Source organism: Leptidea sinapis, chromosome 4 (genome assembly GCF_905404315.1).
Source record: "Leptidea sinapis chromosome 4, ilLepSina1.1, whole genome shotgun sequence".
NCBI lineage: Eukaryota > Metazoa > Arthropoda > Insecta > Lepidoptera > Pieridae > Leptidea > Leptidea sinapis.
Window position 1 is genome coordinate 7,476,949 of NC_066268.1, and position 210,897 is coordinate 7,687,845.

Consider the following 210,897-nt stretch of genomic DNA (forward strand, 5'->3'; position numbering starts at 1 on the left):
CAGCACATACTGCGATACTTTGTCCAGTTTGCACTGTGAGGAGCAGACAACCTTGAGGGTTTGATGGTGACGAGAAAAATAGAGGGTAAAACGACCTAGAGAAGCCGTAGTCCTAAACGATGTTCGGTTCAAATCTCCGACAATCTGACCCCCATAACCGCCACACTCCACCAAGCAAAGGAGCGATACCGATGGAGACAGCTCGTTGACTTACTGAATGTAAGTCACGATCCTCAGTAGCGAGTGAACGAGTAAGACGAAGTTTATTTCGAGATATAAATATTTTATTTCGAAAGTTAATTCAAATTGTTTCAGGTTTCTTTCAGTCAATGTAAATAGGCAGCTCTTACTTTGGTGATTTTCTCTTTCATTATTTATACATTCCTCTGCTTACCATAAGCGAAATGAATTGGAGATTCTTAGTAATTCCATGCAGGTAAATTTTATTTATATTTTCGTATATTCTCATCGAAATTGTGTTCTTTAATATGTATGTGTGAACTAAGTTCTCGTGAAATGAACTTGTAAAGAGTGCTAACTAATTTGATTCGTTTAACTTAACCAAGGCTTCATAACTTCGTAGATAAAATTATATTTTTGAAATGAAAACTTCTTTAGCATCAATATTATTTTTATGTAGATGAAAAGAAAATGCGACAGTAAATAAAGACTGATTTTCAACGTGGGAGAAAATGAGATATGAAGCATTAAACAGTGTTATGGTACCAGGCGAACATAGTTGGAGAAGAGAATGTCTTATGTATGATGCGAGAATACCTTAATATAGTCTGACGTTATGCGCACGACGTATTACTTACATTACATAGACACTAGGTGAACATGAATATGGTAGTGGTGATAGTAATGCCTTTCATAGCGGTTGAAATCGTGTGTCTTACTAGCAACATGTACCAGGACTTCATATGCTGTTTAGAGGGCCATGCACAATGCACATATTAAAATTATTATTCTAGTGCTCACTTGTTTTGGTTTTTTGGTGTTCGTGGTTCTCTTTTATGCTCTTCTTCGATTTTCCAAGGCATAGTGGGAGTTTGCTTGGGCCTCAACGTTGTACGTGTGCTAATACGTGTTTATGCGTGCATGCGTAGTACAAAGCTTGAGAAAAGGCATCATCACAACCATGGTGTTTTTACTATAAAATATTGTAATTTCACCGTTTGTTTTTATAGATTAAATAATCACGTAAATCATACATCTTAATGTGTGAAAGCGACTTCCAAAGATTCTGTTAATACATAAATATAGGCGCATCTATATAGAGCAGGGGTGCTCAAGCTTGATCTGCTGGCGATCTACCTCAAAATTTGTAGACTACGATCGATCGGCTCTGAGAGGCTTCAAGTATGTGTGATGAAGAATTGTCGTCTAGGTAGAGTGTCACGATGACATAGATATTAGTTTTGTGCAAAATATGCATTTTTTATTCAAGGTAAGTGTAGGTCTGCTCTTAAATGTCAATGAAAAAACTCATAATTATTATACATTTAAATATAATATTCTAAGCTTAACTAAAGAGTGACTTTGGATGTTGAAGCGTGACACTGCATGTCCTGAGCATACTTTTCATAAGATGGTACGTAATTACGAATTTTAGTTTATCATACCGGATTTTTTTCTCGAGATCGACTCAAAAAGCACTCGCGATGGAACTGTCGATCCCGATCGACCGTTTGAGCACCCCTGATATAGAGCATTACGAAATTCTAAGTACATCATGTTGACGTGTGGCATTCTACAACCCTGCATTTTTAGAGAGGTTTCTTGCCTCGCTTTCTAAACTTAAAAGGATGGAGTGTCGCATTTCAGGTAAGTGCCCCTTTAAATTAAAAGAAATATTATTATAACTAACTTGAATTTATTAATAATTTTGCTAAATAACTACATTTGTTGAACAGAATGGTATATGGCTATTTCACATATATTTGCGCATGTGGTATTCACCTTAAAAGTTCATGCAGTTGGTTATTAGACCTTTGTAACTTATCATTATTATAAGTATAATATTGTAACTACCTCTGGTAAATCTACATAAATAAATATATTCATCGCCGATGAAATATGCCACCATAATCAATGAGTGTATACAAATAGACTATGAACATTACTGCCACGAAATAAGGTGTTAATTTGAATGAATGTTATTTATATTAGTTATAGCATTGCAATACAAAGCTGAATTAAAATTATTGTAACAGACACATTTTAAAATATGTGTTCTAATTAGTAATCCGATACAATGTTGTACCAATTCATCATTAAGAGAATACAATTATCGTGTTACATTCATTTGTTGAATTGTGATATAGGTTTATTATCCCGAGGGAGTAAATTAATTTATTGCTTTGTTGATGCTATTGATAATAAATTTTATGAGTTGAGGTAGGTTAAGAGGAGATTAACACGTTTTGCTTCGTCAATGATATTTCGCTACCAGGTTTTTTTTATTTGCAAAGAAGGACAAACGAGCACACGTCAACTGGTCTTATATGATCACCGCTGCTCACATTCACTTGCAACACCAGAGGAATCACAGGAGCGTTACCGCGCTTTAAGGAAGGTGTACGCACTTTTTTTTGAAGGTACCCATGTCGTATTGTCCCGGAAACACCGCATCACTACATAGTTCATTCCACAGCTTTGTTTGTACGTGGGAGAAAGTTACTTGAAAAGTGCACTGTGTAGGAACGCCCAGATGGTGGGGATGATATCCTAATTTGTGGCGTGTCTGACCAAGGTGGAGTTCGGCGGCAGGAATCAGGTGAAACAGCTCTTCGGAACAATGCGATAGAATACACAATGAATCTACGTTTCTACGCAACGTTAAGTGATCCAGCCTAGGGCTTCCAATACCGCGGCCTGAATTCAATCTCGGTACGAATTTTCAATCCCGTGGGATCTCGGTCTTTGCGGGATCCCGCATATTTAAAAAATGCACATTGAAGGCAAATAAAGCAATGAATTAATCAACTCCATATTTATTTACGTACATATTATTACAATTAAAATAAGATCAATCAAATTATTTCGTTTTTTTCACAAAAAACAATAACAAATTTTGAATATAAGCAAAACAAATCGTTTTCAAAAAAATACACAAATACAATTAAAAAAATAACCCAAAAAAACACATTTTAAACTGATAAATTATCATTTAATTATTAATTTTGTAAGCTTTTAATTTTAAGTGAAAAGGTTTCCGAAGGAAACATAACATGTCCAAACTGTCGCTTGCTAAATTTTAGACGCAATATAGCCTGCAGCAGAAAATGCCCTTTCTGCTTCCGCACTTGTGGGCGCTTTTTTTCAGTCCCGCAATTCCCGCGCATTTTCCAATCCCGCGTGATGCGGGATTAGAGGCGCGGGATCCCGCAATACCGAGAACTCGGAAGCCCTTATCCAGCCGTTCAGGTTTACTTTGGACGGCTGTGTTTGCGTTTTTTCTTGGGGTTCCAGTCTAGGGATTACCCCCTTATAATTATACTTGAAATTGCTTTAGAGTGAAAGGATATTATCATTATCATCAGCCCGAAGACGCTGACCACTTTCCACTGCTGTACATAAGAGTGCTGTCCAAAGATTACCAATCGACCAATGTTGTTGCGGTCTCCATCCAATGTTCCATCACATTACATTCCATTCCATCATGTTCATACTATACATTGGTACATCCAGCTTCATTTGCAGCGTTTGATATACCGATTGATCGCTTCTTCATTTTTGAATTCATTAATCATCATATCAGCCGGATGGCGTCCTCTGCTGGACAAATGCCTCCTCTAAGGATCTCCACGATGATCGGTCTTGCGATACCCTCATCCAACTTATTCCGGCGATTTTGACCAGATCATTAGTCTATCTTGTCTACCGGTATGTGACTTTACTGCCCTTTTTTACTTTTCTGCATTCGCCAGGTAAAATTAGAATCTTTTGTGTCAATATATATCCCAATAACAATGATATGGTTCTATTAGTTAAATTATTTTGTAACATCTAATATATAAATATATTCAGTATAGTTATACACAATCAGCGTAGATATCCAACAAGGCAACGCTGCCAGTATTCTTGGTACACTTCCCCGGAATGATACTTTTAATTTAATGTTATCATAGAATTGTAAATATAATTATAAGATTTGTTTTCTTTGAAGAAATGTTACACGCATGATGTGTTTTTCCTTTTCTATTCATATACCTTATGAATATATTTAAATTTATTATTTATTTATCTAATTAAAACTGAAATGAAACAAATGTAAATCTTTATATTGACTCATCACGATATCTTTGGAACCATTTGGCCTAGTGATTAGAAATATTCCTTTCGCCGAGTGGAATTCCAATCGCATTTTTTTTATTATGAAACGACGTCTATCGGGTCAGCTAGTTAGGAATAAAGCAAAATGTTTTACTTTATTAAAATTATAAGAAATAGCACCAATTAACTTAAACCATTCCAACATTTCGTTGTGTTATGTTTTAATATTATGTGTTAATATGTGTGTTTGCTATTTTCAATGTGCTAATTATGTGTACAGTATTTTCTTTGGAACTTATGTAAAACGTGAAAGCCTTTAAGTGGCCTTCAGAATTTAGTTACTTACATAATTTGTAGTATTTTTTAGCTATAACTTTTTCAAAAAAAATAAGAAAAGTTAGTAGTAATAAAAAATGGACATGGTGGATTTCCACGTCGGGCATAGAGCAATATTGTCCTCAAGTAAGACTCGAATAAACTATAGCCTATGTCATTCACTGAAAAAAATATTAAACTCAATCCAGTAGTATTGATTTATTCATTACTGCCCGTGGCCCGAACGCGTTAAATTAAGAGTAAAACAATTCTTCTTTTCCTAAAACATGAATATTCCCTGCTATTTATGAATATCTAAATTCATACATTACATTTTTACTTATATAATCTTTACATTTTTACCTATTTATTTTATTTTTACAACAATTAATATATTACAGCGCTATTTTATAGGCACGCTCCCACCGGCCGGAACCGCCGCACACGCTACGTCCCGCAATTTTTAAATCTGTAATATCTTCGAAAATATTCAATTAAATCATATGTTTTAAAGGCCATATAGATCTATATTAAATCAATAATGTATTTAAGGTATTTAATTAGATAAGGATTAATGCTGTATTGGTTAAAATCGCATCGAAAATTAGCCATTATTTGTCGTAAAAAGTAAATGACAAAAAAGAATTATTGTGGGATATCATAAGAGATAGATATATACCATAGCGGAGTTTTCTGTAGACCTTTTCAATGGGTACAATACTTAGTATTATTCCACTATTTAATGAATGTTATTATACATATAAACCTTCCTCTTCAATAACAGTACCTATTAAAAAAACTGCATCAAAATCCGTTGCGTAGTTTTAAACATTTAAGCATACATAGGGATTATACGGACATAGGAAGCAACTTTGTTTTATTTATATATTATGTTATGTGTGATATGCGTTTTTTTTATTAGATATAATATAAAAAAGCTAGATATAGCGGAGCAAAATTTTGGTCAGTATTTCATTTGTATGGTATTTTTTTTATGAAAATAAGGGACAAGACGAGCAAGGCGTTAAGCTGATAGTATTTGATACGGCCTGTCCATTACAATGCAGTGCCGCTCAGGATTCTTGAAAAACCCCAAAAATTCTGAGCGGTACTACAACTGCGCTCGTCACCTTGAGACAAGATGTTAAGTCTCATTTGCCCAGTAATTTCACTAGCTACGGCGCCCTTCAGACCAAAACACAGTAATGCTTACACATTACTGCTTCACGGCAGAAATAGGCGCCGTTGTGGTACCCATAATCTAGCCGGCATCCTGTGCAAAGGAGCCTCCCGTAAACTGGTAAAAATCTATTGATATGGTGAAAATTATTCGAATAGATTTCGTCACATGAGAGACTAAAACAGCTAATTTATAAAACGCATGAAAAAACCATGATGTACCAATTTTTCAAACATGGATAAGTAATCATGTTTTGTTAGATACATAGAAAAAATATCTGGCAATAAATCAATTCAGAAAATACGCCTATCGTAAATCCATGAAGGACTCAACATTGAGACCTCTCATTTTATCGATACCCTTTTGCTTGTTTACCTTTTTTGTGGGGAAAATGTCGACGCTGGGGAAATTTAGGGAAATTATATTTGGAATACAATATCCTTGAAAGTGATTTATGTAAGTATACAATGTTCAGGGAAAGTATCGCTTTTTGAGTTATTTATAACATGGATGTAACAAATTCAACATTTTTTCCAGGAAATATATTTAATATCCGTTTGTTACTTAATTTAGCCCTGGACTCAGAAAGAAAAGTGAAGAACAACCTGGATATTGAGGCCTATACCCACCAGGGTCCTTAACTATGTAAAAATTATATAAAAGAGGATATAGCAATCAGTTATAAGCAGCTCTAACATGAACTAATAATAACAGCGTTATCACATGTACAAATTCCTCGCCACTTAGGTGTAGCTGAAGGTTACATAGTGCATATTGTCGGATTCAGTGATGCAAGTTTAAGGCATATGGGTGTACTCTAAGTCCAAGATAGCATCACCTAAAGTCGCTTCGCTGGCGCGTTTGGAACTTTGTCAAAGTCCTTCCCTACGTCTATGATAGTTTTAAGGAACGTTTTCCTATTAACAATGTAATTGCCTTTTTGGATTCCACAATCGCATTTTTGTGGATCCATTCACTACCTCATCGCTGGCAAATATTTGCAAAATTTTGCAAATTGTGTTAAAAATTATTTATCCTGGGGGGGGGGGGGGGGGGACGGAGTAGCTTTTAGCTGTGTCCTCTTCTAACTCAATAGTTTACAATTCATTATTATTAACTTTGATATTATTTAGTGTTTCTTTTTTTATATAAGTAATTACTTATGTCATTGTATAGTAATGCATATTCTTTGATTCACACGCCTCAATTTAGTTTTGGAATCCTCAGGACTTTCAAGCCGTTAACTTGTGACGTTAACATAATGACAGTTTTCTATTTCACCGCTAATATAATAACCAAAATTGTCACTGAGCAATATAGTTCTCACGCAAATCGCCACATACGCGTGAATTCCGCTTAATATAATTACGCAAGTTATTCAGAAGGCATCAGCAGTGATCAAATATATAATCAAGAAGTTTTCGGTGTAACGCATCCCAAAAAATCCTTTTTCTACGCACCGCATCTAAGGAAGTCGAACGCCCATTACCACCAGGAGTTCCTAAAAGACTAGCGGTGGTCCCAGCTGCATATAATCGCGTTCAGGAATACCAGGTACGTCGGTATATCATTTTAGCCATAACTGATTTCACAATAATATTCATGTCTTTACAACGCACGCGCGCATAAATGTATATTTTTTATGTTATGTTAGTCAAGGAAATAAGGAAAGGGCTTTATTATAATAATATTATTATTTAATTAAGAAGAAAATGTTCTAATCAGACATCTGTTAGATATTAGACTCGCGTTGCAGTTTAGTCTTTTTTATGTAAAAGAAAAAATACCTAATACTGTATTCCTTTTGAACTCTTTTTAAAATTATGAAGTGGGTACGTCTTTAAATGCGCTTTCTTTATAACCTGTGTCTAACGTAACTGTGTGTCCTGAAACGGAATCTTTCATCACCTGAAAAAGGTCCAATTTACTTGAAAAGAATGGCTATACTTATATTTACAAACCAAAATTTGAAAACAAAATTTAATAAACGATGCGGGACTCGAACCCACAAACACTCGCGTTCCGTGCTCTTCCCACTGAGCTATCCGTTCGAGTGTCATATCGTCACAAAATCTTGTATGCTTTGTTCAACTCTCAGGTTGTGGCTTCGTTTACAGGATCTACTTTACAGTTGATAACCTGCTCAACCCCAATATTTGCATATTAGGAAATTGACTTGAGATATCGCTCTTGCAAATCTAAACAATTTTGTTTACAAATTTTATTTGTGTATTAATCCCATAAGGTACGGTTATCACTTAGAAAAAACATAACAAATTGTCTATCTTTATATATGTTGCGTTAAGATATGATTGTCTTAACTACGACGCTCTAGAAATCTGGTGCTGGAGATGGATGTATCGTGGACCGAATTTCGCACAAACGTTTTGATGCACCAGGAAATACGTATAAAACAGCGTCTATCTCCTATCAAGACAAGGCAGCCAGTCCATTAAACGCCTTGTCGTCCAGGGTAGAATAATAATATAATTATCCTTAAATAATTGCCTCTCCGTTCTTGAATCTTGAGAATAATGTTAATTGCTGTACCATAAGTTGCTTAAATTCAATAAAAATTGCACCTTCGATCATAACAAACCTTAAAACTTTATGGAGCGATTAATTTTACTGCTATTTGAATATTCAGATGGCTATAAAGATTGTTTTAGCTATCTTAATTGTACAGCTGTAGTCTTAATAGACTATAAACGGGGATTGTTGTGGTAGTTTAAGGGATTTTAAGTCTTCTCGTTATTTTTTGGGACAGCAATCACAGTAACTAAGAGTACTTTTTGGAAGGGTTTTACAGTTTTAAAGATATCTTTAATGTTGAATAAGATATCTTTAATGTTCAATAATCTATCTATGTATATAAAAATGAATTGCTGTTCGTTAGTCTCGCTAAAACTCGAGAACGGCTGGACCGATTTGGCTATATTTGGTCTTCAATTATCTGTGGAAGTCCAGAGAAGGTTTAAAAGGAGAAAATAAATCTGAAAATTTTCGGTATTAATAAAAACAAAATTTTGTTTTTCCTTTGCTGTGTCCCCCGTCGTTCACAAAACAAATTGAAAGAATAGATAATGAATAAGTTATAATAATCTATGCATCTTTCGAACTTTCTCAGGAGGTAAAAAACAAACTTAATTTTAGCTGCATATAGTTGGTAGTTAACTACAGTTGTTAACTATGATGGCAATACAACGTTTGCTGGGTCAGCTAGTATTAATACATATATATATTCTTATTTAATATAAACGATACAAATCTTATAATACTATGATTACATTAAATTAAAATTATCAGGGGAAGTGTACCGACAATACTAGCACCATTTCCGCGTTGGATAGCTAGGCTGATCCGTTGACCGAAATAGATTCCAGCGGGTTGATGATGCCTTGGGTTTACAGTAGCCCTATTGAGGTGCGAAGATAGTTAATAGATATGCCAAGTGTCACGACACCAAATGGCACAAAGATGTAGGACTCATTGAGACCGACATATTTGCCACGCTTGATGTCTTCGGCAGTTGAAGCAGCAGCCCCAGCACCAACTGACGTAACTTGATAACATTAATGGTATATTTAAGAAGCTATAAGGATTGCTTTTAGCTATCTTAATTTTATAGCTTTTGTCTTAACTAAATGGCTTATAAATGGAGACTCTTGAGGCAATTAACGGGATTTTAATTTAAATTAGATGAGCCAATTGTTCAGTCAGCAATTAGAGCTTGGTAAGAGTAATATATATAAAGGCATTTCACAGAAAGTTTTCCTTAACCTAGCATCTCCTATGCCCCTAATTTTCGTGAAAAAACCCTGATTTAAGTTTTGTTTGCCCATTAAGTCAACTTTATATAAAATTTTTGAAAATCTTTGAAACTGTGTGTGTAAGATTTCTCCAATATTTCTCTTCATAGTAATAGCGTCGAATAAACATCATATGAATTCGGAAAACCGAAAACGTATTGTTATGTGGCTCAGGAATCGAACCGATGGTTCTCTGATGATGAAACCGTGTAAATGAACCGGCGCTTCTTTCGCGATCCATTTGTCCACATTGAAATTTAGATTTCTGTACAGGCAGTGCCTTTAGCGATTATTTACTGTCGGGAGGCCCGCAAAGTTTGGTCTCCTTTGTAATAAAAATAAACCAACAATATTTAAGTAAAAAGGCTCCATCTTTATTTCTTTAATGGCAATAAGGGACGAGACGAGCAGGACGTTCAGCTGATGGTTGATTGATACGCTCTGTCCAATGGTAATACAATGCAGTGCCGCTCAGGATTCTAGAGAAAAAGTCTGAGTGTGGTGTCGCTTTTGTTTGTTGTCTTCTGAGGTGAATTGTGCTCTGAGGAGCCTGACTCAAGGTGACCCTTGAGACATAAAATATTAAGTCTCATTTGCCCAGAAATTTCAATAGATACGACATCCTTCCGACCGAAACACACTAATGTTTTTCTATTACTGCTTCACGGCAAAAAAAAAAAACGCCGTTGTGTTGCCCATAATGCAGTCGGCATCCTGTTCAATGGAGCCTCCCACTGAGCTTAAAAATACATCGATATACAATTAGTATGCCACGAGGGTTTGTGAAATAACCCTTTACGATATGACAGCATCATAAATCAGGAATCTTTGTCATTTGGCAGACGTTCATTTATTATTCAAAAAACGCTTCATCTCTGGCACAAGAAGCGCTTTCGTTGTCAGTTATCTATATAATATCAATATTATGAGATATGAAAACTCATATAATCTCTTTGGTTTTATACTAACACTTTTTTAGGCGCGAATTGAGGGTATCTCAGATGTTTGAAGTGAAGACTTTTTTAACCGCATTGGGCACTTCATGCTCATGAGTGGCGCACGCGATAAAAAAATAATAAAAAAATATCAATATTTAAAAAATAGACACTTTTTGCATGGTTAAAATCTCGAGAGTTCGCGTCACCGAAATGCTTATAACAGTGTATCTGTAGCTATACAGCTGACGTATTGTGCAACATTAGTACTGTGTCTATCTTATAAGTGAAAATGAAAGGATTTAGTGAAAAGTTCAATATGAATTTTATATACTGTCCATTGTTGAAATAGTGTTTTTGTTCGGTTGATATATAATTGAAACTAAGTTTTAAAAATTATTTGAATTTCTTTTTTTTTTAATATTATGAAATTTCAAATTATATATAGTATTAATACTAAAAGTTACAAATTTTTACTTCTATAAGCAGTCCCTCTACAACTGCCAATTTTTATGTGTTTGTTGAAAATCTCCAAGTGTATTTATTCACTTATTTAGTAATAAATAAATTATTTATAAAGTTTCAGACATTTCTGACGCTTGCGACATTCTTTAATTAATAAGTTTTATTCACATGTATAAATAATCTAACCTTCAATTTCTTATTCTCAATTACGTTATTTAATGAGTGAAAACTATTGAAAATGAAAATGAGTGAAACTATTGAAAAGCGTTACCAACGTCATGAACTACCATAAAATATCCCAATCAATAATTACATTAATTATTTAACTACTGTTAATATTTAAATACAATTTAATATAATCAATTTCATTAGAAATAACTATAATAGCATATAAGATTTAGATCTTTAGTTAACTCGATTCGAGTAATTAGTAAAGTTACAGTTGGTAGCATCATCACGGTAGACGGTCGTGCCCTATATAGCCAGAGCGCTAAGTTCAAGTGGGCATTGATAGCAAATAGCCAGGTTATCCCAGTTTCCTGGATTTTCAACCACAAACCATTAGTTTTTTAAGCATAATAAAGTTTTATCCCTCAACACGTAGATAGGGTTGTAGAAATAAGTTTTCTGATACCTACATATATAAGGCTTAATTCTAAATTGCTTTAATAAGTAGATTATAAGTAATTTTGTATATAGATCTTAATATCAAATATAGAAATTTGGATTTTTTTTTTTTTTTTTTTTTTGAGTGGGCATTACTTATTGTGAATTGGAAGGAGACACAATGCCCTAAATGTCTTTTAATTTTTAATAATAAGTGTATAATGTAAACTTTGTGTGTAAACATTAAAATGTAACAGTTTTATTATGTGCGTTTAAATAACCAACCCCTTCTACATATAAATGATTTTATATAGATTAATAAATGAAATGATAATCAGTTATAGTTGAAATGGCGGAGTTCCAGAAACAGAGGAACATTTTTCTCTTTCTTCAATAAATAAGCATAAAAGAGAAAATCAAGAACATGATAATAACTTGACCTGTAAAAAGCAAAAGTGTTTGTTTTATAGTTAATAATATCAATATGGCATTATACCCTAAGATATAGGGTTGGTCACCACTACGCTCCAACTAGATACCGCAGGCCTAGTCGCAAAATGGGCGTACTCGAGCCAGTGTCTAACAATGTGTGACGTTGACTTGCCACATGATCTGTTGAGCTTTGCAAATAATTGAAACATAAATGCCGGGTTGCGTAATAAAACCTTGTAAAAATAATACTACAATAAATAAGAAAGACACTGGGATCACATATCATCAGTAAGTATATTGTATAGTCTTTAGATATTATGTCAATAAAATATTTTTGACTTTGACTTTGAGTGTCAAGATGGCACGCACACAAGCATCTTTACAAATAGCCAATACACACTACAACAGCGTACGTTACATACATTTATGTGTGACAGCTGTAAAATCATAATCGAGATCTCCGTAAAAATAAATTTGTTCAATAAAAATAGCAATAAGTAGAAGTTACCTTATTAATAATTCTGTTGTGCAGTGTTCAAAATTTATCAGTAATTGTTTTCCACAAGTAGTTTCCAGTGACACTCAATTTAAACACAAAACAAAATCTGAAGTGGAACTCCCGTGTTAACAATACAGTAAGCAGAACAGTGACAGTAGGTATATAACTTTAAATTAACAAAAAAAAACTATATCTAAATTGTTATTTATACCAATTATTAAATTGATTATCGCACGGTTGAGGATCGTGCACTGTGATACATTATAAAAAAGTGAAAATAATAAGTGTAACAGGTAATGTGGAAAAAATAAAGACGGTACTTGTAAATTTATTATTAACTGTGAATATAACTGTACTGTTCTCTTCGTTCATTCCGCGTCTACCACATAAGTTACGATACTGTGTTTACCGCTAATTAGCTATGAACTGCTTGGGATGTAAGAAAGCTGTCAGCCAGTCTGACTTACTTAAATGTGTTGCATGTAAAGCGTGCTATCACTACCAATGCATTGATTACTCGTCATCATATTTTAAGTCAAATATTAGAGAACTGAATCGATCGTGGCGCTGCGAGTCATGTGCAAATATTACTCGTAGAACTAGAAATGATGATACTCCCGTAGGATCGCGACATAGGCTGAACAATGTTCCAGTGGCTTCGGCCCAATCACTGCCTGCTTCCCAACCCTCTCATGGCAAAATTTCAAGAAATGACTCACTTGATAACTCTTTTTCTAAATCGATTAATTCGAATAATGGGTGTGAACCACTCAATATTGATTCAAGAGCTACAATCAACATGAGACAATTTAGTGAGCTTATTGACTTAAAGTTAGATAGTATCAGATCTACACTCTCCGTTGAAATTCAGGAAAAAGTGAAATCTGAAGTGAAAGCTGTTGTGGAAACAATTAAACAAGAGTTTACTGAAACTACAGACTTTATATCTAAAGAACAAAAAGACACAAGAACAAATCTTGATCAGGTTATTAAGAGAATTACTGAACTCGAAGCACAGAAAGCCAAGGTACAATCTGATATGGCTAAGTTGGAGTATCGTCTTTGTCAATCCGAAAAAGCTTCAAGGAGCTGTAACTTAGAGGTTCAATGTATTCCAGAGCGCCGGAATGAGAACTTAGCCATGTTGTTTAAGAAGCTTTGTGAACAAATAAAAATGCACATATCGGACAGTGATATACGCTCGTGTCGTCGAATTGCCAAACTTAACCCCTCATCTGACAGGCCTCGAAATGTACTTGTAACACTTCCATCTGAACGTCACCGTGATGCAATTATATCAGGCGTCAAGAGATACAACAGAGGTAATCCGATGGATCACCTAAATTCCGTTCACATTGGAGTTAGTGGAGATAAAATACCTATTTTCGTGGGTGAACACCTTTCAAAGCAATGTAAGGACTTGCATGCAGCCGCGCGACATCTGGCTAAGGATAAAGGATGTAAGTACGTATGGGTTAAATTCGGCCGAGTATATATAAGAAAAGACGACACCTCACCCGCTATTTACATTAAAGATATCATGAGTCTTGAGAAGCTAATTTTGTGATATATATTACTTATTGTTTTGTATAAATATTTAGTTTTAAGGTTATACGTTTATTACGTTATTTGGATTTTTAAATATCAGTTTTTTTTATGAAAATATTTTATCAGAATGTTAACCGAATAAGAAGTAAATTAACGGAATTGTACAAAATATCCTAATTGAGAATTATGATATTATCTGTTTATGCGAAACAAGCCTAGATAGCTCTTACTCTAATAGTGAATTTGTGGATGACAGGTATACCGTATTTCGTAGAGACCGCGAATCTACTTGTTTGTCAAAGCAATCCGGTGGGGGTGTTCTGTTAGCACTTAAGAAAAATCTATTTGCAATTAGACATCCCGAACTTGAAAGCTCATTAGAGGATATATGGATAACTTACCTCCCGATCTGAATGTCACTCAATGTCGCACTTTTTATTATAATTGTTGTAATACGCTTTTAAATCTAAACAATTCTAAAACTATTATTCTCGGTGATTTTAATGTGCCTGGTATTACATGGTCATGCGATAACATTTCCATTCCTCGTCTGCGCCCTAGTAAAGCCTACGATACCAAATCTTCGCTACTTATTGATCTACTGGAGGTGGGTGGCCTGTCGCAGTATAATTATGTTCGCAATTCAAATAATCGTACTCTTGACCTTTTTATGACAGATCTGACAGACGTATCTTTATCTGAGAGTTCCCCATTATGTGTGCCCGACCGACACCACCCAGCCATTGAGATCGATGTGTCTATTGAATCTAATATTAAAAATATACAAAACAAATCTATTATGGTGCCTAACTTTCATAAATGTGACACAAAAAGTTGTATGCTACAACTTAATAATAACACATGGGACAGTATTTTAAGCCATAGTGATGTCAACTTGAGTGTTAAATATTTTTATGAAATACTTAACGACACAATAAAAAGAAATACAAAATATAAGCGAATAGGTTGATTGAACTATCCTATTTGGTTTTCAGAATCTTTGAAAGCCTGTATAGAAGAGAAAAATCGTATCCATAAAAAATATAAAAAAACCAATAATCCGAGGGACTTCGACGAGTTTCGGTTATTACGCTCTAGGTCCAAGGCTCTGATTAAGGCTTGTTATAACTCATTCCTTTTAAGTGTGGAAGAGTCGCTTAATAATTCAACCAAACTATTCTTTTCTTATATTAAAAGTAAAAGACTTGGACCGTCAATCCCCGAGAGCATTAAGTTTGGTGACAAAATTGCAACTGGTGGTGAAGCCGCAGCCGAACTCTTCTCCGAGTATTTTTCATCAGTTTTTGAACCAGATAGGCACATGAACGATTCTTTATCAAGTCAGCCTACTATTAATTATCCTCTATTTTCAGTGCACATATCTAAAGAGGATATTTTAAAGAAACTCAATGCATTGGATCCTAACAAAGGAGCTGGGCCAGATGGCATTCCTCCCTACTTTATTAAGCATTGCTCAGAGGCTCTGATAGACCCTCTTTACTTGATTTTTAACAAATGTATACAAACTGGTGTTTTTCTTCATGCTTGGAAAGAAGCACACATCATACCAATACACAAATCGGGTGACCCTAGCGACTGTACTAATTATAGGCCTATAAGCATCTTATCCAGTTTTGCCAAAATATTAGAGTCCTTAGTTTACGACCACATATACCACCACTTTATCCCGCATATCACTCAGAAGCAACACGGTTTCTTAAAAGGAAGGTCAACCGCCAGTAACTTGATGGAGTATACAGACTTTATTTGTAGAGCTTTCAACGATCATGGTCAAGTTGACTCTATCTATACTGACTTCCAAAAGGCTTTTGATAGAGTAAACCATAGAATATTGGCCTGTAAATTGGAAACTATGGGTCTGCATGGTTGCCTCTTACGTTGGATAAAATCTTATATATCCAATCGTAGTCAATTAGTAGCTCTGAAGGGATTCTACTCACGACGAGTCTCTATAATATCCGGCGTTCCTCAGGGATCCCATCTCGGCCCATTGATGTTTATTATATATATTAATGATCTGATCCCTAGGCTAAGAAATGTTTCCCTGCTTTATGCGGATGACCTTAAAATTTTTAGTCGAATTAAAACTGTTAGTGATTGTATTAATCTACAATTGGATCTTGATACTCTACTCGATTGGTGTAGTGCTAACAGTATGAGTTTGAGTATAAAAAATGCTCCATTATATCTTTCACTCGTATTAAAAACCCAATTTTGTTTGACTATAAAATTGATAATATACCACTTGAGCGGAAGTTTGTTTTACGGAATCTAGGTATTGCTTTTGACTCGAAACTTACTTTTAAATATCACTATGAAGAAATAGCCAAGAAATGTAATAAGCTATCTGGCTTCATATGTAGAGCTACTAAAGAATTCAAGTCACCAAATAGTTTACTGTTACTCTATAAGTCGCTAATCCTGAGCCAAATCGAGTACGCCTCCATTGTCTGGTCACCTCAATATAATACATATACTGATATGCTTGAGTCTATTCAAAGACGTCTTCTTCGCGTATTGACGATTAGGTTTGGTCTAAAAAGGGAGCTGACTACATATGAGGAAAGGCTATCTCACTTCAAGTTACTGAGCCTCGAGAGTCGTCGCAAATTGCATGGCCTAACGACTTCATACAAAATACTGGATGGCACAATTTCTAATTACCTCTTGTCGAATATCCATCTAAGAGTTCCCAATCGGTCTTCAAGACATGAACAGCCTTTTATCATTCCGTTCTGCAATAATAACGTGTCCTTCCAAAACCCCATCTATAGAATTTGTCGTCAATACAATGCACTACTACGCGAAATCAGTGAAGTACCTGACATCCACAGTTCATCTGTTTGTAAATGGAAATCTAGTTTATATAAATTCCTTAATTAGTTTACATTTTTAAAAAAGCATATTAATTTAACTACCATAATTATTCACTTCTATTTGTCCAAATATATATTCTCTCTATCTTTTTCTTTTATAATACTACATTACCTAAACTTAGTTTTAAAATCGCTATTTCTGTTGTATTTGCATAGTTATCAACTTATGCTAAACATGCTGAGTACACACCCTCGTGGAGTTGCAGCCTATCTTGTATTTAGCTGATAGTTTATTTTTTTTTATTATGTATTTGTTGTAATTCTGTTATGTGTACCTATTAAATAAATAAATAAATATAAAGCTGCCGTAATAAAAAAGCTATTGATCTTATGCAGTGCGCTTTCTATTTGGAGAGCAGCTGAGACCAATCCTTAATCTGAGATTCTACCATTATTTGTAAAATATATAAAATACCGCATTTATCACGGGGAGTGTTCCGAAGAGCTGTTTAACCTGATTCCTGCCGCCGAATGCCACCTTCGCACGACACGCCACAATTTAGGATATCATCCCGACCATCTGGATGTGTTCTCCACAGTGCGGTTTTCAAGGAGCTTTCTTTCACGTACTACAAAGCTGTGGAATGAGCTTCCTTGTGCGTTGTTTCACGACATGGGTACACCTTCCTTAAAGGCCGGCAACGCTCTTGTGATTCCTCTGATGTTGCAAGAGAATGTGGGCGGCGGTGATCACTTAACACCAGGTGACCCGTACGCTCTTTTGTCCTCCTATTCCATAAAAAAAGAGATTTACAAATCTTTACGTGCTTCATATTTATGTATTTTGAAATGTGTATCATTTTAAGCTTATTCTATGTTACAATATTTAGGATATTATTTTACATTTCTTATGAGTGTGGTCGCTCAGAGGGCAATGGAGAGCTATGCATGGAGTTTCCCTGCGAGATCGAATCAGAAATGAGGAGATCCGTAGGAGAACTAAAGTCATTGACATAGCCCAAATGCAGTGGGCAGGGCACATAGTTCGACGGACAGATGACCGTCAGGGCAGTAAAGTCCTCGAATGGCGACCACATACCAGAAGATTGGTAGGCCGCCCATAAGATGGACCGACGATCTGGTCAACATCACCGGGAAACCTTGGATGAGGGCAGCGCAAGACCGATCGTCGTGGAAATCTTGGGGGAGGCCTTTGTCCAGCAGTGGACGTCTTCCGGCTGGTGATGATGATGATGATGTGTGTTTTATTTTTTTTATTTTACTAGTGAACACATTTACATGTATTTAGTCGTGATATAAACATACAAGAACCCATTGTTTTATATAATTCTAGATTAATTTTAGTTATAAATGACGCCATCATAAGTATTTCCATTTAATTGACGAACATGTTAATTATGATTTTCTAAAAGTAGCGTTATTTTGTAAAGATTAATAATAAATAAATTTCGTTTGGCTAATATATCGTTTGATTAAGGAGTACAATGAGATTGTGTTATTATTTTAACTCGCCTTTCATCGATTTCATTAACACTTTCTTATACCACCCCGCAAAGGAAAAAACCGCAAAAAGTTATACGAGTCTTTATTTTTGTGTCTCTTTTTAGTAATATAGTTCTCAAACGAATGGATTATCTTTAATCCGTTTTTTTCTTTTCTCTTCAGTTATATGTAGCAATAGTATCTGTTTAGCAAAATCTATACAAAATAAGTAAAAATATTTTCTTAAATCGTAATAGCCTTTCCAAGTGTTACAATTGAAACAAACTCTTATATTACAATAGGTACTAGATTTAAGGGTTTCAGCCTCACAGCCCAAGCGCCATAATGAGGAAAAGGTTTACAATAGGCTCGTAGTAAGGGTGCAAAAACAACGGGCGTCAAGGAACAAAGACTTTTATTACGCACATTATGCGGGTAGGCGCAATTTATACGAATCCAGGTCGCAAATAGAAAATCAAATGAATGATTTTATTTCAATTTACTTGTTTTTGAAGTGAAACTTCAAATGCGACTTCCAACAAGGTTGCGTTAAATATATAACGCAACTGTGGAGAGGGGTATGAAAGCACTCTTGCGTTTAACATTCGATGCTCATTGGACTATTATTATTATTATTCCTAATTCAAATTCAAATATTTTTATTCAAAATAGGATGTGACATCACTTATTGAAAGTCAAAAAAACTACCACCCATTCCAAAATGAATGCCTCAGACCTGAGAAGAATGGGCGCAGAAACTCAGCGGGCTTTTTTTACATCAAATAAATATGTTTACAAAGTAATATTGTACAATTAAACTTATTATTTAATAGCCTGAGGGCGGTCACTCCATTCCCAATCTGTGGTATAATTAAGAAAGTCATTTATGTTATAGTAACCTTTACCACACAAACGTTTCTTCACAATTCTTTTGAATAACGTAATACTTTTGTTTTGAACATTTTCTGATATCTTGTTGTAAAAGCATATACATCGCCCCACAAAAGAATTACTAACTCGACTTAGCCGAGTAGTAGGCATCATCAGTTTATGTCTGTTCCTGGTGTTAACATTATGGTTATGACAGTTTCTGGCAAATTCACTTATGTGCCTATGAACATACAATAATAATATCAAGTAATAAATAAAAACATTATCAAGAATATATTGAGAAGCAACAGTCACTATGTAATTTCGTTGAATTTTGCTCTCAATGATTCTTTTGGACCTAGGTTTATAATAAATAGCGCGATTAGTCCTCTTCTGCAGCACAATTATTGTATTAATATCAGCACCGTTGCCCCATAGCAATATACCATACGACATAATACTATGGAAATAACTGAAGTACACTAGTAGCGCGGTATTTATGTCAGTTATTTGGAGTCTAGCTTAATTTACGAAAATAAATAGTATGTATCCTAATAATGCGGAAACAAATACTTAAAGCGCGTTTTAGTGTACATACATGCTGGTGCTAGCACCTTCTATCCGCAAACGATGTAGACATACATAGTGCCGATATTGACTCTGCGCAATCTATCTCGAACAACGATGATTGCAAGTGGTACTTATTAATTCACCATTATTTTATTTATTGAAGTGAATACTTCTTTAGCATCGTTGTGATTTGAAAGTCGATGAAACGAAAAAGCGATATTAAAAAGAGCAGACACATATTTATAAGATATGACATGGGCGATAATTAGATAGGAAGTATTATACAGTGTCTTGGTACCAGGCGATCATAGTTGAAGAAGAGATTGTCTTATGTATGACGCGAGTATACCTTAATATATTCTGTCACCATCTACCAGGAGAGTTTCATATTTGATTGTAAATGACTGTGTACAAATAAAGAAATTTTGAATTTTGAATTTTTTTGAACCATGCGCACGACGTATTACTACATAGACAGCATGAGAATATGTATATTAGTGGTGATAGTAGTGTCTTTCATAGCGGTTGAAGTCATATCTCATCCTAGCAACATGTACCAGGACTTCATATGCAGTTTAGAGGATGATGTACATTGCAGGTTTCACTTCTGACATGTGTAATTTGTACGCATGCAATTTTTTTTAATTATTCTATTCTTTATTCTTCTATTATTATAACTACTCCCCTGTAACATTATCACTGGACCTAACGTCGATGACGTACCATAGTTGCTTTGTTACGGTGTACAAAACAATAACTAGGATATTATTATTAATAAATCAACAACGATTTCTTTTTTCTGTTTTATAGCTTGATGTAAAGGTAAATAAATGAAAGATCAATGAAATAATCTGGGTATATAACAAAAAATTATTTTTTTTCTGACAGAGCTATTATGTCGACATAGAAGAACAGAATGTACAGAACTATTAACAACAACATTCAAAACGCACAAATGAAAACTTCAAAAACAAAGCATTGATAGCACGAAAATATCACGACATTTACCTAACGGGAATAAAACTGCAAACCGTACTGACACAACAGGACGAGCGCGAGGGGGTGAAAGGGAAACGGGAGGGGGCTTCGCGTTCCAGCGAGGTACAGTGATAATGTGGCGTGGAAGAAGTGACCTATCTCAGCTGCAAACGGATAATAATTTTAAGAAAATAAAGGTGAAAAATGTGAAATTGTGAAACTATTGGAAGTTCTTGTCTATGAACTTTGATATTTTCTCAATAATACGTAAATATGTTATACGTTAATTTGAAGAATCATAAAATAATTACCTCTGGAAGAAAGTATTTTCGTGCGTATAAATACTCTATTGTGTTAGTGTACTCCGCAAAATAAGTAGGTCAATTATTTTCAGGCTTGTGAATTATTCTAGACTGTAGGAGGTAACTATTTTTCAAAATGAAGCAAATTCATTTAATGAGGACAAAGAGCTTAAAAAGAGATAAGATATATGAAATAGATCTAAAAACACGGCTTCCCAGTATATACTTAAGGACCCTTGTGACGGAAATCGCTCGTCCTTCCAGTTTACATTTAAAATGATTTACTACCGCTAATTAACATGTAATTTGTCTAGTACAAATAGAAGAAAAACAAAAGAAGAATACCTTATCTTACGTGTGTAAGTTTGGGTGTGAGTTGCGTGTTTGGCTGTGTGAGAGGGTATGTTTATTTGAGCTGTCGTCGTTAGAAAGGTCATTCGTCAAAAAATTCACCAATGTTTAGCCTCGTGCAAAACCCATGGTACTGGGACATCTATATTAATTATACTCCTTTAGGACTGATGATGCATTAATAAAATATAAATAATAAGGATTCCTTATGCTTGTGATTTAAGGTACAAAATTAAAAGGGCACATCCGCATTCTTGTAGATTAACTTCCAAAACTCCATGATATCTTCATCGAGTTTTCTACCAATAGAGATATGTTCATTAATATCCACATACATTTTCTCTTCTACATCATATTCTGGCCATTTGCATCCCATTTCAGAGTCAGGAGTTGGATTCATGGAAACAATTACTCACTTAATTAATTAAAGATAGTGCGTTGATTTGAGAAGAATAATCTGCACTAAAAAAAACAAAGTGTTTACGGTTCATTACACTAAACACTGGATGTACGAACCAACATACTTATAAATGACCAGAGTTTCGAACGTGTGGACACTACGGTCTTCTAGGGTATCCACGTTAGATAAAAAGCTTCAGTGGGGTCCACATATTGCTAGCAGATAGACTCATCTCTACGGCATACGCCGTTAGAAAGATGAGAGAGTATATATATATACTATATAGTGTGCAAAAGAGAGCTGTTCGTGCTATATATCAGCTTGGTTATTAAGAGTCACACAAAGATAAATTTAAAGAAATAAATACGTTCACAAAAATTGTCGCCTTTTTGCTCTTCATAGGGATTTTCATTATTATATATACACTAGAAATAAGGGATTGCTTGTAACTAATTCTAATAGGTTTCATAAGATACGATATCATAGCTTTAAGGGTAAATGTATACACTTTTATAATAAAGTCCCAGCCACTGTTCAGGCATTATCTTTCAAAAAGATAATGGAGGACAAACGAGAGTGTTTACGTGTTACCTGATGGTTTGTGATCACCGTGGCTCATACTCTCTTGTAGCACCGGAGGATTCACAAGAGCGTAGTCAAACTCATAAAGTGTTGCACGCACATATTATTATGAATTTGTAATCTAAAACACATGGGAACATGACGTGTGAGTATCGAATCGTGTGATCGACACGGAATTGGTAAAGAAGGCTAGAAGGGTAATGTGGGTGGAACCACCGTGCCATCACTTTGATTACACAATCATACTTAAATCATTTCATGCGTTCTGCGCTTCTAGTTCATGTTTAGAGTGTGCCGGTGACGGAGCTACTATAAATAGTGTTATAATGCCGTCTTGTGCTATTATTACATAAAAGAGTTTCGACTTAGAACTATTTGGTTTCAAAATGTAGCAGCGACTACTAAAAATCAAAACAAACGATACAATTGCAATAAGCTAAAATAAAGAATGTAGGTAGATTGGAGAACCCGTTAATAGAGATGCTCAGTATTTGATCTTACTACCGCATCATAGACTGTTAGTAGGACAGCACGACATCCCCTAGACATTCTGGTATACATTGCTCGCTATGCATCCGCATAACCAAAGCAAAGCACGATCGTTATTCGCAATGGATAGCGTGCTCTGCAAAAACCCACACTTCTTTAATTGCGGTGATTCGATTGTACTTCAAGCACAGTGTTTGCGTCAGTGTGGCAATAATTAGCAAACTCGCTATTGAAGTTCGTGTGCATAATGTGCGCACGTATTGGTCCATGGCACGTGATGAGCGACAAGCGGCGACAACAAACAAACTATATAACACAATATGCAGACAAATTGATCTAAATTAAAACTATTAAGAGAATTGGAGCAACAGCGTTATGAATGGTCAGTCAGTAATTAATATGTAACATTGAACTAGAAATGTACAGAACAATTCTAGCCAGAGTAACACGCGACAGTCATGAAGTATATTTAAGTGATACAACATCTCTATATGAAATTCTAAAAAATTAACGGCATGAATCTTACGGCACACACCAAGGTACAAGAGTAGGGCCTCAATATCTAATAAGTTATATTTTAGAAAACAATAAAAAAGAGATAAATTCAACTGCAGAGTTAAAATTCGTACAGTGAAAAGATAAAAACATCAAAATTATGTTTTCATATAATATTATGATATACTCTGTTTTTCTTATTCAGTTAAAAATATTAATGTGTAAGGACCTAAGTGAGAATGAACGCGTAATGAGAGCAGCATTTATTCAGAAGTTACTGAATAAGCAAAAATATGCAGAGGGTAGAATCAAACTTATGGGTGGTCAAACATCTTTGGAAGGTAAGAATTTTTAAAAAAAAACTGAATAGTTTTCGTAGTATTTATAATGGAAACAAATTCTTCCGAATGGCTTGTACTACAAAACATTTTATTTTATACATTAGTATTAGCATTCTACAATATAACACTCACCAGAAATGACGAGAACACAAACAGGACATCCACAACATATTTATAGCTCATACAAATATAAATAGCTCAAAATTGTACTTGTAACAATTACTTTTTCACATTCCAGTTTCTTTTCGATTCTTTGCGTTATCTGAGAACATTTTCCATAGTAATTTATATTCTTTTCACACCACCAAAAAGTATAGATTTCAACGAAAAAAAGGCCTACCGAGTTTTTTGAGAAGGCTGATATTTTCACGAGAGAATTTTTGCTTCTAAATTAGGACTATTATTCCATATTTAAGTCAAACAATAAATATTTCAGTTCAAAAAATTACAGTATTTGGGATATAAAAATGTAACTTTGCACCCAATTGCGCAAATTTTTTTTAAAAGATTAAATAAAAAACCTTGAATTTTGGTTATTTGATTGGCAGAAAGGCAAATCACAAACAGTAATTATTATTAATGTACTATTTGTTTATTAATTTAAGGCAATGTATATATTAATCACGCTGGAAGGTGGGGTGCTATATGTGATGATTCATGGGACCATGCTGCCGCGCAAGTAGTATGCCGTATGTTCAACAAAACTGGTGTGGCAACGCATGGAGGGCAATATGGAGAAGCTATTGGTAATAATATATATTTAAATAAATCCCTTTTCCCCTTGGTCAACAGCTACTTCGAATTCGCTAATTCTTTTTTTGTTGTGTTTGTTATGTCAGGAGAATTTTTTATAGTACGAGATCCGGCTGCAGGATTAGTGCGTTCATCTGTTTTTTGCTGAAAACCAATTTTTTATGTATATCTATAATAATAGGAGAATATATATTTACCATTTGAAGAGTTTTGCTAAACACAAACCGTAAGTAAAAATTAATAATTGAACTTAAGAATAATATAGGTTATACTTAGCCGGCAATCGCTATCCTCGTCTGACAAATGATGTTATTTGGGGGTGGATTTAATTAGGCAACCATATATGATATTACATAGAAAAAAAATAGCTTTAATTTTATATATGATTAATAAATAAACGTTATGAACGTATAAATGTATCGAAATCATACCTGTTGTGTGTGTGCGTGTTGTGTGCGGCCAAGTGCGCAACGGCAACCGTGATTTCTTTGAATCTTCATGTAAATTGCCTTGATGTAGACGTTATATTATTTAAAAAACAACTGAACGGAATTTTTTCCACAAATCAATTAAAAATACTGGCAGCCAAATTTTGATAGGCAAATATATATACTCCTAATTATAAATATACATAAAAATTTGGTTTTCAGCAAAAAACCGATAAACGTACAAATCCTGCAGCCGGATCTTAGACTTTCAATGAAAGAAAAAATTAAGAAAATTAGGGGGAAAATTTAAGAGTACTTCACCATCAACCTTATATGTAACCTTATATTAAACGTTATAAGGCATAGAATTGACAGAATGCGTGCTAAAAACATCGTTAAAGAGGGTATAAAAAAACTGAAACAGAAGTTTCAAACAAAAGCTTCGGTTGGTGTTATATTATTGATAAATACACATTAATATTTAATTTATTATTTCCTACACAAGGAAGAAGAATGAGAAAAAAGAAAGAAGCAAGAAAGCTGAATTTCTTAGTTAAGAGCCAACTCGCCTAATATAAAAAGTTAAATAAAATTAGCCATGTATATTTTTTGGGAAAAAGTCAATGTTTAGTTTGTTTTCGATACCAAAGAACTTAGAATAATATCGCTCAGAACGAAGTTTCATTCATAGTTCCTGTGATATGGAAGCAACGTTAGAATTAATGTGTGCGTGAGCGTCACGTACTTACATTCGCCAACACGCACACAGACAGCCAAATAATGTTGCAAGTGAATAGAAATTTCCCTAAATCAGTAAATTGTAAGAAATACTAGAATATATGTAATCAGAAAGAAGAAATAAAATATAAATTAAGAATTTTATAAAAACAACACGTATAATTTTTTTGCTACACTTTTTGAAGTGAAACTTCTTTAGAATCGTTGTGATAGAGGCGCCGTTGCCAGCTATTATTTATAAAACTATTATTTTTAATTATTTCAATAATATGGATATCATATCTAAGGTTCTCAAGGGTGCAGAGAACGAATTTGGGATCATTTTCAAAATCGAAGATGGCCGCAGCGCAATGCTATGATTTCAACAATATGGATATCGTATCCGACGTCCTCGAGGGTGCAGAGAACGAATTTGCGATCATTTTTTCAAGCCAAGATGGCCGTCGCTCAAAATTATCATTTCAACAATATGGATATCGTATCCGAGGTTCTCGAGGGTGCAGAGAACGATTTTGGGATCATATTTGAAATCCAAGATGGCCGCCCTGCAAAATTATTTTTAGAGCTAGCCGTATGCGTGGTGGTTATAATGATAACCCTAATGCCAAACAACTAAAAGGTATCTTTCGGAAATTGTTGAAATCAGGAAACCTTGTGCTTATTAACACGAACATAGAACACTAGAAAACGTCAGTATTTTGCTGTGTTATTATTTACTTCATAATATTAATACAACTGCTCCATCCTTACAGAATGATAATGCAAATGAGAATGAAAGTGACGATTATATTATTTGTTTATTTATTTAGAAGAAAATGGAGGCATAATTTCTGGATGACTAGATCATAACTAATAATTTATAATATTTATACTTGCCTCATATATTGGATGCAGCACTTTACAAAATAATTTGTTATGTGTATTACTGTCAGTGTAAAATACTCTATTTGATTGAAAAGAGTGCTCGTTGAGTTTCTTGTATGTTCTTCTCACAAGCTTAACTTGTTCCGAACACATTATGGTAGATTCAGTGATGTAAAAGATATACTTATAGTGACTATTTAAAGCGTTTGGTTTAAGCATAATTGAATAAAGTTTATTTGACTTTGAATACTTACAACATCGTGTGGCGTCGTACCTTATAGCCTCCTATCAATATCTACCAATAAACACAAAAAAATATCCCAACGAAGACACCCGGGGCTAATAGTACTTTTATAGCTGGCTACATATTTTTTTAACAGCGTCTGATTTGTTTAATAAACATTTTGCTATTTTGACGAATGTATTCGCTTAAATTATAAGTTGTGAAATATTACTTAGGTGTGAAATGAGATTTTCTTATAAATTTTATTATGAGATGCGTTGTGACACCCTTTCAATACACAGTAAGTCATTTTTAAATTTAATATCACGCGCTGATTTAAAAATTTATATGTGACGTAAGCATACAAACATAAGAATAGTTTGTATAAAAAATGCCTTAAAACATAGAGGCATAAGAGAAAAACATAGCACCATTATTATATTAATCCAAAATCCATCTTGCACTCGCGTAAACAAAGTGCGAAGAGAGCGCCACCATTGGAGCGAAATGCAACAAATTCACAATCGACCGATTGATGAGCTGAGACTACTGACAAATACGTTGTTATCGTCGATCCACCCAACTTTTGTACAAGGCACATCGCGATCTGATCCAACAATCCGCCAACGACATATAGATAGTGTTATTTAGCAGGTAAGGGCCATTTAAATTATAGGATGGATCTAGTAGCAAATATCATAGTTATCTACCGGTTACTGCCTGGCAGAATAACAAGCATTTGACAAATTAATGTCAATTTATATAATGGTATGGGAGCCTAAGAGATAAATAGAGATTTACTCAAGCGTCGTGGGTTATTTATTAAAAAAAGTTATTATAATGTGTACCCTGTCACCGGCGGGTAGTACAAAAATGTAAAAAAAAACATTCACAAAGAAATACTTAAGCGCTTATGTTCTGATAACAGAAAAATATTAATCTGCCGGTTTGTATGGTGGGGGTGGTCATACGAAGGGGTAGAAAATAGGAAAAAAATTCTTATAAAGCGCGTCATTGAGATGAGATTATGCACCCTATTGTAGCTCCTATTCAAAAGACTGATGATTTGGACGTGACCAAAAGTTATGAACGATTTTTGAAAATGCAAAAAAAATATGACCACATTAAAGAGCTTTTTCAAAAATAGAATAACGTGAATTTTATATAAAACATTGAATATATATATATATACAGTTTATTCTCGACTATTTTTAGAACTAGTAACTAGATATAAAACAACGACAAATAACAACTTCAGAAATATTTTTAATACAACTTAAGCTTTAGTTTTATCTCTTATTTTCAACAACATTTCAAGTTAAGAAACAAAAAAAACATACTTTTGAAGTTTATCATTATAATTACAGACATCAATCAAAATATTTGCATTACTATTATTTAATCAATCAATGAATAATCAATCAATCTAAACTAATATTATAAAGAACAACCACTTTGTGTTTTTGTATGTATGTTGGTAATGTTTTCATACAAAACTGCTGGACGGATTTCAAAAATTCTTTTGCAATTAGAAAGCTGCATCTTCAAAGAATGATATAGATTATATTACATTTTCAAAAAAATAGAGAATTTTATTAAAAATGTAAAAATATAACCCAAGGCTATTGGTAATTGTTTCACATTAATCATAAAATATTGCGGAAAATGTTCTACTCTATTAAAGAACGTATCAATATCTACATAAAAGTCCTTATGTTCAACTATTGTAGTTATGCCACTATTACTACTTTTTTACATTTTAATCGTTGATAAGAGTGCCGACAATAATTAAACCATATTACTCTTACCTCTGTAATTCAGGATTTATAATCCTTATCCCATAAAATGTATCCTATATTTTATTAGACCGTTGCAATATCTGTAAAATATTTTTTAAATTATTAAAATCGGACATTCCGTTCAAACAATATAACAAATTTAAAAATGCCAATCTAAAGAAAATAATGCTATAATAAAATAAAATCTAAGTTAAATAAAACTTTTATGTTAACAAAAATAAATCTATATTCTGACTTAATAGATTTTCCACAACCACGAGATCGGTATCTTCGCGAGTGGGACCGCGGGGCATTGATAGTTAATATTATATTTTAAGTAGTATTGTTTAAAATATAAATATTTTGAAGCCGTTAACGTTGTTGTAAAAAGTTTTAATGATAATTGTTTGTTTACGCTGCTGTTGTTTTTACAAAATTGGTCAAACTATTAATGTCACCTAAATCACGCTTAATCGCGCTGTTGTCCAATTTATCCCCGTCAAGATTAGCGGAAAAATGTATTTTATATTGTGTTTCGAACTTTTGAAAGCGATTGTCGATGGCTATGATAAAATATAGGCTAACAAAAAATATCAGATAAAAAGAACAAAGGTAAAATAAACCAAAACAACACTGTAAAAGTAATAAATGATATTTGCAATAGAATTTTTTTTCTTTGTTTCAGTATTTATGGCAAGACTTACGCCGTACCGTTCGTCGTAGCTTACACCGCCTCACTTTTGAGCGCTTTGACTGTTTCTGGTTTAATCTTTATTCTGAGCCTACGTTCCAAAAACTACGTCTCTTTAAGAATTAGAATAAGGCATTTTTTGCTTTGCTTTGTTTTTTAGTGAAAACTTGTAACTTTTATATTTCAAGGCTGTTAAAATATTTGTCTTATATAGCCGTATCTGTTGATTGTATCCATTAAAAATCATTTTTTTTTAATTTTAGGGACTTAAGAGTGTTTTTATATTTTCCAATTTGACTTCTCTATGCTTTACTGAAAAAAAGTGGACAAAAGCAAAAGTTCCCTATCTGGAGTGGCCAAGGGTTAACACTAGGACCCTTCTTATTAAAATGCGACCGAGCAATTTTCGTTTTGGCTGAATGTTTTTAAACATGATTTGTAATAAAAGTAAAATATAGTTCTGTGAATGCCAAATTTACGTTCTAGCCGCTATCCACACATTTCATCTCGTCATTTCATTTCATGTTTTACCTTTTTTTTTTGTTTAATGACTTTGTTCATCTTGGCATATACTTTTTTAATAACCGATTAACTATTATTGCAGAAAAATTTTGGATGGATGACGTCGTTTGTGAAGGTTATGAAACATCGTTATCTAAATGTATATTCTCTGGCTGGGGCTCATCAGACTGTAACCCTAGCGAAGCAGCTGGAGTCAAGTGTGGTCTCGATATTCCACCAATGGAAATAAAATCAAGACCAAGAAGACCTTTACACGAAGTAATGGATGTTTTAACAGCAAGTCTTAGACTTGTTGGTGGCAGAAGTAGTTACGAAGGTAGAGTTGAGGTAGGTACCCAAAGTTGGTTATTTTATTGGCAACTATAAAAACAATTTCAATATTTTCAATAATATTCAAGATATTATATATGAAATAATATGGATAAATAAAGAATTTCCACAAAATTTTCAATTTGTTACAAACAATTGTCATATTGTGGATGCTCTAGGCGACAAGAAAGGTAATTGTAAGACTTGATTTCGTATATATTTCGTATAACATAGTAAAATGGCAAAGCTAAACGACAATTGCTCACACAGAATCAAACTTCGCAAACAGCTATTTTCCAGGGGGTTTCCATATCGATATAACATTGAAAATTAATAAATCTTTTTTAAAAACCAGGCTATGTGTGATCTTGTGCTGCCATTTATAATGTTGCGGTCATTAGTAGTGACCTGCATACTTGTTAGTTTATTTATTCCATATGAAGAAAACAATTAACCCAAGCTTTCTCTTCCTCGCTTTAAGAAAATAAGTAACTCATACTTGTACTCTTAGCCACAGCCCTTGACCAATCAGATCAAAGTTAATTAGAAACCACGTTCACATTGACCAGTTGAAAAAAATACTTTAGGAAGCTCGGACGCTTTTGTTAATTATCTAGATGTGTATATTATACTTTATCTATTCGTAAAAACAAAGTGGACCAATAAGTCATAATGGAGAAGAATAAGTGATTTTTAATGATATTTATAATCTTATAAAAAAATGTTTAAAAGTATATTATATTAATAGTATTTTAATTTTAATATGATCTGAATACGCCTTTGCTTTGCAGCTGCAAAGATGTGTCATTATTTTCTTAACACGAATATCTTTTGGACCATTTTTTGTGTTCCAAATTGAAAGATATGGGTGCTCCGAAGGATGGCACATTATACGTAACTTTTATGTATTATTCGCTAGGGTATTTTCGGGGATGGGCACTTTTCGATACGATCGGTGCGTATCGTTACACGCCGTGTGTGTTTTTGTGATACACTATGCCTTAGATATTATTATGACTTTTGTTGATATATGATGCGACCTGACGTTAAAAAGCGTTTACACGTACTACGAGGGCAGCACTGAAAATTTCGGGAATCAAGGAAGTGACACAACATTACTATTTAAAAATGTATTTATTGCTTTTCGAAGTATTCTCCGCGAAATTTAACACATTTTTCCATACGATGGAACCAATCATTGAAGCAACCATTCCATTCGGAAGTTGGGGTCTCCAAAATGGCCGTTTTGTAGGCGTCCACAGGTTCTTAAGGTGATGCAAATCTCTGACCACGCAATTTATTCTTTATTTTAGGGAAAGTATAGAAATCATTAGGGCTTAGGTCGGGGCTGTACGGTGGATGTTCTAATACTCGCATTGTCGTGATGGAGGATGATGCGGCGGTTGCAGTTCTCTTTACGGAGTTCAGAAACGACCAGATTCAGATTCTGCATTAACCGTTCTTTGTCCCTCAAGAGGAATAGTTGCAAAATGGCTGGTTGCAAAATGGCCGGTTTTGGAGACAAATGTGGCCACCATTTTTTTTGCAACACTCCGTGAACGAACAATTTTTGTTGGTTTTAACTCATTTTCGAACACCCAAACTCGTGACTGGTTTTTTGTTTCGGGTTCGTACGCGTATATCCAGGATTCGTCACCTGATACGATGTTGCATACAGCATTTGAGGATCCTGCGTGGAATCTTTCGAGAGTTCTGACGCACCAAGTAACGCGAGCCGCTTTTTGCTCTTCACAGTGTCTAAAGTTGCTTGAATTTTGCGGTATGTCACATGTCGATCTTCCTCAATCAGTTTACGCACAGCATCAACGTTTTCTTTGGTGACTGCAGTTTTTGGACGACCTTGACGGGAATCATCACTGAGCTTGACACGTCCACGTTGAAATTCAGCAAACCAGCGCTAAATTGTGGCTTTGGATGGTGCTTCATCACCAAATGCAGAAATCATCCGGTCAACACACTGTTATTGTGTTAAACCACTTCGAAAGTCATAATAAATCATAGCTCTAGAATTTTCTCGAGTCAATTCCATTTTCTCAACGTGAATTCTGGTGTTGCACGAAATCGTGAGTGGTTGTAAACTCGTACCATAGGTGCTAAGCCGGAATCTTTTATCCGGTTATCTGGTTTTATTCCGTTTCGCTTTCTTATTAGAAATTGTAAAACTAAAGCATTTATTTCTAGATTTATTACGGTGGCAAGTGGGGAAGTATTTGCCCTGATGGGTGGACATTATACGAGGCGTCTGCAGTATGTCGGCATTTGGCGCTGGGCTTTGCAGAACAAGCTTTACAAACTGATTTCTTTGGTAGCTCCAAGATCGTCCTCAGCGGCGTGGATTGTGAGGGGAACGAGACGAATTTATTTTCATGCAGACACAGAGAGTTTGGAAATGTTTTGTGTCCTGGCGAACAAGGTAATTCTGCGGATTTTGTCTTGAATATTTTATGCTTGTACAATATTGATGGGCGTGTGCTGGAACACTAGAATAGCACCACCTTATCCATATCCTCCAGTGGATGTCGAAAGACTAAGGCATACAATGAACGGAGGATGGGCAGCAGTATCTTTTCTGAGAGAGCATAACGTCCAACTGCGATCACCCCCCCCCCCCCCCCCATAAAATGTGACCGATCATCGTGGAGGCCTTTGTCCAGTAGACGTGGTTCGGCTGAAGTAAGATCAATTTAACCGTTATTAATTATTAAGTTAACATATGTTATGTTATGTTTTTCATGTTTATTTATTCATGAATTTTTTGAGAATCCTCGAGATTTCAATGTTATTCTAACGTTGCTCACATTTGACTGATCCTGGCATTGTTAATAGTGTTTAAAACCATGTAATAACAATATTACTGAATGGCTTTATCGCTTATAATATCACTTTCTATAAGGTAAATGAGTTTCTAAAATCTGTAAGTGAATCCTCAAAACAATGCGTTAGATTATATTTCCCATCATGTGAGTGAAAATATTTAAAATGCAAAACAAGATTAGAATAAATTAATACTAGAATATAACACCAAAATAGATCTATGCAGGATTTTTTTTTACCATTTTCCTGTAAATTACATAATATTCAAAAGTAAAAATAACTTTGGTTGCTGATTCTGTTATATAATGAAATCTTACAGTAAATATATCCACTTATTATATTCCTTATGGGGAAGCTCATGGTCGCTCAGAGGGTAATGGGGAGGGCTATGCTCGGAGTTTCCCTGCGACATTGAGTCAGAAATTAGGAGATCCGTAGGAGAGCCAAAGTCACCGACATAATATCCTAAATGATTGCGAAACTGAAGTGGCAGTGGGCAGGGCTCATAGCTCGACGGCCGTTGGGGCAGTAAAGTGTTCGAATGGCGACCACGCACCGGAAGACCCAAATGATCAGTTTCCCTTTGTGTACGGAATCCTATAAATTAATAAATTTTTCAATGAAAAACAGAATGATTTTACAAAATACGAGAAGTATTTGTTACGCTGTTTCTTCTCTATCAAAGCGGTATTTCTTTCTGAGGATTTGACTGATTATTATTTACTATTTTTTTTTACCTTTGCAAGAGCACGTTATATACTTTTACGCAAATACCTTATGTAAAATACAGTATCAATTACGCACTTTAATCTTTTAAAAAGAATTTCATTTAAACTAGCGTTTCGCTTAAATATATTACACTATTAGCATTAAGTTCTTCAGATTGTCAATTAAAGTTTTCAGACAGACATATTTAAATTCTGTGTAATTATAATTCCTTGCAGCACCAAAGAAGTAAGAGCAGTGAATCTGAAGTTTAACCTAAATTAAAAACAAGTTGAAAAATAGCCGCATCGAAAACCCTCATCTGTGTATTAACTATAAGACATTTTTTTATACAGAACTTCAAAGCCTTGGTGGCACTATACATTAACAGCGTAACTCAGCGGTTTGCTTGAAATTTATACCTACGTGTAGGCGCTAGGGTTGGTACATACAAAAAGAATGACACAGACGGCGCAGCTAAGTCTAAACTAACCAGTCTCGGCGACGTACAGCGTGGCACTAGTTTTGTCTTCCCAAGATTGCTTAGCAGCCGCATAAGTTGTGTGTATGTCCGCATGCGTTAATTGGGGCGCTCTAGTATGAAATTCAGGAACTTATCTATTACTGTATTATGGTGGTGGCGTTCTCTCAATCTTATGTAATAGCTATTTATGCAACTGTAATATAATAAAGAGTATTAAAACATGAATGTGGTGAAAATAGTATGACATGAGTGTTTTAATACCTAATTATCAACATTTTCATATAAGGCTTTAACTACACCCATAATATGAATCCTCTATAAAATATTCTGAAACAGTAAGCTTACTGCTAACATTAAAGTAGCCAGTCCAGTAACTATTACATCATCTAAACGAGTGTTGTAATGTTGTACTGAATTTCATTGCAACACTCGTTTCGATGATGTTATGGTTATTAGGACATTAGGTGTTTTAATGTTAGCAATAAGCTGTTTTAGAACCTTTAATAGAGAATTTAAAGCATGGGTGTAGATAAATACCAAAATCAATAACAATAACAAAATTTAATGTGGGATCATTTTTGAATTCCAAGATGACCGCTGCGCAAAGTTACGATTTCTACCATTTGTTTGGGAATTTGTTCCAGTTCTGGCACACACTTTTTTTCTTGTTGCAGGTCATGTTGCAGCCGTTGTATGCACACAGCATTTATCTGATCTTCTCCTAGATACAAATGCCATTGAGCGTTCAGCTCATCTTCAAGATGCTCCAATGTTTCAGCTTCAATGCGCTATGGAAGAGAACTGCTTGAGCAAATCTGCCTACGAGGTAATTAGTCAAGTGATATGAACGCACGAAGTGTATCTGTGAATATGTGTGTATGTAGTTACTACTACTACTCCTACTCCTCAACTGTTACACACTGTAGTTATATTTAGAATATTTGAAGATGAATTGGTTTGACATTGATTAATTTGTTAGGAAAGAAGGGAGGAGGAGGGAGGCTCCTTTGCATAAGATGCCGGCTAGATTATGAATACCAGAACGGGTCATTTTTCTTCCGTGAAGCAGAAATATGTAAGAATTGAGGTGTTTCGGTCTGAAATTACTGGGCAAATGAGACTTAAAACCTTATGTATCAAGGTGACGAGCGCAATTGTAGTACCGCTCAGAATTTTTGGGTTTTTCAAGAATCCTGAGCGGCACTGCATTGTTATGGGCATGGCGTATCAATTACCATAATCTAAACGTCACAAATCACTATTATAGATTCTCTCTGATTGATGTAATAAGTGGTCCTAGTACTATTACGATAGTACTAGGACCATATTTTGCATAAAATAAAAAATTAATTAAAATCAAACATAAAGTATTCTAATAATTTTTGAGACAATAAATATCTTTTATTAACTTTATAGGTAGACCTATATAATTATATGCTCTCAAACGATTATTTTTATTTGTGAATGATTCAAAAAAATGTGTTTTAAACTTAAACTTGTCTGGCTAAATACAGGTAGTATTTATAACATAAAATATCTCTGTAAAATTAAACTAACTCAATGAAATATATCAGTTGTCTGAAATACAAGTTTATCTGTGTCCTTCTTCTTCTTGTGGTATCATACGCCGCTAAGGAATGTTGGTGATCATTGATCTATTCAATTCTCTATCTTCAGCCTTTCTTTTTAGCTTATCAGAATTTAGGATTTAATGTTATCGTTCCATATAATTTTCCTGCGGCCTTTACCCCTGCTTCCCTCTATTTTTAATAATCCCTTAGTGATTCTCCTGATTATATCGTATTTAACTTAGATCATTTATACGTCGGCAAAGAGAATTTAAACACTATGTTCACGTCTAGGTAGACTATTAGGGTTCATACGCACTATGCGGTTACCCGCAATGCGGCTGACCGCAAGCACAAATATGTACGTAATATTCATTTCTATGCGCACTGCGATGCGGCTACCCGCAGACCGCTCCGGTCGCTCGGAGGGCTGCGGCCCGAGTGACGGCTACCCGGACGGTTGCTATACGCACTGTGCGGCTCAGTCTGCGGCTGCCCGCCATTGAGTGAGTGTGTGCACGTGGTTACGTCTGGTAAAATGGAATTCGATACCGAAAAATTTATCATCGAAATCCAGAGTCGGCCAGCAATTTGGAACACCAAATTACCAGAGTATTCTGATAGAATATTAAAACAAAGAGCATGGGAAGAGTTAGTGCATATTTATCACGGTACGGAATTGACAAAGGAGGAAAAACAAAAACTAGGTAATTATCAAAATTTTATTTAAATGTAATTATCCTGCCATTCTACCCTCCCTTCATGCATAAAATATTCTGCAAATAATTCTCGATATCCGAAAGCAGTTCTATTGTTTCTTCGCACGTTATCTCGAGTAATAGTTTCAGTTAGTGGATTACTTATCTCGAGTAATAGTTTCAGTTAGAGTCTCTAAAAGAATATCCGTCTCCGTCTCTTACAAAGTTGTGTAAAATGCAAGCAGATTTAATAATATCACTAACTAAATCGATGTGAACATTAATTGGTCTGTGAAAAATGCGCCACTTATTCGCAAGTATGCCAAAAGTACATTCAATGTAACGTCTAGCCACACACAGTCTATAATTGAATGTTCTTTTTGTAATATTTAAATTATTTCTCGGATAAGGGCGCATCATACTCGTACTTAAAGCAAATGCCTCGTCTCCTACAAAAACGAAGGGAAAACAAGTTGCATTGTTTCCTGAAATAGGTGCTGGTTCAGGAATGTTCAAGCGGTTCTCTTGAATTTTTTTATAAAAGTTTGAGTTTTGAAATATTGCTGAGTCACCGAATCTTCCATATGCTCCAACATCAATCATCACAAATTTGTAGCTGCTGTCACAAATTGCTAGCAATACCAAAGAAAAATATCCTTTATAATTGAAGCACATTGATCCACTATTGTTAGGTGCTATAATTCTAATATGTTTTCCGTCACAAGCACCTATACAGTTCGGAAAATGTGCTCTAGTAGAGAAACCATTTGCAATTTGAAGCCACATATCTTTGGTTGGTTGTGGTAGGCATATATTTTTAAGCAAAACCATATAGCTGCACATACTTCTCGAACTATTTCGGCGATAGTACTAATTCCAATCTTAAACATATAATGCAATTCTGCGAATGAACAGCCTGACGCCAAATATCTGAAACAATGTTTTTTTTTAGGTTTGAGTATTCAAAAAAAATGGAGAAATATTCGCGACTGTTTCGTGAAGGCCCATAAAGCGAAAGAGACTAAGAGCGGATCAGCGGCAAAAAAAAAGACTTCATATGTTTTCTACGATAGTTTGTTATTTTTAAAAGATACTGTAACTGTCAATAGCACAACGGGCAATGTAACTACAGAAAATGAAGATGGTAACACAGCTATGCAAAATGAAGAAACACTTCCATCAAATACTTCATGGGCACCAAAGAGAAGCAAGAAAAATAATAGTGATGATCTTATCTGTAGAGAGTTAGTCGGGGCCTTGAATAGAAATTTAGAAAGAAAGAGTGTTGAAGATGACGAGGATCGCCTGTTTTTCTTGTCTCTAGTAAAAGAATTTAAAAAAATTCCAGAACACATGCAAATGCAAAGTAAATTAGATATTTTAAAGGTAATTAAAGATGCGCAAATTTTCAATTATTCGAACATTGATTATCCAAGACCTAATTCTTACCGGGGATATCAAACGTCACATTATTCTGGTAATAGTCCCTATTCTCACCGTACAAACTTCTCGGAGGTTGGACGAGGGAATACCCATCATGGATATCAAACGGCACAGTATTCAGGAAGTAATGTCTACATGCAGCCTGTGCAGTCTTCGGAGTTTGGACGAGACACGTCTCAAGAAATTGTGAGGAGTCCGACGAATGCAAAATCGCCAATTTCAACTCAAAGCGAAAAATCTCAGGATAGTGATTATCTGGAACTTTTTAATTCCATCACTGACGATGATGCTTGAAATGTGTACTTACCTTCGTTATTTGAATAAAAATTGAATTATAAATATGTATTTTACTTACCGTAGCACTATTATTAACTTTGCTTCCGGTTTAATACTATTGCGAAATTGTGTGTCTTGCTTCGTTATAAATGTTTTTAGAATGTTCAATAATTCTTCAAACGTTTTTATGCTCATTCTAGTAAATCCGAAAAACTTATCTTCATATTTTTTTAGTTCTTCGAAAAATATTGCAAAATGCTTGCTCTCATCCCGTGTTTGCAAATAAGGATGCACTCAGTACTTTTTTCTTTGTTTTTTCTTCTTTACGTAACGTGTGTAAATGTAGTAAATAGCTGCAACTTCGTCCGCGTCCATTTTTGAAATGTATCGACATGACCGCAAATCGCAACGGTTCTTCAACCGCACGTTGCGGTTGCGAATGCGGCTGCCCGCGATCCGGCTGGCCGCATTCGCAACCGCATCCTGCGGTCAGCCGGACGGCTAGCCGCATTGCGGGTAACCGCATAGTGCGTATGATCCCTTACAGCTATCAAAACGTCACAAAAAATATAATAAGAGCAAAAGAGAACTAAAAGTTTTAAAATTTAGAACTAAAAGTGTCATACAAATGGCGAGTGAAAGACGGAGCTTGTCAAACTAATATTTCCTGGCCTGTTTTTATCGGCAATCTAACTGCAAGAGACACTATCTAGACTTATGATTTATCTAAGATATATATGTACTCTTGGTTTAATATTTTAAGAACATTTTCAATTACACTTGATTTACTTGAAAGTAGAAAGATGAACCTAAGAACAGTTCTTACTAGAATGATAATTTAATTTAAAATAAGACATTTTACATTTCTAGATACAAAGAACAAATCCAAATTGGCAATTCGAAACTCGCAGGCTTCTACGCTTTACTGCCGCGTCGTTGAATATTGGAAATGCTGATTTTAGACCTTATTTACCTAAGCATTTGTGGCAGTGGCACCTGTGTCATATGTAAGTATAACTTATATTTTTGAAAGAAAGAAAGATTAATCATTTATTCACTAAGGTTTAGTTAGTCTAGCAAGATTTTCATTAGGTAATTCAATGTCAAATTTAAATAATCTTTATTCAATTAATGCTTAAGCTAAGCGCTGTTGAATAGCCACATTTTTTTTAAATTACTGAATCTACCATATGTTCGGAATAAATAGAGCTCGTGAGAAGAACATACAAGAAACTCAACGGCCACTTTTTTCAATCCAATACAGTATATTACAATGGCTGTAATATATAAAACAAAATATTACTTTCAAAGGTGCTGCATCAAATGTATTACAAATCGTGTTTAAATTATGTTAAATATCTTTAAAAGTAATAGAGAATAAACTGTCTAAATGCAAATGATCAACCTTTAGAGATTGAATTCATTGTTTGCGTAAGGATGCTTCGTGAACATACGAGTTACGAGTATGATAAGTGTCACAAATTTGTTATCGCATCTAACAAATACAATAATTTATCAACTATAACTTCGTCTAAAGCTGTTAAATAAGATGGCATGGAAATAGTTTCCATACAAACTACTTTAAACTTTTTTTTTATGTGAGAGGGGGCAAACGGGCAAGAGGCTCACGGGATTGGGAGAGGTGAAGCAACCGCCCATGGACATCCGCAACAACAGGTGTGTAAAGTAATGCGTTGCCGGCCTTTAAGGTGGGAGTATGCTTTTTTCTTGAAGGTCCCTAAGTCGTATCTGTTCGGGAAGACCACTGTCGGTAGTTGATTCCACAAAGTGGCTGTGCTAGGCAAGAAGAACTGACATACTAATTATAATATTATTATTATTATAATACTAGAAATAAGGGATTGCTTGTGGCTTATTCTAGAAGGCTTCATAATTTCCATAATAGGTTTAAGGGTAAATGTCTACACTTTTATAATAGAGTCCCAGCCACTGTTCAGGCATTAACTATATATATAAAAGAAAGTCGTGTTACTTACACTATTTATAACTCAAGAACGGCTTTACCAATATGGCTGAAAATTGGTGAGGAGGTAGCTTAGAGCCAGGAGACGGACATAGGATATAATAAGTCATAAAATATCAAAAAAATTACGTAAAATTATTATTATAAAAAAAAAAAAATCTGATACATTTAGTATGGATTGATATTTTGATGACATCCCGAGAATAGAAAGAATTCAATAAAGTTTTTTTGTCAGTTTCACGCTACATGACTTATAAAATACAACTGACAGTGCACGTCATGTTATTCAAGTTGACCGGTTAGTGTGTTTGTTTCGTGTTTCTATCAGCTTATTTTGCCGATATTATCATTAACAATTTCACGACCAAGACGATCAAATTATTCCCGACAAAGACGTTATGCAACTAGGATTCGAAATATTGCGAATGAAAGGACTGAAGAAGAACAAGAAATTTCAGGTGAAAAGAACCGCGTTAGCATGGATCGTCTTCGTGCTATGAATTACAAGAGCAAAGCGTAGCAGCCCGTAAAACGGATCGGCTGGCAATACGAAATCGTCCAGTAAAACCTCAGAGATCAACAACTTATAGATAGTTTTCTACGCACAAGAAGAAGTTTATGAAGTACTGATTTGAATCGAGCAGCGTTTCGATACGATTGCAATACTTATACTGTACTGTATTACTGCTTGCATACTAGCTTTCGCATTGGGCCGATGGACGTTGTTTGCGAGTATTCTGCGGAGAAACGCAAGAATTGTGCTGCCATGTTCTAGAAAACACTCAAAAACACAATGTTTGTTTCCAAATGACCTCATTTGGGGCAAACATCTAAGAACGAGGATTTAATCCGACATTCAAGGTATTTATTTATTAACATACTTACACACAACACAGTAGAAGAATAACATACGTACTATACTTATTCCTATGTATCGTGTATGCTAATTCTAAAAAAAGTGTTTATAAATCAGAAATACGGGTTTTGCTTTTGATATTATTGATATAAGGAGAGATTCACCATCGTATTGGATCACTGCAACCTCTCGAAGGTGCACAGCTTAAATTTTTACAATTATACTTCATGGGCAACATGGACAAATAACTTGATCGATGTCAAGAGATCAATGCAGCAATGATAATAGCAATTCTACAGATCTGCAGCAACTACTTAATGAACATTTTGCATGACGAGTTAGCCCACAAATCTTTAATTTCCGATCCGTCTCGCATTGGCCCTGACCATTCAAATCTTAAGGCCAATCCTTGAAAGTTTGTGGTATGAATCAAGACAATCCATTTCCGAAGTTCAATCTATATATAAGAGATTTCCACGTATTTCCACTCATCACGATATCTCTGGAACCACTAGAGCTAAAGACTTGAAATTTGGTAGGAATATTCTTTTCACCGAGTAGAGGTCAGCTAAGAACGGATTTTCCAAAATTCCATCCGCAAGAGTTTTTTTTTTATTATGAACAGAACAACGTCTGTCGGGTCAGCTAGTCTATAAATAAATTTAAATGTTTTATAAAAAAATGGCTCGTCGTAAAGTCGTAAATTCTATTACTCCACAGCCGAATACCTAAGTGATCGGACAGCCTGGGACTAGATTATGATTATTTTATAGCAATAGCAATGTAAGTACAATATTGTATATTTTTTTAAAAGAGCGCAAAAAATGAATGCTGGGAGAGTTTCTTGCGCCACTTCTTCTCTCTCAGAGCGCCATTTGTAAGCGGTAGTAGTATCTAGTATATTAGAAATGACATCAAAAAGAATTCTAAATGAATCAATTTTGAGAAAATTAATGCCTTTTATGCCTAAAAAGAACAAGGCGGAAGAATAGCAGTAGGTAGTTGTCACACACACTAAGAAAAAATATAATCTATGTGTACGTTAAAACAACATTTGATAAACAAAAAATAAATCGACACTTTATTCTCTATAAGCAGCAAAACGAGGACTCGCAAAAGTATTTTAATTTTCGACTCGATGCCGAAGAAACTTTAGTCCGCAATCGCTCGCTTTTCAATTTTATTGGAAGAACACATTTTGCATAATCTGTAATAAATTAACATTCGCTCAGAATAATGGCTTCACTTTAGAGTTCAGTTCTAGACTCTAAAAGTCATATTAAACTTTTACGAGATCTATATTGGTGTTACAATGATTCTTGCATTATGGCGACTTGTCGTCACGGACCAAAAGGAGGGGAATACGCTGGATGAGAAAGGGAAGGCTACGGAACTTCCGGGAATCGACTAGAAATACCTCCACTGAACACCTGTTGTCGCTGGAGCTAGGAACAATGAAGCTTTCCTAACGACGCCCAACTTTCGTTTTTTTTTTATATGACACACTCTTACACACAATCTTACACAAATTATCTTGTCCCAAACTAGGCATAGCCTGTACTATGGGTAGAAAATAAGGGTCGAGACGAGCATGACGTTCAGCTGATAGTAATTGCTACGCTCTACCCATTACAATGCAGTGCCGCTCAGGATTCTAAAAGAACCTAAAATTTCTGAGCGGCTCTACAATTGCGCTCGTTCTTGAGACGAATATTTTAAGTCTCATAAGCCCAGCAATTTCACTAACCACGGCGCCCTTCAGACTGAAACACATTAATGTTTACACATTACTGCTTCACGGCAGAAATAGGCGTCTATAATTTAAAAGTGTCTGAAAAGGCGCTAGAACAAAATGTCTTTCGACAATATTTAAAATAGACCATAAAGATAAACATAATAAAATTTATTTTAACCCGCTTATTCACTGTGAGAATTAAAACATTTCTAGAATATTTCCTCAGATACTCAATAGATATGCTGACGTGTACCTCGTTGAAAGAAAATTAATAAAATAAGGTTATATTTTGTGGAAATTCATCGCTATAAACGATGAAACTTACCGGATTAATTACTAAAGATCATTATTTTAACATTTTAAGTGTACCTGACATTAATTGAGTTATTAATGTTAAAATGAAAAGATATTTGAATTTTTTATTTTCAGGCATTACCATAGTATGGAAGTTTTCGCTACTTTCGATGTGTTGGACAGAAATGGCCGTAGAGTTGCAGAAGGACATAAGGCTTCTTTTTGCTTAGAAGATAACACTTGTATGCCTGGCGTTGATAAGAAGTTCTCATGTCTTAACTATGGTGACCAAGGTATAAGAATAAAAGTATATAGAATAATTTTCTTCGAACGAGCGACAACAATCACCCATGTAAATTTCATAGGTGATAAGATTTTGGTGGATAAATAGTGGAGTAATTTCCTAAAATAAATGTAGTCTCAGGTTTTATAGAGGCTTGCTCGGAATTCGAAACAAACAGTCAGACAACAGAAATTTTAAAAATGATATTTTGTATGAATAGATTCTTAATATGTGTTAAGGAATATGTTTTTACTTTTAAAAATGATAAAATAAGCTGTTTTAAAAGTGATAACTATACTTAGAGGCAGTTAATTCAATAAGTATAAAATGGATAAAGGCTTAGATTAAGGATTGGTCTCCGCTGCGCTACAACTAGATACCGCACTACCTAAGAACAATAGCATTTTTATTGCGGCGTAAATTAGATGGCTATGTGCGTGGCATCTTGACACTCAATTTCTTCTTCTTTCTCTTCTTCACACGGGCGCTTTCCGCAACTCGACGTCATATGCGCCTATTTTGCGTGCGAGGGTGGTAGAGGCGACTCCAACCAGCCAAGCTCCTCCAAGAAGTCACCCAACTTCTTAACGTCTCGGAAGACTTCCCGAAGAGCGACTGGTGACCCCAGATGCTTCGCCCTATAGTTTGCCATCTCATTGCATTCCAGCAAAACGTGAGCGGCTGTTTTCTCTGCCCCCAGGCAACCTCTGCATAGAGGGCTGTCCGTGACACCTATATTAAAAAGATGCCTGTTACAATTGCTGTGACCTGTGGCCGCACATAATATTAATCTTAGTCGACACCGATTAAGTTGTAAGATTTCCCTGGTAAAACGCAAGTCGGCGCAAGGTAAAGCTGTCTTTGGATCAATAGCATCTTTCAAATTATGTAAACAACGCACGAATTACGAAATTAATAAAATAAAAAATACTTACTGATGATATTATGTGATCCCAGTGTCTTTCTTATTTCTTGTAGTAGTATTTATACAAAGTTTTACTACGCAGCAGGGCATTTTAGTTTCAATTATTATCAAATTTTAACAGACAATGTGGCACGTCCACGTGACACATTGTTCGAGACTTGCTCGAGTTTTAGTTAACTGGCGTAGTATTAGTTGCCGCACTTTGTGACTACGCCTGCGGTATCTAGTTGGAGCGCAGCGGAGAACCAATCCTTAGTCTAAGGATAAAGGATGAAAATAAGGTTTTTCATTGACAGCATAGAAAAATCAACCCTGAAATTGTTTGTTACTGAATAAGTTGCAATCTTAATTTGGTTTTGTTATCAGGCATCATACTCTTAATTTAACATTGTTCTGAGATTCTAAACAATGAATGAATTATATTATATTGTTTGAATTTGCATGTTACAATGTTATTTATTTCTTTTGTTTTCTTCTTTTTCTCTGCACTTAAATTGCGTCTATTTAAAGATGTTTTTGTAAAATGTTGTGATGGATAGTGAGCGAGGTATTTATAATAAAAGCCACTACTTAGGTAATAGTAATATGCTGGCATTACAATAATTCGTTTTTAACATTGCGAATATTCGTCTGTTACGTGCTGGTAGTTGCTCACTGCGCACCTCACGGTCAGTCATAACCATCGACATTTTTTATTTTTATGAAAATAAGGGACGAGACGATCAGGACGTTCAGCTGATGGATATTGATACGCTCTGCCCATTACAATGCAGTGCCGATCAGGATTCTTAGAAGATCCAAAAATTCTGTGCGGAACTACAACTGCGCCCAGTAATTTCACTAGCTAAGGAGCCCTTCAGATCGAAACACAGCAATGCTTACACATTACTACTTAACGGCAGAAATAGGCGCCGTTGTGGTACCCATAATTTAGCTGGCATCCTGTGCAAAGGTGCCTCCCACTGGTAAGACATTGAATATTTTTTAAGATATTAAAATATCATTCAAATAAGTTTGTGTGAACATTAAACTTATAATATTTTAAAGGGATGTATAATTATAGGGTAGTGGTGATTCGAATGTCAAAGTAACACAATCTTTTTTTTTATATTACAGGTGTATCAGTGAACTGTTCAGATATTTATCAGTATAACCTTGATTGTCAGTGGGTTGATGTCACTGATGTGGTGCCTGGCGACTATACATTTAGGGTAAGAAAATGTAGAAGTTTATTTTTATTAGTTAAGAAAATATCCTGTCAGAATATCTATTCGTGTAATTTTGTCAATGTATTTTTTTTTGTAATACAGGACGAGACGAGCAGGACGTTTATCTGATGGTAATTGATACGCGCTGCCCATTACAATGCAGTGCCGCTCAGGATTCTTGAAAAGCCCAAAAATTCTGAGTGGCACTACAATAGCGCTCGTCACCTTGAGACATAACATGTTAAGTCTCATTTGCCCAGTAATTTCACTAGCTACGGCGCCCTTCAGACTGAAACGCAGTAATGTTTACACATAACTGCTTCACGGCAGAAATAGGCGCCGATATGGTACCCATAATCTAGCCGGCCGAGCGTACACTTTGTCATTTTACACGTATTAATGCTCGTTAACTGTGAGTTTCATCAGTGATAAGGATATTTATATAATTTTCATCCGCATATCGCATAAGAATAAGAATATTGATCAGGCTACACTCTTGCACTATGATGATTGATTAAAGAATATCTTATATTGACGATAAATACCCAGCATCAAATATTCTTTTTGATAGTAAGCGAACAGTCCAAGCAGGAATCTTCATTATACCTAATATTTTTTCGTTTCCTCATAGAGTTTTGGAGATTTCTGGGTTAAGTACAATTAATAGCATTTTTCTACTCCTATACGTTTATCTATCATTTATACAGCCATGATAACTAATATAAGTACATACTTTATTTAGTCTTTGAAAAAGTCTATACTCTATGGCCTAAATCAATGTTAGGTCTTTTGTAATTTTCACATTTCCTGTGTTTTTCGATCCTTTTTATACAAGTGTTGCATAAAATACTATCTTAGTTCTAACCGAACGCGGCTGTCCTGAACTTTTATGGTCTTCGAAAGATGATATTTTCATCAACTATAGTACGATATACGAATAAACGACTGATACCGTGCATTTGAAGTGTCTTGAAAATTACCTATTCAATAATTATTGTGATTTAATTTAAATCTCGAAAAAAATATGGCGGGAAATTATTGAAGAGTCTTGGACTCTTATTAATTATGTTGGCATAATCAACGCGTTTACAAAAATAATAAAGTTTTTATGTTCTTATAATATTTATAGCCAGCGTAGCCTATATTTGACCTTACCTCATAGTTAATTTTTTTAATATATTATATTATCGTAATTATTTGTTAGGTTGCAGTGAACCCTCACACCAGAATTGCTGAGCAAACCTACCACAACAACGCTGCGTCTTGTTCCTTGCGCCTTACAGATACATATGCTGCTGTTTATTCATGTCAGTTGCAACGACCATGACTCACGTAATCTTACTGCAAACAATTGTAAATACATTTTATCTCACCTTGATTGAATAACATTTTATACTGATAGTTTGCGTTTCAATTTCTTTTATTTTAAAGTATTGAATTGTACTACTGCTCACATAGTGTCTGTAAGTGATGTTTAAGTATGAAATTCCTGATTTTTTAAGAGGCAAATCGCTTGTGCGAAATAGAAACACGTCGTTAAAATCGGCGAGCAGCTTTCCAGTTACCCGACCGGAACATGCAAGTTCTGGTCGTTGTCGAAAGATGCTCTCGGTAACTTCAACCAACCTCTGACTCTCTACCGCATTTATCACGGGGAGTGTTCCAAAGAGCTGTTTCACCTGATTTCTGCTGCTGAATCCCACCTTCGTCCACCACGACACGCACAGTTAGGATATTATCCCCACCATCTGGAAGTGTGGCGGTCCTCCACAGTGCGGTTTTAGGAGCTTTCTACCACGTACTACAAAGCTGTGGAATGATCTTCTCAGTGCGGTGTTTCCGAGACGACACGACATGGTTACCTTAAAAAAAAACCGCGTGCTATTGTCATTATTTTCCCATTTCTTCACATTAACGGCCTCAAACAGGCTGCACAAAAAATATTATCCGCAAAGTACAAATATTTTTGTTCAAAACCCGAGTCGTAATAGAAAAAGACAAGGTAAAATCGAGATTACAGCTCAACTCTAAATTGCTTTTCTTGCTAATGATAAATGAGAATACCTTAGATACTTTTTCCACTTTTACAATTATTTGGCACGAAAAAGTTTTATATTGTCAAAATAAAAGTCATTAATTGTCTTCCAAGTTGATTCAGAATTAACTATTCTGAGCAGTTTTTGTTTGTTTTTTATTGTGTAAATTGTTTGAATGAATAGCTTCTCATTATTTGTAGAGTACTTTAAGAATTTTATAAGAAACTAGTGGACCCAACAGACGTTGTCCTGTACACACGTCTTAAATTTGCAAAATCTGTCCAGCCGTTAGGAGGAGTTCACTAACATACACATGAGCAGGAGAGTTATATTATATGGACGGAATCGAGAATCAAAACCAATCTCAAATTCACTGAAACAAACAAAAAAATCATCAAAATCGGTCCAGCCGTTTAGGAGGTAGTTTAATTGTGAATCTAAACCATTCTCGAATCCACCTGAATACACACAGAAAGTTTCATTAGAATCGGTCCAGCCGTCTAGGAGGAGTTCAGTGACATACACACGCACACAAGAATTATATATATAAAGATATTTCAAGTTGGTTGCCAAGTCTCATTATGAGGTCTCTAGTTGAGTCATGCGTTACCTAAAATCATAGATTTAGAAACTGTACATTTTGTTAAAATTCATTCATTCGTGGATCGTGGAACTATTGCGTGATATTCTCTTTCATAACATTAGCTATGTCTTTTTTATCTTCAATTTCATCTTCCTCTTTCTATTCAATGTTTGTTCGTTGTTGTTGAATGCTTTGTAGTACTCAAATCTACCCGTGGCGGGAAGACAGCTATCACAGCGCACGCTTCGCTTTCTACCGTTATCGGGCATGCGTTTAGGGCATGCTCGATGCATACCCTTGATGAACAAAAAAGGCACAGTGTGGGTACAGCTTTTGCTTATTACGACGTTGTGGGGCGGGTCATTGTCTTCCTTAAATATGGCGAGGGAAGCAAAGCCTGGTTAGTCTTTGCGTCACACTCGTGACCAGAAGCTGTGAAAGCTAGGTTTTTTTTATGATACTAAGGGACGAGACGAGAAAGACGTTCAGCTGATAGTAATTAATACGCCCTGCCATTACAATGTAGTGCCGCTCGGGATTTTTGAAAAACCTAATAATTCTGAGCGGCACTACAATTGTGCTCATCACCTTGAGACATAAGATGTTAAGTCGCACTTGCCCAGTAATTTCGCTAGCTACGGCGCCCTTCAGACCGAAACACAGTAATGCTTACACATTACTGCTTCACGGCAGAAATAGACGCCAGGCTGAGTTACTAGCCTTACATCAAAATCTGGATTATGTCTCAAAACAATATGAGATTTCAGAGAAAGACATAGCCGAACACATCACGGCTATGGATGGATTAATTGAATTAAGTAACTATAATGCAGAGCGTTTTGACTCAATTTCTAAAATGTATAGTAATTGTAATTGTCACTTTTCCACAGGCCCTTCAGGCAAAGAAAGTAACAGTAAAGCAATTGCTCAATCTGTCAGGGCTCCCACTACTCCTGGTATTAAAAATCAACTCTCACAAACAATTTCTTCACATAAGAAACATATTAAGATTTATAGCGATGACTTGGGAAGAAATATGGGGTTGATTTTGCATAAAATTAGTAACGGGCAGTTAGTATCAAATATTTGCATGCCAGGGGCAAGTTACTATCAAATTATAAAAAGAATTCTTAGTGATACTCACTGCTCTAATACTTCTATTATTGTTATGATTGGGAGAAGAGGGAATTTAAATAAAAATGTTCTACAAAAATTATACAATGAGTTAAATAGTTTAAAAATAGAAAATCTTATAATATTCACACTGCCATTCATTCAGGAAAACAAAGCAAGAGACAATTTGAATAATATGTAAACCCTATTGTCTCATTCAAATTATGTGACATATAATGGTAATTTATTATCTAGTAACATACACATAATTGACATTAATAATATAATTAATCATAAATATAGAGGCAATGTTTCAGAAAAACTCTCAAACTTGTATTTGAATTATAACAGTACTCCAAATGAGATGTATGGTAAGTTATTTAAAATAATTAAAACAGAGTTTGCTTCTATATTTACTTCAAAGACAGTCAACTCGGGTGGTCTCTTGTCATTTAACAACTGGGCAACAGCTGGTATTCATAGGAGCAGACAACGGTTATATGAACTATATAGTGAGAGATCATCATGTAATCATGATGTATCTTTCCTTGTATATGTGAAAAAATATTCAAAATTATTTAAGAAAGTTTGTACTATTGCTAAGTCAATGCATATTAGAGAAATAATTAAAAATGCTTCAAATAAAATAAAAATGACTTGGAAAGTTATTAACTGGGAATCTGGAAGAGCGAAAGACTGCAAGTTTGAATATAATCTAATAATAAACAATACAAAAATCCACTCTGAGCAGGAAGTAGCTTCTGCTTTTGAGAATTTTTTTTCTGACATTCCAGTTTCCATCTCAAGCACCCTTGTCTCCTCCACCAGTGTTGCCGAGTCACTTCTTTTGGAAAATGTTAAGGAATGTAAACAAAATTTCAAATTCAATGTTGTTAGCCCAGCAGAAATAATTAAAACTTTCAGATCCTTAGAAATGAAAAAAGCTGCTGATATATGGGGCATATCTGTAAAAATAATAAGTTCTGTTATTGACGTCATAGCACCATATCTAGCACTAGTTTTTAATAGCTGTATTGAACATGGCGTGTTTCCTGACCTTCTGAAGTATAGTAAAATTACACCAATATTTAAATCAGGACTCACTTCTGACCCGAATAACTATCGCCCTGTTTCGGTGTTGCCGACCCTTAGTAAAATTTTTGAAAAAAATATTTTAAGCCAAATGCTTACTCACTTTAACACTTATAAGTTACTTCATATAAAGCAATTTGGCTTTACTAGGGGACGCTCGACTACGGATGCAGGTGTTGAACTCATCAGGAATATTTTTGAGGCCTGGGAGGAATCACAGAATGCACTTGGTATCTTCTGTGGTTTATCTAAGGCTTTTGATTGTGTTCAGCATTCAACGCTGGTCAGGAAGCTATGCCACTATGGTATAAGAGGATCTGCACTCGATCTTCTGATCTCATATTTAAATAATAGGATTCAGAGGGTCGAGGTGAATGGCAGGAGATCTCCTGGGACTCCTCTCGGTATGGGGGTACCACAAGGGTCTATTCTTGGACCCTTCCTCTTCCTAATTTATATAAATGATCTACCTAACCTTGTAGATAAAAAACACAAGGTAGTATTGTTTGCGGATGACACTTCACTTATATTCAAAGTGAAACGAAGCCAAGTTTTATATGACGAAGTAAACAATGCTCTATCTGACATCGTGTACTGGTTTAGCGCCAATAACTTATTGTTAAATAATCATAAAACCAAATATATTAAATTCACCGCGCCAAATGTCAAAAATGTAGATGCGAATATTTTATTAAATGGAGAGGTGGTAAAACCAGTGGAATCTGCTATATTTCTTGGCATTACTCTTGATTCCAAATTGCAGTGGGGACCCCATATTGAAGGATTGGCGAATAGGCTTAGTTCTGCAGCATATGCGGTTAAGAAAATCAGACGGTTAACTGACATAGATACGACGAGATTAGTATATTTTAGTTATTTTCATAGTATTCGGCCTATGGTATATTGTTATGGGGCAGTGCGGCCGATATTAATACTATCTTTGTGCTGCAGAAGAGGGCTATTTGCGCGATTTATAACCTAGGTCCTAAAGAATCATTAAGAGAAAAATTTAAAGAAATAAACATTTTGACTGTTGCTTCTCAATACATTTTTGATAATGTTTTGTATGTTCATAAGCACATTGAGGAATTTTCTAGAAACTGTGACATTCATAATGTTAACACGAGGAACAAACATAAACTTGTTATGCCTACTACTCGGTTGGGTCGAGTTAGTAAGTCTTTTGTTGCGCGATGTATATGCTTCTACAATATGATCCCAGAAAATGTACAAAACAAATGTGTTACGAAATTTAAAAGAATTGTTAAAAAACGTTTGTGTGGGAAAGGTTATTATAGCATAAACGATTTTCTTAATGGCAGCACGGACTGGGAATAAAGCCAACACCCTCAGGCTCTTTAATTATAAATGTTTATTGTACGATATTACATTGCAATCCATACTTTATATAAAAAAAAACCCGCTGAGTTTCTTGCGCCCATTTTTCTCAGGTCTGAGGCAGTCTCTTTTGAATGGGTGGTAGATTTTGACGTTCAATAAGTGATTTTAAATCCTATTTTGAATAAAAATGGATTTGAATTTGTTGAAAAATATATAAGATTAGATCATAAATACGTTTAAATAGACTGCGACAAATATGAAAACGTCGAAAAAATTGAGGTTGACTCTTAACCTTTATTTTGAGCAATGCTACTCTTATACAAAGTCACATACTCATCGCGAGTATAAATCATAGCTTGACACGCACACTAAAGTTATAAACCTGGCCTGTTTTCATCAATTTTCTAGCAGCACGATCTCTATCTAGACGATTAAATTATCTTTATTTTTTATGGAAAAGTAGGTTAAACGAGCGTACGTGTCAGCTGGTGTTAAGTGATCACCGCTGCCCACATTCTCTTGAACACCAGAGGAATCACAGGAGCGTTGCCGGCCTTTAAGTAATGTGTACGCGCTTTTTTGAAAAGATGCCCATGTCGTATCGTTTCGGAAACACCGACAAGGAAGTTCATTCCACAGCTTTGTAGTACGTGGAAGAAAGCTCCTTGATATCTTAACTTGTGGCGTGTCGTGCGAAGTTGGAATTCGGCGCTAGGAATCAGGTGAAACAGCTCTTCGGAACACACCCCGTGATAAATGGGGAACAAAACACACAATGAAGCGATGTCTCTACGCAACGCCAAGTAATCCAGCCGTTCACAGAGTACTGGGTCCCCGACAATTCGAGCTGCTCTGTGTTGCACATGGTCAAATGGATCGAGCTGATACTCCATGTGTATCCTTATGTAAGTATGTATGGCAAAGCAAGTTAAGCCTTATGCAAATGTTGAATAAAGACCATTATTACAAACCGAATTACGGTGGCAACTAAATATTACAAAAAATGTTAGGTTACTCTCAAGAGACAGAAAATCGATGGTTGAATAAAACTATTCATAAGTTGGTTTTCTTACCTTGAAACTTTCTAGAACTTTTCTAGGGGAAAGATTGATCTGACAAACATGTTTAGAGAGTTTAGTTTGGGTTATATAAATAAAACAAATCTTGTAATAAAGTAATATTCATAATATTATATTTTATTCATATCACAAAGATAACATATTGATAGTATTGGTAAAATGTAACATCATAGAATATTTGTTAGACAAACAGTACGTATTGGTGTATGAGGCAAGGAAAGGGCTCAACTGATGGGTGGTGTTCGGAGGATTTACAACACATATTATAGTATACACTGAAATATGCGATCATAATTTGAACAATATATAGATAAACCTGACCACGCTTTTTTTTATGAAAATAAGGAACGAGATGAGCAGGACCTTCAACAAATGGTAATTGATACGCCCTGCCCATTACAATGCAGTGCCGCTTAGGATTCTTGAAAAACCCCAAAACTTCTGAGCGGCACTACAATTGTGCTCATCACCTTGAGACATAAGATGTTAAGTCGCACTTGCCCAGTAATTTCGCTAGCTACGGCGCCCTTCAGACCGAAACCCAGTAATGCTTACACATTACTGCTTCACGGTAGAAATAGGCGTCGTTGTGGTACCCATAATCTAGCCGGCATCCTGTGCAAAGGAGCCTCCCACTGGTACAATGCACGCTTAAATGTGGCTAAAATATGGTCCGCAGATAAAATTGTTAAAAGCTTTTAGAAGCCCCGAATTCAAATGAAACAAAACGAGGTTTATGACAATAACGAAGAAATTTAAATAAAACACTTTTTAAAGGATTAACGGCCGTTCCCAATATACTATCTACAGATAGAGATAAATTACTACCTTCTACTGTCAGTAATTAGCTGTCAATAATCTGAAGCTGTCCCAATATACTCGATAAGTCATTCTTATCGCCTTATATTGGGACGCGTGTATTGCAATTTCCGTACAAACTTCTATGGCTGGTAAGCTGTACGTCCTCCCATTGACAGTCAGCGTGTACGGATAAGGTGAGTTACCGTCGATAAGTTTATTGGGACAGAAAAGCCACCGATAGTTACGATTTTTATCTCAAGTAAGAGATAGACTGAATATTGGGAGCGGCCGTAAAACGCATGTAATTGTAACTTTGTTTTTAAATTTGCCTTTTGCGTAAAAGTGACATTTTTGTTATTATTTTAGTTAACCCGACGTTTCTAGACCTTTTCAGATATCGTTTTCAGGATAACTGAATCTGGAAAAGTTTATATAGAATCCCTTAAAAAAGTGTTTTATTTAAATATGTAACAAATCATACCAAAGAAAATACTACTATTAAATTTGTCAATATTTATTTATTTTTACAAATATTTTCACAATTGTACATTATTAGCAAGACAAAAGAAACGTCATATAATATTCTTAATCTACGAATATGGTCTTATTTAATATTATATACATGATTGTCTATCATTTAACTGACTTCTAATGAGAAATTGTATAGCAACAATTGACTTACTACTTACATTGTAGTATTGATAATTATTAAACTTAATTTAATCTTTTTGCTGTCGCAGTAAAACATGTCATCATCGACGTAAGTCAACGGCGTGCCTAATTCAATATAGCTGAATGGAATCTTAAATAAAAAATCTTTAATCAAATCTTTTTTAAATTTAATGAAATTGTGTTAAACAATTAACTCGGTGGTAGGCGCACCCCATAATGCAACACTGTCGTTACCGGGTAAAAAAGGAACAATGGATTTATTTTAAAAATGGGTATTTATATTTAAATAGATTTTTCACAAAACAATGTGTGAATCAATTATACATCTGTTAATGTAACGTAATATTTTCTATTTCATGAAATCACAGCATAAATTGTGCTTTTTGCACATGGCTTACAATGAAACAAAATTTAGACTATAAATATATTTGATTTTTTTTTATCAATATAATTTGTAATCATAACATAATATCCTTTCTTATAATAATAATTGTAACAAGTATTGAGTTGGCATTTTTTTCTAAAAAACGCCGCGTGCATACTTGCCGCTTATTCAAAATGGCGGACGATCCTACGTTCGTCGAAAGATACCTAAAATGGCGCGGCAAAAAAGTAAAGCAGGATTAAAATATTAACGCAATTAAGAACTATGTATTGAATAATTCCCGGTAGCGACTTCTGTATACTTTACTATTAACTGAAATATTCTTATAATAATGAGTGCCGTCAGTGTACACACTTCTCTATTCCAAGTCCCACTGAGTCCACCAGTTATTATGAAAATTTGGTAATCTGTCGCATTCTATGCAACTAAAGGGTGATCCAAGTAGAGATACTTTTTTTGTTTAGTATTGTTTGGCATTTCATAATGGAAAGACTAACGCGTGAACAAAGTTACAAATTGTTACAAATCGTTCAACTTTATTACGAAAATTCAAGTTCTGTGAAAAATGTGTTTCGTGCACTTCGCTCAATTTATATAACAACATAATCGGCCTACTGAGCGTACTATTTGTACTATTTACACCATCACCCATTTTGAGACCCAGCATTCATCATTGGATAATATTCGACCGAAGAGACCACGTCCAGCACGCAGTGAAGTAAATATAGCGGCCGTAGCTGAGAGTGTACACGAAGACCGTGAAGAGTCAAGTCGGCGCCGTTCGCAGCAACTCGGACTGACGTATGGAACGACTTGGCGACTTCTTAATTTGAAAGCGTACAAAATACAGCTTGTGCAACTGAAGCCGCTCGACCTTTCCAAGCGACATCGCTTCGCTCTATGGGCTCGTGAAAAGTTCCAAGAACATCCAAGAGGTTTTCAAGGCAAATTTTGTTCACGTTTTGCGTCGTTCGATTGGCCACCAAGATCATGTGATATCACACCGTCAGACCATTTCCTTTGGGGATATGTCAAGTTTATGCGGACAATCCCGCTTCGATTCAGGCCTTGGAGCAAAACATCACGCGTGTTAGCCAGTTACCAGTCGAAATGCTCGAACGAGTCATCGAGAATTGAACTCAACGGATGGACCATCTGAGGCAAGCTGCGGCCAACATTTGATAGACATAATCTTCAAAAAACTAATGCCAGAGAATGTGCTTTCAGATGATAATAAACATTCCCAAATAAATTTGAATTTTCTGTGTTTTTTCTTTAAAAAAGTAGGGAACCTCGAAATGGATCACTCCTTACAATAAGCAATTTACTACTACTGAACTTTTTAATAATAGTAAACGTTGCTTTATAAGGAATGTAAATAAAAGTCTAAAGGAAGGTATAAGTTAAATATAATTCACAAACACACACGCACACACACACACAAACACACACACACACACACTTACACATACATACTCACACACACACACAACCACACATATGCCACGTGTTATTAATATATTGTAAATCCGTTATTAGAAGTAAGTTCTACAATAGTATTATTATAACCTAAGTACTATGGATTTTGTGATGTAATAAATAATAAATAAATCCTTTACAAAACGAAATAGTTTGTCAGAGCTAAATATGCATGGACCCACAAATCAGAAAGCGACGAACATTTACATTGTTCCGGTCTCAATACCAAGCGGTAGCTGGTAACGAAATATTACCTACATTAAATTTCTAAACTATCATCAATCATTGTTAAACTAACTATTTTCAAAATGAGGACTCTTTCACAGAAATCAAACTCGACCTCTAAAGACATTATTTATTCATATTGACGACCCATTTAATAACGAGACTATTTTTATTTGCTAGAGCGGGACTTCTGCGGAAATACATAATAAAAAAGGATTTTAGTTTTACATTTTTTTCGTTTATAAGATAGAATTTTTATTATATTTGGCTTACTAATCCCCAGTAGTGGCTTCAATTCACATAGACAGTAAATAAATAAGGTATTATGCGAATATTTTAAACATTAAAAATAATTAAAGAAAACAATCATTAAATTTAAAAATGAAAGCAGGGTCTCCTACTAGACGTTGTGCCCGTTCACGAGCATAACGCTTGGACCAGCCATCAAAACCCTCCACTATATTTTTAGGAAAGGAATGGCCCACCTCGTGCACAATTATCTAATCGACTTCAAAATCGACTTCCTTAATGTTCTTAAGAATCGTACAGTGGATGAACACCATTCATCTAGGTTCTAGATGGTATTTCAATATAAATTGGTAACCAAAATTCCTAACATAGTTTTAGTTACTTAGTTCAGTATATAATGTTACTAATAATAAAACAATAGATCAATAAACTTAAAGCATGCTTATCTCGAAAGATTGGTAGCAAGAATTGGACAAACTTCCACTCAAACCTTCCTACACATCGTGACACGTAGGTATCTATCGAGTTAACTGAGAGTACACACATTTACACACACGCAAACACACACACATTTTTGCTTATAAATAATGTATTTTAATTTTTAATGTCTTTTATCTGTTGTAGTACATTAATTGTATAATGCTATCCAGGGGTGAGGTCCTGTATATCTGCAATACAGGGTCAAGCTACTTCAGACACCAGATCCTCACAACTACTAGCTTTTAAAAATGTAACACTAATGTATTCCTAGTGTAAGATCTTGGTGAAGACAAATAAATAGATACTATTTTAATTAATAATATATCTTTCCACAATCACATTAAAACATTTTTGGAAAATTAGCAAATCTATATATAGGCATTGTTGCTCAAGAGAATATGCAATTTTAACACTCACTACATTCATTGCAGTATAACAAATAGGTAATGTCAAGAAATTATAAAAAATAGTTTTTTCAGATCTTTAAAGTTTTCGAGTTTTTCTATTCCCATTCTTTGAAGAAAATTCGAAGAGGGCAGTATTATAATTATAAGTACGTTATGTGTTCCATTTTAATTTAAATGTAGTCTTTATTATCTGTAGATTGTCCCCGAGCGGAGACCCCATCTTCTTTATACCGATAAGTAATATTCTTTTACATAAAATGAGCCCTTAATTCAGTTAAGTTAATATTAGGAGACTCTTTCCGGAAATAAATTAGCAATTTATAGGCTTTATTGGAAACCATTCATTGAAAAGAATTCAATTTTAAAATGGGGATAAATACAATAATACAATTGTTTTAATCAGCAAGTAATCGTAATTATAATAAATAACTATAGTATCTATCGGGATCTATTTATCTAATTAAATCTATTAATCTATATATTTGGGTGATTATTGGCTTGGACTAGGATTCTTAGAATCTCTATAAATATAATACACGAAACCATACAGAAGCGTTACTTAAACATAAAAAAATGCGTGCGTACAAAGTAGACATGTCAGAAGTCAATATGAAGTCCTGGTACATGTTGCTAGGATGACACAATATGATTTTAACCGATATAAAAGACATTACTATCACCACTACCATATTTATGTTTTCCTAGTGACTATGTAGTAATACGTCGCACGCATGACGTCAGAATATATTATTAAGGTATACTCGCGTCATACATAAGACAATCTCTTCTTACCCTTCCGAAATCAGCAAATGCCCCCGCGTCGCGGTATGCCATAGATCGGCGCGATTTGGGTATTATTTTACGTGTATTAATAGGTTGCTTATATTTAGGATGATTTGAGTCAATGTACAAGAAAGCTATTGAAACAAGCTGTAAGATCATGCATATTAAACCATCTTATAAACCAAATGAGGGTTAGAACTTGGTCAGGGCGTAGTGTGACATATGGAACTTCCCGATTTCGGAAGGTTAAACTATGATCCCCTGGTGCCTAAATACTGTATAATGCTTTCAATCTCATTTTCTCCCACGTATATGTCTCTTTTAACTGTCGGGTTTTTTTGTTTCTTCGACTTTCAAATCACAACGGTGCTAAAGAAGATTTTACTTCAATTATTATACAGCTTTAAAAACATGTCATGCATGTTGATATTGGGTAAGAACATAGAGATTTAGAATAATCTAATAGAAATGTTATAAATTATACTTTCTTTCAGAACTATTTTCACTTCACATTAAGTGGTACACTTGCAACGTTGCGGATAGTGCCCTCAATGCCCCTATAGATTTGCAGCATTGCTGTAAAATTGATGGCAGAACGCACAAATTTAATTTTTTTTGTTAAGCAGCAGCTTTGAAAGTATACCGATAAATTTTACTATTTGAATTATTTATATAGTTGCACGTTCTCGAAGAGTTTCGCTGTTAAATGTGCCATTTCGAATTATAATAAATCACTACTTCAGATTAAATTTCCGCTCGATATCTCGTTAGCTTTTCTATGACTTGGGTTTGGTTGCACCACGATGAATGGCCGATCGCAATCCCAAATTGGCGTTTCTGCTTTGGCATAAACCCATAAACGGGAGTTTTGGCGATCTCTCTTTTCATTCTATTAATAACTGTTGGTGTTCTTAATTCGAATGATGGTCTTCTTTCCTTTTATTTCTATCCTTTATGATTTTGGAAATTAAGATTGACACGGATACGATTTCGAATAATACTATAATTGGGTTGACCTAATTGGTCAATGTAAGCGTTAGATAGTGATACCATCCGCGTCACGTAGACGGCTGGCATTCCACAACCGCGCGTTTTGTTCGAAATTTCTTGCCTCGCACAGCCACTTTGTGGAATCAACTACCGGCAGCGGTCTTCCCGAACAAATACGACTTATGGACCTTCAAGAAAAAAGCATACCTTAAAGGCCGGCAACGCATTTCTTGACACACCTGTTGTTGCGGATGTCCATGCGCGGTTGCCTCACCTCTCCCCATCCCGTGAGCCTCTTGCCCGTTTGCCCCCTCTCATATAAAAAAAAAGATATAATATTCAAAATACTACAGATTTAATGCCAATCGTGACTGATACGACTTGTCGATAAAAATCGGTTACAGAAACAATTGATTCGCTTTCCTTTTCTATCTCGCTGTATGCCCTTAGACATTTCCTTCTCTCTCGATTTGTTGGTATACTTAGTAGTCGCTAGTATATTGAATTGATACTGCTAGTATATTGATTGGAATTACGCACATTCAAGTTCGATTGATGCAGGAATAAAAATTCGGGACTCTAAATAATATTAAATAACATAATCCGATAAGCCACTTTGTTTTGCAACCAAGCGATTATATTTTGAATTACAAAAACTTCATTACTTACACGACTTGTTTTATATGCGATAAGTTTAGAAATTTCTTCGGAGGTATTAACAAAATCTGCAGTCCATGTAAGATAAGATACCTTGTGCTTCGATATTATTTGTTAACCATAAACTGTCTTTCTCTGTTTGCTTAGTTAACTCTTTCTATCTTTAAGATAAAACTTTGAAAAAAAAATCTTTCTTAAATCTATGTCTAGACCCATCTACTCAAGATGGGTCTACTAATTGCAAATTTGCGAAATATTCTTCTTCTTTGTCATTGCTTAGAACATCAACTCATGCTGCTATTTTAATGGTTTTAAATCATACTGGCAGCGTAATGAGTGCTTCCTAAGCCTTAAATACTAATAAATTGCGCATGTCTCCCAAGGTGAAGCAAAGTTTACGGATCAATTTTTACTACGGTCCTCTGTTACCTCCACTCACACCAATCATTTTCTTGCTTATCTTGACCTGACCTGTAATTACATCACCAATTTGATCGTGAATTTTAGTAACCTATTATAATACTATACCACAATCGTTATATACATTTCGAAGCTTATCTAATTTCACCCTCTTAATATTTCCTACATAAAAAATCACCTCAATTTTAGGTTGCTATATTAAAACTGTCTGAATATAACCTGACAAAATAAATTAATTAGATCCGGCGCTTATTCCGTTTACACTTCCTGAAAGTAAGTCTCCAAAATGCTAATCTGAAATCGGGAGAATAGAACGCGTAAATAAATGGATTTATCGCGGAATTGAACCAGCCTAACCATGTTAGTATGTACATTAGAACTTCGTTTACATAGTTGCTTGGTATAAAGGGGGTGAGGATGTAATACACGAAGAATGGCAACCAACACGCGATAAAACCTCCGACAACAAAACTCAACGTTTGAGCTGTTTTTGTCTCCCTTCTTAGTGATGATACTCTATTGTTTTCTGCGTCTTTAACTGAATGGGTCGCACGCCTTGAATCTTTGTATTTGAAATTTGATTTAAACTGGACATCGCTGTAAGATTTTGAATCTTTTTCTTTTGCCTTGGCTTTTGGTTTCTTCTCTGTGCGAAAGCAGCATGGGCATTTCTGTTCGGTTTGAGTGGTATTGTCAATCTGTTGTGATGCGTGGGTAACTGTTTGCTTAGAAGCTGTCTGTCTGAGAGAATGTTTGTCTGATCCGGAATCAGACTCTGTCCGGATGCAAGATAAATTTCCTTTCTGTAACAATTAGAAAAAATCTTTGAATATAAAATATATAAGTATTTATTTGACCGGAAGACCAAGTGTTGGTAGGCCCCCACAAGATGGACCGATGATCTGGTCAGGACCGATTGTCGCTCGTGGATATCTTTGGGGGAGGCCTTTGTCCAGCAGTGGACGTCTTCCGGCTGATGATGGTGATAAGATATATTAGAAAACTGCTTGTTAAAAATATTTTTAGTTATTTCAATAATTCAGAATGCTTAGACAGAGTAGTACAAAATATATAATTTTGAATAAACTAACAATCTGGGGGTCTATTTTTTATTTATTTATAAATACAAAAAACCCAAAATACAATACAAAAAAACTAGTACCAGTCAAAAGTTCCCCAAAACTATACAAGCACAGGGAGATTCGAAATATCAATTACATAAGAATGAAAAGTAAGAACACAATATTTTATGGCATTCGTGCGCCAATATACAAATACGTAAACATGATCCGTATTCGTAATGTCTCCGTGATTATCATAAATGTATTGTTGACTCATTGTCTATCGTCGACACATTTCCGATGCAACCGATATCGACGGATAGGACGATACTCTGCCCGATTACTATGTGATTATTAGTCATTGTGCCATTAATCGTTATTTATTCATAGAAGCTTAAAGTTTGTTTCTTTTAAAGAGTTCTAGTTTATTTTACAGTACTTATTTAGAACTTTATTTATTTCTAAATTATTAGTATGTGGTATTAGAATTTGTTATAAAAAACCCCTTTTGATCTTCTTTCTTCGAGTATATAAAAATTAATGTTATACTATTTAGTATAATATTTATTATTATGAACAATTGTACAGGACTAAACAAAGAAGGTTGTGTTCAGTCAATAGAGCGTCACATTGTAAAGGGCAAATCTAATCTTTTATGAGGGACCAGTCAAATAAAATTTGCCGTGGGCGTTCTCCTATTGTACCCGGATGAACTTTAAAGAGAGATCGCGGGATATTACAATATCGCTTTACAAAGCGCTTAATATTCTCCCTTGAAATACAAAGAAAATTAATAACAAAAAGTGTGTGTGTACTTTATAAAGCGTTTCGCTACAATGGCAACATTAAATAAACACACGAGTAGAACAACATAACCGTAATCATAAAAGAATATTCAAAAATAAAATACATAACTCATCTAAATAAATAAATTTACCATAATATCGTTTCGGAACATCCTGTAAGATATCTAGTAGCCGCGCGCTAACGTAGGCACTGATACCTACTTTGTGTCGTATTATGCGACCACGTAAGGATGGTTAAAATTTTGTTTCCTAAATATATAATTTGTTTTTTTGAAAATTTCAATTATTTACTGTTAATTTTAGAATTATTTTTTACGATTAAGTTTAAATAACTTTGCCCGCGTGTTTATTTAATATCGCCTTAAAATCGCCAACCTGTATACGCCAGAAGTTAAACCTCTTTGGCGCAATAAAAAATTCCTTTAAATTTTGTTCCTCGTGAGTGCGTTTGTGGAACGAACAATATTATGAAGAAGAAGGTATTAAATACAAGCAATAAAATATTATTATTCCACAAAATTTAGTTGCGTAACGTTTATTTTAATATCCTTAAATTATTTTTAAAACTTGTACATAATATTAAAATTGAAAAAAATAAATATATTTATTAAAATCTTGTCCAAATAGAATATTTACGAAGTACGTCAATGGATGTTAATAGGCTATTTTAACCAGTCATAAGCCAACTTGATACTTTACTTGAGAGTACTGAAGGAGACATAAAAGCCGCGATAGTTAAAAAAGAAAAAAAAATTACCTTACTACATTTACTAGTCGTACTGGCTAACTGCTGATGCCGTCTGGCAACCACACAGGATATTCTGGCATATACATACACCATCACAATCATTGGCAGGAAAAAAGACCCCATCGCCGAGAAGACCACATATCCTGGGTTTTGATTGTATCTGCAGACACCGCCTTGGTTATGATCTGGCTCATACCTGTACAAAGAAAATAAATACGCAAATCTCTCTTAAATCTATTCCAACCATTGTAAACTAGTTTTTTCCAGTAATAACAGCAATTTTTACTCGTGGGAGGCTCCTTCGCACAGGTAGGCGGCTAGATTACGGGAACCATAACGGCGTCTATTTCTGCCGTGAAGCAGTAATGTGTAAACATTACTGTGTTTCGGTCTGAAGGGCGCCGTAGCTAGTGAAATTACTGGGCGAATGAGACTTCAACATCTTATGTCTCAAGGACGAGCGCAACTGTAGTGGCATTCAGAATTTTTGGGTTTTTCAAGAATCCTGAGCGGCACTGCATGGTAATGGATAGGGCGTATCAATTATCATCAGCTGAACGTCCTGCTCGTCTCGTCCCTTATTTTCATAAAAAAGAACTTTATCTCTTTTAGGCAAAGAGATATCTAATAGGTACGAGCAAGTTCTTTGTATGTGAAATTACACAAAACATTTCAAAAGCTTATCAGTCCTCTTAGTTACAACAAATTAATTGTGTAAACAAAAGAAATTAATTTACAGTCTACTAATACAGATTCTTGTGATGTAAACAAAATAATTAAATTGTATTGTTGTAGTAAGTTACATTTGATTTCTGTAGTAAATGAATTTAGTACGCTTTTCATAATATTTTACTGAAATTTTATTGATTATGTTTTGAGGGAGGCCTTTGTCCAGCAGTGGACGTCTTCTGGTCGATGATGATGATGATGATGGGGTGTTTTGTATTATCATAAAAATTACATAAATTATTTTAGATTTCTTACCACCCAAACATTGGTGGACACGTGATTGCGCCAGCGACCACCCAAACGAACAGAATCATGGTCAATGCCAACTTCTTAGATCTTCTTCTTCTAGAATACGTCAATGGTCTGGTGACGGCTAGATACCGATCTATGCTTATGGCGCAGAGGGAGAGAATCGAGGCAGTGCAGAGAAGAATGTCCAGGCTTATCCAGATATCGCATAGTATCCAACCCAACTCCCATTCACCTAGAGAATATTTATGTTTATTGCTTCAGAGATTCACATCATTTAACCAGTAGCCGCGTACTGACTGAGCAAGCAACCTCGGACATTTGCCGCGCAACTTTTGTCGCGGGAGGCCACAGGAGGCGTCAGTCTATAGATTTTTTGTTTGAGGCTGCCGAAAGCGATAAGGCCGAGCCGAACAAGAAAAGTGGTGGAAAACGCCTTTGGCATTTTAAGTTCTATTTTCAGAATACTGAAGAAACCCTTTCTAGTGGAACCAGAAAAAGATTCCATCGTTAGTTGAACACAACCATCTTGAGTGCGCGCAGCAAACTTCTAGGCGCTTGCACTGAGCTTGCACAAGAACCGACAACGTTCGGCTTGGGCTGGAGCCACTCGTACGAGGCACGTCTTGATCGACCGAGGATGTTGCCTCGCGCGGCTGCCTCTCGAGGTTGCTCGCTGAGTCAGTACGAGGCTGTTGGCGTTCAGATTTAATTTAATTTGGTAGTATTTGCAGAAGAAAGTATAACACCTTGCTTTTTTTTTTACAGAAAAGTATTTCAAATCAATATTGGCAGCGACATTTAACTAATTCTATATTATTGAAGTCATTAGACTTATCATGTAAAATGAACTGGATAACTGATCATAAAAACCGGCCGAGTGCGAGTCGGACTTGCACACGAAGGGTTTCGTACCATTTATAAAAATGGTAAACAACATGTTTGTTGTATGGGGTCCCTTTTAAATAAATGCTTTATTTTAGTTTAATTATTAAGCTATTGCATAGCTTCTATCGCGGGCCTTGAGCGTGGGGACCGAATCCAGAATTTCCGTAGCGAAAATAACCTAACACTTACTTACTAGATGTATATAGATATTTCGGCACGCTTTTTACAGTTGCTGTGGAACAGCGATAATGCTCGTTGTGCAGAAGGTCCCAGGTTCGAGCCTTTTTATCACGTTTTTTTAATTTTTATTATTATGACAAGCATTTTTATTTAGTTTCACCTGTCCCGTTGTCTGTCTGTAATCAAATCTTGCAAGTAAAATTTTACTCAGTTTGCTTTTTTTAAAATTAATTTTATTTATATAAATACTGCATAAATAAAATAAATAAATAATTATAATTGCATAAGTTGATAAAAAATGCTATGCAATAGCTTCACCGCGGCAGTCCCCGAGTGCCACACTTCTTTTTTTATTTTTAAAGTGAATATCCTGTGAATTTTTAAATTCTACCTGTTGCCAATATCGAGCAATAACGCGCAAAAAAATCCACGTATATTGTATGGGAGACCCCTGAAATATTTATTCTACAACAGAAATACATCATTTGTCAAAATATCAACTGTCTAACTATCACAGACAGACAGACACAGGCGGACGGAGAAGGAGTATATATACTATATACTGGAGGCGTTCAGTGAATAGTTAGAATGAGTATTATAGAAGTATTTTGTTTCAGAAAATTTATTTAATTAGGCGTTACTTTGCGGAAATCCATAATTATACAAATGGTTTAAGTTTTCTTTAGTGTTAATTCCGCCAATATTTGTTTTTAAAACAATTCGACACGTGCTTCGCCACTACACAAAATCTGGCGGATCCAGATTTTGGCGAGACAACACGTTCTGAGGATGCCTTGTTGAGGCGGAATTAACACTAAAGAAAACTTAAATCATTTGTATATTTTGTTTTAAGTTTGTGTGAGCGTTTTGTCGAAAATTGATTGCATAAGGGCTTGAAAATTTAGTAGGGAACATGTTAATCAAAATTGATAGGATACTTTAGGTGCTGCACCTTGACCCTTGCTGGGGAGTATTTGCATAAATGGTAAAAAACGTTGAAATTTTTTTTTGCGGATCCGCGTTTAACAGTGCGCCTTATAACCGAACGTACACGAACATTTAGGGACGAACAATGTTACCATTCACTTGTTTCCCAGAATCTACAAATTAGACTGAACATTATTCGAAGTTTTTTGGCACAGATACACCAAAATCATAATCATAGATGAAACGTGACTTTACCATAAAGTGACCGTCATATAAAAGTCCTAAGAAATAAAAGATCGTAAGCTCTCTTTTCTAGGACATTAATGAGTTGGTCATGATTTAAAATCTCAATCTTGGGGCTACTTATACGTGGCTCTTATTAGGCAGATCAAAAAAAAAACAGTTTTATGACATTCTTTGTCATCAAGATAGTGCCTGCAATAAATATACTGGCTTGGAAATACTGGAGCATCCACAGTATTCACCTGACCTGACTTCTGAATTTTGAATTGAATTGAATGAAGTGACTTTTGTCTATTTCCATAATTGAAATTCAAATTCAGATTCAAAGACAATGATGAAACTGTAGTCGCCACAGATAAGAATTTTACAGGATGAATAGTTTTATAAGAAAAGAAAAAAAAATTAAAACATATGCCAAGTGTAGTATATTACATACAAGCTGTAGATTTAATAAATATTACCGACAACATATTATGCATTCTCACATTTTTATAAAATGCCCTACGTAGGTATTGCAAATTAGAACCTTAGTAGATACAAATTACAAGGCGTCGGCTTGACTCAACTTATGGCAGCCACACACATAGCGATTTAGGTACTTGTGCAAGTTGAAACGTGTAAATTACCGAAGTGACCAGAGACTGATCAGTATAAATATAATTTCTGTTAAAGCTTCCAGCCAAAGCAACACATGTTTTGTGCGATGGATGTTAAATAAACGAATATGACGCTTCGAAAAAAATTCAAAAATCACCAACGAAAGCAAACTACATGGAGTAAAGACTGGTTAAGAAAGAGAGAGCAATATTCCCACATCAATTTACTAAATGAATTGAAATTTGCATCCAAAGACTGGCACAACTATCTAGTTATCTACGTATGGATGAAGAAACTTATTTGAATCCAATCTCCGAGTTATAGTATAATTGTGCGAGTCAAAACTTGCGCAAGTAAATCGCTATGTGTGTGGCTGCCTTAAAGAGGCTCTATCAGACCCTAATTAGACAAATTTAATTATGTAAATTGTATAAGTTAATATTTTATGAATAAATAATCAAAAAGAGTTGTATTAAACCTCACCTTAGTAAAGTTTTGTTTATTTAAAGAGAACTAGATCTTGTTATAATATTAACATTAATGATATTGACACACACTTACACAAATTATCTTGCCCCAAACTAGGCACAGCCTGTACTATGGGTACAAGACAACGACATATTTAATACATTATACTTACTTAAACATACATATAAACATCCATGACTCGGAAACAAACATTCATATTCATCGTATATTTGATAGCACCTACCGGGATTCGAACCCGGGACCTCTAACTCAAAAGGCAGGGTCACTACCTTGGGCTATTGGGGTCGAATCTAATATATGTGAAGAATTAAAAGAATGTGGTAAACTTAGTACGTAGTTTGTATTTTTACTACTTCAAAATCAGTTGTACCTAGGAGTAAAATTTTATCGTTATTATTAATTGTTGCAAAATAAAAAAATAAAATATTTTACATACTAAAAATAAAAAAAAAAACAATGATATATCATAAAAAGTAGCACCTACATAACTATAATAAAATGTAAGACTTCCCTTACATACAGATAGCATCTATAATGTATAACTGTTGTTAATATTAATTATATATAAACCATCGTACATACTAGATTTAATTACAAGCAAGAATGCTTAATGAGGGTGAAAATGAAAAAAAGATTTTCGAGGTTAATATCAAAAGGCCACCAAAAACCTCGCATCGGTTTACAAATATAAAAGAATCTTTATCAGTCAGGCTTTATTAAATATGTTTAAAGCCAAAGTTAATGAAACGAGAAGGATCTGATAAGGCCATCAATCTCTTATAGCAACATGTGACACTTTTGTATTATATTGTATGGATGGATACAATTTACATGATTTATATACAACCTACAGATTATTAGGGACTGGGGAATTCTGTGATTTTATTTTGTGGAGCTTACGGTGTATGAACCTAAAACAAAGCTAAGTAGATAAAATTAAGTAAAATTAATTTAAGCTTTTGATAGTTATTAAAATAAAATAAATTGGAGTTAAAATAAATTAAAAACACACATTAACAAAGTATAAATTAATGTTTTATGACGATACAACTTAATTTAATCTAATTCAATTAAACGACATACGACTAATACATTTTTTTTAAAACATCAATTTTTTTTTTTTAATATACTAATTTGCTTCTTAATTAGGAATGTTATTTGCGCTTATAAATGAAGCAGCACTCAGCTTGATACAAGCTATTTTTGTCAATATTATATGGTACAATAAATAAATTAATAACGTCATAACACAAAAAAACTTACCTCTTATATGCACAGCAATCGCGGGAGGCATCACAAAAATACCAACCAGTAAATCGGCTACTGCGAGGCTTGTAACAAAACAATTTGTTACCGTCCTTAATCGTTTTGTTGTTACCACAGCTGATATGATTAAAGTATTCCCTATGACTGTTACCACTATAAGAAGACATAACACGCCAACAACAGACGCTTCAAAAACGTCATAATTCAAATTACCACATTTGTCATTGTGTGTTGTTTTATTACAAAAGTTTATTTCGTGTATTTCGTCCGCTTTCACGATTTGGTACAACGTTGTATTTTCGTCTACATTTTCTGTTAATGCGTTGTTCGGCGCTGTATTGTTCCATAATGAATCGCTTATGAGTTTGTAGGTTGCAGCGTTCATTAAGATTTTAGTTGAAGATCTTTTGACGGCATTTTCTGTAACAAAAGAATATTATAATGTAATGAGCATGCTGAGGCAATCATAATTTATATTAATTTATTGTTATTCTTATGAATTGAACTGCTAATATTCAGAAGTGGAGAGACACAAGGAGAGTGAGAGAATTACATAAATAAACATAACAATTTATGTTTAAAAAGAAGAAAAACAAATAATTAATCGGAAAAAAAGCAAATTGTTAATGGAATCCAAAATAAGTAACCTATAATCGATAACTCCCGCATTGATAAGTCATAGTGTCCCATAGAATTCTTTTTACAGAGAGTTACATAAAAAACCACAATCATTTATTATTAAAAAGAAAGAAAACATAAAAGGAATCAGAAAAAAGCGAATTGTCAATAGAATCTAAAATAAGTTAGTCTATAATCGGTAACTCCCGCATCGATAAGTCATAGTCCCATTTGTTAAAGGCAGGCGTTTATTTCTCAAAATTTATAATATATTCTTTTTTTTTTCAGAGAATTACATAAATAAAACCACAATCATTTATTATTAAAAAGAAACAAAACATAAAAGGAATCTGAAAAAAGCAAATTGTCAATAGAATCCAAAATAAGCAGCATACTCGTATAATCGATAACTCCCGCATCGATAAGTCAATGTCTCGATAAAGTCAGACGATTTTCTCTCAAAATTAATTACTTTAGAATTCTTTGAGAAAAACGATGAGTAGTCTTAGTAGGATTACGCCTAAACAAAAGACGGTTTCATTTAATATTGTCTTTTCATAAATACAATAACAATAATCCATATTATAATATACTAGCGGACCCGACAGACGTTGTTCTTTTAAAAAAAACTCTCGCCGATGGAATTTCGTAAAATCCGTTCTTAGCTGACCTCTACTCGACGAAAGGAATATTCCTACCAAATTTCAAGTCTCTACGCCTTATGGAGATATAGTGATGAGTGACTATATTCTAGATTCAGACCACAAACTTTCAAGAATTGGCCTTGAGATTTGTTAATGGACATGGCGAATGCAAGACGGATCGGAAATTAAAGATTTGCGGGCTAACTCGACAAGCAAAATGTTCATGAAGTAGTTGCTGCAGATTATGAAGAATTGCTATTATCATTGCATGAAATATTATTGTTAAAATTTATGGTGTGCATCTTTGAGAGATTGCAATGATCCAATTCGGAGGCGAATCTGTCCTTGTATCTACAAAATCAAAAGCAAAGTCCGTATTACTGATTTGTAAACACTTATTTTCAGAATTAGCATACATAATACATAGGAATGAGTATAGTAGGTATGTTATTCTTCTACTGTATTGTGTGTAAGAGTATAAATAAATTAATACCCTTAATGTCGGATTAAATCGTCGTTCTTAGATAATGCCTGCCCCAAATGAGGACATTTGGAAACAAACATTGTATTTTTGAGTGTTTGCTAGAATATGTCTTGATTCGGTAGTTTCCCACTAAGGCAGCACAATCCTGGCGTTTCTCCGGAAAAAACTTGCAAACAACGTCCATTGACATAATGTGAACGCTAGTATGCAAGCAGTAATCAGTACTGCAATCGTATCGAAACGCTGTTCGATTCAAGTCAGTACTTCATAAATTTCTTCTTGTGCGTCGAAAATTATCTAGTAGTTGATCTCTGAGGTTTACTGGCTGCCTCGCTTTGCTCTTGTGATCCAGAAACACAACGTCGAGCCCATTAGTACGCGGTGCTTTTTACCTGCAATTTCTTGTTCTTCGTCAGTCCAATTCGCAATGTTTCGAATCCTAGTTGCATTACGTCTATGTCGGGAACGATGGCGCAATAAGCTTATAGAAACTCAAAACAAACACACCCACCCAGTGACATTCTACACATAAGAACGTCATTGCACCCACCAGTCAACTTGAATAACATGACGTGCACTGTCAGTTGTATTTTATTACTCATGTAGCGTGAAACTAACAAAAAACTTCATTGAATTCTTTCTATTCTCAAGATGTCATGAAAATGTCAATCCATACTAAATGTATGAGAAAATAAATGATTTTATAATAATATTTTTTTGTGATTTTATTGATATTTTATTACTTATTATCCTATTCCGGACTAAGAGAAACCTAAAAAATCAAACAACATAAAAAATGGTCTAGCCGTTCTTGAGTTATAAATGGTGTAACTAAACCAACTTTGTTTTATATATATATAAAGTACACAGACGCCTTGGAAATTTTATTCTTCAGTAGCCATATTACAGGCCCCCCATCGTTTAAAAGGTCTTGATGTGAATAGCTTAAACTTGTTGAGTTTAAGGTTAAGGTTTTAAGTTGTTGGGATCAAAAGCTATTCAGGCTCAAAGATTTCCCAAAGACTTACATTGAAAATGAGGTTTGTTCGCTAGAACATTCCAACAATGGCCATTTTGAACAAATTGGTTCGTTTACATTGTATTCAGAGCATTTGTCCTAAATTGTCACCAGGCATGCATACACGGGTAGGAGATACGCGAGGGAGCAGCGCGTCGTCACTTGTTAGTAAAATTACGTTTAAATTCGGAACCATTCCATTCTAATATGAATATTCATTATATTTTTTTCATTTTCGCGCTAATCTGTGTTAAATATTCCTTTGGTATTAATATGAAGGGAGATAAAGAACTGAATTGCTGTGATGGAATTGTTCAAAGTAGATATTATGGGACTTAATTTTGTGTTTATCTTGAAACTATTCTCCGCTTGATGTAAGTCGAATATTTGTGAACCGTGCTACTAATATGCACTAGGAAATATTTTCTTTTTTCCTTTATCATAGAAAAATATCTATCTACCATGTAGTATTAAACATAATAGCAATCAAAGCAGTGAAAGAAATAATTACTAAAAATAATGTCTGAATACAAAATTTAAAATTTTTAATTCAAAATAGGATACCACCTATTCGAGAATTTATTCCTAAGGCCTGAGAAAAACGAGCGCAAGAAACTCGGTTGTCTTCCATTTTTTTATAAATTTATATGCAGTCGCTCAATTCCCAATGTGGTACTAACAGAATTTCAACGAAAATTTTTACAATATTTATTTTCGTTTACTTTATATAAAATGATTAGTCTATTTCCAATCCATAAAAATAAGTCGTAGTGGGTAGAAGTCTTAAGAAGCCTTAAGCCGAGTTTTTTAATATACGACTTCGTCCACATTTACCAGTAACCATATAAGTTGGTGTTCCATCGCTGTCACATACAATATACATACATAACTATCAAATTGTTATATCTCTCATCGTTAAGGCAGCGTTCGTGAGAAATGTTTTCGTTCGACCGTTTTATTCGACTTACTTAGCAAATACAAAATAAACGAAAAATCCTAATTCTTTCTTCTTCTTCTATCAACATACTTGATCGAATTTGAACACAATCTAGTACCTAGTTTGTATAAGTTAATTAATTTCATACGCACTTAAAGCTGACTAAGTAGAGGCCAGGAATACTATCATATCGTGATACAATATTTATTAGTACGAAAGGATAGGGTTAGTAAGTAAAATGACAGCCACTTAGTATCCTATAATAATGAAAGTTAACTTTGAATAATAATTACTTATATTGTGTTTAGTTTATTGTATAGATTAAGAAGCTGTTTAATGGTTGATTTCTTGTTGAAATAAAGATTATCTACTTTAAATAACGATTACTTTTACTTTCTAAAGATTATTATTAATTCAAAACGTGTTTCGCCTCTACACGAGGCATCCTCAGTAGATGTTTACTCGCAAAAGTCTGGCACGAGACCAGTTCAACACGTGGCGAATAGAGGCGGCAAAACACGTGTCGAAATGATTTAAGACAAATATTACCGAAATTCACACTCAAGATATGTTAAGAAATTTGGATAATTATGGGATTCCGCAAAATAACGTCTAATTCAATATTTTCTTTTTCAGATTAATTTATATCCGATCATTCACAAATATTATGGCTTTTTTAGGTAACATAATTTTCAAAATGCGTTCAGTACATCCAGAGATAACCCCCTGCAACCTCTCAAATTTGACCTTTTTATAATATTTGTATATAAGCAGTGTGGTAATTAAATAATATTTATTCAATTAAACACTTAGCACCGCAGAGTTGTGTGATAAATTCCAAACTTTTTGATTTGTGTTGCGTTCGTCGGTAATGGGAAAATTTTATGATTATTTTTTCTGCTCACAATGATATGGGTAAACCTTGGGTAAGCTTACGTCACACGCTTTGGGTCACCCACGCATACAAATATTTTATAAGTTTTATAACAACTTTAATGGATAGTTTAAGTGGCAATATTGAACACAAATATTAGTTAACTCTCCGTTTTTATATTTAATGACAGCTGTGAAAACGTCGAATAAAAATGACTTTAAAGTGAACCTCTATTTTGAGCAATTCACGCACAATGACACAAAGTGATTCAAATTGCGAGTGTAAGACGTAGCTTGTCACGCACAGTAAAGTATTAAACCTGGCCTTTTTTTATCGGTTCTCTAACAGCAAGAGACTCTATCTAGACGTATAAATTATCTAAGTATTTAAAAAAAGATAATAGTGTAAGTAAACTCCGAGTCCAAGTTTTATTATTAAGATAGAGAAAAATCACAAATTAGTGTAAATGGACTTCCTAGTAAAGCTTTGTGGTCATTTTTAAAGGTTATAGAAGTAGTATCACCTCGTGATTCAATGGGCCTCTAGAATATTTGCTTGGCACTGCTTATGAATAACAGTAGTATCCACTCGTACATTTTTCAGTCACATGTCATGGCCACAACTCACAATACAGAACCGGAAGGAGTGTTCAATAATTTCTACGCAGTGCATTGTGTCCAAAATATCTCACTGCCTGAGGTTACTTAAGGCAAAGAGAAAGCAGAAAGCACGCAAACATGGTGTTTTTAGACAAGTTTTGCGGTGAAAGTATAGCATTTCGAGCTATGAACACTACTTAATCCTGTTACACATATCCTTAAGTCTTATTTGTAGGTTGCTAATGCTTGTTGTTGGTTATACTTAACATTGCCGAGTCTTTTTGAACTTCCACTTTTCTTTGAAGTTAAACAAGTTTTTTGGCATGGCGTGACGCATTTTTTTGGTACTTCTCTCATAAAAGTTATTGTTATAGCTTGTACTTTTTTGTGTAGGTTCATTTATTCAGATTAGTAGTAAATAACGTGGATTGTAAGCATATAAACTGCTTTCCACGCAAGAATTTTGAAAATATTGGCTTTGTTACATAGATGGCGGGCCGGCAGCGGTGAACTCATATCGCTTAGGGTCGCTGGCATTTAGTGTCGCCTTAATTACGAAATTGTAACACCAAAAAGCGGGAAATTTAAATCAAGCGCTACCATAACATAAACAACTTCGATCCCTTTCAAAAATTACTTGTTTAGGAAATGACTCCTCGATGAAGTATTTAATTTCCTTTCTTGTTTCAGAAATCAATCACATCAAATTTGGTTATTGTTACAGATCATCATTTATTATTTTTATATTCCAATCCTTTCTATTTGTGAATGTGAAATGTTATGAAGTACAAAGTTAATTTTACTTTTCATAAAAACCGAACTAGACTAACAAACATAAACTTGTTATGCCTACCTACTGGGTTTAGTCGATTTAGTAAGTCTTTTGCAATGTATATTATTGTTTTATCTAAACCCATGCTTTAAACTCTCTATTAAAGATTCTGAAACAGTTAGCTTATTGCCAACATTAAAACACCCTATTTTCTAATAACCATTACATCATGATCCCAGAAAATGTACAAAACAAAAGTGTGGTAATAAAGGTTACTATTAAACATAAATGTCTTTCTTAATGATACCCCAGATTAGAATAGAATGAAGGCCCTCAAGCTAATAATTTTATTGTTCAATATTGAGATATTTCGGTCCATCGTAAAGACCGTATTGTGTGAGACGTGGGAGGTCACCAAGTCCATCTCTAACCAAATATACTCGGTATTCATTGGCCTGACAAAATTTCTAACGATAATCTTTGGAAACGCTGTCACGAAGTCACAATCACCCAACAGATAAAATGCCGCAAATGGAGCTGGATAGGCCACACACTCCGGAGGGATCCCAACCATCTACTGAGGCAAGCCCTAGACTGGAACTTTCAAAGAAAACGCAACGTGGCGGTCCAAAGCATGTGCGTGTAACCTTTACGCGCGATTGAAGTAAAACTTTATAATAATTAACTTTGGGAATAATTAACAGATAAATAGTATATAAATTTACATTAAATAAAGCCGTATTACCAACTAAGCACTCACATATTAATTAAGAGCTAGGAGCATTGTTAGATATTTTTTTTTCTCGGAAACGCTGACGATATAACTTCATCTTTCAGCAATGTTTTGCATAGCATTTTCTCTACCTATAATAAAAAATGCCTTTAGTAATATATACTATAATTAATATTATTTTATCAAGTGAGATTTTATATATTTTACAAAGAATGATATAATGTTATATTTTGATATTATTATTCATCAGACAATAAACTTTTCACAGGTCAAGTCAGATCAGGTTCTTGATTTTCTCTTTTATTCTTATTTATTGATGAAAGAGTAATATGTTCTTGGGATTTTGCCATTTTATTTGACTGATTATTATTTTCATTTAATATTCTATTTTTAATTAATTAATACCATTCGCACATTTTTAATTTTCACTCATTAAATAAAAGAATTGATAAGAAGTAATTAAAGGTAGCACATAATATCAATATGACGTTGTTATTGAATATTAACAAATATGGCTGTATGGGCTCGAACCCTTTGCCTGTGCTAATAATGGGCGAAGAAACCAAAAGCAATGTCGCAAATGTCAGACTGTAAAGTTATTTATTATTTATTATAAAACTAGTAATAAATAATCAAATTATACACTTGGAGATTTAAAAAAAAAATATTACTGAGCATATTGAAATGTTTTTTTTTTAATCCATAAAATTGTAACGGCTTAAAAATTGTTTCAATTGACTTTTATACTGAGCGTTACTTCCGTCAGAAAAAAATTCTAAGTTACCCCAGAGTCGCGCCTAAAGAAGTTTTACTCCAAAGCAAACTTGGTGGCGGAATGTTTTTAACGAAGTGAAACACATCGGAAAGACCTAGAGTGAAATCAAAAGAGATGCTCAGGACCAATCGCGATGGAGATTTACTGTGGATCTGCCCCAGCTAGGGGTTACAAGAACTTAAATGAATGAATAATGAGGACCCATTTTATCGTTTACGACTAAAACAACAAGTTCGAATTACATTGCGTGCACTTTTCGGCGCGTCTGAGGTACATTTTGCACTTGTAGTTCAAATTGCAGGAGTATGAAAATTATCTCTTAAAAAGTTAAAATATTAGACAAATTTTATTAACTTTAAGATGAACCTTATTTAAGAACCGTAATACTCGTGGGGCCGCTTGCTTAAAGGAAGTTTAAAACTTTTTGACGACTTCCAAACTTCTGAGGAAATTTCATTTATTTAAGAAAAGACTTACCTACCAACGAAATGTAATATTTTTAGTGTTATAGCAGGTTGTAGAAGAGTTTCCGTACACTGAAATACACCATTTTTACGCTGTTGTTCACGTCCACCATTCATATTAATATTAAATGATTGGCCATCAGTCATCACACTTCCAGTACCAACCTATTTAGATTTACCAACTTATTAACAGATAAGAAACAATCTAATTCAGGTTTGTTAAATACCACATTGATTAGGACAGAAGATGTAAGAGGAATCATAATGTATTAATATATCATATTACCACTCCATGAGAGACGCAAAGTAGCTTCAACGAACCAGTGGGAGGCTCCTTTGCACAGGATGCCGGCTAGATTAGGGGTACTACAACGGTGCCTATTTCTGCCGTGAAGCAGTAATGTGTAAGCTTTACTGTGTTTCGGTTTGAAGGGCGCTGTAGCTAGTGAAATTACTGGGCAAATGAGACTTAACATCTTTGTGTCTCATGGTGACGAGCGCAATTGTAGTGCCACTGCCGCTCAAAAGTTTTGGGCTTTTTACGAATCCTGAGCGGCACTGCATTGTAATGGGCAGGGCGTATCAATTACCATCAGATGAACGTCCTGGTTGTCTCGAAGGCTATTTTCATGAAAATAAAAATAAATAAATAAAATAATAATTACTTAAATATTCTTAACAAAATTGTACAATATCATACCGATGCTCCATATCTTCTCTAGAACAATATTTAAGCATCTACAGATTTTACGCAAGTTATCCTAAATTTTACATATTGTGTGACAAATGACAACCAAAACTCATTCTTCTTAAGAGCATCTCACTCGATATAACGAAGACCTTCCTGAATTTGGCCTATTTAATTCATACATAAATTCTATTAAATCAAATACTACCTACTCACAATAAATAATATTAAATAAATCCCTAACAGTCCATATAAATAAAAAAATCTTTAAAAAATATGCACTATAAAGTCCTTTCTACATGCAAACCTATGTAAAAAAAACAAATAAACATATTATGTTAGCTTGATGTGTTACCAACGCCATAAACTGTCATAAGATATCGCAATTAATAACTAAATTCATTTAACTACTGTTAATATTTAAATACTATTTCATATAATTATCGCTTTAGTTAGAAGTAAGTATAACAGCATATAATATTTAGATCTTTATTTAACTTTATTCGTGTAAGTTAGTTGGCACCGCTGTAGTTCCACATAAGGTTAAACAGTTTGTAGCATCATCACGGTAGACGGTGGTGCCATAACGTGAATTCTAACGGCCGTTCCCAATATTCAGTCTATCTCTTACTTGAGATAAAAATCTTAACTCTCGGTAACTTTTCTGTCCCAATAAACTTATCGACGGTGACTCACCTTATCCGTACACGCTGCCTGTCAATGGGACGACGTATAGCTTACCAGCAATAGAAGTTTATATGGAAATTGCAATTCACGCGTCCCAATATAATGCGATAAGAATGACTTATCGGGTATATCGGGACAGCTTCAGATTATTGACAGCTAATTACTGACAGTAGAATGTAATAATTTGTCTCTATCTCTAGACAGTATATTGGGAAAGGCCGTAAGAGGTAACGCTGCCAAAATTGTATAAAATATAATAATAATTATTAGTGGATACTGTAAAAAACAGATATTTCAATTAAGTGCGTTTAAATTACCAACCCCTTCTACACAATATATATTTAATATAGAAAACGTACCTATATATATAATCTTATATATAAAATTCTCGTGTCACAATGTTAGCTTTACTGATTTTTACCAAATTTTATATTCATTATATTCATTCAGTAGGTCTGAGAATCGGCTATTATCTATTTTTCATCCCCCTGAATGTTAAGCGTTTTACACCCCTAAATTATTTTTTTATGATACAGCATTAAAAAATACATATAACCCTCAATTTTCAACCCTCTACGATCAACCCCTATTTTTGTATCATGATTTTAATATTATTCTGTTCCATCCACAAATCCGCTATAGGGTTGCAAGATGGCAATTGATCAATGCTTATAATAATTGTAGTATGATAAATTTGGTAGGTCTGAGAATCGGTGGCATCTAATTTTTACAACCCAAATTTTTTTTTAATACTTTATATAGCAATACAACGTTTGCTGGGTCAGTTAGTTTGATATAAATGTGTATTTTTATTATTTCTAATTAGATTCAATATACAAAAACGTTCTCACTGTAAAATATTTAGTAATTAAGTTATTGTATAACTGTAAGTTTTCCAATAAAATATAAAAAGAAAATAAAATAATAGCATTTAATTTGTATAATAACAATGGTTAATAACAATATTTAACATTTTCATCAACCTGTTACCCTATGGAGTTAACGAAATTGCAAATGGACTAGCCATCGCTCCCCCTCTATAAATACCTTAGGACAAGGATCGATCTTCGTTGCGACTTTTAAAAGTATAGTATTTCTAACATCAATGTTTTTTAATAAAAATAAGGGACGAGACGAGCAGGACGTTCAACTGATGCTAATTGATACGCCCTGCCCATCACAATGCAGTGCCGCTCAGGATTCTTGAAAAACACAAAAATTCTGAGCGAAAATACAATTGCACTCGTCACCTTGAGACATAAGATGTTAAGTCTCATTTGCCCAGTACTTTCAATAGCTAAGGCGCCCTTCAGACCAAAACACAGTAATGTTTACTCATTACTGCTTCACGACAGAAATAAGCGCCGTAGTGGTACCCATAATCTAGCCGTTATCCTGTGCAAAGGAGCCGCCCACTTGTAAACTGTACTAAATATTAAGACGCAATATCTTCATACCATAATTGCCTCAATGAATTACGTAGAAGAATAAAATGAAAGGTCTAGCTGCATATCCAATCCAGTTCAGCCATTTGAAAAGAGTAAACGCAATTTACTAGTGACCGCAAATGCAATGAGAAAACCGCATTTCACTGAAATATCTTCAGCTCAAACTGTTTGTAAACTTCCGAGATCTTCGATATTTTCCAGTGAATATTGTCACAAGCACACTTTGTTATTGTTCGAATCGTTCATATTCTACATTTATTCTTTAGTCACATCTTTAGTATTCTACCGCCAATAATTTGAGATTAAGCATTACCATCCATTTGGGCAATTGTGGTTTCATTGTTTCGTTTCGTGGAACGCTAAGATACGTAAGAAAAGGCATTTTCTCAAAATTGATTCCTTTAGAATTCTTTTTGATGTCATTTATAATATACTAGATACTACTAACGCTTCGGATACCAATGGCACTCTGAGAGAGAAGAAGCGGCGCAAGAAACTCTCCCAGCATTCATTTTTTGCGCTCTTTGTAATAAAAATATACAATATTATACTGTCATTGCTATTGCTATAAAATAATAATAATCTAGTCCCAGGCTGTCCGATCACTTAGATATTGATGATTGATAGCTGTGGAGTAATAGGATTTACAATAGCTTTAAGGGTAAATGTATATAAAAGTTTATACATTTACCCTTAAAGCTATTGTGTAGCTTGTGTGTATGAACTCTGCTAGAATTAGTTATTTCCCAATCAATCATGCAATCCTATGCAATCCCTTATTTCTAGTGTTATAATAATGAAAAGCACTATTTAGACCAAAAAGGTGACGATTTTTGTGAACGTATATTAAATTTTGATGAATGTACGGACAATGAACAGTCATAATATATATTTCTTTAAATTTTTCTTTGAAAGAATGTCTATAACCAAGCTGATATATATCATATAATTAAACGAAACTTTAAAGTACATTCCTAATATAGCAATTATATCTGATTTCGTTTGATTTAGCATTTCACACACGTCAGGTATAATATAAAAATGTACATTATAGCACGATACATCTCATTACATCTTTCCATAACATTCAACAGAAGAACACATACGAAAGCTTTATAGTACATTCTAATTTCTAACATCTTCTCATATCTTAAGATACAGAGTGATACGGGAATATACATTTATATTTCGATAAATCTGTAAAAATCCCAATACAATGTCGGGTCGTATACCAACAGAATGAAAGGAAAGATTTATTATATTACCTGTTGTGTGTGTGATACATTAAGATAATTTAAAGCTATACATCCCGGAATGTAATGTACATTAATACACGTTATAGCTACCGTGTGTAAAGCAAAGGCTAGACATATGATTGAAAATCTGGAGAGATTTCTGTAAAACCAGTGGGAGGATTCTTTGAAGATATTCGCATGTCGTTTATCCTGGAACCATAGCGAAGCAAGGGTAGTCACTTTTTTATTAATATTTAAACGAAATCTTTTTAATTATAATATACAGGCTGTCCCAAAGTTATGGGACATGAAGGGAAAGTACCTTAAATATGGTAGATAGGGTATTTTACTGAAAGAAGACTTTATGTTATTTTTAAAAGTTAGTATTTCTGCATTGAAAGATTTTCTAAAATAACTTGCCTCGTCTGAGAATCGAACCGACTAAAATGTAAAAAAAAACACCCAAGCAATTTTTAGAATTACTTACTTTTAAAAATAACGTAAAGTCTTCTTTCAGTAAAATACCCTATCTACGATATTTAAGGTACTTTCCCTTCATGTCCCATAACTTTGGGACATCCTGTATAATATGAGATCCAATATCAACATCATATCAATCAAACAGATTGAGCTCAACTGTGTACATAAAGAGTAAATATTATACATAAAAATAATTATAGAAATGTTGACAACTTACATCATTTATACTTGTAGTCTTACATCATTTATACTGTGACAGCTGTTAAAAGGACGAAAAGAATTGAGTTTGACAGTAAACCTCTATTTTGAACAATGTTGTGTCGAACAACGCACACTAACACAAAGTGTAAGATGTAGCTTGTACGCACACTAAAGTAATAAACCTAGCCTATTTTCATCGGTTTTCTAAAAGGAAGAGGCTTATCTAGACATATAATTTATCTAAGATTTTCAGAATGGCTTTTGACAAAATTATCCAAAACAGCTTTTTTTATTGATCTGTTACAGACTGACAAAATACTGGACTTTCCGATCGTGCAAATTTCAATTAAAATGGCTGTCACATATTAAATGACAAATGGAACCAGATTTTTATTTATTAATAGATTTACTGCCAGAGATTGTAGCTCCATATTTTTGTTACACTCTGAAATCCTAGCATTAATCTAATCCCATAAAGCCCGCTATTGTGAGTTTATCTAATAATTTTGATAATCTAGAATATTCCATTTCTAAAGGGTATTGTTCACTAAGCTCTCTAATGTTGAGAGCTCAGGCAGGGGCTATTAACATCAGAACCTTTTGCTTTTTAGGAGGTTTTTATTAAGCAGGCTTATTAATCCCATTAATATAATACTATGAGTGAATTTAGTAAATCTTATTTCAATGGAACTTTAGGGAAACTTATATAATAATAATAATACTTTATTTCAGACCCTTGATCCATAGTACAGACACAGTATAAAATATGTAATTAAAATAAAGTCAAAAATATAAATTACAAATAGAAACTAGGTTGTAATATTTACCCAGCGTCGATACATTGCTGAAAGCATCAGCCTGTCAGTCAGACTTCTGATAATGCCGTTATTACACGTCTCAACCCTGGACATGATCGATGCAATTCTTTTACGCTGGATAGAATTAAACGAATGAATCCTAGCCTTCGCGTACATTTCTGAAGCGCTACAGCAACGTTTCAGGCCCATGAGGAATCTAAAAATATTATTGTAGGCGACTCGTATGCCATCATGCGACTTCTTAGAATAATTAGTCCAAAGCTGACACGTGTAAAACGACTGGCAGAATGACTTAAAGAGAGTAATTCTCACGTCAGGCGCTGAACGGTTAAATTTTCTCGCAATCATATTGCCCACCACACAAAGAGTTGACGTTGACGCTCGATATCTGCGTCATCCTTGAGACAGGAAGAAACAATGTGGCCAAGGTACTTGAAGCTGTCCACTCTCTTGACAGGTTGTCCGTTAATGCAAACTACGGGGATATTCTGAGGCACCTCTCCCCATCTAAATATTATCATTTCTGTTTTATTTAAATTATATGTAAGATTATGCTCTTTCGCATAACCATATAATATAAACTCAACAAAATATGGGAGATATTTTGTTGAGTTTTCGCAGGCCTTTTATTGAGGGGCTGAGCAAAACCATATCATCAGCGTAGCTCAGGTTGTTGACGTATCTGCCATCCAACCTCGGCCGTACTGGAGTCCTGCTCAGCTCCCCGATCAAATCATTCATATAGATATTATATAAATATGGTTAACTTTAATCTAATTTATTCAAATTCAAGTTAAATAAAATGCTAGTACACATTATTTTCGTACTAATTATGTGAAACCTTAATTATGTTAAACCTTATAATTTATTTTATTTTTATTATAACATTTTATATTATAACCTATTTATAACCTTTAGAATTTATTTTATTTTTATTTACTTTATTTATTTACTAGCTGACCCAGCAAACGTTGTATTGCCGATATTAAAATCGCGATACAAAAGTAACTGTTGATCGTAGATGGATGAAAATTTGAAGTTGTATGTATTTTTTTTTGTTGACTCATAATCAAACAACTTCTTAAAAAAATGTCAAAAAAATAAAAAAAAAATTGGCGTGGACCACCCTTAACATTTATGGGGATGAAAAATAAATATTGTCCGATTCTCAGACCTACCCAATATGCACTCAAAATTTCATGAGAGTCAGTCAAGCCGTTTCGAAGGAGTTTAACTACAAGCACCGCGACAAGAGAATTTTATATATTACATGATTCCTTACAGCTAACAAAATGAAAAGAGTATATTAAAAATAATACAGAATAGATACACAAATAAAAAGGAATACTATTAACAGTACAATACTATTTAATAAAGTATTTTATGACACAATAAAAAAGAAAAGAAATTTATCCGTATAAATAGAGTCTCTTGCTGTTGAACAACTGATAAAAACAGGCCAGGATTTTTTTTCCTTATTGATTTAGGGGCTTTTATACGTATGTACATGTCAGCCCCATTATAATCTACGTACATTAAAAAGACAAAAGAAAAACAAAATTCTTAACTTAACACACTAAAAAAAAAAGTTAATACAAGGAAAAGCAAGTTATATCTATAGTGTTAAATAAGACTTATGGCATCCTTAGATGCAGGGCGGGCTGGCCAGGAATATTAGTTTAGTGTGCGTGACAGGCTGCGTCTAACACTCGCGATTTGTATGACACTTTGCGTTCGTTTGCATGAATTGCTCAAAATAGAGGCTATTTCCAAAATCATAGCTAACTAGAGCTGTCATAGTCTATCTAGACGTATAAATGATCTAAAATCAAAGGATATATGTTATCAAAGGATACTCCATTGATAACTCCGATAAATCAATAGTAGTATCTAAACTATCAATTCATTTATAATGATAAATTTAGGCAACTATCCTTATAGGTATAACTGTATATTTTGAAACCGTGTCAAAGCCTCAGTAATTTAACCTACAATTTTAAAACCTCTATTAGTTAACACGTAAAAATATAAGAATAAACATAAAGAAAGTAAGGGCGCGTAGTTCTTAACAAATAAATTCCGGCGGGCAATTCTGGGAATCGAACATGATAATGTCAGTTGTATTTTAATTTTATTATAAAATTTCTGCTTCTATGTTATGTAGCAAAAAATAAGCCATGTGACGATCCCCTGTTTAATCAGGCAATAATTAAAAAATCTATTAACTTAGTTTAAATTGTTATTTAAATTAAAATATCTTAATCATATTTTACATCTACAATATTTAAGTAACTTCTCCGCCATGTCGCGTAGCAGTGGGATGCCATGTATAGTATGAATTTAATTATTCTAAACCACTGTGACAACTTTAGACGCGTTGATTACTCATAAAATTATTCATTAAACCCGGCGAACATTGTTTCGCCTTAAAGGCAATAAATAAGCAGATTTTGGACTTAATTAATTTCAATATTTTAATAGGATAAAAAATATAAGGAAATAAAAAAAACTAAGTTCGTTAATGATTTCTTATTGGCTGTGTATTTTGGTGCTTGGGTTGCACTCTTTAGTGAAGCACCTTGTGATAGACGACATTTACCGTTTTACTATCATGCGCAAAAGGAAATAATGCAGATGGTCTACCATCCCGTGAACATTCCACTTATAGCTAATTGAACATGGGAAATGGATTCTAGATTCCGACCACAAACTTTCAAGGATTGGGCTTAAGATTTGAATGGTCAGGGCGAATGCGAGACGGATCGGAAAGGAAAGATTTGCGGGCTAACTCGACATCCAATATGTTCATGAAGTAGTTGCTGCAGATCTTGAAGAATTGCTATAATCATTGCTGCATTGATCTCTTGACATCGATCAAGTTATTACTCCATGTTACCCATGAAGTATAATTGTAAAAATGGACAATTTCGTATTGCTAGCCGATCTGTTTTACGGGCTGCCTCGCATTACTTTTGTGATTCATAGCACGAAGTCGATCCATACTAACGCGGTTCTTATCACCTGCAATTTCTTGTTCTTCTTCAGTCCTTTCATTCGCAATATTTCGAATCCTAGTTGTTTTACGTCTTTGTCGGGAATAATTTGATCGTCTTGGTCGTGACATTGTTAATGATAATATCGGCACAATAAGCTAATAGAAACTCGAAACAAACACACCAACCATTCAACTTGAATAACACGACGTGCACTGTCAGTTGTATTTTATTACTCATGTAGCGTGAAACTAACAATAAACTTCATTGAATTCTTTCTATTCTCGAGATGTCATCAAAATGTCAATTCATACAAAATGTATCAGAAAAGAAATTATATATAAAAAAAATTTTTTCGTGATTTTTTTGATATTTTATTACTTATTATCCTATTCCGGACTAAGAGAAATCCAAAAAATCTAACAACAGAAAAATTGGTCTAGCCGTTCTTGAGTTATAAATGGTGTAACTAACACGACTTTGTTTTATATATTATATATAGCGATATATTTAAGTTTGTATCGTGTAGCAATGCTGTGTACATCCCAGCTGCGATAGGCTTTCAATGCATAATATTATGAATGCTCGGATGCCTTCGACATTGTCCGCCATTTCTTTATCAGATTTTGTTCACAATTCTATAAGATTTTTTAATGTGATTCCTTATATTTCACGCTTTTTTTTAGCTTCATCTGTGTTTTATGTTTGTTTGTAACCGACTCATGTGGGCGCGATTTTGACCCATTTTAAACGGCCAGATTCCGTTCAAACTTCGAAGATTTATCGAGGACCGATGACAATACATTAATTTGAATTATTAAAAAAATATTAAAGAAAGAGAAATGGACAAAAACCGTTACAGAATTGTATCCAAGAGACGGGAAACGAAGGAAAGGTAGACAGATTAGAAGGTGGGAGGACAATTTTAAAAGGATAGCAGGACCGGACTGGATGAGAGTAGCTACAGACCGAATAAGGTGGAAGTCCTTAGCGGAGGCCTTTGTCGAGAGACAAATTATTAGTTAAGCTAATCTAAGTTTTATTCATAAGAGCGCCATTTGTTTCCGAAGCGGTAGTAGTATGTAGTAGTTATTAGAAATGACATCAAAAATAATTCTAATAAATTTTGAGAAAATAAATGCCTTTTACGCCTTTTAAGAAAAATGAAGTCACTAGTAATAATAAAGGCTATTTTATTTTATTATTTTTATTATTCTATTGTTCAATTTGCAAAATAATATTTTTGTTAATTTATATAATTTTCATCTATCGTCTATAAGGCAGGAATTGATGTTAGATGTAAATTTCAAAATAAATTTTCTATTTTTTAGTTCGCTTTTCTATTAAACGTCTAATTATTATTATTAACTACTATTTATACTAAATTATACCAACGAAGTTGCTTAGCCCACTTAATTTGATACTATATAATTTCAGGTGGCCTACGCAGAATCTGTCAGGATCCTTATATCATAAACTACTATACTATAGGAAGTCTTCTTGATCAAAGAAGCTTTTGAATTTAAGCTCGGTGAGTCCTACCTAGTATAACGTCTCGTATTTTATTGTCAAATTTAATACCAAGACCTATAAAGGAGCCTTAACTTACCTCTTAGGCTGAGATGTATTATATCAGCTGTATTTTATTAAAGTTTTAATGAAATTTTACCGTTAACAGTTATAACGCTGACCTTAGCATAGACTGCGGAATGTGTTTCACCATCGTTATAGTTAAAGTTAAGAAGTGAAATATCAAGTCAATTTCGAATATTTTAAGCTATTGACGGGGCGCTATTTAGCTATTTATCAAATATAGTAGCTTTATCCGGCGAAGATTTGACGGTTACGGTTAAAAGTTCAAGTTATGACGTCATCTAAAAATTGTCAAAGGGTGTAACACAACTTGTGCTGAACCGGTACTTTAACATGTTTGTTATTGCTAAAGTTCGTTTTTTTTAAATGAAAATAAGGGACGAGACGAGCAGGACGTTCCGCTGATAAAATTAATACGCCTTGAATTGGATTCTTGAAAAACCCAAAAATTGTGAGCTGCAGTAGTGCCGTCAATTGCGCTCGTCACCTTGAGACATAAGATGTTAAGTCTCATTTGGCCCAATAATTTCACTAGCTTCAGCGCCCTTCAGACCGAAACACAGTAATATTTACACATTACTGCATCACGGTAGAAGGAGGCGCCGTTGTGGTCCAGCTTCCTGTACAAAGGAGCCTCCCTCTGGTAAAAACCCAGCTTTAAAAAGGCAAAATTAAACAAAAGCAACTTTTTAATAAGCACAGCACTTTCTTGTAACGGGAAAAATTTCAGACGTTAATATATTTTTTCTGCTCACATTGATATGGGTAGGCTTGCGTCATACCCTTTAGGTCGACATCCTACGCATACGAATGTGTTATGAAGTTTTATATAACCGGTAATACGGATGTTAAATTTGTAATATATATTCTCTATTTGAGTTATTTTTGCAAGGAGTTGCGTGCAAAATAATTTTAATCCTCATAAAGTATATTTTGATTACGAATTTTGCCCTGTGCTTCAACGGGGCATATAAAGAATAGAGAAGTCCCAGGCCCAAGGGTGTCGTAAGAGGCGACTTCGGGCATTTACCAGTGGGAGCCTCCCACTGGTAAGGTCTTTGGCCAGAAGGTTAACTGACATAGATACGACGAGATTAGTATACTTTAGTTATTTTCATAGTATTATGTCCTATGGTATATTGTAATGGGGCAGTGCGGCCGATATTAATACTATCTTTGTGCTGCAGAAGAGGTCTATTCGCGCGATTTATAACCTAGGTCCTAAAGAATCATTAAGAGAAAAATTTAAAGAAATAAACATTTTGACTGTTGCTTCTCAATACATTTTTGATAATGTTTTGTATGTTCATAAGCACATTGAGGAATTTTCTAGAAACTGTGACATTCATAATGTTAACACGAGGAACAAACATAAACATGTTATGGCTACTACTCGGTTGGGTCGAGTTAGTAAGTCTTTTGTTGGGCGATGTATATGCTTCTACAATATGATCCCAGAAAATGTACAAAACAAATGTGTTACGAAATTTAAAAGAATTGTTAAAAAACGTTTGTGTGGGAAAGGTTATTATAGCATAAACGATTTTCTTAATGACACCACGGACTGGGAATAAAGCGAACACCCTCAGGCTCTTTAATTATAAATGTTTATTGTACGATATTACATTGTGATCCATATTTTATATAAAAAAAAAGCCCACTGAGTTTCTTGCGCCCATTCTTCTCAGGTCTGAGGCAGTCTCTTTTGAATGGGTGGTAGATTTTGACGTTCAATAAGTGATAATAAATCCAATTTTGAATAAAAATATTTGAATTTGAATTTGATGCCGGCTAGATTATGGGTAACACAACGGCGCCTTTTTCTGCCGTGAAGCAGTAATATGTAAGCATTATTGTGTCTCAATCTGAAGGCTAGTGAAATTACTAGGCAAATGAGACTGAATATCTTATGTCTCAAGGTGTCGGAGCGCAATTGTAGTGCCGCTCAGAATTTTTCAAGAATCCCGAGTGGCACTGCATTGTAATGGACAGGGCTATCAATTACCAGATCGTCTCGTCAATTATTGTCATTAATAAAAAATTTAAATGGCGACCACGTACTGAGAGATGTAATATTAGTAGTCCCCCCCCAATAGATGGACCGATAAACTGGTCAAGCTCACCGGGATAGGTTGGACGAGGGCAGCGCAGGAACGACCTTGGTAGATATTTGAGTGGCCCTTGACCAGTAGTGGACGTCTTTCCGCTGAAGTATAGATAGTGTAATATGATATACTGCTGACATGTTATTTGAAGTTTTAGTTTCTTAAGGCGCTGAGTCCTTTAGTTTATGGGTATTTAATGAGCCCGGGCTGTCACGCTCGTCTATTTAACGCCAGTTTGGTTAAATTCGACTCGGGTTGACCAAAATGTAGCAGAGTAATATTGCTACTTTATTTCGTATTATTACTCTCAAAGCTTGCTAATAATTGAGGATATTTATAATAGTAAATACCTAATATAGGATATGGATATATTTGCTTACTGACACGTTATTTCAGACAAATATTGTAACAAATTAAAATGTCCACATATTTTATTCAAATTTGCAAAGCGCTTATGATGTTGGAAACTTCAGTGATTTCCCCCCTTTTCCATAAAAAATCGGGGCAGCCGCTTTCTGTTAGGACTAAAAATTCTGTTAAATAATTTTTTAACCAAAATTTATGAACGATGCGTGACTCGAACCCCCGAACCTATCGGGTTCCGTCCGAGCACGCTTCCATCTGAGCCAACCGTTGGATTGACGTATGATTCGTTAATCTTGGTATGTCGTTTTCAACTCTCAGGTTGTGGCTCCATCTGCAGGATCTACTTTACAGTTGATAGCCAGCTCACTCCAATAATTGCATATTAGAAAATTGACTTTAGGTGTCGCTCTTTCAAATCCAAACAATTTGCTATTTTTAAAGTAATAGCCCACACATCTGGGATTAATTAAATTAAATTTGTAACCATAATTTATGAACGATGCGGGACTGTTCTTAAAGCCAAAATACACCGAAATTCTAAGGCATAACTACTATCGTAATTATAGAATTCGCGAGACATTTATATCTCGCGAATTTATATAGGTAATCTTTAGATTACCTCTAGTACTTATGTAATCAGTGGTGGAATAGGTAGAACCGGTAACTCTCACATCGATGACCCCGGTTCGATATCAGCCCGCAACGCACTCAATTTTTTGGTTTTCGAATTTACGTTTATTTGATACGATTTCTTTGTGTGATACACGCATGTGCTCGTTTATCCTCCTCTTTTATATTAAAAAAAATATAACGGAAAATACAACCTGAAGGAAATTCAAATCCTTCACCCTAAGTAGGTCAATCTAGCATTGCTCAAATCCTGTTCTTTATTTATTTAAGTTCTAAACGTGTCTCGACTAAATCGTAACATTCTCTTGAGTAATGCAGCTATTTATTTGTGTTTGTAAGTTGGTTGGTATTCTTAAATATGCAGAGTGCTTTTAAGCTACTAACAGCATAATTTCCTAAAACTTTAAATATGTGTATTTAGGAAGTCTTACATAATTATACGAGAATAAATCAATAGATCAAACGCTGTCAATGTAGTGAATGAATTCCTGCCTTAGTTCGAGGCAAGACTTAAACCCCAAAAGAACCCGCAAACGAGGCCGTGTAAAACAAACTGACAATGACGAAGCTATAGCACGATAGATAGATATAGAACGAATTACATAATACCAGAGAATATCAATAGATCCAACGCTGTAAGTGGAGCTGTATGAAATCCTCCCATATTTCAAGGTAAGACTAGACTTAAACCCCAAAAGAAGATGCAAACGTGTCCGTTAAAAGCAAACTGACTATGACGAAGCTATATTAATGGAAAGTCATGGAGCTAGGACGACATAATACGAGAGAATATCAAGAGATGCAATGCTCTAAGTGAAGCTGAATACATTCCTGCTATATTGCGAAGCAAGACTACACTGAAACATCAAAATAAGACGCAGACGTGACCGTTCAAAGCAAACTGTGAACTGTCAATGACGAAGACAACGCCATTTGTAAAGTAAGAACTCGTTATTCGCTTAGAGATTTATTTAGAGAAATCAATATTTTGACAGTTGCACAATATTTTATGTTTCCGGTCAAACACGATTTTAGGACAAAGTAGTTTCTCCTATCGGCCCTTGCCTCATGATACCTCTATCAACTATATTTAAAAATAAAGCTTTTTTTTTACGCGCTTTTTAAAGGTGTTCATATCTATTTTTTATGGAATAGGAGGACAAACGAGCATACGGGTCACCTGTTTTTAAGTGATCACCGCCGCCCATACTCTCTTGTAACACCAGAGGAATCACAGGAGCGTTGCCGGCCTTTAAGGAAGGTGTACACGCTTTTTTTGAAGGTACCCATGTCGTATCGTCCCGGAAACACCGCACAAGGAAGTTCATTCCACAGCTTTGTAGTACGTGGAAGAAAGCTCCTTGTAAACCGCACTGTGGAGGACCGCCACATCCAGATGGTGAGGATGATATCCTAACTTGTGGCGTGTCGTGCGAAGGTGGAATTAGGTAAAACAGCTCTTCGGAACACTCCCCGTGATAAATGCGGTGGAAGACACACAATGAAGCGACGTCTCTACGCAACGCCAAGTGATCCAGCCGTTCACAGAGTACTGGGTCCCCGACAATTCGCGCTGCTCTGCGTTGAACGCGGTCAAATGGATCGAGCTGATACTGGGGTGCGCCAGACCAGAGATGACAGCAATACTCCATGTGTGGCCGGACCTGCGCTTTGTACAGCGCTAGAATGTGGGCCGGCTTGAAGTATTGCCGTGCTCTATTAATGACGCCCAGTTTCTTTGAAGCCAATTTGGCTTTGCCCTCCAGATGGCCACGGAATTGGCAGTCGCTCGAGATTTCCAGAGCCAGTATTCCGATACTAGGCGAGGCTTTTAGGGAAGTGTTGTCGAAGAGCGGTGATGCGACAAATGGGGTTTTTTTAGCGGTAAATGCGCAAACTTGAGTCTTCTGGGGGTTAAATTGGACAAGTTTCAATTTACCCCATTCCGCGACCTTCTCAAGAGAGGACTCGATAGAAGACACAAGTTTCTCCCGGCACTGGTCGACGATTTCCCGAGAGAGACGTGCATGGCCCGTGTATACGGCATCACCATTGCTGTCATCTGCATAGCAATGAATGTTGGAGGTGTCCAATATGTCATTGATATGCAGAAGAAACAGCGTAGGAGATAACTGCCAGGCCTCCCCCTTGCTTTCAATAGCCGCAGCCCATCTATGTGTTAGGTATACCAGAAGATCACCTGCCGACTGACCATGGCGAAACCCGTATTGTCGGTCGTTGATCAACTGGTGACCCTCTAGGTATACCAAGAGCTGACGGCTAATTATGCTCTCCATGATTTTGGAGAGCAGGGAGGTAATAGCAATAGGCCTGTAGTTTGCCGGATCCGAACTGTCTCCTTTTTTTTGGATCGGATGGACAAGGGCTGACTTCCATGAGTCAGGGACTAGGCCTTTGGAATAAGAGTGCCGGAATATACGCGTTAGCACCGGCGTCAACTCAGGGGCACACGTTCTAAGCACGATTGGAGAAATGCCATCCGGCCCGCTCGACTTCCTGACGTCCAACGAAAACAGAGCTCGCCTAACAGTTTTCTGTCTGAACTGTACTTCAGGCATAGAGCTCTGACACCGCGGGATGGTCGGTGATGTTTTTCCGTTGTCGTCAAGAGTCGAGTTGGAAGCGAAAAGAGCGCACAAGAGATCGGCTTTCTCTTTTGCCGTATGGGCCAGGGTCTCATTCCTCATGTGCAACGGCGGCATGGACGGCTGGCTGAAGTTACCAAGAGCAGCTTTCGACAGCGACCAGAACTGCGTGTTCCGGTCGGGTAACTGGAAAGCTGCTCGCCGATTTTGACGAAGTGTTTTGACTTTGCACGGGCGATTTGCCGCTTAAAAAATCTGGAAGCACGGTTGTATTTCCTCTTTAGAACTACGAACTTAAAATAAAGCTTGAAAACAGTTAATTCACTCAATTGAGTCGTGAAAATAAACAAAAGTAAATATATCTCTTTATTGTATTTATTGGAATGCTGCATGCAGCGACGTATGACATTGCGGCATTGAGTCGCTTATGAAGACTCGAGAACAACTACATACGTAAATTTCCCTTGGAAACAGTGTGTAAGACCATAGATTCGAGTTCAGATTTCGTAAATGCGTGCATTAAATGATACATAATTTTCTGTAGCCACATTAAAAAAATTGGCTGAATTGTCTCTACCAACATACCAATTAAAAAATTAAACGTGTAACATCACCTCTCTTACTAATTGGCTTAATTCAAAACACAGAGAGGACATCAATTAAAAAAAAACGCATTAAGCGGCGACTATTCAAACCCAGTTTCTCGTTCCCCTGTGCCAAGCTCAATTAAAATGAGTAAATGACACTTCATTTGTTAAGTCGGTCAAGTTTCTACCGCTTGTGTTATGACAAGAGCTGTTTTAGCACAACTACACAACATTTGAATTTAGAATGTATGAAAATAACGTGTCGGAATAGTCTAGAAGCTAGACTACATTGTTATGAATCTCACTATATCTAACGCCTTCGCCTTGTTCAAGTATGAAATTGCCGTAATAGGTTCTTCGAATTCACATAGAATGTTCATGGTTTGAGATTTTTTAATCAAACTTTTTTCACTTCGAAAATTCAAGTGATTTTTGAATACGAGTACCGACACAGCTAACAATATCAATGTTGCGTTAGGAGAGGGTAAATTAAAGGTCAGGAAAATTAATGGAACCTTAAAACTTGGACTCCGCTATCTGCCTATCCGCCAGCCCGTCTGTTAGTCAGTGGTATCTCGCTGTTATAGTTAGACAGTTGAAATTGACAGAAAATACTATATATATATATATATATATATATATATATATATATGTATATAGTCACTCAACACGATATATCTGGAACCATTAAAGCTAAAGACTTGAAATTTGGTAGAAATATTCTTTTCACCGACTAAAGGTCAGCTAAGAACGGATTTTCCAAAATTCCATCCGGAAGAGTTTTTTTTATTATGTACAGAACAACGTCTGTCGGGTCAACTAGTTATGAATATAACAAGAAATGAAAAACAAAATGAATCCAAAATTTATTATCAAAAGTTAATATCTTCTTTTTACACATGTAAAAGGACTATTTAAGTGACGTTATACAAGACATTTCAATTGAAAAAATAATATACCTTATAAGAATATAGATTAATTCTATTTGCACTTAAACTGATATTTAAAATACATATTTTAAGTATAAGTACAAGGAAAACAGAAATAATCTTAGATATACAGTAACTTATACAGCTCGCCCATCTAGAGATGTATGAGTGCAGTTTACTGTTGACCGCATATTCAATGAGAAACCACAATTCATTGCAATATCTCCAGCGTAGAAATGTTTGTTCACTTCTGAAGTATTTGTTATTTTCTAGAGAATATTGTCACAGACAGACTTAAATTTCGAAATGTTTGTTTTCTGTCTGTGTTAAATCTTACTGATATTGTTGCTAAATGGTTTCTAGCTAACTTTTGTAAGCTTAGTCAAAATACAATATATAATAACTAGCTGAACCGACATAATATGTTATTTTGTTTATAATAAAAATAATTCAATCGCGTGGAATTTCGTAAAATCCATTCTAAGCTGACTACTCGGCGTAAGGAATATTCCCACCAAATTTCAGGTTTCTACGCCTTATAAAATCCTGATATTTGTTATATGTAAATGATACCACAACCTGAGAATATATCCGTACACGGCGTGAATACATTGATAAATCGAAATTGTATACTTTTCAGGGCAGCCATATTTAAGTTTAAATATTACTGTTAAATCGAATTTTTTGTCTTTTTAAATAATTTTTATATGTTTCTAAGTAGTTTAATCGGAACTTTCAAATGATGTTAGTATAATAGTAAATTAACATTTTAATCACCGAAAAAAATGACATGTTAGGTTGTTCACCGACGACATGTCAACGTATTCACCTTAGTAATTAAAGAAAAATCGATAGAGTAATAAGATTGATGCCATAAAAATATTGTGTATTTTACACTAGTAATAGACAGTATGTACTCTCTTTAATTATGTTATTTGAAAAATGTAAGATAAAACAATTTTTTTTTACATCAAGGTATTTTATATTAATACAAGCTTAAATGATGAAACAATAACTATAGTCGAATTTTGTTATACTTTATCTTCTCCGTTTTCCTCTTACTATGTATCCAAATCAGGATCAATGTTCACTGTGTCATTGGCATAATCCCTTTGGAGACTACTTCTAAATATAAGATCCGTCTAGAAACGTATTTCTCCAAAGGACTTTTGATATTGCAGCCCAATGACGATCTATACATAAACGTCATTGTTGCGGCCATATTACAGGTTGCCATCACGGACGATTAAATAAAGGAGGACTCCGTGTCACCTTACATAACAGTGAAGCACCGAAACAAGCCGGTAAACGTGTAAATACATAGCCTCACGCACACACACTAATACAAGCTGATCGGCCGCCATTTTGAGATTTGCCATCGTCTGTGACGGAACAGTTTGCGTCGCAATAAAATGCCGTCGTGCGTGGTGAAAAAGTGTAAAAACAATTCTATAAAAGTATTTGTACTGATATATGATTATTTAAGGGCGGAAAAATTGTGTAACTGGTATCCCCCGTAACCGCACTAGCATAAAGGTGTTACACTTGCTAATATCACGGCGCGGAGTCCTTCTTTTTTACTATTCCGTGGTTGCCATAAAAAAATTCAGAGCAGTTTTTTTAAATCGTATATTGCCCTTTTTTTGAAGATAATTCTGTTAAATTTAAGATATTTTCCAGCTTCATTGGTACAACGTCGTATGCGTTTTTTTATCTTGCAAGATCGTTGTATAGTTAGTAGTATAGTTGCAGCCAGTCATCGAAATGATAAGTTAAGTTGTATCCTTTTTTTGGTTCTCTCATGATGATTCGAGTCACACCCCAAGTGTGCTTGGACCGCTAATAAGAAACATGTGATTAATATTTTATAGAGTTGGATGCATATTTAGTAAGTAAATTAATTGCAACCGTATTATTTTTGTTCTGGCCACGACATGTATCAGAATAAAACGTGACCTGTTTAACTTCTGAAGGAAAATTCTGCAGAAAAAGATGGAAATTTCATCAGAATTTCTAAATAGAAATGACGCGATCTGGTTAGTTCCACGAGAACTGACTCTTGTCTCACATGTAACATATAGCCTTATCAGTTGATGAATCATGACTTGTGAGATTTAAAGACCATAGCTATCTCTTATAAAAATAAAACAGAAGTTTTGAGATAGGGGATGGGTAAGCTTTACTGAAGATCAAAATATGTAAATGCGCGAATGGATGGGTTGCTCTTTGCTTCCTCTCTGTCCTTCCTTTTTTCTGAATATTCTTTTTCAGCTAATGATTGGTGTTCAAGCGCGACTTTCAAAATGAAGTTTTCGTCTTCCTGTGTTTACGAAATATATGTGCTTATAAGGTCACACGTGTGACAAGTAGGTATCTTTAGCTGGTTTTTTGAAATACAAGTTAAAATCATGGAGGCATTGGCTGTACAATTTCAGAGCCACAGGATTAGCACAAATTTATTCATACAAACGATACATGGCCGCTATGGAAAGTTGACTGAATGTTTATATTTAATTCATGCATTTTTTGTACTCTCTTTTCGAACTGTATTCTTTTAAAACCTACCGTTTTATGAATCGGCTTCTCATATAAATATTTGTGTTGTTTAATAACAATATTTAAAATAATTTGACAAAAATTGCACGAGACAAACAATTATTGGTCAAAGACGGAACCTTGTTGTAAAAATATGTGATTCCTTAGAAGTGGATTGTGCCAAAATTAAAGCTATACTTATCTTATTTATCGCTTTGTCTAATTAAGCACAGCGGCCAATTTCGCAAATGATCGATAAATTTACTTATCACATATTGCACCGCACTTTTGCGCCTTTAATAACTTGACATCTCAAAATGTATATTTGGGAACGCAGTTATGGGTAATCTGAACAACTGATCATCTCAAGCTGTACTGTTACCTAATTTGTTTATGTTGCGTAAATAACTTAGCATGTAAAGATGTTTAAATAAATAATAATATTATATTATGCCATCTCCAGATGTCATATTTATCTCGTAGGCAACAGAGTTGTTTAATTATTTACATGAGTGATACACCAAAAATGAATGAGTTTATCGACTTACTCATTTATTCCCCATATAAAGCAAAAAATCCAGAACTCAAATTTACTATTACTTAAAATTGGATATAAGTCGACTTGTCAATGTATTCACGCCGTGTACGGATATTATTTCGCCGATTATTCTTAGATCGAAGGTGTATCTTAATTCAATCGGTTGAAATATATATAATAATCTATCTACATATATAAAAATGAATTGCTGTTCGTTAGTCTCGCTAAAACTCGAGAACGGCTGGACTGGATTTGGCTAATTTTGGTCTTGAATCATGATGGATGTCCAGAGAGGGTAAAAAAGGTGAATAAATATGAAAATATTTTGAATTAAATAAAAACAACAATTTTGTTATTTCTTTAATGTGTCCCCCGTCATTCAGTAATCAAATTGAAAGAATAGTTTAAAATGAATAACTAATTAGAATCTTTGTAGTTTCTAACTTTCTCAGGAGGTAAAAAACAAACTTAATTTTAGCTACCTATAGTTATTTAACTTTGTTACTTAACTGATTTACTACTACTACTGGGTCAGCTAGTCTATATATATAAAAATGAATTGCTGTTCGTCAGTCTCGCTAAAACTCGAGAACAACTGGACCGATTTGGCTAATTTTAGTCTTGCATTATTTGTGGAAGTCCAGAGAAGGTTTAAAAGTTGAATAAATATGAAAATACTCGGAAGTAAATAAAAACAACAATTTTGAATTTCCTTTGGTGTGTCCCCCGTCGATCAGAAATCAAATAAAAATAATAGTTTAAAATGAATAACTAATTAGAATTTTTATATCTTTCTAACTTTCTGAGGAGGTAAAAAATAAACTTAAATACGGGTAAATTACACTTAAAAAAGGATTCCTTTTGTTTGTTTTAAGTTTATTTTATACAAAAGTTAAGGTCTTTTATTTATCGATTGAGGCAGTCCCGCCACCCATTTATGTGTTAGGTATACCAGAAGATCACCTGCCGATCGACCATGGCGAAAGCCGTACTGTCAATCGTTGATCAACTGGTGACCCTCTAGGTATACCAAGAATTTCCAGTTAATTATGCTCTCCATGATTTTGGAGAGCATGGAAGTAATAGAAATAGGCCTGTAGTTTGCCGGATCCAAACTTTTTTTTTTTGGATCGGATGGACAAGGGCTGACTTCCAAGAGCTCGCCGAACAATTTTCTGTCTGAACTGTACTTCAGGCATTGAGCTCTTTCACCGCGGCATCCCGTCGGAGCTGTTTTTCCGTTGTCGTCAAGAGTCGAGTTGGAGGCGAAAAGAGCGCACAGTAGATCGGTTTTCTCTTTTGCAGTACGGGCCAGGTGTCATTCCTCATATGCAACGGCGGCAGGGACGGCTGGTTGAAGTTACAGTAGGGTAGTTGTTTCAGTAGGGTAACTGGAAAGCTATTCACCGATTTTGACAACGTGCTTCATTGACAACGTGCTTGAATTGCCGCTCAAAGAATCTGGAGGTATATTTCCTCTTTAGAACTCTGCAGCCTTTGAGCCCAGCGCCGCAACCCAAGTTTGATAAGCCTGTTTTTTGCAGTCAGATGCTGCTTTGACTGACGCATCGAACCAGGGCTGTGATCTGGTCGGTAGAACAGAGGTTGGTATAAAAATATCCATGCGGTGCAGTATCACATCGGCTACTGGAACGGCTCAGGAACTGGGATCATTCGAAGGGAAACCAAACTTGCTCCAAGGGTGGGATGCAAAAAATGAACGCATCCTATCCCAATCTGCTGACTTGTAGTGTCAAACGCGGCGGGTCGGGTGGTCTGCGACGTGGGCGTTGGATAGGCACTACACTCCAGACCAGGCAATGGTCGGACGTTCCAAGCGTGGCGTCGACAGAGACTTGGTAACTATCAGGATGAGTAGTCAGCAGAAGATCCAATAAGGACGGCGTATCGTGTAAACATCCGGGAGCCGCGTTGGCGACTCAACCAATTGGGACAGACTATACGCCAATGTGAAAATATGCACAGATCGCCCTGCGTAGTCTGTGCTACATGATCTAAGCCATACGGCATTGGGCCCACTGAAATCACCCAAGACTACGATTTTAGCGAAGGGGATCTGTGTGATCGTAAGGAAACACAAGGCGGGCTGCGCCGTCTCAAGGTGGTGGTGGACGGCGAGTGGAACCCTGATGTTACAAAAGTCCTCATTAAGCGTGGAGCGGGGTGCCGTGGTGTTGCTGCCCCGTTAGTCTTTTAACATGCGTGGTACTGTGCCCTCCCCAGAGTACGAGGGGCAGCCCGAGCGAGAATGCTCGGTGAGGGATTCTCCGGCTTTGGTATTGAATTGCGAAACATAGCGCCACTAGGCCGCTACTTCACGCCGGTATTCTGTGCGAGTCGAAGCAGTGCGAGTCACAGCTGAATATCTGAGTGATCTGACAATCTGGGACTAGATTATGATTACTTTATAGCAATAGCATTGATAGTACAATATTGTATATTTGAGAAAATAAATGCCATGTCTTTCCGAAGCGGTAGTAGTATCTAGTATATTAGAAATGACACCAAAAAGAATTCCAAAGGAATCAATTTTGAGAAACTAAATGCTTTTTATGCCATTTAAGTCAATAACAGTCATCCACTAGTATATAAATATAAAACCTCTAGCTGACGCACACGTCGACAAATCTAAATTTTTCGTCTATACGCTAGGCTAAGTCTACGGCGAAGCCATTTTACTTCATATATCAACAATGAAGATGTCCACGGCTGGACAAAGATCTCCACGACGATTGGTCCTGCGCTGCCCTCATCCAATGTATTCCGACGATTTTGATTAGATCATCAGTCCATCTTGTGGGGGGCCAACAGTAGCCAACACTTGTCAGCCACGTCTTCCGGTACGTGGTCATCATTCGAGGAATTTACTGCCCCATCTGTCCGTCGAACTATGTGCCCTGCCCACTGCCACTTCCGTTTCGAAATAATTTGGATTTTGTTTCTCCTACGGACCTCCGGATTTATTTTCTCTCCTCTCCTCTTTTCGAACTCGCAGGGAAACTCCGAGTTTAACTTTTTCGATTGCCGTCTGAGCGACCACGAGCTTTCTCATAAGGCCCATAGTTAGCGACCACGTCTGCGTACCGAAAGTCATCATACACAACCTTTATCTTTTTTTAAATTAGTTGAAGACACTGTGGTAGTTAAATATTACATACACCAAATATACACTTTCATTCAAGTCTACGTTTTCCTCTAGATATCTATGTTGCTATATATCTTGATGAAAACTCTTACATTAACTGCTTATAAACGGTTAAATGTATCGAACAGTAAGATAACAAATCATGTTTCATTATCATTCAAATATTTAGAAGCATAATTTACATTGTGACTTTAAATTAATATGAATAGTCTTGCTGCATATCTAATTCAGTCTGTCCGTTCAAGACGGGTAAAGGTAATTCAGTTGTGACCGAGTAAACCAAATTTAAATGAAATATCTTTAGCGCACAGTATTTTTAGACAACAATGGCATTCGATATTATAATATAACCTTTCTATATCTTAGATAATATATTTGTATACTAGAATGATTGTCACAGCTGTGAAAATGTTGAATAATATAGCGGCGAACTGTTTGCATTTATTTTCAGCAACTTTCGTACACTAAAAGATCGTCGTTACGTATCTGTAGTGTAAGATGTGCATGATGCAGACTAAAGTCAGAAACCTGGCCTGTCGTCATACGTTGCCTAACAGCAAGAGGTTCTATCTTTAAGTTCTATATCACTACATATTATAAAAAATAATTCCGTCGCGTCAGTCTTTCTGTCCGTTCGCCATAAACTCAAAAAACTACTGCATCGATTCTTATGCTATTTTCACCAATTTACAAGATGGTTCTCGAGGAAGGTTTAAGTATATAATTTCACAAATTAAACTGAAAACAAAATTTTATGAACGATGCGGGACTCGAACCCGCGGCCTCTCGCGTTTCATGCGAGAAATTCACTTTGAAAACATAACAAATTGTTTACTATATAATTTATTAAGTTTTTGTTGGAGGTGTCGGAAAAAATAAGCCGTCTGGGACCGTCAACGAAAATTCAAAATAATGTATGGTGGAATTGTGTATATTAAACGGGTCTGCTGTGACATTCGCCCTTCAGAACGAAACACAATAATGTTTACACATTACACTTTCACGGCAGAAATAGGCGCCGTTGTGGTACCCATAATCTAGCCCGTATCCTGTGCAACAGACTGAATTAGTTATGCAGCAACACTATTCATATTAATTTATAGTCACAATGTCACACCTCGAATGGCGACCGCGGAAGTGTTGGCTACTGTTGGTCCCCCACAAGATGGACCGACGATCTGGTCAGGACTGATCGTCCTGGAGATCTTTGGGGGAAATTAATATTATTTTAATAATTTTCTAACATTGGAAAGCCCAGAAATAAAAAATATTTTTAAACGAATATGATGATAAGTTATAACAATTTTCTTCCTACAGAAACAGGCAAAGGCACACACAGTACCGCCAGAACAGATGAAATGGATTTATTTATTTTTAAGCAGCTCTTTTTTATTGCTTTTTACTCACTCAGTCACAAGTCAGCTCACTTCTGGATCAAATGTGCAAATTTTGCGCTTGTCTCAATTGCGTGATTTTTGGTGTTTGTGGGATAGTTTTGTATGCGTTCAGTACTCGAAATAAGTGTATTTCAAAATGATTACGAGCCGAGGGTGCAATGATTGTAACTACGCCGCAACTCGCAGAAATATGATGAACGTTTCGCACGTCCGCTTGTTCTGAAGTTGCTGTCGCACGTTGCTTGTTGTACGCAAACGTAACGCTAACTATAAGCCTTATTATAAAGCTCATGGTCGCTCAGAGTGCAATGGAGAGGGCTATGCTCGGAATTTCCTGCGAGATCGAACCAGAAATGAGTAGACCCGTAGGAGAATCAAAGTTACCGACAAAGACCAATTGCTTGCGAAACTGAAGTGGTAGTGGGCAAGGCACATAGTTCGACAGACAGATGGCCGTTGGGGCAGTAAAATCCTAGAAATCTTTGGGGGAGGCCTTTGTCCAGCAGTGGACGTCTTCCGGCTGATGATGATGAAGTACGAAAGCAGAATAGAATACGCTATATGTAATGCCATTCCATTTCATTTTGATCTATATGCTTACTTATACAGGCATAACTATATTGTAGATATAATTGTAATAATTATTAAAATAATAATATCATCGTCTGCGAAGTATGGTGTTATCGTGAAGATACTGGTGACATTTATAAACTTGTGATTTATAGTTCAACCAACTGCTTTGCCCTTGTGTATTATTTATTTGACAAAATTTACTAGTGCCAGCTAGCAACTTCGGCTGACTAAATTAAACGAATACATAGAAAAAGACATCTGCTGCCCAATTGGTTCACAAATGTATAGGTTTAATTTTTTGCGTAGAATACTTATTAATTTACTGACAAAAATGCAGTACAAGTTACACCGTATAATATTATCTATCAGGCAGTAAAACTGCTATCATTAGTAGTATTAGCCAATCATCCCCGTCATGGTGAGATCAATATAATGTAATGTAGGTACTTTAAAAAAAAGAGTATTTAATTAGCTACTTTTTTAAAGTGAATATGCATGTTTAAAGTCGGTGTTTTGTTTTCTAAATATATTTTATCATAAAATAGTTATTTTTGTGCAATAGTTTTTAAAATCTTCTTAACTAACCGATTTCTAAATTTTGAAGCTAATAGAGGTTCTGGAATTAATGATTATTAACAAATGGTGCAGACTTATTATTACTAATTAAAATATTAAAGAAGTGTTGTTGTTAAGAATTGAAATGAAAACTATACTAATTATTATGTTTAATACTCAAATTAAAGAAAAGGAATCCGAAATAATAGAATAAATTTTCAGTTAACAGATCTATCCAGGTGCAAAGGCATAGCTACCAAATGATATGAATCTAAATCTTAATAATGTGCATGAATAGATAGATAAATAAATCATTACGTTTGACAACATGAAGAGTTATCTTGTGTGTTTTGTTTTCTATATTATAATAATTGTGGGAGTTGAGTCAAAATTTGTAGGAAACATAAATGGAGTAGGAAATGCTATTGTGAATAGTGAAAGCATTCTCGATGTTTTTCAAGAAAATGATTATGATTTAATTGGATCTAAATTCCTTCGTGACCTAACCCGGATACGAAGGCGGCTACGCAAACCTCAAGATGATTATGAGGATTCAGCTGAAGAAGGTGGCTTTGCATCTTTAAATAATCAACCTGAAGATGGTCATAATTTCATGGCTAATGTTACAAAGTGTCCTGCTGGTCAAGTCAAGTCTCCTTGGGGAAAATGTATGACATGTGCTGAGTAAGTGGCAAAATATACAATGTTAAGGAAATATAACCCAAAACTGAATTAATAGCTATACTACCTTTCTCCTGCCTCCCTGTGATGTGAGGTTTTTTTCACCAAACGTAAATCATAATAATTAATGTAAATAACATAATTTAAATAACATTTTATTAGCTTTACCTGTATGTATGGTTGTTTGTAAACGACTCATTTGGGCGCTATTTTGACCCTCTTTAAACGGCTAGATTACGTTCAAACTTCGTAGATTTATCGAGATTATAAAGAGATTTATAAAATTATTATATTTCTCAAATTTCAAAATAAGATTGCTGTTTATTTATTTAATACCAAAGAGAATTTTTAACTCAACACTGCAAATTATATTTAAAACAAAACACTTTTTATAAATAAACCAAACACAAAAGTGGGAAATATTTTCTATTTTTTAGTTCAGTTTTCTATAAAAAGCGTGTTTTTTAGCTTTTTTTAACTACTATTTATTTAAGATAAACTTGGTTCCAACATGGCAGACATCTGCAAGAGATTTTTCATTACCCTGTTCAAAAATATCTCTTGGAAGAGTATGTTTTTGGTTGCCGGCTAGGCGGGTGGTGCTCTGTTAAGCAGTAACGTGCAAGCATTATTGTGTTTTGGTTTTTTACTTGATGGGACAACGTGATAATATATCTCAAGGTACTGCGTGCAATTGAGATGCCGCTCACATTCATTTTCTAGTTTTTCAAGTAAGTCCCCCCCAGTCGCACTGCATTTTGTTAAGCACAGTGCGTATCACATACCATCACTCGAACACCTTGCTCGTCTCGCCACTTTTCATAGAAAAGTGAACACTGAGCTTGATAAAAGTTTTACTGCAACTAAGTATGAAAGCGAAACAGGATACTCGTTGAAACCAACTCGATTGGGCAGCGTTCGGGAAGCTCCGCAAAATCTTCTCGTCCCAAATACCACAGTGTCTTAAAACGAAGATTTTCAACCAGTGTGTGTTGCCAGTGATCACTTACGGTACGCAGACGTAATCGCTAACTATGAGCCTTATGAGAAAGCTCATGGTCGCTCAGAGGGCAATGGAGAGGGCTTTGCTCGGAGTTTTCCTGCGAGATCGAATGAGGAGAAGAAAGAGAAATGAGGAGATCCGTAGGAGAACTAAAGATACCGACAAAGACCAAATGTTTGCGAAACTGAAGTGGTAGTTGGCATGGCACATAGTTCGACGGACAGATGGCTGGTGGGGCAGTAAAAGAATGGCGACACTACGTACCGAAAGACAGTGTTAGTAGGCCCCCCATAAGATGGACTGACGATCTGGTCAAGATCGCCGGAATACGTTGGACGAGGGCAGCGCAGGACCGATCCAAACAAAGGGGAGGTCTTTGTCCAGCAGTGGACGTCTTCCGGCTGATGATGATGATGCCATTCCATTTCATTTTGATTTTTATGCTTACTTATACAGGCATAAATATATTGTAGATATAAATGTAATACTTATTAAAATAATAATATCATCGCCTGCGAAGTATGGTGTTATCGTGAAGATAGTGGTGACATTGATAAACTTGTGATTTATAGGTCAACCAACTGCTTTGTCCTGGTGTATTATTTCTTTGACAAAATTTACTAGTGCCAGCCAGCAACTTCACCCCACGAAATTTCGTTTTCGTAGAAAAGGACCCGTGTTGCACAGTTGGTTCATAAATGTATAGGTTTAATTTTTGCGTAGAATACTAATTATATTTACTTAGAAATATGCAGTAGAAGTTACTCCGTATCTATCTGGCAGTGAAACTGCTTATAGTAGTATTAACAACCCATCCCCGTGATGGTGGGATTAATATAATGTTATTAATGAGACACAATTTAATGTTTAAATTGGTACCAACTTTAAAATAAAGAGTATTTTATTAGCTACTTTTAAGGTAAATATGCATGTTTAAAGTCGGTGTTTTGTTTTCTAAATATATTTTATCATAACATAGTTAGTCTTCTGCAATACTTTTCAAAATCTTCTTACTTAAACCGATTTCCAAATTTTTAAGCTAGTAAAAGTTCTGGTGAAATTTAAGATTATCAATAAAAGTTGCAGACTCAATATTAAAAATTTATGAATTTTATATTATGAAATGCATTTTCAAAATGTTATCTGATATTTATTTAAAAAAATATATTTAAAATATTAACGCAGTGTTGTTGTTAAGAATTGAAATGAAAACTATTTTAATAATTATATTTAATATTCAAAGTAAGGAAAAGGGATCCGAAACAATAGGAGTTAAATTATCACTTAACGGGGCAATCAAGGTGCAAAGGCATAGCTACCAAATTATATGAATCTAAATCCAAATTATATGCACGACTAGATATAAATGAATCATTACGTTTGACAACATGAAGAGTTATCTTGTGTGTTTTGTTTTCTATATTATAATTATTGTGGGAGTTGAGTCAAAGTTTGTAGAAAACATAAATGGTGCAGGAAATGCTATTGTAAATAGTGAAAGCATTCTCGATGTTTTTCAAGCAAATGATAATGATTTAATTGGATCTAAATTCTTTCGTTCCCTTATCCGGATACGAAGGCGAGTACGCAAACCTCAAGATGATTATGAGGATTCATCTGAAGAAGGTGGCTTTACATCTTTAAAGATTCAACCTCAATATCGTCATCTTTTCATTTCCAATGTTACAAAGTGCCCTGCTGGTCAAGTCAAGTCTCCTTGGGGAAAATGCATGACATGTGCTGAGTAAGTCGCAAAATACACAATATTTAGGAACTATAACCCAAAACAGAATCAAAAGCTATACTGTATTTCTCCCTGCGTCCCAGTGATGTGAGTTTTTTTTCACTACACGTTAAAAATAAATAACATGATCGATCGCAGTACCTTTTAAATATTTCCTGCTATCTTTTATACAGAAACTAAATTTCACATTAGCGCAGAGATGTTACTTCTGCTCATATATATTAAGTTCCATAATTTGGAAGTTTGATAGTAATGTTTACTTATATTTAAACGAGTGGCCAAACACGACTGTTTCTGCGTAATATGCATTTATGCACAATAACTACTAGAAAAATCCTACATTCATCCTTAAATTAGAGTTTTTAGTTTCAGTATGGGTAAAAGTCACTTAAATTAAACGAATTAAACTTGACATTTCAAATGCTTCTTTAGACTTAATTAGACATTCACTTGCAATGTTGTTAGGACCAGTAGTTTGTTTTTTTGCGTACCTATTGCCAACTTTTTGGACTTTGGACCAATTTCAACTTTGGTGGAAGCATGTTTACTTCAGAATAGATCCCTATAAAATTCCGTAGCCGTGGCCAAGATATATAAGCGCTTTGTTACGTCTTTCGTTTCTATTTTGTAACTCTGGTATCCACTAACCTAATCAAATCGTGATAGGACATAGGCTCTTATCAATCTGTGATTTCTGTTGAAGTTCAAATTTTTGACACTTCTGCAATCTTCTTAGCTTACTTTTGTTACTAAGAATGTAGTTTATTTCGGTATTGAGATTTTCTATTATTCTCTTTCCTATTTAAGTGTTGCAGGCGGCCATTAATAAACGATTTTCATGTATATTTTTATTCATTGTAGTATTTAATTTTAAGTAGAACGAGTCTATTTAATTAGGAGTGGATCTTTCTGTTCGAGAGTATATTTGCACAATAGACCATTTTAGCGAAATAGCGGAAGTCAATATTTGAGATGGCAGGACGATACCAATAAATTGCAACCTATTGGCAAGAAGCTAAAGAATGAGAAGACTGGATAAAGTTGGAAGAGGCCTTTGTCTATTCAAGACAAACGGGCATTTAGATTTTCAATTATTAGTACTTATATAGTGGTATAACTATACTAGCTTAGCAAAACTTGTAAATATCCCGATCAAAAGCTTTTTCATTATTATTACATGAATGTTGTTTTTTTCTAGAATGATAGCTTTGTTTTATAACGTTTCTATGTTAGGCTAATTTTGTGAGCATATCTAATTATATTTATTTTTTCAGATTAATAAAGAAAAAATTGAGAAGAGCTGGTGATAAGGAGTGTGGCATATAACATTGAATCACGTACAGATTTAGTTAATAAATTACAACTTAATAAAACAATAAAAAGTTTTTAATACTTTGATTTTAAAAAGAAGTACATGTTATATTTTATAATATGGAAATAAATAAGTTTGGTGTGAGCTAACATTTTTGATTTTACAAGATGACAAAAACTAGATTCGTCGTAGTATTTTTGTCTGATAATCAGTTTCTCTGCTTTATTTTTTAGCACTAGCCACTAGCACGCATTTATATTGAAAACTATAGTCAAGTGTACATTAACTACTTGACGGCATAAAATGTCAACCTGTTGTACCCATCTAGAGGGCATCGCAAAATTGCAATAAAATTCCTTTATTTTGAAAAAATCTTATAACAAGAATCTTAGTTAGTTTCGGAATATTTATATTTCTTTATAATAAATTATTTTTAGGATTATCTACAGCACAAATGAGGGTCAAACTGAAAGGAAAAAAACTGATTAAAATAGCACATAGTTTTGTTTTACTATATGTTTTCAAAATAGTGACCATTCACGTCAATACATGACTGCATCCGATGGAACCACTGAGAAAAGCACTTTGCCCACGCGTCCCTAGGGGTCTCAGATGGCCTTTGGAAACTTAGCCACAGCTGGTAAAATAAAAATAAAAATCGCAAGTTGCGAAGTCGAAGGACTATATGGGGATGACCCAGTAAGTAATTTTAGGTGTGACGTCACCAAATAGTCGATACTTCGTCTGGCGATGTGCGACAAGGTGTTTTCGAGGTGAAGAAGGATTCTACTTCGACGCCATTTCTCCCGAAGTTTTCCAAGATAAGTGGAATAGAATTTTTAATGTATCACTTTGCAGTAACTGTTTTTCGGTTCTCTAAAAGAATTGCCACGTCCTTGCGAAGAACGAGGCCACCATCTTTTTTCCCACACTTCGACCTTTTTTTACTATAGTTGGCAACTTCTCAGAAGAAAACCCCATTGAATAGACTGTTTTGGTTTTGGCATAATAATAGTCAGTCCAGCTTTCGTCGCCAGTAAGTATATTAAACACAGCATTTGAGTCGCTTTCATTACATTGCCATTTTAGGCCACCAATTAACACGACGGAGTTTTCTTGTCTTAGTCAAATCTTAATCTTATAAAGGTTATTCTTTATTTTTAGTTCTTCTACATATCTATGAAATAGCATTATTTGAAAAAACTAACCCTGAAACATTTGTCAAAACATCTGAAATCCACAATATAAATTTGAGAAGCAAGAATACATTACGTTTACATGGCAGTAACACAGCTTCTATGTACAATAGTGTTCTTGAAATGGTGCCGAGAATATTTAACAATATACCTACACATATCACAGAACTTAAGTTGACATGTTTTAAAAAGAAGCTATTTAATCTCCTACTGATAAAATCGTACTATTCCATAAAATACTTTTTTTCAGATTTTATTCAGATTTTTTACCAATTTCAATTATTATATGTTATTTCAAAATATTCAATTATTGATATGTATATCAATTAACTGTCATTGTGTATATATATATATTTGTTTGACTTGTTATTAATTACTATTTGTACGCCACAGCATGCGGGCAAAGAATGGAGAACTTTTATTGTGATTTGTAACATCTATGTATACCCATGACTACAAATAAATGATCTTATCTTATCTTTTATCGCTCTACTATACGCCGAACGACACCAATTTTATCCTCAGTCGTGGCCTGAGAAGTTTATACACGAGATCGGCATCTTCAGGAGATGTGGAGTCATCGATTTCTGAAACCAGACGTAGTCCCGAATTGGATTGACATGTATGTAAATTGCCCCAAACTACGACGGAGCCTGATGCAATGGGTGCAAGGTAATAATATATTGTAATACAATATACATGCATATACACATTTTTAATATAAATGCATCTACCGGGATTCGAACCCGGGACACTTACTCGGTAATTTTTAGATGTTACACGCTAATATAACGACGTAAAACGTTCGGCTTTATTGGAGACATAAATGTGATAGGTACTTAAAATTATCACTGCAAAGCTTGGTTTTATGTTGAAGATAAGGGTAACCCTTGATAAACTTATTAATTATGGATACGCATATTAATTTAGCATCTGCTTTGTCCTTATGATGTATTATAACAGAAAGATATTTAGTACCCAAGTAATTTGATGAATAAAAAAGATTTGTACATTGTACAATGTGCAGGTAGTTCAATTAAAAATACTCCAATTAGGAAGTTGATCGGAAGATCACACTAGTTTAAACGGCCAAAATAACAAAAGAATTAACACAAACTTCAACAAGACTAAATTAATAATTTAGCTTTAAGAACAACATCTCAAATAAATACCACGAATTAAAATAACTTATTTAAACGTATGAATATAATCGCAAAATGTCAACGTGTCCACTGCATCCTGAAGATGTCAAAGTAAAATTGTATAAAACTTAGCCGTTTATTGCCATTACCTGAATGAACGAATAAACGAAATTAGAAATGCAGCTATGTGGAAAGGCAAATCAAAATTCAGTTAATCTATCCACAGTTTCTGTTAGTATTACGACAGTAGATTAAACAAAAGATTTTTTTATCTTGGATTACGAAGTCCATAGTTTAAATTTCTTTTGATCATCGGGCCCAAGACTAATACACGCATCGCAGTTTTGAGTTACATAGGGTTGCACTTTTCAAAATTTTTATAACTACCTATCTAATTAAATTTTCTGGACATCCATTAATTTTGAACAGAATTTCTTCATAGCAGCCGATTTTGTCGTTTTTATCAAGCGCACCACACATTCGTCTTGAACAAAACGCGGACGCCAAATAACTTGTAGTGACGGGATTCCTAAATCGTAAACAATTTAGATAATAGTACGGTCAGTCTTCCAATCTCACTAAGTTAGTTATTATGTTAGCTATTTCCTAATCGGTAGTCCTTAATATTACGTAATAAGCTCCTAACCTCAGTATATACTATATAGTTACAGATAGATAGAATCGGAAAGATAACTGTAACGCTTAGTATAACTACTAATTTACTCAAGTACAGATATGACGTCATAAATTCCTGCGAATAAGTTTAAGTTAAATCAAGTTGTTAAATTTAAAGTAATTTTTGCATACTGTGGACTACTTTCTGGCTTCACAACTAGGTTCCATCCCTATTTATTGCGTTATTAGTCTGTCCATAAATATTGCTGAAACGCGTATTTTTTATTACTAAACGGGAAGAGCAGGACGTTCAGCTTGCCCATTAGAATGCAGTGCCGCTTAGAATTCTTGAAAAACCCAACAATTCTGAGTGGCACTTTAATTGCGCTCTTCACCTTTAGTAATTTCACTAGCTACGGCACCCTTCACACCGAAACAATAATGCTTAGACATTACTGCTTCGTGGCAGAAAAAGGCGCCGTTTTGGTACCCATAATTCAACCGCCTGAGCAAAGGAGCCAACCTCTGGTAAATGCCTACCCTCGGGATTGGGATTTCCCTTTTCCTTTTATGCCCCGGGGAAGCACAGGGCAAAATATGAGAAATTTCGATCATTTCCCGCCAATTCGTATATTTTCATTGAAGTTACCATCAAATTACAATACAGGAAGGGGTATTAGAGAGCCTAAGTTCAGATAACCTTCTATAAAGTGAGTATGATGCTGTCAATCCTTTTCAAGACACTTGAAAACCTAGGTATCAGTTCTATGTTGGTATATTGTTCTATCGATAGATATACCAACATATCCTGTATAGATGACCATATAAAATCGTAACAGCCACATGGTGTTGGTACTGAAAAGGCTGTTAAAGCCAGAATTTGCTGAAATCGTGAAAATAATAACTGTAAAATTCCTACAAAAGTACAAAGGGTACGCTCATTGCTCCAAATAAGCTTCACAAATGTAGTCATCGTTCTTAGTTCTTAGATATCCTTCGTGGAATAAATAGCTAATCAAAATAATTCAAGAAAAAATTAATATCATAAATTCTGGAAAAAATACCGAATTCCGTTAAAAAATATCCAATATGAACGATGAACAACAAGCCTTTAATACAAAACCAGAAAATAGTAGGTAAAATACACAACCCTAAAATGTTATAGACTATGAAAATTTATTGAAGTAGGCGTTACTCTGCGGAAATCCATAATTATACGAATGATTTGAGTTTTCTTTAGTGTTAATTCGCAAATTCTGGCACGACCGTGCCAGATTTTGGCGAGACAACACGACCTAAGGATGCCTCGTGTAGAGGCGAATTGTCGTGTCGAATTGTTTTGAAAACAAATATTGGCGGAAATAACACTAAAGAAAACTTAAATCATTTGTGGAATTAATACTAAAGATAACTCAAATCATTTGTATAGTTATAGACTATATAAAACCAAACCGGAAAAACGGTTTTAATTGCGTTAGGTACTATGACGTATAATATAGATCTACCCGCAGATGGATTCACATGTAATACTTTCAATATATAATTAAAAAAATGTTTCAAGAACCAGATAAGTCTAATACAAAGTGATGTTTTATGCTCGTTTTATACTCAAAACATTACATTTACATCAAAAAAAAATCCAAAATTAATTCAGGTAAACACAGGATACACTAAATGTGCTGGTAGTAGAGGCTTAATGCCCTTCTTCATAATTGTGCCACGACCTGAGATTTGAACAGGACATAACAAGTTTATAAACGATATGTTACTGGAACGGTTGGCTCAGTGGAAGAGCGCTCAGATGGACGGAGGGGTTGCGGGTTCGACTCCCACAGCGTTCATAAATTGTTTACAAATTAAATTTCTGTGTTTATTCCAAGAAGTGAGGGTTATCGTTTTAAAAAAAATATAAATTGCTTAGATTTAAATGTACCAAATACATAAAGTATGGTAACAAGAACGAGAGTAGGAGTCCAAAATATGCAAGAGACGCTAACCGCACCACGTGGTTCTTGCATTTAGAAATAATAATTGTAAACTCAGATATTTATAACTATGTGTAATTTATTTAATAAAATATTTTCAAAGAATTTGTATTTCATTTTATGTTAATAGCACTATCCAAGAGCAAAACATAGCAAGTAAATAAAGATAAGTATCATTACATTTTACAAGATGAAGAGTTATGTCGTTTTGTTTATTTTATGTATTACATTTGTGGGAGTTAAGCTAAACGTTGTAATAAACAGCAAAAATGGAATCCACAGTAATTTTGTACAAACTGAAAATATTCATGGCGTTTTTGAAGGAAATAATAAAGAATTAATTGGACCTAAATTCCTTCATGACCTAACTCGGGTACGAAGGCGAGTACGTAAGCCTCAGGATGATGAAGAAGGTTCTGATGATGATGATGGAGGTTTTATGTCTCTTAATAATCAACCCCAAGGCGACCACCATTTCATTGCTAATGTTTTAAAGTGTCCTACTGGTGAAGTCAAGTCTCCATGGGGAAAATGCATCACATGTGCGGAGTAAGTAGCCTTATCTAATATATACAATTTTCGTGTCCCGGTGTTTGTTACCAAACTCCTCCAAACGGCTTTACCAATTTGTATGAAATTTTATGTGCATATCGGGTAGGTTTGAGAATAGGCTAACAAGGATGACCCATCCAAAAATATATATTTTTATTTTCGACAATTTTTTTATTATGATTCAGCATTGAAAATACATAAAACTTCAAATTTTGCCCTTCTACAATCTACAACTATTTTTGTATCGCGATTTTTATGTTATTGTGTTTCATTCACAAATCCGCTATAAGGTTGCAAGATGGCGTATTACAAGAAATTTAATAGGTCTGAGAATCGGTTGCATTTATTTTTTATACCCCAAAAATGTTAAGTATTCAATTTTTTTTAATTAGTATATATGGCAATACAACGTTTGCTGTACAAGTAATTTGATGAATAAAAAAGATTTGTACATTGTACAATGTGCAGGTAGTTTAATTAAAAATACTCCAATTAGGAAGTTGATCGGAAGATCACACTAGTTTAAACGGCCAAAATAACAAAAGAATTAACACAAACTTCAACAAGACTAAATTAATAATTTAGCTTTAAGAACAACATCTCAAATAAATACCACGAATTAAAATAACTTATTTAAACGTATGAATATAATCGCAAAATGTCAACGTGTCCACTGCATCCTGAAGATGTCAAAGTAAAATTGTATAAAACTTAGCCGTTTATTGCCATTACCTGAATGAACGAATAAACGAAATTAGAAATGCAGCTATGTGGAAAGGCAAATCAAAATTCAGTTAATCTATCCACAGTTTCTGTTAGTATTACGACAGTAGATTAAACAAAAGATTTTTTTATCTTGGATTACGAAGTCCATAGTTTAAATTTCTTTTGATCATCGGGCCCAAGACTAATACACGCATCGCAGTTTTGAGTTACATAGGGTTGCACTTTTCAAAATTTTTATAACTACCTATCTAATTAAATTTTCTGGACATCCATTAATTTTGAACAGAATTTCTTCATAGCAGCCGATTTTGTCGTTTTTATCAAGCGCACCACACATTCGTCTTGAACAAAACGCGGACGCCAAATAACTTGTAGTGACGGGATTCCTAAATCGTAAACAATTTAGATAATAGTACGGTCAGTCTTCCAATCTCACTAAGTTAGTTATTATGTTAGCTATTTCCTAATCGGTAGTCCTTAATATTACGTAATAAGCTCCTAACCTCAGTATATACTATATAGTTACAGATAGATAGAATCGGAAAGATAACTGTAACGCTTAGTATAACTACTAATTTACTCAAGTACAGATATGACGTCATAAATTCCTGCGAATAAGTTTAAGTTAAATCAAGTTGTTAAATTTAAAGTAATTTTTGCATACTGTGGACTACTTTCTGGCTTCACAACTAGGTTCCATCCCTATTTATTGCGTTATTAGTCTGTCCATAAATATTGCTGAAACGCGTATTTTTTATTACTAAACGGGAAGAGCAGGACGTTCAGCTTGCCCATTAGAATGCAGTGCCGCTTAGAATTCTTGAAAAACCCAACAATTCTGAGTGGCACTTTAATTGCGCTCTTCACCTTTCTCACCTAGTCTTATTTGCCCAGTAATTTCACTAGCTACGGCACCCTTCACACCGAAACAATAATGCTTAGACATTACTGCTTCGTGGCAGAAAAAGGCGCCGTTTTGGTACCCATAATTCAACCGCCTGAGCAAAGGAGCCAACCTCTGGTAAATGCCTACCCTCGGGATTGGGATTTCCCTATTCCTTTTATACCCCGGGGAAGCACAGGGCAAAATATGAGAAATTTCGATCATTTCCCGCCAATTCGTGTATTTTCATTGAAGTTACCATCAAATTACAATACAGGAAGGGGTGTTAGAGAGCCTAAGTTCAGATAACCTTCTATAAAGTGAGTATGATGCTGTCAATCCTTTTCAAGACACTTGAAAACCTAGGTATCAGTTCTATGTTGGTATATTGTTCTATCGATAGATATACCAACATATCCTGTATAGATGACCATATAAAATCGTAACAGCCACATGGTGTTGGTACTGAAAAGGCTGTTAAAGCCAGAATTTGCTGAAATCGTGAAAATAATAACTGTAAAATTCCTACAAAAGTACAAAGGGTACGCTCATTGCTCCAAATAAGCTTCACAAATGTAGTCATAGTTCTTAGTTCTTAGATATCCTTCGTGGAATAAATAGCTAATCAAAATAATTCAAGAAAAAATTAATATCATAAATTCTGGAAAAAATACCGAATTCCGTTAAAAAATATCCAAGATGAACGATGAACAACAAGCCTTTAATACAAAACCAGAAAATAGTAGGTAAAATACACAACCCTAAAATGTTATAGACTATGAAAATTTATTGAAGTAGGCGTTACTCTGCGGAAATCCATAATTATACGAATGATTTGAGTTTTCTTTAGTGTTAATTCGCAAATTCTGGCACGACCGTGCCAGATTTTGGCGAGACAACACGTCCTAAGGATGCCTCGTGTAGAGGCGAAACACGTGTCGAATTGTTTTGAAAACAAATATTGGCGGAAATAACACTAAAGAAAACTTAAATCATTTGTGGAATTAATACTAAAGAAAACTCAAATCATTTGTATAGTTATAGACTATATAAAACCAAACCGGAAAAACGGTTTTAATTGCGTTAGGTACTATGACGTATAATATAGATCTACCCGCAGATGGATTCACATGTAATACTTTCAATATATAATTAAAAAAATGTTTCAAGAATCAGATTAGTTTTTTATTGTAGATGTTTTATGCTCGTTTTATACTCAAAACATTACATTTACATCAAAAAAAAAATTCAAAATTAATTCAGGTAAACACAGGATACACTAAATGGGCTGGTAGTAGAGGCTTAATGCCCTTCTTCATAATTGTGCCACGACCTGAGATTTGAACAGGACATAACAAGTTTATAAACGATATGTTACTCGAACGGTTGGCTCAGTGGAAGAGCGCTCAGATGGACGGAGAGGTTGCGGGTTCGACTCCCACAACGTGCATAAATTGTTTACAAATTAAATTTCTGTGTTTATTCTAAGAAGTGGGGGTTGTCGTTTTAAAGAAAATATAAATTGCTTCGATTTAAATGTACCAAATACATAAAGTATGGTAACAAGAACGAGAGTAGGAGTCCAAAATATGCAAGAGACGCTAACAGCACCACGTGGTTCTTGCATTTAGAAATAATAATTGTAAACTCAGATATTTATAACTATGTTTAATTTATTTAATAAAATATTTTCAAAGAATTTGTATTTCATTTTATGTTAATAGCACTAGAATATAGAATAGAATAGATAGATAGAATAGAATCCAAGAGCAAAACATAGCAAGTAAATAAAGATAAGTATCATTACATTTTACAAGATGAAGAGTTATGTCGTTTTGTTTATTTTATGTATTACATTTGTGGGAGTTAAGCTAAACGTTGTAATAAACAGCAAAAATGGAATCCACAGTAATTTTGTACAAACTGAAAATATTCATGGCGTTTTTGAAGGAAATAATAAAGAATTAATTGGACCTAAATTCCTTCATGACCTAACTCGGGTACGAAGGCGAGTACGTAAGCCTCAGGATGATGAAGAAGGTTCTGATGATGATGATGGAGGGATTATGTCTCTTAATAATCAACCCCAAGGCGACCACCATTTCATTGCTAATGTTTTAAAGTGTCCTACTGGTGAAGTCAAGTCTCCATGGGAAAAATGCATCACATGTGCGGAGTAAGTAGCCTTATCTAATATATACAATTTTCGTGTCCCGGTGTTTGTTACCAAACTCCTCCAAACGGCTTTACCAATTTGTATGAAATTTTATGTGCATATCGGGTAGGTTTGAGAATAGGCTAACAAGGATGACCCATCCAAAAATATATATTTTTATTTTCGACAATTTTTTTAATTATGATTCAGCATTGAAAATACATAAAACTTCAAATTTTGCCCTTCTACAATCTACAACTATTTTTGTATCGCGATTTTTATGTCATTGTGTTTCATTCACAATTCCGCTATAAGGTTGCAAGATGGCGTATTACAAGAAATTTAATAGGTCTGAGAATCGGTTGCATTTATTTTTTATACCCCAAAAATGTTAAGTATTCATTTTTTTTTAATTAGTATATATGGCAATACAACGTTTGCTGTACAAGTAATTTGATGAATAAAAAAGATTTGTACATTGTACAATGTGCAGGTAGTTTAATTAAAAATACTCCAATTAGGAAGTTGATCGGAAGATCACACTAGTTTATACGGCCAAAATAACAAAAGAATTAACACAAACTTCAACAAGACTAAATTAATAATTTAGCTTTAAGAACAACATCTCAAATAAATACCACGAATTAAAATAACTTATTTAAACGTATGAATATAATCGCAAAATGTCAACGTGTCCACTGCATCCTGAAGATGTCAAAGTAAAATTGTATAAAACTTAGCCGTTTATTGCCATTACCTGAATGAACGAATAAACGAAATTAGAAATGCAGCCATGTGGAAAGGCAAATCAAAATTCAGTTTCTTCATTCTGTTCGTATTACGACAGTAGATTAAACAATAGATTTTTTTATCTTGGATTACGAAGTCCATAGTTTAAATTTCTTTTGATCATCGGGCCCAAGACTAATACACGCATCGCAGTTTTGAGTTACATAGGGTTGCACTTTTCAAAATTTTTATTACTACCTATCTAATTAAATTTTCTGGACATCCATTAATTTTGAACAGAATTTCTTCATCGCAGCCGATTTTGTCGTTTTTATCAAGCGCACCACACATTCGTCTTGAACAAAACGCGGACGCCAAATAACTTGTAGTGACGGGATTCCTAAATCGTAAACAATTTAGATAATAGTACGGTCAGTCTTCCAATCTCACTAAGTTAGTTATTATGTTAGCGATTTCCTAATCGGTAGTCCTTAATATTACGTAATAAGCTCCTAACCTCAGTATATACTATATAGTTACAGATAGATAGAATCGGAAAGATAACTGTAACGTTTAGTATAACTACTAATTTACTCAAGTACAGATATGACGTCATAAATTCCTGCAAATAAGTTTAAGTTAAATCAAATTGTTAAATTTAAAGTAATTTTTGCATACTGTGGACTACTTTCTGGCTTCACAACTAGGTTCCATCCCTATTTATTGCGTTATTAGTCTGTCCATAAATATTGCTGAAACGCGTATTTTTTATTACTAAACGGGAAGAGCAGGACGTTCAGCTTGCCCATTAGAATGCAGTGCCGCTTAGAATTCTTGAAAAACCCAACAATTCTGAGTGGCACTTTAATTGCGCTCTTCACCTTTCTCACCTAGTCTTATTTGCCCAGTAATTTCACTAGCTACGGCACCCTTCACACCGAAACAATAATGCTTAGACATTACTGCTTCGTGGCAGAAAAAGGCGCCGTTTTGGTACCCATAATTCAACCGCCTGAGCAAAGGAGCCAACCTCTGGTAAATGCCTACCCTCGGGATTGGGATTTCCCTATTCCTTTTATACCCCGGGGAAGCACAGGGCAAAATATGAGAAATTTCGATCATTTCCCGCCAATTCGTATATTTTCATTGAAGTTACCATCAAATTACAATACAGGAAGGGGTGTTAGAGAGCCTAAGTTCAGATAACCTTCTATAAAGTGAGTATGATGCTGTCAATCCTTTTCAAGACACTTGAAAACCTAGGTATCAGTTCTATGTTGGTATATTGTTCTATCGATAGATATACCAACATATCCTGTATAGATGACCATATAAAATCGTAACAGCCACATGGTGTTGGTACTGAAAAGGCTGTTAAAGCCAGAATTTGCTGAAATCGTGAAAATAATAACTGTAAAATTCCTACAAAAGTACAAAGGGTACGCAAATAAGCTTCACAAATGTAGTCATCGTTCTTAGTTCTTAGATATCCTTCGTGGAATAAATAGCTAATCAAAATAATTCAAGAAAAAATTTATATCATAAATTCTGGAAAAAATACCGAAATCCGTAAAAAATATCCAATATGAACGATGAACAACAAGCCTTTAATACAAAACCAGAAAATAGTAGGTAAAATACACAACCCTAAAATGTTATAGACTATGAAAATTTATTGAAGTAGGCGTTACTCTGCGGAAATCCATAATTATACGAATGATTTGAGTTTTCTTTAGTGTTAATTCGCAAATTCTGGCACGACCGTGCCAGATTTTGGCGAGACAACACGTCCTAAGGATGCCTCGTGTAGAGGCGAAACACGTGTCGAATTGTTTTGAAAACAAATATTGGCGGAAATAACACTAAAGAAAACTCAAATCATTTGTATAGTTATAGACTATATAAAACCAAACCGGAAAAACGGTTTTAATTGCGTTAGGTACTATGACGTATAATATAGATCTACCCGCAGATGGATTCACATGTAATACTTTCAATATATAATTAAAAAAATGTTTCAAGAATCAGATTAGTTTTTTATTGTAGATGTTTTATGCTCGTTTTATACTCAAAACATTACATTTACATCAAAAAAAAAATTCAAAATTAATTCAGGTAAACACAGGATACACTAAATGGGCTGGTAGCAGAGGCTTAATGCCCTTCTTCATAATTGTGCCACGACCTGAGATTTGAACAGGACATAACAACTTTATAAACGATATGTTACTCGAACGGTTGGCTCAGTGGAAGAGCGCTCAGATGGACGGAGAGGTTGCGGGTTCGACTCCCACAACGTGCATAAATTGTTTACAAATTAAATTTCTGTGTTTATTCTAAGAAGTGCGGGTTGTCGTTTTAAAGAAAATATAAATTGCTTCGATTTAAATGTACCAAATACATAAAGTATGGTAACAAGAACGAGAGTAGGAGTCCAAAATATGCAAGAGACGCTAACCGCACCACGTGGTTCTTGCATTTAGAAATAATAATTGTAAACTCAGATATTTATAACTATGTTTAATTTATTTAATAAAATATTTTCAAAGAATTTGTATTTCATTTTATGTTAATAGCACTATCCAAGAGCAAAACATAGCAAGTAAATAAAGATAAGTATCATTACATTTTACAAGATGAAGAGTTATGTCGTTTTGTTTATTTTATGTATTACATTTGTGGGAGTTAAGCTAAACGTTGTAATAAACAGCAAAAATGGAATCCACAATAATTTTGTACAAACTGAAAAAATTCATGGCGTTTTTGAAGAAAATAATAAAGAATTAATTGCACCTAAATTCCTTCATGATCTAACTCGGGTACGAAGGCGAGTACGTAAGCCTCAGGATGATGAAGAAGGTTCTGATGATGATGATGATGGAGGTTTTATGTCTCTTAATAATCAACCCCAAGGCGACCACCATTTCATTGCTAATGATTTAAAGTGTCCTACTGGTGAAGTCAAGTCTCCATGGGGAAAATGCATCACATGTGCGGAGTAAGTAGCCTTATCTAATATATACAATTTTCGTGTCCCGGTGTTTGTTACCAAACTCCTCCAAACGGCTTTACCAATTTGTATGAAATTTTATGTGCATATCGGGTAGGTTTGAGAATAGGCTAACAAGGATGAACCCATCCAAAAATATATTTTTTTATTCTTTATAATTTTTTTATTTTTATTTTATTATGATTCAGCATTGAAAATACATAAAACTTCAAATTTTGCCCTTCTACAATCTACAACTATTTTTGTATCGCGATTTTTATGTTATTGTGTTTCATTCACAAATCCGCTATAAGGTTGCAAGATGGCGTATTACAAGAAATTTAATAGGTCTGAGAATCGGTTGCATTTATTTTTTATACCCCAAAAATGTTAAGTATTAAATTTTTTTTAATTAGTATATATGGCAATACAACGTTTGCTGGGTCAGATAGTCATCTAAATGATTTACAAGAGTGGCCGTTAAATTTATTGTATTTTTATAAGATAACGAGTACAAATCTAATATATATTCTGTCTTTTTCCCTGCCGCCCAATGATGTGAGTCGAACTGCCAGTCGCCACTCAACAATTGATATGGGTATCTAACAGAAACCACTCTCAACTATTTAAACATGTTTTCTTTTGCAAATCAAATCAAATAATTTATTAATAACACCATTGTTACAAGTCAAAAAATAAGTAAATGAAAAATTATAATTATCATTTTAGATAGTTAGGGAAGTACCTAACTGACAATAATATTACAATATTAAGTATTTGTTGTTATTTTATTTAAAAATATTTTTTTACTTATTGTAAAATAAGTGTACCTATGTTAGTATTACCTAGTCAAATAATTGGCATCTTCTAAAACTCCACTGAGTAATATTTAATATGTTCGAGAAGCCACTTACGAAGTTGTATCTTAAACACCGTTGTGGAAGTTGCATCATCAGCAGCCTGTTATAGAAAGATGGACCCATTATATAAACTCATCTCTCTGATTTTGGCAGCTTACTCTTCCGAAATCAGCAAGTGCACTAGATTTTTCAAATACACGAAAATCTAAAGTGCCGTACGGCACACTATTTCCGCACTAAGTTCCGACTCTTATTTTTATATTAGGTGGTTTATTTTGCATGGTCATATAGCTTGTTTTGATAGCTTTCAGATACTTTCACTCAAATCATCGTTATTATAATACACGTAAAATAATACGCATTGACAGAACGCGCCCCAAAATCACGCAGATCGGAGGAATACTGCGGCGCGGGGGCACTTGTCGATTTTGGAAAGTTAGGGTCAAACACTAATAAAACTAAATTAAAGTGAAGACATTCAAGGAGAAAAGCAAAAGTTTCTTGGCATTTATGCTCATTTTTGCTTAACATTTTAAGAAATGGTATTTTGTTATACATGAACGGATGCCCGAATTCGTTGAGACTGATAAGGCGGCAATATAAGCATTTATTTGAGTTGTAATAACTATTTTGTCAATTTTACCATCGCTGACGCTTATTACGAAAAAAATGAATATTATGTATTGATTGCAAGAAGCGAAAAAACCAATAACATAATATCTTCTAGGAATAATATTTTAAATCTGAGCTGGAATAAAAATATAAAATCAATCGCATTAATTGATTGGTAAGTAAAAAATGAGAAACAAGAAAACCGAAGCCGTTGCTTAAAATAAAAGAAAGATGAAAAGTAAGGAAAAATTCAGACTTACTCTTAACTAAGAACAGGAAAAACACGAACTAAAGAAGAAAGAAAAAGACACAGTCTTTGGATTTGACAAGTTGTTTATAAAATATGATTTTAGGAGTAGTGATTTATAAGAAAACGCGAGGTCGCTAAGATAGCAGTTATCTAAATGGAGTATCTAAAAATCAGGACGTAATAGAAAAATGTTATAATAAACGAGGAGCCTTCTGCTACATTGTTTCAGTAATCTTCTTCATTTACAAAAAATGATAGGAAGCAGGCAACGGGAAAACAACGCTCATGACTACAATACACAACATAGAACGACAAATAATTGCCCGTTAAGTAGACATCGAGATACTACCGACCATCCGAACAAAAAAGCAAACCTCAACACCCGCTGAAAAATTTCTGAAAAATAATATAAATGAATAATATTGTCTGTTGACGATAAAGATGACATAAAAGTTTCTTCGTATTTAATATCAAGACTCAAGCCTTTTTTTCAAAGTTTATTTACGATATTCTGTGCTATTTTGTTCGATAACTTTTCATCATCTTATAATAATTATAGGTTATGCTGATATGATCTATATGTATCTATATATCTTATATTATGTTGGTGTAGAAATTTTGCGACAGTGGAAACTTTTTCTGGCCAAAAAGACACAAGTAGTTTAACAGTCTTTACTTGACGTTAACACTCCCTCAATAACTCTAAAAAGACCGAAATAGCTGGAAATATGGAGAACTGATTAATTTTAGAAATTATGAAGCTTTATAATAATAATTATGAAAGTTTCTTCAAAAAAGGTCCAACTGTTTCGATGATTAGCAGAAATAGAAAACAAAACAAAATATTGGTAGTATACTCTAAGTAGCTAAAGAGACTCTAATTTTATTTAAATACTAGCTGTTCCAGCAAACGTTGTATTGCCGATATTAAAATGGCAATACAAAAGTTGATCATAGATGGGTGAAAATTTGAAGTTGTAAGTATTTTTTAATGCTGACTCATAATCAAACAAATTAAAAAAAAATGACAAAAAAATAAAAAATAAATTTCGTGTGGACCACCCTTAACATTTAGGGGGATGAAAAATAGATGTCCGATTCTCAGACCTATCCAATATGCACTCAAAATTTCATGAGAATCGGTCATGCCGTTTCGGAGGAGTTCAAAGTTTAACACCATGACACGAGAATTTTATATATTAGATATATAAATGACTAGATATAAATTTTGTATAATTTTTTTTATGCCAATATGGGACGAGACGAGCAGGATGTTCAACTGATGGTAATTTATACACCCTTCCCATTACAATCTTGTTTCGTCTTAGGCTGATACGCGTTAGACTAAGCTTGTAAACATCAGCAATTTATATTATTATTTTTTCCAGATATAAAGAGAAAAAGTTGAGCAAACCTGGCGATAAGAAATGCAAGACGTGAACTCTGAAAGTCAGACGCTGCCGTAAAACTTAATTATAGGAACTAAATTAATATTATATAAGACACAAGTTTGTGACAAGTCTCCCTTTATCGCATCCCCTCGATTCAAGATCACTGATCAAGCCACCGCCTCCATCTTTATCAAGCGCAGATTAGGCTTCACATGAACTACTGTTTTTACCTCTGGGCGGGCGCTCCCCATCATTATCATCAGCCGGAAGTCGTCCACTGCTGGACAAAGGCCTCTTCCAGATTTCCACGACGATCGGTCCTGCACAGCCCTCATCCAACGTATTTTGGCAATCTTGAACAGATCGTTGGTCCATCTGATGAGCGGCCTACCAACACTGCGTCTTCCGGTACGTTGTCGCCATTCGAGGGCTTTACTGCCCCAACGGCCATCTGTCCGTTGAACTATGTACCCATAGCTAAACTTCAGTTTTGCAATCATTTGGACTATGTCGGTAGCTTTGGTTCTCCTACGGATCTCCTCATTTCCGATTCGATCGCGTAGGGAAACTCCAGAAACTCCCCAGTACCCGATTATTCAATTTGACCGTATACAACGATGAGCGGCGCGAAACATTGATGATCAATTAGGCTTAATTCTTTGGCGCTGCCTATAGATATGGATTCTCTCTTCATCTTCTACTGAAAATATCACGGTACCTTCAGGAGTTGCTTGAGTTGATACCAGCAGCTTGATTCCACCGCTAGACATTATGTCAAAACGCAAATTGGCACCCACATCAGGTTATACTTATGGTATTTAACAACCGCATATTTTGCCCTTCTCTACTCGCACATCCACTTTTTAGAATCAATTACCGGCTGCAGTTTTCACGAACAGATGCGACTCAGGAACCTTCAAGCATCCCTATGCTTATGAACTTAAAGGCCGGCAACGCATCTCTTGACCCCTTGTTATGCCCATGTCCATGGGTGGTATGTCCATGGACTTACCACTCACTTCCCATCATATCAACCTCTTGACCATTTGCCCTCTTATATAATAAATAAATGTTTTGAAACCTTAAAATTCTTCTTATTCAAAATAACGTACGGAGCGTACTATATTTTATCATAAGCAAAAACATAAGCGGTGTTGGCCTTCAAATAGATTTTTGATTTTTTGAGATGTTATGGTATTTTAACGTTATATTTTTGTCTGACAATCTATTTCTCTACTTCAATTTTTTTTTTATGAGACCAACAAGATGTTCACCAGATGGTAATTGATATGCCCTGTTCATTGCAAAGCTGTGTTCCTTAGGATTCTTATAACCTAGAATGCTGAGCATCATCGTTTGTTGCTCTCGTCACCTTGAGACAAACAGTGTAAAACCTCAGCAACCCGGTAATTTCGCTAGGTTTATAAACCTATGCACCAGTGGGAGGCTACTGAGCACAGGATGCCGGCTATGTTATGGGTACCACAACGACACCTATTTCTGCCGTGGAGCAGTAATGTGTAAGCATTATTGTTTTTCGGTCTGAAGGGCGCCGTAGTTAGTGAAATAACAGGGCAAATGAGACTTGCCATCTTATGTCTCAAGGTGACAAGCGCAATTGTAGAGCCGCTCAGAATTTTTGGGTTTTTCGAGAATTCTGAGCGGCACTGCATTGTTATGGGCAGGGCGTATCAATTACTATCAGCTGAACGTCCTGCTTGTCTCGTCCTTTATTATCATTACAAAAACAATTAGGAGACACAACTAAACTCTTAGCAACTCAAAATATATTTAACACAAATTAAAATTATAAATTATATTTTCAAACAGCAAACATATTTAGTAGATGGAAAAATATTTTGATATTTTTTTAATATCATTATAATATTATGTTCTTATAAACACATTTTAGGAGTTGGAACAAAATTTGCCACTTAATAAGATCTCAATTAATTTGTCGGCGAAGTCGACATCACGTTGACAATATCTTTATTATGAATTTGCCCCCATTTTATGTTTTTGAATACTTGGAACGATTCATCATCTATCATCCGACCTTTGTTCGTTTAACTGGCGTGAAGTACTGGCATTCAACCAAAATTTGACAGTAGTACTAGTTAAGATAATTGCTGGATTTTTTGCGAATTAGGTAGGCGATATTTGAGAGATATTTTCACCGACTATAAAAAGGAGGAGGTTCTCAATTCGATTGTTATTTTTTTATGTATGTACACCGATTACGCTGAGATTTTTTGTCCAATTTTCGTGACTTTTCTTTAGTTTAGTTGATGCTCACAATGTTTGTCATATGGTCACATAAAAATATGACATAATTTGGCGCCGTACTTTTCATTTTATGAACATTTTATTAGTTAGAACATTTTCATAGTTTATGAACTGCTTTTTTTAGGAGTTTTCATTTAGGTTGATTATATAGTATTATAATTAATCCGTGTCCCGATAATTGGGCCTTAAATTACCTGCCATTTATAGTAAACAAACGTTTCTCATGATATTTTAGTGTCTCACAAGAACGTGAAATAGAGTTTCGAACAGCATTTATTCGGAGTCGATCACTTTTTCCGTTACCGTTTCTTGGGATCTATCAATATAGATGCGAGCGGCACCTTTTGCTATAGCTACTTAAAAAAATACTATTAAATAAATGACAATAAAAACCAAGAAAATGTTATACTTTACCTGATGTTATCTAGGAAAATCCTACTGTAGTTTAACGGCCGTTCCCAATACACTATCAACAAGTAGTGATAAATTACTACCTTCTACTGTCGGTAATTAGCTGTCAATAATCTGTCCGAATATACCCGATAAGTCATTCTTATCGCATTATACGTCTGTAAAGCTAGAAAGGTCAAGTCGGCAGAATCACTCGTCTTATATCTCAAAATTTAGTGCTCATTTAGTGCTAATTTAGTGCTGATAACAGATATTTGGTGCTGTGATAGGGGAACTAAAAATAAGAACACTTATAACTTTTCATTAAGCAAGCAGTGTACCATCGTGACTAGAAAGGTCTAGTCGGCAGAATATCTCGTTTTATATCTCAAAATTTAGTGCTCATTTAGTGCTAATTTAGTGCTGATAACAGATATTTGGTGCTGTGATAGGGGGACTAAAAATGAGAACACTGCTAACTTTTCATTAAGCTAGCAGTGTACCATTCGTGACTAAAAAGGTCAAGTCGGCAGAATCACTCGTGTTATATCTCAAAATTTAGTGCTCATTTAGTGCTAATTTAGTGCTGATAACAGATATTTGGTGCTGGGATAGGGGGACTAAAAATGAAAACACTGCTAACTTTTCATTAAGCTAGCAGTGTACCATTCGTGACCGCGTTATGATACAGTTGGAGCGAGAGGCACATCAGCTAATAATTTAGTGCTCAATTAGTGCTGCCTGTACAAGCAAGCAGATTTTTCAAAAAAAAAATCAGTTTTTAAATATAGATAACTGCTGAGTTAACGATACGAGCAATCATAGAGCTGAAACATGACTTTAAAATCGGTATTGGTGAAATTGAAAAGAGTTACTAACTAGTGCTCAATTAATGCTACCGGTAAACCCAGATTTTTTTAGAAAAATCATTTTTCAACTGCCCGCTAAAAAAATCGAAGGTTTTCAATAATCGAAAAGTTATGGTTATTATTCTGTATTGAAAATATCGAGTTTTCATCAGATCTCAACGTTATAAGGTAACAGAAAACTACCCTGACTCCCCTCGCGATGTAGCCGCTGTGTGTGTGTGTGTGTAAAAAAAAAGAGGAGTTGCACTCGGGGACTGCCGCGGTAAAGCTATTGCATAGCATTTTTTATCAACTCATGCAATTGCAATGCAACAAATGCAATGCAGTTAGGTTATTTTCGTTACGGAATTTCTGGATTCGGTCTTCACGCTCAAGGCCCGCGATAAAAGCTATGCAATAGCTTAAAAAAAAATTTTTTTCAAAGCAACTACTGCTAATATAACGACGCCAGCAGTCTTAAGAGTGAGAAGAAAACTATAGCGGAAACTAATGGAATTAAAAGACGTCACTATTTAATGCTCAATTTGTGCTACCAGTATAGCAAAGGAATTCTAAAAATTATATTAATTTTTTTTCAAATCAACTAAAAAAAAAATTAAAAAAAAATTGTTAAAAACTCCTTTACTACAACGACAGCACTAATTCAGCATTAAATAGTGACGTCTTTCAATTCCATTAGTTTCCGTTTTAAAGTCTCTCTCTAGCTCTTAAGGCTGCTAGCATCGTTATACTAGCAGTAGTTGATTTGAAAAAAAAAAAATTTTCAAAAATCTTTTGCTGTACTGACAGCACTAATTGAGCACTAAATGGTGACGTCATTAATTCCATTAGTTTCCATTCTATAGTTTTCTTCTCATTCTTAAGATTTCTGGCGTCGTTATATTAGCAGTAGTTGCTTTGAAAAAAAAATAAGCTATTGCATAGCTATAATCGCGGGCTTTGAGCGTGGAGACCGAATCCAGAAATTCCGTAACGAAAATAACCTAACACCCCCCCCCCTAGATGAATATAGATATTTCGCCACTGTCATTACAGTTGCCGTGGAACAGCGGTTATCACGTATGCTTTTTGAGAAGAGGGTCCCAGGTTCGAGCCCGGGGTACGCTTTGATTTTTTTAATTTCTTATTTTTTTATCATTTTTTTTAATTTTTATTATTATGATAAGAATTTTTATTTAGTTTCACCTGTCCTGTTGTGTGTCTGTAATCAAATATTGCAAGTTAAATTTTACTCACTTCCCGTTTGCTTTTTTTAAAATTAATTTTATCAAAAATAACCTCAATATTATTACTTTTTTATTTACATTCTTGTTTTTGAAATATTAATAATATGAAAATGTGTCAGTCGACAGTTGTGGTTCATTCAATGGGAAACGAGTGCCATCTTGTGTTAAAATATATAACTACGATAAATAAACTTACCAGTTTCTTTACACTTTTTTGGATCACTTAGTGTATCCAAAAAAAAAGAAGAAGGGCCGAAAAACTTGGTGCAAATGGTTCTTAATTTCCACTAATTTTGGCTGGCAATTTCAACATCAACTTTGCTGAATAAAAATCAGAGCGGTTGACAACTTTTCTTTCGAAAATATTGAATTTGAAATAAATCCACGACAAAATATGGGACCACCATTGACGCGGTATTTTCCAGATATTTAGATATCAAGTCTGAAACTAATGTTTCTTATTTCAGTTACCATAAACCTATAGTTTAAATGATAAATATTCTTGAATAAACTACATGTATTGTAAGATAATAAAAATATTTTGAACAATATTAACTTCTCATTTATTTAATAAAAGAAAAAAAATTGTTTTCTTATCGGTCACCACGCTCAAAAAGTACTTGAATTAATATCAAATAAAAAAAACAAAGGAAAAAAATACTGCATTAATAAAATAAATAAATAATTATAATTGCATAAGTTGATAAAAAATGCTATGCAATAGCTTTACCGCGGCAGTCCCCGAGTGCAACTCCTCTTTTTTTTAACACACACACACACACAGCGGCTACATCGCGAGGGGAGTCAGGGTAGTTTTCTGTTGATTCTGCCGACTTGACCTTTCTAGCTTTACAGACGTTCGCATTATATTGGGACGCGTGAATTGCAATTTCCATACAAACTACTATCGCTGGTAAGCTATACGTCGTCGTCACATTGACAGACAGTGAGTTACCATCGACAAGTTTATTGGGACAGTAAAGTCAACAATAGTTACGAATTTATCTCAAATAAGAGATAGACTGAATATTCGGAACGGCCGTAAACCGACTTGAAAAACTAAAAAGTGTAAAATAGCTCAATAAAGATTAAATTTAATACACCTCTTATGAAAATCTATTTTTACCACGGGTTTTATAAAATATCTACTATTATTTGTATGTGCTACCTATTGATAGGTTTGAAATCGTTGCCAAGACAAAATAAGACATAATACCCGGCACGCGTGACTTCGACCGGGATAGCTTCGTCTAGAACAAAACAACCCAAGTGCGCAGGCACGCGCGGGCAGACATCGTTGATAATTATTGCAGAAAGTAAGCTGTTTATAATATCAAGTTTTATTTTGTTTAGGGCTTGGCACCGACTTAATCCCTATCAATATCTAGCACATACAAATAACAGTATGTGTATATTAAATTAAATGTTTATTATTTATATTTATACTTATATACTGCTCTAAGTTCCTTTGAGATTTCATACTACGCTTACCTCTTGACTGTTCGGTGAGGTTAGTACTGAATACATCTTCTGTATATTATTATTTTGTGAAAACATCGTGTGTGACAATTAGTCACAACTATACTCTTAAAATTTGAGAGCTTTCAGTTGTAAAATCACCTCCCAGTTCTCTTATGAATGGTGCGGGCGTGATACCAAAAAACGATTAATATCACCCCAGCTACTGAATTCCAAAACCACATCACACGCCGTAAGCACCTATCACCTCCTAAAAAATTTGAATGTGTGGCGAACCTCCACCACTAAGCTGTCCCTTCTCAAATGATATGACCAACGTGACGAAGAAGCTGGGGGTCATTAATGGAGCACGGCAATACTTCAAGCCGGCCCACATTCTAGCACTCTACAAAGCGCGGGTCCGGCCACACTTGGAGTATTGCTGTTATCTCTGGTCTGGCGATCCATTTGATCGCGTGCAACGCAGAGCAGCTCGAATTGTCGGGGACCCAGTGCTCTGTGAATGGCTGGATCACTTGGCGTTGCGTAGAGACGTCATTGTGTGTCTTCTACCGCATTTATCACAGGGAGTGTTCCGAAGACCTGTTTAATCTGATTCCTGCCGCCGAATGCCACCTTCGCACGACATGCCACAAGTTAGGATCCATCCACCATCTGGATGTGTGGTGGTCCTCCACAGTGCGGTTTTCAAGGAGCTTTCTTCCTCATACTACTAAGCTGTGGAATGAGCTTCCTTGTGCAGTGTTTCCGGTACCTTCAAAAAAGCTCGTACACCTTCCTTAAAGGCCGGTAACGCTCTTGTGATTCCTCTGTTGTTGCAAGAGAATGTGGGCGGCGGTGATCACTTAACACCAGGTGACCCGTACGCTCGTTTGTCCTCCTATTCCATAAAAAAAAGATATGAACACCTTTAAAAAAGCGCGTACACATAAGTAACTATTAAGGAGTAAAACAATAATTATGAATCGGTATCATAATGCAATAAGTAGAGATAGTCCAGATAGGCTAGAGAGAGAATTGGCTTCGAAGAAGCTAAGCGTTATAATTTTAGTTTAAAATGTAAATAGTTTGAATACTTAAAGAAAACTTAAAAAAAGCTTCTGAACTTCTTGCACTCTTCAAACTTTGGTCCCAAATGGTAGATTCAGACTTTAATTTAAAAAAAATTATTTTTATTTAAAAGAAAATATATTCAATATATATTTAATAAAAGACCTTAAAATATGATAGAATCAGTACATTAATATAACGAGCCCTAAATGTGTACTATATTTTGTTATCTCTGTTATCTTTCAAGCAAATTAGGTTTGATTAAGACTATTTGTATGGGAGTTACGTTAATTAATGGGCAATGGCTTTTGGGCTGTAGTTCCTGAATGTGGTAATATTTACGTATGTTTGACAAAGTAATTTTGGAGGTTATAAATTGAATTTTGAGGCTGCGTAGCTAATAATTAATTAGTCGAGTCTTTCTATTCCGTCGGCGCCAGAAATTTATCATCGTTAATATTAAATTGAATGTGGGAAGCAACATTGACAACTACTTGTAATGTTTTTTAAAAGTGATAACCCTCACTTCTAGGATTAATACACAAATAAAATTTGAAAAACAAAATTTTATGAACCATGCGGGCTAAACGATGAGAGTTGAACAAAGCATACAAGATTTTATGACGATACGTCACTCGAACGGTTAGCTTAGTTGGTCAGAGCACTGGCACGGAACGCTAGAGGTCGTGGGTTCGAGTCTCGCATCGTTCATAAAATTTTGTTTTTTCAAAATTGATTTGTGTATTGACAACTTCTTCTAACCTTAGCAAACAATTACATATGTGAAGAGTATAGAAAAATGTTTTTTTTAATACGAACAGTTAGTAAGTACTTAACTTAGTATTTTTGTTGTCTAAAATCTCATCGTCAGGAATACAAAAGAATGAATTCTAAATTTATTTTTCTGTAATGGTCGTTATTCATAAGTCGTATTTTACCATGACATCGCACAAAATGATTGATCGGTGAGTTTAAAGGCTTTTATGGAAATCGAAATAATGTCACAGCAGACTTATAGCGTCCTACATTATATCAAATAAAATTTATCTAAATACCCTCAGCTTAACTAACGCTAACAAAACATTCAGTCATTATGATATTGATGAATGTTTTGTCATTTTCTACAAAATAAAGTCTCCTCCTCTCAAAAAAAATAGAGTCCTCAGTTTAAAATAAAAAAAAATATTGGGGCTATGTAGAATAGTAAAGATCGTTAATATGCATTATGCATTCAGTTTTTTTATCTACAAAGAGTATGTAAGTACTACGTAATAAGAGGCGGGAGAGGCTGCCTAAGTAAAAATTGAAATTTAGTTTACTATGAAACGTGCAGTTATTTGACATAAGTATAATATAGTAGAAATGACATTATCGCGATTGGCCACGAAGTATAATCCGGCTAAGTTTGAAAGCGAATAGTTGCTTAAAACGTACTGTATTTCAGCCAGTATCTCCTTTTTTACAAGATTATAGCCGTCATCTGTCAATTTACAATTACTGCACGTTTCATACAATCGAGTGAATCGCTTTCATGTGCTGGAAAATAATAGAATTATTACGTATAAAACATTTCAGAAATTCTTTTCCTTAATTTTCATAAAGCTAAAATTAATAAAAGTGTATTAGTGAGTAAGTAATGCGTAAAGAATCGCTATGATTTAGAATACTACATGTATTATGCCTTGGATCCCCTTTCGGCTAGTTTATCAGCATTATCATTGCCCAGTCAGTTAATGTGGCCTGTTGATTAATTGCATAAATACACCACAATAGAGTAATGTAATGTGTTTACAATGTTTGTTTTCGCAATGGATTGTAGGACGTTATGACATAGGTTAAGGTGTTGTTTTGTAACGCGTGCAGAACGGATGCAATGTTTGAAATTATCTTTACTGGTCTTATTTCCTAGACCATAAGAAACTTGTAATATAACAAGAAGGTAGTGCCATGTTACGCCATTTGGACGCAAATAAATTAGGCTGGCACGCCTGGAGGAAATACCACTCTCCCACTTAAAGCCGATGAGAAATAGCAGCGTTGTCGATGATTTTCTTTCGATCTGGGGGCTATCCGGATGCCTAAACTAGAGAGTCCCCAGAGACCAATAACAGCAAGGATATAAAAAAAACTATTCCAAGACGGTACTAGACAGGGTTCCCGAACCGATTCGACTCTGGGACCTTTAAGCATAGAGCATACTCCCACCTTAAAGCAGGGTAACGCATCTCTTGGCTCCTGGTTTTGTAGATGTCTCCTTTTATATATTAAAGGGGATAAACGTGAAATAGACTCAAGTTATGGGAAGTAACGAGGCAACCGCCCATAAATATCAATATAACCTTATTAGTTCTAACAATGGGCATCACATCGCTGCATAAATTTCTTCGCATTGTTTCCTGAAAAGTGGCTGTGAGTGATCCCCTATCTTCCACAGCGTTCTCTTTTCATTTCCAGCATCTCTTATAATAAACTTGTCGTACGATAGTGATGTACCTACATTATAGTTATATAATTCATTTAATAAAAATATAATTTGTAAATCATTTTGAAATCAAGTTTTAATTTAAAACCGTGTCCCACAAAACAATTGACAAGAGTTGTTTTTCCAGGCAATTTAAGACAGTCTTGTGGCAAGCGTTGCTGTAGGAAATAGGACTTGAGCAATTAACATTAGGTCTCAGCTGTTCCACAGCATGTATGGCAGCTGTCTTTTAAAGCAATTATCGCTCGCATAAATATCTGTGTTAGGAAGGTCTTTGAACGTATAAGCATTTTATTAAACTTAAACCTTTAACTGAGCTAAAAGAACAACACTGGAATCGAAATTAAAATTACTGAAATTATCGTAATTCTGAAGTGGCAGTGGGCAAGGAAAATAGTTCGACGGATAGATGGGGCGGAAAAGTCCTCGAATGGCGACCACTTATCGAAAGACGCAATGTTGGTAGGCTCCCCACAAGATAGACCGACGATCTGGTCAAGATCGCCGGAATACGTTGGATGAGGGCAACGCAGGACTGATCGTCGTGGAGATATTTAGGGAAGGCAGCTTCAGAAGACGTCTTCCAGCTGAAATGATGATGACCGTATTTCTCATATTCAGAAAACGTAAAACCAATATATTAAGTATAATAACAGTATTATAAATTACTCTGTAACTACCTGTATCTAATAAATGAATGTTATCAATATCGCAAGCATTCATATCTAATATATTATAATGAAAATTCAATATACAAGTTATATTCGATCCGGACAGCCTACCAATATTATTTATTAGGAAAGTTAAGTGAATTTCGGGAAGCAGAATAGACGGGAACTTAGATTATGGTATGAAAACTTCTTAAATCCTATTTATTAGCCAATTGTAAGATCTAATTACACGTTGTTTTCATTAAAATATGTTCTCCAGTTATTTAATAACATAACAGACGGATAAAAATTTCAAAACCAGTAGAACTGGTCTCAGTTATACGTTTATTTATCACAAGATAAATATAAAATATAAAACAAAATATTGTAATTCACTGTCGTTTAAAGTAATAAAGGAAATTGGCACCTTGGCTTATTCGAAATAGCGATCTCTATCGGGACATTAACATCGAGTTCGTTGACAAAGTTATAATAAAAAAACGCTGAAGCGACCAAGACGACATCATCACGCAAATGTCGAGGCAAGCCAGCTCTTTGGCAACACTGTTATAGGAAGCAGGCTAAAACGAACAAACCCATTTGAATTAAACACTTGAAAGGATTACGCGTCTAATTGTAACTGTCTATAGCAAATACAACCTACCAGGCAACAAATGGCGCTAAACTTCACAATGACAGCTATGACAAATACTATATCGAATGTTAATATACATTTACAATTACACGCGTTTTAATACCCTAAAAGTGTTTTACTCAAATGTGTAACATACATACATAAATACATAAAATCACGCCTCTTTCCCGTAGGGGTAAGCAGAGACCACTTCTTTCCACTTGCTACGATCCTTACATACTTGTTTCGCTTCGTCCACTTTCATTATTCCTTTCATTCATGCTCTCCGGCTTAGGGTACTCTAGACCTGGCCTTTTTTCAAGACGTCCCTGAATTGACCTTGAAACTTCCGCCTAGATAACCCCTTCCAACACTTTCATTACACTGGCCTTATACAATTTCTTCGTCAATCGTTCTTCATTCATTCTCTCGACATGTCCAAACCATATCAGCATACCTTTCTCAATTTTTGTCACAACATCTTCTTTCAAACTACAACGTTTCCTTATCTCACTATTTCTTATCCTGTCACTCAGTTTAACTCCTATCATACTTCTCAACGCTCTCATCTCAACTGCATTTATTGTGCTTTCATGTTTCTTCTGCCATACCCTACTTTCACTTCCGTACATGAGTGTTGGAACCAACACCCTTCATGCACAGCCAAACGAGCCTTATTAGACACCTTCTGCCTGTTCATAACGGAGTGCAAAGCTCCATTCACCATGTTTCCTGCATTCACTCTTCTTTCAATATAACTCTCTTCCTTTCCTTTATAAATGTGTAACACTTGCGTTAATCAAAGAAAATACTGAACCTGAGTTAGTGTGAAACTAGTGGATTAGTGTAAAACACTATAAAATATTGATATTATAAAAGACACATGAACAAAGTGACTTCCCCTTAATAGAGACAAGTAGCCAAGTAGCACAGATCCGCTGTATATAAGCTGAATCACTGTCCATAATAAACTCCTTAGTAACTGAACTGACTTTAGGTCTGCTGAATATGAGCGTTAGCATCGCTGTTTCAGCTATATGCCCTGCCCACTGCCATTTCAGTTTTGTTATCATTTTACTGGGCAAATGAATCTTAACATCTTATGTCTCAAGGTGCCGACCGCAGTTGTTGCGCCACTCAGCATTTTTGGGTTTTTTAATAATCCTGGCGTATCAATTACCATCAGCTGATGTCCTAATCGTCTCGTCCCTTATTTTCAATAAAAAAAACTTCTTCCTTGCCCACTGAGTGACCATGAGTTTTCTCATAAAGCCCATAATTAGCCAAAGCTTCCCTAAAAAAATTGTAGTCACTGAGCAAAAGATGCTAATATTGCGACAAATGCCTCGTTTAAAACAATGTGAAGTACTTTCAACTGCATATTCATATTTTATGCTAAATTTAGTATTACTTAGGTGAAGGTTAGTAAATTAGGTTTGAAGGTAAAAGTTGAAATTAAACAGTAAGATAAAAGTACGGCAATAATATCGGCTTAAGTACTGTAATAATATGGGCATAATGGCTTCCCTTTGGATTAAAACAAAAACTGCTTCCACGTTTCGTGGGAGATTTCAGAATAAAAGATTTTTCACATAACATGTAGAATATTACACAAATAAAATATGAAAAACAAAATTTTATGAACGATGTGGGATTCGAACCCACGACCTCCGGCGTTCCGTGCCTGTGCTCTAACCAACTGAGCTAACCGTTCGAGTACCGCCTCGTTATAAAATTCTGTTTGCTTTGTTAAACTCTCAGGTTGTTTAGATTTACAAGAGCGACATCTCAAGTCAATTTCCTAATATGCAAAATATTGGGGTTGAGCAGGTTATCAACTGTAAAGTCGATACTGTAGATGAAGCCACAACCTGTCAGCTCAGTTGGTTAGAGCACCGACACAGAACACCGGAGGTCGTGGGTTCGAATCCCGCATCGTTCATAAAGTTTTGTTTTTCAAATTTTATTTGTGTATTAATCCTAGAAATGATGGTTATCACTTTAAAAACATAACATATTATGTAGAATATTCTCGATTATTTATAAAAAGTGTGTGTATATGCTCGTAAGAAGTGATACTTCTTATCTATAAAAATCCTGAAAAAATTATTCCTCCTGCTATTAGTATTAAAGTAAAGAAGGTATTAAGTACAACAAATGAAAATATTATTATACCCTTTAAATAAATGATTTGTTCGTATTCTACTTATTATACAGATTGAAATATTATTTTATTCTCGCCTAATCACTACCTGATTATGGAAGACTAGCTGACCCGGCAAACGTTGTTTTGCCATATGAAATGAAATGAAATGAAATTTTTTTATTTGTAGGAAACATTGTACTTAAGGTGTTAAAAATATAATGGATAATCCAATATGTTTCGTCAATTGACATGCAAAATATGTTACAAAATTGTCTAAACACTAATCGTACTGTTATATTGAAACATGTCGGATTTCACAATGATATCAATAATATTTATAAAATGAAATTTTAAGATATTATAATATGAGACGTAAATAACTTAATAATTCATTTAGTGCCTATGTATAATATTAACAAATTCAATGTCATAAAAGTATATTAATTTACATATAATATTATCAAATAGACTAATTCATTTTGTATTGAAAAATTCATTTAAGCTATAGAAGCACTTATTTGTTAACCACTGATGCAGTCTTCTTTTAAAAACTTTGAACGGTAAATCTTTCAATTCATTGGGCAATTTATTATATATTTTCACAGACATGCTGAAACAATTTCTAATAAAAGATGCAGTTCTACAGAAGGGCATTATGAGTTTATTTGGATACCTTGTGTTTAAAACCTTCTGGCTTTTTTTTGTATAGAATTTGTAAAGTGTGTATTGTAAAGTATAATTCACGCGATAGTTTTATAAGTAATAAAATATTGCCTATATTATAGCCTGTACATCATTTTGTTCTATTGTAAATAGTTTTTGCAGCGCACGCAAAAATAGGTTTTCGATTTTACACCTTGTGTTACAAAATAGCAATTTTATTACGGATCCCTAATTTTGAAAAAAAAAACATAGCCTTCCTCGATAAATGGACTACCCAACACTGAAAGAATCATTCAAATCGGACCAGTAGTACTAGAGATTAGCGCGTTCAAACAAACAAACAAACAAACAAACAAACACTGCAGCTGTATAATATTAGTATAGATTAAAGGAGGGTCAAATAGGCAAGTGGCTCAAGTTATGGAATGTGAAAGCAAACAAAGAAAGAGGTCAAGAAATGTGTTGCCATTGCTTGAACTCTTTTAAAGATTTTTTTAAAAACTCTCATGAGTTTCCTTTGGGTGTAAATAGATTTACTTTTTATATGTGCATTGGCACTGATATTTACTTTCGTCATCATCATCATCATAAGCCGGAAGAAGTCCACTGCTGGTCAAAGGCCTTCCCCAAAGATTTCCACAACAACATGTCCTGCGCTGCCCTCATGCAACATATTCCGGCAATCTTGACCAGATTGTCAGTCCATCTAGTGGGGGCCTACCAACACTGTGTCTTCCGGTAATTATTATTATTATTGTTCTTTCCAATCATAACCAAATAAATAAAACTAACTAGTGTAATCTTAAATTTATAACAGCGCTAGCAACCTGTAAAATTGTTGGTAGCTTCGAAATTGTGTTAATATGCATATATGGTATTTAATAGACAAGAAACAAAGATTACAATTTGATACAGCACAGTATGTTAGAAATGTTCGAGACATGGTTGTCACTGTCACACATTAGAGAGTAATAATAATATCCTATAAATAAATGATTTGTTCGTATGCTACAAATTATACATATTGAAATATTATTTAATTCTCGCCCATTTATTACGTTTTAGTAGACATACGAGTTACAAGAGGCTTATGGTGACTGAAGTATTATACAAATGGCCAAGTTGACTAAATAAGTTATTAACTTTGGTAGTCGGTATGCACACGCATCATTTGTATTGTATCTATTACTTTTTCATTCTGGTTTTAAAGTAAACTTGAAGAGTGACCTGAAGAATAAACACCAAGGAAAATCAACGAATAAGGTGGACAACAAGTAAGGTAAAATAATGATGAATTTAATGCGATGGTAGAAGCCAATTCGCATCAAACTACCAAGGAATTGTCGCCAGGGCTTACTGCAGTTAGCATATCCACAATATTTACCCATCTGCTTCAATTGGTCAAAATAATATAAAAATGCCTGACCCATGATTTCAATCAATCAATTAATCAAAATCACTTTATTCTTTTACATTTACCACCACTTCGCAGAAGATTGAAGAAGTGGAATTATTAAACAAGTACTCTTTTTGGCATTTTACTTTTGAATATGATAAAACACTTTTTACATTTTCTGCGATCATTTATAAGAGCATATATACATCGTCTTTACAACGGAGCTCCTAACACTAGTTAACCGTGTAGCATATTACAAGTAGGTATGTAAGTCAAGGGAAAACATAGCTGGTCCTGTGTCATAATCGGCACTGCTTGTGGTCGCTGGATAATCCTGTCAACGAGAACCCTGGTTTTTCACAAATTTAAACTTATACTCACCGAGAACCTTAGTTTTTCACAAATTTAAACTTATCTTACCTAGACCCCTGGTTTTTCACAAATTTAACTTTATACTGACCAAGAACCCAGGTTTTTCACAAATTCTGGTGTACCGCCCTATTAAAAGAATGTTTTGGGTTTATATTTTCCCAACTTTAGTATTTCGCAACTGGCTCTTTTTTCATTTTTTCAAATATTTTTTTAAAGTAGGGGGAAGAACGCCATTATTTAAATTATTTTACAACCTTTTTCGGGGATGCCCATCGGTTGTTTTAAATCTTGCAAGCCAAAAGAAAGAACAACTGTCATGTCAAAGTGTAAATCAGGGTATTTGAATTTCACATTTGCAAAAACGTGAAACTCTATTTACTAGCAGTTATATGTCGTGTACTGTGTGTTTTTTGAAACATTGGCTTATTTATTACTACATCTTTTCCCAACGACGTTGAGTTGAGTTTGTGCTCCTTCGTTCAAAAAACTGTACAGTTTGCGAAAGGACGCTTATTACGTTGTTTTGATTTTGCGAAAAGGACGCTGTGTTGTGTTAATACGTCTTATTTTGTGCCGTGATTGTGGAGTCGAATCTGAACTATTGCAGCAAAAATGTCGATCGTGCGTGTGGCAGAGAGCAAGTGGCAGCAAAAAATTCAATTGTTGCAGATTGTACTCTTGGGGACCCTGATCTTCCGTCAGAGCAAAAACCAGCCATTACAATCGCAGACGCAACATACTTATACCTACACTCAGAAGAGTTCCAATTATTTGCTTCAATCAAATAAAGCAAGCGCGTTCATATGTCGGTGAACATTTCAGGCTTCACGGTATTTACACATTAGAAGTGAGCTGTGACTAAATACCAGGATTGCAGGGAATAAATCCAATGCTGCTTCGGGAAAAATAAAGTCTCGCCACTCTTCAGGAAAAACATACTTTGTTTTTATTGTAACTGAACGAGGTAATCGTGGCAGAGAAGCAATAACAAGTTATCATTGCAACTGCATTGTAGGGCTGAGAACTGTAGGGTGTTGCTCCCATGTGATGAGTATCATCTGGTACCTGGGCTATGCTCACCATGAGGGAGTGACGCGACCCGCTAACTTCTTGGATGACGTTATTTTAAGAGTGTAGTTGATTGAAAAGACGCCACTATCCATACGTTTATATACTACATGTAGATAACATCTGTCTCAATAAACACCATTTAATGAAAAAGTTCTTTTTGTAATTCAAAATATGCAAGTAGTATATTATGTAGTAGTAGTAGACTACCTGGTGGGAGTTCTAAAGTATCCTAGAACATGAGAAAATTGTGGTTTTACACGAAGAAAACCGCTGTTGCTAGTTGAGCAGTAGGTAGTTTTTAACAGACTTCAAAAAAGGAGGAGGTTCTCAATTCGACGCGTATATATATATGTATATTTTGGTTCAATTATGTTTCTTGCTTTTTTATCTGACCGTTTATTTATACATATACATACGTATGTTCGTGTGTATAAAAGAATGATTTTGTTACAATTATTTGTGTAGATATTGATCTCTAACAGTCATGCAAACGGGGTCGTAACATAACCCCAAAACTTCTTAAAAAGACAAACTTAACTTATGACTCCCACCTTTATAAAAAAAAAGAAAATTAATGCCACATATTCTTATACAATGATCTATTAAATGTAAATATTTCATGTTTCGACACGACTTTTTTTTGGTGTACGAGACTTCCACAGAAACCTGCCATTCGCCTTTAAACTTATACTTACCAAGAACCCTGGATTTTCACAAATTTAAACTTTTGGATTGATGCATCTACTCCACTACTGAATTTCTAAATGATCGGACAGCCTGGGACTAGATTGTGATTATTTTATAGCAATAGAAATGACTGTACAATATTGTATATTTTTATTGAAAAGAGCGCAAAAAAAGAATGCTGGGAGAGTTTCTTGCGCCGCTTCTTCTCTCTCAGAGCGCCATTTGTTTCCGAAGCGGTAGTAGTATCTAGTAGTTATTAGAAATGACATCAAAAATAATTCTAAAGGAATCAATTTTGAGAAAATAAATGCCTTTTTATGCCTTTTACGGTATACAAACTTAATTTGTACCAAAATTTATGGACAATGCGGGACTCAAACTCAACTGCGCCTACCGTTCGAGTGACGCACGGTTTGTAAATCTTGCTAAGTCTTGTTAAACTCTCAGGTTGTGGTTTTCTTGTATATTAATACCAGAAGTGAAGGATATCACTTAAAATAACAAGCATACTGAGTAATTCATGAGGTATTTTTAAGATTTTTTTTTTACTATTAGTAGGTACCTATGTTCAAACGATTATTTTTGTTGCATCACTTTGCATAGATAATGTTTTGATTATAATTATCAAACTTTATAATGTTGTTACAATGAGTTTCTTGCTAATTTTCCTTAAAGCTTAACTTTATCGAAGAGTTGGTAAAAAGTAAAATGTTTAATTATTTCATTTATTCGAATTCGTGCTTATACTGTCACACAAATAATTATTTTTTCATGAGTTACAAATTGAAATAAAATCATAATAATAATTTGAATATTATGTTGTGTTAAATTTACAGGCAAAATCATTTCTTTAAACATAAAGAAATCAAAATCATTAAGCCAAAATAAAATTACGGTACAGCGTAATTCTTTAGAAAAGATTTTATTAAAGGGACGAGATTTCTTTACGTGCCTAACATTTTCAGCTAATGAATACCTTAGGCATAGGAATGAGATTGTAAAATTATTTTGATTTAAATAAAATACTTTTTTAAAGGAATAATATGCGTGTTATAACTATCCTTTTTTATATTAGGTTTTTGCATAACAACGACAAGTATGACAAATACTTTTCCGACTCGACGACTGTTAACCATAGTGAAACGTGCCCTAGAAAGGTCACGAAACGTTATGATATACAAAATCACAACTAAAATGTAATTTTTACCCAGAAACATACCGTTACAATTATATGCGTTTTAGTCATTTAATAAGTATTTTATTTGAAAGGTGTAAAACTCGCTTTAATCAAAGAAAATACTAAATAATTTAAAAAAATAAGAACATGGTTGACCCTAAAGGTCATCCCTGCAACTTCTCGCTAATTAAATACCTTAACGCTTTAAATAGTACTTAAAACTATTTTGTGTTCTTCGAACTCAAAGAGCTAGCTGTTCTGTGTTCAGATGTCTGATAAATGTTAAATAAATCCCTATTTTATAAATTTCAAACTGCAATTTCTTTTGAATGAATAATGCGTTTTTCAGTCCGTTTAAAAACTATTCCAAAAAAACCATATTAAGAACATTTTTTTTGTAGTTGTTTTAAGATTTTTCATAATCTACCGGTCCAAAATACGTTTGAAAAACGAGGTAAGATCAATAATTTAATAGGATATTGAGAGCCGCAATACAATTGAGAAGTGGAATTGAGGAAAATAAAAACAAATTATTATAATTTAACAAATTAAACGCAGAGACCTATGTGAATTACTTTTGGCAGATTTTAAAATAACTTTACGGCTTATTAATAGTTTTAATATAAATTATTACCTATTGACTAAAAGTGACACAAAGAGATATGGAAAGAAACTTACTAAGTATTAAAATAAAACACAAAATAAAGAAGAATGCAATACAAAAGAAGACTAAACTAAGAGACGAAACGAAAGTAACGAAATATAATTGTGAAGTTTACATTTTCACTCCTCATGCTGTGAAATTGCTTATTTGTACACGATATAGGCTGCACAGAATCGATTTTTCTGCACAAGTGCACAAAAGGATCTACTCTTAAATGTCTATATTAAGGTTAATGTATATTAAGGCTAAGAAAATGAGCCATATAGCCAAACACAATAAAAAGTTCAGAGATAGAATTTGTTATTTTTCAATATGTACTTTAATTTATTTGCCTCATGTGTTTTTTAAGACATAAAAGATATTAAAATTTAAATTATAATACGGTAGGTTATTTAATTACTTAAAAAAATATATACTACCAAATTAATTTAATAGTAGGCTGTATAGGTCTGGAGCCCAAGCCTAATATCAATGTCGGAAGATTTAAAAAAAAAGCGACGGGAAACAGGTCTTGTTGTTTCGTGCGTTAATTTTTAAATTATCTTTAAATTTGCTAAAATTGTTAAAAATGTCCATATTATACTTCTGTTTTATTTCCTCGCAATCGAAATGAAAAAGGAGAGTTTATAACTCGTCCACAAAACCTTTTTATCCTCGACATTACTATCAGCACTCGCCTTCGGCTCGGGCTGCTAAAAGTTTCGAATAAAAATGGTTCGTTTTGTGCACTCGTTGTAAAATCAGATGTAAAAGTAAAGAAAGATGGAGCAGTATAATCACAAACTGGTGCCCATTAGACGCCAAAAAAAGAAAAGGAAGACATGGTACGAGATAGAGAGATAAATTAGTAATCGTTTATATTATAATAGGCTTTTATAAGTTAATAAATATAATTATGTATACTATCTTGTATGAGTCTAAATATTTAATGATCTAACAATAACGAAATGAACACGATAGAAAAGTATTCTATACAACGTTTCTGCCTGTATACTGGTACGTAATAAATTGGTACCTATGATACGCTTTTGGTCCAGTTGTCAAAAACAATTCTATATAATATATATCTATGGAAGCTTAGGTATATATATATACCTATAACTGTACTTCCAAACGCTCCATCTTACAGTACTGCATAGTAGTTTGCAGTCACATCATAATTTATAAAGAGTATTGAGTGAGTGTGCAAAGACGCTTTGTGCAGGTATCCATAAAATGTCCTATTAAGACTCTTTAGTGAAACAGTTCTCAAGCTAGCAAGGATTAAAATATTACGTCGTCATTCCTCTGGCGGAGAGAAGGAATGTCTTAGATCTTTTTCTTTTACACAATAATTTTAACGGTAGCATAGATTCTCTATATTTGCTATAAATTTTCAATCAAACGACCCTTGAAGGATAAAAAGAAAAAAAAAACAATTCTACTTTTGTACTTCCACCAACCAAAATTAATCTGGCCTACAATGCAGCTATTTTCAGGTAGGTCAGTTCACTATCCAAAACTAATCTGACATAAAACGCGGTTATTTTCAGGTAATTTTAAATAACTAACGAAATACCATGAGATTGATTTATACTTGTCATTTGCTCGTTTTCACAATTCATTTTTATTTTTTTATATAGTAATTTTTATTGTAATACTCAAAGATTTTATTTTTTAGTTATAAAATGTCCAATAATATAATTAAAACGTGGTTTCAAATTATTATGTATGCAGTAGTAACTTGTTATTGAATTATCTCCTGCTTATGACGAAGAAGACTATGATTTGTGAGTTGCTCAAATAAACAATCAAAACTTTATATCTAGCATGCTTTTTAAAAATTAATTTTTATTTAGAATTTTTCATTATGAATAAAATTCTATAAAGCAAACTCTTTATTTTTCAGAATGATTTTCTATTCTTTATTTTAACGTGTTTAAAATGTTTCATACTTTTGTGATAAATGTTTTGGTAACTAATTATATTTGGAATACCTAGTATAAAACACTAGATAAATTACACTCGGCTTATAATAAAAACTAAATTAATAAAATACTCACGTATAACAATCCCAAGTGAAACTCACATTTTAATTAAGCTTTTAGATAAACGTCAAACTTTACACATATCGTCTTTCAGAATGTAACTTATTTTCTCGGTAACTTTGTAGGCAACAGTGCCTGAAAGTAAACGCGTCTGACCTCAAATGTGCTTGGAGTTTTACTGCCGCCGTCGCTGTAATGTTGAAAGCTCTGAACGAGCTTTCACTGAAGAGTTTATTGCAAACTTTCAAGGTACTATTTATGAAAAGAGTTATTGGAAAACTACACAGAATAATAGCGATTAAGTGATTAGAAACCATAACTAACAATGTAACAATTTTTTTTGTATTATGGTCTTCGATTTTGTGTTTTGAAATGAAAAAAGATCTTTAAATGATTCGAAAAAGATATAGTAACAAAATCAGTTTGGTTTAATAGTAACATGTCTTTTTTCCACTTCTAATGAAAAATTATACCACTCGATAGATAAAGAATGAAAGAAATCGGCATTACATGCAGTATGGAATGAAAGAATTTTTGCGCCTGGGAGGGGGGTCCCTTTTAAGATTTTTTTTCTGCCTCCCTTTTTTCCACTTAACCATGGAGAAGCTTATGTTTATTTTATTTCAATTGTCAGTAGGAATACAATAGAAATATAATATAGTTATAGAAAAGATGAAGATTGTTTTATTAAAAATTGTAAATCATACTTTAAGGAAAAGGAGGACAAACGAGCATACGGGTACCTGGTATTAAGTGATCACTGCCGGCCACATTCCCTTGTAATACCAGAGGAATCACAAAAGCGTTGCCGGTCTTTAAGGGATGTGTACGCCCTTTTTTTAAAGTACCCATGTCGTATCGTCCCGGAAACACCGCACAAGGAAGCTCATTCCACAGCTTTGTAGTACGTGGAAGAAAGTTCCTTGTAAATAACACTTTTAAGGACTGCCTCACATCCAGATGGTGGGGGTGATATCATAATTTGTGGCGTGTCGTACGAAGGTGGAATTTGGCGGCAGGAATCAGGTGATTCAGCTCTTCGGAACACTCTCCGTGATAAATGCGGTAGAAGACACACAATGAAGCGACGTCTCTACGCAGTGCCAAGTGATCCAGCTGAGCCCTGGGTCACTGCCAATTGGCGCTGCTGTGTTGCACGCAGTCAAATGGATCAAGCTGATACTGGGGTACACCAGACCAAAGATGACAGCAATACTCCATATGTGGCCGGACCTGTGCTTTGTAGAGCGCTAGAATGTGGGCGGGTTTGAAGTATTGTCGTGCTCTATTTAGGCTTTGATTTTGGCTTTGCCCCCTAGATAAACGCGGAATTGGTAATCGCACGAGATTTCTATTTTTGTGTGTTCTATCTTTTTATGTGTTAACATTATTGTGTTTTGGACTGAAGGGGGTCGTAGCTAGTGAAATTACTGGGCAAATGAAACCTAACATCTTATATCTCAAGGTGACGAGCGCAATTGTAGTGGCACTCAGAAATCTTGGGTTTTGCAAGAATCCTGAGCTGCACTGCAATGTAAAGCAGGGCGTATTACCATCAGATAAACGTCCTGCTTGTCTCTTCTTTTATTTTCATAAAAAAGTAGAAGTATGTGGGGAAAGGGAGGGAGAGGGGAGGATACGAGTATATGAGCCCAATCTGGACTAAAATTACTTAATTATTGCACTAAACCAATTTACAGTACAATTTGAGTTTGAATGAAGGTGAATAATATTTTTGTTTTCAAGAGGAGGAAAATACGGTTACGTATTTACGCCCCAAGCAAGCGGACACCCCATACCGAGTAAAAACCTCCTCTATGCTGTTAACCCTGGCTTTTACAGCAACAGGACGTGGAAGCCGCAAAGACTACGCAACAACAGTCGCGGGGCGTCTCCTAAGGAGACTCGAACCTAGGACCGGCTGTGTGCTTGTGGATGAAGGTGTACGAGTATATAGGACTGCGACAGTATATGCGTGGCTCGGCAAGATAGTTATAGTGCGTTCTATGTTACGTAAATACGTTAACCAAGCGAGGTCGTACCTGAAACTGTTACCATAAATCTCGATGTATCTTGTATGGTAATTTGCAATTCGTATACTATTAGTCTGTGATACTAACCATAGAATATCATTATTATGCTTATAACATAATATAACAATAAATCTTTGTCACTTGATTTTATTCCTGACCTAAATAATGTGAAAAGGGATGCACTTAGAGATAGATATACTTAGTCTGGCCCTTAATACTGTCACAATTAATTATAACCAAAATATTACATTTTAATTTGGAACTTGTCATTTTTAAATGATTTTTCATTGAGTTTTCTGCTTTTTGGTGCCAATACAACATACAATATTTTGCGATATTAAAATGGAGTGGGGTGATAAAGAGAACCGAATCGCTGTGATTGCATCACAGTAGTTACCAAATGCAATTTTTAAACTCTCCATACGCTTGGTATTAGTATAATGTTTGTGTACCGGGCTATTAATAGGTACAATGAGATCTCCTCTGTTTGTGACAAAAAAAGATGCCCGTCCACGTAGTAATCGTACGAATAAGTTGGTCAAAGCAGTGTAATGATATAGTCTGTGTGTGATTAATACACTTTTGTGCTCCATATAAATAATGCCCAACGCGGCAAAAGAAGTATTTACTTCAAAAAAATAACAAAAATAAAACACAAATCCCGTAATGACCGCAAACAGATTAAAATAGTATCTTTTATAAAATTATTGGGCGAAGCTGATCGGAGCTCCCATCGGTAGTTTCAACGGTATAGTTCTTATAGTTTCGGATAAAAGATGGCTGTGACATACGGAAAGACAGACAGACAGATGAAGAATCCATAAGGGTTCCGTTTTTTTCTAATTTGCTACGGAACCCTAAAAATCGGCCCTCGCTGAACCATCGACCGAATGTACAAGTTAAACGACATCGTTAAACTGTGCTTCAACCAATTGGTTCCAATTGTATCAATACGAAGGCTGGAATGGAGATGTTGACTCACCGAACTCTGGTTCAAGTTAGTTATTTGGATCCAGTTAACTAACTTTCACATTCTAGACTAACTAATGTTTTCGTAATTAATATTTAAAACAAATCAAAATATCATAGATAATTTATACGTCTAGATAGAGCCTTTTGCAGATAGACAACCGATGGTAACAGGTCAGGTTTATTACTTTAGTGTGTTTATTGATGTAGGTTATACTTTTCGGAAATCCATAATTATCCAAATGTTTTGAGTTTTCTTGAGTGTTCATTCCGCCAATATTCGTCTTCAAACAATGCGACACGTGTTTTGCCTACAAACGAGGCATCCTCAGGAGATGTTGACTCGCCAAACTCTGGCACTAGTCTCGTGGATAAACATTTGGATACTTTAATGTGCGTGACAAGCTACGTCTTACACTCGTGATTTGTATTTCACATTGTATAAGTGTGCGTGCGTTGCTCAAATTAGAGGCTAACTGTCAACTTCAAGTTTTTTCGACATTTTCACAGCTGGTACAGTTTGTCTAGACGGATAAATGATCTAAGTATAATATTTACATTACCAACGTCAATCTATTCTATATATATCTAACGCTTCATACAATCTAGTAATATTATGTGTCGAGACACTTGGCCCGTGGGGCCCAGAGGCGCGGAGAATGTACAAAGTACTATCTTCTCGCCTCAATAGGGCTACTAGAAACCCAAGCACTGGCAGCTATTTCAGTCAACGGATCAGCCTTGCTATTCAACGCGTAAATGCTTCTTGGTACGCTTCCCTGTAATGATAGTTTTATTTTAATGTTATCATAGTATTGTAAATATAAAGATTAGTTTTGTTTGAATATACATATAATAAACTTATAAGTCATACCAACATTCTATACAAACTGACTAACATAGATAAATTCTTCGAACTACAATATACAACGTACATTGTTGCTGCCTATAACAATAAATCTGTTTGAATCCAATAGCCTATCGAAGAATGGCCGCTCTCGGAAACCTGTAACGACTAAGCAAGGTAATGAATCACATAAATGAAAGTGGTCTCAACTTTATTCTACCTCTATGCCAAGATATTAATTAAAATTCATCATTTAGCGTGCCGTAGCCAAATGGCAATAACGAAACCCTACTACTACCACGCTGCTATCCGTCCGTCTGTCAGCATTAATATTAATTATTTTTTAAGAAGTTATAACCAACAGTAAGCATTGGCAACTAAAAAATTTGACTTAAGGGTATGTCTAAAGAGATAAATTAGTGTTCATAGCTTCAAATGCTATATTTTCACCATAAGACTTGCTTAAAACACCTAGTTTGCGTGTTTTCTCCTCACTCTTCGCCTTAAGTTTTACTTCAATTGCTCGTAATGATTACACGCACACACTTTTTTTTTCGGATTCTTCTAAGCAACTCCTTACAACAGATTACATTTTTGTGGACGATTACTTGTAATTAGTACCTACGTATGTGTGATATTGAAGATATTATATATTTTCAGAATCTAAGAAATATATTATGATTTGTGGTGACTTTAATATTAACTTATTAGAAAAATCCACCACAAGTATTAGATTCAAATCTTTGTTTAAATCATATAATTTATCAAATGTTTTCTTAGAACCTACTAGAGTAACCAGCACCTCTAAAAGCTGTATTGATAATATTTTTACTAATTATAAACCTATTTCTCAATCAATAATTAGTAAACTGAGCTCAGACCACTTTGGTCAATTAGCCTCTTTTAATATTGAAGGGAACAAATGTACTTCAACTAAAAAGTTTATGTTTGTTCCGGTAAACAATAGGCGAATGGAGAAATATAGAGGCAATATTTCAGAAAAACTCTCAAACTTGTATTTGAATTATAACAGTACTCCAAATGAGATGTATGGTAAGTTATTTAAAATAATTATAACAGAGTTTGCTTCTATATTTACTTCAAAGACAGTCAACTCGGGTGGTCTCTTGTCATTTAACAACTGGGCAACAGCTGGTATTCATAGGAGCAGACAACGGTTATATGAACTATATAGTGAGAGATCATCATGTAATCATGATGCATCTTTCCTTGTATATGTAAAAATTATTCAAAATTATTTAAGCAAGTATGTACTATTGCTAAGTCAATGCATATTAGAGAAATAATTAAAAATGCTTCAAATAATATAAAAATGACATGGAAAGTTATTAAATGGGAATCTGGAAGAGCGAAAGACTGCAAGTTTGAATATAATCTAATAATAAACAATACAAAAATCCACTCTGAGCAGGAAGTAGCTTCTGCTTTTGAGATTTTTTTTTCTGACATACCAGTTTCCATCTCAAGCACCCTTGTCTCCTCCACCAGTGTTGCCGAGTCACTTCTTTTGGAAAATGTTAAGGAATTTAAACAAAATTTCAAATTCAGTGTTGTTAGCCCAGCAGAAATAATTAAAACTTTCAGATCCTTAGAAATGAAAAAAACTGCTGATATATGGGGCATATCTGTAAAAATAATAAGTTCTGTTATTGACGTCATAGCACCATATCTAGCACTAGTTTTTAATAGCTGTATTGAACATGGCGTGTTTCCTGACCGTCTGAAGTATAGTAAAATTACACCAATATTTAAATCGGGACTCACTTCTGACCCGAATAACTATCGCCCTGTTTCGGTGTTGCCGACCCTTAGTAAAATTTTTGAAAAAATTATTTTAAGCCAAATGCTTACTCACTTTAACACTTATAAGTTAATTCATATAAAACAATTTGGCTTTACTAGGGGACGCTCGACTACGGATGCAGGTGTTGAACTCATCAGGAATATTTTTGAGGCCTGGGAGGAATCACAGAATGCACTTGGTATCTTCTGTGATTTATCTAAGGCTTTTGATTATGTTCAGCATTCAACGCTGGTCAGGAAGCTATGCCACTATGGTATAAGAGGATCTGCACTCGATCTTCTGATCTCATATTTAAATAATAGGATTCAGAGGGTCGAGGTGAATGGCAGGAGATCTCCTGGGACTCCTCTCGGTATGGGGGTACCACAAGAGTCTATTCTTGGACCCTTTCTCTTCCTAATTTATATAAATGATCTACCTATCCTTGTAGATAAAAAACACAAGGTGGTATTGTTTGCGGATGACACTTCACTTATACTCAAAGTGAAACGAAGCCAAGTTTTATATGACGAAGTAAACAATGCTCTATCTGACATCGTGTACTGGTTTAGCGCCAATAACTTATTGTTAAATAATCATACAACCAAATATATTAAATTAACCGCGCCAAATGTCAAAAATGTAGATGCGAATATTTTATTAAATGGAGAGGTGGTAAAACCAGTGGAATCTGCTATATTTCTTGGCATTACCCTTGATTCCAAATTGCAGTGGGGCCCCCATATTGAAGGATTGGTGAATAGGCTTAGTTCTGCAGCATATGCGGTTAAGAAAATCAGACGGGTAACTGACATAGATACGGCGAGATTAGTATACTTTAGTTATTTTCATAGTATTATGTCCTATGGTATATTGTTATGGGGCAGTGCGGCCGATATTAATACTATCTTTGTGCTGCAGAAGAGGGCTATTCGCGCGATTTATAAACCTAGGTTATAACCTAAAGAATCATTAAGAGAAAAATTTAAAGAAATAAACATTTTGACTGTTGCTTCTTAATACATTTTTGACAATGTTTTGTATGTTCATAAGCACATTGAGGAATTTTCTTGAAACTGTGACATTCATAATGTTAACACGAGGAACAAACATAAACTTGTTATGCCTACTACTCGGTTGGGTCGAGTTAGTAAGTCTTTTGTTGGGCGATGTATATGCTTCTACAATATGATTCCAGAAAATGTACAAAACAAATGTCTTACGAAATTTAAAAGAAGTGTTGTAAAACGTTTGTGTGGGAAAGGTTAATATAGCATAAACGATTTTCTTAATGACACCACGGACTGAGATTAAAGCGAACACCCTCAGGCTCTTTAATTATAAATGTTTATTGTACGATATTACATTGTAATCCATATTTTATTTAAAAAAATCCGCTGAGTTTCTTGTGCCCATTCTTCTCAGGTCTGAGGCAGTATCTTTTGAATGGGTGGTAGATTTTGACTTTCAATAAGTGATTATAAATCCTATTTTGAATAAATACTGTTTTATATGAATTTGTCAATAATATTTCATAACATTTATAATTATTTAGTAAAATACGCCGTTGTTATATTGAAATTGTTTCACAGCAGAACTGTCAAACTGTGCGTCAATAAAATCTCTCGTAGAATAATGTCCATACAAAACAAATATTGAAAATAAAAATAATTATGGGTCCCAAATCGAAATAAAAACTATGCTATCTCTCAAGTTGGACTAAACTGTACTCCATGAAGTAATCCCCATTAAAATCCGTTCATTAGTTTAGGAGTCCATCGAGGACAAACGACGTGTCACGTAATTTATATATATTAAGACTAGCTGACCTGACAGACGTTGTTTTGTACATAATAAATAAAATAATGTTTTTATGAATTAACTTAAGATTTATCAACCTACATAAAAATAATCTGATAGATAGTAAACAGTTGTGGTTAATCTACCACCTATAGTTAGCTAAAATTAAGTTTATTTTTTACCTATTGAGAAAGTTCGAAAGATTTAAAAATTCTAATTAGTTATTCATTTTAAACTATTATTTTAATTTGATTTCTGAACGACGGGGGACACATGAAAGAAAAATCAAAATCGTTGTTTTTATTTAATTCCGAGCATTTTCATATTTATTCACTTCCTTCTCTGGACTTCCACAAATAATTCAAGACCAAAATTAGCCAAATCGGTCCAGCCGTTCTCGAGTTTTATATATATATAGATTAAAACATAAGACAGTTAGGCATCACACTAAAAGACAACAAATTCAGACATTCATTACACTCATACAAAATAATTATTAATATTTATTACTTTTGACTCAATAATCTGAAATTGTGTGGGTAGGTAAGATATTATTAGACATATGATCTTAACTAAATACTTGAATGTCATTCGAATTTTTCAATTGAATAGCGTACCGTATAAGCTCCCGCATCTCTTAACAGTAATTTCCTTTGTTTAATCTTATTAATTAATTTCTTAAGTGTTGGAACGTATTGTATTGTATAATTTATGGATTATATTTTATAGTGTTCTTATATGTGCTTCATAATTTATATTCTCCTTCTAAGTATGTGTAGCGTATTATAACTAGTGGAAAATGTTTGTGTTTCTCTGAACAAGGTACTGTACCTAAATTATTTAATTAACCATTACATTCATACCCCATACACGATTGTATCTATAATATCTTGAACTATAGTTACATGAGGTAAGGTTAAAGAAGAACTTGCTACCTAAGATGTAACGTGTAAGAAGTGTAATTAGAAAGGCGTGCGCTACTTATATAGCATTCGTGTGTGGCGTCATTGAGTGGTCCCACTGGAAGATCAGCGCTGGTTGCGACACTAATCAGCATTATGCTGAAGTGTGACCAATTTGTGACAAACACTCAAATTTGTTATTTGTTTTGTATATATGATTTTTCTATTATATTATGTAAATATTGTGTTTGTTACAAATATCTTAATATATATATATAAATTACGTGACACGTTGTTTGTCCACGATGGACTCCTAAACTAATGAACGGATGTTAATGGGGATTAGTGCAGTTTAGTCCAACTTGAGAGATAGGATTGTTTTTATTTTGATTTGGGTTAATATGTTTATTTCCAATATTTGTTTTGTATGGACACATTTTTGAGAGAATTTATTGACGCACGGTTTGACAGTTCTGCTGTGAAACAATTTCATTATAACAACCACGATCATAAATTCTTGATGTTTTGAAATATTATTGGCAAATTCCTATGAAACAGTATTTTTTTTTATTGTGTACAGAACAACGTCTGTCGGGTCAGCTAGTATATATATATTTCTTTCTTCCTTCTAAAGAATAGGTACTGGTTTGCTGACAAGATTTAAGCCAGTTAAATGATACGTCTTGGTTAGTGATTTGGCTATGATTAAAATAATATAAGTTGTTATTTAGACAATATTTACAATGTGTTTATTTAACCTAGAATATTATTAATAATAAAATAGTAAAATTTATATTCCCTCAACAACCTTATCTGTTTGCCTATTGTTGGCAAAGGCCTCCTCCAATTTCCTTCATAAATGTCTAACCCCCGCAGTTTTCAATTCATCCACCCATCTTTGGAAATGTGTACCCTTTTTCCTTTTCAAATTGTGACTGTGAACCATTGCAGTGATTATGTCTATTTTCTATATATATATTTTACTATTTCTATTGTCATATTTTATTATTGTTGTTAATTACAATGTAGAACGTACGTCACTTCAAAACCCCTGTGGTTTATCGATTGTTATGGATTTATTTTCCTTACCACAAAAAAAATCTACCATCAAATGCGAGCCTTTATCATCATATTGTGCGTATTTGCATTGCCAAAAAAGGATTATGTGGTTTTAAGAAACCACGGTAAAAGTGATTTTTTTTTTCACATTATAGACATCTAAACAACATTTACACTAAACACTGACAAACAACATATACAATAAACACTGAAAAAAACAAACAAAATAGCGTGGAGCACTGGCACAAATGAGTAATTGTCTATACACTACACGGTCAGCTGCTGTGAACTATAGGCGCCGCCCGACCGTCACGCGACTTGCAACACACGAAACTTGAGACGATGTAATAAAAGATTCACTTTAAAACCTTAAGTAATTTATCCAATAAGCTGACCATGAAAAACTTTTCATGTAAGAAGTTATTTGACTGAATGTAGAATGAATAAACAAGAATCCCATTGTATCAACAAGCAATTACAACCATCAAGAAACAAAAGTTTCAAATTAATGGGTTCATGTTAACAATACCTTTTCTAGTAAAATTTGCATACTTCATTATAACTTTTAGAAGATTTACAAGAAGCTTTCAACCTACAAGAACATTTCGACGTGATAAATATTTTCTTGCGATTTCTAAAGAATGTTTTTCTAAAATATGTTTTAAATTTGGCGGTGCTACGAAAATAGCGTTCATGATAATGGTAATATTTTGTAAGGCGTGAATGATGTATTACAGGGTGCTAACAAGTAATGTATAAATTACAAAGTTCGTTTGAGTGAAAAAGCTGCTTATGCTAAATGTTTACTAGGTGAAGATTTACTCACGGTTTTTGTATGCATATTTAAAAAAAACGCCCGCTGAGTTTCTTGCGGCCTTTCTTCTCAGGTCTGAGGCAGTCTATTTTGAATGAATTAAGTGATTTTGAATCATATATTGAATAAAAATAATTAAATTTGAATATAAAGGTTAAAATGTAATGTAACACTCTCCTTATTTTGGTTGTATTACATGTATTACTAAGGTGTGTACATGATAAGTAGTAGTTCTTATGCAGTTGTTTTTCCAGGAGGCTCCTGTGCACAGGATGCCGGCTAGATTATGGGTACCACGACGGCGCTTATTTCTGCCGTGAAGTAGTAATGTGTAAAAAATATCGTGTTTCGGTCAGAAGGGCGCCGTAGCTAGTGAAATTACTGGGCAAACAAGACTTAACGTATTATGTCTCATAGAGATGAGCGCAATTGTAGTGTTGTTAAGATTTTGATTTTTCTAGAATCCTGAGCGGCACTGCATTGTAATTAGTAAGGCGTATTATTTACCATCAGGTGAACGTCTTGCTCGTCTTGTCTCTTATTGTAAGAAAAAATTGTCATCGGATTTAAATAGCACAATTAGTTAAGTTCAATATCTTCCTAATCTTAGCTGGTGTTTATTTCGTTCAGTCTATATTCATTTCAAGTTTTGATTGTCATTTGCTTCTAAACGAATATATTCCTCCTCCTCCTCGCGTCGTATTCCTCATTGCTGAGGGTCGTGATTTCTCTGAGGATTCAAATTTTTGACAATAGTTCGCCATCTGTGTCTGTCTTTCGCTACGTGCAGTACGTCTTGAAGTCCGGTATTCAGAGATGTGCGGATTTGGTCAGACCATCTTATCGAGCTGCGACCTCAGCTCTGGTGCGTCGTCCGTCTACCTTGCCGTCTGCCAGTAACCATCAGTTGTTCGAGGTTGTGGTCATCTTTTCAGGTGATATGTCCAAAGAACAGGATGAGGCAGATGGATGGGGGCATATATTAGAGACCTAGTTTGTTAATTTCTCTATTTTCAGTACCTAACTGGTGTTTCTTTTTTATGGAAGAGATTGACAAACGAGCACACTGTGACACGGGTCTTATTATGTGCTCACCGCAGCTCATACTCTCTTGAAACTGCAGAGGAATCATTTATTTTTTCTCTTCTTCTCTTCTCGGACGATACGCTCTGACAAGAGATTTTCAAGAAGTTTCAAATGGGGCAGAAGTAATGCGCCACAATTTCTCGCCATCTCTCTCTTTTGGAGGTCATTCGAGTACACCCATGCACGGGGCCACACATAGCAGATTTCATCTGATCAATCCATCGCATATGTGACCTTCCACGAGGTCTTATGCCTTCCACTTTACCTTGGATGACATGGCGTTTTATGGACTGGCTGCTTCGTCTCGATACGTGTCCAAATAAGGCTAATAATAATAATACAAGTGGGAGCCTCCTTTGCACAGGATGCCGGCTAGATTATGGGTACCACGAAGGCGCCTATTGTGTCCGCCGTGTGCGCCGTGAAGCAGTAATGTGTGAGCATTACTGTGTTTTTGTCGGAAGCGCGCCGTAAATAGTGAAATTACTGGGCAAATGAGACTTAACATCTTATGTCTCAAGGTGACGAGCGCAGTTGCACTGCCGCTCAGAATTTTTGGGGTTTTTCAAGAATTCTGAGCGGCGCTGCATTGGCGTATGAATTACCATCAGTTGAACGTCCTGCTCGTCTCGTCCCATTTTCATAAATAAAGGCAATTATGCGGGATTGCACTACGGAAAATAAACGCTGTTTATTCTTTGTTCAGGGAGTATCGAAATGTTCGTACGAAATTGTACCACGTATCGTGGACCCAAGACGAAGCATTATTCTCCAGCTATTCCTTCGGTTGTATTAAAAGGCATTTATTTTCTCAAAATTGATTCCTATCTACATTTCTATCCTACAATTCTTTTTGATATCATTTCTAATATACTAGATACTTCTACCGCTTCGTAAACGAAAAAGCGGCGCAAGAAACTCTCCCAGAATCCTTTTTTTTTGCGCTCTTTTCAATTAAAATATACAATATTGTACAGTCATTTCTATCGCTATAAAATAATCATAATCTAGTCCCAGGCTGTCCGATCACTTAGATATTCAGCTGTGGAGTAATAGGATTTACCAAAGAGCCATTTTTTATAAAACATTTAAATTTATTTATAGATAATGCCTGAACAGTGGCTGGGACTTTATTGTAGAAGTGTATACATTTACCCTTAAAGCATCTTAAAAATTTATGCGTGATTACTTAAACCTTTATAAGACCAAATATCTTTTCCAATATTTAAGTTAAATAAATGATGCGCCTGAAATAACAATGAACAAAAATATACCAGAATGCTCGGCCCATTTTCGCCGGTGTTCTTAGTATACTATTTCCATTAGTGAACGACCTAGTCTGTGAACTTTCATTCGCATCCCACATTCAAAGTTGTCTGTGACTATTTTAAGGTTCTAATATTTATTTATAATATACTAACCTACCCTTGTATTCATTTTGTGGACTTCAATTATATTATTGTAACGTGTGTCTTCACCCACACGCGTTACAATAATATTGTTCGTTGTTGAATAAATATTGTTCTGGTACATATTGATAGCTTTGAAGTTGGTGTCAAGCCAAATGTAATAAAGGTACCTACACTCGCCACGCGTGACTCTGAGCGGGACAGCTTCGTCTAGAACAAAACAACCCAAGCGGACAGACACGTAAAGCCATACAACCTAAATAAATACAGTAAGTAAGCTTAATGACATTAAGTTTTATATTTGGCACTGACTTAAAACCTATCAATATGGAGCACATACAAATAATAGTATTTTATAAAAATTAAAGGTAAAGGTTTGCATAAGAGGTGTATTAATTAAAATTTTTAGTTATTTTTTCAGTTTTTGAAGTCGGTTTTTTTATACGTAGTTTATTTTTTATTATTTACGGTCAACCGCATAACATTGAGTTCTTAAATGCGGATAAGAACTCCTTGTTGCATTATGTATAAATAGCTGCTGCCCGCGGAGTCTTCCGTTATATTGTTACACCTCTTGCTAAAATTGTCAAATTTGATTTGAATTTACCTAGTCTATCCATAAATACTCAAGAAAAGAAAAAAAAATATATTCCAAATAACATTTATTACTTTTACAGGGTGTTTGTTTAATACATAAATATAAAAAACGGTCTTCGGGTAAACCTGTGGGAAAAGGTGTTCCACAGGGTTCTATTCTCGGTCCTTTCTTGTTTCTTATATATATTAACGATCTACCGTTTGTGGTAGATGATAGCCATGAGATTGTATTGTTTGCTGATGATACTTCACTTATTTTTAAAGTGAAGCGACGTACAGATATTGATGACGAGGTAAACAATGCTCTCCCAAAGATAGTGCGTTGGTTTAAGACGAATAATCTGCACTTAAACAGTAAAAAAAACAAAGTGTTTGCGGTTCATTACACCAAACACACGTACGGACCAGAGATTAGAACTTGTGGACACTACGGTTTTCTTGGGTATCACGTTAGATAAAAAGCTTCAGTGGGGTCCACATATTGCCCATCTAGCAGATAGACTAAGCTCTGCGGCATATGCAGTTAGAAAGATTTGAGAGTACACGAATGTTGCGACCGCTAGATTAGTGTATTTCAGTTATTTTCATAGCATCATGACGTACGGTATTATACTATAGGGTCATGCTGCTGACATTGATATAGTGTTTGCTCTGCAAAAGAGAGCTGTTCGTGCTATATATCAGCTTGGTTATAGACAGTCTCTCAAAGAAAAATTGAAAGAAATCAATATTATGACTGTTAATTGTCAGTACATTTATGAAAATTTAATATACGTTTACAAAAATCGTCACCTTTTTGCTCTTAATAGTGATTTTCATTATTATAACACTAGAAATAAGGGATTGCTTGTAACGAATTCTAGTAGGCTTCATAAGATACATAATAGCTTTAAGGGTAAATGTATACACTTCTATAATAAAGTTCCAGCCACTGTTCAGGCATTATCTATAAATAAATTTAAATGATTTATAAAAAAATGGCTCTGTCGTAAATCCTATTACTCCACTGCTGAATATCTAAATGATCGGACAGCCTGGGACTAGATTGTGATTATTTTATAGCAATAGAAATGACTATAAAATATTGTATATTTTTATTGAAAAGAGCTCTAAAAAAGAGTGCTGGGAGAGTTTTTTTGCGCTGCTTCTTCTCTCTCACAGCGCCATTTGTTTCCGAAGCGGTAGTAGTATCTAGTAGTTATTAGAAATGACGTCAAAAAGAATTCTAAGGGAATCAATTTTGAGAAAATAAATGCCTTTTATGCCTTTTTAAAACAATTTGAAAAATAAAAAGCGTATTCGAAGTGCTCTCCATTGCTGCAATACAGTCCTTTAAACGTTGAGACCAATAATCAATAGAAGCACGCACTCTTTTCATGGGATAATTCTTCACTGCCAATCGTACGGATTGTTTTAGGGACTCCAAATTCTAGAAGTCGAAAACTGACAATAAATCATAATCCAGCGGATTAAGATCGGGCTAGACGACGGCCAGTCTTCAGCTCTGATGAAGTCTGAAACGTTCGTTTCCATTCAAGACTGCGTAGACCGAGCTTTATGACCCAGTGCCGAGTCTTGCTGGAAGGACCATTCGTGGTTATTGAAGACGAAGTTGTTAAGGGGCTTCACTACCTTCTCTAGAATGGTATCTTGATGCACTTGTGCCCATATTTTAATACCTTTTTCACAAAAGTAAGGCTCAGTCACTCCTTCATAGCTAATACCCCACCAAACCATCACTGATGTCGGATAGTGCCCACGTTTCATAGTTTCCTTACAACTTTGAGAATAAACATGGTTATTTCGTTTTTTAAAATGTTTCTCAATTGTAAAAAATGTTCTCATCCGTAAACAAAATTTTTCCGTGACCTCCCTTTACATACCGCTTTAGAAGTTGTTTCGATTTTACCACCCTATTCTTTTTTAAATTATCAGTTAAGAAATACCCAGTACGTCTATTATAGGCTGCAAGTCCTGAGTCATCTTTTAAAATACGCGGAATAGTTCTAGGTGATATCTTCATCTCCCAAGATAAAAACATTTGGACAAGATTTCTTCGAATTCTTTCCCTTACTGCTTTTACCACCTTTTTCGTACGAACACGACGTGGACGGCCAGATCTTTTTCTGTCACAAACAGAGGAGGTCTCATTGAACCTATTAATAGCCCGGTGCACAAACATTTTACTAATGCCAAGCGTATGGAGAGTTTTAAAAATTGTATTTGCCTGCATACCTTCTTTGTGTAATGCAATCACAACGATTCGGTTCTCTTTATCACCCCACTCCATTTTAGTATCGCAAAATATTGTACAATGTATAATATAAGAAAACTCAATGAACAATCATAAATAAAAATGACATATTCCAGATTCAAATATAGTATTTGTTTATTATTAATTGTAACAATATTTATGGCCAGACTAAGTATTTTATATAAGTATCAATTTGTTACTTTCAAATGTGTGTTGTTAATAAATATATTTTTTTTGTATTTATTGTTCACTATTTTGGCGATAATAGATTACGCTTAAAAGATAATAATATTATGTCGCAGGTATTTTCGTAGGACCATGATAAACATAACTCCAACGATTTCTGCGGCGCTCGAATGAAAAGCTCACAGATGGCAGATTTTATTTTGGATAAATCACACAATATCTTTATAAATTATAGCTTATGTTATTCTGATGTGGACGCTATATTATTGCAATTTTTGATCAATATCCATCCAGTAGTTTTTGTGTGAAAGAGTAACAAACATACATTAAATCTTTAGAGTTTATAATTTTAGTAGGATTGGTAGGATAAATGTTTTCTTCTAGTCAAAACTGGCCATGCTTCTTTATTACTTGTCTATATTATAACATATTATAGATTAATAAAACCATGCCCAAATGGTAATACAGTGATGTATTACTGAAAGTATAGGTACCACATAAACATTTTTTTTTCATTTTTCGGTATGACACAGGCAAAGACTAAATTTGGCAGATTTTGTGAACGACTTAAATCTTTTAAAAAGTGCTTAGACATAACAATAGAATGTGGTAGTAAAGAAGGAAACATGATACCCTATCCCAGTGTAACACAGCAACTACTTGGGAACATGGGCACAAAGGCATAGAAGATATCGAGATAGCTGCCTTGCTAGCTAAGAATAAAGCCCCTTCTCCCTTCATATGCGCAGAACCATTTCAGATCAGCTTAAATTAAAGAAATGGGTGAACCACAGGATTAAATTTAAGGTCTATTTCTATTCGTCATTTAAATAAACGTTCTACCAAATATCTTAAAAATTTGTTTAAATTTATGTTTGCTGATGTCACTTCATTTCTTTTCCAGTACCTAATTTTTTTATACTTTCTTTACGTTCTTTTTTAATGAATTAATATTTATTCAAACAAAACGAATCTTATAACTATATCTACAATACTATGATAACATTAAATAATTAAAACTATAATTACGGGGAAGTGTACCCTAATACTTGCAGCATTGCCACCTATCTAGGCTGATCTATTGACCGAAATAACTGTGAGCGCTTGGGTTGCCAGTAGACCTATTGAGGCGCGAAGATAGTATTTTGTACATTATCCGCGCCTCTGGGACCCACGGGCCAAGTGTCTCGACACCAAAACGCACAAATAAAATAAACAATTAATAAATGTTTTTTTTTTGTCTTACATTCATTAACAGCAATAATTATCTATGCTACAAATAAAACCAAATGCGTTATGGGTTACAAGACAATGATATATTTAAAAAAAAACGTTTATTGAACTCATAACATTGATTTACAATGGCTTAAGTTCAGTCATACACTTAATTTCATAATAATAAATAAATAATATCAAACATATAAAGTTAAAATCAAACAAATCAAATAAGTAATATAAATGACATCAAACAATTAAAATCACATAAAACAAATCACACTTAAGTAGAGCAATTCAATTCCAGGCTGCTTTATCATTTAAATAATCTTGGATATTGTAATAGCCTTTGGCTGCTTAATTTACTTTTTTTGAAGGCTTTGAATTTTTTTATAGACATATTTGCTATATGTTCGGGGAGTTTATTATAGAAGCGAACACCCTGACACCTAGAATTACTGACTTTATGGAGTCTTGTGGCAGGCATAGCAAGTCTACCCTTATTTCTAGTATTAATACTATGTAAGTCACTTAGTTTTATTCTTTTGTATAAACATCAAATTCTCGTAAATGTATTGTGAGGCCTTTATCATAATACCTATTTCTTTAAACTTATCCTTTAACGAAATTCTAGATCCCATGTTATAAATGGCTCTAACGGCTCTCTTCTGCAGCACAAATATCGTATTGATCTCAGCAGCATTACCCCATAAAAGGATACCATAGCTCATAATGCTGTGGAAGTAACTAAAATATACTATTCTGGCCGTATCTATGTCAGTCAGTTCTCTTATCTTCTTAACCGCATATGCTGCAGAGCTTAATCTGTTTGCTAAGGCAGATATATGGTCACCCCACTGAAGCTTCTCATTCTCTTCTCAATGTAATTTAATATGTGTGTTAATCTTTTTTACATTTGGTAATATGAATTTTATGCATTTCGTTATTTCGTCATTTAATACAATATACTTACTTAAACATACATATATTCATATAAACATACATTAATTTATTTAAACATCCATGACTCGGAAACAAACATCTATATTCATCATATAAATGCTTGCACCTATCGGGATTCGAACCCGGGGCCTCTAGCATAGTAAGTAGGATCGCTAACCACTCGGCTATACAGGTTGTCAAATATGTGAACTTCGAATTGAAGTATTGCTATATTAAAAAGTGAGTAATTAAAATTTATAAACACACTGAGTTCAGCTGCCTTTGCAGTCTGCACGAAAGATATATTCTAACATTACTCCAACTTTCATCAGACATAAACACCCTCCCATATTTGTTTACAGTTACTTAATGAAGTTTGTTTTGTTCATCTTAGCTTACACACAAATGTTTGCGTTAATGGAACTATCTATTAGATAAATATTTGGCTATTAACAACAATTAGTTCGTGGTATACGTATAATTTTCTTTGCTGGCAACAGTTTAATTGGTACTTTTGGGGAAAGTGATGGATAATGTTCCCATACCAGTGAAAATTATGATTTAAATCGAAAAGTTTCACAAACCGATCCAAAACCTATCGTAATGCAATACAATACCGTCACCATAACCATATTACCATAACTACACAAGAGTACCTGCTATTTAACAGAAGTAACACGTGCTTAAAATATTTATAAAATAAAATTTGTTGTAAATACAATTAATGGTTCAATATATGTTGATATATGTTGTTAAAATGCAAATGTTACAAAAACTTGCTATATTTGCACAAATTTCCTTTCCACCAGTGAGAGGCTCCTTTGCACGGGATGCCGGCTAGATTATGGGTACCACAACGCCGCCTATGCCAGCCGTGAAGCAGTAACGTGTAAGCATTGCTGTGTTTCGGTCTGAAAGGCGCCGTAGCTAGTGAAATTACTGGGCAAATGAGACTTAACATCTTATGTCTCAAGGTGACGAGCGCAGTTGTAGTGCCGCTAAGAATTTTTGGGTCTTTCAAGAATCCTGAGCGGCACTGCATTGTAATGGACAGGGCGTATCAATTACCATCAGCTGAACGTCTGGCTCGTCTCATCCCTTATTTCCATAAAAAAACAGTTGATAAAAATCTTTACGTATGTAGCAAAATCGTGAGTCGTGACACCAAAAGTGTACCCACCACTTATTTCGAGTGCGTGATATAAGTACCAATTTGTACTGGATTGAACGCGCTCAGAAGGGAATAGAAGAAAGATCGCTCTTCTGCAATACTGCGCCCCATCCTTGCTGTCTAGCCAGTATTACACTACGCTTTTTGTTACGACGAGACAATGTGATCTCCTAATTCACTCTTTAAGTTAGGGCATTTACCACTGGAAGGCTTCGCTGCACAGGATGCCGACTTGATTATCGACCTTTTTCTGCCGTGAAGCAGTAGTGTGTAACCATTATTATGTTTCGGGCTGAAGGGCGCCGTAGCTAGTGAAATCACTAGGTTACTAGTAAATTGATAGGTGACGAGCGTAATTATAGTACTGCTGAGAACTTTTGGGTTTTTCAACAATCCTGAGCGGCACTGCATTGTTATGGGCAGGGCGTATCAATTACTATCAGCTGAACGTCCTAATTGCTCGTCTCGTTCATTAAAAAAAACTTAAAAGAACTGAGATCCTTTATTCAAATATCGCACTAAAATGGCTGCGTCGAAACGTCACGAAGGCGTTCGTTAATATGAGACACTGAGCTCAATAAAAAAATATGAAGCTTTATGAACGGGATGTGCCAGATGGATATTCAGTAGTATAATAATATTAATAATAAATATACTTACATGTTATTATTAGTATTACCCTACCCATTTCATTACCTCATCGAGGGCACGCTGTCTAGATCACGACCCATCTGGTAAGTAGTCCCTCAGGCCATAGACGGTCATTTCACGCATCCCTATTATTTTCCGGATACTACAAGCCAAGGTCGATGACCTTAGAATCTGATTCAGAAAAAACTACTTTTCTTACTTCAATGGAAAGAGGTCCTCTGGATCAACAGTTAAAATGGGGGTTCCACAGGGCTCGATTTTAGGATCTTTTCTATTCCTTATTTATATAAATGATCTCCCTTATATTGAAAAGGATAAATATCAAAATTCTTATTCTATTCTTCGCAAGGATACAACTGTTAAGATAAAGATACAGATTTGTTCATGGAAACCTGCACGATACATTCCTTGGGCTAACGACGTTATACAGTTAAGTGTGGCGCTCAATCGCAATATGACTTTCGATAATCAGACTAATAGGATACGTAACAAAGCCCAGTTTATCCTCAGTCGACTCTATCTTGTTCAAGCGTAGCAAGCTAACGCTCAGACATGCATTTTATTGATAACTAGCTGACCCAGCAAAAGTTGTATTGCCGATATTAAAATCGCGATACAAAAGTAACTGTTGATCGGAGATGGGTGAAAATTTGAAGTTGTATGTACTTTTTAATGCTGACTCATAATCAAACAAATTTAAAAAAAAATGACAAAAAAAAAATTCCACCCTTAACATTTAGGGGGATGAAAAATAGATGTTGTTCGATTCTCAGACCTACCCAATATGCACTCAAAATTTCATGAGAATCGGTCATGCCTTTTCGGAGGAGTTCAAAGTTTAACACCATGACACGAGAATTTTATATATTAGATATGTGAACACATTTTTTCAATTTTACAACAATACTGAACGATAGAACAAATACAATAAAAGCTGAACAAATGTCTTAGAAATTAAATATCAATAGATCGAAATGTTTTCGAACCTTTCGAAGCAGAAAACCTGGTGTGATTGTCTTCTACATACCTGTTAACGTTATTAAATGCTTCTGTAGAAAATATGCTACTAAATGTTTTGATGAAGATATTAATTTCGTTGAAATTTAATCAATCTGAATTATAAGCCATTCCTGCCAAAATCTTGCCATTATTCTTTACAAACGACTAGAGTAAGTTACTACGATAAGATATAAGACATTCGTATCCATATAGTAAAGGAGAATTACCAGAGATAGCGAAGATGTCATGTGCTATAAAATTATGGTAAGAATATTATAAGATATTCGTGTATTTGAACAGTCGACTATCTGCCCCCAACAAATATACTTTATCGGCAAATATATTAATATAGATGTGGTGTTAGTACTGTCCCGGACAATCCCTACTCAGCTATTTCTACGATGCTATATTTTATTTTCTAAAAGTCAACATAACTGAATATTTCTTCAAGATAAAAAATGTCTCACTAAAATAACATTTGAGATTTTAAAATTATTAAAAACATTGGTTATTGTTAGCATCGCTGAACACATACTTTATGAACTCAATGACTATTATTGTGTGCGTTAGTTCAATAAGCAATAGCATAATGATCAATTGATTTATGTCACAAAGCAATCTTGACCTCGTGTCCTCTGACTAATTAATTACACTTAGCTACTCCTCCGCAGCCGAGAGTATTTTTACATCATTTACTGAATAAGCGTCGCGTAGTGTTTTTAAATATTTTTATGTGAAAATACTAACTAACAAAATTAAAGTACTACGCTATAATGATGTCCATAATAGAAGGCTCTGTGATTTATTTTCATTCAAGGATAAATTTGTTTATTTACATTCAAGGAAAAATTTGCGGAAACTCAATTTAACATATTACTGTGGGAGTTTACTGTAGTTTTAATTTGTGTGTGTGTGCACTGTTCTGTATGTCAAGTGTACCTTTTTAGAATACATGAATAACCTAAAGACCATGAGAAGAAAGGTAAGTTAAAAACGACCGATAAAAAATCGTATCATTCTGATGTTTTTTTTGAATGAATTCTGTTAGTACCTCTAGTAATATATCTACGCGCAATGTAAGGAGACAACTCCAACGTGTAGATCGAACTGTAGTCGTGGTGACTTGTTTGTCCAAGCATTCTTAAAGTCAGCTTCTGGTGCCTTCTTTTTGCAAGATTTTAGTAATTGTTTGTTAGTCTTAGTGAAATGGTCGTTTATAACAATGTTTTTGCTACCTGTCAAAATCGACCAGTGTCATTTGGCACTAGATTTTTCATATGCACCAAAGTCGGAAGTGCCGTTTGGCACACTACGCCCTCACCACATTCTGACTCTCATTTTGTTTAAAAGATTTTTGCATGGTCTAATAGGTTTTTTCAATAGTTGTCTTATATATTCTCTCATATCATCCTAATTAAAAGCAATCTATTAATGCACGTAAAATAGACGCTACGCCAGCGCCAAAATGGCGCCGATCTATGGCATGCCGCGGCGCGGGGGCACTTGCCGATCGTGGAATGAACCTCCCATTCCGAGCGCCCTGTTGTGATATTCATGATGCAGCTGCTACCACGACGTCCGTGTCTTATATAATTCTATATTATAATTCTGCGGGTTTTTTTTTCATCGAAAAAATATGTTTACAAAGTAATATTGTACAATTAAACTTATTATTTAATAGCCTGGCGGCGGTCACTCCATTCCTAATCTGTGGTATCATTAAGAAAGTCATTTATATTATAGTAACCTTTACCACACAAACGTTTTTTAACAATTCTTTTGAATAACGTAATACTTTTGTTTTGAATATTTTCTGGGATCTTGTTGTAAAAGCATATACATCGCCCCACAAAAGACTTATTAACTCGACTTAGCCGAGGAGTAGGCATTATAAGTATATGTCTGTTCTTGGTGTTAATATTGTGGTTATGACAGTTTCTAGCAAATCCACTTATATGCCTATGAACATACATTACATTATCAAGAATATATTGAGAAGCAACAGTCAAGATGTTAATTTCTTTGAATTTTGCTCTCAATTCCGTCTTCTTCTTTAGGACCTAGATTATAAATAGCGCGAATATCCCTCTTCTGCAGCACAAATATTGTATTAATATCGGCAGCGTTGCCCCATAGCAATATGCCGTAGCTCATAATACTATGCAAATAACTAAAGTATACCAGTCACGCCGTATCTATGTCAGCTAATTGTCTAATCTTTTTAACCGCATATGCTGAAGAACTAAGTTTGTTCGCCAATTCTTCAATATTTAAAATAAAGCATAGCTTGCATACTCGCACAAACCTTATAACTTATTTGTTAACGCCCCACAATACATCTTTCACGCCTCACAAAATATTACCATTACCCTGAACGCTATTTTCGAAGCGACTTCAAAATTAAAGTATACGGACTACTCTAAGAAAAACATTCTTTAGACATTTCCAGTAAATATTTATTAAGTCTAAAGATTCTTAAGATTTTTAAGAATTATGTAAGAAGTTTCATAACTTTAGTCTTAATTATTATAAGAATGCAAATTTTTCTTGTTTTTGTCCTTTTACTTATAAAATTCTGTTCACATTTATTTATTCTATAATATTTAATACGATATTTTCTTAGCAGATAAGTAATTATACTTTGGCCTCTTAGGAAAATAACTTTTATTGGCAAATGGTACGCATGTGTTATATGCGACAGAAACCAGTTCAAATACTCCCGAGTGCTGGCGTGTTGGAAGATATGCAATGATGCTAACGCAACGGTTCAGAATAGAGCAGGGGTGATTTTTAAAGTCGTGATGACTGGTCGAGATCTGGAAAAGAAAAGTTCAAGGTTAAGGGTTTCATAAAAGGATATAGAATACTTTCTATTTCGACATTCTTAAGACCTCACGAGGGAGCACATATCGAATTTTAGGTTGGGTCATTATTATAACAAACGACGCGGAAAGCAAGCTATGGAACGAGAGAGAGAGAGGTAGGCGACTAAAGGAAAGGGTGATAGTTTTACTTTGATATACTCAAGTGTTATACAATAAAGTAAAACACTTTTAAATTAGTTAAACCTGACTTTTAGTGATCTTTCCAAAGAACGTTTTCAGGGTGACTGCGGTTGAAATGAGTCAAGATAGTAGTCGTCATTATGAAGTTTAGTGCCAGAGATTATTGGATCCCATCTGTTAGATAATTTTAGCCTAAAGTAATCAATTTTGAGAAAATAAATTCCTTTTGTGCCTTTTAATTCATTTCAACCGCATTCGCCCTGAAAACGTGCTCTGAAAGGCCACGGAACGTCGGGTTAACTCAACTAATAATTAAAATCTAACTTTTACGTAAAATCTAATATAAAAACACTGTTATAATTACATGCGTCTTAATCCTTTGGAAAGGGAGATCTTTATTTGGCTTGTGTTTGGCGTCTCTCTTATATGTACATGCCCTAATGCGAAGTCGAGAACAGACGCTAGTGAAATAATTAATTTTATATTTGGTTACATATATTGGCAATCTATCTATATATATAAATGAATTGCTGTTCGTAAGTCTCGCTAAAACTCGAGAACGGCTGGACAGATTTGGCTAATTTTGGTCTTGAATTATTTGTGGAAGTCCAGAGAAGGTTTAAAAGGTGAATAAATAGGAAAATGCTGCTAAATTAAATTAAAACAACAAATTTGTTTTTCCTTTGATGTGTCCATATATAATTTCTATGAGAGAATTTATTGACGCATGGTTTGACAATTCTGCTCTGAAACAATTTCATTACGACAGCAGGGTGCATATTTTACGAAGTAATTTTTGATGTTATGATATATTATTGACAAAATCATATAAAAACATTATTTTATTTATTATATACAGAACAACGTCTGTCGGGTCAGCTAGTGTACAATATAAGTTTACTAGTGCCTCAGAAACCACATCTGCAAAACACGACTCTAGACACACACAATTCCAGAGAGAATTTCCAAATCGTTTCATTTGTTACGAACGTAAATGCTTTGTTTCGTTTTGTCGATCAAATAAATAAATAGAAACCTTGAAAAAATATTTGGAATCGATGAGACATTTAAGACTTCCGAATTTTTTTTAAATACAAGCTACCTAACACGGCGATACTTTGCTGCGGCTAAATCTTACAGTATAAAACAATCACAGAATATTATAAATATGCTGTTTGTTTGTTATGTTATACGTATATGCGTGAATACATACTGTTGTTACATGTTGATGCTCGACAGATCATCAAAAATTTTGTGGACACGTTTTCATGGATATAAAAAAAGAATATAGAGTACTTTTTATTCTATATTTTTATTTTTCTGAGTTCCCGAAAGAGCGCGATACGAAGAGGTTGGGACAAATACGAATGTCGGTCCAAGAAGTTTTCAAGGTCAATGTACGATCTAAGATGGCCGCGAAAATTCTTAACAATATCATTATTATCATTGCAACAATAAAGTGTTTTATTGTTATTTAAAGTCTGTATTTTTTCATCGAGGTAAATTTAAGAATGCCAGATAACCGTAGCTCTAAATTATCATTGCAACAATATGGATAACGTTTCAATGGTTCTCGGAGTAGTAGAGAACGGATTTTTCATTTTGACCATTTTTCAAATCCAAGATGGCAACCGCACTAAATAATCATTTAAGAATAATGATATGGTTTCGGATTTGGGATAGTATTTGAAATTCATGATTGCCGCTGCTCCAAATTATAATTTCAACAATAAGGATATCGTTTCCAATGTTCTCTAGATTGCAGAAACGAATTTGGGATAATATTTGAAATTCAAGATGGCCGCTGTTCTAAATTATCATTTCAACAATAATATCGTTTCCAATGCTCTCAGGGTGGCAGAGAGCGAAATTGGGAAATATCCCAAATATGCCCAGCGTGACAATTGATGACGTTAGTGCGCTGAAATTGAACGTGGAAGAACATCGACCAAAGCTGACCTCTTACTTGGGTCACCCAACAACATGGGCCTCTACCGCCGTTGGCCCGTTTTGCTTGCTCTATGCTCATCAATGAAACCAAACAGATGATTAAACAGTATCAAAAAATATTTCAAGAGATCGTCGTAAGACTAATTATTATTATTATTATAGACACGAACGCGTACGGATGAAAAAAGTTCCCATGCACTGGGTACCCAGAATGCTTCGTGGGAAACGTGCTGCACCAGTATGATCCAGAAATAATATACAGCCTATTCGTAGTTATGTTTTTAGCTTTAGTTAAATGTATACCTAAATTTTACATTCAGAATTATAATTATTTAAGCAAATTGAATAAATCTGATTTCATTTGATTTTTAATTGCATTGCATCACTTACCTTCTAACTGAACGTAAGTAAATTTTTACTCGTTTGAGTCATATTTTACTCTAATCTTAAGTCCGTTAAAATACATTTCATTACAACTAACAAGTGAAATAAAATACAAAATAACTCAAGCGTATCTCGTATAAGTTGTAACCATTTCTCAGCACAAATCAAGGACCTAAATAAATAAAAAACGGGATTTAAGCAAAGCCAGATTGTCCTAATAAGCCTTACCCAGACATGTCATTTATTTCGCATTCATTTGTTTCCTTTCCATGAAAACAGACATTGCTATTTATCCGTCGAATTTCTCAGACAAAATGAAATTTCAAGTTTACAATTCCTTGTTTTACTTAATATCAACTAATAAAATGTAAACTTTAAATAATAAAAATATAAACTTTAATGTTGATGATGCCATGAAGCATCTTTTCGTCAAGTTAATGCGTAATTAGTGCAAACTGTTATTATTAATTACATAAATAATTTATACGTCTACATAAACTGTGACTGCTGTAAAACGTCGAATAAAATTGTGGTTGACAGTTAACCTTTATTTTGAGCAATGCACGCACACTAACACAAACTGACATTCATTTCGGGAGTGTATGACGTAGCTTGTCACGCACACTGAAGAAATAAATCTGGCCTGTTTTCATCGGTTGTCTAGCAGCAAGAGGCTCTATCTAGACATTATCTTAGATTAATTATTAATTTATTCCAAATTTTCGGGATGTGGTATGCAACGACACCAAATTAATATTATTTGATGTAGATTCAGTCGTTTAAATTAAATTTTTATTATGACGATTCAAAAGCCCTTAATTTAAACCAATTTGAAAATAGTTTGTGTTTGACTATAAGTAATTGATTTCAATAAAAAAAAAATCTCTCATGTGTAGATTCTGAAGTTAATCATTTTAACCACAGAATCTACCCATTTGAAAAGATATTACTGAGATATTTTAAGAATGAGCTAATGAGATTTAGAGGACCTCATTATTCACATAAAATTATTGATCAAATCTTCATTAAACATCATAATTACAGTCACTTATGCTTCAGTTACCTTAACCACACAAACATTATTTAGCAACTGTGGTATAAGAATTATACATCGCCCACCAAAAGACTTACTTGACATAGCCGATTGGAAGACATAAAAAATTATGCTTGTTTTGCCTATTATTCGGCTAAGTTCTGTTGATATCTTGTTAACAATATGATAATCACGATTTTGAGCAAATTAGTTAATATTTAAGATATAGAGGTGGCGTTTATTAGTTTCTATAATTATTCAATAAATGAATTTAATAATATCAAACCAATTTATCATATATACACCTTTTTAATGAAAATAAGGGATGAGACGAGCAGGACGTTCAGCTGATGGTACTTGATACGCCCTGTCCATTACAAAGCAGCGCCGCTCATGATTATTGAAAACCCAAAAGTTCTGAGCGGCACTACTACTGCGCTCGTCACCTTGAGACATAAAATGTTAAGTCACATTTGCCCAGTAATTTCACTAGCTACGGCGCCCTTCAGACCGAAACACAGTAATGCTTACACGTTACTGCTTCACGGCAGAAATAGGCGCCGTTGTGGTACCCATAATCTAGCCGGCATCCGGTGCAATGGTTCCTGCTACTGGTAAGCCAAACTATACTGTACCTAAATACTTAAGACGAATACGACGACTTCCATTTCCCTGTATGTGTATATACGAAATATGTATCTTTGTCAAACAACATGACCATTTATTTACAAAAGCAAGAGATATTCATCCGAGAAATACAAGAAACGGTGACAGACTGGTGATTGCACACATATTTCATAATGCATCCTACGGAAAATGTAGCTATGTCATGTGTATAAAAATATTTAATAAACTCCCTCCAAGCTTACGCGTATTACCCGTCCAACGATTTAAAAAGGATCTTTTTATATGGCTTATAGATAAATGTTTTTATTCCATAAATAAAATGTTGACACATTAGATTAAATTAAATTGACTTTAAAATATATATTAATTCTAGTCTTTAAATAATGACATTTAAAAATAATAATTATAATTTAAATTGAGCTAAGTGCTTAAAATATAGAGTTTATAAATGTTAAATCAAGTATAACAATAACTAGAATTTTGTTATTAATAATTTTGAATGCCAGAAATGGCCGATAACATTGATACATTAAAACTATTTACACCCATTGTTACATGTTTTCCAGCAAAATAAAGGATTTATTTATTTATAATATAACAAGTATAAATACTTTAGGGTTAGTATAATTTTTTTATTTTCATTCAATCCAGACAAGCAAAGACAGGGTTATGAACATGTTTACAAATTAAACGAAGGCTTATTATTCTTTTATCACAAGCAATTCTGAAGGCTCTTAGAAGATAAAAAATAAAAGTTTATTAATAATGGTTTTTATCTAAGTGATACACAACACAAATGGTTGTAATCAGCGCCATTTTACAGCTTATGGAGCTATTAGACGTAAGTATTCTTTGTAAGATTTTAGTCTAGACAACAACATTCTGTTTCAAAAATATTGTATCAACGTTTAAAATTAAATGATACATATTAAGAAACACTGTCTGTGTTATAACAAAAAAGTTAAGCATGTGTTGAACACTTGTTTTAAAAAATTCTTTTACAAATCCGTGTCTTTCTGATGTTTAGCGTTCAACAATCCTTAGATATTGCTTATATTTAAACAGGAGCCGAAGGTTGTCTGATGTGTGTCTAAGAGATAGATCATATTCATAAGGATGATTTAGATTTTTTGATGGAAAAGTAGGACAAACGAGCGTAAGGGTCACCTGGTGTTAAGTGATCACCGGCGCCCACATTCTCTTGCAACACCATAGGAATTACAGGAGCGCTGTCAGCCTAAAGGCCGAAGGTAGGAAGGAAGGTGTATGCGCTTTTTTTGATGGTACCCATATCGTATCGTCCCGGAAACACCGCACAAGGAAGTTCATTCCACAGCTTTGTTGTACGTGGATGAAAACTCCTTGAAAACCGCACTGTGGATGTGGTGTGTGTGCGGTCCGCACACAGAGGACACATCCAGACGGTGGGGATGATATCCTTATTTGTGGCGTGTCGTGCGAAGGTAGAATTCATCGGCAGGAATCAGTTGAAACAGCTCTTCGGAACACTCCCCGTGATAAATGCGGTAGAAGACACACAATGAAGCGACGTCTCTACACAACGCCAAGTGATCCAGCCGTTCACAGATTCCCCGACAATTCAAGCTGCTCTGCGTTGCACGCAGTCAAGTCAAATCTTATTGAGCTGATACTGGGGTGCGCCAGACCAGAGATGACAGCAATACTCCATGTGAGGTCGGACCTATGCCATGATATTATGTGATGACAGATAGATGACAGCTGACAAAAATGGCGTCCGTTCCTTTAATTGTTCCTGTACACTTCAGTTTATGTTGTGCCTAACGACGTTTTATTTAAACACAAGCTAAACACTGTTTAGCTTGTGTTGACGACTTTAATCATCTTATTATTAGAATTACGGACGGTTTCCCAGAAACCCGCTATTCTATTATATATATATATTCAAAGGGCGTAGTATTTTTATGACAGACTGATGAGATATTCAAAAAACGCTGCTTGTTCTAGCTTTTTGTTCTTTTTTATGGAAGTACAGGACAAATGAGAGTACAAGGCACTTTACCGGAAGGATTTTACCGCCGCAAACATTCTCTTGCAACACCAGAAGATTCACAGAAGCGTTGCTAGCCATTTAGAAAGGTACTCGCTTTTTTTTATAGGTACCCATGTCGTATCGTCCTGGAAACACAGTACATGGAAGCTATCTTGACAGCTTGGTACGTGGAACAAAGTTCATTGAAAACCGCAATGTGGAGGAACGCCACACATTGAGACGGTAGGTATGATATTCTTATTTATGGCGTGTTCAGTTTGAATTCAGCAGCAGGAATCAGCTCAATCAGATCTTCGGAACACTCCCCGTGATAGATGTGGTAAAAGACTCGCAATGAAGCTACGTCACAACGCAACGCCAAGTGATCTAGCCGTTCACAGATCATGGGATCCCTGACGATGCCAGCAACTCTGCGTTGCACGCGTATTCTAGCTGATACTGGGGTGCGCCAGACCAGAGATGACAGCTACACTGCATATGTGGTTGGAAAATGTATTAGTATATATTTTATCGATAGTTCACGACAGTAACAGAAAATGATCTAAGTTTGAAACATACTAAAGGCATACCAAATTTGAATGAAAGAAACTATAAATTTTTAAGGTATAACTTATTTACAACTGGCTCATTCACAGACGATGTTCTGTTTATAATTAAAAAAAGACTCTTGCAGGTGGAATTCCGTAAGATCCGTTCTTATCTGACCTCTACTCGACGAAAGGAATATTTGTAAAAAAATTCAAGTTACTTTGCCTTATGGTTCCAGAGATAACGTGATGAGTTTATATATAGGTGGAAATCTCTTGATTAAATATAAATTTTTGTTCCTCTGATATAAATTTCGACTTGATTCAATTATTATTATTAAAAACTAACATGATTTACAAAATATTCATAATTTGCACGTACTATTTATATTTAAACAATTTGTTATGTTTTTAAAGTAATAACCCTCACCTCTGGGATTAATACACAAATAAAATTTGAAAACAAAATTTTATGAACGATGCGGGAATTGAACCCACGACCTCTCGCGTACTGTGCGAGTGCTCTCCCAACTGAGCTAACCGTTTGAGTGACGTATCGTCATAAAATCTTGTATACTTTGTTCAACTCTCAGGTTGTGGCTTCATCTACAGGATCTACTTTACAGTTGTTAACCTGCTCAACCCCAATAGTTGCATATAAGATAATTCACTTGAGATGTCGCTCTTGCTAATCTAAACATGTGCAGTCTGCTACAAGATTTGTCACTTTCTTTGCAGAGGGAGAGAGATAACGGCTAACGTTTGGTTATTAAATGTGTCGGGGCTTTTCAGGTAATAAGCCTCTTGATTTGGGAATGGTGCCATTGTCCATTAAGCTTTTTACTAAAACCAGCCTAGGCAGTCCCAGAAACCAACCACACTGCTGTAGATGTCCAGAGGCGATTCTGCTACCTCCATGCTTTCTATTACTACTGTCCCTGTTGTTTAAGAGATAGAAGTCGGTTAACACCTTAAATTTTCCATATTTTGTTCCTGTCTGTCTGATAAAATTGCATGAAAACCTCTTGGATTGCACCGGAAATCTACTCCTTATTTGCCTGAACGACTATCGCTTTTTAGTAACTTACACTTTTTACTAGTATACTTCCTATAAAATCATTATCCTCAGACTTCAAATTTGGTTTACTATATTGAAGGTTATAATTTTTATGATAAACTGGGCGTTAACTTAATGAAAGGAACTTGATCATGTACAAAATAAAAGGAGCAATGAAAGCGAGGAAGTCCTTAAGATGCGACAAGAGATCGCACGAAGTAATAAACGTTCTCGTTGCGACAATCTCATAAATTGTGACGCCTCTCACTGGGACAGACGTTCATTTATTACTCGTAAAACGTCCCGTTGCTGACACCGGAGCGATAATATTACCAGTTATATCTGTGGTTTTAGTAAAAAATCACCTACTTATGTCAGTATTCATTGCGTTCTTAAGTCCTTCATCCAGTTGTTTTGAAATTGCCTTTGGAGGTATTTTAGCTGAATTTTCTTGATATATAGGATAAAGGCCTACCTTTATTTAAACATGGAAATAGTTTTGTAATGAATTAGTTGTGTTTGCATTTCGCCAAGGCATCAAGTTTTCTTTTATATTATTTATATATTATGTTAATTCTGCTTTTATAAGAATGTATTCATCCATAGAACACAAACTTATGTTACTTTTCAATCCATTCCCAAACCATAACACTGGTTATGGTGAAAGTTATTGTTAATGTTGTTTTCTCACAGGTTTTTTTGTTACAACTTACATTGTTCTGTAAGAAGACTGTACATTTATGCCGCCCATTGTCGGTCATTGAGTCGGTTATGGTCTTATGTAGGTTCATTCGACAGTTTCATGGTATGTTTTATTTTGATTCATCATCATCATCAGCCGGAAGAGTTCCACTGCTGGACAAAGGCCTCCCCCGAGGATTTTCACGACGATCGGTCCTGCGTTGCCCTCATCCAACGTATTCCTACCAACACTGCGTCTTCCGGTACGTTGTCGCCCTTGGAGGACTTTACTGCCCTAACGGCCATCAGTTCGTCGAGCTATGTGCCCTGCCCACTGCCACTTCAGTTTCGCAATCTATGTCGGTGACCTTGGTTCTACTACGAATCTCCTCATTTCTGTTTTCAATACTAAAAGTATTTCAGGATTAGTAACTATAATTAAAGAACACAAACAAGGCAATATAGTAATAAAATATGTATTTTGTATATTAAAAAAAAAATCTTGATTGTGGAGGTTCGTAAAATCTTCTTAGCTGACCTCTGCTTGGTAAAAGAAATATTCCTAGCAAATTTCAAGTCTCTACGCCTTATGTGATCCCAAAGATATCTAGGTGAGTCAATATATTGGTGGAAATCTCTTATAAACAGGTGGTTTTTTGAGTAGGGCGGTGATGACCAAGACCAATCGGAAACTACGAGTGTTAAATAAAAGTCGTGAAAGGAGACATGCCCTCGATAAGAAAACAATAACTGCATTTTTAGTTAATTAAAAATTTCTTGAAAACTTGTCAGAAATCGACTCGAACCAATGGAGTCTGTTGCTGATAAGGATCAACCTATCGAAAAATTTGTATTGCTGAAAATGCTTTCTAAAAAACCATACAAATTGTATTCTATATCTCACTTTTACCTAATTATAAACTCTTCTCAAAAAACCACCTGTATAATATAATATCGATTAAGTATGTCAACTCAATACCATTAATTAAAACAAGACTCTAGAAACAAAAAAGTTTAACAAGCTCTGAATTCACGACTTCAAATAACAATAAATACTAGATTTTAGGGATACACTTACAGCCTAGTTGCCATTTTCAGAAAAACTTTGTCCGTAGCAAGGGTTGGAAAAACAACGGGTGTCGAGGAACAAAGAATTTTATTACGCCCATTATGCGGGTAGGAGCAATTTAGAAGGTCTACATCAAAACGAAAATTCAAGTTTGCTGTTGTGACGTCGATAATAACGAATGCGGCTTTAGTATTAATTTTTTTCATTATGTATTATAACAGATGACATGCTTTTTTTATTCTTTTGCACTGCATAGTAAGCAGATTCAGACATTTTTATGGCTGAATGTGGGGAAACGAGTTACAAAAGGAAAGGAAGAGATAAACGGAATTTAGAATATTATTTACATTACATCAGATTAGTACAAATTAGTAAATAAAATAAATAGGGTGTATATGTTAGTATTTAAAGGATTTAAGAAATAAAAACTAACTAAACACTATTAGGTCTGTTTCTAATTGTAAACTAATTACTAGATTGCGTACTTCTTACTACCGCGCAAAATGATGAGAGTGAAATTTTAAGATGCGCGCGCATCACTATAACATAAAATTAACAGGGTGAAGTGGGATCCTAAGATTTACCGACATTCGTTATTTTTTTTTGGTTTCTTCGTCCATTATTAGGATAGGCAAAGAGTTCAAGCCCGTACAGCTGTATTCGTTATTTCTTATATTGCACGCTTTAAAATTAAACGGAATAAGACATAAGGTCGTGTTCATAAGAAATGTTCTTGTTCGAACGTTTTTTCCCTGACATTCTTTGCAAATACGACTACCACGAAAACATCTTTTCCTTTTTCGGGTTATTATATTATAGCATATGGTGTGGTGGTCAAGCAGAGTTTTCTTTCAGTTCTTTCAACCGCTCTTTGAAAACAACGCTACGCAATGACAAGAGTTCCGTAAAAAACTGTCCAAACAGCATAACCAAACTTAAAAAGGATGGCGAGTCGTATTTCAGGTAAGTATATAATGTAATAGGCAGGGCGTATCAATTACCATCAGCTGAACGTCCGGTTCGTCTCGTCCCTTATTTTCATAAAAAAAATGCAACTCTAAATTAACAAAAATTCTAAGTGTCGATAAACGACGAGCCGCTTGCCTAAGAGTCGTATCTCCTCAGTCGAGTACGAGAACTCGTGGTCGGTACTCGGGACTATTTTGGGGGAAGCCGAAGCGGTGCCGACCGCGTATTCCGCCGTCTCTTACTAGCTTGGTGGTTTTTTTTGAGGCTTGCGTATTGCTATCATTTCTGATATGAATAACTACGGGGATAGATAAAGACAAGTTGAAATTTTGTATGCAGCGAGAAGCCAGTCTTGCTTGCGTGTGAAGTTGGTTGCGCTTGCTATTTGCTACGACGTAGACTGAGTAGTCTACGTGCTAGGATAATTTTGCATTGCGCGATTTTCATCTTCATTGTGAATATGCCGGTCGTAAATTATTGAAAATGATTAAGTGTTATTTTTTCTTGGTTTTAGTTTAATTATTAATGAATAATGAGTTTTGAAGTAATAATTCCATAATGTTTCTTGTGAAGGTTAGTACTTTAAGTTTTAGAGAATATAATGAAATTTCTACAAGTGTTGTTCACCGTAGTAAGTACCTAATACCAGAAATCGATTGATTTATACGGAATACCTATAATTATTGAGTGGTTAGGTGTTCATTTATCAATTAAGTAACCTTATATCTACATGATACTCTTAAGTATACAAATACCTACAAAGTAAATAGTGTAAATATTTTATATTGAAAACAATTTAGGATTCTTTTAATAATTTATCTTAAAGCTTATACTCTAGAATTTACACGAACATTAAATACAACTTCTAGTGTTAGCTTGGCTTCCCCTTTGATATAACCCTGGGCTTGCGACTGTATACAATATTGTGTTATGTCGTTACCATTGATATAATTTAGTCTCAAGTTGTCTGATCGTAAAAATATTCTGCAACTGAGTTGAAAGACTTACAGCAGAGCTCTTAAATTTATTTATAGATAACGTCTAAATAGCGGCTGGGACAAAAGTGTATAAATTTACCCTTAAAAGCTGTTATGTATTTTGTGGTGTCTACTAAAAGTTAGAACAGATTCTTTATTTTAACTGTTGGAACCTTAGATAATTTATATGTCTAGATAGACTTTTGCAGCTGTGAACACGTAATAACTTACGCACACTAAAACAAAGTGATCGACATATCGCGAGTGTAAGACGTAACTGTCATGTTCACTAAACGATTTTATTCCAACAAAACAAGTCTTATAACTATATTTACAATATTATAACTACATAAAATTAAAACTAGCATTTCTGTGTTGGAAACCTAGGCTGATCTGTTGACCGAAATAGCTGCCAGCACTTGGGTTGCAACAAAATAAAAAAAAAATAAAATAAAAATTTACAGTTTCCCTATTGAGGCGCGAAGATAGTACTTTGAACATTCTCCGCGCCTCTGGGCCCCACAATGATGTATGACTCACTGAGATCGACATATTTGCGACGCTTGCCGTCTTCGGCAGTCGAAACACCCCAATACCAACTGACGTAATTTGGACATGAGAAGGAGCCAGAGTGTCGGCGCAAAAAAGTTCACTAAACTAGTAAAACTGGCCTGTTGTCATGCGTTGCGTTACAGCAAGAGGAGGTTCTAATAATGGAATAGCAAAAAGTGTAAGTGGCGAATACTAATGGTAATAAGGGAAGTACTGTAGGTAAATGGTAATAAGGGACGAGACGAGCAGGACGTTCAGCTGATGGTAATTGATACGAGACTATGAGGGGCACCACAATTGCGCTCGTCACTTTGAGACATAAAATGTTAAGTCTCAAGCTACGGCGCCCTTTAGACCGAAACACAGTAAAGCTTACACATTACCTGGTACCCATCACCTGGCCGGCATCCTGTGCAAAGGAGCCTTCCACTGGTAAAAGTAGGTATGTTCCCGGTTTGTTCTTCGCTCGCCACGTACTAATGTGTTTTCGGTTTTTGAATTCATATGTACGTTTGTGACTCTTCTGGTCTTATAAGCGAGTATGGGCTTCGGTGATCACCTACCATCACCTGACCTGTATGTACACTCGTTTCTCCTCCTCTTTCATTAAAAAAATCACTCTTAAGAGTAAATCATGCTGGTCAACATCAAGTTAATCTTAATCATTCTAATTTCATAATCAACGCACGTTGGTATGGGACAGGCTGCCGTTTTAATGACGTTACTGTTTGCTGACGTAATTTATTTGACGTAAATTTTAATAAATCAAACCAAATCATTATCACTTTATTCATATAGGATAAATAGATAACACAATGTTTTTTTACCAGTTCCCACCACATCGGAAAATTTTGAGGTATAATGAGTGGTAGGAGGACTCATAGCCACTCTTTTAAAATCAACATTAAGAGATTATTAGACGTAAGTATTCTTTGTAAGATTTTAGTCTAGACAACAACATTCTGTTTCAAAAATATTGTATCATCGTTTAAAATTAAATGATACATATTAAGAAACACTGTCTGTGTTATAACAAAAAAGTTAAGCATGTGTTGAACACTTGTTTTAAAAAATTCTTTTACAAATCCGTGTCTTTCTGATGTTTAGCGTTCAACAATCCTTAGATATTGCTTATATTTAAACAGGAGCCGAAGGTTGTCTGATGTGTGTCTAAGAGATAGATCATATTCATAAGGATGATTTAGATTTTTTGATGGAAAAGTAGGACAAACGAGCGTAAGGGTCACCTGGTGTTAAGTGATCACCGGCGCCCACATTCTCTTGCAACACCATAGGAATTACAGGAGCGCTGTCAGCCTAAAGGCCGAAGGTAGGAAGGTAGGTAGGAAGGAAGGTGTATGCGCTTTTTTTGATGGTACCCATATCGTATCGTCCCGGAAACACCGCACAAGGAAGTTCATTCCACAGCTTTGTTGTACGTGGATGAAAACTCCTTGAAAACCGCACTGTGGATGTGTTGTGTGTGCGGTCCGCACACAGAGGACACATCCGGACGGTGGGGATGATATCCTTATTTGTGGCGTGTCGTGCGAAGGTAGAATTCATCGGCAGGAATCAGTTGAAACAGCTCTTCGGAACACTCCCCGTGATAAATGCGGTAGAAGACACACAATGAAGCGACGTCTCTACACAACGCCAAGTGATCCAGCCGTTCACAGATTCCCCGACAATTCAAGCTGCTCTGCGTTGCACGCAGTCAAGTCAAATCTTATTGAGCTGATACTGGGGTGCGCCAGACCAGAGATGACAGCAATACTCCATGTGAGGTCGGACCTATGCCATGATATTATGTGATGACAGATAGATGACAGCTGACAAAAATGGCGTCCGTTCCTTTAATTGTTCCTGTACACTTCAGTTTATGTTGTGCCTAACGACGTTTTATTTAAACACAAGCTAAACACTGTTTAGCTTGTGTTGACGACTTTAATCATCTTATTATTAGAATTACGGACGGTTTCCCAGAAACCCGCTATTCTATTATATATATATATTCAAAGGGCGTAGTATTTTTATGACAGACTGATGAGATATTCAAAAAACGCTGCTTGTTCTAGCTTTTTGTTCTTTTTTATGGAAGTACAGGACAAATGAGAGTACAAGGCACTTTACCGGAAGGATTTTACCGCCGCAAACATTCTCTTGCAACACCAGAAGATTCACAGAAGCGTTGCTAGCCATTTAGAAAGGTACTCGCTTTTTTTTATAGGTACCCATGTCGTATCGTCCTGGAAACACAGTACATGGAAGCTATCTTGACAGCTTGGTACGTGGAACAAAGTTCATTGAAAACCGCAATGTGGAGGAACGCCACACATTGAGACGGTAGGTATGATATTCTTATTTATGGCGTGTTCAGTTTGAATTCAGCAGCAGGAATCAGCTCAATCAGATCTTCGGAACACTCCCCGTGATAGATGTGGTAAAAGACTCGCAATGAAGCTACGTCACAACGCAACGCCAAGTGATCTAGCCGTTCACAGATCATGGGATCCCTGACGATGCCAGCAACTCTGCGTTGCACGCGTATTCTAGCTGATACTGGGGTGCGCCAGACCAGAGATGACAGCTACACTGCATATGTGGTTGGAAAATGTATTAGTATATATTTTATCGATAGTTCACGACAGTAACAGAAAATGATCTAAGTTTGAAACATACTAAAGGCATACCAAATTTGAATGAAAGAAACTATAAATTTTTAAGTTATAACTTATTTACAACTAGCTCATTCACAGACGATGTTCTGTTTATAATTAAAAAAAGACTCTTGCAGGTGGAATTCCGTAAGATCCGTTCTTATCTGACCTCTACTCGACGAAAGGAATATTTGTAAAAAAATTCAAGTTACTTTGCCTTATGGTTCCAGAGATAACGTGATGAGTTTATATATAGGTGGAAATCTCTTGATTAAATATAAATTTTTGTTCCTCTGATATAAATTTCGACTTGATTCAATTATTATTATTAAAAACTAACATGATTTACAAAATATTCATAATTTGCACGTACTATTTATATTTAAACAATTTGTTATGTTTTTAAAGTAATAACCCTCACCTCTGGGATTAATACACAAATAAAATTTGAAAACAAAATTTTATGAACGATGCGGGAATCGAACCCACGACCTCTCGCGTACTGTGCGAGTGCTCTCCCAACTGAGCTAACCGTTTGAGTGACGTATCGTCATAAAATCTTGTATACTTTGTTCAACTCTCAGGTTGTGGCTTCATCTACAGGATCTACTTTACAGTTGTTAACCTGCTCAACCCCAATAGTTGCATATAAGATAATTCACTTGAGATGTCGCTCTTGCTAATCTAAACATGTGCAGTCTGCTACAAGATTTGTCACTTTCTTTGCAGAGGGAGAGAGATAACGGCTAACGTTTGGTTATTAAATGTGTCGGGGCTTTTCAGGTAATAAGCCTCTTGATTTGGGAATGGTGCCATTGTCCATTAAGCTTTTTACTAAAACCAGCCTAGGCAGTCCCAGAAACCAACCACACTGCTGTAGATGTCCAGAGGCGATTCTGCTACCTCCATGCATTCTATTACTACTGTCCCTGTTGTTTAAGAGATAGAAGTCGGTTAACACCTTAAATTTTCCATATTTTGTTCCTGTCTGTCTGATAAAATTGCATGAAAACCTCTTGGATTGCACCGGAAATCTACTCCTTATTTGCCTGAACGACTATCGCTTTTTAGTAACTTACACTTTTTACTAGTATACTTCCTATAAAATCATTATCCTCAGACTTCAAATTTGGTTTACTATATTGAAGGTTATAATTTTTATGATAAACTGGGCGTTAACTTAATGAAAGGAACTTGATCATGTACAAAATAAAAGGAGCAATGAAAGCGAGGAAGTCCTTAAGATGCGACAAGAGATCGCACGAAGTAATAAACGTTCTCGTTGCGACAATCTCATAAATTGTGACGCCTCTCACTGGGACAGACGTTCATTTATTACTCGTAAAACGTCCCGTTGCTGACACCGGAGCGATAATATTACCAGTTATATCTGTGGTTTTAGTAAAAAATCACCTACTTATGTCAGTATTCATTGCGTTCTTAAGTCCTTCATCCAGTTGTTTTGAAATTGCCTTTGGAGGTATTTTAGCTGAATTTTCTTGATATATAGGATAAAGGCCTACCTTTATTTAAACATGGAAATAGTTTTGTAATGAATTAGTTGTGTTTGCATTTCGCCAAGGCATCAAGTTTTCTTTTATATTATTTATATATTATGTTAATTCTGCTTTTATAAGAATGTATTCATCCATAGAACACAAACTTATGTTACTTTTCAATCCATTCCCAAACCATAACACTGGTTATGGTGAAAGTTATTGTTAATGTTGTTTTCTCACAGGTTTTTTTGTTACAACTTACATTGTTCTGTAAGAAGACTGTACATTTATGCCGCCCATTGTCGGTCATTGAGTCGGTTATGGTCTTATGTAGGTTCATTCGACAGTTTCATGGTATGTTTTATTTTGATTCATCATCATCATCAGCCGGAAGAGTTCCACTGCTGGACAAAGGCCTCCCCCGAGGATTTTCACGACGATCGGTCCTGCGTTGCCCTCATCCAACGTATTCCTACCAACACTGCGTCTTCCGGTACGTTGTCGCCCTTAGAGGACTTTACTGCCCTAACGGCCATCAGTTCGTCGAGCTATGTGCCCTGCCCACTGCCACTTCAGTTTCGCAATCTATGTCGGTGACCTTGGTTCTACTACGAATCTCCTCATTTCTGTTTTCAATACTAAAAGTATTTCAGTATTAGTAACTATAATTAAAGAACACAAACAAGGCAATATAGTAATAAAATATGTATTTTGTATATTAAAAAAAAATCTTGATTGTGGAGGTTCGTAAAATCTTCTTAGCTGACCTCTGCTTGGTAAAAGAAATATTCCTAGCAAATTTCAAGTCTCTACGCCTTATGTGGTCCCAAAGATATCTAGGTGAGTCAATATATTGGTGGAAATCTCTTATAAACAGGTGGTTTTTTGAGTAGGGCGGTGATGACCAAGTCGGAAACTACGAGTGTTAAATAAAAGTCGTGAAAGGAGACATGCCCTCGATAAGAAAACAATAACTGCATTTTTAGTTAATTAAAAATTTCTTGAAAACTTGTCAGAAATCGACTCGAACCAATGGAGTCTGTTGCTGATAAGGATCAACCTATCGAAAAATTTGTATTGCTGAAAATGCTTTCTAAAAAACCGTACAAATTGTATTCTATATCTCACTTTTACCTAATTATAAACTCTTCTCAAAAAACCACCTGTATAATATAATATCGATTAAGTATGTCAACTCAATACCATTAATTAAAACAAGACTCTAGAAACAAAAAAGTTTAACAAGCTCTGAATTCACGACTTCAAATAACAATAAATACTAGATTTTAGGGATACACTTACAGCCTAGTTGCCATTTTCAGAAAAACTTTGTCCGTAGCAAGGGTTGGAAAAACAACGGGTGTCGAGGAACAAAGAATTTTATTACGCCCATTATGCGGGTAGGAGCAATTTAGAAGGTCTACATCAAAACGAAAATTCAAGTTTGCTGTTGCGACGTCGATAATAACGAATGCGGCTTTAGTATTAATTTTTTTCATTATGTATTATGACAGATTACCTGCTTTTTTTATTCTTTTGCACTGCATAGTAAGCAGATTCAGACATTTTTATGGCTGAATGTGGGGAAACGAGTTACAAAAAGAAAGGAAGAGATAAACGGAATTTAGAATATTATTTACATTACATCGGATTAGTACAAATTACTAAATAAAATAAATAGGGTATATATGTTAGTATTTAACGGATTTAAGAAGTAAAAACTAACTAAACACTATTAGGTCTGTTTCTAATTGTAAACTAATTACTAGATTGCGTACTTCTTACTACCGCGCAAAATGATGAGAGTGAAATTTTAAGATGCGCGCGCATCACTGTAACATAAAAGTAACAGGGTGAAGTGGGATCCTAAGATTTTCCGACATTCGTTATTTTTTTTTTAGTTTTAGTTTTAGTCTTCGTCCATTATTAGGATAGGCAAAGAGTTCAAGCCCGTGCAGCCGTATTCGTTATTTCTTATATTGCACGTTTTAAAATTAAACGGAATAAGACATAAGGTCGTGTTCATAAGAAATGTTCTTGTTCGAACGTTTTTTCCCTGACATTCTTTGCAAATACGACTACCACGAAAACATCTTTTCCTTTTTCGGGTTATTATATTATAGCATATGGTGTGGTGGTCAAGCAGAGTTTTCTTTCAGTTGTTTCAACTGCTCTTTGAATACAACGCTACGCAATGACAAGAGTTCAGTAAAAAACTGTCCAAACAGCATAACCAAACTTAAAAAGGATGGCGAGTCGTATTTCAGGTAAGTATATAATGTAATAGGCAGGGCGTATCAATTACCATCAGCTGAACGTCCGGTTCGTCTCGTCCCTTATTTTCATAAAAAAAATGCAACTCTAAATTAACAAAAATTCTAAGTGTCAATAAACGACGAGCCGCTTGCCTAAGAGTCGTATCTCCTCAGTCGAGTACGAGAACGCGTGGTCGGTACTCGGGACTATTTTGGGGGAAGCCGAAGCGGTGCCGACCGCGTATTCCGCCGTCTCTTACTAGCTTGGTGGTTTTTTTTGAGGCTTGCGTATTGCTATCATTTCTGATATGAATAACTACGGGGATATATAAAGACAAGTTGAAATTTTGTATGCAGCGAGAAGCCAGTCTTGCTTGCGTGTGAAGTTGGTTGCGCTTGCTATTTACTACGACGTAGACTGAGTAGTCTACGTGCTACGATAATTTTGCATTGCGCGATTTTCATCTTCATTGTGAATATGCCGGTCGTAAATTATTGAAAATGATTAAGTGCTATTTTTTCTTGGTTTTAGTTTAATTATTAATGAATAATGAGTTTTGAAGTAATAATTCCATAATGTTTCTTGTGAAGGTTAGTACTTTAAGTTTTAGAGAATATAATGAAATTTCTACAAGTGTTGTTCACCGTAGTAAGTACCTAATACCAGAAATCGATTGATTTATACGGAATACCTATAATGATTGAGTGGTTAGGTGTTCATTTATCAATTAAGTAACCTTATATATACATGATACTCTTAAGTATACAAATACCTACAAAGTAAATAGACTAAATATTTTATATTGAAAACAATTTAGGATTCTTTTAATAATTAATCTTAAAGCTTATACTCTAGAATTTACACGAACATTAAGTACAACTTCTAGTGTTAGCTTGGCTTGCCCTTTGATATAACCCTGGGCTTGCGACTGTATACAATATTGTGTTATGTCGTTACCATTGTTATAATTTAGTCTCAAGTTGTCTGATCGTAAAAATATTCTGCAACTGAGTTGAAAGACTTACAGCAGAGCTCTTAAATTTATTTATAGATAACGTCTAAATAGCGGTTGGGACAAAAGTGTATAAATTTACCCTTAAAAGCTGTTATGTATTTTGTGGTGTCTACTAAAAGTTAGAACCGATTCTTTATTTTAACTGTTGGAACCTTAGATAATTTATATGTCTAGATAGACTTTTGCAGCTGTGAACACGTAATAACTTAAGCACACTAAAACAAAGTGATCGATATATCGCGAGTGTAAGACGTAATTGTCATAAACGATTTTATTCCAACAAAACAATTCTTATAACTATATTTACAATATTATAACTACATAAAATTAAAACTACCATTACGTGGAAGCGTAGCAAGAATACTGGCAGCATTTCTGCGTTGGAAACCTAGGCTGATCTGTTGCCATTGTTGCTGCCAGCACTTGGGTTGCAACAAAAATAAAAAAAAAATACAGTTTCCCTATTGAGGCGCGAAGATAGTACTTTGTACATTCTCCGCGCCTCTGGGCCCCACAATGATGGCCCCTCACTGAGATCGACATATTTGCGACGCTTGCCGTCTTCGGCAGTCGAAGCAACCCAATACCAACTGACGTAATTTGGACATGAGAAGGAGCCAGAGTGTCGGCGCAAAAAAGTTCACTAAACTAGTAAAACTGGCCTGTTGTCATGCGTTGCGTTACAGCAAGAGGAGGTTCTAATAATGGAATAGCAAAAAGTGTAAGTGGCGAATACTAATGCTAATAAGGGACGTACTGTAGGTAAGTGGTAATAAGGGACGAGACGAGCAGGACGTTCAGCTGATAGTAATTGATACGAGATTATGAGGGGCACCACAATTGCGCTCGTCACTTTGAGACATAAAATGTTAAGTCTCAAGCTACGGCGCCCTTTAGACCGAAACACAGTAATGCTTACACATTATTGCTTCACGGAAGAAATAGGCGTCGTTATGGTACCCATCACCTGGCCGGCATCCTGTGCAAAGGAGCCTTCCACTGGTAAAAGTAGGTATGTTCCCGGTTTGTTCTTCGCTCGCCACGTACTAATGTGTTTTCGGTTTTTGAATTCATATGTACGTTTGTGACTCTTCTGGTCTTATAAGCGAGTATGGGCTTCGGTGATCACCTACCATCACCTGACCTGTATGTACACTCGTTCCTCCTCCTCTTTCATTAAAAAAATCACTCTTAAGAGTAAATCATGCTGGTCAACATCAAGTTAATCTTAATCATTCTAATTTCATAATCAACGCACGTTGGTATGGGACAGGCTGCCGTTTTAATCACGTTACTGTTTGCTGACGTAATTTATTTGACGTAAATTTTAATAAATCAAACCAAATCATTATCACTTTATTCATATAGGATAAATAGATAACACAATGTTTTTTTACCAGTTCCCACCACATCGGAAAATTTTGAGCTATAATGAGTGGTAGGAGGACTCATAGCCACTCTTTTAAAATCAACATTAAGAGGATTATCATTTTACAAATTATTTTAATTACCTACAATAAAATATATGCGAAGTCATGCTACAAAAATAATCAAACGTCAAATACGCAATGCCTTACACGATCAAGTATTCGAAAATAGAAATGTAAATGATTAAATTAAAACATAAGAGTTATGGAGATATATAGAAGATCAGCAATCCAATCAATCCACTAAATTACTACATAATTAAAATAATACAGGGTAAATAAATAAAGGAATATAAGTATCAGTAACATAAAAAAAATGTTACAGTAAATTTATTCTGGGAAAGTAATGTTCGAGAAAGAAATATGTGTTGTGGAATAAATGAATACCGCATTTATCACGGGGAGTGTTCCGAAGAGCTGCTTAACCTGATTCCTGCCGCCAAATTCCACCTTCGCACGACACGCCACATGTTAGGATATCATCTCCACCATCTGTATGTGTGGCGGTCCTCCACAGTGCGGTTTTCAAGGAGCTTTCTTCCACGTACTACAAAGCTGTGGAATGAACTTCCTTGTGCGGTGTTTCCAGGACGATACGACTTGGGTACCTTCAAAAAAAGCGCGGACACCTTCCTTAAAGGCCGGCAACGCTCCTGTGATTCCTCTGGTGTTGCAAGAGATTGTGGGCGGCGGTGATCACTTAACAACAGGTGACCCGTATGCTCGTTTGTCCTCCTATTCCATAAAAAAAGGACATTTTGCTTACAGATCTTGGAGGATTTTCGTAACTTGCAATACCTTGTATCTGAAAGGAAATTGAGCTTCTAACTTAATAAGTTAATATTAAGGCAATTTATGCCTAAAATTTTAATTCGCAAAATATAGATCCGATCGTACAATGACGAAGTCGAATCATGAAATTGGACAAATATTAAACTTTGCATTTTATATAAAAGAAAAAATCTAGTAATCTTTATTTGTATATTATCAAATATTAATAGCAAAATTGAACTTAGTATTGTTTTAATACTATTTATAACCTGGCGACCTATGCTCGTAGTTTCTCTGAGCGATATAATCACCAATAAATATCAGAATAACCAATTTTACCGACAAAACGAAAAGAAGTTAAAGTGGCAAAAGATAGGCCAGTTCACTCGCAGAACCGATAACTGATGTGCGCATAATTCTTGAGTAGTGGCCACTGGTAGGAAGACGAGTATGAGAAGCTCATAAGATGCACTGCGGACCCGATAAAGTTATCATTCGATGCAAACCGCACTCGATCCATTTGTGAAAGTATTGGAATTAGGGCTGCTGTTCTGCAGCGGACACCTTCGGGCTCATGATAGTGATGAATGACAAACATAGGGAGATGCTAAAAGTTTGACGTGTCCTTATAGAGCATTTTTTTTTTGGAAATGAAATATTAAAGCGGTACTTAGGTACTACTATAAAAGATTATAATCCGGTTGATAAATTTTCTTATGTATACAGGAAATTCATTTTATTGAAACTGTTAGATCTTGATTTATTAGTATTTTATGCATTGGGCGAGTCTAAATTGCCCTTTTTTGCTTTTACATCTAAGTCCCGGAATAAAATCTGGAAGCTTAAGTTTATATGCCTACTAATATCACTCTAGATGCCGTAAGTTACAGTAAGTTAAACCTACTCATTTTATTTTCATGTCAAATGAAGATTGTTCTTAATAACATCCTTTTTATAAGCTTCACCTGTATGTATGTGTGTTTGTAACTGACTCATTTGGGCGCGAATTTGGCCCACTTCAAACGGCCAGATTTCATTCAACCTTCTTAGATTTATCGATGACCGATGACAATACATTAATTTCATAAAATTATTCCATTTTTCAATTTGGAAAATAAGATTTTTGTTAATTTATAATATAATTTTTTCATCTATCGTTGATAAGGAATTGTACATTTCATTTTAAATTTCAACCATTATCTTTTCAACCAAAGCGTGTTTTTTAGTTTATTTTTAACTACTTTTATTTTACTCTTTCTTTTCTGTATGATTGTGATTTTATACAGGAGCGTTGTTAACTGTAGAATTCTAATGGGCCTCCTTAAAGAATTTTAATTTCGTTCGTGTCCCATACAAATCATTTTATGCATTTTGTGTAATAAACTTTTTTCCTATTAGGAACAATAAAATTATAAATGTATTTCTAATATTAAACAGGACTACATAATCATACCGAGTCACGAGAACTTTATTAGGAATTGTACCAAATATCACGACAACTTACAATACTGTGTGAAATACGTATGTATATTAATTATTATAATTGTAACAGTCTGTATGTTATTGGTATAAGAGAAAGACTTATAGGGGTATATTTATCAGAGCAGGTTATAAAATAACTGTACAAGGTACCTTCGAGAAAAGAGGCCCTTAAATGGCAACCGGCAACCCATCACTTGACCCCTGGTTTTGCGGATGTCCATGGGCGGTTGCCTCAACTCTCCACATCACGTAAACCGTTTTTTTAAGCTCATTCCACAGCTTTGTCTTACGTGGAAGAAAGTTCCTTGAAGATAGCACTGTGGAGGACCGCCACACATCCAGATAGTGGAAATGATATCCTAATTTGTAGCGTATAGTGCAAAGGTGGAAGTCGGCGGCAGGAATTATTAGGTCAAGTGCTCTTCGGAATACTCCCCATGATAAATACGATAGAATACACACAATGAAGCGACGTCTCTACGCAACGCCAAGTTATCCAGACATTCGTAGAGCAGTGAGTTGCACGCGGCCAAATGGATCGAGCTGATACGGGGTGCACCAGACCAATGATGACAGCAATGCTCCTGGTGTGGCCGGACCTACGCTTTGTAGAGCGCTAAAATGTGGGCCAGCTTGAAGTATTGCAGTGCTCTATTAATGACACATAGCTTCTTCGAAGCCAATTTGGCTTTGCCCTCCAGATGACCGCGGAGTTGGCAATCGAGAAATCGCTCTTATATAAAAAAAAAATTGTAATCACCTCAGAAATTGCATATTCCGATGTCATCTACAAGTCGAAGATAAGTTATATTCGAATAAACTGGGATTATAAATAGAGCACGGTAATTATTTAAGTTGGGCCATATATTGGAACTCTATAATGCGCAAGTTGGTCACGTCTGGAGTATTGCTATCATCTCTGTTCCGGCACGCCTCAGTATCAGCTCGAAACATTATTTCAGTTGCAACAGACCTGCTCAAATTGTCAGAGACCAAGTGCTCTGTAAACGAGTATATCACTTGTAGTTTCGAGAAAACGTCACTAATGCAGTGTGTCTTCTTCTGTATTCATAGGCGGCGATGATGACTTAGCATCGGTTATGGGGTCAGCTTGGTTATCCACCTCTTCCATATGTTGTGTGACACACACCTTTTCTAAAACTTGCTTGCTGAGATGGCCGCTTGTCAAAAGACTTTTGAAGCAATCTCAAACTAAGGATTCAGTGGTTTTGATGTTTCAATTATTGTGAATATTTGAAATACACTGCCTTTTTGTGCTAGTGAATTTGAGCGGGCGTAGAGTAATTGGAATCAATCACCTCGAGTTTGTTGGTATGTTTTATAATCACCACCTGTAGAATAGATTACAGGTACTTGGATTCGCAACACAAGAAGGTGAGCTAGCTTGACTTTGGTGAGTACACAGTGCCCCTCATCACGATATAGTTAGCAAGCTTATGTTTTCACCACCACCACTGCGTACTCTGCCCCAATTCCAGCATCTCGTCAGGAACCCCTTGCAACAAATTCTGTTACAAAATTTGTTATATCTAAGATTGTATTGTTTGTTATTTAATATTTTGTTTTTTTATTTAAAGGCTTTATAAGTATTATGTGTAGTTTTCCTTTTTGGGAATTGGATAGATAAGGACTTCACTATTTTTTATTATATTGAGACAAGACATTTGTTTGAAACATTCCTCGAGTAGAGGTCAGCTAAGGACGAATTTTTACAAAATTACACCTTTCAATAACATATTATTTTAATATAACTCTCAATAAATATACGTATATTATGTGCTAAGTACAATTGCGAATAGAAGTGACAGCAGAAATTAAATTTTCTAACTACCTTTATTTTGCGAGTTTGCTTACGTCCACCGGTTTGTGCGTGCGTTACAGAATCGACAGTTAGCGTCCGACTACTGCCACAGTCGACAGCACGCTTTGCACTCTGAAACCTGTCACTAATAATTGGTGCCTTATACGGTTACGAACCGAAGCAGTTATGCTTCGGTTCACATTGGCTTATATTATATCCTTTCAGCATCTTTGACCAACTTTCTACTGAGCTACGATTGCAATGCATCTAGCTGGAAGTTGAGGTGCTGCATCCGCAGGCAGGAAGATGTGTGAAAAATAATAGTTAGTTTTCGCTATTTTATCTTTGGACTTATGTTGCACATTGCGGAAGGAATCAAAGAGGACTCCATTTAATTCCTTAATTGAATAAAAATATATACACTAAAACCACATAAATACTATTATAAATCGAATTACCAGCGCTAGTCTTTTACACAAAAATATGATTACTAAAATTGAATTTAACGGAAAGGGATTATAAAGGCTTTACATTGTTCAACTCAAATCTGAAATTTATGGTTATTAGTGTTACTAAAGCTTTATCATAAAATTACGAGCACCGAGATTTTAGTAGTATTATGGCTATTTTGTAACATTATCTCGGTATCAACTTTAGATATTTTGCCTGTGTAGAACATTTTATTAAATGGTTATGCGTTATGCGTTTTTTAGTGGTCTAGGGGTTAAATTGGACATAGTTAATTTTGAAGCATTCCGCAACCTTCTCAAGAGAGTACTCGATAGAAGATACAAGTTTGTTCTGGCGCTAGTCAGTGATTTCCCGATAGAGACTTGCACGGCCCGAGTATACGGCACCACCAATACTGTAGTCTGCATAGCAATGTCTGTTGGAGGTGTCCAACTTATCATTGATATTATAGAGAAGAAACAATGCAGTGTACTATCTCACACAGCCTTGCAGCACTCCAGCGTTTACGGGCTGCGGGTTTGAGGAATAACCTTCGTCAATGACCTGTATGCTGCAACTAGTGAGGAAACTAGAGGTTCACTTGCATAAACTCTCGGAAAGCCGAAATGATGGAAGTTTTGAGAAAAGCACCTTGTGCGATATACTATTAAAGGCCTTGATTATATCCAGACCAAATGTCAAACCTTCTCCCTTGCTTTGGATAGCCGCCACCCATCTTAGTGTTTGTGATACCAGAAGATCGCCCGCTAAAATGCTTACTGTCGGTCTTTGATCAACTGCTGACCCTTCAAGAGCTAGCGGTTAACAATGCCTTCCATGATTTTGGTGAGCAGGGAGGTAATAGCAATAGGCCTGTATTTAGCCGCATCTGAACTGTCTCCTTTTATTGTATGGGATAAGCTCGGAGCTTCGGTTCTCCATACTAACCTATGCGAAACAGCGGTACAATTCCACTACCTTACTTCGGTTTCTATGCGAGTGTGGTCAAATCAATCTGTTGGTGCTGTCGTCATAGGACGGCAGTGTGACTCTACCACTTCTAAAAGCGTTTAGACGCCTCATACAACACCTTTAGGCCTGGTACTCCCTTATTCATTTCACGTGCCGGGAAAGCACAGGGCAAACCTTCGTACCTTCGCATCACCTTCTAGTTCTAGAAAAGTCATATCCCAGCACATTCTTAAGGTGAAAGTAGCGTGATAAATAAAGTCTAACTAAGTTTTTGTAACATAACTCACCGATCAAGAAAAATATTTAACGCAAAAACAAAAAAAAAATGGTAAAATTTTCATTCGATGAGGATTATATTTGTTTATAAAGTTATATTATATTCCAGACGTCCTTAAAAAAAGGTGACTGTGAAGTTATAATGTACAAAATGAAACTCTTTTGCGAGTCCTTTTTATTTCGCAATAAATGTGTAACCGATCAAAACAGGCCAGGTTTATTATTTTAGTGTGCGCGTGTTGCTTTCACAGTTGTCACAGTTTATCTAGACATATAAAAGATCTAGCAGTGGTGGCATCTGGTGTTGGCAGGCCACCTGAACACATGATGGACCGACGATCTGGTCAAGATCGCTGGAATGCGTTGGATGAGGGCAGCGTACGACCGATCGTCGTGGAAATTTTTGGGGGAGGCCTTTGTCCAGCAGTGGACGTTTTCCGGCTGACGATGATGATGATGATAAAAGATCTAAGTTGGCATGTAAGTCTGGTATTACATCTTATCATTTCGTATAACTCAGTATAACAATTATTTAATGTGGGTTATAAATTAAGTAAACAATTTGGACTCAAAATAGCAGCAAAAAACTGGCCTATCGATCGATTTGTAAAAGTGTAAAGGCCAATAAAGCTCCTCCTATTACATTTGAAAATGCTCGCAAACGTGTTACTGACAGGGGTGACAGCTATGAAAAATAGGGTTATTTACGATAAATTTTTCCCCGTATCAGGTGTAGGGCTAAAGAAGCCTTCATACTACCGACAACTTGAATTGTTAAAAGGACATGTACACATGAATATGTGTACATGGAATGTACTGAATTTTGAATGGAATAATGTAATGAATTTTGAACAAAAATATTTGAATTTGAATAAATTCAAACATTTTTATTCAAAATATGATTCAAAATCACTTATTGGAAGTCAACAACTACCACCCGTTCTCAGACATGAGAACAACGGGCGCAACAAACTCAGCATATGACAAAGAATACATAGTAAATGTATTCTACTACAAAAAAGTGCGTGTGTGTACTTATACACGTACGCTTGCAAGATGTTGTACATACTTCATTAGCGTAACAAAACAAAAATCTTTAAAAAACTATCCCTTGTGCTATTAAATATTTTATATAATGAACAATATAGTAATAATGAAGGTATTATGTACAATCAATGAAAATATTAGTATACTGCTTAGTTTAAATATTATTAAATTATTTTATACAAGCAGTGGGAGGCTCCTTTGCACAGGACGACGGCTAGATTATGGGTACAGCAACGGTGCCTATTTCTGTCTGAATTAGTAGTAGCCTGAACTGGACAAATGAGACTTAACATCTTATGTCTCGAGATGACGAGCGCAGTTGTATTGCCGCTCAGAATTTTTGTGTGTTTTCAAGAATCCTGAGCGGATTAATTTGTATGTTGCCCTTATTAATAATCATTTGTATTTTTGGTTAGGATTGTAATACATTATGATTGTATATTTAATGCAATGCTAAAGGTAAATGGTATTCTGAGGGTATTTTCACACAAGTTTGATTGTTAATACCTGATTCACTGCTGTATCATACAATTGCTGTCAACAAAGGCGGTCCTGACCTAGATTAGAAAGGCTTAGATTTGAAGATATATTGTACTAACACTAGGTTTTAAGTTACTTTACAATTTGATCCTTTCTTAGTTGAAATAAAGAATTTATATTTATTTAACCATATTGCAAAAGTATGTGTATAACTTGCCTAAATTATTTACATTACATTAAATGTTGCTTGTATTAATATTTGTTATTCCATTAAATATATTAATTAAGCGAGGCTTACAGGAATAATGTCACCCATATCAAATTCTTGTCAATACTCTCGATTGATTGGGGTCATCTGCATTTGGAAACGGTTTATAGCCTGTCGCAAAATGTCGAAAACACTTGACATCAATGTAATAGGATTTGGGCTTCCGAAACGGATTATGGGTAATTTTCAGTTATTCCAAATGTTGTTGAATTTTTATTATTGTTATATTATTATTTTACATCATCCCCACCATCTGGATGTGTAGCGCTCCTCATTGGGGTTTTCAAGGAGCTTTCTTCCACGTCCTACAAAGTTGTGGAATGAGATTTCTTGTGCGGTGTTTCCGGGACCTTCAAAAAAAGCGCGTTCAACTTCCTTAAAGGCCGGCAATGCTCCTGTCATTCCTCTGGTGTTGCAAGAACGTGGACGGCGATGATCACTTAACACCAGGTGAACCGTACGCTCGTTTGTCCTCTTTTCCATTAAAAAATTGAGTTTGTGCTAGTGTAGTGTGAGATAAAACAATAAAGAGTGCTCGCACGGAACGCGAGAGTTCGAGGGTTCGAGACAAAAGTTCGAGAAAATAGCACAGTACAATTCCATGAAAATCACACTGTACAATATTTCAACAAAACATATACAGCTCTATAGGGAGTTACTGACGTGGTGTCCGTTTTGTCACCATATTGGTTGCGCAACCAGCGGATGCAGAATGTTACTGGTAGCGCCACCACATTGGCGCGACACCACTAATGACTGCAGAGCTGTATCGGTATCTCACTCATGGCCGCTGCCACCTCATTCCGTGCAACACGTGTGCACTGTTGTGTTTTATTTTTTATTCGCGTTTGTTAATTACATACGATGGATAATTTTGATACAGAATGGTTTATTATCGAAATTCAAACTGGACAATCAATTAAGGATAATTCCTCATCAAGTTATTCCGATAGACATTTAAAAATGAAATGCCAATGCTAAATAAGGGTAAAACCACCACTGTTTCTCTTTTCTCTTAAAGTTTCTTTTCCTAATTACATCGAGCAGTAGTGCTACCACTTCTAGATCAATTTTTTTCGATCTGTCTTCTTTCTGATTTGTCTCAGTGTGGTGTCATGACTCTGGTGTCTATTTGGTGTCTAGTTTGGTAGCTAATGGATCCCACAGTGGTGCGACTGGTTGCGCCGCTATGGTGTCTTCTATTTTTTCAACCAACGCACGCCTTAGGTTTTGGACATTAGAAGCATTCTGCGTGTAGGACTAACAAATGTTAGCAATATTACATTTGAGATAGCTAATAATATTTAGATACTTATTTATTTAACAAACTTACTATAAACATACCTTAAATCTAAATAATTAATGAGTATCGGATGAAAAGAAACTGTACCATGATAGTACGCGTCCCTGTAATGTAAAGAGGCTTTTATTTTCAAACTTTGTGAATATGAAACTTTTTACATCCGCCGCGAGTGTTCGTTGTATTGTTCAAGAACTCGGCGAAATTTATTCCGTATTCATATCTAACTCACAATATGCCGTAATTTGCAACAGTAAATATTCATAATTTTCGTCTGAATCAACTTTGGTGGTTTACTTTTTCTGGCGAATACTTTTGAATTTTTTGTAGGTAATACAATTTCTTGTAATATTTCAATGATTGCGAACTGAAGTGGCATTGGGCATGGCACATAGTCTGGCAGACAGATGGCCGTTGGGGCAGTAAAGAACTGGAATGGCGACCACGTACCGGAAGACGCAATGTTGGTAGGCCCCCCACAAGATGGTCCGACAATCTGGTCAAGATCGCCAGAATACGTTGGATGAGGGCAGCGCAGGACCGATCGTCGTGGAAATCTTTGGGGGAGCCATTTGTCCCGCAGTGGACGTCTTCCGGCTGATAATGATGATTATATTGTTTGGCAACGTTTGTACTCAATGTAGAAATTAGAAAAATACTTTTTATTAAGTATTTTTTTCTACAGATGCTGTAGTGGATTAATAAATTTCAAAGATTGTTATTTGTACAATCTGAGGCACATTTGGTCTATCTCCTTTGTCGCTATTGATGATACGCGAAGCAGTCCTTTCAGCAACTATGTAGTTTGATTCGGCCCGATATAGTAAGTTATTCGAGTGAACCACGCAGTATGCTAATTAACCTTTGGATAGAGATTATATTATAACGTTATGATAGTTAAAATACGTTACTTAGTTCATTAATAATATGTTTACTGTGTAACGCGTTGTTTTAGTATTTTGGGGTTTACCAACTGTTTTGGTGCGTGGAGTGTACCAACACTACGTCTTCCGGTACGTGGTCGCCATTCGAGGACTATACTGCCCCAACGGCCATTTGTCCGTCGAACTATGCCAATGCCAATAATATAATAGAACATTGGAGACTAACTAAATTCATACTGAGCCTAAAAATGTAAAATATTCTTAACCTCCTCTTATGTAATATTTAATTCATCATTTATCTCCAAATCTTATCAACAAATCGAATTTAAATCCAATAATATAATCTAAACGTATTAACTGGTCATTTCTTACTTATGTTGGCAGCACTCAACCTCGAGCCGACTGTCAAAATATGACGTTGACCAAATATTTTAATATTATATTCGTTATAACGAATACGTGCCGTTCGCGCCGGTCCATTTTGTGTTATAACATAATATTATTATGGTACCTATACGTTTATATTGTATAGTGTACATATTATACATATTATACAAAATAGGTTAATATACATATATAGGTACTGTAACAACAGTTTTTCCGTAGTTACACAGCTTTTTTAAACCTCCAAAACTTTTGTCCACCGCTGCTGAGCAATATGCACCTTTTTTATTCCTCTTCTAGAAAATGTTCATTAAAAACTAAAAAAAATTGTTCATGGTAGGATCGACAGTACAGAGCTAACTGAACTATTCATACAATTACGAGTGCCGTCAGCTCGCACTAGACACACGCCTCTATTCCAAATCCCGCTGAGTCATACTAATTATTATGAAAATTCGGTAATCTGTCGCACTCTATGCAATTATAATAATAAATTAAATTAATTATAATAAAATATATAATAAGCAATTCAACATTACTGAACTTTTTAATAACAGTAAAGGCTGCTTTAAAAGGAGTGCTAATAAAAATCTAAAGGAAGGTTAAATTTAGAGTAATTCACAAACACACACACACACACATGCACACACACACACACGCACTCTCACCAAACCCCACACGCACAAATATCATGTCTTATTATAAATATTGTAACTCCGTTATTAGATGTAAGTCCTACAAAATAGTATTATTATAACCTAATTTAAGTTCTGTGGATTTTGTGATGTTTTAAATAAATAAATAAATGTCTATTTTTCAATGACAGATTTTAATTATCTACATCTGGGGCAATAAATTTTTTGTCCATCTCCTTTTAAAATGATAGTTTAGTTAGAATTAGTAAGCTGTGGCGTTACAACAAAGAGAAATAATATGTGATGGTTTAACACGAGGAACAAACATAAACTCGTTATGCCTACTACTCGGCTAAGTCGAGTTAGTAAGTCTTGCGGCGATGTATATGCTTTTCCAACAAGATCCCAGAAAATTTTCAAAAGAAAAGTATTACGATATTCAAAATAATTATTAAAAAACGTTTGTGTCGAAAAGCTTACTATAACATAAATGAGTTCCTTAATAATACCACAGATTGGGAATGGAGCGACCGCCCTCAGGCTATTAAATAATAAGTTTAATTGTACAATATTACTTTGTAAACATATTTTTTCGATGAAAAAAAAAAGCCCGCTGAATCTATTGCGCCCATTCTTCTCATGTCTGAGGCATTATTTTTAGAATGGGTGGTAGTTTTTGACTTTCAATAAGTGATGTGACATCCTATTTTGAATAAAAATATTTGAATTTGGTGAAAAATATGCACAATATTCTGTGAACAATTGACGTTATAGATAGAAGCAGATACAAAAACGACTCTATTCCAGTCACTTTAGATGCTGTTTTCGCGTAAACAGCAAAGTTTGTTGAAGCGTAGCAATTTTCCAATATTTGTACTGAGACTGTCGTTAGACGGAATTGCTTTTAAAACTTGTTCCTATTTTGAACTCTCTATCAATTTCACTTTATTACCCCAAGGAAGATGTTATCGAAATTGCTAATGGCCTATGAGTCGTATGATAGAGTCAGCTAACACACCTGTCATTATAGTAGTGGAGCCCAAGTGAGGATTTTGGGATTTACTCGAGCGATTCTGATAATTAAAGTGACTTTGCATTTCAATAATATCGCAATAAAGCGGGTATTAAATACAGCCATCAACATTAATTTAAATATTAAATTAAAATTTATACAATTACAAAGAAAAGTTTTTTTTAATCTTACAATATTATAAACATATTGAAATTTATTTAATTCTCCTCCAATGGTTGTGGTTCAGTATCAATTCAGACATAATATATATGAGTTATGAGGCTTATAGTTGTTGAAGAATGATACAAATGGTCTAGTTGGCCAAGTAAAGTCAGGGTGTCGAATTTGTAAAGTAAATTATAAGAATTCACTGTAATAAATTTTCTCAAACGCGCCAAAATAAGCATAGCTTCAAAAAACATGTTAAATACATAATTAATAATAATAACCCATAATCTAGCTGGCATCCTGTGCAAGAGAGCCTCCCACTGGTGAAAGGAGCCTCCCACTAGTGCCATCAATTAACTATATTTTAATATTAATTTGAGGCTAGTTACAAACAAACGCCCATTTTCTAGAGCTTATGTATTATTTTTGTACCAATACGATATTTTCGGAACCCTCAACTCTATTGAACCATCCCATGGCAAAGGCTGGCAACGCATAATGACCTATCGAATTGCGGATGTCAATGTGCGGCTGATTTAAATTTCTATGGACTCATCCGATTGTCCTTTTTTTCTATGAAAAAATTATCTTATAAAGAATTTTTGAAACGATACAGATCGCCTTCATCTTAAATCAATTCGAATTCAAATATTTTTATTCAATATACGATTGAAAATCACTTATTTAACGTCAAAAAACCACCTATTTGAAGAAATATGCCTCAGACCTGAGAAGAACGGGTGTAAGAAACTCACTGGGCTTTTTTTTTCTTAATTTAGTAGTATCGTACAGTAAATTTGATCATTAAATAGCCTGAGGGCGATCGCTCCATTTCCAGTCTGTGGTATGATTAAGAAAATAATTTATGTTATAGTAATCTTTACCACACAAAGATCTTTTAACAATTCTTTTCTTCAAGTGTACATTTTCTGAGAACATGTTGTAAAAGCGTATACATCGCCCAGTAAAAGACTTACTAATTCGATATTCATAAGAACGTTCTAATCATTCCTCGTGTTAACATTATGATGGTCGCAGTGTCTAGCAAATTCGGTAATGTACTTATGAACATAAAAATATTATCAAGAATATATTGAGAGTCAAAATGTTTATTTCTTTACTTTGAAATGACTTTCTTAATGAACGCTTACAATATCGATTCATCGAGACGTATATGTAAATTAAACAGACTCGAATTTAATATGTTTGTTATCAACTTCGTTCAACTGTATTTGCACAGAATTAATTGGGATTCGGTGTTTGCCAAGCTAATACGCTGAACGTCGTGCAGCATTTGATCGTAAACAAAGAACATTGAAATTATCAATTCATAGTCATGATCAAAACTTCGATAAGAATCAATCATACTTCAAAGATTAAACTTGAATGCTAATTTATGAGCAATTTTCATTAAATTGCGCCTAAATCTGTCGAAATTTCTACAAAAATTCTTAATTTATATTTAACCACATCTATAGAATTGAAATGTGATTGTATCTGTATTACTTTAATACATTTAAACTATTTTAATTAAATTTCTGATTGTTGCGCAATTCAAAGAATTTTATAAAAAGAACAATTGCTTTAGATAAATGAATGACAACACCCATTGAATTGTTTGTAAAAAAAAAATATCAGCTCGATCAATGCTATATTGGCAAAATTCGTATCCGATGTGGAAGAAATCTTACAAAGCTAGTGGATACGCCGCAATTATCTATTATCTTTTCTTGTAATTTTGTTATGGCAAATTATAGTGCAGACGTTTTCTGTAGAAGAAACATAAAGAGATTATATATATCCATAAACAACAGACGCATTGGTATCTGAGTGGATAATCTAAGCCCATTCGTCGCTTGCGCCACTTAGTAACAAAAATTGTCAACGCAATATACGCATATAAATCGCAATATTTTAATACTTCGTCACAGGTCAACGACCTAATCGCGTCGCATCAAGTTCTAACGCAACTCAAAAATCTTTTCTGCAAACGCCGAGAGGACAGTTACACCCACTTTAGTTCCTAGAGTATTAACGGGGGCCTCCAGCTGTAGACCATCTTATCTTGGAATCTCAGGTATGTCGGCCTATTGTTTAGCCATAACTGATTTGCAATTTTAAAAATATGTGTTATCCTACCCACGCACTAATACAGCTATATTACTTATAAAAAAGATGATTACTTAATGATTATTATTAAATTTTACTTCATAAATTTGGGGCACAGTATCTACGTGTATTAATATTTAAAAGTTATTAACACTAACAACAAGTAACGATAGTGTTAAAAACACCAAATAGATGTCAGGAAAACTATTCTAGCAATATTTGAACAAAATATTTATTCAGCTTTTTGGAATGGACATTTCTGTATAGTTGGAATCGACCACGATAACAAGCGTCTTACTTTTGAATTTCTTCCAAGTTTTCTAACAATAGATACCTGAGTGCAGAATCATTATTTACATCTGTACAAATAAATAAAATGTCTAAAAGCAAAATAACAACTATATTTATATTATGCTCTATGCAAACCCGTTATGTGCTTTAACGTGACTGTGGGCTTTTTGATAATAAGTAACACTGCTGTACATAAAGAAGAAAGTAAGTATTTTTATTTTTATTGGGGATAGAAGTACCGACTTTGAAAGACTTCCTCCGAAACCGGCAAGTGCCCCAATGCACTAGATTTTTCAGATACACCAAAATCGAAATCGTAAAAATCTAGTTCCATACATAATTCTAGAAGGTTTCATGCCAACATTCAAATTGTATTTAATGGCACAACACCGCTGTAATTATATTTGGCTTAGCTAATGAGCCCGTAATATAGTGGCTTGCAAAATAACCGAATTCCGCTGCAAAATTACTAAATATCATTTGGTCTTTCGCATAGGCTAATCTAGCATTAGCCTTTACTGAGGAATAATCATAAAATAAGTTGATATCATTAAATGATTTCTAATGAGAAGATCAATTGTAATTTTTTGAACAATCGAGCATACGAGTCGATGTTTGATGATCACCACCGCCCACATCTTCCTGTTACATCAGAGGAATCACAAGGCCACGCAGGTCTTTTACGAATTTGAACATATTTGAAGGTATCGTTCTGGAAACACCGCTCAAGGAAGCTCAATATTTCTTAATGCGTTCAAATTAAAACATAGGATATTATTATCCCTTTTTGAAAAGGATCTGCTTCCAATTAGAAAAGATATTCGTCAGAATTGAGAAGAACGGGTGCAACGAGCTGTTTATGTTATAGATATATTTTAATAGCACATTCCTCCTTAAGGAATGAAACGAAATGAAAGAGGGAAACCAGGGTGGAAAGGAAACGAGGGTGAAATTTGTTGGCTCAAGATGAAATTGAGGGCTTCGGTAGAGCCCAATAGTAGAATCGCACATTATACCCCATTTATACATTATAGTCTTAGTAACACCTTAGAGAGTTACACAACCAAATTATTTTATTCTAGCAAATAAATTGCGAGTACAAACAAAACAAAAACAACTATATTAAGCCAAATGTGACACAGATAAGCTTGAAACACATTTATTTTATTAATTACCTAAGTTTAGACATCTATCATTTGATTTACTGGCACTGTTCAAACGGAGTTTTGCTGTAAAATAGAAATTACTTTGAAATATCATTAATGTGTTGATAGTTTGAAGCTTTGGCTGTCACCTTATGGGTGATCACTTATCGCACCCATGATCTCTCGCGTTCAGAGGAATTGTTAAAATGATGTCGACTTTTTTCGTGGTTTTCTCTGATTTAGTTAATGCATGTGTGTCATATTTTAATGTTTTCAATTATGAATTGCATAAGTATGAAGCAACAAGCACTACACGTTTTTCTGCCAATTGGTGTTGAAACACTGAGTTTTCGGTATTTTTTGGATATGGTCCTTAAATAAATTCAATTATGAATTCTTAAATTAAAATTGTATATTTTTTATTTTACGCCCAGACTTACTTATATGTTAAGAATTTCTTGTATAAATACCTATAGCAAGTCTACTTACAGCAAAAATTAGGGTAAGGGCATAAAATTGAAGTCAAGACGAACAGACATTTTGACATATTGTGGCGAAGAAGTCGTCGAAATACGTCGAATTTATCAATTTTTTTATAAAAGCATACATACTGATAATTCATGTAACTCCCGTTTTTATTTAACAGCAACCACATTTTTCTAGTAGCTACGGAAGTGAACAAAACATGGAGAATTTTAAATGAATTTTGTAAGCTCTACAATTGAACATAAATCGAAATCAAGTGTTCCACGGCTGCTTCCAACTTATTTTTATGTTTGGAAATGTTGTTTTGAATACATTTTAGAGCATGACGCAACTTTGGTACTGTATTTGTACAAGTAATATTATTGTTGTATTACTTTACTTAATATACTGTAATCATTGACGTACAATAAACAACTAGACTCACAGTCACGCTCAAAAATTGTTTGAAGCAAAACTCTGCATACGCGTGTATTAGGCAGATTTTTCATTCAGTTATGTTTAGACGCCCTTTAAAATAATGTCACGCAATGACAAAGTTTTCAATGAAAAACTGTCCAAATGTTTTTACTTTTACTATGTTTAAATTTGATATATATTTTAGAATGCACCTGGGTGCTGCGCTGCATATTATTAAAAATAATATATCCCAAATCGTTAATTATTAAAACGAATACAAAGACAGAAAGACAATTATAAAGAAAGTACAGACAAACTCCGCACTTCATCCCAAAATTATATTAAGTACAATAATTATAATTGACGTACTTTTTATACAAATTATCTAGCCGTAAGGCAAAATCTGCCTAAAAACCATGTAGAAACTTAAACTTCCACAAATACAATCATGACGTGGAAAAGAACACATATAGTCAGACACCTTGGAGGTCAGGGTCACTGGGCTATTGGGCTACGGGGTTCTCAATTGTTATATGACAAAAAATGTGCTATATCCATGGCTTTAAACTAAAAAGAGGGTAACAATACTAAGAAATATGCGCAATTTTCTAGGAACAATTAAAATGTAATACGCGCACTAAAATGGATCTTATTTCAACGTTGCAGATTCCATTATCGATTACTTTGCATAGCTCGTTGAGGCGTAGCCTTTCTCCATTATTTTCGTTTTAGGTAAAAATTTCAAGTGATACTGTCGTTACAGAAAATTGCTTTTTAAAATTGTTCATGTTTGGAACTCTACATGATTTTAAGATTGTAAATTTGTTTACAGTTCAGAATTCTATGAAACTAAGGCTCATTGGTTTCAGTACACACATTTGTACAATAAACTTATTTCAAATTTTGCGTAATTTTGAAATTTGCTATCTTGGTTATATTTTGATAATAATATGTAACAGTCGTATTCGAAAAAGTCCCACCTAGAGGCGGGCTGGAATTCATAGAATCCAGTTTCAGTAAAACTGCCTATTCGTGCTAAGCCTTAAACAAGATCCAACCAAGTAGACTTGAGTATTAATTCTAAGTAATTAAGAAAATAAGATGTGGCTAGAAATGTTAGAAGTACTAAATCACCGGGATCAGGAATGTCACAGTGATCTATCCTAAAGTAAAAACGTTCCAAAGTCACAGCGTTCAGCATTTCATTGTCAACGTTGCGTATCATAGACCTGTTCTAAATTGAACTTGTAATCTGACTGTTGTGACAATAATAAGAAGCGCGTATATCTTACTAAAAGGCAACGCTCCTGTAATTGCTCTTGTAAGAGAATATGGTAAAACTCCCAAGAGGTTACGTAAAATAATGAAATAACGCGTCATGGCCTTAACAAACACCTGTTCAATATAGGTGTCAACGACAGTCTAATGTGCAGAGCCTGCATGGAGGCAGCAGAGACGGCTGCACACATCATTCTGGAGTCTAGAGTGTGGCCACATACCGGGCCAAACACCTGGGGTCACCGAGGATCTTCTCGAGTACATCAGAGGTTTTGATTAACTACCTTGAGGAGGTGGGATGGCGGGATTAGCCGCCCATCCCAACACACAAAACAGGCGCGCTGTAGTCGCGCGCGAGTTGCGGTTAGTAGCCCATGATTACCTATGTGAGGCAACATGTTTAACATGGATATACCACCTTTAGTATTTTCGATTTCGATTTAGATTTCTATGGTTCACCACCAATTGTTTTGCAACAACAGAAAACACACTAGCATTGCCATGTGCAATAAACTGATTATCCCACAAAAATACTCCGCATAGAACATATTACCCACTCAAAGATTTTATTGAAGATATAATAACTTAGTAAACTAATTTAAGAATTCCTACATTTCAGAGGGAATTTCCATTCACGATTCCCAGATGATTTCTGGAGTCCGTATTAAATTCAGTTAACTAGTTTGAGGTCCACAACTCTCTAGACAGATTCAGATAACTTGTGAACGACTTACAATATTATATTGACTTGTAATTTGCAAATAAACTGTCGTATTAATGTAGTAAATAACTTAATATGTATAAATTACGTGACTCGTTGTTTGTTCGCGATGGACTCCTAAACTAATGAACGGATTTTGATGGGGATTACTTCATCGAGTGCAGTTTTGTCCAACTTGAGAGATAGGATAGTTTTTATTTCGATTTGAGACCTAGAATTATTTTTAATTCCAATATTTGTTTTGTATGGACATATTTTCTATGAGAAAATTTATTGACGCACGGTTTGACAGTTCTGCTGTAAAACAATTTCATTATAACAACAGGTAGCATATTTTACGAAATAATTCTTGATGGTATGAAATATTATTGACAAATTCATAAAAAATCAGTATTTTATTTATTATGTACAGAACAACGTCTGTCGGGTCAGCTAGTATAATATAAAATCAATCGTTGAAATCTAATTTTAGAAATTATATAATATGCTAACATGACATAAGCACCAATTTTGTATATTTATAAATTTTTAATAAAATATCTATGGTTGTACTATTTGTATCACTAACACCTAAAACTAGAACCCATTCCAAAAAGTATGCCTCAGACCTGAGAAGAACGGGCGCAAGAAACTCAGCTTTTTTTTATTTCGTTACAATTTATTATGCAGTATTGTACAATAAAATTTATAATTAAATAGCTTTTAGCGGCAAGGTCGTTTGCTCCAGTCTGTGGCATCATTAAGAAAATCTTTATGTTATAGAAACCTTTACCACACGAAAGATTTTTTAAAAATTAATAACTTTGAATTTCGTAGCACATTTGTTTTGTACATTTTCTGAAAAAAAAAATGTTTTTTTTTCCATTTCTTTCTATCTTTTTTGTGTAAAAATGCGGAATACGGAACCCTAAAAATCATTTGGAAATGTCTCTCTGATTATTTTTGAATGTGTGTATTCAGGTCATACAACCTATACCTCTAAAGAAGACGCTTACGAAAAAAGACCGAAACGTCTTCAGTGACTCTTTTGATGCTTAATAGAGTATGAGTAACAGTGATAGCTTACCATCAGGTAACGGTACAATGATCTTTTCTCCTGTTCGATTCGCAGATAAGAATTATTTTATAAGAAATGCTAGGTACACCTATTTTTCCCTGCGAGTTTGAATCAGAAATGAACCCTAGGAGAACAAAACCACGAACCAAATTCACCGACATAGACAAAATGATTGCGAAACTGAATTAGCAGTGGGCAGGGCCCATAGGTCACAGATGGCCGGTGGGGCAGTAAAGTCCTCGCATAGCGAACATGTGCCGGAAGACGCAGTGTTGGTAGGCCCCCCAAAAGATGGTCCGATGATCTGGTCAAGATCGCCGGAATACGTTGGATGAGGGCAGCGCAGTCTTCCTGCTGATGATGATGATGATAATGACACCTATTTTTCAATATTTACTGTTGATTGAATTGATAAAATTGTGTAAATATTTGATAAGGAAATAAATTTAAATATATAAATTATAAACTATTTTATTTATCGAGACATACTCTATTGTATTCGAATCAGAGTATTAAAGGTCTATTGCTAATGATAAAATAAAACACAAGTACCGAAAACGGATCGTTGTTGATATTTCATATTTAAATTCACCTCTCTTGACTGTTAATTCGTAAAAGTCAGGGGCTTTAAACATTTTGTACTGAGTTTTTAACAAATAATTATTATTTATTCTCTTGCTTAGTAGCTCTTTCAGTTTGAATATTCCTGGAAACTTTGGGGTCAATCGATTTTTTCGGTCCCATTATTATTTCATAATATCATGATTTGAAATCATAAAAATATAATTCAGAAAATATCGGGGCTTACGACGTAGTTTTAAGATTATGCAAGCCATTTGAAACATTATAAATGTTATAATATGATACTAAGTATAATATTAAGTAACTTTGCGATTTATACGCTGCATATTATTCCATAATATATTCTTCTTCGTCGGATTACTTGACAAAGCAGTCGTGGTCACGTCGAACAACGATTCTACGCCAGTTATCCTTGGCTGTTTCCTTTTTTGGCCCATGTACTATAATATATTGTATATTATAGTACATGGTAGTATTATGGTAGTAGTATACACCACTGCAGTCTCGTGCCATACTATCAATCAAACATACATGATATCTCATGTACAACACGTTAACTAGATTTTGGAAAATTAAAAATTGTCATGATTGATTGAAGGTGAAGGCTAAAATGCGTAGTAAAAATAAACTATTTTACTATTGCCTAAGAATCCAGCCTAAATCTATACAAAAATATTAAATAATAAAAATATTAAATATTTTAGTTATTCAATTAACTTTTTAAATTGAAAAGTGTCGCATATCATTAAACCGTATAAAAATAAAAACCAACCAGAGTTGACAATTTCTGATATTCAAGAACAACCCTTATAAATGGGTTTATCTTTTCATCAAACCATTTTAGAAGTAATCCCTTAATTAAATTTTTGCCGACCTGTTAATTGGTTGAGCCTGGAATTACCTCTTGTATGTGTAATAAGGGTAACTTTATCTAAAATTCAGTATTTATTATTTTGTATTTCTTGAACACATCGAAACTTTTGTTGACAAATTAATTGTACATTAACAAATACTTTGACGATCCATATAGCCGAATGGTTATTGACCCTGACTACTAAGCTAGAGGTCCCGGGTTCGAATCCCGGTAGGTGCAATATATGATGAAGATGGATGTTTATTTCCGAGATATGGATGTTTATATGTATTTGTGTATGCTTAAGTTAATATATTGTTTTCTTGTACCCATAGTACAGACTATGCCTAGTTTGGGGCAAGATAATTTGTGTAAATGTGTCAATATTATTAAAAAAAAACTTAACATTAGCTTCGCTCAAATACTTTTTTATCTTTCGCCTCCAGCAACAATATTCTAGACCTTCTTTTACTGGCGCCATGGTTTCCTATCTTATAGTAAATGCATATAGTTTGACCCCGTAGCTCGTTTCATGTAAGTTTTCCAGCGCATTTGCGGCATTCATTTTACGTTTCTGCTCCCAAGATTGCAAATATAGAACTTTCTGGCTTCCATTCTCGGTTGACCAGCCCATTGCCACTTTAAGCTTCCTATACTTTTTCTTACTTAGCCTTGTATTTCGCAGATGGAGTGTATATATCTGTTGACTGAGACAAATTTAAAAAAATAGTTTTTAAGAATTGACTGACCACCGATCAAATTTTGCTTAACAATTGTTTGTATCAAGTGCTTTTACTTTTATTTGTAAAATTATAAGTATTATCTGTATATCTAAGTAACGATTGTGAACTATTTTTTCTTTTGCTAATTTAATTCTGTTGGTGGTTAGACTAAATTTAGCAATTGTTCAAATCTCAGTGGTTTTTATTGCTTTGAAACGTCCATGTAAAATTTGTTTATTATTAATAAATAAATAATAAAACTAAAACTGCCAGTTTTCTCTCTATTATCCTCTACGCCACCTGCATTTGTTGATTTTTAAATAAGTTTTCACTACTGCATAATACA

General features: G+C 34.8%; 2 protein-coding genes, 2 long non-coding RNA genes and 2 other non-coding genes across 7 annotated transcripts; 3 read left to right on the forward strand and 3 right to left on the reverse strand.

Moving 5' to 3' along the window:
* Positions 1-23,392: 23,392 nt before the first annotated feature.
* On the forward strand, positions 23,393-46,786 carry LOC126979741 (lysyl oxidase homolog 2B). Its single transcript, XM_050829250.1, has 9 exons — positions 23,393-23,785; positions 24,391-24,531; positions 29,865-30,109; positions 32,294-32,525; positions 34,790-34,941; positions 38,971-39,107; positions 43,105-43,262; positions 45,294-45,388; positions 46,590-46,786. The coding sequence occupies exons 1-9, from the start codon at positions 23,605-23,607 to the stop codon at positions 46,710-46,712; spliced, it is 1,464 nt and encodes a 487-aa protein (XP_050685207.1). The 5' UTR covers positions 23,393-23,604; the 3' UTR covers positions 46,713-46,786.
* A 13,317-nt stretch (positions 46,787-60,103) lies between these two features.
* On the reverse strand, positions 60,104-144,573 carry LOC126979752 (octopamine receptor 1-like). The gene is made up of 5 exons (XM_050829265.1): positions 144,518-144,573; positions 68,358-68,780; positions 63,777-64,005; positions 62,802-62,988; positions 60,104-60,980 (listed from the first exon to the last, which is right to left on the reverse strand). The coding sequence occupies exons 2-5, from the start codon at positions 68,743-68,745 to the stop codon at positions 60,414-60,416; spliced, it is 1,371 nt and encodes a 456-aa protein (XP_050685222.1). The 5' UTR covers positions 68,746-68,780; positions 144,518-144,573; the 3' UTR covers positions 60,104-60,413.
* LOC126979849 (uncharacterized) lies at positions 102,681-113,687 on the forward strand. Of its 2 annotated transcripts, XR_007732880.1 has the most exons (3): positions 102,693-103,092; positions 107,111-109,371; positions 113,107-113,687. It is a non-coding gene; the product is annotated as an uncharacterized LOC126979849 (long non-coding RNA). The 2 variants fall into 2 exon arrangements; XR_007732881.1 differs by lacking the exon at positions 113,107-113,687 and having other exon boundaries at positions 102,681-103,092; positions 107,111-107,292.
* On the forward strand, positions 119,773-124,321 carry LOC126979861 (uncharacterized). Its single transcript, XR_007732898.1, has 2 exons — positions 119,773-120,129; positions 123,231-124,321. It is a non-coding gene; the product is annotated as an uncharacterized LOC126979861 (long non-coding RNA).
* A 30,698-nt stretch (positions 144,574-175,271) lies between the features above and the next one.
* On the reverse strand, positions 175,272-175,344 carry Trnat-agu (transfer RNA threonine (anticodon AGU)). The gene has a single exon. It is a non-coding gene; the product is annotated as a tRNA-Thr (tRNA).
* A 7,883-nt stretch (positions 175,345-183,227) lies between these two features.
* Positions 183,228-183,300, reverse strand: Trnat-agu (transfer RNA threonine (anticodon AGU)). The gene has a single exon. It is a non-coding gene; the product is annotated as a tRNA-Thr (tRNA).
* Between the last annotated feature and the right edge of the window lie 27,597 nt (positions 183,301-210,897).

Coding starts and splice junctions, on each gene's coding strand:
- LOC126979741 (XM_050829250.1), top strand. CDS start 23,605: ATGTTTTCATATAATATTATGATATACTCTGTTTTTCTTATTCAGTTA. Junction 23,786..24,390: donor TGGTCAAACATCTTTGGAAG/GTAAGAATTTTT, acceptor TATTAATTTAAG/GCAATGTATATATTAATCAC. Junction 43,263..45,293: donor TCTTAACTATGGTGACCAAG/GTATAAGAATAA, acceptor TTTATATTACAG/GTGTATCAGTGAACTGTTCA.
- LOC126979752 (XM_050829265.1), bottom strand. CDS start 68,745: ATGAACGCTGCAACCTACAAACTCATAAGCGATTCATTATGGAACAAT. Junction 64,006..68,357: donor GATTGCTGTGCATATAAGAG/GTAAGTTTTTTT, acceptor AATATTCTCTAG/GTGAATGGGAGTTGGGTTGG. Junction 60,981..62,801: donor CGACTAGTAAATGTAGTAAG/GTAATTTTTTTT, acceptor TAATTGTTACAG/AAAGGAAATTTATCTTGCAT.